Source organism: Polypterus senegalus, chromosome 3, assembly GCF_016835505.1.
Source record: "Polypterus senegalus isolate Bchr_013 chromosome 3, ASM1683550v1, whole genome shotgun sequence".
Classification (NCBI taxonomy): domain Eukaryota; kingdom Metazoa; phylum Chordata; class Cladistia; order Polypteriformes; family Polypteridae; genus Polypterus; species Polypterus senegalus.
The window spans coordinates 250552754-250756431 of NC_053156.1; the positions used below are offsets into that span (position 1 = coordinate 250552754).

At 37.7% G+C, this 203678-nt stretch overlaps 1 protein-coding gene across 2 annotated transcripts; it reads left to right on the forward strand.

The window, feature by feature from the left end:
* The first annotated feature begins 12070 nt into the window (after positions 1 to 12070).
* On the forward strand, positions 12071 to 196082 carry greb1 (growth regulating estrogen receptor binding 1). Of its 2 annotated transcripts, XM_039748922.1 has the most exons (32): positions 12071 to 12257; positions 70017 to 70173; positions 74576 to 74683; positions 75853 to 76029; positions 104251 to 104433; positions 108112 to 108258; positions 112388 to 112531; positions 113062 to 113184; positions 114928 to 115065; positions 123155 to 123340; positions 130301 to 130651; positions 137561 to 137689; positions 138955 to 139071; positions 139194 to 139391; positions 139549 to 139729; positions 142873 to 143062; positions 143917 to 144053; positions 145700 to 146039; positions 149480 to 149595; positions 152482 to 152681; positions 153832 to 154370; positions 156010 to 156112; positions 159724 to 159879; positions 177380 to 177516; positions 177874 to 178035; positions 181672 to 181876; positions 182629 to 182803; positions 184081 to 184299; positions 188059 to 188194; positions 190389 to 190589; positions 191511 to 191649; positions 195802 to 196082. In XM_039748922.1, exons 2-32 carry the CDS (start codon positions 70017 to 70019, stop codon positions 195963 to 195965), a joined length of 5658 nt encoding a protein of 1885 aa, XP_039604856.1. In that variant the 5' UTR covers positions 12071 to 12257; the 3' UTR covers positions 195966 to 196082. The 2 variants fall into 2 exon arrangements, with proteins under 2 accessions (XP_039604856.1, XP_039604857.1); XM_039748923.1 differs by lacking the exon at positions 12071 to 12257 and having other exon boundaries at positions 70120 to 70173; positions 74580 to 74683.
* Positions 196083 to 203678: the final 7596 nt, after the last annotated feature.

Genomic DNA, 203678 nt, shown 5'->3' on the forward strand with positions numbered 1-203678 from the left:
TAAGACAGGCAAACATGTTGGGCTGAATTGCCTGTTCTTGTCAAAATTGTAGTCGACTAATGAAAATTGAACAGGAAGGTGTTACTTACATAAACACAATTTTAAAACCTCCTTTAACAGACCAAAGTATCACACATACCAGTACTAAATAAAGTTGAACCAATGTGAACTCATCACTAATCATGGCAGTGGAGAGTAAAAACATGTTGCATATTGATTAGCACAAGCAAGTAAGAATTTTCACGCGTGACAAAACTAAACCTGAACCTTAGAACCTATGGCTGTATTGGAGATCTCAGATACCAAAGTTGACTGTCTATTCATTCATTTTCTTAAACGACTTGTCCAAGGCAGGGATATCCCATAGCTGGAGCCTATCCCAGCAATCACTGGGTGCAGGTCAGGAAGAATATCCAGACAGCACACCATTCTATCACAGGGTCAAAGAATACCTCATTATAAGTTATTATGCACCTGTTTATGCACCAACACCCAAGCAGATAATGTTGTATTACATATTTGGTTGGAAATTATTTAACAATATTTTTCTAAATAAAAAAATGGAAACAAATCATTCTCAGATTTGTCTTCTTTACTTAATGAATCCAGAAAAGTGCTACTAAGGAGAAAAGTGCACCTCATGTCTCTTGTCAGAAAAAAGAATAAGAATTCAAAAATAACTTGGGAGAAAAAAATTAAAGAATAAAATTATGCGTAAGTCTTTAATTCTGCTTAACAAGCACAAAAAGAGCTGATTAAATATCATTTTCAGCTAAATTAATCAATTTGGCTAAAAAATTAATGATAACATTGGCTATGCTGCCTGTATAAGATGGGTTGAAATCAACATAAACATCAGCATTAACATTTGCAGAGCACCATCTATTGGAATGTATTTTGTAATGCATGTAGTAAAAAAGTGCATTACTACAAATGTTTGTGATGCACCATCTATTGGAATGACGAGACACAGCAACTCAACTGGACTGGTAAGGTGGATGGAATATAGAATTCAGACATTGACACGTGATATTTTAAAGTATAATACTACAATAAAGTAATTTCTGCCAAACCAGTTCAATGGAATAATTAAAAACCATTTCTCTGTGATAAGTGATTGAGTGGGGAATGCCACAAAGGTGCTATTATACCTTCTGAAAATACTAAAAAAAATATACACATAGCCCAGGAGCTGGAATAGACAATAATACTGATCTTTTGAAACTGACTAAAAAACTAGCATATATGCTTGGTACACCACTAAGAGCAGATGAATTACAGTATATAAAGCACATAGGCTACATCGACACTACTATGTTTTCATTTAAAAATGGTGTTTTAAAAAAAAAAAGATCTCTGTCCAAAGTAGCATTTTCACATCGTTTACAAAAGTATTTCTGTCGATACCATCACAACCACAAATGCATATGATGTGGACATTCACCTATTTTGGGCATGCATGCATCTATGGACATGTTCTTGAAGGAACCCTAACACTGTCGGCCAAGGGATTTAAAAACTATAGCAACTAGTAAATTTGCCTTTTGGGCATGAATGCATTCAATCAGTACAAAATGCAATTTAGATGCATACAGGTAAGCAACATAACGAATGCAATAAAAAGCAACTCTTCTGTGTTTGCTGTGTTGGAATATGGTTTTCATCCATCTAAGGTTACGATTTGGAGTGTAAGCTAAAAGGCACTCTGAAATATAGGATGGAGCGAGATTATTTAAGGCTTTGTAGATCATAAGCAGTATTTTGAAGTCAATTCTAAATGGCAGGAATAACTAATGTAGTGACATCAAAACTGAGGTGATGTCCTCGGATTTTCTTTTCCTAGTTAAGATTCTTGCAGCTGCATTCTTTACTAGTTGCAATCGATGGATGTCTTTTTTGGATAGTCCTGAGAGGAGTGCGTTATAGTAATCTAGCCGACTGAAAACAAAAGCGTGAACTAATTTTTCAGCACCTTGAAAAGTTATAAGGGATCTAACTTTTGCTATATTTCTTAAGTGAAGAAATGCTGTCCTAGTAATCTGATTAATATGTGATTTAAAATTTAGGTCAGAGTCAATAATTACTCCTAAATTTGTTACCTCTGTCTTGACTTTTAAGCCTAATGGATCAAGTTTACTTCTAATACACTTATTATATCCATTTTTGCCAATCACTAAAATTTCTGTTTTCTCCTTATTTAGTTTGAGGAAATTACTACTCATCCATTCAGAAACACAAGTAAGACATTGTGTCAGTGAACCAAGAGAGTCGGGATCATTTGGCGCTGTTGATATAGTTGTGTGTCATCAACATAGCTGTGGTAGCTCACATTATTCCTTGAGATAATCTGACCTAATGGATGCATGTAGATCGAAAACAGCAGCAGACCCAGGATAGATCTTTATGGAACACCATATAGAATATCCTGTGTCTTTGAAGTATAATTACCACAACTAACAAAGAATTTTCTACCTGCCAGGTAGGATTCAAACCAATTTAAGACACTGTCAGAGAGGCCCACCCATTGACTAAGGCAATTTCTAAGAATATTGTGATCAATAGTATCAAATGTGGCACTCAGATCTAAGAGGATGAGAACAGATAAACAGCCTTTGTCTGCATTTACCCACAAGTCATTTACTACTTTAACTAGCACAGTTTATGGACTGTTATTTGTTCTAAAACCCGACTGAAACTTGTCAAGGACAGGTGATCATTTACCTGCATAATGACTGCCTTTTCTAGGATTTTACTTAAGAAAGGCAGGTTAGAAATAGATCTAAAATTTGCAAAAGCAAAGGAGTCAAGATTATTTTTCTTGAGCAGGTGTTTAACAACAGCAGTCTTAAGACAGTATGGGAAGACCCCTGTATCTAATGATGAATTTACTATATCAAGAACACTATCTGTTAGCATGCCGGATACTTCTTTGAAAAAACTTGGTATTGGGTCAAGGACGCAGGTGGAAAGTCTCATTTGAGAATTGTTTTATATAAATCAGGCAAATCTATCCTGGTGAAAGAATTTAATTTGTTTAAAATGGAGTACTGGGGTTTAAGAGGATCAGTATTGGAGAGATGTAACCCAGCCACAGGGGATGCACAAACCAGTGTATTTCTTCATGCCAGTCCAAGCCTGGATAAATGTGGAGAGTTACGTCAGAAAGGGCATCCGGTGTAAAATTTTGCCAAATCAACATGCGGACAGCAATACAAATTTCCATACCGGATCGGTCGAGTCCTAGGTTAACAACGACCGTCACCAGTACTGTTAGCCAACAGGGAGCTGGCGGAAATTGGGCTACTGTTGGCTGAAAAAGAAGAATAGGGGGGAGAAGTGTCCGGAGGCAGGAGGAGAGGAGGAAAGTAAAGAGAGAGTAGATGAGGGTAGGAACTTTGAATGTTGACAGTATGACTGATAAGGGGAGAGGGTTAGCAGATATGATGGAGAGAAGGAAGGTTGATATATTGTGCGTGCAAGAGGCTAAATGGAAGGGGAGTAAGTCCAGGTGGATCGGAGGTGGATTCAAATTGTCCTATCATGGTGTGGATGGGAGGAGAAATGGGGTAGGAGTTATTCTGAAGGAACAGTATGTCAAGAGTGTTTTGAAGGTGAAAAGAGTGTCAGGCAGAGTAATGATTATGAAACTGGAAATTGGGGGTGTGATGATGAATGCTGTTAATGCATATGCACTGCAAGTTGGGTGTGCAATGGATGAGAAAGAAGATTTTTGGAGTGAGTTGGATGAAGTGATGAACAGTGTACCCAAAGGACAGAAAGTGGTGATTGGAGAGGATTTCAATGGGCACGTTGGTGAAGGGAACAGTGGAGACGAGAAGGTGATGGGTAGGTATGGTGTCAAGGAGAGGAATGAAGAAGGTCAGAGGATAGTGGATTTTGCCAAAAGGATGGACATGGCTGTGGTAAATACGTATTTTAGGAAGGGGAAGGAACATAGGGTTACTCACAAGTGTGGAGGAAGATGCACACAGGTAGATTACATCCTATGCAGAAGAGTTGATCTGAAGGAGATTGAAGACTGCAAAGTGGTGGCAGGGGAAAGTGTAGTTAAGCAGCATAGGATGGTGGTCTGTATGATGACATTGGAGATCAAGAAGAGGAAGAAAGTGAGGGCAGAGCCAAGGATCAAATGGTACCAAAAAAAGCAAAGTAGACAAGAGTACAAGGAGATAAGGTGCAAGGTGAAAGTAGAGAGAGGAGATGGCAAGGTGAAGAGAGAGGTGTAGCTAAAGAAAAGCCGTATGATGAGTTGTATGAGAGGTTGGACACTAAGAAGGGAGAAAAGGACCTGTACCGATTGGCTAGACAGAGGGACCAAGCTGGGAAAGATGTGCAGCAGGTTAGGGTAATAAAGGATAAAGATGGAAACGTGTGTTGAGTAGACCGAAAGAGTACTTTGAAAGGCTGATGAATGAAGAGAACAAGAGAGAGAAGAGGTTGGATGATGTGGAGATAGTGAATCAGGAAGTACAACGGATTAGCAAGGAGGAAGTAAGGAAAGCTATGAAGAGGATGATAAATGGAAAGGTCGTCGGTCCAGATGACATACCTATGGAAGCATGGAGGTGTTTAGGAGAGATGGCAGTGGCGTTTTTAACCAGATTGTTTAATGGAATCTTGGAAAGTGAGAGGATGCCTGAGGTATGGAGAAGAAGTGTACTGGTGCCGATATTTAAGAATAAGGGGGATGTGCAGGACTGCAGAAACTAGAGGGGATTAAAATTGATGAGCCACAGTATGAAGTTATAGGAAAGAGTAGTGGAAGCTAGGTTAAGAAGTGAGGTAATGATTAGTGAGCAGCAGTATGGTTTTATACCAAGAAAGAGCACCACAGATGCAATGCTTGCTCTGAGGATGTTGATTGAGAAGTTTGGAGAAGGCCAGAAGGAGTTGCATTGCATCTTTGTGGACCTGGAGAAAGCATATGACAGGGTGCCTCGAGAGGAGTTGTGGTATTGTATGAGGAAGTCGGGAGTGGCAGAGAAGAATGTAACAGTTGTACAGGATATGTACGAGGGAAGTGTGACAGTGATGAGGTCTGCGGTAGGAGTGACAGATGCATTCAAGTTGGAGGTGGGATTACATCAGGGATCGGCTCTGAGCCCTTACTTATTTGCAATGGTGATGGACAGGTTGACAGACGAGATTAGACAGGAGTTCCCGTGGACTATAATGTTTGCTGATGATATTGTGATCTGCAGTGATAGTAGGGAGCAGGTTGAGGAGACCCTGGAGAGATATGCTCTAGAGAGGAGAGGAATGAAGGTCAGTAGGAACAAGATAGAATACATGTGTGTAAATGAGAGGGGGGTCAGTGGAATGGTGAGGGTGCAGGGAGTAGAGTTGGCGAAGGTGGATGAGTTTAAATACTTGGGATCAACAGTACAGAGTAATGGGGATTGTGGAAGAAAGGTGAAAAAGAGAGTGCAGGCAGAGTGGAATGGGTGGAGAATAGTGTCAGGAGTAATTTGTGACAGATGGTTATCAGCAAGAGTGAAAGGGAAGATCTAGAGGATGGTAGTGAGACCAGCTATGTTATATGGGTTGGAGACGGTGGCACTGACCAGAAGGCAGGAGACAGAGCTGGAGGTGACAGAGTTAAAGATGCTAAGATTTGCGTTGGGCGTGATGAGGATGAACAGGATTAGAAATGAGTACATTAGAGGGTCAGCTCAAGTTGGACAGTTGGGAGACAAAGTCAGAGAGGTGAGATTGCATTGGTTTGGACATGTGCAGAGGAGAGATGCTGGGTATATTTGGAGAAGGATGCTAAAGATAGAGCTGCCAGGGAAGAGGAAAAGAGGAAGGCCTAAGAGAAGGTTTATGGATGTGGTGAGAGAGGACATGCAGGTGATGGGTGTAACAGAACAAGATGCAGAGGACAGAAAGATATGGAAGAAGCTGATCCGCTCTGGTCACCCCTAACGGGAGCAGCCGAAAGAAGAAGAAGAAGAAGAGTATTGGGGAGATGTATTATATTATTTTTAATATCATTAATATTGTGATTAAAAAATATAGCAAAAGCCTCAAAAGTTTCACTGGAAGTTTTTTGGTGGCATTCCATTGAGTGACCTGAGTTTAGCAGGCGATCAATTGTAGAAAATAAAACTCTTTGATTACTAGTACTGTTATTTATAATTTTAGAGAAATAGCACAGCTTCTTAAGACAGACTATGTTGTTGTATTCTGTTATTTTAGCCTTCAATATCTTATGGTGGATAATCAGTTTAGTTTCCTCCATTTACACTCAGTTCTCCAGCATGTTTTCTTTAGATCAGACACTCTTTGGGTCTTCCATGGTTTAACAGTGCTTTTCAGGGGTGACTATGTCAGCGGCAACTCTCACTTTAGTATTACAAATGGACTGTTTGCTTAAAATGTTTGTAAACTTTGAAGCTGCAGATGAATCAAAGAAGCTTTTTTTAACAATATACTTTTGTTAATTTTTTCTATCATTATTTCTATATTAAATAGTAATACTGTATATACATTACAATGACAACAAGTATATGACTCTGAAGGTTTACAAAAGTTTACCTTTTAAGGGGGTTAAAAACACTAGGTCAGTGTGGAAAAAAGGTAAAAATGGACACTAATGTCTGCATTCTTAGAGGAAAACGTAATAGATTGGACAGGGTCTTCTTCTATCAAATAATGCTAACTGACGACTCATTCAGGGGAGGGTCTGTTGGGAATGTTTTTGTTTGGTTTAGTTGAAGTTTATTGTTATATGTATAGAGTACAGTGAAACTGTTACTTTCATTGAATGGATGTATGGATATATTTGATATTTGGTACACTGTATTAATGCCAGAGAGGAAATTGTCATAAGGTTGTAAAAATAACTTTATTAGGTATGGGCTTATAATACTGATAATATAAAGTGACAATATGGTACACTGCAAGTGCAGCATTCTGAACTGAGTTGAGCTAACAATAAAGGAAAGAAAAACAAAACTATAGACCACATCTATTCCAGACAACTTACAGTAAATGGGAAAAACAGTAGGAGATCATAGAGATCAACAAACCTGTTTAGGTACCTAAACTGTCTGAATATCCCATTAGGGTACTTTTCAAAAGTTCAAAAGGTTTCTGTTTCATTTAAATGACTTGGTAATTTGTTTCAGGTTCCTACGAATCTTTGTGTGAAGAAGTGCTTCAGAGCTTTTGTATGAAATACACTTCCTTTTAATATCCACCAGTGATTTCTAATAGTGATGCTCTATTTAACTAGATTGTTCTGCTGAATTAACTTTATTGATCCATCCATCCTCTTCCGCTTATCCAAGATCAGCCCGCAGGGGCAGCAGCTTGAGCAGAGATGCCCAGACTTCCCTCTCCCTGGCCACTTCTACTAGCTCTTCCGGGGGAATCCCAAGGCATTCCCAGGCCAGCCGAGAGACATAGTCCCTCCAGCATGTCCTGGGTCTTCCCCGGGGCCTCCTCCTTCCAGTTAGACGTGCCTGGAACACCTCACCAGGCCTCCAGGAGGCATACTGATCAAATGTCCGAGCCACCTCATCTGACTCCTCTCAATACGGAGAAGCAGTAGCTCTACTCTGAGCTCCTCCCGGATGACTGAGCTTCTCACCCTATCTTTAAGGGAAAGCCCAGACACCCTGTGGAGGAAACTCCTTTCAGCAGGTTGTATTCGCAATCTCGTTCTTTCAGTCACTACCCATAGCTCATGACCATAGGTGAGGGTAGGAACGTAGATCAACCAGTAAATTGAGAGCTTTGCCTGATGGCACAGCTCCTTTTTCACCATGACAGACTGATGCAGAGCCCGTATCACTGCGGGCGCCACACCGATCCGCCTGTCGATCTCCCGCTCCATTCTTCCCTGACTCGTGAACAAGACCCTGAGATACTTGAACTCCTCCAATTGGGGCAGGGTCTCGCTCCCAACCCTGAGAGGGCACTTCATCCTTTTCTGGCTGAGGACCATGGTCTCGGATTTGGAGGTGCTGCTAACCAATCCAGAGAAAGCTGAAGATCACGGCCTGAGGAAGCAAACAGGACATCATCATCTGCAAAGAGCAGTGACCCAATCCTGAGCCCACCAAACCGGACCCCCTCAACCCCCTGGCTGTGACTAGAAATTCTGTCCATAAAAGTTATGAACAGAATCGGTGACAAAGGGCAGCACGGGCAGAATCTAACTCTCAACGGAAACGGGTTTGACTTACTGCCGGCAATGTGGACCAATCTCTGACACCGGTTGTACAGGGACCAAACAGCCCTTATCAGGGGGTCCGGTATCCCATACTCTCGGAGCACCACCACAGGATTTCCCGAGGGACATGGTCGAATGCCTTTTCCAAGTCCACAAAACACATGTAGACTGGTTGGGCAAAATCCCATGCACCCTCCAGGACTCTGCCAAGGGTGTAGAGCTCGTCCACTGTTCCGCGACTAGGACGAAAATCATACTGTTCCTCCTGAATCTGAGGTTCGACTATCTGATGGACCCTCCTCTCCATGACCCCCGAATAGACTTTTCCAGGGAAGCTGAGGAGTGTGATCCCTCTGTAGTTGGAACACACCCTCTGGACCCCTTTCTTAAAGAGGGGGACCACCACCTCGGTCTGCCAATCTAGAGGCACTGTCCCTGATGTCCATGCAATGTTGCAGAGGTGTGTCAACCAAGAACAGTCCTACAACATCCTGAGCCTTGAGGAACTGTGGGCGTATCTCATCTACCCCCGGGGCCCTGCCACCAAGGAGTTTTTTGACCACCTCGGTGACCTCAGTCCCAGAGATGGGAGCGCCCACTTCTGAGTCACCAGGCTCTGCTTCCTCATTGGAAGGCATGTTAATGGGATTGAGGAGGTCTCCTCCCACGCCCGAGTTTTTGCCTCAGCAACCACCGAAGCCACATTCTGCTTGGCCTGCCGGTACCTATTAGCTGCCTCCAGAGTCCCACAGGACAAAAGGGTCATGTAGGACTCCTTCTTCAGCTTGACGGCATCCTTCACCGCCGGTGTCCACCATCGGGTTCGAGGATTGCCGCCACGACAGGCACCGACCACCTTAAGGCCACAGCTCCAGTCAGCTGCCTCAACAATAGAGGCATGGAACATGGCCAATTCAGACTCAATGTCCCCCACCTCCCTCAGGACGTGGTCGAAGTTCTGCCGGAGGTGGGAGTTGAAGCTACTTCTGATAGGGGACTCTGACAGATGTTCAGAGCAGACCCTCACAATATGTTTTGGACCTACCAGGCCTGACCGACATCCTCCCTGACCATCAAAGGCAACTCACCACCATGTGGTGATCAGTTGACAGCTCCGCCCCTCTCTTCACCCGAGTGTCCAAGACATGTGGCCGCAAGTCCGACGACACGACCACGAAGTCGATCATCGAACTGAGGCCTAGGGTGTCCTGGTGCCAGGTGCACATATGGACACCCCTATGCTTGAACATGGTGTTCGTTATGGACAATCGTTACGGTCGAGCACAGAAGTCCAATAACAAAACACCACTCGGGTTTAGATCGGGGGGGCCATTCCTCCCAATCATACCCTTCCAGGTCTCACTGTCATTGCCCACGTGAGCATTGAAGTCTCCCAGCAGAACGAGGCAGTCCCCAGAAGGTGTGCCCTCTAGCACCCCCTCCAGGGATTCCAAAAAGGGTGGGTACTCCAGACTGCTGTACAGCACATATGCGCAGACAACAGTTAGGACCCATCCCCCCAACCGAAGGCGGAGGGAGGCTACTCACTCATCTACTGGGGTGAACCCCAATGAACAGGCTCCAAGTCGGGGGGAAATAAGTATGCCCACACCTGCTCAGCGCCTCTCACCAGGGGCAACTCCAGAGTGGTGGAGAGTCCAGCCCCTCTCAAGGAGATTGGTTCCAGAGTCCATGCTGTGCGTTGAGGTGAGCCCAACTATATCTAGCTGGAACCTCTCAACCTTGCGCACTAGCTCAGCCTCCTTCCCCTTTAGTGAGGTGACATTCCACATCCGAAGAGCCATCCTCTGTAGCTGAGGATCAGACTGCCAAGGTCCCCGCCTTCGGCCACCACCCAATTCACACTGCACCCAACCACCTTGGCTCCTCCCATAAGTGGTGAGCCCATGGGAAGGGGGACCCACATTACCTCTTCAGGCTGTGCTAGCCGAGCCCCATGGGTGCAGGCCCGGCCACCAGGTGCTTGCCATCAAGCCCCACCTCCAGAGGGGTCCCCCGGTGACCCGCGTTCAGGCAAGGGAAAACTACGTCCAAATTTTTTATTCTTCATGGTAGGTTTTCTGAACTAATCTTTCTCTCGTTCCTCACCTAGGACCAGTTTGCCTTGGGTGACCCTACCAGGTGCATAAAGCCCCCGACAACAGAGCTCCTAGGATCATTTGGACACACAAACCACTGCACCATGATAAGGTGGCAGCTCAAGGAGAAGAACTTTATTGATGCCTTTGAGAATTTAAAAAACTTGAATTAGTTATAGATATAGATGTTTCTTTGTGCAGGACATACCCTTTAGTTACAGGGTGCAATTTGCTGCTTGTCTGTGTACAGCTTCTGAATTTTTCTGTTATGAGGTGACTAAAAGTGCACACAATGCTCCAGATATGGTCTCACTAACACATTACAGAGTCTAAGTATAAGATCCATTTACAAAGAGAAGACAATACTATGGGGTTAATACTCATTAGGAACAGGCAAGTCAAAGTTTACATGACCTTGGCTAGGTTGCCACACAGCTTCTCCCTAGCCATTCTTCAATAAACTGTATAGCATGATTTTACTGGAACAACAAAGCATCAGTTACTTTTACAGGAAAATCATTCTATGAGCAGTGGAGTGAAGGCTTTACCTTCAACAACAGTTTTATTTCTCTTGGAGTGACACAAAGCCATGCATAGTGGTACTGTAACACATGGAGTATAGACATTAATAGCTTTTGCAAGGGAAATAGGAGTATGGAGCAATTCCCTAATTTATACATCAGGAGAAGAACTGTGAACCCCACTCTAACCTTGACTGGAAGTTAGCATAAATATTTGAGGATGGGAGTTACTGTATAAAGATAATGCTACCTAGTTCTAGGTATTAATCCTTCAGTATTATTTTGAATTAACTGCAGGCTCGAAGTCAAAATGACATAAACAGGACACATGTAAATCATTATAGTCGTAGACTTTTGGAAACAAGTAAGGCCATAGAATCGATGTTCATAAGACTTTACTCAGCTTACAGATAGGGTTACAGAAATTTTTTATCATCTTTTAACATATCAGGTCTTCGGTGGCATCACCTTTGTCTATTGACTACAACTTACCAATGTACTCATTTCAGAAAATACATTGTAGTCCATCTTAGAGACCAAGGATAAATAAAATTAATGTAGTGGGCTGAGGCTTCAGATACAGGTCCCTAGACTATATAATTGCTTGTCTGCACTAGCAAAAGGAAAGCTTTTAAACCAAAGCTGAAAATGTAGCACTTTTGGTCTACTGCAATTTTTTAGGCAATACTGTGACAGTCGTTATCAGCTACTGTATTGGTCTCTTCAGAACAGATGTAAAGAGCTTCTATTTGACTATTTATTTCTCTCTATTCAACATGAATGCATCAGGATTTTCTCCACTGACCTTTAACATCAACAATATTTTTTTTCGTCCATAGAGCTGCAGTTTAATGTTATAAAGCATTAAAGCCTTATGACTCTAAGATTATTTTTTTTTACAGATAACCTTTACTTGAACGCCTTTACTTACTGTATGTCAAATAAACAGCTAGTTGTCAGAGTCTGATTGTCTCGATGTGTCTAAAGGTAGGGCTATACAGTACACTATTTTTCTGCATCCTCTATTCTGGGCTTATTATTTCTACAACCTTATGGTGTATCAACTGGAACGTCCAGCTGCAATGCCCATTCGCCTTCACTTTACTGAGTATCTTTGTCTCCGTTTTGGAGGCGGGACGACACGAGCGCGCCTTGTCCTCAGGTTCGATGCCCCGCCCTTCCCCACGCCTCCGCTAGGTAATACACCAAATTAGAGTTTGGGAAGGCGGTTCAGAGTGGGGAGGCTCGCGAGCTGAAGTAACTGAACCCTCCAGGATGGTGCGAAGTAGTTGGACAATCGACTGCGTATTTTAATTTTTAGTCGGACCTTTAAAGCAGATTGTATCGATCGGCGAATATTTTAAATGGTGAACGAGACAAGAGAGAGTTGTTCTGGACTGTTTCCTTACGGCGAGAGTGCAGCTAGCTTAATTCAAGGTAAAACTGATTTTTTACTCCCTGGGAAAAGCACAATGTGAGTAATCTGTCATTTTTTACCTTTAATATCACTCTGTAAAAATCCTACTAACACTGCTGTAGGTGGTTGTGACAAAATCTTTGAGACGTGAGGATAGGCGTAAAAGAGCAAGTCCATTTCATTTAAAGAATACTTTTCCGACAAGCACGTGTAAAGCGACTTTTATGCTTGCGCACACATTAATGCAGTGGTGCAAGTTTTGTATTTATTTTTCGGCGGATGTTACACTTTTTTAAATTTATTTATAAATGTTTACTGAAGACTTCTAAGTGCCCCGTAAAATTTAGTGCATAAACATGATCATCACATTCCCGTATTCTTCTACAGTAAAGCATCCATAATTGACTGATGTGAGAATTACATACTTACATCTCGTTCCTTAAGCATTATGGCTTAATTCACCAAATTTTGGCACAACATTTCAACGGTCAGACGTTTAAACTGAGATATGCTGCCTGTTTTATAAGACATTTAAGAAGGGTGTGCGTATCTCACCCTTCTCCAAAGCTAAAATTAAAAATATGCACCATTGAACTGATTCAGTTTCGGTCAATGACTTGTTTTTTCGAAGTGCTTTTTTCTGTCTGAGATGTCCACTACCTATTAAAATGTTCCAAAGTAAGTATCTAGACGAAAACATTTGTTAGGAGAATAAACGGAAAAGTGTAAGTTTGAGGGACAGCGCAAGCCCGCTGCAGTTTTCAAACTTTTTTTTATTACTATAATACAGTTATGGTTTAACAGGTCACTTTACAATTAGACGTCCAAAATCAAACGTTATACACACACGCACGCATATATATATATATATATATATATATATATATATATATATATATATATATATATATATATATATCATATCAAGTCATGATTGTTTAGAAAAATTGGGTAGTCATAGTGTTGTAAGTGAAAGAGAATACCTGCACAGATTCCATCGACATTGGAGCTGCTATACACCGATTGGAAAATATCCATCTATACAGATTCACTGTACAACAGTAGTCTTCCCTTTTGAAAAACGACCCACTTCACTGCCGGACTGATTTTTATGTTCATTGTCTTTCGCTTTTGTATTTGGGCCGCTAAGAGTTTGTTCTCATCGCATCTAAGGTAACTGTTTACATTATTGCACGCTTCCAGCGCCAAGACTCTATTCCCAAGTAACCAGTAACTGTGAACATGATAATGACAGTCTAATGTCAGTTGTAACGTAAATGCTCAGAAAACCTGCACGTCACAACGCACGACTGACGTCTTGATAATCCCCTGACTAGCTTTTTGAATCTGCTCTGTATTGTTCGTTTACTCTGGTTGCTCCGTCAATGTGTGCTGATTGTTCAGTGTCATTGGGTTACGCTCTAGCCCCACTGTCAATCAGCTGTCTTGTGTGTCGCTGCTGTTTTTCCTCGATTACAGTGAGGAGTTGATATTAATATATGAGTTCATATGAAGCCATAATTTCCCTCTGAGTTCTTTGCCTGGCTCTATTACCGGCACTCTCAGGAGGCTAACTGGAGGTCTGTTGATTTCAGTGTCTGGTAAGAATTTTCCATAGGTTTGGCTGCCTGGTTATTTGAACAGTAGTTTGGCTCCCCCTCTAGTGCGAAATACTGACTGAAAACAAGAGCCAGAGTATAGTGATGAATAGGACTGATTGAAAGTAGGATCAAGCACAGGAAAATATGTTTCTTTTAAGCTCATCTCAAGGCAAATCTCTCCTTATGTTGTGTCTGAATATTTTTCCCTCAAAAAATCCTGCTACTGTACATATCCTGGAAGTCTTGGAAGTTGATGTCTGCAAAAACCTTATTGACAAAAGTGAGAGGTTTTATGGCAGTGCATAATCTAACAATACTGTGGGGTCTGCATTATTTTGCTTGTTTCTATTTGTTCTGCACTGTGACAAAGACAATCAACAATGTTTTTTAAATACCTTTTAAACCCTGCAATGTGACCTATAACCAGACTAGCCTCCTTATTATTTGAGTGAATTTGGGAATTTAGCATTCAATACCCTTTTACATAAAAATAAGCAAACTGTTGACATGTACTGTACTGCTAGCATTTTGTAAGTGTATGCACATTTGGGGCAACTGAATGAGTTTTTTCTTAATTTCCATTCTAATGCTTTACACACACTAAACCACAGTGCATCTTAGTAACAAAGAAAAACACATATAAATAAAGCAAAACAAAAGCAAAAAGCAAGTAAATAAAGAACTCCAAAAACAAAAGTCTACCAATACAATAATAAAACTCTTTCAAAATTATCTTCATGTCCCCTTGTAGTATATTAGCAGTTAATTCATCTCATCAAAACATTTATAAAGCTTAAAAGGAAACATAAATATACAAGAAGAATAACAATAAAAATAGATATATAGATAGATAGATAGATAGATAGATAGATAGACATTATTTTTATAGAAACCTTTAATTATAATTATATTAAAAGACAAGCTGTATTTTTTGAAAATAATTATATTTTCTTGAAAATCTTCAAGCTGACTTATCATTTCAATTTTAAGCAAATTGCACTTTCAGTCTGCTATGAATTAGGACTTTAAACATTAGCAAAGCATCAGTGGGTAAAGTGTTTTTAATCTTATTACGATTTGTTTTGAATATCATCAATTTAGATAGATAGATAGATAGATAGATAGATAGATAGATAGATAGATAGATAGATAGATAGAAATGCATACATACAATCATAAATAAAATGTCATCCCTGTAAACAGGCAAATATCTCTATTTTTGTGTTCTACTATACATTCATGCTAATGCGAGCTGTATAGGGTATGTGTGTTTCTATTGTAAACTAAATTAACATATAGAGAGGTCTTAAAACAAGTTTCAGAAATCAGAAAATGTAGTATATATTACAAAGTAAGTTTTTTAAATTTTTAAGATACCTGCAACACACATTGAGATATCATAAATGCATTTCAAGATATCTAAAATGTGTTTTCAGATATCTCCAAATCTCCAGTGAATATATTTCAAGATTTCTCAAATTAACCTTTTCTTGCATTTTCATATATCTTAAATACATTAAATAATATCTCAAAGTCATTTCCTGTTCTTTCAGTTTGCACTTACTATCTATTGTAAGACATCTCCAAATACTTCTTAGACATTACAAAATGTGCAGGAAGTAATTATTTAATGTATTTAATATATTTAAAATAGATTGCTTCAGATTTCTGGAAGTTCATATGCATTAGCTTTAATGTTATATTTACATACCTTATATAATTACCTGTCTTTTTAATAATGTCTTAAAATGTGTTACAGATATATAGAAATAAAAATTGAGATATTAAAATGTTATTTCAGATATTGTTAAATAACTAGGAAGTCATTTAGAGTTACAGTACCTTGAAATACATTTCAAATATCTTTTGTGGAGGTGAAATCCATTTTAAGATACCTTGGTTAAGCCACAAATAACAGGCAGATCATGTTCAGATATATTAGATGTATTTGAGATACCAAATTTTGAAATATCTTAGAATATACTCCCCTGGATTTTGGGATATTTTAAGTATATTTTCAGATATATTTAATTAACGTTTTGTGCAACTCATGATATGTCAAATGCATTTCAAGAGCTGTCAGTATGACAGGAAGTCATTTAAAACATGACAAATTTTATAGGAAGTCATTTTAGATATCTCAAAAAGTGCAGGAAGTTATATTAAGATATCTCAAGTTGCATTTCAACTTATTTCAAAATCACACAAAGCTATTTTTTACATATCTAGAAATGAATTTGATAAATCTTAAAGTGGTCAGGTTGTCACATTGAAATATCTTCTGATACATTTTAGATGTCTGAAAATATATTTAAATATGTAGTAGAAGTGATGTATTTATCCATAACTGAGTTCAACTTAAAATATAATTCAAGACATCTTAAAATTCATTTTTAAGCCACAGTTATTTCATTTTTTCGGCATCTTACCCATTCACCTATTGCAATTCTTTGTCACAAGCCATGTCTAAACAGAATATTACAGTTTCATAGATTATTGTTGTTTTTTCATGAAATGCAGTACATAAATATTTTTCTCCCCTACTTTACTGTAGCAAAATGTCGAATCTTGCAGCTCACCATGTCCATCAGAGATACTGGACTTTTCAATTTGAGCTCGTACAAGTTGCTGTACTTATGCTGAATATATAGTCTAGTTGGCATGTGTGACAAAATGCTTTCTATTTCTGTTAGTTTATAAGTTTTCAACATCACTATCAACCTTCTGAAATGTTCTTAGTGGGGTTGAACGAAGCAAATATGATGTTTGATGGTTCAGAAGGTTTATTAGCATTAGACAACTACAGAAAGGTGAAAATTTCTGTAAACTAAATCCAAGTTGCACTTTTGTAATACAGTCCTTGTATCTGTTGTGCATGTCATTTTGTGATTTTGTGATATAGTGAAATGAGTGGAAGTGTGCTTTTTTTTTTCAAAATAAAATTAATTGAGCTATTTGGTCATGACACTGATATATTGTAAACCCAGTTTGAATGATATTTTGATTAGATCTCTGCTCTTGTGTGTTCCGGAGCTCACAACATTTAAATCAGTGCTTTAGCTAATTAAGAAATAGCAAATGGCTATGGTTATGACGAGTTGGGAGTCTGAGTTATCCACTGCTATAATAGGCCCACCTCACGGCTCCAGTAGAGGCTATAAAAGCCGTGCTTCCTTTTCATATGCAGAATTGGGGAGGTTACAAAGTTAGTGTACCGTGAAGGGTTAGCTAACCCGGTGGGGGAGGGGGTTTCCAATGGCTTTTTTGTGCTGGTTTGTGTGAATGCAATGGGAAGGCACTGGTCATTCTCATGTGATGCCGGAGCAGCAAGTAAGAAAAATGCTCATTTTTACCTGGCACATCTTGTACAGTGTGGTGCTCTTGTCAGTTGCTCCCTTGGGTCTTTGGCTATTTATATTGTGTTGGAGGTTAGAACTCATAAAACAGAAGAAGTTCATTTGAATAAAGAAACTTTGTTTCTTCATTTCTCTTTCCCAAAAAACTTAGCCATGTTAGATTAGCTGATGCCTCTTAATTGCATGTAGCCTGATGGACTGGCATCAACTCCAGGGTTTTTTTTTTTTATTTCTGAATTGATCATGTAAAGTTTTTTAACAGTATCGTTGCTACTGAATGCTATACAAAAGAATAGCATCCTGGAATTTAACTGGTTTATTGTTTTTATTGCATACTGTATCTGTATCAATCAAGCCAATGTAATTAAAGAGCAATATTTTTCTTTGGGCTTTGCTTGTTTTATTTTTAGCAATTAGAAACAATTCCTCCATCAGGAAATAGAAAGAGCAATTTAATTTCAAATTAGTGTGACTCCTTAACTCAGAACCAGACTTGATGTTGTCAGCATCCGATTTTCTTCAAGTATGTAACAAAGCCTGCGTTACATTTCTTAGACAAGTTAGCCAGTAGATAATTAAGCCTTCTTGATTGGGCTTTTCCCGTTTTTTGCAGTTTCTTTTGTTGTTAAGCTGTTTAGATTGGCTAGTATATATAATACCGTATATATTTTGAATAACACAGACTTTCTAAGCAGCTCTTAATCAGTTTTAGCTCCCAGAAACAGACAAAACAATGTTCTCTCTTTATCATTCTCAGTTTTTGAAGGGCATGTACAGTTCTCTTGTCATATTAATATTCCACAAAAAGAATCAGAATTATAGTATGGGAAATTCATATTTGGGTGACAAGCTTTGTACAGTTCACAGATACTGATTTAAAAGTCACTCCATTGTAGGTATAGTACACAAAAACTGGAGGAACAGAACTGAGTTAACATTCAAGAAACACATGTTAAAGCGTGATTTAAAAAAATGTATCCTTGGACCACCACTGAACAACTGGTGTGTCTTTATTTCAAACTATAGCCATAATATTCAACAGTAATATTTACTAATCACGTTTTAGCTGCCAAGATTACAGATGTTCACTGCCTACAGAGGCAACCAGATGGCTTGGGGGAATTGAAAAGCACACAAGCTTATCAAAGTTTAACCTGACAGCCTTGAAGTCATTATACCAGTAGAAAGGGTCAGCAAGACAATAATGCCATAATTTTGTTCAGTTTTTATAATAAGACTTCTTGGTTCTTGAACATGCACTTAGGTTTCAATGTGAGATCTTTAAATGAAAGTGATTCATAGAGATCTTGTCTGCGTTTATTCCCCTCTTTCTACTACACAAGCAAAATCTATACAGTGTCTTAGTTTGTCACAGTCACAGTCACAGTTTGTGTCCAGGCAGATGTGGTCAAGCATTAGTGGAAGATGTAGTATCGGGTTACACGAAAATAGCCTGGCATACACAATGTCTTTGTGAAGGTTTTTAGGCATGTAACATGTAGCTTCTGTAGATGTACACCTCTTTTCAATTTCCACAAAAGTAATACATGACAAACCTAGATAAAATTAGTACTGCAATAGTTCCATATATTTTTGTAAAAATTATTGGAGATACAAAAAGAGCTTTCTAAAAGGGAAGACATTACTGAAGGTTACTGGCAAAAATTCTACCTTAACTTCTTGTAAAGCTAAAAACAGAAATATGCAGTATGAGGTGAGTCTTATGTACAATCCTGTTAGAATGTCTTCATCCAATGTCAAATGTATAATGCTACATACATTTGATTTTCTAGAATAACTAACTACTTTGCAGTTTTGTACTATAATTGTCAACAACAACAACAACATTTATTTATATAGCACATTTTCATACAAACAGTAGCTCAAATTGCTTTACATAATAAAGAATAGAAAAATAAAAGACACAATAAGAAAACAAAATAAATCAACATTAAGTAACATTGAATAAGAGTAAGGTTCAATGGCCAGGGGGGACAGAAAAAACAAAAAAACTCCAGACGGCTGGAGAAAAAATCAAAAAATCATCAAATGCATCAGCCTTTTCATTTCTTGGAATACAGAGTAGAGTAAGTATCTTGCAATGCAGAAATAATTTGCAGAGTAATTTATGGTTAATCCTTTATATGCGACATAAAAGGGGTACATTTGTCACAGACTGGCAATTCAGCTGTTAAGGATGAAGTCAAATGTTAATTTTAAGCCACCCTATGCAAAAAATTCAGTAAGTATTGCATATTAAACGTCCATTCAATTTCTGAACCCATTTAATCCAACACAAAGTGCATTCCAGCAACTTTGGGCACAAGGCCCAAACCTCTTAGATGGGGTGCAAGTCCATCACAGGGCATACTAATGCACCCATTCATGTTAACTCTGAACAAATTTAGCACATCTTTTAGATGTGTGAGGAAAGCCAGAATATAGGAGGATCATGCCAACTCTACACAAATGCCAAAAGTGACAAGGCTGAGCTTTAAACCCAGTGTCCTGGAGCAGTGAAGTAGCTGCAGCACCTACTGTGCCACGCTTTTTGTAAGCTTAGAATAACGTTTAATAGAATAAAAAAAAACCTCACTTAATTCAATTCTGTCTCGTGGAATTTTGGTGTTATCCTGGTAACATTGGGTCTACACTGAATTCCAATAAATTTCCTCTTATGGACACACCTGAGCTCACACATGGCCAATTTGGATCTAATGTGCAAATCTTTGGAATTGGGGAGGAAAACCAGAGTAACTGAAGAAAAACACACACAGACATGTTGAGGTTATGCACTATCCACACAGACAACTGGGATTTCAGCCAAAGACCCTGCATCTGTCAGTCAGCAGTGCTAAGCACGGTGTCACCAAGCTGCCCTATGTTAAAAGTGTTTAAAGATATTATTTTCAGGGTGTTTGCACATCACATGTACTATATCACTAATGGAGAACAGTTAACTTTAATGATGGAATACTAGAAGAAGAAGAAGAAGAAGAAGAACTGCAGTAAGGAAATCTAGGACACTGGGAATTTTGTGTGTCCTCTTCTGCATCCCAATAGTGTTAAGTAGCACAGAGTGACGTGAGGCAAAGTACAAATTCACTGAACTGAAAAAAGATCTGCAAAGCAAATCATTCATCCTTCTAGCCATCAATCTTCTGTTTCAGTTTTGTTCTAGATGAGGTTGTAGGGAAGCTGGAGCATATCAGAGCCTGGGTGGACACAAAACAGAAACTCATTCTGGACAGGATGCTATTGCAAGGGTCACACTAGCACACCCATATTGGCACTGGGGCTGTTTAGAATTGTCAGTGAGCCATATGGCATGTTATATACTCTGAGGAAGCTAGAAATTTAACTAAGACGAGGAGACTGAGCACACTTCATAAAGAAGGCTATCCGGCACCATCCGAAATCCTAGGTGCTTGCTTGATAATCAGAAGCGTTCATTTGTAATTCTCACTCATCATTAATGCCTCCCTCAAATTATTCCTTAATGAAATATTAAGGGAGAATCTTAGTTTAATGTAAATCCTTTATGTCCATCTTAAAAGGTCAATGGGCTAAAATAACAGAAGAGTGTCTATTTTGAAGTCCATGTGAAAACGAATCTTCTGTTTTCTACCTTAATCATCCAGTAGCATCTCTGATAGAACTGGTATCCCTGACAATGGTCTAACACATTTCATTATTCTCTCTTTTTAATGCACACATATTGACACATGAAAAATAAATGTGGTATTCCTGTTGAATTGTTTGAAGCTCATATTGGAAGCTCTTGTTACTGCTTTATACTAATTTGCCATCCTCAACTAAATTGCTTTCAAAGAGGACCAAGCGTCTGGTTTATATTTCCTACAGCCCACCACTGAATTCATCTATATATTCTTCTCTTCCTGAAATCAATGTTTCCATTACCGGCTCATTTACACTTTTCCTAGTCTGATATTGTAATGTAGTGCAAATGACTCCAATCTCATCCAATGGCTACATTCCCAATATAAACAATGAACATTATGACCACATTTATGGACATACAGTAACATCACTTAGTTGAGCAGTGAAGGGAATATCATAATACTAAAGTGCGAGTTTGCTGGCCAAAGAAAAATAATTTAGGTTATAATTATCATTTTTACTGTACCCTATATGGGTGAAGGTATAAACTTTGAGAATGAAATAGATATTACCATGAAAGTCTTTATTATGGAGAGGACACATGATCCTGTTAAGACAATACTGAACAGCTTATTATATTTAATGTTTTAGTAGATAATGCCATTTTTAACTATGGAAAAGGATGCCCCATTAAAAACGGCTTGTAGTTTCCTTAGTTTCCTTGGTGTGTGTATATATGGCTCAAGTTCCTGCCTGGGAAATGAGAGTAGTAATTTCATGTTCTGTCCATGTTCACGTCCACATGCGTTTTATCTGGGTAATCCTTTATCTGGTGTCCTCTCACCTATCACAAAATAGTGCAGGTCACATCAGTTGGAAGCTTGATAAATTTCTGTGTGGGTTAAAAGTTAAACGTTTAGCAATAACGAGGGTGAGACTTACACAATAATCAACACAAACTGAACACAACAAATAAAGAATTGACAAATATTTTAAATCACTTACATCCATCAGGAAATTGTTATCTTCAATTTCAAAGGAGGTGTGGAGGGAAGATAATAGTGCTGTCTTCATGGTTACCATGCTTATCATCTCTCATTATACTGTCTTCTCATCTTCTTGGGACAGATGGATTGTCACTGGACATATATCTAATGTGCCTGCTGAGCCCTTAACTCCTCTGTTTACACAGCATACAGAGAAACAAATGTGAGAAGCGTGCCTATAAAGATTAAAACAAAAAACAATAAGAATCCATCCATCCATTTTCTAACCCGCTGAATCCAAACACAGGGTCATGGGGGTCTGCTGGAGCCAGTCCCAGCCAACACAGGGCACGAACCAATCCCAGGCAGGGTGCCAACCCACCGCAGGACGCACACAAACACCCAAGCACACACTAGGGCCAATTTAGAATCGCCAAGCCACCTAACCTGCAAGTCCTTGGATTATGGGAGAAAACCCACGCAGACACGGGGAGAACATGCAAGCTCCACGCAGGGAGAACCCGAGAAGCGAACCCAGGTCTCCTAACTGCGAGGCAGCAGCACTACCACTGCGCCACCGTGCCGCCCACAATACGAATCTGTATTTTTAATTTTAACAAACAACTACAACAAAAGCTGCAACATGCAACAACATCCTCAAATCCCCTTAATCCAATATAGGTTGTGAGGGGCTGGAGCACACCCCAGTAGCAACTAGCTCTGGCTGGGGCAGGTCCCACTCCCACACATACTCACACAGAATCAATTAGGATTACCCAATCAGCCTGGCACACAAGACTTACATGGAAGAAAACCTCCAAAGGATTAGAAAAAGCATGCAGACTCCACACAAACAACATCTGGGCATAAGATTTGAACCCAGGACAATGGATCCATGGAGCAGCATATCTGATTGTAACATGCTATTTTAAATAATTCTAAGTAAAAAAAATAACAGCAAAAACACTTCATTAAAAAAAATTACTGCATAGAAAACATTTACATTGCTAAAAAAATATAAGATACAACAACAACAACATTTATTTCTATAGCACATTTTCATACAAACAGTAGCTCAAAGTGCTTTACATATTAAAGAATAGAAAAATGAAAGACACAATTATAAAACAAAATAAATCAACATTAATTAACATCGAATAAGAGTAAGGTTCAATGGCCAAGGGGGACAGAAAAAACAAAAAAACTCCAGACGGCTGGAGAAAAAATAAAATCTGTAGGGATTCCAGACCATGAGATACATAACTAGATAATGCAAAATATGCCACCATCTTACCTGATCATACGCTCAGTCATGGCATAATAAACCACACTGACTGTACGAAGCGCCCATGTAAATGTTTAGAGGATTTAAAATAATCCCTTTGAGTAAGGCCTTTAACTTGCAATTTCTCCATCCGGGGTGTGATATTAACCTGCATCCAGCTCTGCAAGCAGGTCCTCGAACTTGCTGAGAAAATTCGGGGGTAGGTGGCCAGTCCGGCACTCCAGATGCTTTTAAAATAATAACATGCATAACATTCTTAAACACACTTTATCTACTTTAAGGTCATGGAGATCCAAAGCCTATCCCAACAGCACTCAGTGTAAGGCAGGAAACGGTCTCTTTAGCAAACCTGCATGCCCAGAGGAAAACCCACATGGCCAAAGGAAAAAAGTGCAAACTCAATATAGACAGTGAGCAGACAGGGAATTCAAACTCAAGATGCTGAGTCCATAAAGCAGCATCACTAACCATTGTGTCATCATAATAGACATTTAATTAACAAACAAAAATATGAAAAAATGCACATGTAGCATTTAATGTACGGTTCAATAAAACAAAGAAACAGGATAACATATAATACATAAAATCTTTACAGCATCTTAGATACAAAATGAAAACTAAACTAGGTTTTTGTGCTGTCCTTTTTATTTATAAAAAATAGTTATACCATTTTTGTCAGGTATGTTTGTTACAATACAGTAATCAAAAGACACAGAGAATACTTATTGAATATACTTTTTTCTATCTAAATATCATTTTTAAGCAGCTGGTTAGTTATTTACAATCAGGGTCACAGAGAAGCAGAACCTCTCTACAGCAAATGGAGTAAAACAGGAGTTAGCTCAGTTCAAGGTGTCAGTCCAATTTAAAGGTACCAGACAATATCAGTACATGGAAGGAAGGCAGGCTATCAACATGCTGACCACATTAAATGAATTCATTCTTTACCTGTGTACTGTAATATATTGCAGGCAAGATGACAGAGTAGGATTTCAGTCTCAAAGAGTTAAAGGAGTTATTATTCCTTAAGTTGTTAAACTCATATTGAGGCAACATATCCTTTGACTGATGCTGTCACACAAACTACAGATAAGTGTGATTACAGTAAGTAAATTACTTATAATGGTGACCACTCCTGGCAGCGTTGTTTGACCATTTCTCTTTGTGAGAGCAGATACACATTCTTTTTTTTTTGTTCTTTATTTCGTCTTATACAATTTCCCAACACTCCTCCCTTAAGATGTTTAGAGTGTAATCTGAACTGGCTGAGATACTGGCCTGGACAAAATGCTAAAAGTGCTAAACAGAGTGAAATTTGGTATCTGTCACTCCCCATCATATTCATCCTTGGTTGGTGGCGTGGTGGCACGGTGGAATGTGCAGTCTTCCTGTAACTGTAAGGATTTTTCTATGGGTACTCCTAACAGTTTTGTGTTAGGTTACCTTTCAGTATAAAATTGGCTCTATGACGATTGAAGCATGAGTGTTCCTGTGATCAGTGCTGGCACACCCTAGGCCAAGCTTATTAGTATACCAACCGACTGTTCGATAGCTAACCCACGTGGCTGGTTTCTTTCCCCCATTATGATTTGTGCTCTAGGTGAATGTCTAATTCACCTTAATGGTGGCGCTGGCCCTGCTTGTGATAGAATGCCACCTCATCCAGGGTCGATTCCTTCTCTGTGGTAAATGCTGCCAGGATAGGCTCTGGGTTATGTTAGGTTGATCCTACAGAGTAAACATGCAAAACATTCTAGGATTACACTTCCATGGTGAAGACAATAAATGTAAGGGTTATTAAAAAAAACAAGTATTTTTATAGCAATGGACTTGTGCTGTGGCTACAGTGCTGCCGGGATAGGCTACTTGCTCCTGTGGCCCTGAGTTGGATTAAGATGACTAGAGAATGTTATATTATGTTAAAATGTCGTTTATCTTAAAACATGAGCCAACCAAAGTGCTATTAGCAAGTCTCCATTTAAATCACTGTGTAGTTAATTGCACAGAGCCTTTAGTTCAGCTGCACTTAACAAAGCAGAATGTAAACTATATCATGGCAAATGTTTCTTTTTTTAATATGGCCTGAGTGGTGCTGTGCATATCCATTCAATTAGGAAAAGAGGTCAATAAGGGATGAAACTGGTATTACAATGAATAGCATGAGTAATAAAAACACATACAAAGGCTAATGTATAAGCTGGAAGACTCAAATACTTTCCTGCTCAGTTTTGAATAAACTCTTGCTTATCCAGAATTATTCCAACCTTTCTGCTTAATTATGCCAATATTCTAATCAGAGCTTTAATAAACTTATAATAAACTTAATTTATTTAATGTTTATTTTTAGTGAGCAACAAAGTGGAAGTGCATTGTATAGAGACTGTACTATGGTGAAATTGAACCATATGTGCTCATTAGTATGTCAAGATACATTCCAATTCAGGACATCCATCTGTCTATTTTCAAATCCAGTTTGGGGCCACTGGAACTAATCCTGGCATCCCTGGGCACATACAGGAATTAACCCTGAAAAGGGCAGAATGCTCGCTCACACACACATACACACACACACACAGACTTAAGCAGCTTAGAGCAACTAACTAATTTATGTGTACAGTGGGAGGAAAATAAAACCTAAAAACAGGGGACAACTGATACTTGTAGAGCTAGTGCTAACCTTCTTATATTTGTTTTTTGTTTATGAAGTACCCATCCACAAAGTACTGCAAAAATATTGCCATGGATGCTTCCATTTTAGCCCCCTTCTAAACAAAAAATCATTGTCTGCCATGTCATAAAATGTAAATGTCAGCTTTAGCAAGTGAGGAGAGTTAACTGCCTGCAATAACATTCTTAGAGTTTATCTTAATTTAAAAAAAAAATGCTGTCCCATCTAATGTGTTTTTTCGTAAATTCACTTTGTTGTATGGATTGCTGTAGGGTATACAACAGCTGACATGTGGCCAGAGAAAACTCCAGAAAAGGGCAAAGAAAAAAAAAATCCCAGGCCTATTTGCTAGAAGCTAAAATGCATTTTCTTTGCAGCTCATGATCCTTAAAATGGAATCTTTGTGTCACAGTGCAAAGGTCAAAGTGCAGGGGCCTAAGGATGTCAAAAGGTGGTGAGAGGAATGGCTGGGATCACTGACAGGCTTGCAGAGCTCTTTTGTTCTTATTGAACTGCTGGCAAGGTTGATGTCTGAGGACATCAAAGAAGTGTCCAAACACTGCTATCTAGCCTGGTCCTTTGACCCCCTGCTATGTAATGGGCTTTATTGTAGAGAAAAAAAAAAAATACTGGGAAAACAGATGAAGGACTGGCCGATGATTTACATTTAAGCTGGAGGAAGCCAGTGCAGTTTTATGGCGTTAAGGCTAAAGGAAAGAACAAATGCATTTTTTTCCATTTATTATTTTGTTTTCCTAATTATTGGATATTTCGCTTATTTGAGTATCGATAAGTAAGGAAAAAGAAAATATGTTGCTTAACATATATATATATACATATATTGCTGTTTGTTTTCATCTCTAAACCATAGCCTATTGAATGTTTTTAACATATGCTACCTTGTAGATTTTCAGGAACAGTGTGACAATACTCTTATAATACTATAAAAAGAAGTCTGCATGAATGAGTTGTATTAAGGATGAACCATTATTCTGAGTAACCAAGGAAAGTGAAAAAAGAAAGTACTGTACATTAAAATAGAATTGTCTTCAAGTTAGTTATGCTGTACATTCAGTGGGATAAGAGCCAGATTACTTTGTTGTTGGTTATACATTGCTTTTCTTGTTACTTGTAGAATGTGAATAAATTGTAGGATCAAAGAAATCCTCAGAAAATTGATGTGTGTTATAATCTGTAGGATAAGGTCATTTCAGGGTACATTTAATAGCAAATATCCTGTGGCTTTTGGTGATGCTTTATATTGCATTGCATTCTTTTTTAGTACAAGTTATTTGATGATTAGCTTTAATTTTTTGCATTGTTAAATTATGCCACAATTTCAAAGAGCCTAACTATCACAGTAGACCTAAGTTGGGTGTACTTGAAATAAAACTTAGTATATAGAATACTAAATTACTTTTCTCAGACAAGTGACAGGTAGCCAGATAAAGTCCAAGACAAGTTATAAATGAGAGAATAGACCATTTAGTTCACAGAGACCAATTGGCACCATAATGTTAGAGTTCCATTTAAATATTGAAAATTTTTTATATTGTAGAATATTGGTGTTTTATTTCCCCACCACTTGCATTATGAATTAAGACAAACACTCTGTCTTGTTGCCTCACAGTAAGGAGACCTGAGTTCGCTTCACGGGTCCTCCCTGTGTGGAGTTTGCATGTTCTCCCTGTGTCTGCGTGGGTTTCCTCTGGGTGCTCCAGTTTCCTCGCACAGTCCAAATACATGCAGGTTAGGTGGAATGGCGATCCTAAATTGTCCCTAGTGTGTGCTTGGTGTGGGTGTGTGCGCGCCCTGTGGTGAGCTGGCGCCCTGCCTGGGGTTTGTTTCCTGCCTTGCGCTCTGTGCTGGCTGGGATTGGCTCCAGCAGACCCCCGTGACCCTGTGTTAGGATATAACGGTTTGGAAAATGACTGACTGATGACTCTATCTTGTCAAATATTGTTATAGAATTCAGGTGAAAGTTATGCACACCAAGATAGGGTTATGGTATGTACAAAATGATAGATAAACATCCCAATGACAGATCATGATCTATAGTGGCTAAAGAATTGGATTTTTAACATCAGACTTGTCAGTTCAGTTCTCACTACTTACCACTTCTCTCCTGTATTCCAGCAATTGTGCTGTGATCTTGTAAGTTGCCTTGGATAAAGGTGTCAGACAAATATGCAGAAATAAAAAATAAGCTATTATACAGTTCATTTTCTTTAACTTTCTTACAAATACTTTTTGAAGTTACTGTTTGCCTGAAATACGTCACTATATTTGACAAGGTACCTTATTTTAAGAAGTGGATAAGTGTGACTACCAGGTCTTTCTTCAAGGAGAATGTAAATGATCACATGGTAAGCCTGGCAGTCAAGAAAAGTAAATGTAGAATGTGTAGCTTGATGTCTGGGTGGACTTCTCCAAAGATAGGAGGTTCCTGGAAGGTAACTATAGAAAAAATATGCAACAAAACATGTTATTCAGATTATTTGTAATGGTCCGTTAGAATTTTAAAATTTAAAAATGCTAGTCATGTTAAAAACATTGATATATTCATTTGCTCACACATGTCTTTGATAGCTATCTGTAAGCTGATTTTAGAAAAGGTATTCACGGAAAACATTTGGGAAATTTGCCCTAATTTATTAGCAGGCATGTGGAGTATATGGGATGCATACACATAATGCCTAACAATATTCTTGGCACTTGCAAGTCATTTGTTATTGTTAAGAATTTAGATGCTTAGTTAGAATTTTTAGTTACTTCAGATACATTTTTTTCAATTAATCTGTTGTGGATATTTTGAAAGCTTATGTCTTAAGTAATACAGTATAACTATGTATGACTTTGGTATAAATAAAAAAATCTAAATATTTTTCTTGTCTCATTTTAAGTGCATCACGCTGCTGTCAGTTCAGACTCCTAACAGTTCTTTGTCAAGCTTTGTTTACAATTTAGCCCTCTGGTTTTTGATAATGGTGTTTCTGAAATAAGATCTCTATTTGCAGCTTCTCAAAAATATGTGCATCTCCTAGTCCCTTTTAATAAACCTATGTGGTTTCTCACAATCTACATTGCTAATAGGCAAATCTAAGAGGTCGCTATAACCAAAAAAGCTTGTAGACTTTGTTTATGCTGCTGTCCAGTCAAGTGACTTTGAATACTAGCGACCAGCATAACAGTTATTCATAAGTTTCTTTTTGAAACATACATGTTTTCTTACCTAAATCACTACACTCTTAGCCGAAAATACTAATCATATCGCCAAATCTTAATAAAGAAAACTGTCACTCAAATGTTTTATATCTGTATCCACATTGATCAGAACAAAGCAAAACAGCACTATGACATATTTGCCTATCTTATATACATACAGGGATGGAAAAGTACAACTGTGCATATTATTGCATTTTTTTCTACAAGAATACTTACAACACAGAAAATATGCCCCAAGCTTTTCATTAGCAACACCAATTCCTGTTTCCTGCAAATGGACTGAGCACCTGCCTCTTACAGTTACTGTGGAGGAATATAACCATTGTTATTACAGTCACCAATGCATCTTTATTGTTGTAATCACCATAACTGTCATATTTGGCTAAGTGATAGAAAGAATGATGATACAATATATGTTTAGCCTAAAAAATATGTAAATCTGAGTGCATTAGAGCATGGAAAAAATGTGTAACTGCCCACAAAAAACATAAGGAAAATGCTCATGTGTGCACACGCATCTCTGAATATACATAGCTAACACTCAGTCATTCAAAGGAAGACCTCCATTTTTAGTGAAATAGGACGTTCACATCTTTACTTATCTGTATGAATTTTAAAATGAAAATTACACCACTGTAGATCTTAGTGTTCTTTGAAATTTCATGGGCAGATCTGAAATAATACACCTTTTATTAGTTGTAGTATTACTAGTATAAATGAGCGACTTTGATAAATTTCTTTACCCAATGGTTTTGCAGAAGGACTCTAAAAACAATGATGAAAGCTGGAATATTTATCTTGCAAGGCTTGAGTAACAATGGATTATCCAGATGTTTGAAGCTATTTCAAGATAAATGTCCCAACCTCATCGTAATATTTTGTTTCCTTTATTTCTTCCTTATAGTTAACCAATCTGTCAATGGATCAGCATATCTGGTAGAATTGCTATTCTGGTGTGTATTGTGGTGTTCTATTAACAACGTTTAATATGAAAAAAAATTATAATTTCAAGACACCATTTAGGTCCTCTTGCTATTTGGTACAGTTGTGCTAATTTTAGGGCAATATTTGAAAAGAAATACTCAAAATGCTCACTGCCAGAGTAAAATAGGAGTCACCATAGTTGAAAAAGTCCCAAAAACAGAAACATACAATGAAAGAAAATTTGGTTGAGAGAGACAGTTGTTTCCACCTAATTTCATAATGCAGCCAAGCATAACAATCTACGGAGTTTGATTCCTGTCTACATTATGAGGACACCCTACCTCTGTTCCTAATACAAACCTCAGTTCTAATTCCATTTTAAGGCAGATGGAGGTTTTTAAGTAATCAACACAAGTTAGGACACCTGTGCAAACTGTTTACTTCAACTTGCAAGGCTTAATTTACTTTAATTGCTGCAGAACATCTGTAGGTTGTAAACTATTATAGTAATATTCTGAAGTTCAATTTTTTCAGTTTTTGCTAACCTAAACTTTACATTTAAACCTCTGGCAGTTTACTGCTTACCTTTTCACCATTTTAGATCATTCATTCCATTTCAGCTGATTAAATTTGTAGAAAAACTGGATAAACTGAGGTGTTCTAAAACTTGTGACTAGTTGTATATGTACTATTGGCAGCACAGCTGTCAGTGACACAACCCAGTTATGAATCACATTAACCAGACCAGTAACTGCCAGTATATATTGGTTTTAGTGTCCTTCTGAGGCAACAAAGCAAGATATATGCTTAGCAATCAGCTGTGCTGCAAATGAATTTTAAATTATGCTCACATTATGGTAGCAGATAATGTGCAACTCATGTTACGAACAAATTAGTGTCAATATTCAGTACCTTTAAATCACATTCTCTAGGCTGCTTTCAAGGTTGGATTGAGCCTAAAACCATTTGTCTGTGACACATACATAAAATCACTGACTCAGTGCAAATATATTTTTCCTCAATTTGTAGCTCAGCAGCAGCCCATCTTGTGTCTATGCCAAACATTGCTGCTATTTCTGTGTATATTATGTTGTGCATTTCACAGAAAGCATTATCAAATAGAACACAAAAATAATATGGTAGGTCATAACATTTTTAAGGATTAAGCACACTTTTTAAGGAGACAAGCAAGTACTGTATAGTTATTTTAGGTACACTGATATTTTACTTTGAAATCCCAACCATCCTCATTGATTACCCTGTATTTTACATTATTTATACTACTTATATATAAAAACAATGTAACTAAGTTAGGTTAGAGTATGCAATCAGCAAAAAAATCAATTAAAAGATATAAACTCTGATACTGTCTGTGCAAAAAAGTACAAGGGATAAAGAGTGTTTTTCAGATATGGAGTTAATATAAAGGTGTTTTTGTTTAGTAACCTGAAGAAAGGCTGACTCTTTTCAGTATACAGCATAATGGACATGATTTTATTGCAAATTATTTGCATTGTTGTGTAACTTGAAGTTATCCCAGGCAATTAAATATTCAATCATCTTTCTTGAACCCTTCACTGTATAACAAACATCATTTTCATAAAGCCAAAACAATTGGTCCTTATTACTTATTCTCACTTGGTTGGGGATATCAAGTAAATCCTACCTCACACAGTAAAGCATTGAAAGTCTTCCCATGAAGTTCCAGTAGTACTAGGGTGTTGTACCGTGTTAGCCATTATGAATGTAGTGAAAAGTCAAGCAAAATGACACCTTTTATTGGCTAACTAAAAAGGTTACAATATGCAAGCTTTCAAGGCAACTCAGGCCCCTTCTTCAGGCAAGATGTAATCAATTACAGACTTGCTTGACTTTTCACTACATACAATTCCAAATAAATTACACAATTAACCACTAATATTTTGTTTTTTATCTGTATAATGATAAGTGAGTAAGTGTATGTATTGGTGTGCTCTGTAGTGGGCTGACTTCAGGCTCTTCTCAAAGTTGTACTAGAAACATACTGTAGATCTAAAGTAGAATAAATGGGCTAATTTTCTTTGGTGTCATTTACCAAAGAAATTTTAAGCAAATGATGTCACGGTGGTTAGTAGTAATGCTTTACATGCTCAGTGTCTGGATTTTAATTTGCATATTCTCCCTGTGTCTGTTTAGATTTTTCCCAAGTACTCTGGCTTCTCTCCCACATCCCAAGGAAATGTACATTACATTGTTGGGCAACTCAGACCAGTTAGTGAGTTGCAGTGCAATGGACTGATGGTGTTTCAACAGCTTGTTCCAGAGCAATTTCAGGCACTGATCTTGATAAAATGGCTTTATCTTTAGACTAATTTAAGTAAATGTATCCAGACTATACTTTGAAGAAGTACAAACTGACGGCAGTCTTGACATATGGCATATTGGTCAGATAGATAGATAGATAGATAGATAGATAGATAGATAGATAGATAGATAATTTCATCTCCATGTGATTCGCACATCATTTCCCCGTCTGTTATTTGGAAGCAGTCATTCAGAGCCATTTCAACCGCAGGCTCCACTTCTGCACTATTGTGGTGGTCACAGGTTGCTGTCTAATAACAGGCTTGTAGCTGGGAATAAGATAAATCAGGATGTGGTCAGAATTACCTAAAGGAGCCAGTAGATTACACTTAAAAACATCTTTAATGTTTGAATACAGAAGGTCAGTCAGTCAGACATTACCCAACCCGCTATATCCTAACACAGGGTCACAGGGGTCTGATCCCAACCAGCATAGGGTGCCTACATAAGGTCTAACTTGTTATTTCCTCAAGTGGAACAAGTCACAAACTGGTAGAAATTTGTCCTAATTCCTTCCAAAGTCACATGGTTGAAGTCACCACATATTTTGACCGCAGGGTTGGAGTGAGTTATCATTAAAGTGTTGGTGATGGAATGAATAATTTCCATTACCAGGTCCCCACTTGCAGAGGGAGGAATATAAACATTAAAAAGGATGATGAAATATATCTTGCTGGGCAAATAATGTGGACAACAGACAAAATTCTGTTATAACTGTAATATGCTCTCTTTTACACCATTCCTCGTTCACATAGATGACCATTCCCCTCTGGTCTTTTTTCCACAGCACACTGGGACTCTGTCTACTCAAATAAATTGAAATACACCCGGCATTAAAAAATTGTTATGTATATCACGTTTAAGCCAGCTCTCCATAAAGCTCAAAATGCCACTGTAGTTATAAGCTCCATGTTACAATATAAGTGCAGACAGTTCATCCATCTTATTTAACAGCGATCAAACTATTTTCCATTACAGTAGATGGTAATTCAGTTCTAGAACCTTTTCACCTTGCTTTTACTCTTGCCTTGTAACGTGGCCCTCTCCATCTGTGGACAAACAGCTCCTGCAGTAAAGTAGCTGATTATGTGAGTATTTAATACACCCCACTTTTATTTCCTCAGTTTCTCTTACTGTTTCATGTTCACAACTCCATCCAAGTTCGCAGCCCATTTGAAGTGCAGTCAAGACAAGCCAGCACCTGGGTTTGCATGCATTGCAGTCATTGGTAAATTTAATATGCATTTAAAATCCATTTGTCCAATTTTTAGTGGCTACTATCAGTGTCAAGCCAAAAGCCAGATCAATTCTGTTTCTAATTTTAAATAAGACTAGTAACTAGAAAATCAGTTCAGAAAAAAAAAATAACAACAGGGAGTGATGCAGAGCTTCTGTAAAAGGGCTACTGCTTGCACAGCGCCCAGATGTAAATTACAATTTCACTAAAGTAATACAACCAGTACTACTACTAAAAATGATGCTTTTTACTGTCATCACTGGCTTTTCCAGAATCTTTGCATTGTGATACAAACAATGAGGAGGTTTACAACTCAAACACAGGGCATGTTTTACTATATGCTGGGTAAGATAATGATAAGCACAATTATGGCCGGGGGTTAAGCTCATTCTAGAATATTAGTTGAATTAGTTGCATTGCATTAGTTGCAGTGCTTAGAATTGTCCTAAAAGAATAAGACATACTATAGTAGTGAACCTGCTCCCCTATGCTGTATACACAAGGAGCATGGTTAGCTTATTCTGTTGATATGGCCATCTATGCCACCATACTTTGTTTGGTCTCTCTGGATTAATTATAACACCTTGGTACCATTTCAGCGCTCTTTGGGCAGAACAGCAAGTGCCCATGCAATGAGCTGCAAAAAATATTCTTCTAGATCTGGGTATTTTTCATTCTATGGAAATTGTGCTGGAATTGTAACTCCTCTTTTTAATACACCTATACTGAAAGAGAACAAAAACATGAAGGTGATTTGGTGAACAAAAAGTAACTACTTTAAATTTTCCATTAGCAATATACTCAAGCGTTTGACAATGCCATAACACCCTCTTCCTTTTGCCAGCTAAAGTAAATGACTCTTTGGCATATTCAATAATAAAATGGACATCTGAACCTACCACACTATTTGACTTTAAAGAATTATTACACTGGCCTGAAAAGAATTGTGGGTTCTGCAGCATTGCAGCCTTGTTTGCAGCCATCTTATGGCAAGATAACATCACAGTTTCTTGACTCCTAACCAACACGATGATCCACACCTTAACTACCAAAGTACCAGCTGCCCTTCTCTCAGATCTGCTGCCCCATTCTCGTTTACTGACGCTCCTTTTAAAAAGTTAGCTCCCCTGTTTCAGCATGCTCCCACTCCAAACACTTTTGAATGCCAGTGTGCCTTTTTATGACATTTTATAGGCCAATTAGGTTATTTAAACACTCTAACATGCTGCTTTAAGAGTCACTGAGTTTCCTGACAATACCCAGACACCCATCTCACAGGAAATGGCAGGCAGTTTAAGGGTAATAGAGATAAAATACTTGGAGCCATGTCCTACCACAGTATGGTCGCTTTTTAGCAAAGTTCAACTTTTGTGTATCAGATCATCCAGCACCAATGCCAAAAGTAGCATTACATTACCACATAAAAATAAAAGGTCAAAGAATATAACTTTTTAATAACCTTTTAGAATGTTTTATAGATCGTCATTTAAATGTTGTTAACGCTTTTTTTATCCTGACCAATATAAGTAAAAACTGCCAGTCTGTCAGGATTGTTTAACCTAGCAGTACTGGATAGTCTGAGGAGATGAAGAACACAAAATATGTAAAATGTTAATTTTCCAAGTCTGCTTATAGCAATTAAGTATCACATGGATCCAGTACACTGCAAAAAATGAAATCTAAGTAAGTAAAAAGTACTTATATCATGTCATTAATTCTTATTTTCCTTATTGTAAGAATTATTGACTTATCAAAAAAAAAATTATTTATGATTATTTGGCTAACGTTCAGAAATCTTGTCAAGGAAATTGTACTTACCCCATTGGCAGATTTTTTTGCTAAATGAAATCAAAACAACTTCTATTTAAAGTTTTTTTTGTTCAATTTTTGCATATGCATTGTTTGCAGTGTACCTATCGTGACATATAAGACAAAACACGAGCCCATCAGATGGCACACTTACTCACGTACCTATGTTCACTTATTCCCATTTAATTAGATAGATAGATAGATAGATAGATAGATAGATAGATAGATAGATAGATAGATAGATAGATAGATAGATAGATAGATACTTTATTAATACCAAGGGGAAATTCACATAATCCAGCGGCAGCATACTGATACAAAAAAAATATATATTAAATTAAATAGAAAAAAAATGCATGTAAGAGCAGACAATAACTTTGAGTAAGGTTAGCATTTACTCCCCCGGGTGGAATTGAAGAGTCGCATAGTGTGGGGGAGGAACGATCTCCTCAGTCTGTCAGTGGAGCAGGACACTGCCTGGAGATGACACTGTTCAATGGATGCAGTGGATTCTTCATGATTGACAGGAGTTTGCTTAATGCCCGTCACTCCGCCACAGATGTTAAACTGTCCAACTTTACTCCTACAATAGAGCCTGCCTTCTTAACAAGTTTGTCCAGGCGTGAGGCGTCCTTCATCTTTATGCTGCCTCCCCAGCACACCACCGGGTAGAAGAGGGCACTCGCCACAACTGTCTGGTAGAACATCTGCAGCACCTTATTGCAGATGTTGAAGGACGCCAACCTTCTAAGATTAATTTAGATTAGCAAATTAACAAGCCTAATCTGTGCAGGATATAAGAACCAGAACACCAGGACAAAACCTACAGGAAAAATAATCTGAGCACATGATTTTGAAGGTATGAAACAAGAATGCTCAACACATTGCCGGTGTCACTCAACTGTTATTAAATAATGCACATTTTTTGTTTAAAAAAGTTATTATCATGTTGTGTTATAACACTTTAAAGTAAAGTAACACACATTGGTCACACATTTATGTTAAGATGTGTCACACTGTCTTGGGTAAAAGTGTCTGCTATCTGTATTTATCATTGAGTGTTCATTCCGCCTGTTAGACATCATTGCTTTTAGACAGGTGTGAGCTTAATTTACTTTAGCATCATGGTACTTGTATATACTAATCACTAAGGTAGACAATTACCAGTGTTTTTCTAGATTCACTTAGACCTTTGCTTATTTGCCACAGTCTGATCACATCTTTGCCTGCTTTTTGGTTCATGATTTTATCCAGTCTGTGGTTGGCATTTGTTTGTTTGACATGTAACCACATACCTTTAAATAATGCCACTAGTGTCTCTTATCTACTCATTCTGACATGAGTCCTTGCACGGTAATGCTTCATCTCCTTAAACTAACACTAGCCCACCTGACCTACTTTTATTCTAAGGCTCAATTAGAGGAAAGAAGTGGCTATAAAAAAAAGATATGATTCACAGTCATGTGGGTTTTTGAAGTCAGGTATCGAATGAACCAATAGGCATATTCCGTATCTTTTGAAGCATTCTGACTTTGCAATTGTGGCCATCCACCCCCTTATTTGAAGTAAAAGTTTGTTGGGAGACCCCCCCCCCCATACTACGTCCTCAATAAATCAATTACTGAAATAGAATAGTACAGAATTCATCCCTTCTCTTTGTAACATGCAGTGACCTCAATAAATGTTTGACCAATTCAATAACTGAGACAAGATAATTGCATCCAGGTGTTTGACCGTGGACTGGATGAAGGGGGTTTGAGAACGTTATTTTATACTGTGTTATTTTATGTTTCACATTAACACAAAGTAAATTCCAGACAGAATGGTTTGATATATTTGTTAAAATTATATTCTGTGTTCTGTTTCTGTGTTCTTCACATTAGGTTCTCTGGCAATTTGATTTGCTCCCTTTGCCTAAAAATGTGCTGTCACTTTGATTGAGGATTATATATTTGTTGCAGTGAACTGGCATAATATCCTTGCTTGAGTTCTGCCTTGTTTCCCATGAGTATTTTTTCATTTAGTTGCCAGTTTTCCAAGAAGAATATATAAGGAATGAATTAAGGGAAATATGTACAATGGCAACAATGTAATAAAAGATTTATTAAAGAATCACAGAATAAGTGAATCTAAGTGATGACTTTCCAAGGCTCAGATCCTTGGAAAGCACATTTCTGTTGTGGCTTGCCCCAGCTGCATTTTAAAAAATGTAGTTCAGTTCAGCATATTCTTATAATAAACATTGCATTGCTTATGAGCCCAGCATGCTGTCTGATAATTATAGGTACAGTTTGAAAAAAGAAATTTAACGTTAAGTACATAACATAGTGTTTAAATCAAACATATACACATATACTGTATACACATTTATACTGGTTGGTTTCCAATTGTCCTAAGCCAACCCTGTTCTGAAAAGTATTATTTCTTAGGAAAAGAATAAAAAGAATTAGCACGTAGTACATTTGAAATTCATCTAATTTCATTATATGTGGATTCACAGACTTCCGTCTATACGATTAAAATGAGGATATTAAAACTGTATGTTGTTTTGGAGTTTAATGGAGATTGTTATAATACTACAGTATTGATTTGTGGTATAAGGATATATCAGTTTTATTGCCTCATACCATCTCTTCTGAGTTAACTGTTTATGTGTAAGTTGAGTTCTTCTGGTACTTAAATTTCCTCACAAATTCCAAACACATCAATGTGGGTTTAATTGCAGCTTCCAAATAAATTCGATATCATGGAGTGTGCATGCATTCCTGGGAGTCCTCTGTGATGTGCTGTCACCTAATTGAAAGTTGGCCCCTGACTTGTGCTTGATACTGACAGGATACCGCCAGCCTCAAGCTTTATTATGGAGAAAAAATGGCTGTGGGAAACAGAGGGAATGAATAGTTTTTCCTCTACTTTCACTTGAACTTCTGGTTACTTTATTAGGGGTGTCTTGTACAATGTATTTATACTTTCACTGTAAAACATTTTGTGTTCTTGTGCACTGCAATATGTGACACAGTGAGACCTAAAAACTTTTTAAAATTACATCCAAAGACCTTGGTATATTTAAAAAATGCAGGCAGGTAGTATTTGTTTCGATTTGATTTCTATTGGTTTAGGGAGCAAACTATACAACTGAGTTATTGAAAAAAATACCTCACCCTCTTTCAAAAAATAAAAGGATGAGGTAATTCAGTCAAACTACTACTGTAATAAATAAACAAAAATAATTATTTCTTTAATTGATCAAATGGCCTTCATCCCTACTGATTATGAAATACTGTAAAAATGTGAATGAATGCAGTTAAGAATTAATTTCAGATAACAGCAAGCTAACTAATAGATAGCTGGTACATTTGCCCAGTTAACGTATCTATGTCAGTGACTTAAATGTCACAAGATCTGTTGTATTAATTCAGAATACCCCCAGAGGGCCCCAGCTGTCATGTTAACAACAATGCTGGTTTAATCAATAACAATCAAAGGTCTTCCCTGTTATGTAGCTGCTCCATCACTAATGTAGTCAAAATCATGGAAACTAAAGCGACAGTTGGATGTGAATCGATACCTCTGTTGCCTGTGTTACTGTGATCCCAAGAATAACTGTTGTTCTGCACCTAAATAATGTGGTTATCGACTTGTATCCTTGGAGGAGAGAGCCATGTGAGTCATGTTTCATTTTTTTTTTTCATTACCTACAAATCACATCGTTTCTATTCATTTTAGCCATTCTGGTCATTCAGTGGATATATCTAAATACAGTTCTATGGCTATAATTTTACTTATATAAATTATTAAAATATAAATTATTAAATGTGATTTCTAGAAGATTGCACAATAAACAACACACATTTTCTCATCTTCTTAATGGGAAACAACTTGACATAGCTTATACAATCTGTTAATTTTAAATTTGAATTCTTTGATGACAAAGTATTTTCAGTATAGTTCAGTTTATTTTGTATTGAGCTGATCACTGAGGACATGCTCACTACTCACTATATGGTTTGAGTTGCCTAGCAGTGAAGTGCAAAGTAAAATACTGTTTAACCTTTCTTTGTAAATTTATTATAGAGTACAACTAGTAGGCGTATTTTCTGGTCTACCTAAGAAATGTTGTGGCTATTAACTGCTTTGTTTTTGTGCAGCTATTTCAAAATCCCTGCATTTGTAGAACATATTAAACTGTACACATTACTTTAATGTGAGCCCAATATGGCATATCAACTGATTTAGTTATGCAAAACCACTCAGCTGCCTTGGATTCATCTGTTTCTTAGTACAAAGCAGCATTAAACACCACATTACACAGAAATTTGTAGGAACATATTCTCAGAGACAAAGCAGCAAGAACAGCAATGTAAGCTACTGTGTCTTTAACTATTTTGACAATTGCAGAAAGTTCAGGATGTAGCAGTAATTGTTTTAAAATAAAGCCTTGTGCTATTACTGGAAAGGCAATGTTTTATCCATCTGTTAAAACCAGCATTCCACTGTAAGGTGATGGTTAGCCATAGAGCCATCTTCTTTACACCTTTCTTATCATTACATTACTATATGAAATTGAAGCCTTTCTGGGCAGCTTCATGTGCAAAGCAGGAGCCTACCCTAAAGAGATGCCTCGTTTATGCTGTGGCATGCGGCCGGGGCGGGAGCCTGGCCGGGACACCCAGGAGGACCGGAGGAGGTCTTGTGCCTCCTCCAGACCGCGAGGGGGCGTCCGCCCTGGTTATGTTGGGGGCCTCGGGTAAAGGGCTTGGAAGCCCAGCCCTGTAGGGACCCGTGGTCACCGCCAGGCGGCGCCCCGGTGCCTGAATATCCCTGGAGCCCAGCACTTCCGCCACGCCAGGAAGTGCTGGGGGGAAGACGACAGGGGACACCCGGACGGCTTCCGGGTGCTCAGCCGACACTTCCGCCACACTGGGGTGTGGCTACAGAGGAGTGCCGGGAAGCAGCTGGAGCCCATCCGGGTTCCTATATAAGGGGCCGCTTCCCTTCAGTCGATGGCGGAAGTCAGGTGGAGGCGGCCAGGAGGAGAAAGGCACAAGGACTGAGAGGCCTGGACATTTGGGGGACCGGTGCTGGAGGCACTGGGGTTGTCAGTACTCGTAGATTACTTTGTAAATATTAGTGTAAATAAATAATGTGTGGTGGAGTCAACGATGTCCATCTGTCTGTGTCCGGGTTCAAGTCCACAATGCTTAATCCGACACCAAAATGCTGTTTATTGTGCTGCACATACAAGAAGATTTTTATGGTGACAAATGATCTTAAGGGAGGAATTTGCAGCTTTTCTTGCCAACTACAATCACATCCATGTGTAAGGTGAGAATAAAAATCTGTTTTTAACTCAAAAGATATTGAATAAAATGAGAATTGCACTATCTGACTTGTCGCATCATTAACGTCATGTCAGTTTTCCATGACTGACCACGGAACAAATTGCCAATGTGAGCACACCTAAGCTAATCCACACACAGACACATACCCATAGACACACACATGCACATTCATGCCTAGTGTCTTAATATCTTCCAGTTGAATTTGACTTGATTGAATGCCTCTGTGCAATATAAGAAAAACCTGGAAATTTTCAGGGAAAACAACCAAACAGAAAAAATCCAAATCCCAACTTGAGCCAAAGCAGTGTGAGATAATAGAAATATTAAAAATGTAAATTAGATACAATAAGCAAATCCCAAATATAATTATGTGTTAAGTTTCAAGAGTGAGTTAATCTACCTTTAATAAAAAATAAAAATCGTGTAATTGTGAACTGAATCTGATGGACATAGTTCTTTAAAGACAAACTCCTTTTTCACTCACAGGCCATTGCTCAGAATCACTTGTTTAGATAAATTTACACTTTGTGATAATTTTTTTCAATAATTCAATACAGAGGACACCTCCTTAAAGTAAAGACGGGGGAGATGGATTGGAACAGCGCAACGAATTCCCACAGGGCTGTATGGGATTACTGTTTGTTGGCACATCCCTGTTGCCGCCAGGGGGAGCTGTGGGAGCTGCAGAGCCTTATTTTAGGCTTCTGCCACACCTGGGAGTAATTCCAGACCTCCCTAACGAGCCAACTGGAATGCTTCCAGGTGCAGCTTAAAAAAGGAACCAGCTGTACTTGCAGAGACGAGCCAGAGTCGGGAGGAAGAGAGGCGAAGCTTACCGGAGGAGGAGGAGGAGGAGGAGGAAGAGGAGGAGGAGGAGAGGAGAGGAGAGGAGAGGAGAGGAGAAGAAGTGCTGTGTGCTGTAGTCTTGGGCTATATTGTGCTTGATGCTGGTGGGAAATGGGTGGAAAACTGAATAAAAGCCTTTTATTTTATTGCACTTGTGTTTGTATCTTCTATATCAGGTGTTTGGGGAGTTGGTGGGCCCCTTGAAGGTCACAGAACATATAAATATATAAATATACAGTAGATATAGATATATATACACAAATCCCAAAATAAATCCAACACCCACCACCCTAGCCCTAATGCCTAAACTAATAAAAATTCTGTGAATGTTAAAACAAAAACAGGTTTAATTTATTCTTGATCATTGTAGTTGTACTTTCCAGCAAGTTATGGTAGTTGAATTATTAATTCTACCTGGTGAAGCTCAAGTAAAGTCACATTTTTATCAGCAGAAGAAACCTCTAGAGAATCTGACAATGCTAAACTGCCCATTATTTTTTAAATGGCCTGACAAGTAATTTAATTGCTTACATGAAATATCCAATGATGATAGTAGTATTATTAATATATTAATATCGAAAAGAGTACAAAGAAATTATTTGTATATCTAACCGACATGCAACACTTAGCATCTTTCTGATGCCATAGCAGCCAATTTATACTGTATATTATATTGATATATTAAAGTGAATATATTTAGTCAGTCAGTCATTCTTCAACCCGCTATATCCTAACAAAGGGTCATGGTGGACTGCTAGAGCCAATCCCAGCCAGCATAGGGCGCAAGGCAGGAACAAACCTCAGGCAGGGTGCCAGCCCACCGCAGAGTGTATATAGTTCACTTCAGAAATTCCTGCTTTATCTTTCTGTTTGTTTTAGGAAATGTTTTGACTAATACAGTGAACCCTCGTTTATCGCGGTTAATCCGTTCCAGACTCTGCCGCGATAAATGAATTTTCGCGAAGTAGGATTCTTTATTTATAAATCAAATATTTTCGCAGTTAGAGTATAGAAAACCTGTTTACGACCTTCTAAATACGTTTTTTAACATTATTAGAGCCCTCTAGACATGAAACAACACCCTTTAGTCACCATTGCACTCGTATTACTTAATATATTAGACAAAATAAGAGAAAATAAGACATATTAGACGTTACAAATATCATATTACTAGGCGCACTCGCCTTTTAAGGAGACCGACTTTTATCTTCAATTATTGTGCGCTCCATGTGTACATCAGGCATGTAAGTGTAGAGAATGAGAACATCAAAGTGTCCATTCATAACATCTTTTTTTATCCCCTCAAGTACCTGTCCAAAGTCGTACAATGTCAGCCCGAATCTGTACCGCTAAGGACGGAGTTTCATGCACTAAATAAGCTATAGATGAGAATAAGCAAGCACCATCTCCCCTGATATTTACTACGCGGTGAGGCATTTGTACTCCATCAACATTAATTATTTCCACAGACATAATTTTTTCTATTTTTCCAGCGCATATCGCACAAATGCAAGGGAACGATGAGAGCACCAGAACTCTGCTCACATCGCGTCGCTTCGTACCTCAAGCCGCAAGTAGTAAGTCTGTAATAAGCGGAATACCACTACGCTTTGCACTCATGGGACGGAAGGACAATCCCGAACGCTTTTCTATAGTAGATTATTGTACTGTACATTTAATTGCACACAACCACTAACCTATGAAGGCACGACCTCAGTAGTAGAGTCTTCAGAGGTGGTGCAGTATCTTCAGCAGGTGCGTTGTTGTCTTCTTCCGCTAAAGAAGTACTAGGAGTAGGCAGTGGGTGTCTGGGTGCGCGGCTGAAGAACATCTTGATAGGCAGTTGCTGGCACTGTCTTTTCATATGCGTGAGGAGGCTTTTGTAGGGTATTGCCATCTTTAATCATATACAAGAGTTTCACCTTCTTCTGGATAGTAAGCATCTTCCTCCGGCGCTTAGTTTTATTCTCAGAAGGCTTAGAAAAAGCAGCACGTTTAGGAGCCATCGTAGGGCTTAGATAAAAATTCTCAGAAAGCGCATGCGTAGTGACGTAAGCGTGTATGAGAAAAAAATCGCGATAGGGTGAAGCCGCGAAAGTCGAAGCGCGATAGGGATTACTGTAACTGTTTTAGAAGCTAATTTTATATGGTAAAGCCATAGCGTCTTCTTTGTTACTTCTACAAATAATACTAAGACAGTTTAGTGCTATCAAGTAGTATGAAGAGCTATAAGGCCTCATATTAAAGATAAATGAAGATTTAAGAGAATGGTTAAAGGAAACTAAACTATCAGGATTATCTTCTTGTATGATACAAACTGAACTAATCAGACTGCTAATGATGATAATTTAGTGCCATCTGCAATTTTAACAAACTAATTGCATTATTATTTAAACGTATCCTTTTATTTTTTTTACTTGTTTGATCTGGCATAAGAGCAATTACTGACATAAACATGCATACGGCAGGAACCAAATCTGAATGAGAGGCCAGTTCTTTACAGGACACTCCCATGCTGTTGTGCTCACTCTAACTGGAGTACTTTGAAATCTAAAGTCAGCCAATGACTCAAGTGTGGCAGGAAACATGATTATTTACAATATTTACTTGATTTTCACAAAGCTAACCACTAAATGACATTTCCTTAATTAGGCGGGTTGGAGAATGGATGGATTCTGTGTTTGGGTGGCACAGTGGTGCAGTGGGTAGCACTGCTGCCTCGCAGTTAGGAGACCTGGGTTCGCTTCCTGGGTCCTTCCTGTGTGGAGTTTGCATGTTCTCCCCGTGTCTGTGTGGGTTTCCTCCGGTTTCCTCCCACAGTCCAAAGACCTGCAGGTTTGGTGGATTGGCGATTCTAAATTGTGATTGGTGTGTGTGCCCTGTGGTGATCTGGCGCCCTGCCCGGGGTTCGTTTCCTGCCTTGCGCCCTGTGTTGGCTGGTTTTGGCTCCAGCAGACCCCTGTGACCCTGTAGTTAGGATATAGTGGGTTTGATAATGGATGGATGGATATTTTGTGTTTAAACCAATTCTCAACCCAAATCTTTTTCTCACCATTTTCTGAGTTTCGGCACATTATATAAAGAATTAATGCCTCTTAATTTGTGTTACTACTTAATTCTAGAACAGCAGCATAAGAAGATTCCTGTTTTAGTCCATACTGACTATTCCATAACACGTGTTCATGCTTTTTAATTTCACCTTTTAAAATAATGTGTTATTTTGTTTATTATAACATTTCAGATATCTTGTCAGTATAATTTGATAGCATTTACTTATGTAGCACATTTTCATACACCAAAGAGTCTGAAAATGCTTTACAATGATAACAGATACATCACAAAAAGGTGTAAAAAGAGGAAGTAAAAAACTTAAGAGCAATTATTTCTAAAAATTAATGTTAGATTATAAAAGAAGTGAAACTGAAAATGCTCAGCCTAATAAACAAATTCTAAGGTCAGATGGCTAGAGGAGAGAGGAAAACAAAAACTTAGCTAGCAAGGGACACTAAAGAAAATAGACCTCAAGGGGTCTCAAGGCCAAAAGATGACCCAGCCCACGCTAACAACAACTGAGTTCTGGATTCTAGAGAACAGCAATATGAGAATAGCCATGTTTAGATTTTAATTTAATTCTAATTAATTAATTAATTTAATTTAATTCTTTAATTTTAATTTATTCTTGCTAGAATCATTGGTGGCTGCAATATGCTTTGATCAGTTAGCAATGAGCACTACTGCCGAGTACCAGAACAAGAAAACACACAAAATTAGCAATCATTGTCAGTGTCTATAGAACCAGTGCATTTGATATAATGTTAGCTAACTTAACATCATTAAGTATGTCCTTGCTTTACAATTGCCTGTTAACAACAGTTTCATAATTATGTATCTAATCACTGTGTTGTTTGTGGTGTCTTGTAGCACTTTGAGGTACATTGTTTGTATGAAAATGTGCTGTGTGTTGTTGTTCTGGTTGTTTACTTGTTTTTAGTCTTTTCAACTGTTGTTTAGTATCGCTTTTATAGTATAGATACTGATATTGATCCAGCCCAGACATGCAGAACCTTGTGGTGAGGCCTGGTTCACAGTCTGTGTCCAGGTAGTAATCAAGATCCTTCACCCATCAAATCAAAAATTAGTCTCTTTCAAAAGTAGGTACTTCATTCACCTGCAAAGCAAAAGTAGCCCGAAACAACAGAGGTAAAGCTTTCCTGTGATGGGCTTGCCTAAACAAATATTCTCAGAATAACAGATGGGAAGCATGCCTCCTTTATCCACTTATCTCTTCACCATTCAGGTATATTTGATCAGTGCTGCTTGCTCTGTTTAAACCTATAAAAACAGTTAGCCATTCATGTAAATCCTTGCTTCATTACTCTCTCAGTATACACTGATTTCATTTTATAGCACTCACTGTTTGGAATTCTGTCTTATCACTCCTAAAACAGACAGACTAAAGCCCTGTGTTGTCTTGCATTTTGTGAGTTAACTGTCTTCCTTTCTTATATTATTGCCTTCTTTGTTGACCTGTTGCTTTTGACTTTATTAGGCATACCACTTAGTACTACAATAGAATGGTAAGAAACAAATTAATTCCTAGATAGTTTGGTCCATTACCTAAACAAAAACAAAACTCAAAGTCATCATTTTTTGTTACATTTTTAAAAAGCAGTAGTTTAAATTTGTGAGAAAAGTTATTCTTTTTAACAAAGTTTACATGAGTTCTAAATGCAAAGCTTGACCTTTGATAAAATGGCTAAGTTGACATCACAGTGCACACATACATACACACAACAATAACAAAAGAATGGCAGGCAGCCACGGCAACGATGATCAAAATGTAAATAAAACATGTTAAAAAATAATATCTAAATAAACATCTAACAGGAATTAATAGTGACTGCTAAACCAATAGCATCTGACAAAACCAAGTTATTTTGGTTTATAAAACTGGCATTTCATTTACTGACAAACTAAAGGTCACCAGTTCTCCATAATAAAAATATATGTGTCTGTATGTGTGTACCTATCCAGTTGCTATGTTTCTGTTATTCCAGAAGATGGAGTATCACAAACAATCAGGGTGCACTGCAAACATTAATGCTGAGGTCTACCTTAATTATTTACATTTCAACCCATCTTAGATTTGTAGCACAGCTAGTAGGTAACCATAATGTAATGAAGGTAATACTTTTATGTGGTAGATCTTCCTGAACAGTTGGGGCAACATGTCATCTTACCCACTTGTCTGGCCTTGAATTTGAGTGCTTGGCTGGCTTTCACTTCCATCACACACTCAGAACACACACAATGTGTGCTGTGTTCCTTTCAGGTGCCACTTGGGAAAAATTGTGACTCTTAGTAATGCAGCGTACTAGCTCCATTATATATTGTCCACCTATTCATTCTTTCAAAGAGGGTAGAAGAGCTACAAAATGTTGCAAAGATCTGCTTTTTTATCACTCTGTAAAGAAGGAGACAGTATGTAAGTCTAGCCTCATACCTGTCTCAAGGATCAATTATCTAACCCTTCAGGCATTTCATTTAAAGGCACTATTTTTAGGATCACCAAGTGGCGTACGCTGCCAGTGACTCAGGGCAATTGTTGGGGAATTGCTTCTGTCTTCTAGGACCTGCATCACAGAAAATGTCAGAATGTTTCCTGCATTTACCTCCAGAGGCAGCTTACTAGATGGCAGTGCATATAGTGGACACTTAAAACAGATTACTTGAGTCAGGGTGCTCTGTAACGCCTGTCCCTTTAGTAGCATGCTTGTAAGGTATGTGAAAGTACAACAGTTACATAACTGCAGACAAATATCTGCATCAGCCTGACCTTAGGGTGGTGGTACAAGCTGTCTAGACAGTTTATGTTCATGTCACTAGTATTTACAACCTCTTGTCAGCTTTGCTATTCAAATAAGGGTGAATAAAAGTTTTGTTTGAAGCAAAGTTTAATGTTGTCTAGATTGTGGACTTGCTTACTTCTTTGTTCATCTTCCATTGGCCATGAATTTTCTGTTTCACTAAATTCTGTTAGTATATGTAGAAATTAATGTGCTTTAGGGATTGAGAGAATGAGTTGGTGGAAGATTTACTGTTTATTGCACAAACAACTGGTAACATACTAGACACATCGAGATGAGACTGTTGTATTCTTATATCAGACACTACTACACAATGATAGGAACTGAACCATCAGAACACAAGAAACAAATCTCTAAAAGTCCATTCAAGCTTTGTGAACATACCACCTCTTACTGCTTACATATTCAGTCGACTGACAAGCATATAAACATTTTATTCCCTGAGGACCTACATTGTCTCTTTGTCTGCAGTCCCTATCTCCAGTCTACTGCAAATGTTCATTGCTTCTTTCACTGTGTAGCTTTTCAGATATGGAAATTGTCCTTAAGTAAACATTGTGCTATCTGTTTCCTACTGTATTGCAAAAAGATGGAATGAGAGGTGCAAAAGTAGCATGGCGATGGATGGTGCTGATGCATTCTAGGTACAGGGAGCTACAGTAAATTTGACACCCAGTCTGACCTCTGTTTAAGTGTTTTTTTTTTACAATTTTGGTCTGTCCATTTAAGGGTTTTCAGTGTGCTCTGAATTATTCCCTTGCTGAAAACGATTGCATACTGTATTAGGTTCATTATAATACTATGTTGACACAATGTGAGTGTAGCGGGTTTGTCGCCGCTCATTTGTCCGTCGTGGATTTGTCGGGGAGCATATGTCTATCGCGCTTTTGTCGGTGAACCTGTGAGTGAGCGAGTATGGGTGGGTTGGTTGTGCTTGACTGGCATCCTACATACTGGTACTTAATGTTACTTGAACGCCTCTAATATTGGTAAACCATGGCTGTAAAATTGATGAATGGTACAATTTAGCAAAATACAAGTGGTTAACCAGCTATTGCTATCAGTCTGCTTCCAGACCTGTCAGATAACAGTTACAATCAAAATGCCACATGCATCTTTGGATTTTGGAGTAAAACTGAATGGTGAACAAATTGCAAAAAAAAAACAACAGGTTAACACAATGAGTTAAGCATTTAATGTTATAGCAACACTACAGATATATTTAAATGTCTTAGAAATGTGAAAATAACAGTGCCGGGACTTTCTAAATGCAGAATCACAGAAAAGGAAAAAAAGACAAGCTAACTAAATGAGATCAATTAGTGGTAAAATGATTGACTTATTGTGAAAATGGTTAGAACAAATATTTTTAAATTTTAAAATTGCTTACATCCAAATGGTATTCATGTTTGTGGCTGCAGCTGGCTCCCTCTTTCGCTGTCTGCTATTCAGAATGAAGCCAAAGAAACATAGAGTCCCTTTCTCAGAATCACTCATTGTACAGGATGGTGAAACACTATATAACAAAAGGCAAATGTGAACCCCTGTACCCTCACAGGCATATGGAACAGTACCCCAGCAAAAGCCTGTCATTTTGCCTAATTTACAAGTACATAGATAAACAAAAAAATTGAATAAAATGAATAATGGAAATGTCATTTGTAGTTAGTTGAGTTGTTTACTTTTAGCTGGACATGATCCCTTTATTAATAAGAGTGGGGGAAAGGCAATCACACAGTGATGAAAGCCTAGATAAGCTATCAATTATAATAGTTAAGAAAAAAACCATCATCATAATCCTTTATGAAAAGGGTAAAGCTATCTGGTTTTTAAACATAGTAGAGGGATAACGGGATGTCATAAACATTTTTGGATTAGTAACAGTATTGTTAAATGAGGACAGGACCAGCAGTTAGGTAACTTTATCTAATGTTATATATCCTGTTACATACTGTACAACACAAATGAACTTAAAACATTGCCAGCGGGCTACAGCATAAAGATTAATCTACAAAGTTAGGAGATTTTTTTCAGCTTTATTACATTGATTCATTTTGATATTTACAGTATATACAGTACCTAATTTAGCTCTGACCTAATGCTAGGGCTGTATGTTTCCTTATTCACTCAGATGCTGCAGCTATTAGAACTGCTGCTACCCTAGGGTTATAAAAGACTCCTGCTTGCCACGGTTCTTTGCTGAAGCATCGCAAAATAGGTGACAAATTTATTTATTGTATTAAATAGATATACTCATCTTTTGAATTACATGTTTCTCTTTTTAGCAAAAGTAGTATACATATTAAAAATTAACTGGTAGCATAACAAAACTTCAGGTGAGCTAATTTGTGTTTTCTGTGTCATAAAATATGTTTATCATAGTTCCAGAGAGTGGTGAAATCTTGCATCTTTGTTGAACAAGCAAGTACGAATTTCACTGTACTCTGTACACATTGCAATACTGCTACTAGTACTACTTCCTGAAGCTTTGTTTAATGACTAAATTTCTATGGATACAAACCATGATGTAGCTCAGACTGAAGATATGTGCTCTGGTAAATGCTGGTAGCAAGCAGTGAACCTATAACATCTGGCTCAGAAGTGGTGTCCTTGCAGCATTAATATGTTGAAGAAGCATCTTTAGTCTTTCATAGAGACTGTCTCTGAATAAACAGTTCACTTCCCCGTGATATCAGCTGATCTCTCTCTCTGTCTCTCAGCTGCTATATTCAGCCAGACCATGCTATCTTTTCATGCCACTCCATCCATGGGGCATGCTAGACCACGATGGACCAGAGGCCAATCAAACATGAAGAGTTAGAAAGTCACCTGGTAGCTTAAGCAAGATGAACTGATTATTATTTAGGTCATATCATTATTATTTTGCCAACACTCTCATTTTTACTCTGCTTGCTTATATTTTGGGTATGTTATCTTTTATAACTTGTAACTTTTTCTCCTTTTCTGGTATTTTACCTAATTGCCTAGAGTTAAATGTAAAAGAAAGGAGGAAGTATTGAACTACAGCAGCAGTTACATTTGACAGCGTGGTAAGAGTGTGGGATTGGGGCATTCTGTTAAGGTCTATATAATAAAAACAGTATAAAGAAGTGAATAGAGCCACTATAACAGAACAATACCATAAAGACATTTTATAATAACCTTATTGCAGTCAGAAGCAAATATGCTAGCAGAAAAAAAAAATATATATATATATATATATATATATATATATATATTTGTATTAATTCAGGTTCATATTTGGGAGCCCCCATTCCTATACTTTGTTACAGAAGGTAGCTACTAGGTTCCTGAATTGTGAAATGCCAGCACTAAGTACTATGTCACCCACAATTTCATAAAGAAATGTGCAAATATATTGAATCAGCTAGTAGGTAGACTGGTGCAAACTGATATCCTGGGTTGCTTTCTATTTTGATTTTAGAAAAAAAATTCCTGGTAAGAAGGAAGTGAGTTGCGTTCAAGTTAATGTCCCCATCAGACCTTTTGAAATGTTTATATTTAAAAAAAACAAGCAAATTCCCAAGATTCACAGTAAAATTACAGCAGTTGAAAACTATGCCCTATGCGCCAATAAATGAGGAAGAATTCAGACAGTTTGGATAGAAAGCGTAAATTATTGCTATTTTTAAAGATTTTTTGTCTAGGTCACAGTGCCCTGATTCTCCACCTCTTTTAATGACATACAAGTCGTTCAAGTCCAGATTATATTAGCTGCCAATTTTGTGATGAGTCATTTGTCTCGCTTGCAGTTTAGGCAGTAGCAGAAGCAAAATAGATTATTTTGTATGTATAAATGATTTTTAAAAATCATTTCAGCTCCAGAACAGTGTGCTACAATTGTAAACCACTACATTTACTTGTATGTTTATACCTTTCTGTATTTGTATAGAGTGCATGTATAATTTGGTGCACTATTTGTTTAAGGTTAAATTGTAAAATGAAATAAAAATCAATCAAATAGCCTATTCCTTCAAACAGAGTTTTGGCATCATCAATTCTACAACAACCTTGACTAAAACTTAAAGTTACAGGAGTTTATTAATTTGTAATGAAAAATTCTAAAATTTGATTATTTGGATACAGATGGTTTGATAGATGGGTAAACTGAATTCATATTATTATAGCAGTTTGTCATATTAGAAGGAGAAATTACAAGTTTAAAATAAATGCCACCTATGACATTTTGACACTAACTTCATGAGAAAAGAGTTAATGTGATTGTGGTTGCTTTTTTACAGAAATAATCATAAACGTTTTAGTCTTCTACAGAATCTGGACAAGTTATTTTTAAGCACTCAGTTTACCCTTATACTCCAATACCCAGAAGCAATATAATCAAAATAGGAACAACAGAAGGTAAGCACAGTGATTCTCTGCTTGGAGAAGCAGGGGTATTTGATTAATGTATAGTATTTTGCTGCACATATAAATCTGCCTCATATACATTTATGGGGGGCTTTCTGTATTAGTCATTTTCCATAAAATTCAGCAAGGAGAATGTTGCAGAACCAGGAACATTAATATCTCACATGCTCAATTATGAAACCTAAAACAAATAGGTTTCATTCATTTATCCAAAAGCACCATCTGTTTTTTCCTGGCTAGGATCAAGGAGAATGTAAAACTCATTTACCTAATTAATTAGGACTTCCTGAAACCAAGACTAGAGATTGTTGACTTAGGATGATCCTTACTCAATTAAATGCCAGCAAAATCCAATTAAGCTGACGGCATTAAATACTTGAAATGGAACCAAAACGGACATCCAAAGCCCCAAGAATGATATAATAATGGGAATACATCTACTGTGCTAATGCCAGACTTAAAACAATCAGGAGTACAGTTAACACATCCCAGCCTGGCCACAAGAATATTAGGACCTCTCATTAATGCATCAATATTTTAAGTTACACTTTTGATTTATACATTTAAAAACAGTTAACGTTACTTAAAAGTTTAAAGTTTTATCAAAATAACCTTAATGCTACTAACCTATTTACTGCAATTCTTTACTGACTTTGTTTAACATTCAAGATTTACTGTAATTCCTATAATGGCAGAGAGCCAGTTCCCAATCAGAGGGTTTATTGACAGTACATGAAGCATCCTTGTGGAGTATTTTATATTTATTCCGGGTTTTTGTAATGTTAGAAAACAAATTTCTATTATTTATTTTTGCTTTTAGTTTTGTTTTAATGTAGTCAGATTTGTTTCACATTGTTCCACAGCACCATTTTGGGTTTTTTTTTATGGACACCAGCATTTTGGGTTTTTTTGCGTGCAGTTGCTACCATGTTGCTATTTTAAAGAAATTTTTTACATGCATAATATTTTTACTGAAGACAGATTCTTCCAGTCAATATTCTGTAATATTCAATATTCTGTAATATTAGTACTAAATATGAAGGTACTGTTTTTTAATCTTATGATGCTTAATGAAGTCTTGACGTTCAGTGGTAGAAATCGACATCTTATTTAAAGAAAGAAAGTTATCCTTTAAGAGGACAAAATCTGATAAAACCTTTTAGTCAGTAATCAGGCAGGAGAAAACCGTTATTCGATACACTTGCAGCTCCATGCTGAGAAAGGAGCATCTCTCATAGCAGTCTGTTATAGCAAGATGAGAAATAGAGGTAATATATTAAAGGTGTAGGTATATTATATAAGCAACTGAATTTACATAACAGTGTCAATTAATGCATACATTTACTCTGTTTGGTTCAATGGTTTACATCTAAATGACCTATATAAAATAAGAGTCTATTTTCTTATATTCCTATTCTTTTTCATACCCTTTGGGTTGATCCTCCACCCTTGAAATTTCTGTGTATATAACAACTGGCCAGTCTTGTTGAATACAGGACATCTGATCTTTTAGTCCTCTTTCAGTACATTTTGTGTATTACATTTTTGTCTCTGTTATTAACCCTTTATGCAATTCCTTTAAGATGAATGGTATATTTTAATATGGAATGCATAACAAAACACTTTATCCTAAATGACTATGTGACTCCTAAGTCTAATTTTTCTTCTGCACTGGACAAGGGTGAAAAGCAAATAATTCAGCCGCAAAGTAGAAACTTTTTCTTGTAATCAATTTTGTATTGAATTTTAAAACAATTACAGTGATGGCCAACTAAGAAAGAAATAAAAGACAGTACCCCCTTTACCACTGACTCTTGTTCTAATGATGTGCTGCGTTCCCTTGCCTTTCAAGATGTTACAATAAATAAGTACTGAAGGTCAAATGACGTGTGTTTTAACTTTCCCACCAGTTTTGAGGTGTGTGTGTGTGTCTATGTGTTTAAAATTGAAAATAAATTAACCAACTTTTAAGGGGGTTTGTCATAAGAAATGATGTTCAGTGACAGTACGTGACATTTCAGTAATCATAAACTTGTTGGCTATTGTGATTTGCAAGCTTTTTTATTTTTTCCTGGGTTTATATTTATAGGTAAAAAATAAAATCTTTTTTTTCAACCCAAGGAATCTAATTCTGTTTTTAGTTTGTGTTAGTTACTGGTTTATTTCAAAGTTAATATTGTTTTACTGTCATTTTTGAGGCCATTGTATTTCCCTAATGGACAGTGCCATTTTTGAGAGTTTAGTGAGCTCCATTGTAATAGCAATTTCCCATGATCCTTCAGAGAGTGCATAATTGATGGTGTCATATTTTGTAATGGTATCAAAGATCACCAAATAAACTTGTGATTCATGCGACTTTCTTTCTGACTTTGATATTGGCCACTGGATCTCCCTTTTGACTATTGTTCTTTCGGTTTTGATTATTGTTTTTCTTTGATCTTTGGTATTGCCTTGCTTTGTTTGCCTGATGTAATAAGAATATAAGTTTAATGTCACTGTGCTCAGTACAATAATTATTTTATAAATCCACTCACATGTACAGGCCAAGCCAGAGTTAGCACACAGGGGCTCTCAGCATTTAGAACTGCTAGGCAAGCATTTGAAGAGAGAAGGTTCAACTACTAAAATGGGCATTGTACTATTTCTGTATGTTAGAGATGAAATGGAATCCTCTCCTTCCCTTGTTTGGAACCTAAGTAGGGACCTGCACGTGGAAAAGACCATATAAAAAGACTTGGACAGCAGCCAAATACTTTGAAGCCGATGGACGGATGGGTGATGACGTCATCCGTCCTGAAAAGCCTTTCAGCGCAGTGACGAAAATGACAAACTATACACAAAGTGTTGTCATGGCTTCCTCGTCTGTTATGCCGTGTAAATCATCATTAAAGAAAGATAAGTTATTTTCTCTTATGTGATTTTTACCGCCATACCGCCTTTTTTACATTATATCTATATAGTTTCGGGTTACTTAAAATGCCACAATTACAAAAGAACTTATTCCAATTAGGGAGCTATTGCCCCCTACAGGAACACCTGATTACAGTTATCTCCTGTCCCTTTTATAAAAAATTATACTGACTAGCTGCTAGTCAGTACAATGTCATAAAATACTGAAAATGTAAATAAAAACTTTAAATAATGAAAAAACTTTGAACTATTCACCACTTCTTTACAAACTGGAACATCATATTCTTAAAATATAAAATGGTTCACGGCCTAGTATCTAATATACAGTTTTTCTCTAGTTAAACCCTACCCAATGCTTTTCCAAAACTGAGTCGTGTTACAGTTATTTACATACACTGTTTTTACAGTTGGAATATATGCAGGTTTAATTGACTCAGGGTCACATACAAAGTTTGGAGGAGATTGCTGACTAGATTGCATCTCAGCTTTTATGTATGATTTTATCTGTTTGTAACATGAAGTTTGCAGTTTAGCCTAATGCAGTCCATGTGACAAAACTGATAAATCTGTAGTCTGAAAAAAAGTGTCTTGTTCAGTGCAGGTAAAGAGTACAGTGGTGTTCAAGAACCTCTGAGTTTTGTCACAAGTGAAGTTACATTGATCATGAGATTAAATTGTTACAGTGGCAGCAATTTTGTGAATTTTGCACCATACAATGGAAATGAAGTTGTAGCTAAGTCCATATACACACCTTTTGTTTTGCCAGTCAGTGAAAAAATCCTCAACTGTGGTCACAAATTCTGGCAAGTTATTGAAAGAATTTGACCACAAATAGTAGTGGCCAGAATGAGCCTCCAATGCAGGTCTGCTGGGATCACACTTTGTGATAAGGTGAAGAGCTCCACAGTATAGAAGGACTTTAGAGTAAAATTGCTGCCTCTTGAAGTTCAAGTGTTTTTGTCATATGTACATTCTGTGGAGGGAAGTATGCCAGTCATGGTCTACTGGGGGCAGGACTGGAGGTGACTGAGGTTTTATATCTTTAAGCTGAAGACCACTGCTGGAGACAAGGCAGCATGTCGTGTCCAGATTGTTTCTTACCACAAAACCCTTACTCAGATGAATAAGAAATATTACCAAGTTATTTGTAAAATATTAGTAAAATCTAATAATGTCATTAGACAAAGGAAATTATCTCAGTGATGCTTTAAATGTTACGTTAAATATGGCTTCTTGCATTTATTTTCACCTGCTATATGTATTCAGCTACAATTTGTTTTATTACTTACAAGGTAGAGTGTCTTGAACAGTTCAGTCCTTTTAATAAGTGTAGTTTGTCCTTTTTATTTTTTAATATTAACAGTACTTAACACATCTATGCCTGATGGTTTTTATTCCTAACTAGTAAGAGTTTCGTGCCACACTGTAATATAAATCCTAAATACACTTCCTTGGAATTGCACTCTAATGTAGCTGGGATGAAATGATTAGGTAAACAGACAGTCAGACCAAATATAACTCACAGACTGCTAGCATCTTCAGTACAAACAGTACCCTGACTTCACAGTTCTTAGTCACATAAATTATAGTTAATGTTAAAAGGTTCAAGTTTTCAGACATGTCATATAGTATCTGGGAACATAATGTTAGTTTTAAGAAAGATAAATAAAAATGTGACTGCTATACATCTAGTGCGTGGTGGTGAGCCAATCTGGATTACTTAAAAGAGTCAAATAAGGTACAGTAACAGCTTTACAAACATTCCTGTTACACCTACAAACACCGTGAATACCATATCTATTATCATAATAAGCAATTACATTACAAATATACTGGCCATCCATCCAGGGAATGAATGTTGGTCTGTGTGCCATGGCTTTTCTCTTATGCCCATGCCACATTATGTGACATTTTCAGCAATTTTCAGTCATAGCCTTCATTTACATAATCTTAGTGAGTCGGCCCAACAACTCATTCCAACTAGTTGGTAACTTCCTCTGATATAAAGAAAGTGGGGACTTTAAACCTGAAAAACAGAAGGGAACCTCATCTATCAGATATGTTATGTTTTACATACCACAATAGAATGGAAAAACAAAAAAAGTGCAGAGATTATGGCTGAACTTGCTATAGCTGTTAACACTTCGTATACAACAGGCTCTGTCAGGGAGCATACTATTGGTTGTTAGAAAAAGGGACAAGCACAACTTGGCTGGAAAATTGGCACTCTTTTAATAAAGTATACATGCCCAGAGATTTTCAGTTTAAACAGACGAAGATTCACCACGGAAAAGTTAATAATTTGAGTGGTGTGGCTAATGATGAGGAGATCTAGGTATTAGAGAGTTCAAACCACAAAGCTAAATGATTCGTCACTGAGAGTCTCAGATGTCTGTCAGGGTGGTATCAGGCTTGGAACAACAGCAGGTTATTTTGCAATTAACAGCTAGGTAGTACTTATCTAATATAATAAGACGAAGGCTATAACACTGCAGGTGCCAGAGATCATTTAATTATTTTGTCATAAGTATTTTTAGTTTCTTGAGCCTGTAGTTTCTGAGCTTCTAATAAGTATATTTGTGTATCTTTTTAAAACTTTTGATTTTTAAAGTTTGTGTTTTAACTATTTTACCTAGTTCAGATACACTACATGGTCGAAAGTATAATACTTTGACTCACTTCCAAATTATTGACTTCAAATGTTTCACCCGCACAACCACGGCCACTACTAACATGTGCATAAAGCACATAGCTATACATTCTCCATTGATAATCATTGGTAGTTGAATAGGTTGTACTGAAGAGCTCAGCGAATTTAAATGTGGCACTGCCACAGGTTACCACCTTTGCCACAAGCCAGTATGTGAAAATTCTGCTATGCTAGATCTGCCCCGGTCAATTGCAAATGTTATCCTTATGAATGGAAGTGTCTATGAGCAACAACAGCACAGCCATAACATAGTAGACCACAGAAATTCATAGAGTGGGGCCACCGAATGCTGAAATAGAAAAATCATGCAAGCTCTGTTGCATCACTGACATTCGTTGTGTGTCTCTGCCTTTCCATTTAAGGGCTTGTTACATTATTATTCTTGTTGATTCAGCTATGCACAACATCTTACCTTATTATGTTTTCTTCTTTTTTTTCTTCTACTCCTACTACATTGAATATTATTATTATTAGAAGTAATAGTATCTTTGTGGTGAAGCCCTATCGTTAATATCAGAAAACTACAAAATATCATCGTGAGTGCCATTTTGTGGCTTGGGGTTGTGCCATCGTTCATTCTCAAATGTGAACTCTTAGGCCGGAGTTATACTTCACGCGACGCAACGCATGCTGCAGTGGACTCTCCTGCTACGCAAGCATTGTAGTGTTTATACTTGCGTGCGTACTTTACGTAGATATGGAGGAATCCACCAGGTGGCAGTGCGAGATATTATCACGGTGAGAACATGTTCAGCTTCTCTGTGTTGTGAATTGCCTGGAACACTCATTAAATTCTGATGACACCTTACCGCAATATCTCTGAAAATTATGTTTATTGATTAAATCCATCAATCCAGGGATGTGTTCATTCCAGCAAGCATTGTGCACGAGTGAGAAACAATCCCTGGACGAGGCCTCAGCTCATCGCAAGGTGAATACAAGCACTCGCATACACTAGCGTCATTTTAGCTTCACCAAATCCCCAAATCTGTATATCTTTGGAAGGAAATCGGAGCACAGTGTGGAATACAAGCAGGAAATACCAGGGACATAACTCCCTGCAAGACAGCAGTGCTATCGCTCCACCACCGTGACACCCCCATGTGTGTAATTATTCCTCCATGTGTGTAATTATTAACAGTATTCATTATTTAAAAGAAATTATATGTTAAATGTAACATACACACACACTTTAATGCATTTCATCATGAAAGTGATATCAAGTATAAATCTAAAGATTCTAAATGTGCAGAGAGTTGGAATATCATACATTTAATGTGTTCTGTGTTGGCGATCTATTGCTGCTTGCCGCTGCTGTCAGGTCCAAGAAGCTCGTAGCGATTAAAAACTGGGATGACGTTTACGATGGTCTGCTTTAATGATAAAGTAAATTACGAGGTTAGAGTGGACATTTCAAGATTAAAGCCGAAATTTCCGCTTTAATCACAAAATACACAATTTCACCGTGTCCTTTATTTTTTTCTCAGTGGCTCAAATACAGTGCTATACATTATGTTGCTGTTGTTAAGTTTAAAAAAAAAAAAGACGGCACAAAAGATGGTATGTGAGATTTTTAAAATGTATCGTGTCATTACGATCGGGAATATGCGACGCTTGAATATAAAAGCACCACGAATGCATCTGTATGTCGGTATTTTGCTTCACCACATCGAAGCATTCATCCCGTAGGATCTGCATAGAGGCTTTCTGTCACATGTAGATAGTAAACAGAGACACTGACGTCACGTTCCGACTTTTAGCACACTGCGCCCCCCGACGTTTTGCTGGTACTGCAACTCGCGCACGCGTTGCGCTAATTTCTGAGGACCTGCTCAAAGGACGCGTGAAATGAACGCTGGGAACGTGTGGCAGCCATGATGCAGGCACGTACGCGTTCTGAGCGTGAAGTATAAATGAGCCCTTATTCCTCGCTGAGAATTGGAGGAGGGTGCTACAGAACTACGTCTTTTGTCCTACTCTGGGGTAGGACAAATTCTTATCATTGTTAGGCTTTTAGTGCAATTCCTAGGAGTAATTTTTAGACACTTGATAAATATGGCACAGATTTATGCCTGGGTCAACGGTGTGGAGTTCTTTTGTCCATGACTTTATTTGGTTCAGAAAACAGCATATTTATAATTGACAGAACACAACGATAGTACTTATTTCCTATGTTTCAATCTCACTGAAATAACAGAAAAATGAAACATATTTGCATATGATGTTGGCTGTTGAGAAATGGAGCCTGTTTGAATTGTCATTTCACCCAATTAAATCAAATAATGTTCTGCCTTGAAATGATAAATGAAGGCTGATTACAATTCAGATGGTAATATGTGCTTGGTAGACTTTATGTATTTGGTGTAAGAAATTTTGTGTTTTAACTATTTCATCAACTAGAGTGATGAATAATGAAATAATTAGCAACATAAACTCAGAACATACCAAGCAGTGATATACAGGTGTACAGTCATCTGGCTTGGCTGAGTATGAACATTTTTTGTATCACATGGCAATCTGCCTGGTATAAAGTCTTTTTGTTCAAACTGTATTCTTGTATTTTTTTACCAGATATATCATACACAGTAAGTAGGAATTTGGAAAATATTTAGTGTTTCCTACTTCTTGAACTTGGACAAGTTCTTTATAACCAATGTACTTTCAGAAGCACAAGCAAACATAATTGTGGGTGTTAAAAAAGGAGTAAAGAAGCAGCACATGTTGGTGGCAGCTTGTTATGGTGTGACAATCACATGTTAACCGTATGGCCTATTTAAGACAGAACCACTTTTGAAAAGAACTGGAAGGGAAAAGAAAATCAGAGATGCACAAAGTTCATTAACCAGAAAGCAATCCTATATTTTGTCAAAACAAAAAGGCGAAAACAAAACCATCATCAAATGTTAGAAAGAAGAGTTTTTAAGCTAGAAAATTTCATAGAAAGAAGAGTTTTTATCCAATCTCTGATATATAAGATGTAAAAAGAGTGATCTTTAAATAGTCATGTCAATGATGTCATCGTTGTGCTATCCCAGTGAACTGTAATAAACTTTGCTGGGTAATGAAAAACGTGACATACACAAAGTAGCAGTTCCAGTTGCCCTCACAAAATGGCATTAAATGATAATTTAAAGAAACACTTTTTAATAAAGCCTCCTGGTAAAAAAAAAAAAATTGATTCATTGGGTCTGAAAACCCATAAAAAGACACCCTGAACACCATGATCACTATAGAAATGTGAACAAAAAAATGAAAGAAGAATTCATTCATAATAAAAAAACTGTCTAGATGCCACAAATAATAGATATAGTAATTGTTATTTCATGGTGCTTACACTGTTTTCTTTAACAACTGTTCACACACTCTCCCTTTGTTCATAGAGATTTAATCCAGAAATAGTAATTAATTCCTGCTTGACATCCTGTTTTGTTGATTGGCAACTGTAAATTGGTGTTCTGCCTTTTGCCCACTACTACCTGGATAGGTCCCAACGTGTGTAGTACTACAACAAAGTGTTCAAAAAATGAACAGATGCTTTTCACCTACACAATATACTAATATAGATAAGACCTTTCTACACGTCAGATGTTCAGACTTTCAAAAATTCATAATAGTTTGAATTTTTAGCAACATAAACTCATGTCATACCAAGCAACGATATACAGGTAGTATAGTCAACTGGTTAGCCAAGTATGACATTTTTTTTTAGATTCTATTAAACAATCACATGGAAATATGCCTAGTATAAAGTGTTTTTGTTCAAACTGTCTTCTTATATTTTTTCACCAGATACATCATATAAGTATATATCTGGAAAATACTGAGTGTTCCCAACTTTGAACAAGAGCAATAATTTACTGTCTGTGTTGGCAGAAGCCTGTATAAGTATCTTATTGAGAAATACTGTGCTGCTGAATACATGTTAAAGCCTCAGACAGACATCTGTGCTGTTAAAGAGATGAGATCACTTGTCCATACACAAGAAGAATATAAAAAAACTCTCAGGACAGCTGATTGTACTTTTTTATGTAAACTGAGAGCTGAAGGCACTGTCAGTGGTCAGTCCAATTGGAAAGGATGAGATAATACTGACTGAAACTCTCAAAGAGTAAATGTAAAGACGTGGTGGAATGTATCCTTTTATTCCATTGGCTTTGCACCTGTTGGCTGTCATTCATAAAATGATTATTTGCATGAACCATAAATCTGTGGTCTAAATAATGGAGAGTTTCAATATGTGACAGAAGAAAGAAGTGTTTACCATCTGCTTCATCATACACTTCATCATACACCCAGTCATGGCATAAATCATACTGATTATACAATAAGTACATGCAGATGTTTTCAGAATTAGAAATAATAACAAAAATAACTTTCTTAAAATACTTGATCATTATTGGGCATGTAGAAGGGGCACCAGTCCATTGCAGGATCCACTCATGCACACACACTCGTACTTGCAGGGTTCCAACTGAGACTCACCAAATGACCTAACATGCAGGAGGACAACCCAAAGCAGACTCCACACAATGACTAGGAATTAGATCTGAGCCCAGTGCTAACCACACCACCATTACGCTGCCTTTTTAAATACTTTCAGAAGATTATAAGAGGAAAACAAACTAACATGTGATTACTTCTTATAAGTTTAAATAATTAATTTTAAAAATGTTATATTTTTTCTCCAAAATAGTGCTTTTTATTTTAAAACTTCATCTTTCAAAAATTAGATGTAATAGAGCAATTTGGTTGACAGATTGGATACAGTGTCCTAAATTCTAATCTATAAAGCACACCTAAACGTTTTGACAGAAGCGGAAAAAAAAGTTTTTTTCAGGCCAGTATGATTAAACATTTTTTATTATTTATAAATGGATCCTTAGTCTAATTCAGTGCAATTAATATTGTAGTCTAAAAAAATCATGTCCTAAATAGGATGGAGAGCTTTTTACACATCACCTGGAAGTTGTTTATCAATGTGAACTTACACAAAGCTGTGTATGTTTGTACTTTGAACATATAGCAGATGGTGTTATTTTAATAAATTTCAAGTAGCTATTTTAAAAAATTCATTTCATTCCGTGTTGAACCAATGAAACATCCCTTACACCATGTGAGACTGCATCTGATTAGGAGCAATTTAAGCAGCACTTCATACGTGTGAACTACGAAGTACTAAAAAGCAGTATTTACTGTATTCACCTGAATAGTATAAAATGAATAAATTAGTATAAAATAAATAAATATTTCTCACCAAGTTAGTATTTACTGTAAAGTATTATCCCTGAACCTCTTTGCAATTAGAAATAACTTCCTTAAAATAAATAATGAAAATAAAAAAGATAGAAAATAAAAAATTTAATCGATAAGCTATAGAACACTTGGCTGCACTACCTTTTATAGAAATCATTCTGTTTGGCACAATTGTCAGTATTGGATCAGGTAGAAGTAGTGAGATGGTGGCACTGTCCTACTGTTGTTTCTTTATAGGTATATTTAGGAAAAAACATTTTCTTAATTAACTATCAAAATGAAGGCATTAGAGAAAACCATCACTTATACAAGGGAGGGTTGTGGGGCAGCTGGAGCCTATTCCAGCAATCTCTGAGTGCAAGACAAGAGCAGGACTTAAACATGGCACCAGCAAATGCAGATTAAAAAAGACCTTTATAGACAAATGAAAAATATCAATAAAATAAAGCTGAAACATAAATTTGTGGTAATTAATGTACAGGGTGCATCCAGATCATGTGACCTGTGAAAACCTCTTAAAGCATTGCAGTTTCAAAAGAAAATGTACTATGCTCTGATAATGGATATACAGTAATTTTTTTTTTTTTTTTACTTTTTTCTGAATTGTTTCTTAGTTAGAAATACATGTATTTATTTATTGTGTTTGAAAATCTTGGTGATAGTAATGGAGCAGAAATTACAAATTCTTTACTAGAATTTCTGAGTGCCAGTTTAAGAGTTCACTTGGGGATTATTTATACTCATAAAACATTTCTCAGTGTAAGAAACTGATGTTGAAATTCTGAATTTTGATGGACCCTTCAAAAATTACATCTAAATGCAATTTTTGTAAATGTGGAAATTACACTACATAACAGAACATTTGTCAATTGAAATCATTCACCACGTAAAACATGTTGGACAAAGTTCTGTATAATAAAGAAAAATAGTACATTTGGCTTAGTATGAAACTAAAATAGTCATTATAGAAGCAGAACTGATCACGATTTATTTTATTAAAGTAGCACTGTAGAACAAGGCATTAATTAGAAAGCATCCATAAAGTGGTTGCTCATTTCTGTGCAGTGCGATATTGGGACATTTTGACACTTTAGTAAAATTACCAAAATTCACAGGCCTTACACTGAAGCATGCAATATCAATAGAAATATGTCTCATTTAAGCTACCTCAGAACATTTCAAAGTGAAGTTGGTTTAGTAGGCTACAATGTAGAGATACTGTAAATAACTGCTTTGTTGCTGCTTTATACCTGTTATTAGCAAAAAAGAAAGCCTTTGTTAGGGTTTTCCTACATTACAGTATTTGAGTAATAAGAGGCATTTTTTGCAGTACCTAAACTAAAGTGCTTCAGAGTACTGGACTGTTGTCAGAGCCAAAAAGCCACATTTTTGGTACTGGCAAAGTGCAGCAAAAGAAAATACAAAATTGATCTTTCAGGCTTTTACTATACTGTAACATAATATTCTTAAATCCATCCATTTTCTAACCCGCTGAATCCGAATAGTGTCACAGGAGTCTGCTGGAGCCAATCCCAGCCAACACAGGGCACAAGGCAGGAACCAATCCTGGGCAGGGTGCCAACCCACGGCAGGACACACACAAACACACCAAGCACACACTAGGGCCAATTTAGAATCTCCAATCCACCTAACCTGCATGTCTTTGGATTGTGGGAGGAAACCGGAGCGCCCAGAGGAAACCCACGCAGACACGGGAGAACATGCAAACTCCCGCAGGGAGGACCCGGGAAGTGAACCCGGGTCTCCTAACTGCGAGGCAGCAGCGCTACCACTGCGCCACCGTGCCGCCCATTCTTAAATCCACTTATTGCAATTCAGTCATTGAGTGCCCGACTCAATCTCAAAAGCACTGGACAATGGGCATGAACCGAACACTAAATTAAGCCCTTTTATTTGGATTTTTGAGGAAAAACTGGAGTACCTACAGAAACACCCATGCTTACACAGAGAAAAACTTGCAAACTTCATATATTCAATATCCAAGTGCTGAGTTGGAGCCCAGGACAATCACTGCACCACCCTCATAGATATATGGAGTTAAGTCATTTACTTGTATGGCACATTGAAAAACAACAGGAGTTGACACAAAGTGCTCTCCATTTAAAAAGAGTTAAATAACAAATACTACTTAGAGAGCAAGAATTTATAAATAAAATCACATAGTAGAATAAAAAATATAGAAATAAAATAACCTGGGGCGGCATGGTGGTGCAGTGGGTAGGGGTGCTGCCTCGCAGTTAAGAGACCTGGGTTCGCTTCCCGGGTCCTCCCTGTGTGGAGTTTGCATGTTCTCCCCTTGTCTACGTGGGTTTCCTCCCACAATCCAAAGACATGCAGGTTAGGTGCATTGGCGATTCTAAATTGTCCCTAGTGTGTGGTGTGTGTGGGTGTGTGCCCTGCAATGGGCTAGCACCCTGCCTGGGCTTTGTCTCCTAGCTTGCTCCCTGTGTTGGCTTGGATTGGCTCCAGCAGACCCCTGTGACCCTGTAGTTAGGATATAGTGGTTTGGATAATGAATGGATGGAAAATAACCTGAAAACATACATACAAAAAGTAAGAAAATAAAAGTAAAATTAAACTAAATGTAATAAATAAACAATAGATTAAAAAGAAGATTTAAAATGAAATTAAAAGTAACATATTAGTGGACTAACAAGAACTCTAGGAGAACCTCAAACTGAAATGAAAGGAAGAGAAAAAAGGTGATTCTTTAATTTAGATTTAAATTCTTCAATAGTACAGCAGGACTTAATATTGAGCAGAAGACTGTTCCAAAGTCAGGGGGCAGCTACAGAAGGTGAATGAGGAACTGAGAGAAGATGTTTTGAGCCTAAGTGACCCGGGGGCTGGATACGGAAATTCCAGATCTGAAATGTACTGAGGGCTAATCCATTAAGTGCTTTAAAAACAAATAGCAAAATTTTAAAATCAATTTTTATTTAACAGGCAACCAGTGCAAATTAGCTAGAATAGAAGTGATATGCTGTTTTTTCTTTTTTCCAATTAAAAGTCTTGCAGCTGCATTCTGAACCATTTGAAGTCTAGAAAGTATTGAACAGGACATCCCTACATACAGGGAATTGCAGTAGTCAAGTCGAGAGGTGATAAAAGCAAGGATAAGTATTTTCTTAAGAGATAAAATCGGCTTTAACTTAACTATAGTTCTAAGATGACAAAAGCTGCCCTTTACAACACTGCTGAATTGTTTATTAAAATTCAGTGAAGCATCCAAAAACACACCAAGGTTTTTAACCTCATTATGCAAATTTACAGATAGTCAACCAAACATGCTGCTAAAGCTAATGACAGAGTTTGTGTTTGAGGGGGGCAAATATAATTACTTCAGTTTTGTTTTCATTTAGTTGAAAGAAGTTCCTTGCCATCCAGCATTTAATATCATCTAAGCAATTAAAAAGGTTCTGCAGAAAGCAGGTGCTATCAGTTGTAACTGGTATGTAAACATTAATGTCATCTGTATAACAATGATACAAAAAATCTTATTTTTTGAAGCTAGAGCCAAGGGGTAGATGTATAGTGAGAATAAAAGGGGCCCTAAAATCGAACCTTACAGAAAGACATGATTAATGGAAATGGTGGGAGAAGAACAGTTACCTATTCTGACAGAGAATCTCCTTTCTCTCAGGCAGGAGGTAAACCATTTTAACACTGGGCCCTGCAGACCAACTTCTGCCTCCAAGCATTTTAAAAGAATATCATGATTGATTGTCAATAATAACCAAACAGTAACCCTACTAACTAAAAACAGCTAATAAAAAAAATCCTTTAACCAGCACTATTCACTTTGGTAACTTTTTGATGCAGTTATACTCTTTTTCTTCCCTCCAGATTTTGTTTATAAAGTGGTTCATTTTAGTTTTATTTTCTGTTCTCAGTGTCACAGGTAATCTAGATTTTAAAATAATGTTGCTTTTCTTAATTGTAGCAAAGTGCTCATACTTACTACAGTAATGTTCTCTGGGAAATGAAAGATGTTTCATGATAAAATGTCAATTCATTTTATAGTAATTATATTGGCTCACTATTAAATAATATGCTTTAATTGAATTTTTGTGTTCAGAAGGGGCCAGCTCCACTATAATCTATGACTTTCCTTTAGATGCTTCCATTTCTTGCTACTCTCCAAATGCATACATATTACCGGTAGCAGCATGCAGTAAATATTTGATTGGGAAGAGTTGAGATACTTTGTAAGATGCTAAAAATTATATCATTTGGAAATATTTGGAAAATGTGTTTATTTTAAAATTGTATTCAGTTCATCTGGCGTATTTGCTTTTTGTTCCAATTTCTTAGTTCTTAATGTTTTAATGCCTTTGTCAAGTGTATGGATATCCTGGCACAGGCTTCACATTACAGAGCTGCATATGGTGCTTTGTACTTCATGAGGACAGTCTGACCCAGTTAAAAACTGACTGCTGTATCAAGATGTTTTAGGTATTTCTTGTACTGAAGGGTGGCACAACAGAGAGAGCAATATACAGAAAGCATGTTGTTTGGCTTATGTCTTTGTTGCCTGATGATTCCGTTATGAGTGCCAGAATAAAGCAATATTTTCTAACTTTTAAATATCTTGACTCTTAAAGTTACTGTCAATGATTATGATGGCAATATGTGAATTTTAATTCAACATTTACTATTGTAATTAGTATGTAATGCTCTGTGTAAGAACATATTCTTTTGAATAATAATATTTCCATTAATAATGTAATACTTTACAAAGTTCCATCCATCCTTTGATTTACTGAACCACTTAACCCAGTTTTAGGGCTTCAGGAACTTGGGCCTATGTCAGTATCATCAGGCGTAAGGCAGAAAGTAACCACATATGGTCCATCAGGCTATTACAGGGCTTAGGTACAAGTGCCAATACTGACCCAATTTAGGGCATCATATTACTCCTGATACATGCATATGGGAGGAAAAGTAGAGTATGCTGAGAGCGAAACCCTTCAAGTTGACATGCAAATTGAACACAAATTGTGACTGAGTAGTGAAAAAGTACAGTTCCTTCGGAAAGTATTTAGACCCCTTCACTTTTTTCATATTTTGCTATATTGCAAGACCATGCTAAACTCATTTAAATTATTATTTCCTCACATGAAGCAACGCTTCATACTTCATAATGACAAAGGGAAAAATTGATTTTAAAATTATTGCCAATATCTCAAAGACTGAAATATCACATTAACACAAGTATTCAGACCCTTTGTTCTGTCACTTGAAATAAGGCTCAGGTGCATCCCATTCTAATGATCATCGTTGAGATGTTCTCAATTCAATTGATTGGACATGGTTAGGAAAGGCACACACCTGCCTCTAAAATGTTCCACAGATAACAATGTGTGTCGGAGCAAAAAAAGCCATGAGCTTAAAGAAATTGCCTGTATAGCTTAGAGGCAGGATTGTGTCAAGGATATCGAAAAGGATGAAAAAATGTCTGCAGCATTAAAAGTTCCTGAGAGCTTAGTGGCGTCCATGATTCTTAAATGGAAAAAGTTTGGAACAACCACAACTCTCCCTAGAGCTACAATCGTGGAAAAGAGAAGCAGAATAACGTCATACAATAGTTGAAAATTCCATCTATCCATTATCCAACCTACAGGGTCACAGGGATCTGCTGGAGCCAATCCCAGGGTGCAAGGCAGTAAACAAACCCCAGGTAGGGCGCCAGCCAACCGCAGGGCACACACACACACACACACCCACTAGGGACAACTTATAATCGCCAATGCACCTAACCTGCATGTCTTTGGACTGTGGGAGGAAACCGGAGTACCCGGTGGAAACCCACGCAGACACGGGGAGAACATGCAAACTCCACGCAGGGAGCGAACCCGGGTCTTCTAATGGCGAAGAAGCAGCGCTACCCACTGCGCCACCGCCCTAGTTGAAATATCCCCTTGAAAAAGTTTAATGTGATGTAATAGTTTCTGTTAGGAGCTTTCAAACTGCATTTTAGTACTGTGCCCTATAGTGATTTTCATTAACATACTGAATTAATTAGGTAGCATTTCTATGCATAATATCAATTCCTTCTTTGATTTCACATGTCTGTCAGCCCTTTAGGAATGAACTTAGTAATCCACAGCAGTGTGAATATTACTTCTTTACAAAAAATTCAGTAACTGTATACTTTTGTAATTTAGATTAGATAGAACTTTATTTGCCACCAGGGGGAATTTTGGCTTTTTACAGAAGCTCAATAAATAAATAAATATGTACATAAGTAAGTAAATAAATAAATATACAAACACAATTTGGTCTGAACAAAGAAGAAAATTAAAAAGAAAGAAAACTTCTGACTTGTCTGTCACAGTCCTAGTAAGGCATCATGCAGATATATTGATATCCTAAATGAGCCCCAGTAGCATTTCTTGACACACTTCTGCTGGATAATGTCCAGTAAGTGTTAGTGTGTCTGAGAGATGATGTGCAGCATTGTTCATAAACTAGGAAACAAATAAATCCATTCTATTGTTTAATTTTTCTATATTATTCTAATTGAATGTTTATTGAGTTTGACTTTAGCTGTTTCATAACTGTGTTTTAAGTGTTATTAGACCATTTGCACCCCACATCAAGTAAATTTTCAAATATTTGACCATCATAAACAATGTCATACTTATTAATTCAGTCATTTGTTTTAAAATACTCATGCATGCACAACAACAGATCATGTGGTTCTATGAATTTCAGACAGTTACTGTGTTTTCAAAACTGGATCTTTTTAAAGTGACAGTAATAACCCATATAAAGAAAGAGAATGCCCTTTAATTAATAAATTGGCTACCAGAAAAGCAGCTGTAGAGTTACGTTAAGAGAGTGCTGACAACCTTTTTTTCAAAGTACAATAATATCAGCATTTCATATTTTTATACCAACTTTAGTGTGTATTTGTGGCAGAGCATATTTTCTTAGGTAGATTGTCCCCTTTTACTTATACAGTATATGCTTCCTTTGACAGCCATTTTTTTAAAACCTGCCTTTATGTTGACAGTAATGCATACCATCGATACTATATATTCTGTAACAAAGGAATCTTATTTGAGTAGAAGTTACTGTAAAAAATACTCTGATAAAACTAGACTTGTTTTTTTTTCTTACTTTGAACCTGTTTTATAGAAAATGGAAGGATGGATGAGTGCATGGATGGATGAATGGATGGACTGATATATTGGGCTTATGGAAAACCATCAATTTCCAATTTCAAATAGGCCCTAATGTAGTATGGATGTAATTAAATAAATCTATTTAATGGGTTTTGAGAAAATATTGCATAAACTAACATATCACTAATATTATATTCAATTTTTTTCTTTGAAGATGCATCTCTTAAAATTATTTTTATTTATTTTTTTGAGGAAGATGGGAAATTCATATGCCGGGCAGCCAAAAACAACACGCTTTGAAGAAGTATTGCATAACTCCATTGAGGCTTCTCTTCGTTCAAGCAACTTAGTTCCCAGACCAGTCTTCTCTCAGCTATATCTGGAAGCCGAACAGAAAAGCCTACCTCATGAAGGTACAGTATGAGTCAATTTGGTGTGACTAACCACTATCTGTTTTTTTTTGTTTCATTCTTGCTTCACAATATTTTACTTTATTTTTCAATGCTTCTCTGCCATTTACTTGTACACATTTTTCAATATGCTTTATGTGTTTATAAAAATAAGCAGAAATCAATTTACATTTAAATTGCATAACTAAAAAAAAGAGCCAGACTGAAGACAAACAAAATGAGTAACTCTAGAACTGCAAGAGCTTAATGATAAAATTAGATTTGGCTTTTAAATACATATGCATGGTGTTACATAGAAATTATTTTTTGTGTGAAATGTTACTGAAATACAAAGCAAGGGGAGCATAAATCATTCTGACAGGAATTACAATAAAGTAAAACCCATGCTCGGCGATCACCCTTCATCATACCACCCCAAAATGCAACCCATCCCAACCCCGCTACATTAAAATTGGTAGCTATGACAAAAGAATAATGGAGCCCATGAGGACCAGTAAGTGAGGAAATAGCACAACATTGATCCCATTATGAAGAAGAAGAGCTTAAAGATTAGGGATGTGGCCAAGATCATAGTGCATCAATGCTCGGTCCAGAAAAGATAAAAATTACAAATAAAATTTCACTGCATGTGCTCTTCAATGTAATGTTTATTTTGCAATAAATTAATGCATTCTCAAAACTTCTGTATGTTTTTTGTATAGTTATGATGTTTGAAGTATATAATGTTTGAATCGATGCATTTGCATTCAGTCAACCTTATATTCAGAACACCTTGGCCATTGTCCTTGTAAAGTTTTTATGCCCCAAGATCCTTTAAAAAGTTGGTTTGATTGGCTACTTGCAATTGTCCCCATGTTATTGTATGCCATGATGAATGGCATCCCAAGCAGACCTAGACCAGGATCAGCTCCTATCTGAACAATTACAGATTGAAGGATTTCAAAAGCTTTATATGAAAAATTAAACTATAAAAGAGTTTAGTAAGAGTTTTAGTTATTTCTTATGCTTATACTGTTTTGGAGCATAGTCATATCCTTATGATACATTATTTTTTTTTAATTTTATTGATTTTATTGAAATCACACAACATTCCATACAAATAGATCAATTTTACAAGAACATGATTGAAACCAAATCACCCCCACCCCTGAGAAAGAAAGCATGGGTAGCAGAATAAAACTTAAACCTAGTAAAAATAGGTAAATAGATAAATTAATAAATGAATATAGATAAATGGAGAAGAAGAAGCAAATTGGGAGAGAATCCATTTCCTCAGTGTTTAAAAGCTTATTCTATAATGTTATTGATTAGATCCTGCCAGGTTTTGAAAAATTTCTTCACAGATCCTCTAAGTGAAAATTTTATTTTTTCCAAATTCAAATAGTATATAACATCAGTTATCAATTGACTTAAAAGGGGAGAGTTAGGATTCTTCCAGTTTAGCAAGATAAGTCTGCGTTCCAATAGTGTATTGAAGGCAAACACAGTTTGTTTGTCCTTCTCCACTTTAAGCCCATCAGGAAGAACACCAAACACAGCTGTTAGTGGATTAGGAGGGATTGGGACACCAAGGCTGTCTGAAAGGCATTTAAAAATTTTGGTCCAAAATGATGTTAATTTGGTGCAGGTCCAGAACATGTGACCCAGTGATGCTGGAACTTGATTGCAGTGTTCGCAGGTTGGATCTTGTCCTGGAAACATTTTGGACAATTTTAAGCGAGACAGATGTACTCGATATATAATTTTGAGTTGAATAATTGTATGCTTTGCGCATATGGAGCTTGAGTGAATTCTCAGCATTGCTATAGTGAGTGATCCTTTTTTTCCGTTGTCCTCTTGGATCTTTGAAAGGGAGGGACTGTAAAATGGTTTTATATATTGCAGAGATGCTGTCTAAGTCCTTGAAACTGAGCAATATTATTTCCAGCACAGAGGGAGATGGGAGGTGAGGAAAATTGGGCAGGTTCTGTTTAACAAAATTTCTGATTTGAAGGTAGTGAAAGAAATGTGTCGCTGGAAAGTTAAATTTACAATGTAATTGTTTGTAGGATGAAAAGACGTTGTCTATGTACAGATCTCTTAAGTGATTTAATCCCAAATGTTTTCCAGACATTAAAAAGTGCATATGTTTGAGAGGGTTGAAAAAGGTGGTTTTAATGCAGATGTGCCACCGATAAAAGATTCTCTATCTTAAAATGCTTCCTGCATTGGTTTCATATTCTGAGTGAGTGAAGCACTATTGGGTTGTTATCATATTGGCGATAACTTGCATTTATTAGGGCGCAAAGCAAGGAATATAAAGAAGTACTGCAGGATTTTATTTACAAACCGGATTCCAAAAAAGTTGGGACACTATACAAATTTTGAATAAAAACTGAATGCAATGATGTGGAGGTGCCAACTTCTAATATTTTATTCAGAATAGAACATAAATCACGGAACAAAAGTTTAAACTGAGAAAATATATCATTTTAAGGGAAAAATATGTTGATTCAGAATTTCATGGTGTCAACAAATCCCAAAAAAGTTGGGACAAGGCCATTTTCACTACTGTGTGGCATCTCCCCTTCTTACAACACTCAACAGACGTCAGGGGACCGAGGAGACCAGTTTCTCAAGTTTAGAAATAGGAATGCTCTCCCATTCTTGTCTAATACAGGCCCCTAACTGTTTAATCGTCTTGGGCCTTCTTTGTCGTACCTTCCTCTTTATGATGCGCCAAATGTTCTCTATAGGTGAAAGATCTGGACTGCAGACTGGCCATTTCAGTACCCGGATCCTTCTCCTACGCAGCCATGATGTTGTGATTGATGCAGAATGTGGTCTGGCATTATCTTGTTGAAAAATGCAGGGTCTTCCCTGAAAGAGATGACGTCTGGATGGGAGCATATGTTGTTCTAGAACCTGAATATATTTTTCTGCATTAATGGTGCCTTTCCAGACATGCAAGCTGCCCATGCCACACGCACTCATGCAACCCCATACCATCAGAGATGCAAGCTTCTGAACTGAGCGTTGATAACAACTTGGGTTGTCCTTGTCCTCTTTGGTCCGGATGACATGGCGTCCCAGATTTCCAAAAAGAACTTCGAATCGTGACTTGTCTGACCACAGAACAGTCTTCCATTTTGCCACACTCCATTTTAAATGATCCCTGGCCCAGTGACAACGCCTGAGCTTGTGGATCTTGCTTAGAAATGGCTTCTTCTTTGCACTGTAGAGTTTCAGCTGGCAACGGCGGATGGCACGGTGGATTGTGTTCACTGACAATGGTTTCTGGAAGTATTCCTGAGCCCATTCTGTGATTTCCTTTACAGTAGCATTCCTGTTTGTGGTGCAGTGTCGTTTAAGGGCCCGGAGATCACGGGCATCCTGTATGGTTTTACGGCCTTGACCCTTACGCACAGAGATTGTTCCAGATTCTCTGAATCTTCGGATGATGTTATGCACAGTTGATGATGATAGATGCAAAGTCTTTGCAATTTTTCGCTGGGTAACACCTTCCTAATATTGCTCCACTATCTTTCTAGACACTGCCACACACCTAATTAGTGTTTATTGGTCTTCCAGCTCTTTGTTATGTTCAAATTTACTTTTTCCAGCCTCTTATTGCTACTTCTCCCAACTTTTTTGGGATTTGTTGACACTGTGATATTTTGAATCAACATATTTTTCCTTTAAAATGATACATTTACTCGGATTAAACGTTTGATCTGTCATCTACGCTCTATTACAAATAAAATATTGACATTTGCCATCTCCACATCATTGCATTCAGTTTTTATTCACAATTTGTTTAGTGTCCCAACTTTTTTGGAATCCGGTTTGTATATTGCAGACCAAACCTGTATATGTTCATCTATTTGTGTCCATGTCCAGGTTTTTATAGTTTGTATGTTTGCTGTCCATGATACATTATTTTAAATTATTTGAATTGCCCATACCTAGACACATAGATTGATAAACATTATTTGGAAGATAGATAGATAGATAGATAGATAGATAGATAGATAGATAGATAGATAGATAGATAGATGATTGCTGTTTATGTCTCTAAGATAACATAACATTATTCTGTCCTGACCATTATTTCATTGTCTTGTATTATAATTACCAGTGTCAGCAGTGTCAGTGAAAGTGCAGAGAAAAAATTCAGATAAAGGCAGAACTGGGAAAAGGGTTAAACTTTAACTGCAAAATTAAAAAAAATAAGCAGGTCTCTGTCCACAGTACCAAGTTAATACAGCAATTCAATAATTAATGTAGGATGTACAGTACATACTACTGTATTTTGTTTTTCATTTGTTATGCCTCAGTTATTTGGAATATTTCCAGATCCATAATTTAAAGTAAATGTACATTATCAGTGGTCATTCAGTGGTGTTTATTTGGACTTTTGTAACAGGCAGGCTAGAGAATGAAGAGGACCAGGAGGAGAATGGTTCAGACTCAAACAGCCCTCCAATTCCCTATCAGATGAAAGCTCCTCCAGAAGGCTGTTGCACCACAGATGGTCTGTATCAGGAACACAAGCGGGATGCATTGACAGATTTATACAACACACTGTCACTTTAATAGATGAACCGCCATTTTCATTTTACAGCTTTCACTCTGCTTCTTTAGTAGTGTTTATTTTCTCATTTAACTTGCATTACAGTTTGTCAAATTGTGTTTGTGTGTCAGTTTTAAATAATAAAGTTAGGCTTTGACCAGTTTATGTTGAAAGAAATGGCGGGACTATAACATTGTTTTAAACCTGTTCTGTTCTTTGGGGTTCCCTTGTTTTAATCTAATGAGAAATTTGGTAGACTGGGCAGCACGGTGGCGCAGTGGTAGCGCTGCTGCCTCGCAGTAAGTTGACCTGGGTTCGCTTCTCGGGTTTGCGTGTTCTCCCCGTGTCTGTGTGGCTTTCCTTCAGGTGCTCCAGTTTCCTCCCACAGTCCAAAGACATGCAGGCTAGGTGCATTGGCCATCCTAAATTGTCCCTAGTATGTGCATGCCCTGTGGTGGGCTGGTGCCTTTCCCAGGGTTTGTTTCCTGCCTTGCACCCTGGGATTGGCTCCAGCAGATCCCTGTAGTTAACATATAGTGAGATGGATAGTGGTAGACTTTTTAATTTAATTTGAACTGCTATAGTAATAGGTATCCACCTTTACATATATAGTTACTTATTGGTTATGACAGGGAAAATAGAAAGACGAGCAAAAATTATGCACTGTTTACTCTCCTCCTTAGTAATTTGTTGATTGCTTTTGACTGACTGACTGACATGCCAGACTAAAGTGATAGTCGTGTTTTAAACACTTTTACTTGCAACTTCTGCACTGAAACCTTGACAGCTCACCATGATTTCTCTTAAACCATTTGTTGCATCTGGCAGTTGTTAGCCAGCTGGGCAACAAGAACCAATAAAAGTCAAGAATCTCTAAACCTTTAATGAAAATGATTTTTTTTACTTCAATAAACTTCACTTTTTATTCTTCAGCTAACAACGTTTATGACTGATTTATTGAACTCTGCCATCTCAAAGGCATAATTTTATCTATCCACTTCTTATTACCTGACCAAAGGAAACTTATAATATTTACTTCCCCAACTGGAAATCCTTTTATTTCTTTCCCTTGGAATTAACATTAACAGGGTGAATGGGCAAATTTATAATATACTTATTTTATGTTTAAGGATTCTGTCAGTCAGGAAAAGACCTTCGTTTGGCATTCATTTCAAATGAGCAAATTGAAGTAGCACCAGGATTTTTACTTGTTGGTGTGAAATCTCCAAATTTGCCAGATCATCTGCTGGTGTGTGCTGTGGACCGTCGATTTCTTCCTGACGACAGTGGACGAAATGCTCTTTTAGGTAAGTCAATATTAGTTAAAAAATATACTGTATATATCACAATGTATAAAATGTTTTGTATTATGAAAATATATTATTGTGCAATCTTTTATTTTTGCATTTTGGAATTTAAAGAGCACACCAGGTTTCACATCTGAACTCTAATTTAAATGATCAGTGGTCATTAAAAGGACAGCAGTAGGTTTTTTTACATAAAAATATAAAATATAAAAGTTGTAATAACTTCTCATTTTGAAACAGTAAATTAATAAGTAATTCAGATTGCACAGAATGTTTCTGTTTTAAGCAGACAATATTCAAAATTCAAAATTTTAAAAATGTTTACAGTGGACTTTATTGATGATATCTTAAGGATATTTGACCCTTCACTAGTTACCTTGAAGAGCAAGCTTACCAAATTGGAATAAAATCAGTCCACTGGGAACGGACAGACAGATATACATAACACCAAAAATAGGTGGTTTTTCATTTTATGCAAATACAACTAAAAACGTAATATGACTTTTTTTTCAATCTATTTTCTGATCACACTTCTTTCAGTCCAACATCAAAAGGGTCCACAACTAGTCAAATCAGTATTAGGTGAATGCAAGAAACAACCCTGGACAGAGTGGAGATGTAAAATGATTCTGGTAATTAAATGTTAAAAATGACTTTACTAATAACAAGAAAATTGGAAAAACTACTGATATGTGGCAGATTTTACTTGAAAAACCTTGTGCCTTTTCTTGTTTATGCTACCATTAAATTTTACCACACCATGCCATGTACAGAGAAAATTCATAGCACTAGGAGAACCTGATTTGTGAAATGTTGTTCTTTTGAAATATTCTTAATTTCATGTTTTATTTGCCTTGTGGTATTATGATTTAAATTAAACTAAAACACACAATATTTACTAAGGACAAAATAAAGTTAACAAAATAAAACCTGCTGTCTTACTGGGCATGGTTATCCTGGTGTTGAACTTTCTACCACAAAGGATGGCTTTCCCTCCTGAATCATTTGTCAAAAAACCTTTGTTCCATATTTCTTTTATTGCTAAATGGGAAGAGGTAAGTCCCAAGGGGAAAACAAGTTTAAGAAGGGAAAAAGGACTGGGAGAAAAGGTGGGTTTTAGCAGGACTACAAATTTTATGAATTTCTCAAATGAGGAAAGGAAACTTCCAAAACCCTGACCCAAAAGACCAAACTATCAAATACTTTAGTAATTAAGGTAATTTAAGTAATTAAATTAAAGAATCAAAAAATAAGAAGAACATCCCAAAGTCCAATATAACAGAAAATGAGGAACTAAAGTCCAAAACAAAACTAAAAATGGAACAAGAATTAAAATTAATATCAAAAGGGAATGGAAGATTTTGAAAAGAAATAAACAGAAAAAGTCAAAATCAAAGCAAAATACTAGAAACAAGCCAAATCCAAAAATGTAAAGCCAAAATTTGTCAAAACAGAAATTTTAAAAAGACCACAAATGAGACTTGAAAGAGAATTTAGAGGACCAGATGTACAAAGGAAAAGAGTCAAAGCCTCCACAACAGGCCTAACCTATATATATGATACATACACCCCAGGTACTTATTGAAAGGTCTGATCTTTGTGCCTTGGGCTTGAAGTTTAAGAGCCTTATCTCACCACCATCACAAACAACTACAGTACACTTGTAATTGCATTATTAAAGTGCCACTTTATTAGACACCAATCAGCATAGAGAAACAGTACACAATCTATGTGTCCCCCCAATATACTATATGTTTATTTATTACACAAATAAAATATACACTTGATATAAGGATAACACAAAATATTAAAACAATCTGTCAGGTTTCATTATTTGACAACTTGCTAACCACCAAAGTTGTACACCAACCAATCCCTTCTCACTCCTGTTTCTCTCGTTTTCACAACATTGGCTTTTCTTACTCCCTTACCTTAACCCCAACTCTGATCCAGACTCTAGACACATTACTTCTCAGACTTCAGACTATGCACTGGAATCATATGCAGTGTCATGGATGATCTTTCTTTGGCTACTAAAACACCAAACTGTCACTTCTCCAGGCACTTGTTGTGGTTTGTATTCTTCATGAATTTTTTACTTGTTCTTCTGAGCCTATTTTACTGTTCTTTATATGATATTATAGGTTTCTGAGTAACAGAATTAATTTCTAATATTTTTTCTTTCTAAAATGTTTTTAAATAGTTAAGATTTTTTCTATACCATATTATTCATGTTGTTACCACTTTAGTAGTCCTGTTCTTAGGATTCACTCCTGGGAGCCTTTATATTATCAGTTTGCGGGTAACTGAAAGAAATCTCTGTGTATTCATTTTTATGTTGTTTATCAGTGTTACTAGACCCTTTTTTGCTTTGACTTTTGACTTTGATTTTTTAGTTTTTAAATTGATTTTGACAATAGATGGAATGGATTCCTGGTAGCGACCTTTTGGCTACTTTTTCTACTCCTGGTCACCTCCATTAATCTTAGTTTGCTCCTTTCTATAACAGCACCCTTGCATCCTTAATCCCTATGTAGACTATACATTGTTGGGTCTTTAAGACAAGTTGTTTTTTGTCTGGGAAAGGACAACAGGGTTTACTTGTTTCAAGGTCAGGGATCATGTGTTGCCATCTTATGGCGAAGAATGATTGTCCATCCTTTCTTTCCTTAATAGTGTCACATTGTCCAAGTTATTCCAACTTGGAATCATGTCTTGCAATGCAAAAAACAAGCTCTTTTATTTTGTTTAGCAAAAATCTGCCCATGGGGTAGCCAGAATTTACTTGACAAGATTTATTAATATAAGAAATTACCTTAAATTCAAATTTTTTAATAAGTCAATATATTTTACAGTAAAGAGAACAAGATTTTATAGTTTCATATAAAAATGTTCTTCATTTTTTACAGAGTGCTACCTATTGGTGAAGAGATATTTTACCATTCTAATAACATTGTTTGTTCTCACTTTCTCCCTGAGTAGAAGGTCAGACAAACCTGATCCATTCTCGGTCACATGCAGTACTCTCTAAAGTGTACAGAGAATTTCCCCCCAGATGCCTCTCAGTCTCTCTTCCTTGGCATATTCCACACTCTGTCACTGTTTAGCCCATGCAGTATCCTTACTCTCTTCTTTGCCAAATTGTTTTGGCCTTAGCAATTCCTTGAGAGTTGGGCAACACTTCACAAGAGGCTTAAATGGCCTCTGCAAGTAGGAATAATCTTTGCAGCAATACTAAACCTTTTCTAAACTGGGGACTGAAACAGATGAAACACAAATTATAAAGGAGAATTTGCTTTAAATTTAGGAAAAACAACTGTAAAGGATAGACAGAGGCACTTTCTTCAACTCTTTCAAAAATATGAATTTAGTTAGGGGGCCACTTTGAAAAACGGCTTAGCAGCAGTAATAGTATTTGTAACAGCAGGTGGGTGTAGGAAATGGAACACTGTTTTATATACAGCTTACAAGCTGCAGGTCACTTTAACCTTGCCTGCCTCATGGTGATATCCAATACTGCATAGCTGCAAGAAGTAAAAAAATAGGTGGTATTTTAAGCTGAAATACAGAGATGAGTGTGTTGTTTTAATTGGAAATAAAGTTATAAATGTAGATGGTCACTGGTTTTAGTGCAAAGAATATTTTCAGAACTAGCTGAGTTCAAACATGTAGTTTTACAGGGATCATAGTTTTTTATTTAATGTAAAATACATGCAACTAACAAATTATTTAAATCTGCTGTTATTTTGCCCTTTTTACACTCTCTTCTTGTCATCCTAAATAAGGGCAGAATTGTGAAAGAAGAGCTTCTGTTGTATCCATCTGTGTTCATATTCTAAAAAAGACATTGCTACCTGAGTTCCCACAGCTTTCCAACCAATGAAACATAGCAATGAAAATGGATCCAAGTAATTAAAAGAGATTAAGAAATACATTTTTTAAATGCTGTGGTTACTCTTATGTTTATGTTTTACCTGAAACAATGTTGGTGTCATACTGGCACACAAATCAGCTTTTGAAAGAACAAATACCCATCTCTGAGTTTGTGTCTGCACAGATGGAAAATGGCATAGCAGGTCCCTTCTCAATGGAACACCTGTGTGCAACAGAAACTGCTCCTTGTTTAAATACAAACCTTAACATAACTGCAGTGTAATTGAATTCTTTTTTTTTCTGACTAATGATATGAACCATAAGTTTAAATTCTAAATGTATATGCGTTACAGAAACTTAATACCTCATATACAAAAAGAATGACAAAACATTTTAAATTGATATAAGGAAACATAGATCAAATAGTTATTTTATAGGGTTACAGTCAACTGTGTATTCATTATTACATTATACTGACATCTGTCAAACCGGAGTGAGCTAACATTAAATATAAAAAACAGGTTAGTTGCATCTGTTAGCAAACTGATGTAAACAATGTTAACAAGCTGTTTTGTAGTGATTTTCAACAATATATAATATATTGCAAAAATGATTATTGGAAGTGAAAGTAGGGAAGAGGAATAAATGTGTTGGGGCTAATCAACAGGAAGAAAATGTACCCCTCCATGTATCACTTCTGAATTAGGTGAAAAGTGGTATCTGGGTTTATTTGCAGATATGCCTGCTATAGAAGGAACTGGACAAAATTAGGAAAGGAGAGGCTTTAAGGTGGAAGTAAACTTAACAGAGAGATTTGATTGGCCAAAGTAGGCTCATCAGGGCTATTACTTATAAAAAATATTTTGGATTTAAGAATGAAAATATGCATACATAATTTTTAAAACCTTTATTCTCTGATGCCTTTATTTCAATACTAGCAAAATACCCGCGCTTCGCAGCGGAGAAGTAGTGTGTTAAAGAAGCAATGAAAAGAAAGGGAAACATTTTGAAAATAACGTAACATGATTGTCAATGTAATTGTTTTGTCACTGTTGTGAGTGATGAGTGTTGTTGTCATATATATATATATATATATATATATATATATATATATATATATTTACACACACACACATAAACATATATATATATACATATCTATACATATACACATATATACATACATATATATCTACATATATACACACACATATATACACACATATACATACATACACACACACATATATAAACATATATATACATATACATACATATCTACATATATACATATATACACACACAGCTATTTCGTATCAGTGCAATACGCTGTTTGTTAAAACGGTTGACTCCCGCTCTTACGTGCAATAAAAAATCAAATCATTCAGTTGTCTTTGCTCATATGTCATTTTAGAGCTGGACGCCTGGCATCTTTTTGGCCACAAGTTCGTTTCTGTTTGGTGTGAGGTTCTGTGTTGTGGAGATTCTCAGGATGGATTGCAGGTGCTCATCAGTGAGGCGACTCCTGTGTGCTGTTTTGTTAGTCTTTATCACTGAGAAGAGCTTCTCACACAGATATGTGCTACCAAACATGCACAAGGTTCGAGCCGCATGTAGACGGACTTTTTTTGTTCTTCAAAGTCACCAAAGCGCATGCAAACTCAGTGCGCAATAACTCTAGTAAGCGGTAAGTGTTAGGCAAGGCAGCTGAAGCGCTGCATTATGGGATCTGTAGTTTATTGTGTTACCAGCGCTTCATATACCGGGCTTTAATAACAATAATACAGTATATAAAATGATCTCGGGGCGGATATAATTACGCCGGGCGGATGTGGCCCGCGCCCTTGAGTTTGACACATATGGACTAAATAGAACTTGAAAAGATATATTTTTCAAATGTGATCGCGCAATTCAGATAGAGTTGACGCAAGACTACAGCCTGCATGCCTCAATGAGTCATCCTCCCTCGCTCTTACTTTTTACCGTTCATCTAATGAATACACTGAGTATGGCTTTACCAAAACAATCATTGATGGCGAATAAAGTATCCATTATTCGAGTATGTAGAGCGGGATATATATATATACATATATATATACCCGCGTATCGCAGCGAGAAGTAGTGTGTTAAAAAGGTAGAAAAGAAAAGGGAACATTTTAAAAATAACGTAACATGACTGTCAATATACAGTATTTGTTTTGTGAGTGTTACTGAGTGTTGCTGTCATCAAGGATTTGATTATCATTATTTCTTTCAATCAGGTTCGTATTTGTAGGATGTGTTGTGTTCAAGTTACATTCCGTGTTTGTCAATCGTTGTAAAGATGACAGGTTTCATTCATCGATTCGTTTCTTACTGCATCAATAAACAGCTCGTCTTCTTCTTTATCTGAGACCTGACACACTGCATGCACGGGTTTTTACACTGTCTTCCTTTAGCGGGACATTGACTTTTTCCACCGTGTGCTTTGTTTCCACAGTAGCTGCATTTATGAATATGCTTATCAGACGCTTCATATTTTTGCTGCCTTTTCAATTGTGTAATTCGGTTTTGTTCAGCTCTTTGGAACTGTTGCTTTTATCTGTGCACTGCGCCAGTTCACGTGAGCCACTCGGTGTACTTGCATCGAAGGTTCCCAGCTGTGCTGGTGCCATCTCGTGCTATGTCCATGGCTGTATTTAATGTTACCTTAGTCCTGGCACTTAAAACTTTCTCTCGCAGTTTCGCTGAGTTTGTGTCAAACACCACCCTGACCATCTCATCTTCCTCTCCATAAGCACAGTCCTTCACCCGTGAATATTTACCCGTGGCAGTTTGCTATTGGATTGCCGCTGACGGACGGCCTTATATGGGCAGGCACTAAATTACAAACGCCAGCGCAGCCTGTCTATGAACTTAATTTAAAGTGTAGGTTTACATCGTGCTTTGTTTCAAGTAGCAGAACTCATGAATATGGTTGTATATGTCACTCGCTCGCTTCTTATTGTTTCGCTGCCTTCTCAATTATATAATGCATGTTTTCTTGAGCGCTTTTTTGAGGTCTTCCTGGTTTTCTATGTACTGCGTGATTACGTGGGAGGCGTGATGATGTCACACGAAACTCCGCCCCCACGGCGTTGAAGCTCATCTCCATTACAGTAAATGGAGAAAACTGCTTCCAGTTATGACCATTACGCGTAGAATTTCGATATAAAACCTGCCCAACTTTTGTAAGGAAGCTGTAAGGAATGAACCTGCCAAATTTCAGCCTTCCACCCACACGGGAAGTTGGAGAATTAGTGATGAGTCAGTGAGTGAGTGAGTGAGTGAGTGAGTGAGTGAGTGAGGGCTTTGCCTTTTATTAGTATAGATGAGAGCTTTCAACTGTATCCACATTTATATTATTTATATTCTATATGTTCTATATATATATATATATACACTCGCCTAAAGGATTATTAGGAACACCATACTAATACGGTGTTTGACCCCCTTTCGCCTTCAGAACTGCCTTAATTCTACGTGCCATTGATTCAATAAGGTGCTGAAAGCATTCTTTAGAAATGTTGGCCCATATTGATAGGATAGCATCTTGCAGTTGATGGAGATTTGTGGGATGCACATCCAGGGCACAAAGCTCCGTTCCACCACATCCCAAAGATGCTCTATTGGGTTGAGATCTGGTGACTGTGGGGGCCATTTTAGTACAGTGAACTCATTGTCATGTACAAGAAACCAATTTGAAATGATTCGAGCTTTGTGACATGGTGCATTATCCTGCTGGAAGTAGCCATCAGAGGATGGGTACATGGTGGTCATGAAGGGATGGACATGGTCAGAAACAATGCTCAGGTAGCCCGTGGCATTTAAATGATGCCCAATAGGCACTAAGGGGCCTAAAATGTGCCAAGAAAACATCCCCCACACCATTACACCACCACCACCAGCCTGCACAGTGGTAACAAGGCATGATGGATCCATGTTGTCATTCTGTTTACGCCAAATTCTGACTCTACCATTTGAATGTCTCAACAGAAATCGAGACTCATCAGACCAGGCAACATTTTTCCAGTCTTCAACTGTCCAATTTTGGTGAGCTCGTGCCAATTGTAGCCTCTTTTTCCTATTTGTAGTGGAGATGAGTAGTACCCGGTGGGGTCTTCTGCTGTTGTAGCCCATCCGCCTCAAGGTTGTGCTTGTTGTGGCTTCACAAATGCTTTGCTGCATACCTCGGTTGTAACGAGTGGTTATTTCAGTCAAAGTTGCTCTTCTATCAGCTTGAATCAGTCGGCCCATTCTCCTCTGACCTCTAGCATCAACAAGGCATTTTCGCCCACAGGACTGCCGCATACTGGATGTTTTTCACACCATTCTTTGTAAACCCTAGAAATGGTTGTGCGTGAAAATCCCAGTAACTGAGCAGATTGTGAAATACTCAGACCGGCCCGTCTGGCACCAACAACCATGCCACGCTCAAAATTGCTTAAATCACCTTTCTTTCCCATTCTGACATTCAGTTTGGAGTTCAGGAGATTGTCTTGACCAGGACCACACCCCTAAATGCATTGAAGCAACTGCCTTGTGATTGGTTGATTAGATAATTGCATTAATCAGAAATTGAACAGGTGTTCCTAATAATCCTTTAGGTGAGTGTATATATATATATATATATATATATTACAGTCACAGTATCCTGTCAATGTGCGAATGTGAAAAAACACTTCAAACTCCATCTGGTTTCCACCCTGAAACAACCATACACAGACCATAGTAATCAACCTCATACAATGTAACCTCGGGTCACGAACTTCTCGGACCACGTACAGATCAAGGTACAACCAAAAAGTTCACCAAACTTTTGCATCTGTTCACGACCACACACTCAGGTCACGAACAAGCCAGTTTCCCTTCCAGTTCGTACGTGCAGATGGTTTCTACATGTGTTCGGTCTTTCCCTTTGCATTCTCTGTGCAGCGAGCGAGTGAGAGAGAGAGAGAGAGAGAGTGCGAGAAGGCAGTTAAAGAAGGCAGTAAGGCCGAGAAGGCAGTTAAAGAATGCACCGGGCTTGTTTTTAAAGAGACTGCTTCGAGCATTGTTTTAATCTCGTATTTAATGAAGTCTTTTTTCCATTGGATTTTAACCTCCACTTAACTTCTGTTTTTATGGGATCATTTATTTATTGAAGGATTCTGATAGCACTGCACTTTATTTAATTTGGACTTTTTTTTGATTGTTGTTTTGTTGATTTTAATAAAAGCACTTGGCACTTTTTGCACCATCCGATTGCTCCATTATACAGTAGTGCCTTACTGTCGTGCTCATCGGTAACATTACAGACGGTGATAGGTTTAAGGGCTCCTGGAAGCGAGATGGGACCATGCAGTGAACCCACATCGTCACAGACTTTACCTCAAAACTGTAATCTCCTCTCCACCCAGTTCCTCCTCACTTATTTCATGCCAGAACTTGACTCATGCAAGGTTAGTTTTCTTGGTTGTTTATGGTTAGTTTTTGTATAAATTATGGATTTTTCAAATGTCCATTTTTTTCCCTGTGCTTAAAACTCATTAAAAAGTGTTTACTGAGAGCGGTTTGTAAGGCTATAGCATGAACTCTTGCAATGTTATTTTTCTCTGTTCAAGGTTTTCTCAGTGTTTTTCAATGTTTTTACATTTAGTTTACTATTACACTGTGCATTCTATGGTATAATTAACTATTTTTGTGCTTAAAAATATTAAAAAATATATATTTACATACAATCATCACAACCAGAGTTTTTGAACGAATTGTGACTCGAGGTTCCACTGTACATGTATTATAAACAGATTTACATGTGAGGTGAGAAAATGTCAAGAAGAGAATACAGACAAAAAGCAAGCAAGAAGGAAGTTCTTATCTCTAAAGCAGAGACATGCAAAGAACTTCTTATCTGGTGGCCTAAGCAATGATGTCATCAACAAGCGTATATATATTGAACTGAAATATGTTACTGCTTCCTGAGATTTTCCACCTGCACCATGACTGAAATTTACATTTACTTACAGTATTTGGCTGACATATTTATCCAAGGGGACATACTACATTTGAGCTGTATATGGCTTCATTTCTTTTATTTTTCCAATTGGTGCATATGCAGGTGAAGTGATGTGATGCTCATGGTCAGTCTGTATCAATAGCTGCATTTGAACCCAAAACCTAAAAGTCTGAAGTTCAAAGCCTTAACCACTACACCACACTTCCTGCAAAACCGAAATAAAAATAAAAAGATCTGCTCTCAGACGAAGAAGCGGATTACTTGTCACTGGCACAGTGTGACTGCAGTGGGAGGAGGAAAATGCACATCTACACTCTCTGATTTCAATCTGCAAAAGCTATTTGTAATTGATGATGCCTTATTATGCTTGAGCAATCCTATTGTCAGTCTCATCTTAGCATCACAGATGACCTGTGCATTGATGGAATGTCACTGCGTACAGTTAAGTAAAGCAGCTTTATTCTCTGATGCCCTTATTGCAATATGAGAGCTTTCAATTGCACTGATTATGTTAGGAAAATAGGACATTGCTGCTAAATGTGCTTTTATATTGGTTTATACACCCACACCATTCGGAAACTGAATGTAACACCTCATTAGTCAATTTATGACTTCCAGCATGGCTTGATGATGCTTGGTCGAGATATTCTTATCACTTAGATCTTTCTGGTCGGTCCCGTTGCCAGAAAGCCAACCATTGTTAAAAACTGGATATAAACAGATATAGCCAGATTTCAGGCAGTCTAGTTCTCTAATGTAGAGCCCAGCTCAGCACATTATTCCAAGAGAACAGGCCTTGGCAAACTAAATTGGTTATAACCCAGTCGTCATTGTGGGCAAAAAATGCAAACAGTCCTTAAACGCTCATTCCCTTCGTATGGGATCAGTGCATAGTAGCGCTATGTTGTGTAAAACCAATAGGCTATGAAAAGGCTGTAGACCATGATATTTATGACCTTCTGTGTGCAGGAAGTGGATTATGCCTGAGTTTTTACTTTATGCAAATGTTGATAACCAGTGATTGCTTTGGTTTCTAATTCTGAGAAGTGAGAATAGAAAACTGGTATAAACTGAGGAATATCAGTATATTCTTTAGTGCAAATACGCTACATTGATCTTCTTAAAAATGCAGTTACAATAGAGTGTTGTGACAGGTGGCTATGGCCATTACCTGGCCTGGATGCCAACAGAGTGGAAAGACCAATGGAGAGAGCATCGGTGAGGCAATACCTCCCCTGGAACATTAGAGGGCAGCCCTGCTGGGCGGCTGTGGTACCACAGATTCACACAGGGCATACTGGGGGCTAGGTTGGTGCAGCCCTGTTTGGTTCCATGCAGGCCACCAGGGGGAGCTGCAGAGCCCTGTAATGGACCTCCAGCAAACCTGGGAGTTAGTGATGAGCCACCTGGAACACTCCCGGGACCTGAATAAGAGTAGCCGTCTCACTACATTCTAGGAGCCAGAGTCGAGAGGAAGGAAGACTGAGCTTGCTGGGAGTCAGCTAAGACATAAAGAAAGATGAAACAGGAAGAAGGGACTGACAGTTGTGCACTGGTGTTTATGTACTGTGCTATGGGGAGCAGGGTGAAACGCTTCTCAATTGTAAATAAACGGTGTGTTGTGTCTGCCTGTCTGTGTCAGGTAAGAGCGGCTGTACGTGCCCTGGTGGCTTCAAGGTGTATACATAATATTCATCACATTTGATGTTTAACTTTTGTCATGTCAATGCACATAATAATGGTTTGGTAATATAAATTATTGTGCATGCAAGTCATTTAGCAGGTTTGGCTGCATTTCCGTACCTTATCAACAGTGTTGATGTTTCCCACTTTCTCCGAAATGTTGCATATAGATGTATAAAGATTTGCCATAAAAAATACACAAGTTCTCAACTCAAGTTTTGCAGGGAAAATGGCATACACATATTTGAGTCGTATTTTTGTGCACATGCAAGTTTTATAAACCTGATCCTTAATGATTAAAGATTGTAAAGAAACATTATGCTGCAGATGTCTACTTGTAAGGCCACATCTAGAATTCTATGAGCAATTTTGGTTTTCATAAAAACAGAAAGAGGTAAGTGTACTAGAGAAATTCCCAAGGATGTGGCCCTAGATTATTCTAGAACTACATGTTTTAAGCTAGGAGAAAGACTAAAGGTGTTCAACATTTTTATTTTAAGAAAATGGAGAGTACATGGAAATACGACACAAGTGTTTACAATAAAAAGTGAATTATAACGTGAAAGGTGAGCAACAAAAGGCAAAGTGTGCTGTGCTTTTGTCAAAGAAAATGCAGTTAATCTATGCAAATTTCATTTACAGGTATGTTAATTGCAGGTACATTATTTGAAAGTGACAGGGATGTACTTGTAGATTTTCTGCCAAAGAGGGATTGGACACCTGTAAAGATTTTGAGGAAATAGTCATTACTTGAAAGTAATTAATGCTGATTATTAATGGTTTGACTGTTTAAAATTAGTAGAGGCAAAGTTGCTATTTTGAAAAATGTTTTTCACATGTCTCTTCTGTCAGCCTCAAACATTATACATATGACTTTCACTGTAGGAGGAGGAGGAGGAGGAGGAGGAGGTTAGGAGCATGCACTGATACAGTGCATTGCCGCACGCACCACATGACAAACCAACTCAGGATCCAGATTAGGACCTGAGTGCAGCCATGCAACGGGTGATACCTCAGCACCACACTAGTTCAGATGGGAAAAGGATTAAATTGCTGTTTTATCGTTGGCTAGCTGAAGTGTTCAAAATGGATGTGCAACCAGTCTTTAAAGTCAAGTGCAGCTGATGGTACTGAGTCAAATAAACAGGCACCAGGTAGTTGCAAGTCAGATTTTTTTTGTGATCAAATTTTTATTGATAAAATGAAAAATGAATACAGCAAAAAAAAAAAACAAGAATAATAACTGATGTTTGGTCTATATAAGAACAAACACAAAACACCGGTACCCACCCCACCCCTTATAAGACGACTGTTTAACCTGAGACACAAAAAGAGAGAAAAAAAGAAAGTCCACGGGTAAACTTGCACACACACCATGTAATAGTGCAAGTAAAGTAAGCAAAAAAATAAATGAGGAAATGCAGACAGAAAAAAACTGCCTAATGGATCAATCACAAACCAGCTCTTTACTAACAGAACTGCATGAAGCCAGTTGTGGATAGTAGAGCCAGAAAAGTTGTTAAGTTCAAAAAGGATAAGACTGTAAAATAAAGATTGTAGGAGAGACAAAGGCAGGAGATTTCCAGCAAGCGGCTAAAAGCAATTTAGCTGCAATAGTTGCAGTCAATAAAAGCCTTTGCTGGGAGAGAGAAAGGGAAAGTGAGGAAAGAGAAGAAAGGTCTAGAAAGAGAAGGACTTGAGGGGACAAAGCAATGGAGAAAGAAAGAATTGTAGAGAGGGATTCAGCCACATAGCCCCTGAGAACCGCGGCCAGAAGACATTCCCAGAACATGTGTAAAAAAGTCTTAGGGACTTTAGGAGGACAAAGGAGGCATAAGTGATCTAATTCTAGTCCCATTAGGTAATGTCTTCGGGGAGTTGGGTACAGTTAAACAAATTTAAATTGTGTGTGCTAGAGATTATGATTTTTACAGCAATTTTTTATATTTAGAAAGATACTTTGCCAGCATAATACAGAGGATGGGGAAATTGTTAACCAATTAGACATTATTGGTAGAGTTTTGAGGAAAGCTTTGCAGAAGAGGGAGTAGAGACCAGGTACTGGTTTGGAATTATGAGAAAGAAAAAAAGCAAATCTGTAGAGGGGATGCATTGGAAGAGGAGAAGATAGGGGAACTCCACAAGCTGTGAGCACAGACATTAGTTGCAAGTAGAGAAAGTAAGAAGTGGAAAGGATAGGATGCCTAGGTCAAAGAGAAAGGAATGCTTCCAGCCCTGACTCATTGAATATATCTTTTAGCACAGATATACCAGACTAACACCAAAGGGAGGACGAAATTGGATGGCCTCTGGTATTTATTGCAGAATTACAAAATGTTTTTCAACACTTATTCACATCTGAAAGGCATAAGACACAATGAGCCAACAAATGGACAAAGGGGCTTTATTTAATTAGAAATAAAAGAAATGAAGTTGAGCAATGGGGGAAAAATATATTTTGTTACAATGGGCAACCAGGAAGGAGGATGCTGGGGAGGGCAGACCCAACTTGAGACTAGCCTTAGAGTAAAGGCAGTTTAGTACAGCTTGACATCAGGGAGGAAGAAGCCACCATCCAAACTGTCTTGGATCAAAGTGTTTAGTACATGGCTTATTGTGATTCCAAAGAAATGAAGATGCAAGAGACTTAACAGAATGACAGAACTTAGATGGGGTGAAAGAAGAATTATAGAGCTAACAAAGTTAACTTTAGGGAGCAAATTCATTTTAATAATTCCCAGTCTGGATTCAGAGGAATGAGAGGGGAAGGTGGGACCAAGAAGAAACTGAGTCTCTTACATCCTTCAGAACACAGAAAAAGTTGGCAGCTACATGCTCCTGGAAACAGGTATAGCTGTCCAGTCCTAGGTATTTGAAAAACACTGTCCAGGGAATTAATGAAGAAATCGTAGAGAGGTAACAGGAAGAATTTAGTGGGAAAAGAACAGATTTTGACCAGTTAATCTTATACCTGGACAAGGCTTCATACATATTAAACAAATCAAGTACAATATCAGGGGAATATCAGCAGGGACATTACCAAGGTTATGAAAAACATCATCCACATACAATGAAACTTTTTGGGGTATATCTTTAAACAATATGGGAGTGATATTGTCTGAGTTGCAGAGTTTTACTACCAGAGGCTCTAATGACAAAAAAAGAGAATCAGGGAAAGAGGATAGCCCTGTCTGGCTCCTTGAAACACACAAAAAAGGGGGGAAATGTTGGCATTAATAAGAAGGGGAAGAAGAAAGTGTCTGAACCATGTTTATAAAGGCTGAGCAAAGCCTGCCCTGTCAAATGCCTATTCTGCATCTAGGGAAAAAACAGCAGAAGGCAAGGAAAGTAGGAGCAACATGCAGCAAGTGCCGAACATTTTCAACCCTATGGCAGGACTTACTTCCATTGTGGTGCCTGGGATACCAAAGGTGGAAGAAACACGTGTAACATAGCATACTTATGATCAGAGATGCAAGAGGAGAATCTGAGTAGCCAAGTCCTGTAAAAAGATGTAATGAAAGGGATGGGAGCAAACACAACAATAAATCCAACCTTCCTACCACCAAGTTGAGACAGCAGATAATAGTACCTACCATTAGAATCACATTCAGGGGCCAGAAGCTTAAGCTGAAGGAATCGTCGGGCAAGTATCGCAACTCCACACTTGCAGGAAGGAGCACATGACGATGAGACAACCATATAACGTTTAGAGACAGCCCACATCACATTTAATGCTTTAACAAATGTGCCTTGATTAAGAATGTGAAAACAATGCAGTGTCTATGAAAACCGTCAGTCACACAAGACCTTTTTCTAGGTGTTGACAAGGCTGTAACTTTCCACGAAGCTATATTCAAGTTAGCCATGGCCTGAAATAAACAGACCAGTAGAGACGCTGAGGAAGAAAAGCAGAGAGATGTGTCAAGATAGCCATGGATATTCACGTGCTAACATGCATCTACTGTTCACCTGCAAACTCAAAAAGCATGTCTCAGTAAAATCCTCCCCTAACCTAAAAAATGACACCATAACCCCATGCTGCAAATAACTTTAAATCAAGAAAAGCAGATCCTAACGCATGAACCCCCCACCTCCAACCCTGCATGACAGAAACAAAATATCTGTGCTAAGAAACCTGGGAGATGTAGTACAAAGGCTTATAAGCAGACATGTGTACAACCCAAAGATGCAAAGCATTGGAGTTAATGCAAACATGACACCCATTACCAAACCGCAAGCGGCTGCACATATGTGTCCAACCACCATTCTCAATAATAATATAAACAAATGCGAAAAAAAAATGTTACCATCATGATCAGTGATTATGTAAAATATAAACTAAATACCCAAACCGTGATGATCACTACACAGCATTATCCTCCAAGGTACCAAAACATTGAGAGATAATCAGTCCTTGCAAAATTATTTGACAAAATAAAAGTAATTTACAGCAACAGCATAGCTAGACGAGCTTCACAGTGGTTCCGGTCGGAAAAATCGTGGACTAAAGGGTGCAGGCATCCAGTGAAGCATCACAGGGGAAAGGTGGTGAGCGATTTGAAGTTATCTAAAACTTTGCTCGGCTGGAGTGTTGTAGAATCCATGCTGACCTCCAAAACAGAGCTTGACATGCGTAGGAAAAAACAAAAAAATAGTTCACCCTTCTGATCAGAGTGTTGTCTTGCAGCGGCCGTTCTAGCACTGAAGTCTTGATAAAAGTAAATTTTTTGGTCTTCAAAGGAGAGGTCCTGAATTTTTTTTAATTCTCAAATAACTGTCAGGTACTCTTGATCATTTATACACCGCGCACTATACAATCCTGTGTGCCCTATCTGTAATGGCTCAAAGGAAGCATGAGCATGGAAAATGTTTGGCTAGAGATGACAAAGTAAAGTTAGCATATTGTTAACTTCTCTACCAATTCTTATGCTGATAAATCTAATGTTATTGTGGCACTGACGATCTTCCATCTCCCCATTGATGCCAGCAATTTCCATAGTATGGCAGTCAGTCATTGCTTTAACAGAGACATTGTCTTTCTGCAACAGCTCAAAGTCAGCCCTTAAGGTGTTCATATCAGCCCAGAGCCCAGTATGATTCTGCAGATTGATGCCGTGTATGGAATTTACCTGGTCCCCAACAAAATTTTTCATCTCCTAAACAAACAAAGCCATGAAGGGAGAGATGCCGTTCTCCTTTGAGCTGCATTCAGGTCGGAAAATCTTTTTAACCAAACTGCTAAGCGAGGAACGGGATCTTCTTTGTGAAGTAGCCATGATTGGATACACCAAGGTAAGTTGAATCTTATATGTCGTTTTGAAAAACTTTAGACAGCAAGGGCAAACAGTGATGAGCAAAAGATGGAAAGGGCGCAAGCAGAAGCAGTACTATTTGGCCATTAGTAGCGCTAGTCACATGATTCCCTGAGACGCAAAGAGTCAATAAAAGGCAAAATATAGTAAATGCAAAATTAATTACCCCTAGTTTCACTCTTGTACCTTACCTAGTATGCAATAGTATTACCTATTTATGAAAAATTAGGACAATATGACACATAGACCTGAGAAGTTCACCAGTGGGATGGGTCATATATCTGATATGTCTTAGTAAGGGCTCTTCTTTTTCTATTTTAAGCAGTATCCATGTCATGCCATCTGCCCTTTCCTGTCAATAGCATGGATCTTGATCATCCATCACACATGGGCATCTGCTGTGATGGAGGGCTTGCCTTATCTAATGATTTGAGAGCTCTGTAATGCACAATGTATTTGATGGAGGTCGCACCAAACTATGCAAACATATTTATTGTCCTTCTATATAAAAGCGGTCGGGATTGCCCTTCCGTCCCATGAGTGCTACGCAGACGCGGAGTTTCACACATGCCCCGTCCATTTTGCAATGCATGATGGGATTTGTAGTTTCGTTTTTCCAGGTAAAAGATGATTTACTACTCCAGACTGTGCGATATCGTCTTCTTCCTTCTTACTATATAAAAGCGGTCGGGATTGTCCTTCCGTCCCGTGAGTGGAAAGCGTAGCGGTATTCCGCTTATCACAGACTTACTACTTGCAGCTTGTGGTATGAAGCGACATGATGTGAGCAGAGTTCTGATGCTCCCATTGTTCCCTTGCTTTTGTGCGCGATGTGCTGGAAAAATAGACAAAATTATGTCTCTGGAAATAATTAATATTGATGGAGTACAAATGCCTCACTGCGTAGTAAATATCAGGGGGGTTCAAAAGGGCGACCTCAATATAGAAAAAAAGTTTAAATTTCATCACAAAAATAACAGAAACTACGAGTATTAAAGTAATACCGCTCAAATGCAATATAACCAAATTAATGAGTTTGTATAAAATATCAAATTGATCTACATATTGAATTGCCTTAAGAAGTGGTCAACTTAAAAGTCGGGTAGCCTTAAAAGGTGGGTCAGCCTAATATGATAATAATAGGAGCTGAATTCCCAGAGTTAATATGCCTACTGTTTGACTTACTCTAAATTAGGTGTAATTCATTTCAACGTTAGAATTAAAGGTAACAAATCAGGGTGAGGACACCCCTTTCCCTCATCTACTCCTAGCTAAATGAGATACTCAGCATATCCACTTCCTTGATGTGTAATGTGCCATACCAATGTATCAAATTTGACAAGGCAGACAGAATACCGTAGGTAAAACAACCTTACCAAATACCAATTATAGGTAATGCTTACAAAATAAAAGTCTGTTATGCAATATGTTCTCTTGTTTATTAATGGAAAGTTTCTTTCACTTGCATTCATTATGCTTAACTCTATTTCAGACTAACAGGAAAACAAATCTGATACTAGGAATATGGCAATATATCAACTACTGATGGCACTGACCATTTAGACTGCTTAAAAAATATGTCATTAATCAAAATAGAAAGACGTAAAAATGTATTTTAATGCAGTTATAAATTTAGAAAAAAAAACAAATAGGCACACCAACCTTAGACTAAGCAGGTTTGAACACAAAAAATGTGATCAAAATATTCGTAATATCAATTTCTAATTGACAAGTGCTTCTTTTAAATTCTGCTTAAAACATCCTTCTGTCTTGCCTCTTTGTTAGTTTGACTGAGGCTAAATTCCATCCTTCCATCCATTATCCAACCCGCTATATCCTAACTACTGGGTCTGCTGGAGCAATCCCAGCCAACACAGGGTGCAAGGCAAGAAACAAACCCCGGGCAGGGCACCAGTCTACCGCAGTGAGGCTAAATCGAGGTATCTAAATTAGTGTTCTGATTGAATCTGTATACCAACATTTATATTTATCTAAAACTATCAGAACAGCATGAAAAAGTAGCCCATATATCATAGAATGCACACTGACATTCCCTTCACAACACAATAGTCTGTTGTAATAACTGCCACATCAACTAATGAGGAGTTTTCCATACGATCCTTAATGTCTGGGATTCCAATGGAAAGGGTTCCTGGTTTAGGTGCACTGTCCACAAAACCAGTAGTAAAGCATTTTTCATCAGTTCCATGAATCTCTCTTGTATCAACTTGAAAGAGCCTGCACAAACATAATCTACAACCAAAATATGTTATTGCCATGAATACAGCAAGTCTTCTCTTCATCTTGAACACAGATGTGCACAGGGACTTCCTTCTAGCTTCATCTCACAATGTTTGCTGCTTCTAAAACCTAGGCAGAATTCCTTACCATGCACAGAACTGCCATTCCATGTGTTACTCTGCATTTATCTGAATCTACAATACTCAAATTGCCAAACTGTCAACAGCTCTCTCTCTGGTTTGCACTATTCCAGTATTTTTCCAGTGAATGTCACACACAAAGAACACAGTGCTCTCCAATAATTTAGGCTCCTTTCTAGTTGGTCTGACCCTGCCAGTGTAGGACTTTGTCTACTTTGAAGGTTTAACACATGATGTTAGCCTGTGCACACCTCTTGCCAGCTGGTCATCTCTATCTAATAGATACATATTTAACGTGTACATATCATATTTTTGATGATGTGATGATGCAGTGGTTAGTTTTATTGCCTTACTGCTATTGCAGATTATCATATAAAAACATTAAGTTGTTATTATACAATATACAGTACAGAAGAAAAAAATCTTTGTAATTTTGAACTTTTTAAGTGACTATGAATTGACTTTGATTCCCCATTTGTTGTAATTGAACCTCATTACACAAATGACACGTGAATTTTGCCATGCATTATACAGTCCGTCATTAAAATTGTTATGCTTTCAGGAATGAAGATTAGCTCAGACAAATTAAACCTGAATCAGAGACTCCCCTCAGGTTATGATTTACAGCTTGTTCAGTCTTGTCTTTCAGGAGCAGCACTCACCTTCCAAATGAATACGTCTGTCCATTCAGGCAGCCAGGACTTAGAAAGTCATGGTCTCCAGAGTTTGTTTAAAATGTTGGTAAAAACTGATGTGGAAAGGCAGTGTAGTCTATCTTACCAGGATACACCATTGGAGGTTACTCAAACATTTGACATTATTTACATTTGTGGAGGTTTTCTGTTAATAGAATGAGGAAATCTGACTCATTAGTTATAGGCCAGACAGCTGTGACCTCAGGCAAGCTACTTTCCTGTGAAAAGCCATCAGGTAAACAGCATTTATAGTAGTAAAGTGATATAAATCACTGACACACGAGTAAATTAGAAGACAGAGATTCCAGTGAAGTAACAAAGCAGTTGCTAGATAAAATAAGCCTTTCCGTCTGGAAGCCTGGGACACTGTGTCAGGGTGACCTGACATGAATCAGCATGACCACTCTGCAGCACAAGTATGCATTTTACTGTAGATACTTTTAAATTCAGTTTTGCCTCTGTGACCTATTTAAACGATACTGCTCACCCGTATGATGTCTCTCAGTGTCTATGGCAACTAGCTCTGTTAAGGAGATTTTAAATGATGAAAACAAATGCTTAACAGTGTTGATTACATGTACAACATTGCTTTACATTTCATAGCAAATGATCAGGTGTTTAGAATTTCCAGTGCTATTTACATTGCACTTTGGTAACTTTGGAGTATTTCTGTAATGCATCTTGTGAATACAATACAGTATACAGTATGTATTTGTTTTACAATAATCTGTTTTGCCGTTTCATCAAGGTAGCTTAATGATAGATGGAGATAGTCTTTTTTTTTTTTTAAATTAATCAAAGAGGCCAATAAAAAGGGTAGGATGACTTCATAGGTGTGAAATATTCATGGATTTGTGTTTATGTAGTGGTTGATGGTAGGTGAAGGGATGGCAATATTATAATATGGAAATATTTTCATGTTATATTCCAGCTTACATATCACAAGTAAACCAAACCCAGAATTTTCTCACAAAAGCATGCACAAGGTGCATTCAGATAGGGAGTGAATAAAACATCCAGTGATTTCTCATTGTGGTCTAAGTAGACTGTATATTTGAAGTGACTGTCCTAGAAATGTCTCTGAAACAAGCCAATACTATAATAATAATAATAATAATAAGTTGCATTTATAGAGCACCTTTCACAAACGTAGAGAAGTGCAGTTTGAACACTTTTCCTGCTTGTCCATTAAACTTTGTCCTGTTTGCTACTCAATATGAGCTTTGTCCGCTTTTGGTGAGTGTGGCTATTAGTACATACCTAGATTCACATAACTGATCTTGTCCAAATTTGTGGTTCTTGTCTAGTGCTATCCAAAATGACCCAAGGTCAACAAACAGCTTTGCTAGTGATCTTTGCCTTAAACCCTTTTAAAACACCAGCTGCTTGATGGTTTAGGTGCCCATATTTATAGAGTGCCCATATTTTATGGAGTGCTCTCCATAAAATAACTTTAAAAAGCACATACTTAGGCTTCTAGTGCCCACAATTTCCCTGGAATGAGATATGTGTCACTGGATTTTACTGATACTTTGGAGAAATGCTATGTTTGCCCTCCACGGTTTCTAACCAGCATAAAGTTATTATCATTAAGATGTAATTCTTGTAATTGCTGGAACTATGCTAATAATATAGGGTCCAACACTCCCCAAATGTGAAATGTAAAAAATGAGCCCAGAAATGGATATATGAAGTTGTCTGAGCAGGTTGTTTGTAAATTTTATACGTTTATGTAGGGCAAGTAGTAACAGGAAAGAAAAATGTTAAAATAATTAAATCAAAGTTAAATACAGATTGAGTATCCCTAATCCAAAATGCCTGGACCCAGAAGATTTTCAGATATTTTTGGATTGTTCCCAAGTCTAAACACAATTCTTTATGTTTTATATACACATTATAAACATAGCATGAAGGTAATTTTATAAAAGTATTTTTAATAATTTTGTACATGAAACAAAGTTTTTGCACAGAAGCATTGGCAGAATAATTGTATCAGCTGTTGAACAATAGCAACAACAAACAACTTGCTTTCAGTCTTCACCTTCAATGCTGTGTTTTGGTTGAGTTTACTGTACACAGAGAATAAGCAATAAACACAATGAGTAATGCATGTAGGTTTGGTTTAGATGATGCTTGATAACAAACTGGTAGGGACAGAGCGTCAGCCCCAGTGTGATTCCTAGGATGTGTGGGAGCCAAGCAGCACTTTTGAACTCTTGTGCAGCTATTATCATGTCTTTCACCCTTTGTTAATGCTCTCAAATCTCCATTGAATCCCCCTCATTGGTGATTCATGGTGCTTGATAATTAGTAGGTGACTCGAAGAATTCAATAGTAAATGTAAGCTCCAGCTCATGTGTTATCCACATCCGCCGATTAGTTTAAAAATTAGAGGGAACACTGGTTTTTGCCCTAGATGGGCAAGTGAGGCCAGGTGTGGAATTTTCCGTTTATTCCATCATGTCAGTGCTCAGAAAGTTTCACATTTTGGAGCATTTCAGATTAGGGATACTCAACCTGTTGTGCCTTTCAGAATATTTAACACTAGAATTACCAGAGCCTACGAAAAAACTCGTAATTCCGTCCCACCTTAAACTGCTTCTTAAATCCCTTCACACCTCTCGCCAGCCCTTTGTCTTCTAAATGTGCTGATAAAGAGAAGCCGGCTATTCCATCCCCCCACCAATTTAGAACGTGCACGAACTTCTCACATTCAAATATTAACAGTTCCCACACACCCAAGGACCGTCCTTCCTACATTTACGACACGTGTACTTGTTGCCGTGTACACACCTCTCTGTGCTATGGTTTCTGTTACACTGAATGAGCACCTGACGAAAGTGGGTGTGTGGGAACTGTTAATATTTGAATGTGATGATTTTATATAGCACGGAATGAAAATCTTCACTTCTTAGCATTGCACCATGCAAGATGTCGTATCAATCGCCTACTGTATCTTGCTTTCTTTTTTCTTCGGTTATACAGGTAGTTTTGAATAAAAGTGCACTTGTTTTGTTTGCGAAATGAAGTGTCTGCGTGCACTTTTCGTGGCATTACACGTGTATTTTTTGAGCATGCCCGTTTGAGCAGTATAAAAAGTATTGAAAAGTATAACAAAACAACGGGCAGATGGAGAGTGTCTGATGATTGCATATAGCGCCGAACTTACTGCTCTTTACTATTCTCTCCTCTGCGTGCCCTGGAGTACAATAGAAACAGAATACAGACGCGCTATAGCTCTGTGCTGTACCATGATGCATACTAACGCACCCCACCGGTTCTGACACACAGGCGCTGGCGAAGCTTCTTAGTTCTTCGTATCTCACCGTCACTTGATTTTCTTTTTATTCAGTTTTATTGAGTGTTCCTGCCAGTCCGATCTGCGCTGTTGCTAATATTGCATTAGGATATATTTTCACATATATTGTCTTTCTTTCAGGTGTGTAATAGAAACCACAGCATAGAGAGAAGTGTGTACACTGCTTCTTACAGGAAAAGCGATGGAAAAAGTGCACTTGAATAAAAGTGCACTTTTGTTATACTTTTACACCAATATATGTTCCTGTGTTTGAACGACACGGGCAGATGGGGAGTGTCTGATGATTGCATATAGCGCCGAAGTTACTGGTCTTTACCATTCTTTCTTCTGCATGTCCTGGGGTGCAAAAGAAAAAGCATACAGCAACATGCGGGACTGGCAGGAACACTCAATAAAACTGAATAAAAAGAAAAGCAAGTGACGGTGAGATACGAAGAAGGCAGCTTCGCCAGCGTTTGTGTGTCAGAACCGGGGGTGGCGTTAGTATGCATCGTGGTACACTGCAGAGCTATAGCGCGTCTTTAGTGAAAACAGCCGTGTCAGATGGGGTTGTATGGATTGATTCTGAACGCGACTGAGAGAGTGAAAAGTGAATAAAAAAAAAAGCTAACCTTTACAAAGATCATAAATTGCACCGGCTGTTACAGACTGAAATCAAATGTATGTTTTTATTCTAAAACAGTAAGACTAAGAACAGTTTACTTCTCAAAAGGGAGGGGCGCAGGATCGAACCCGTGACCTCTTGATTCCCAAGCGGGGGCTGTATCTATTGAACCACAGAGTCAGCTATAGTAAACGTGGTGTCAATGTCGCATGTTAAGGCGGCGTTTTCTTTCTGCAGTTATATGTTTGAATAAAAGTGCAATTGTGTTATTCTTGTGAAAATGTTTCTTTGCTATTTGGACTTCAGGCTTCATACATTATATAGTTTATGCCTACATTTTGTCATCTACTACTAGAATATAAAAAAAGTTTCTGTTTTAACAATGTGTTGACACAGATTACTGTAGAAACGGAACAGACATGAAATGCGTGTGTTCCAAACAACGATCTATTATTTCACTCTAAAACTCCACTTCACTCCCAGATACTCAATCAAGGCATGAGCTGAGAGAAGTTCGTGCACGTTCTAAATTGGTGGGGGGATGGAATAGCCGGCTTCTCTTTATCAGCACATTTAGAAGACAAAGGGCGCTGGCGGAGAGGTGTGAAGGGATTTAAGAAGCAGTTTAAGGTGGGACGGAATTACGAGTTTTTTCGTAGGCTCTGGTAATTCTAGTGTTAAAGCCCTAGTGTGAGATATACAGTAGATTGTCACGGATGGCCAGGGACCGTGCCTGGCCGGGAAGGCCATACTGTGGAAGTGTCATAGGTGTATATGCAAGTGTTTAATTTACAAGTGGGTTTATAACTCTTTTTACAATTTAACAATTCATATTCTAAATCCAAGTCTTGCCTGTCTCCTGATTAACACTGTGCCTTGCCGTCATATTTTGTCTTCTAGAAGGTAAACCCACATTTGGGCTTAGCTGAACTAGCATTCCAAGGCCTACCCGATGAGTGGTTTCAGCTTACCCTGATCCACTTAAGGCTATGTACAATTTAATTACAATATTCATGAAACTCAATTATGGAATATAATGATTAAATTGTTATAATTGTAGTAGTGAAACAGTCAAACAACTCTTTGTCTTTGCACAGATATTTAAGGTATCATATGACATTCTTCTCTACATGTGTTTTTTTATTTGGAAAAAGCTTATGATAGCCTACCCTTTAGAATCTTGTGAAAAGTGCTTTAAGAGGATAGGGTTCTAAGACCATTGTTCTGTATCATTTAAGTCATGTACTTGTGCACTGAATTTTAAGTCAAGGCCATTCATTAGTGGTATTATCCTTTTCTAATGATGTGTCTTATGTCCTCTCATGTGTTTTATTTTCATGGACAGAATATCAAGGTGCAGCTGATGTTCAGAAGGTATCCAGTTTTGAACCTAAGGGAGCATCTTAGTGTATCATACAGTTCCCACTGGAAGAGCTCACAGGTTGATGTGATGTAGCTGGGAATAGAATTAGCACTACTCAGATTATGGTTCTTTCCAGAAAAGAATTCCTCCTAAAGACTGAGGAAATCATGAGACTGACCAACAAACTGCAGAAGCAGCAGTAGTTTTACTTATGTTGTGCCAGGTGGTGGTGGTGTAGTGGAACCTAAATCCACAAATGAAGGTCTTGATTTACCAGTCAGTCTGCATCTCCATCCTCACCTATGGTCAAGAGATGAACCAAAGAGCTGAATCAAAATTTGGATCCTTTACAGGTTTTCTGAGCAATCTGTTAAAGGATGACTAGCTAATCAATATACAGTAGATGGACTCTGGAGTGGAAACTCTGTATGTTCCAGATTGAAAGATGCAAGATAAAAATCTATACAAAAAATTCTAGACGGATTACCTCTTTGACCGTCCTGGGAGTATCGACAGGAGGGGTTGGAGGAATACACTGCAAAAAACGAAATCTAAGCAAGTGAAAAGTACTTATATCATGACGTTAAATCTTTTTTTCCTTATTGTAAGAATTATTGACTTGTCAAAAAACTTGTATTTACAATTATTTAGCATGGTTTGAGAAATCTTGTCAAGTAAATTTTCCTTACCCCATTGGCAGATTTTCTTGCTAAATAAAAGCAAAACAACTCTCATTTAAAGTTTTTTTGTCTAGTTTTTGCATATGCATTTTTTGCAGTGTATGCTGCGGATAGGCAGGTCAGAGAAGAAGACGACTATAATTTTGACATTCCAAGTCACATGCAATGCTATGGTTATATGCCATTACAATATACCAACTGATTTGATTATAAGTAGTTCCTAATCAAATCATCTGTTCATCTAGGATTTCCCTGAATGTTTCTTAGTACAGAAGAGCTCAGTGATATTTCAGGATAGCACCCGTTTTTTACTTACCAAGAAGCACAAAGCTGCACACAAACAATATAAAGCCATGATGCATTGGAAATGATTACAAAATCATGTCAGTTTTTTTCCTTCAGTTTATGGAGGGTGACTGATCCATCCCTGGAAGTGAATGTGCCATATTTAAAAAAACTGTGTAATAAGTTTAGCACATATTCGGATTAAACTTTTATCAAAATTAAGTTCTACCAAAACTAAATGTGAAATTAAAGTTTTCTATATCTTTTCAAGATAAAGTTAGGGTTCCCAGGCTTACCTGGGAATTATAATTCAGGCAAGTGACCTTCTCTGAGATCACCTGGGCTGCTTGAGGAGCTCTACAGATGTACCCTCAGTGTCCCTTAGAGTCTCTAATTGAACTGAAAATGTTTCCTAGTTATGCTTTGGTATGCTGAAAGTATATCCAGGTTGTAATTTAAGAGAGGACTCAGTGCCACATTAAAAAGAATTTGGAGCCAGGAGAGTGGTGTTGGCAAGAGATTTAAACAAAGAACATTCTCTGTATTGGATGGAATCATCTAAGAAGGGCATTATTATTTGTGCAGCTGTATTCTAGGCTACAAATGTGCAAGATTAATTCTATAATAGTAGAAATCTATATTAGCTCTGATTGCTGATGGTAATGATAAGAGAGCTGGTCTATGAATCTGTGCAATCTGTTTCACGATATCCATCTGAAATCACCACACTTATTGCCTAATTTTTTAAGGCATAGCTTATTTAGTATATAACCTTTTCAATGACATGAAGTCACATCCCTTGCAAAGAGTAAGTACAACTTACATTACCAACTTTGGGAGATTTTTCCATGTTCATGTGTACCTTCTAAAATTGAAATTATTTGAAAATAACAGTCTTCTTGTCCCCCTTCCCATTCAGTTAGTACTAAAGAAAGCAAGAATTAATGGACAGTTTGAGCGCACTCTTATACAGGGTGGTGCAGGGAAATGGGAAATTTTCATTTGACGTTCAATGCACGAATAAACACATTACAAATACATTTAATGATGAAATGTATTGTAAAGGATATTCAATTAATGATGGTAATCAATATTCATTCAATATTCATTTTATGTTTTGAAGAAAAGTACTTTTTTATCATTCAATTCTATTCTGTCAGCGATGTTCTCATCAACAAACTTGCCTCTCCCTGTCTGAGTTGATGGCATTTATGTCCATTCTTTTCACACGACCAGCGATGACCACAGTTTCTTCAAAATTACACACCCAAGTTGTAATCGCATGAGCAGATGAGTCACAATTATGAAGTCCTTAACAAAGTTCCCTGTTGCGCAGCAACCACACTGTCACCATTCTTAAAAAAGGCTTTCACAGCGAACACTCATTGTTCACCACACCACTGCTCCATCATAACTAATGGCAATGGGTTCTAAACGATGTCCCAAACAACTGCCAACACCCCATGGTCGCCAACACCTTTTTCCAAAATTTCCCATTTTCTTCCTGCGCCACCCTTAATCATTTAAATCATCACTTGTTCATTATACAATTCAAGATTTGACAGTGAAGAGCAGAACACTTTAAACTTCAGCATTAAATTCAGAGTTTGAAAAATGAATTTAGAAAAAACTATATGCAACAGGTAAGTACAGCGTTTAGTAGTGTCATCTTCCAGCACTTGAGTCATATACTGTATATTAATCATTTGTGGCTTGATGACACTTTTTTTCTAAGTGCCTGTCATGTTGTCTATCTTTGGTGGCTCAAATAATTAAAATTAATTTATGGAACAGAGTTTTTCATATCTGAACGTCAATGTACTGTATGTGTGTATTAGAGTATGGCAAAATCACTTTCAATTAAGGAACAAAAACTGCTGAAATGTTTTTATATAATTTTAGACTTGGTTTGCACTCAGGTCACTCCAACTGGTATGTGGAATGTTGTGTGAAAATGAACACCTAGATATCTTTGATGATAAAAAATATTTTATTGTGTTTGATTCTAAGGTTTTTCTGGTAACTGTGTTGGATGTGGAGAGAAAGGCTTTCGTTACTTCACAGAATTCTCAAATCACATAAATCTTAAATTAACAACTCAGCCAAAGAAACAGAAACACTTAAGGTATCTTCTCATCAGAAATGCTCAGGGTACTCTGGTAAAGGGTCCTCTGATCTGCTGGAAAGGAACAGGTAAGATTACTGATGCTTGTTACTTATACATGGACTGTCTAACCTATCTAACCTTATATTAATGCAGCCCTTTGAGAACAAATAAAGAGATTTTTATATATGTTTCTGCTCTGACTCGTCATCTCAGTGAATTTTAGATCTGTTGAGATAGATAGATAGATAGATAGATAGATAGATAGATAGATAGATAGATAGATACTTTATTAATCCCAAGGGGAAATTCACATAATCCAGCAGCAGTATACTGAAACAAAGAAACAATATTAAATTAAATAGTAATAAAAATAAAAAAATGAAAAAAAAAATAAAAATAAAAAAAGCAGACAATAACTTTGAGTAATGTTAGCATACACTTGCTACAAGTAAAACATTCAACATTTAGATATTATGGCTCTGACTCTGGTATTGTGGAATCCCAGAGCCTTAGGAAGTTCTTGTTAGTCTTTCTAAACATATAAACATCATCAACATTTTCCTGACATTTTCAGGAATTTTTGGACTACAATATTAATGGCCAAGATTACTCAGAACTGTTTTGGAAAGGGCTCTCCTAAATCAGATCTAATGTTTAACACTAATGATACCTTTAATTGGCAAAACTTCATGGGGGGGGGGCAATAAAAATTTCTGAAATGAAGATTTAGTATTTTATTACGTTACACTAGCAACTGAAAAAATCATCACACTTTAGCAGGAGTGGTGAACTCCAGGCCTCGAGTGCTGCAGTGGCTGCAGGTTTTCATTCTTACCATCTTCTTAATTAGTGACCAGTTTTTGCTGCTGATTACTTCTTTTAATTAACTTGACTCAGGCCGCATAGTTGTTTCTTTTTCTTTAATTAGCAGCCAAACAATAATGAGACACAAAACAAGACACCACATGACCAGCTCCCCTGTGCCCATTACACAATATCTGAAATTAAAGAGATGTGATGATCTTGGTAAGGTTGATCTCACAGGTCACCAAAACATATTGATGGTGCTCTTAGAAAGAACAGAGAAACAACAGTTTTCAAAATGTGTGCTGTGGCAGAAAAAGAGCAGCAACAAGCCATGGAATTAAATAACGGGTTTAATTAACAGCAAGAATTGGCATCTCATTAAGAAAGTGATCAGAGTGAAACTGGTTGGAGTTTGAAGCCCCGGTTTAGCTGGTCATCTGTTAGCTCGTTTTACATCTCATTTCTGATTGGCTATCATTTAATGAAGGAAGGAATCAATTTAGAGGGCTGAACTCTTCTAACAGATCTATTAAAGTGATGAGGAAAAAGTTAATTAGCAGTGAAAACTGGTCACTGATTAGGAAAAGGGTTAGAATGAAAACCTGCAGCCACATGCTGCACTCCAGGCCTGGAGTTCGCCACCCCTACTTTAGTACCTTTCTTTTTATTTTAGACTCTACTCTATATATTTGAATAACCCATTAAATATCTACTTAAATTCTATTGTAGTTTTCTAACGTAGCACTAAAATACTAAAGAGAAATTCTGGCCATAATACTGGTTTAATGAGAAAAGCATTACTGACTTTGATTATCAGTCTGATTAACCCTGCTTTTCTGGTTCAAAATTGCTAGCGAGACAGATAGTCTCATGTTATTCATTCAGCAAGCACAAGGCATTAATACTTTATCTGTTTCCCATGACCGTCCCCTTGGTGCATATAAGAAATATGCTTCCTTTAACTAATTCTACCCTCTTGGTATCCCTTCTTCATGTTTAGGCAACATATTAATTGGTGTATAAAGCTTTTTTTATGTATTGCTTAATTCATGAAGTGCTGTCCCTTATGTTTAGTGTCAAGAATTCTCCTTCTTTTACTATGTACCTTTTCTGAAAACCCTATTACCTCCGCCCCACCTTGAATATTTATTCTTGAGCTTGGTTGTAAGTGCTTAGAAACATGTCTCTTTTTTGCACTAACTACGGGCCTGCTACTGTTTTTTTCTAAGGAAGCTTCCATAAGATGGTTATATTTGTTTGTACATTGTTAATAATAATGCCACACCCTATTTCCACTATTTTCAGTTTTAGATGACAGTAATCTATACTTTTTCTAAATAGTGTGTTGAAGGTACTGCCTTATTGCAAATTACACTGGATTTAAAAAGTATTCAGACCCCTTCACTTTTTGAATACAAATGGCTAAAATTAAAAACTGAAATCTCTCATTTAAATTTGTAAACCTTTCTGAATATATGTTTTCGTGTTGTCATTATGGGTTTCTGAATGTATATTAATGGTGAAAATGGCAAATTTATCCATTTAAAATGGAATCTATCCTTCTATATAAATGCGGTCGGGATTGTCCTTCCGTCCTGTGAGTGCTACGCAGGCGCGGAGTTTCACACATGCCCCGTCCATTTTGCAATGCACGATGGGATTTGTAGTTTCGTTTTTCCAGGTAAAAGATGATTTTCTACTCCAGACTGTGCAATATCTTCTTCTTCTTTCTTTCTTACTATATAAAAGCGGTCGGGATTGCCCTTCCGTCCCGTGAGTGGAAAGCGTAGCGGTATTCCACTTATCACAGACTTAGTACTTGCAGCTTGTGGTACAAAGCGACATGATGTGAGCAGAGTTCTGGTGCTCCCATCGTTCCCTTGCTTTTGTGCACGATGCGCTGGAAAAATAGACAAAATTATGTTTCTGGAAATAATTAATGTTGATGGAGTATAAATGCCTCACCGCGTAGTAAATATCAGGGGGGGTTCAAAAGGACGACCTCAATATAGAAAAAAAGTTTAAATTTCATCACAAAAATAACAGAAACTACGAGTATTAAAGTAATAATGCTCAAATGCAATATAACCAAATTAATGAGTTTGTATAAAATATCAAATTGATCTACATATTGAATTGCCTTAAGAAGTGGTCAACTTAAAAGTCGGTCGCCATAAAAGGTGGGTCAGCCTAGTATAACAATAATGTGTGCAGAAAGTGTTACGGTCTGAATACTTTTTGAATCAACCCTAATTAAGTCTAATGTCCATCACAGAGAAATTGTTCAAAAGGGAGACATTTACTGTACAACTATATGTGTAGTGCAATTAAATATGCTTGCTTACCCTGTATTTGACTGTTCATATTTTTAGTTGTACTGGAATCCCCTGCAAGGTTGGTTTCTACCCAGCACCTGCTGCTTTTGTGGTAGATCTATGACTCTTGTTGGCCTGTAATGATAATATGCAGAAGATTTAGAAAACAGACATATACTGCTCATGTATGAGTAATATAGAGTCATATCAAGCAATGATTCACAAAGACTGCAGCTTTTGCTAACTGGTAATATAATAAGGTAGTCGTTAAACTTCAGCTTTAGGTCTAAAATATGGGGTCTCCTAAATTCTTTCAGTGTATCCCCAGTAAAGATCCAAATAATTATGTTAGGACAATGGTAGCCAGTCAATATTATATCCTTAAATCACCTCCTGGCCAGACTATTCATAATTCCATGGCTTGTTACTCAGGGCAGTAAAAATACATTGAGTGTCCTGCGTTAAATACTGCCAACAATTCTATCAGAACTTACAAAAGACATTTTTATTGTTTTCTTTTTCAAAGCAAAGAAGTAGGAGTTATATTTGTTAAACATAAACTACATGAATACTAAGTTACTGTATGTGGAGGGCTCTGTTACAATCAATGTAGATATTATCCACTTAATGATTCTTTTGCAGAAACTAGAGGACGACAAGGAGAATCTGGTGCCAGCGTTTGCATTTCCTCATTGCCTTCACATGGGATAAATCAATTAGGCGCTGTTGTATCAGCAGAGGCTGTCTTATCAGATAATCAGAATTCCTTCACAAGTATCCAAACATCAGGTATGAATGATGATCAGAAGACAAAATTGACTAAATACATTTCTTTAGGCACTTTGGAGGTGGGCTAGAAACAGGAGGGCAGTATGCTCAGATTCTCTTAGCATGACATACAATTGTATAAAGTAAAGCATTTATTTAAACTTGTTTTGGATCATATATTAATACCATATTTATATTTGAATATTTAATATGCTCACATATGTATTAAAGTGTTATAAACATATTTAGAATTACATTTTGGTTATTGTTTATTATGGGGCCATAATTGCATCTTGATTTCTTATAATATAGCTTTATACTTATTGTGCAGGTTTTGAGTTGGATCATGACTTTTATTTTTCTAAATCATTTGTTTACTGTTAACATTGTGATGCTACTTTTGTATAGCATAAGAGGCTGTCTTTTTTAAGATTTTTTTTATTATTTACTGATGCTTTCCATGGATGCCAGTCAATGGGTCTTCTGACATCTTGACAAAAATGGTACCAGCATCTGAGTTTTGGATTTCATTTCTTAAATGAAAATAAAAGGCACTTCCACAATGACTCTAGCATAAGATCTTTTGCTTTTCCTCTTTAAACTAATTCCTTGCTTTTGTGTTTGAAGATTGTTTATTTTATGGACTTACTGTATAGATGATAGGGATTCTTTATTTGTCTTTTGTACAGATATACGTAAGAAATCTGTCCAGTCAGATACCTGAAATATATTATAGGTCACTCATGCATATAGCAATAGAACAAGTACAAGACAATACAAATCCAGAACAACACTTACATTACTAGGTAACATATTGTTGGATGTTTAATGTATGTTATTATACAGTACAGTTTACTTATTCTATGATTCACATTATTGTGAATATATACTGCATAGAAGTAAAATCTGTTCTTCAACTCATTGGTGTATGGCCTACGGTGAGCAGCATCACAAAGAATTGGATCGGTCCTATTTCTGCAGCATTTAGTGTATATAGACTCTATTTTCAGAGGAGCAGAACCAATGATATCCTGTGCCTGCTTCACCGCCCTTTTCATTGATCTCTTTTGCAAGGCTGTGGTGTATCACTATCAGTACACTATTAACAGGGCTGCAGTAAAGGGTTATTAGTATTTGTTTCCACTTACTGCACTACCTCACACATCTGAGGAAGTGAAGGTACTGCTGTGCTTTTTCAAAGATGGCAGTGGTGTTTTGTGTCCAGATCATTTTCTCTGAGATGTGGAGACTGAGAAATTTGAAACTATCCACTGGTGAGTGGTTCACCTGTCACCTCCTTGAATCCAGAATAATTTATTTAGTTTTATCTTCAAGGTAAGGTTGTTGATGTGACACCAGTTAGCCTGACTGTACTTCTTCTAATGGTATGACGTTTAATCATTGTTTGTAATGAGACTGATAACTGTGGTGTCGTCAGCAAATTTAATTACAAGATTAGTGTTAAATCAGGCTGTACAGCTTTGTGGAGCCCTAGTGTTCACTATAGCACTCACGCTCTCTCTCTCTCACTCACTTGCTTGCACACTCGCACTCTCTCTCTAAACGCTTCCTATACAATCACAACATGCGTCGTACACGGGGCAAAACGATTTTCTTTGTAAAAATTAGGGTGTGCGTCTTACACAAGGGCGCATGGTACACGAGTAAATACGGTAAATATCATCCTAACATACACTACCCATCAAAAGTTTTAGAACACATGCATTTTTCCAGTTTTTCTTCAAATTTAATCGGTTGAAATGCAATGCATGACCTATGGTGAAAAGATAAGCAGTAAACTGCTAGAGGATTAAATTTAAAGTTCTGACTATCTTGGTGGTGAAGAGCAATGTAGAGGGTATATGATATCGCATCCTCCACAGATCTGTTTGGCTGGTAAGCAAAATCAGAGGGTCCAGAGAGGCAGAAATAATGCTATTGATATTTGACAGCTGAAGCTTTTCCAGACATTTCATGGCCACTGAGGTGAGAACATTTGGGCCGTAATCATTCAGACATGTAACTCTGGTCCTTTTGGGCATGGAAATGATGAAAGTCTTTTTGGTATTAAGACCATGGCCTTTTTTTGTGAATAAGAGTCTGTTCACTCCTATCTGTTAAATGTATATTCTGTTTTTATGACTATCTCTTTTTTTCACACCATCTTTAACATGAAGTCTGATATTTGAAACTGAATAGAAATTCAGCATTGCTTCCCTCTACGTTGCAACACTGCAGGATTAACAGTGTAATAGAAAATTAAAAGGACAAAGAAAAAAATCTAAATTGGTGTCAGATTCGTCCAAACATGAAATGAGTGTTTGGTATCGTCCCAATTCAGTATTAAACAAAGATATATATTTTTATTATAAAATATTCACTTATCAGTTATTGGTGATATGACATGGAGCACTCAGAAACAGCAGTGGTGTGGGGCTTCCAAACTAAAGCCATAAACAGGACTGTATCCTACTCAGTCTGTCTAGAAAAGGCTCACATTCCAATAACCTCAGTGAATACTCAAAACGCTTACTCTGACTTACATATGGCTAAGTGGTACTTTGATTTCAGAATGTTAATGTATACTTAAATAGCATAATAATTCAAAGTATCTCTCAAGGAGGCGGAGAAAACCATTGAAAAACGTTTATGCTTGATTAAAGAATTAACAAAGAAATATTGTAAGACTCAAAGGTGCAAAATGGGTTGCTTAAAAGGCAATGCAAAGAAATTAAGTCCAATCCTAAATCTGTAAATTGTAATCCAGAATCAGGAGCAGGAAAAAACACAAAACCGAAAATCCAAACAAACAAACAGCAATAATCACATAATTCTCTTCCAAAGCACATTCAACAGATGCACGGAAGTCACTCTCCCAGCTTGCCTTTAAAGGTTGTAGATGGATCTTTACAGTGAGGTATTGGTGGCCCTGCCTTTTATGGGATCCACCCACAAAATACAAGAAACATTGGAGAACAAAAATTTGCACATTGAAATAAAGAATAAAAAAAAGACATAAAATACATAACTAGGAAAATAATGTTAAAAATTAACAGTATTAACATAAAGAATATTAATCAAACAATAAAAAATAAATACAAAAAATACAGTTTAAATATAAGCCGGAGAGGAAGCCTGGCTTAAACATAACAATTGGTTCAGATGTCAGCCCCATTGTGTTTCAAGTGATATGAATTACTGTTGTTTAATTTCATTTTGTCAATATTTTACAAATACTGTAGATATGCAGCCCTTTAAAAAATGCTTTTCAGTTATTCATTATGTTGTTTCAGTACCATCGTTCACGCGGGTACATAAGAGAAATTCATTCCATGAACAGAACAGCAAGATTTAGGTTGTCCAAACTGCAAGTAAGCTAACCGGCATTCATGGTATCTCTCAGTGACTTGAACTAATGAGATCTAAACCCGTCACTCTGAGTTCTACCTTGAGGCCCTTTAATCATCAAAGACATCTCAGTGGATGGTTGCTGGTTCATAGCAATGATATGCCATAACGTTTTACAATAATCTACATTTTACATAATTTTTTGTATATACAGGATGTTGAAGGTATTTTGCATACAATAAAGTAGGTGTTGCCAATTAACTTCCTGATGGGCTATAAAACCTTAATACTATAATTAGTGTAGAAAAGTTTTGAAATCTTCACTATTGCTGTCTTTCAGTACAACATGAATTTGTAGAGTGAAATAAAGCATAATTTAAAGTGCCTTTTTCACATTATAACATGTCAGGACTGTTTTAACAGCCTAAGTCTCTAAGTTATCTAAAAACTCTCTGGCAAAGATTGTGTTTTTAATAACAGAATGAATTTTGCAGTAGCTATAACACGGACAAAACCCCTATTGTGGTGTGATGAATACAACTGCCTCATGTACGAAACATAAATATTTTACAGATTTTGCACAGTCATGGCCATAAACACGCATAAGTAAACAGATTTTCTCTTAAAATGTGACTAGTAACTCAGATGTCTTACTTTATAATTGAGAAAAGTCCTTAAGCATTGACTCAATTTGGTGATAAAGATCAGTCTTATCTTTTACATGTATATTCTACAGTGGAAAATGGTGCTAAGAACTTGTAAACACCAATGTCTCCTTAAAGTCTCCTCTTTGTAACTACAGGTATGTCCATTGAACAGAACCTTCCCGCACTGGTATCCAGTACTTCAGCAGTGAATTACAATGGTCAAGACTATCACAGACCCCAGCCTTCAGCACGTCACAGTAATCTGCCAACCCAGAATCCCGTTAGACCTTCAGTGACAGGTAAGTATTACTCTTTCCTGATTACTTGTATTCATAATTGTCTAAAAAGAACCAACTCATTTTTTGTACCTAGTAAGAGAGGTTGTTTTTTTTCAGTTTCCTTTATATGACAGTGGAGACACTAAAACAACAGCTTCACTTTCACTTTTGCATTTGCAGAGCCAATAAAAGGAAATGTTTTCCATTGTAATGTCAGATTGCAGCCTTCCTGAAAGTGGAAGCTTTCATTGATATCACAAGCTTGTATTGTTCTCTTTATTTTGACTCTTCAGTGGTTTAAAATTTAACCACTGAGTTAATTGTTATTGCTACTGTTAAACATAGCTAGATAGACATACAGTATACAAAATATGCTTTTTAGTAAATAAAAACATATTTGAATAATTGCCTGACTTACCAGTTTGAAAAACTTTTTTTGAAATGTCTATGGAATCAGCAGAGAAAAGCAAAATGTGCTGAAGAAAAAGACTTTTAAATATCTTAAATTAAGTCACTAATATGGGAAATATTTATACCATCAATGTTTTTAGGCAGCTTTGCTAATTCTGGACCACCAAAGAAAAGGCACAAAGGATGGTCACCAGAGTACTCAGCAGCCCCTGACGCTGCTGCGAGAAGCAGTCCATGTGCACTGGGAGTTGGTGCAAGAGCAGGTGTGTTCGCTATGCTGGGGAAGACATGCAGGAGATTCAGAGGCTATAATGATTTAAATTAGATGAAGCAGTATTTAATCTAATTATTTAATTTATCTAATTTAACTAATTAGAAATTTGCTAATGTGCTTTGACTGACACTTGATTTATTTTTTATAGACTAAACTTTGATTTACTATTGAAAACTGGAAAACATGTTCACAGTAAATGGAAAGGAAGTGCTGTGTCACAATACTAAAACTTGTTTATAAAATAATGTGCTTTTAGGTTATATTTTGAAAAAATGTATTTCCGAAAGCTTGCTGTGAAACACATTTTGGAAATTTCAAGTGAAATAATGCTAATCTTATAGGCAGTGGTCAGGAGTTTGCATGTATAAAGCATTGAAAAACACCTAAGAAAATTTGCCCTTTGTTTTAAATTCACACAATAGTAAAAACAAATGATTGGACTTTTTTGAGAAGCTTCATTTTCTTCACCGTCATTTCTTAGTTTCGAATGAAAAATCATTGCAGCTCTTTGGCAAGCTGCACCATCTAGTGTTTAAAGTAATGATGTACATGTCAATAGAATTCATATTCAAAACCTACATTTTCTTAAGGGGGTTCAGTGAAAAGATGAACATTTTGTCTCATGTAGTTTTCTTATTTGTACTTTCTGGAAAATGAGAAAAAATTGGTGTTGAGTGCAATGCATTTTTCGTTGCCTTTTCCAGCATAGCATTTTTTAAAACCAAGCCGGATTTGTGTGTTTGTTCTTGTAGGGATCTTCCTAACTGTGAATGACACCAAGGAGACCAAAATATATAAATGTAGACCACCCACATACAGCAACAGGAAAACATTTGTAAACTCTTTGGAAGTAATTGCATTTATGTATACATTTGTTTTAAAATATAGACTTGTCTTCATCAAAGACAGTAACTTAAAGCACAAAGTATTGTATTGTTCTTCTACACATTGAATACATAATTCAAACATTCATAGTGCTGGTTGGAAAAAGTATGTGAACACCTACTGGAGTAACAAGAGTTAGCAAACATGGAGTCCAATCAATGAAACAGGATTGGAGATATAGTTTAGAACTACCTTGACCTAAAAAAAGAAAGCCATTTTGAGTATGCTATTCACAAGAAGCATCTGCTGATGTGAAGCGTGCCTCTCAAAAAAAAAAACATCTCAGAAGATCTAAGATCAAAAGTTGTTGATTTGCATATAACAGGAAAGCAGTTGACTACATGGTAATGGAAGGCGATTTCAATAAAGAGGCCACTTACTATAGTACAGTATCCTAAATACAGTATATGTATGGCTATTTAGAATAAAAACAACTTGATATGTACAACAGATCATTTTTACCTTCAGCAGTTAGGCGGCTTAATTCCAAGGAGCAGAACAATAAAATCTGTAGCAGGTACTGCATTCTTAATAAGTAAGCATTTTTTATTTTTATCTTACTATATAGTCCCTCATTCTTTTGATTTATATTTTTTATTGCATTATATCTCACATAACCAACTGATTTTCTGATTGAGGTGTAGCACAATGTGTATGCATGTTTTTTTTGCACATTTACATTTCTTTGTTCAATTGTTTTATACTGTGTCACTGTGTTTTGAATAGCAATACATTGTATTACAGGTAACACAGCTAGAACCAAATAGCAGCATATTTATGAAAATAATGTTTGTTCCTTAAGCACATTTGACATTCTGTCTGAGCCACTAACACTCTACTTTTATAGATGGAATTGGAGTTTCACCCTCTTGCCAGCCTGCTTCTACAGGCTCACCCTCTAATTCATTAACTGCAAGTGGAGATTCCCTTCTGGTACCAGACAACCTTTTAAATATCTGCAGGATCCAACCAGTTATCTTTAAAGGTAAATGCCTGATGTGAGCTCGATTAGTGTCACAGAAAAATTAAGAGCTTTTATTTACTGTTTTATCTATCATCATAGCATAGCACAACATAGCATTTTTACGTTATCCAAGCTACTGTATAGAATCACAAATAATTATCTATAACCTACATTATGAAAAAAATTACAGAGAAAAAGAAAATATGTGAGCAAAACAATATATACTATAGGGGATATGAATCATGTCATATGCAAAATAAGAACAGAATGTTTTGTATTAGGGCGGCACGGTGGCGCAGTGGTAGCGCTGCTGCCTCGCAGTTAGGAGACCTGGGTTTGCTTCCCGGGTCCTCCCTGCGTGGAGTTTGCATGTTCTCCCCGTGTCTGCGTGGGTTTCCTCCCACAGTCCAAAGACATGTAGGTTAGGTGGATTGACGATTCTAACTTGGCCCTAGTGTGTGCTTGGTGTGTGGGTGTGTTTGTGTGTGTCCTGCGGTGGGTTGGCACCCTGCCCAGGATTGGTTCCTGCCTTGTGCCCTGTGTTGGCTGGGATTGGCTCCAGCAGACCCCCGTGACCCTGTGTTTGGATTCAGCGGGTTGGAAAATGGATGGATGGATGTTTTGTATTGTATTACCTTTTACAACTTAATTTTATAGGTATTTTCCTCATTGTTGTATATACATTACAGTATTTATTCTTCCTTTTAATGCTTTCTCTTCATTCAATTTACATTTGCATTTCATTTACACAGTAATTATTTTTAATAGTTTTTATAAAGCACCCAATATCAAGACAAGTGTCATATTCCTAGTTTCTTTTAGAAATCGCATTAAATAAAGATTAGAAAGGTTCAGTTTCCAATGGTGCACTTGTTATCTCCATCCTAATGAAGATGGCAATCTCGATTTGTATCTACTATGTAGTCATTGTTCATGTAGAATTTGCACATCCTTCATGTGACTGCATAAATTTTCCTCCAGGTAATCTGATTTTCCTCCTAAATCCCCAGACATGTGGGTTATGTTAATTTAGGTGAGTAAGAATGTGGGTGTATGTGTGGCTGTTTGAGAGTGGACCTTGAGATATTCTGGTGTCCTGTCTAGGGGTGCTACTGGTTTTGTGAATATCTGTATTTCCAGAGTGAAGGAAGTCGGCCAAGACCTGAGGATCCTGTTTAATTGGTTGCTTTTAGATTTTTCCAGGGACACAGCTCTCTGTGCCCTAAGCACTCCTAAATGTATTGGCAGTGAATTAGTATAGTTTTATGTTTTTTTAAACTAATGTAAATGGACAATCATTGATGCACTATTTCATGTTCACATCCATAGCAGTGGCAAAGCTTTCGAGGCAGCTAAGGCCCCTTCATCAGGCAAGGTGTAACAAAGAAACTGAAAATAACTGTCCTAATATAAGCTAGAGTATTTTTCAGTTTCTTTATTACACCTTGCCTGATGAATGGGGCCTTAGCTGCCTCAAAAGCTTGCATTTGTAATCTATTTAGTTAGCCAATAAAAGGTGTCATTTCACCCTACTTTCTCCTGTATGTTCACATCCATGGTTCACAGTTTACACTCGCCATTAACGTAACTACAGATGAGCAAGGGCAATTTTAGGGAGTTGGCAAATTCAAAATCAAAGAAAATTCAGTTATTTCTTTAATTTATAAATCATTCACTTGAAGAAAAAAAGAAGATTAGCTTACACATGGACTTTTTCTCACTCTTGTTATGACAAATGGACTTGGCTAACTGGCGTAAGTAATGCCTTTTTTTTGCTTTCTCTGTTTGCTGTTTATAAGTGTCAGTACTGAAGCATTGTGCACAAAAACAGGGGTATGACACCAAAAATGTCTTTCTGAAAAATACAAGTTGCATGAAAATAGCTGCAATCATCCAGACCAGTGTTTTTCAACCAGTGTGCCGCAGCTCGGTGGTGTTCAGTGAGAGCTACCAGGTGTGCCATGGAAATAATAGTGTAGTGCACTTGTCCCTGAACTTGAGAGGGACAAGTTCCATAGGTGGTTAAGACTTGTCTTTAGAGGATAAGACTACCTAGAGAAGCTAACATAAAAGCAGCTCTGCAAAAGCCATGTCAGAACTCATCCGGCATGTCTCCTGGCTGTTAGAGTCCATCTGCCCTGGTGTGTGGTCGCCAACGAGCCTCACAGGGCTGGTGGATAGTGGGCAGACAAGTTGCCTCTGAGGCACAGAGGGATGGGCAAAGGAGTGAAGCAGCTTGGAGATGCCATCAAAGTACTCACTAAAAGTAGTGTTTGTGAATGCTGATCTCGGAGCTTCTTTTTTTACCAGTTTCTCTGGTAGTCCTGCCCTTTGGGCAGTTGAACAAGGGTATGAGATATACTGTATATGTGTATATGTTTAGTAAAATAGTGGTCTGCCTTGGGATGATTTTGGTTACAAAAATTGTGCCACTAAAGAAAAAAGAACTTGACCTCTTGGTGTAGTACAGGATAAGTTGGGGGGTAGGGCGAGTTATGTGTTAAGAAGTGGAGGTCTGGGGATCTTACAATGTGAATTTGTACCCAGGTGAGGTAAGCCTGGAAACTTGAATAGGACTGGACAAACTGGCAGCATGTGTAGAATAAAACTAGGGTGGGTATGACTCTCTGGGTGAGCTAAATAATAAACTGGGATGCAAGACTTGATGCAAACTTGAGAAAATCAAAGGACTAGTGATTTTATGATGTGGATTTACAGAATACAGTGGGAATGGCCAAGAACTGGGAACTCTATTAGTAAAGGCAGAATAAGATTTGGATTGGACTTAAGCTATGGGTGTGTTATAGGACAAATGGAAGTCCATGTTATTAGAAGATTACGGAGGTGGGGGTTTGGACATTATGGTGTGGGTATTGGCAGAATGGGGAACTGGGCAAGTTGGCAGAAGATTTTGGCATCTTAGAGACAGGTGTAGTATAAAATTTGTGTGGCAGGTGCACCTTTTCCTTTCTACATCTATAGGACAAGTTATGGGAGGAATAAAAGGACTGCAGATGTCAAGGACTAAAGTTCTGGAGTGCAGTAGAAATGGGAAAGCTGGCATCAGATTGTACAGCAAGGTGGAAAGAGTATAATACATTTTAACCTGGATTTGTCTTGTGGGTCTGGTACTGGACAGGCCAAGATGTGTGTTGACTCTGTGATGAGGACCACAAGAGCATGATAGCTATGAAAGACACTATATAAATCACAGATAAATGTGAAAGGCACTGTATAATAGATAAGTGCTGTTTCAGTTTGACAACCCCAAAAACTACACTCCCGCTCAAATTTTTTTCACCAGCCACCGCTGGTAGTGTAACATAACTTTCTACCAAATATTTGATTAACAACACTGTCATCCTCTGTGACAAAACTTAAAGAAATCTAACTACAGCATCACCGTTTTTGCTGGAACTTTTTTGCCTGTGAATTATTAGTTAAATTAAGGAAGACCGAGGGCACCACAAAGTTGGTCAGCACAGGCGTTAAGAACTTGAGGACTGACTTCATCTGGTCCCTCAGCTTTTCCTGTGTGTAGCTGCCTCATTTGTCTCCTTACTTGATTTTCAGTTATGGACAGTCCACACTGTTGATCAGAGATGGACTTGTCATTGACCTATCCAGTTGATGTCGCAGGAGCAGATGATTTAGAAGGTATGTTATGGGAAGACATGTTATTGGTAGGTGGTGGCAGTGGGAGGAAAAATCTATGAAAAATTGGTTCTGACTATTAACTTTGTCCAGATCCCCTTTTAGCACCTGAGCCCTGGATTGTTTAAGTCCCGTAATTATACCCTGTCCAATTCAGAAATTCGTCATGTTATTCTGAGTGAGTTTGTATTCTATTTTAGCTTTGTAAGCTTCCTTTCTTTCACTCACCATTTTCTTTAGTACACACTGTATGTCCTTCAGGGTCTCTTTGTCACTGGATTTGAATGCTTTCTTTTCCTTATTCAGGAGACCTTTTACCTCCTTAGTAATCCAGGGCTTTTTATTTGTAAGGCAGTGGACTGTCTTTGTGGGTACCACTGTCTCAACATAGAAGTTAATATAATTTGTAATGCAGTGACAGAGTCCCCAAATATTGTCCCCATGTGACTTGCACATCATTTCCCAGTCTGTCATTTGGAACCAGTCATTCAGAGCCATTTTAGCCTTGAGGCTCCACTTCCTCACTGTTCTGGTGGTAGCATGTTGCTGTCTAATAACGGGCTTGTAGCTGGGAGTAAGGTGAATCAGGTAGTGGCCAGATTTGCCTAAAGAAGCAAGTAGATTACACTTCAAGGCATCTTTAACGTTTGAATACAGCAGGTCCAGCTTGTTATTTACTCAAGGAAACATGTCACAAACTGGTAGAAATTTGTCATCATTCCTTCTAAAGTCACATGTTTGAAGTCAACAAATACTATAACAGCAGGGTCGGACAGAGTTATCATTAAAGTGTTGGTGATCTCCATTCCTAGCTCCCAACACAGGATCACGGGGCCCACTGGAACCAATCCAAGCCACCAAATGGCACAAGACAGGAACAACACTGGGCACAGCGCCAGCCCACCGCAGGGCACACACAAACACATACCCACACACCAAGCACACACTAGGGACAATTTAGGATCGCCAATGCACCTAACCGGCATGTCCTTGAACTGTGGGAGGAAACCCACACAGACACGGAGAGAACATGCAAACTACACGTAGGGAGGACCCGGGAAGCGAACTCAGGTCTCCTTACTACGAGGCAGCAGAGCTACCACTGTGCCACCGTGCCACCCTCAGCCAGAATTTCAATGTCTGAATTAAAAAACTGTAGTTTTATTGTAATATGCCCCTTTTTACACCATTACTCATTCACATACAGTAGATGACCAGTCCACCTGCCGTCTTTTTTCCACACCACACTGGATCTCCATCTGCTCGAATAAGATCAAATCCGTCCAGCATTAAAAAACAGTGTCAGATATATCAGGTTTAAGCCAGCTATCCGTAAAACACAAAATGTCACTGTATTTGTGTACTCCATGACCCGCTATAAGCACGGACAGTTCATCCATCTTTTTTGACAGCAATCAGACATTTCCCATTATAGTGATGGCAAACCAGTTCTAAAACCTTTCTGTCTTGCTTTTACTGTCGCACCAGTACATACTTGCTGGGATATACTCCAGCATCTCTCGACCCAACTCTGGATACGTGGGTTTAAAAAATGATTGAATGGCTTTTAACTATAAAGAAAATACATCTCACAGCCTATTTATTCAAATAAATAAGGAAGAGCAATGACTGCTGTGTTTTAGCGTCACCAGGAGCTAAAGCAGATTCTGCTAACTTTTACTTCCATCTCTAAACCTCAGAAGGAGCAAACTGCATTTACAAACTAATTTGATTAAATATTTGTGAGTGGGGAAATGATTGAGAAAGTTCCAGGTTCAAACAAATGATTTATTGTGAAAATACCTTCACAGGTCATTCATAAACACAGGCACAGGCACAATTCTTCCTTTCTCTCTTTCTTCCTCTCCTTTCACTCCTCCAGGTGAGTGTTGGCCAGCTCCTCCCAAATCTGAAACTCTTGTACTGAAGCATAGCTGCTCCCTTATCCAGGACCCACTTGTACTTCCAGTGCCACTGACCCTTAGAAGCACTGCTAGGTTAGGAAGAAGTCCCATGAAACAGGGAACATTAATTAATTGAGCGCTCACAGGCAGCATCCTCAGAACCCAATAGTGCACCCTCATGGGACTACAATTCCCAACATGCCCTGTGGGTATCCATAGAGCTACTGTAACCCAGGAACACTGACATCTATTGTTTCAGGGGAATAAATAACCCCACTTGTTGTTCTATTGAAGTAGCATCCCATCTGGTTAAGGATCCTTTATCCAGTCCTTCCGGAATGCCAGCATATTGATTCCTGTCCATCTGTTGGCTGCATCAGGGACCACTCAAGCTAACTGGTGGGCCAGCCTCCCATCCAGGTAAGGAATCTTGAGCCAGCCTGGCCGGGACGCCAGACCATGCCTGCCATCCATTACATACATTAAGTGATCTTTTGAGCACCTGGGTTTAAGTTGGTTGTGTATTTAGGTTTGCACACAGTTAACAATTTATACTGGGTTATAGTGGCATGTTGGAAGAATCTTTCTGGGACAGCTACACTATGTGCAATTTAATTAGAGCAAGGAAAATATATGTTTTGATTATAACAGATGTAAAATAAAAATGTCAGAATATATGTAATACTGCAAAATTAACATTCACAATAATTTAAAAACATTTATTTTTAGCATTGTTTTATTATCATTTTTTAAATTATATATATACAGTGGTGTGAAAAACTATTTGCCCCCTTCCTGATTTATTATTCTTTTGCATGTTTGTCACACAAAATGTTTCTGATCATCAAACACATTTAACAATTAGTCAAATATAACACAAGTAAACACAAAATGCAGTTTTTAAATGATGGTTTTTATTATTTAGGGAGAAAAAATCCAAACCTACATGGCCCTGTGTGAAAAAGTAATTGCCCCTGAACCTAATAACTGGTTGTGCCACCCTTAGCAGCAATAACTGCAATCAAGCGTTTGCGATAACTTGCAATGAGTCTTTACAGCTCTGGAGGAATTTTGGCCCACTCATCTTTGCAGAATTGTTGTAATTCAGCTTTATTTGAGGGTTTTCTAGCATGAACCACCTTTTTAAGGTCATGCCATAGAATCTCAATTGGATTCAGCTCAGGACTTTGACTAGGCCACTCCAAAGTCTTCATTTTGTTTTTCTTCAGCCATTCAGAGGTGGATTTGCTGGTGTGTTTTGGGTCATTGTCCTGTTGCAGCACCCAAGATCGCTTCAGCTTGAGTTGACGAACAGATGGCCGGACATTCTCCTTCAGGATTTTTGGTAGACAGTAGAATTCATGGTTCCATCTATCACAGCAAGCCTTCCAGGTCCTGAAGCAGCAAAACAACCCCAGACCATCACACTACCACCACCATATTTTACTGTTTTTTTACTGATGTTCTTTATCTGAAATGCTGTGTTCCTTTTACACCAGATGTAATGGGACATTTGCCTTCCAAGCAGTTCAACTTTTGTCTCATCAGTCCACAAGGTATTTTCCCAAAAGTCTTGGCAATCATTGAGATGTTTCTTAGCAAAATTGAGACGAGCCCTAATGTTCTTCTTGCTTAACAGTGGTTTGCGTCTTGGAAATCTGCCATGCAGGCCGTTTTTGCCCAGTCTCTTTCTTATGGTGGAGTCGTGAACACTGACCTTAATTGAGGCAAATGAGGCCTGCAGTTCTTTAGACGTTGTCCTGGGGTCTTTTGTGACCTCTCGGATGAGTCATCTCTGCGCTCTTGGAGTAATTTTGGTCGGCTGGCCACTCCTGGGAAGGTTGCACTGTTCCATGTTTTTGCCATTTGTAGATAATGGCTCTCACTGTGGTTCGCTGGAGTCCCTAAGCTTTAGAAATGGCTTTATAACCTTTACCAGACTGATGGATCTCAATTACTTCTGTTCTCATTTGTTCCTGAATTTCTTTGGATCTTGGCATGATGTCTAGCTTTTGAGGTGCTTTTGGTCTACTTCTCTGTGTCAGGCAGCTCCTATTTAAGTGATTTCTTGATTGAAACAGGTGTGGCAGTAATCAAGCCTGGGGGTGGCTACGGAAATTGAACTCAGGTGTGATACACCACAGTTAGGTTATTTTTAACAAGGGGCAATTACTTTTCACACAGGGCCATGTAGGTTTGGATTTTTTCTCCCTAAATAATAAAAACCATCATTTAAAAAATGCATTTTGTGTTTACTTGTGTTATATTTGACTAATGGTTAAATGTGTTTGATGATCAGAAACATTTTGTGTGACAAACATGCAAAAGAATAAGAAATCAGGAAGGGGGCAAATAGTTTTTCACACCACTGTATATATATACTGTATATGTGTATGTATATATATATATATATTATATATATATATATATATATATATATATATATATATATATATATATATATATATATATATATATATATATATATATATATATAATGTACATTTTCTGTTTGGCCAATAAAGAGGTGCATTTTACACTGTTTTTTGCAGGTCATGGAATCTTTCCATATCTCTGTGGAAATGTAAGTGATGTCATAGTGAGTCCCCTCTTGCAGTCCTGCTACAAAAACTCCCAGGCTCTACCAAGGGTTTATGAGCAATACGGTGCCTCCCCAATCCAACCACTTTCAGTGGAGATGCAAATTTTGCTAACAGTGTACTATCTGGTTCAGCTGGGTAAGTTATGTTTTTAAGAGTTAATCATAGCTACATTAATCAAGCTATTTGTGTTCTGTCACAAGGATTTAAAGAAAAAGCTATCATAATGCTCATTCTTAAATATAACTCATCTCTTATCTGTTTGTTCACGTGACCATTTTCTCATCTTTTCATCATCTTATTTTTTTTATTTTCCCTTCCCCAATTCTTCTGTCTTTTCAGTCGTTACACGACATCCATATTAAAGTTGTTCACCAGAATGACATCCAATTTAATAAAAACATTGACACAACTACTCAGACTCTTTTCTCAGTACTTAGTGGAAGCACCTTTGACAGTGAGTACTATTAGAAGGTGAACCTTTTTCCAAGTTTGAGGTCTAGAGCTCTCTGGTGCAGGTTTTCATTAACACTGGAATTCCTGAAGCCTACCGTCATCGCCAGCAGCATGGCGAAATGCTTGCATACTGAAGTGACTTTAGCTGCAGGTGGAAGTCCCATTTTACTTTATGGTGCCAAGTAGAGTGCAGCAGTCTATTAGCCAGCGAAAGCTCTGTGAAGAAGCTGTCTGTTGTTATGGTCCTACCTTTGTCCAGTCTGATAGCAGTCACAGGACATCATATCTTTGATTGTTGATACAACAAATAGTTCTGAGCAGGTATCAGCCATAGCGTTGCTCTTGTTACAAGAATGCAGATAAATGCCATCAACTCAGAGAAGGAGGGGCAAGTTCATTGTACTGCATGAATGTCACTGAGAATAAAAATAAATAATAAAAAAACAACTGCTAACTTTTATAAGTAGCCAAAATGTATACTGGGTATTACAGACTCAAATCAAATGTATGTTTTTATTATATTATAGTAATAATAATAATGATAATAGCACTACTAATATCACTACTCAAAACCTTTGGTTTATAAGGCAGCGGTTCTTACCTCTGCACCATTCAAGAACATGTATAAACTCCCTGTCGATTGACAATTGAACGGGTTTTTAACTCATTGACAGCAACATGTAAATCAAATGTTTTTTTTTTCTTTGGTTATATTCTTGAATAAAAGCACACATGTGTATTTGATATTTGGACTAACGTCTTCACACATTATACACTTCACATCATTATAAGTATAACATGGAAAAGGTTTCTGCTTTAGGAATGTGTTCAGCATTTCTTGCCTCGCATTTATTTCCTTTCATCCTACACTTACCCAGATCTTTGTAGACACGGAACACAAATGAAATGCATGTATTCCAAATAATGATATACTGTATTATTTATCCTATACAACTCCAGGCACATCACATGCAGATAAGGAGCCTTGGCTTGAGCTGGGAGACCATTTTGCCCACAAGCTGAGCTCCATCAAGGAATGGGATGGGACAGCAAGTTGCTTGTGGTGATCAACGCATTTACAAAACAAAAGACGCAGATGGAGAGGTGCAAAGGGATTTAAGGCGGGCTGAGATTATGAGTTTTTTCATAGGCTTCAGGAATTCTAGTGTTAAGGATATCTCGGTAATTTGCTTCAGTCAAATTTCCATCAACTCTGTCTACTCTCCCGGTCCCTGTCACTGAAAAGCATGATGTTGCCATCACCATGCTTCGCCATTGGAATAGTATTGCACTGGTAATGAGTGGTACCTGGCTTCAGATGAGAGAATCTTGTTTTTCACCATCTGAGAGTCTTTTAGGTGTCTTTTTGCAAACTCCAAACTGGCTTCCACGTGTCTTTTACTGAAGAGAAGCTTCTGTCCGGCAACTCTATCATAAAGCCAGGATAGGTGGAGTGCTGCAGTAAAGGAAGTCCTTCTTGAAGATTCTCACATTTCCACAAAGATTCTCAGGAGCACAGCCTGAGTGACCATCGGGCTCTTGGTCACCTCTCTAACCACTGCCCTTCTGGCCGACTGGCCAGCTCTTGGAAGAGTTGCGGTTGTTCCAAACTTCTTCAATTTTAGAATTGTGACGGTTACTGTGCTCTTTGGCACCAGCAACTGCAAGAATTTTTGTAGCCTTCCGCAGGTCTTTGTCTCAACACAATCCTGCCTCTTAGCTCCACAGGCTTTGACCTTATGGCTTAGTTCTAGTTCTGATACAAGTTGTCAATCTTTCCTAATCATGCGCAATTAAAGTATAGAAACAGCTTAATAGTGATCAGTAAAATGTGATGCACCTGAGACATATTTCAAGTGTCACAGCAAACAGTTTGAATACCTGTGTCAATACAATGTTTCAGATTTCTATTTTTATTCAATTTGCAATAATGTCTAACATCTTGTTTTAATTTGTCATTCTGAGATGTGCATGCTGGGAAAAAATAATTAAAATGATTTTAGTACAAGGCTGCAACATAAAATTTAACCACAAAATGTGAAAAAAGTAAAGGGGTCTAAATGCTTTCTGAATCCACTTTAAATTTTACATCAGGTTAATTAATTCCAAGCCATGCTTCATTAGCTGTTTTTTTTTCAACTTGTGTTATTTTTCAATCGGTATTGATGCCAAAGTGTCTTCACACACCCGATTTAACTCGCGATGGTAGAAGATAATTTTGTTTTGCTTTTGTGACGACAGCTAATATGCTCTTTTTACTATAAGAATGAGGAGAATGTGTGGCCAAAATAAGCCTGCACCTGTCTACTGGACCTATATTCCACCTACTGGAATATAAGAAAAAGGTCATATCTTTTCTTCTCCTAATATAGGTGCTGGTAGAAGCCATACATAGCTTCCAGAATCAATTAAAACTTTGTTGATATGGTGAAAGGGAGAAGGGAGAAACACACACATTATATACAACAATACATTGCGTATTATCAGGCTATACTGTTTTTGTCCAGTCCTGATGTGAATTTTAAAATTTTAGTATCACATCCAACATTTTTGTGGGTGGCTGATGGGGAGTAAGCACTAAAAAAAAATTGAAAAGCATAGCAGCTACTAAATATAACAACCAAATAAAACATACATTTATCAGTCAGATACAGAGAACCAAACATCAGTCCATTTAAAATTTGTTCTGGTAATTTAGTCCAGCAGCGCTCATCCACTCATAGGACAGGTGCAACAGGATAAAAATCTATGTTTGCAATAAAAAACTGCAGTACACTTTAAGTTTCTGCTTTTCCAACTTCTTACAAGAAAGTAAACCTTTATGAAACACATCCTTGTCTATAATATTTCTAAGCTTAAAAGGAGGACGTATTTAGATTTCTCTCTTGGGTAGTGTGGCATTGCAGCCACCAGTGAACACAGAGACTGATTCCAAGGATGACCTGAATAAATCCTCTTGCTGTTTTGGGCTACATGCAAGTTCAGCTGTGTTGTTTGAGTAATACCTGCTTCATAAGCACTGAGATTTTTGTGCCTTTCTTTTCACAGTCTTTATCTTAAAATAAAAGGTGTGAGTTCAAGCACTCAATGAATCCAGTCTGAAGTTTTTTGAGCACCATAGCACCCACAAAATGTACACTACGTGCACAGACAAATTTTATATAAAAATAGATTGTGGATGGATGGGCATCTCGATAGGTTGGCGGGTTGCACCCATCACGGCCAGCAGTCCATAAAAGAAGGAAAGAGTAAGACTGCCTACTAAAACGAAGTGTTCCCCAAATACAATGGGTGGCAGCATCTCTCTAGAATGGCTCACATGTGGATACCTGCAAGACAGCACAGGAGCTGGTGTTTTGGTGAGGGTTAATGTTGGCATCCTTGGGTGCTGCTGGTTGTAGGTTTCCTTGATCTCAAGAGGTCCCGACTGATCCAAAGTGGTTCAGGGAGGCAAAATCATTGCAGCAGAAATACTTCAGGATCCAGCTTAAAAGAAGCTTCTCCACCTCACCCAGGGGAGTCAGAGTCAGGAGTGGAGACAGACAAAGTACGTCTGGACAGGAGCAGAGAAGAAAAAGAAAGAGAAAAGAAAGCTTTGTATTGTAGACTGTGATTTGTGGAAGATGCAGTCTTTATGAAGGTACCATTAATTTTGTGTTTGTGCAGGTGTAACTGAGGTTTTGGGCTTCTCTTACACCCACATCCCTCCCCATACGCAGGTGTTCTCTTCAATCTTTTATACATGGGATTATCTTAGCACTTTGCTTTATATATATATCATGTATACTTATCCCCTCTTATTTGTGTCTGTTGCAATGCAACACTTATTACGTAGCAGTCCTTGATAGAGAGGTAGAGGGCGTTGCTTTGTAGAGCTTAGATAGTGCTTTGTTCAGGGACTGCGTTTCATGTCTCTGCAACTCTTCATCCAAGTTCTCTTATTTAATATATGCTTTCCTACTCCAGTGTTTACTGTAGTGATTTTAGACATTTGGCATTAGTTCTTGGATTTTTGAAGTATTGTCTACTGGTTTAAGTTCATATTTAGATTTTCTCATTTTTAGTATATGCTAAAAGTATACAGTACATCCCCAAAATTAATTAATGTATTAAGCTGATGTATTTTCACAATTCGCGGGTGCTCTAGGAACGTAACACCCGCGAATTGTGAAAAACCTTGACTTTTGGGTGTGGTTAAAAATGCCTTTTAAATGCCTATTTTTATAGTTTAAACCCTAAATACAGTATGCCCCCAATGCACTTTAATTTCGTTGCAAACTCAGCTTAATACATTATTACATTACCTAAAAAATTACCTTATTACATTACCTAAAAACAGAATGTAAAGGTAAAACCGTCTACTGTAGAGTACTATGTCTCCCGCGGTGCTAGAATGTAAAATACCGATGTTACCGCTATACGTAATGTAATTCATGCAAGCGCGTTTTCTTTGGTATGTGCTGTTGTTTTCTTTGTTTTAAGTAAATACATAATAATTTAATTTAATTAAAATACAGTAAAATGTACGGGTACTCACCAATGATAAATGATATTGATGATGACGTAGCTGTGCAGTACAATACACAGGATTTAAAACTCCTCGGGTGGCGCCTCTTCTTCAGGCGCTTCAGGAGGAGTCGTATCTTTGGACGGGTCTTCTTCTGGTGGGGTTTCGTGCTGGCTTTTCTTTATAGGTTTCAGGAACATTGTGATGGGAAGTTGCTGCATTGTCTCCTGTAGCGAACTGCTGGTACAATTTCCATGCTTTATCACAAATGATGTTACCGTCCAAAGGGATGTTCTTCTTCCTGCAGTCGGTCATCCACAATGCCAAGGCAGATTCCATCCTGACGATATTTTTATTCCTTACGGTCATTACCTTTTTGGCACTATCACAGAAACTTACAGATACGGTACTCCAGATCGCTGCTTTGTTCTTCTGTATGTAGCGTGTGGTGCTTTCATTAATGCCATAGTGGCGCACTACTGCAGCATAACTTTTTAGTTCCTGGAACAAATCCAGTAGTTCAACCTTCTCCTGGAGTGTTTTAAACTTTTTCTGGTGCTTAGGCTCAGTGGCAGAAGCCTTAGAAGGTGCAGGACGATTTGGTGACATCTTGTGCATTTAAGAATAACAAAATGAATACAATAGTAAAATGGAAAGCACGAGGACACTCAGCTGGAGTCGCATCACAGGGCAGCAATCAATCAGCAGCAAGGAGAAATGAATAACGCTCTCAGATTGGCTACTTTCACCATCCCAAACGCATTTCCCACAGCGGTTGCTTCCTGTTCTCTCTACAGCACAGTATTGCCACGAAAAAAGGCATAAAAAATTGCGGAGGATATTTGCAGTTTCCGCTAACAATTAATAGTTAGGTTCTAAGGAAAAATATACAAATGACTGAATCCGCGAACCCTGAACAGCGACTTCGCGGGGGTCTACTGTATACAATTTAGTAAATGCTTTCTGTTCCTGAGATTATTGTTTTTTGACCTTTGGCATTGTTACTTGTTACTTGGATTCTTGGAATATTTTTTAGTGATTTTATTCCTGTTTGGATTTGTGGACTGATGGTATTTGTCTTCTATAGCTTATTGCTTTTTTGTGAATGCTTGGGTTTGCCTATTGGACTACAGAATTGAGTAAAATATTTCTACTTGCAGTAACATGTCTGTTTCATCATTGACTCACCATGTGCTCCACTGATTGGCTCTTGCCTGCTGAGAAGGTTAGAGTCAGGAGTCTATACAATCCAACCTCTCTGTCACACACCTGACATTTGGTCCCTTGCATTCTACACAAACATCCCCCTCAAGATTGGACCCTCAGCCTGTATAATTTCCACTCTGTTGTTATCTACGGCCATTAGATTATAAATTCATATTACGTAATATTGCGTAAACAGGAAACTTCAGATACTTAAAGGGTTAAGTTTTGTACTTGAATATATTTTATACTTTTTGTTGTTATAGTCACTTCATAACATGGTCTGCACTTAAAGAAATGTATTTTTATTATTTTGCAGCTGTCCAAATACTGTAATTTGTGTTTTATGAATATCAGTGCACAACTAAGACCCCAAAACCTGAGTCATCCACTTTTTAAATGTTGATTTGTTTGCCTAGCCTTTCTGTTTTATCAACATAGTGTTCATTTCAGCATTTAAAATTAATACACACTAAATGCATTTTACTGTACAGGTAAGCCAAACTAATATTTAGTTGTTGTTTTACCTTACAGTATAATGTTAGTAATGTTAGTAACACTATGATCCATGATAAAACTGGATGCTATATAATATGCTGTACCTAGAATGTATAATACAGCATGAAACTGACCTTTAATAAAACTTGCTAATACAATTATAAAATGCTGTTGTGAAAACTGTGCTATACTTAAGAACTGTATATCTCTTGTATTTACTGTCTCTTAAGTGTGAAATGTTTACTAATGCTATAACTGTTGTTACAAAGTGCTTTTCAAATAAATTATTTAGATTACAATACTACATTTTATATTTTTTTTCTATTTCATATTTACAGAACTCCTTTATGAATTTTCAAAAGTCATTTTTAATGTGGCAGAATATGATTGGGAATAGTTAACATTATCATCACTTTTTTTTTTTTAATTTTCAGCTCCAGACCAGATTCCCTTGATAGAAGATCTGGAACAGATATTCATGAAGTCCTGGAGAGATTCTCATGTGACGGAAATTAGACAGTATCAACAAGTCCATACTCAAGTTACTCCCCAGTCACTAAGTCAGATGCAGCCAGTCACTCAAGCTCAACTGCCCTGGCTAGCCAGACTAGCGGCTAGCTCTTGTAATGACAGTGTTCGAATTGTGGAATCTACATCCTCACTTGCTGAAGGGCTAGCGGAAACCTTTAAGAGCTTGATAGACAATAGACTGACTCAAACTAATTTTGTTGTAATAATCTGTGTGTCAAAACTGAGAGGCACTGAATCATGTGTGGTGGTCACTGGTGAGTATGCATTCTTACTCTCTTCTTTATAACTGACTTGTGTAAAACATTATTAGATTGAGAAGGCATAATTAGATTAAAATGTAACATACTGTAATAGTAAAGTTTTCCTGTAAACTGATTTCTGCAGAAAATATTAGACAATTTTAGAATAAACTGTGGTAATTATATATAGTAACAGGTAAGCCATGAGTCACTCTTCTGCTTAAAGTGAAGTTCAGTTTTGTGTGCATTGTTGCAATGTAATAAAATTTTTAAGAAAGGACAGCTGCTGAAAATAAGTAGATTGATAAATGATTTTTTTTTTTTTCAAAGTGGATACCACCGTGACCTGTGGGTTTAAATCCTGGCCCACTCATTTTATGTGTGGAGCTTGTGTGTTCTTCCTCTCTCTTGTGGTTTCCATGCATGATCCAAAGATAAGTGCATTAGGTGACTCTAAGTTATGCCCAGTGCTGCATAGAGAGGGTATAAATTAGGTACCAGCTGAAAAAATAATTCAGATCAGAAACTTATTTAGTTACAACTCTAACCAATCACAAAAATGAATAAAATAGAAAATGTAAAAAACAATAAAATGTAAATATTTAGAAAAGTGTAACTTGTGCACTTACTAAATGAATACATACAATAAAACTACATCAATAAATACGTCACAAGAAAAGAAAAAAATGGTGAAATTATATTCTAAGTGGTTCTTCAGAGAGATGTCATAGTAGAATCATTTTTGTTTTCAAAAGAACCATCTACATTTTATTTAGATCCATAACAGGCTTTAAAAACAACTATGATAGATAACAGATTTTTGAAATACCAGCATACTTCTGATTTAGAAAAAAGGACACTTTCTACAAATAATAACACAGGTTAATAAATTCAGGTTTTCTTGATCTGTTAGCATCCTGCTAGGGTTCTGTTGTGTCCACATATTAGGAACCTTTTCAAAGCCAAAAGAACCAATTTCATATTCAAAAAACCCTTCCAAGTATGAAACAGTTCTTAGTCAAGCAATGCAAATTCCATGTACAGGAGATATTTCTTCAAAATGGGTCTTTACCACAGTAAGTCAATTCATTTTTATAGTATAATATATGTCTTCTTCCAGCCAACAAGCACATCACTTCTTCAGAGCCTAAAATATTACATAAAGAAATACATATTGCAATAGTCTATTCAATGCTATTAATTGTAAAATAATATAAAATGACATTATTTTCATAAATAAAGTTACAAATCTTGGTAACAACTGCATTTGTGTGTTTTTTCAAGTAAAAAAAAAGATAAAAACAATGCAAAATAGTAACAAACAAAATAAATAGTAACAAACAAAATAAATAGCAACAAACAAAAAGTTTTTAAGGAGACAAAAGCCTATCTAACCTCAGTGACAATCTAGTTAACAGTTAAAATTATATACACAATGATGTTAGGACAACGATTTCCTAGAATGCCAAATAAACTAAAAAATAAACTAGTTATAATGTGTTCCTAGTATACACCAAAGAAATTCATGAACAAAAAAATGTGTAACGTATAAATAAAGATATTTGACTGACCTCAGTTTGCTTTGTGAAACCTGAAAACCATGAGGACTGATTTAGATCATTTATGTTAGGTAGAATGCCTGCAGTTGGAGTGACGGATGCATTTAACGTGGAGGTGGGATTACATCAGGGATCGTCTCTGAGCCCTTTCTTATTTGCAATGGTGATGGACAGGTTGACAGACGAGATTAGACAGGAGTCCCTGTGGACTATGATGTTTGCTGATGACATTCTGATCTGTAGCAAGAGTAGGAAGCAGGTTGAGGAGACCCTGGAGAGGTGGAAATGTGCTCTAGAGAGGAGAAGAATGAGTGGAATGGTGAGGTTGCAGGGAGTAGAGTTGGTGAAGGTGGATGAGATTAAATACTTGGGATCAACAGTACAGAGTAATGGGGATTGTGGAAGAGAGGTGATAAAGAGAGTGCAGGCAGGGTGGAATGGGTGGAGAAGAGTGTCAGGAGTGATTTGTGACAGACGGGTATCAGCAAGAGTGAAAGGGAAGGTCTACAGAACGGTAGTGAGACCAGCTATGCTATATGGGCTGGAGACGGTGGAACTGATCAGAAAGCAGGAGACAGAGCTGGAGGTGGCAGAGTTAAAGATGCTAAAATTTGCATTGGGTGTGACAAGGATGGATAGGATTAGAAATGAGTAGATTAGAGTGTCAGCTCAGGTTGGACGGTTAGGAGACAAAGTCAGAGAGGTGAGATTGCGTTTGTTTGGACATCTGCAGAGGAGATATGCTGGGTATATTGGGAAAAAGATGCTAAGGATAGAGCTGCCAGGTAAGAGGAAAAGAGGAACACATAAGTGAAGGTTTATAGATTTGGTGAGAGAGGACATGCAGGTGATGGGTGTAACAAAACAAGATGCAGAGGACAGAAAGATATGGAAGAAGATGATCCAATGTGGCAACCCCTAACGGAAAAAGCCGAAAGAAGAAGATAAATAAGATGTTAGGTAGAATGCCTAGTGGGGACTGGGCCGTCTCATGGCCTTGGAACTCCTGCAGATTTTGTGGGTTTTTTTTCCAGCCCTCTGGAGTTTTTTTTTTTGCTTTTTCTGTCCTCCCTGGCCATCAGACCTTACTTTTTTCTTTGTTAATTTGTATTGCCTAATTATTATGTTTTTTTCTTTTTTCTTTCTTCATCTTGTAAAAGCACGTTGAGCTACATCATGTTTATTTATTTATTTATTTATATATTTACCTACCTATTTATGTATTTAATTATTTAAAGAGCTTCTGTAAAAAGCCAGATTTCCCCTGGAGGACAAATAATGTTCTGTCTATCTGTCTGTCTGTCTGTCTATCTAGGGAACAGTACTATGAATAATCATACCACAAAACCAGATCATGTTTGTGTGATTTGCAGGCCTTCAGTAAAACACTTGTTAGTGTATGCTGATGAAACCTATGCAGACACTTAAAAAGTAAATTAAGCCCTGTATGAAAAGTTATCACTGATACAGTGAAATTGAAGTAACACGCATTTTTAATTTTTAACATTTCTTATTACCAAGCATCATGCAAAATAATGGGTTTAAATGTCTTGTATAGCAATGTGCCCTATTGCAATTTTTACCAGCTAGACATGGAAAATCATAGCAAAGATAGCAAGAAAATTGAATGCTTTACAAAAGCGCTACCTAAGAAAAATCCTGGGCATCACTTATTGTGATTATATCACAAATGAAGGAATCCTGCAACAAAGTGGCATGAAAAGACAGGAGGATGTCGTAATGGAACATCGCTTATGATTAGCAAGACATACAGTATTCTTCGCCTACCTGACCATCAACAGCACAGTATAGCAATGACATGGACACCAACAAAGGGGAAGAGAACACAGGGAAGCCCAGTATAGACATTACAAGAAGATCTGAAACTTATCAAGATCAAATGGGAAGATATGATGTGACACCTGTAGGGGCGTGGCAGCTACCCAACCCAACAAAGACAGACACAAGAGGCACACTTACAAAAGCTCACACTTTTTATTTTTCTTGGACTTTCTCACACAGCACCTTACATACTGCTCCAATCACCACAATAACTGAGCCCATTCTTTCTCTTTCTTCTTTATTCTATTCTTCACTCTCTTCCACCGCCTCTACTCCTCCCTTCGCAAGCTCTGTCCTCCACCTCACGACTCTGGCTTCCAGAATGGAGTGAAATGGCCCCTTTTATAGTTCACCCGGATGTGTGCCAGGTGCTTACTGACAATCTTCCTGCAGCACTTCCTGGTGTGGCGGAAGTGCTGCAGTCCAGGGCTCCGCGATCATCCAGGCTCCCCTCTGGCAGTGGCCACGGTCCCCAACAGGGTTGAGCTTCCAAGCTCCAGTCCCGTCGCCCCAATGTAAACCAGGGGGGCTGTCCTCTCGTTCTATCTTCCAGGCTTCCCGGCTGGGCAAGAGCCCAAGACGTCCGGCACAATGTATACAGATGCAGATGATTGACAAAAATGGAGAAAGCTTATTGCCCAAGTCTAGGTATAGCAATGGATGATCAGTTTAGTGATTTTACATAAGAAAAGTTATTAAAATAAGAATAGAACTTAAAATTATAAAGTCTAGTGAAAATCTTAAATGTAAAAACAAATATATATTATCAGTTAATAAGATGGTGCAGGAGAGTGACTCAGTCCTGCATGCAACCAGTCACATGGTTGAAGGAGTGGCTATGGGGCTTCCTGGGCTGTATCTGCAATTACTCATCACAATTAAGTAGCCAAATGATTTAAACGTAAGAAAGCAGGCAAGCCCAGTTGTCAGAATCTGCTTTCCTAGTGCCATTTATCATAGCTTTTACCATGACTTTTTACATCTCTCCTACAGAAGTCTGTAGCTTGTGACATTTGCTGGTTTTGTTTACATGTTCTGCTACATTTTTATGAGTATAGCCATACTGTAGGTGTAGGAACATATAAAATTATTACAGTACAGTTTATAAGTTTGCTGGATATGATAATGTCATCCATACTAAAGCCTGACTTACACTTCTCTTACCTGCTTGAACATGAAGGGAGACTCATTATTATGCATATTTAAATGTTAAAACCATGCAGAAGTAATTTAGAAGAAAGTTTTGAAATGACACACTGAGAGATCTACACATATTCAGTTAGCTTGCCCCTCACAGGTTTATCTACTCTGAAGTATTACTTTATGTGCAAGTTTGATTACATCCATTTTATATATCTCTAGTAGATTGGCAGCATTTTTGACAATTGTTATAATATGTTTACAGAAAATATTGTGATTGGGCCAGTGTGTGTTTGTGTGTCAGTCGAGATGGCAGTCCACTGACCAATAGGTTAACTCTTTTATTAGCTTTGCAATTTGCAAAAAGCTTACTGTTTATGTGCAAAATCAGTCCAGCAGATTTTGCTGTACAAGGACAGAATATTTATATTGTAAGTATAGATAGGAGTAAATGGGGAAGCATAGTATTAGGGTTAAATTACAGCTTATGGAGGGAAAGTCCAAAATACGTTTTTAATTTAGAAGATTAGACTATACTTATTTCTTTGATGTCTTTTTTGGATGCATACTTAACTCTGTGTCTTGTAGTATTTGCTTTCCATTATCTCACACAGAAATAACTTCTATATGTTAGAATCCACAGCACAATTCTACAGTAGTTTGATGGACCTACTCCTACTAAAGATTTAAACAATTTAAAAGCTCAACACAATAAAAACAAACATAATATGTTATGTACTTAAAATAAAATAAAAAGTTTTGTCACTACCCTATCCCTGCTTTAAACCTGCTTTATCCTGAGCAGGGCCATGGGGAGCCAAACCAGGCAAGCACAGGGTGCAAGGCAGGAACAATTCGTGGACAGTGCACCCTAGAGTAAAATCTATGGTAGTATATCTTAAAACATACAGGCTTCTAGAATTTTACAGTGCTGTGTCGAGATTATAGCAGATTGGGAGATTTATTTGTGACTTACTGTGTTTACATACTTACACTCACCTAAAGGATTATTAGGAACACCATACTAATACGGTGTTTGACCCCCTTTCGCCTTCAGAACTGCCTTAATTCTACGTGCCATTGATTCAATAAGGTGCTGAAAGCATTCTTTAGAAATGTTGGCCCATATTGATAGGATAGCATCTTGCAGTTGATGGAGATTTGTGGGATGCACATCCAGGGCACGAAGCTCCCGTTCCACCACATCCCAAAGATGCTCTATTGGGTTGAGATCTGGTGACTGTGGGGGTCATTTTAGTACAGTGAACTCATTGTCATGTTCAAGAAACCAATTTGAAATGATTCGAGCTTTGTGACATGGTGCATTATCCTGCTGGAAGTAGCCATCAGAGGATGGGTACATGGTGGTCATGAAGGGATGGACATGGTCAGAAACAATGCTCAGGTAGCCCGTGGCATTTAAACGATGCCCAATTGGCACTAAGGGGCCTAAAGTGTGCCAAGAAAACATCCCCCACACCATTACACCACCAGCACCACCAGCCTGCACAGTGGTAACAAGGCATGATGGATCCATGTTGTCATTCTGTTTACGCCAAATTCTGACTCTACCATTTGAATGTCTCAACAGAAATCGAGACTCATCAGACCAGGCAACATTTTTCCAGTCTTCAACTGTCCAATTTTGGTGAGCTCGTGCAAATTGTGGCCTCTTTTTCCTATTTGTAGTGGAGATGAGTGGTACCTGGTGGGGTCTTCTGCTGTTGTAGCCCATCCGCCTCAAGGTTGTGCGTGTTGTGGCTTCACAAATGCTTTGCTGCATACCTTGGTTGTAACGAGTGGTTATTTCAGTCAAAGTTGCTCTTCTATCAGCTTGAATCAGTCGGCCCATTCTCCTCTGACCTCTAGCATCAACAAGGCATTTTCGCCCACAGGACTGCCGCATACTGGATGTTTTTCCCTTTTCGCACCATTCTTTGTAAACCCTAGAAATGGATGTGCGTGAAAATCCCAGTAACTGAGCAGATTGTGAAATACTCAGACCGGCCCATCTGGCACCAACAACCATGCCACGTTCAAAATTGCTTAAATCACCTTTCTTTCCGATTATGACATTCATGTTTGGAGTTCAGGAGATTGTCTTGACCAGGACCACACCCCTAAATGCATTGAAGCAACTGCCATGTGATTGGTTGATTAGATAATTGCATTAATGAGAAATTGAACAGGTGTTCCTAATAATCCTTTAGGTGAGTGTATATCTCAAAACAAAGAAACAGGCATTGCTTCAAATGTGGTTAAGTCATGTTCTGGAATGCAAAAGAGATGTCAATAGAAAATTGACAATATATCAATAGAAAAAATGTTTCTCCACAGCATTAATGATGATTCAGATTTTTCTTTTCTTTTTTTTTTTTTTAAGGAAAACACCATGCACGAGCATTGTCAGAAAGTATGTGCACCCCGACAGAAAGCTTCATGAAGATTAGTTCTGAGTTGGCATCTGGTAAACTGGGATCTTTAGGAGCCTTTTTCAGTTCACTGTGTCCAGGTGAGAATGCTTTGATTCATCTCCACAATATAGTCTAAAAAAATGATGCCATCCCTTTCTCATTATCTTTCCTTTGCTCCTTGAAATAAGTGTACAAGTTCAATGGCAGATTATAATAGTTGGTATGTAAAACACATGCACTGCTGTGACGACAACAAACAAAGCAAGGGGAATGTGCAAAAGTGCTTTTATTAAAAACAGTCAAAACCAAAACAGTGTTCAAAACAGTTCAATAAATAATCTATAAAAACAGGGTGAACTGTGGATGTTAAAGTCCAATAAATAAATCCTTTAACCCCGAGGTTAAAATACTGGCTGAAAGCAGTCCCTTCTCCAGCTGGCAGCTCCCCTGTTTCTCCCTTCTGGGCCCTGCACCAGGGGAGTCACCCTACCTGCAGCTGACCTTCTCCTTCTGCTGGTCTGGTAGCCTTTCGATCCTTGGCTCCACAGGGCTCTCTCCAGACCAACACTCGGGTACAACAGTGACAAGGGTGCTAATGATGGAGCTTCAACCGGCTAAGCCTCCGACTCCTGCTGCCTTCTGTGGCAAGCTGTCCCCGATCATGGTCACTCCTGCTCCTCAGAAGGAGTGACCCAATTCATCTGCCCCCAGTTGCCCGCCAAACATCCCCCTAGGGCTCGCTTCACAACTGCCTGCAACTACCAGCGAGCTTGCTCTTCCTGCTCACTCATTCACTCACACCCACGCCAGCTCTTAGCCTCCAGCTTCGCTTCTTCCTCCTCTAACCTCCGTTCTCTTTTTTCCAACATTTCTCCTCTCCTCCGTACTCGCGCTCCTACTATATATAATGGGGACATGGCATAGGTGCGGAGATTAGCAGATCCTGGCATCAATTACAGATACAGATGATTGCTCACCTGTGCACTTAAGTGAGTAGACGCCCACACTACATCGCGTCCGAGAACTGCTCCGGCCACACTACCACTATTTAAAAACTGGCCTTTTCTTCTAAGCCATGGACCCGCTATATCACAACTGCTTTTCACACCATTTTTTGCTCATATGTCCCAAAGACAGACAAGGCAGATAACTTAGCAGCTCTAATTTGATCTGTCATGTGTGGATGTCATTGTGTGAGTGTGTCCCGTGACAGACTAGACTGGCACCCTGCCCTGGGTTGGTCCCAACTAAGGCAATAAACTTTGGCTCCCGTGACCCTAAGATTGGATTAACTGGGTTTAGTAAATGGATATATGGAATTTTTTAATTTGAAATCCACAAAGCATGTCCATTTATTTTTCAGAAGGTGATCTGGATACATTACTTGATAAATTTCAGCTAGAGCGAAATTGTTTTCCTAACTTATCAGAAACTCCCGACTCTCCCAAAGATCCTGAAAAATTCTCAGAGCAATGTTCAGGTACAGTAAGAAAATTAGTTAAATATGTGCTGCTGCATATCATATTATACTGAAAAAACATAAGCAATGTTTTCTCTAAAAATGTGTATAACTGTAACTTGTTATGAACATAACTTTTCCAGATTTTCAAGTTGAATGGCATCAGGTTCGCCCTATCCAGTTGGCTGTAGCTCGGAAACTCCTTTCCCATGTGTGTGCCATTGCTGACTCTAGTACACAAAACTTGGATTTAGGTTCTTTTGAAAAAGTGGAATTCTTAATTTTTGTGCCTCCCTCAGATGTGACCTTCCAGCAAATTGTGTTACACCTTTGGAGCTCAGGTAAGCAATTCTTTCCTTTATTATGCATTTATAAAAACATATCATGGTACTGGGTTTTTATATATGGATATTAGCACAGTATGCTGGACTGAAAATGTGAACTTTTTAATGCATAACCTTATTTTTAATTTGGTAATAAATGTTTTGACATTGGCAGGAATTTTATTGGAACTGGGCCTAGAAACCAACCACATATCAAGGGAAGGTGCTGAGCAATATGTGGTGAAGCTTGACTCGGATGCCCAGGACAAAATTGATTGTTTTGTTAAGAAGTCAAAATTAAGTCCATATACGCTCTTTATACTTGTCCACGATCATGCACACTGGGATCTTAGTAGGCAAGTTACCATTCAGTTTTATAGTTTTCTCTGAAATTTTAGTTAGTTTTTTTGTTGTCTAAAGATTCTACTAGCCATAATATAAAATATTTTTCTGCCAAAGTTATGTTGACTGATTAATTCTGCCCATGTCACTACATATTTCTAGTTGTAATTTGTGCATAGTAAAGTTGACATTTGTAGAAACTGGAAATTTTTCATGTAATTTTAGATCTCAGACAAATTGTGAACACATCAGATGATTATTTCTTTTGGCTCAGTGCTTAATCAACTATAATTTCAGTGTGTGCTTGTGACTTTCTGTATAATGGCTCCTGGTCTAGGTTCAAGCCTTTGTGACTCTCAGTCAAATTAAGTGTGGTTAGAAAATGAATGGATGGGATGCTACCCTAGCATGAGTTATGATGTTAGATTTCCATACTGATGATTTACAGAGATAGTAAAAACGGATACAGTATCATAAACAAATTCATTCATTTGTCTTTGTTTGCATTTAAATATGGTGTAGTTTTCAAAATTTTATTAGATTCATATTTATTTTTGCCAAAGCAAATTGATTCTTATCTGCAACTGCAAAAAAAAAAAGAGAATTATCATAGGCAGCTCCTGGGTTTGTCTTAAGCATCGAAACCATTGGTCCTTCCTCTGTTATGCTACATTTTTGCTAAACACTACCTTCTTTGATGTAAAAGGGGTATCTTGCTGCCCCTCTCCAACTACACAGCACTTTTCATGAATTACTGTTCACTTGATTTAATACCATGTTTATGAATGATGCATCCTCAGCATGTGTTATGAAAAATTAAATAAACTGGTAAGTCCATTCCAGATATCAGTGGAATGTTAAAATTAACAAATTATGTTTTATTAACAGTAGCACTTAATGATCACTGTGAGTTCAAACCTCTCACAAATGCAACTCATGATATGTCTACAAAAATGGACATTCTGCTCTGCCCTTTCTTGTATACAATAGTTCCTCTGTATTAAAAGACCAGCTCAGTCTGTCACTGTACCCAAGTACTTGTAGCAATACTTCCATCCATCCCTCCACTATCCAATCCGCTATATCCTAACTACAGGGTCACGGGGGTCTGCTGGAGCCAATCCCAGCCAACACAGGGCGCAAGTTCGGAAACAAACCCCGGGCAGGGCACCAGCCCACCGCAGTGTAGCAATACACCATCTCCAAATTCCACTCCCTGAATAGTGACTTGCTATGCAGTGGGGTGAAATTCAACAGCCAGTTAAGTTGTTTTGCTGATGTTAAGTTGCAGGCAATTCTTTCTCAATCAATCAACATTTATTAATATAGCACATAATCATACAAAAAAATGTAGCTCAAAGTGCTTTACAAAACGAATAGAAAAATAGAAGACACAATAAAAAATAAACATAAGTCAACATTAATTAACATAGAATAAGTAAGGTTCGATGGCCAGGGTGGACAGAAAAACAAAAAAAAAAACTCCAAAAGCTGGAGAAAAAAATAAAATCTGTAGGGGTTCCAGACCACGAGACCGCCCAGTCCCCTCTGGGCAATCTACCTAACATAAGTCAAACAGTCCTCTTTGTATTTAGGGTTTTCATGGAAGGACCTGATGATGATGGTCACGTAGACTTCTGGCTTTCAGTCCATCAATGTTGGTGCATCATGATGCTTTGAGTAGGTGGTGGTGGCGCAGGCCGCCACCACAAAGAAACCGGAAAAAGAAACAGAAGAGAGAGTAGGGGTCAGTATGGATTTTAGAGCCACCATGAATAGTTATTGTGATGAATTGAACATACAGAGTATCAGTATTAAGTTAAAGTGAAGTTATGAGAAGGCCATGTTAAAGTAATGTGTTTTCAGCAGTGTTTTAAAGTGCTCTACTGTATCAGTCTGGCGAATTCCTATTGGCAGGCTATTCCAGATTTTAGATGCATAACAGCAGAAGGCCGCCTCACCACTTCTTTTAAGTTTAGCTTTTGGAATTCTAAGGAGACACTCATTTGAAGATCTAAGGTTACGATTTGGAATATAACGTGTCAGGCATTCCGATATATAAGATGAAGCGAGATTATTTAAGGCTTTATAAACCATAAGCAGAATTTTAAAGTCAATTCTGAATGACACAGGTAACCAGTGTAGTGACATCAAAACTGTAGAAATGTGTTTGGATTTTGTTTTCCCAGTTAGGATTCTAGCAGCTGCATTCTGCACTCGTTGCAAGTGATTTATGTCTTTTTTGGGTAGTCCTGAGAGGAGTGCGTTACAGTAATCTAGTCGACTGAAAACAAAAGCGTGAACTAATTTCTCAGCATCTTTCAATGATTCAATGATTTCTGCATCATAAAAAACTTTTCCACCTGACTCCTACACTCTGTCTCATCCCTCCTATCAATACACCTCATTAGTGCAGAATTATCAGAGAATTTCCGCAAGTGATGTGACTTGTTGTTATATTTGCAGTCTGAGCATTTACAGGGTGAAGAGAAAAGTGCTTCAGTAAAAGTGCTTCTACATAAGAGTCACAGATGTTGAGCCTCACAAACTGCGGTCTGCCAGAAACACAGTCTATTATCCAGGTCACCCTTGGCTCAATATCCTGCAGTGAGCGTACTCCTTAACAGGGATACCTTGATGATATTGAAGGCACTAGAAAAATGAAAAAACATAGTTCTCACAGTGCTGTGTCTTTGAGGGGGTTGCTGTTGTTTGTTATATTTCTTCTGCTTCTGTGGTAAATTCAATTTCCCTTTTGCAACAAATAAAGTACTTTGTATCTATATGCAGAAATATAATGCACTAAAACTACATTTTTTAAATTTACAGCATTCAAATATATAAGCACACAACTTATTTTAAACATTAGTAATCTCAACAATTACAATAAACAGATATCAGACTATATACGCTCTTTTAACATTATATTTAAGAAATTACCTGCTGACAATGATGTAGTGAAAACCCTAGTTAACACAAAATATATTACCAAAATGTGTGAATTGCATTACAGCTACTATATTCTATACTGTATACATGTATTATTAACTAATTTATAGGAATGCAATGTAATAACTAATGTACGGATGCAATGTAAGAAACAAGGACATGCATTGTGCTGCTATATGTAGACATTTATTTTTGTTTTCTGTTATAGATCTGCTGGAATAAACACATCTAGTGAGTCATCCGCAGGGCTGGCAGATGCTCTCTTGAACTGCAGAGAGATAAAGGAGGCTCCAAATATCCTAATACTTCATGTCACCTCATTTCCCTTTGCTCTCCAAACACAGTATACTCGCATCAGTCCTTATAATGAGATCCACTGGCCTTCAACTTGCAATAATGTACAGTAAACCATTTTTTGGCAAAATATGTTTTTGTAGTGAATGAGAATTCAGTGTCTGAATTTTAATGTATCTTGCTCACTCAAACTAGCCAGCCAAGTGAATAACCTGGGAAACCATGCTCTGGCTTTCTGGATTGTTCTGAGGCTTGGCAACATCCCACCATGTCGCTTTGTTTTTTTTTTTACAATCTTTGCTATAGATTGAAATATATTGACAAGATATTTGTTTTGGCCCAAGCTCTACTTCAGCATCTCCATCTTAGTGTTCTAGACAATCTTCCGCTTTGTTACTAGACTTACTAGTTTGTTTTGACACTGACCATACGACATTCCTTTCATCAACTCAAACTGGGTTCACAGATACTGTAAAAGTAATATAGCACTATATGGAAATAAAACTTGATAGTAATCTAGCACTGAACTCTTAAGGTGATGTGGTGATTGATATTAAAGTTGGAAGATGCACTAACAAACATAAGATGAAGTGTTTCTCTAATGTCCATCAGAAATGAGAGGGTAACCTGCCTGTTGTCTTATCTGATTAGCTAAAACATGTCAATTTCTGACTGTATGTTCACATTAATGGTCATCACAGTATAATGCTGCTATGCTTTTGAGAGATCACACTTTATAGTTACATAACTGATACCAAAAAAAAGCAAGATGGTGCCTAGTTGCATATTTTGCTTAAATATCCCTAATGTTACTAAAAAAACAGATATACCTGTGTATTCTTGTTTGATTCAACATTTTGCTGAAACTTTTAAAATATTAATTAGTGAATTTTGTTTGAAATGTAACGTTTTATACAAAACTTTTGATATGCTTTTTTTTTGCTTAATCCATTAAAAGGATATAGATGTGTATCATGAAAACACCAAGTACTTTGGACTTTCAGAGTTCATTGACTCTACACGATCTGGACATAGCCTTCCGCTATTGAGATATGACAGCTCATTTGAGGCAATGGTGATGGCTCTTGGAGAAAGGTTTGTTCAGAATGTACTTGAAATCTAAATGTGAGTTTGTATGTTCCCCACGAAGCACAACATGTAAACTATTATTTCAGCAAAGGAGCTTCAACGATTTAAAATACTTTTTTGGAATATTTTCTACTAACGTGAAATTGCAATTCAGAGCAGAATAACAGCTAATTCTAATTTATTGAAAACTCTACATCCATAATAGGAAGAAACTCTTAGCATATACCTCTCTCTTTCTCTCTGTAATTATGTTGTTGATAATTTGATTCACGTTGAAGCCATATATATGACTAGACTTGCATTCAAAAAGTGTCTTGTTAAAAAAAATATTTTGAAGTAGCCATCATCTTAGAAAAACCCCTATAATTTATCTGAAAGTCAGGAAAAGCACACTGGATCATCACTGCATTGTCTAAAGATGACAGTTTACCAAAGGCTGAAATTAAAACAAAAAAATAGCAGCATGATTTACATCATTTTAATATCCTACCTCTGAATCCAATTAATTATATATCAATGCAGTATGAATAAGTTAGTTTATCACGATTACATAAGAAAATTTAGATACAGAAGAGGGTGCCAGGACCATTGCTACATGGCCCCCACATTACTGACTTCATTTTATATGAAATATAAGAATATATTTAAATTTATATGGTAGAAAGAGTGGCAGCACGGTGGCGCAGTAAGGAGACCTGGGTTCGCTTCCCAGGTCCTCCCTGCGTGGAGTTTGCATGGGTTTCCTCCGGGTACTCCGGTTTCCTTGCACAGTCCAAAGACATGCAGGTTAGGTGCATTGGCGATTCTAAATTGTCCCTAGTGTGTGCTTGGTGTGTGTGCTTGGTGTGTGTGTGTGTGCCCTGCCCAGGGTTTGTTTCCTGCCTTGCGCCCTGTGTTGGCTGGGATTGGCTCCAGCAGACCCCTGTGACCCTGTAGTTAGGATATAACGGGTTGGATAATGGATGGTAGAAAGATGCTTTAGTTTATGTGCCTTCTTTATTTTGGATGTGTAGTTACTTCATTATAATATCCAATTATATTTCAAGAGTGTACAGCTTTGCCAAAGGTAATGCATTTGTCTCAAAAAAGAACTTGAACATCTCAGAGTTGAATTTAACAAGGTGCTGGAAACATTTCCTATGGATATTGGTTTGAGCTTACTAAATGGCATTATACAGTTCCTGAAGATTTTTTGAAAACTCTTTTTCCATTTTCCCCCAAAAGTGCTCTATTGGATTGACATCTGGGAACTCTAGAGGATACTGGAATAAACTTAAGTCAGCTGATATATTTGTTAAAACAAACATGAGATGATGCTTGTGATACAGTGCATTATTCTTCTAAAAGTGTCCATTTGAAAAATGCTAGTGTAACCGGTATCAGGGAAGTATTCGGGAGCAGGTAGAAATATTGGAGTACCACCCCGTAACCATGTTTAATTATAATAAAAAATAGAACATAAAAGCAAAGTAGGTGCATAACTGAAAAGTCACTGATTCAGTGCTTTCGGTACTTGCCTCTCTCTTGGATTTGTAGTACTCATCTAACTAAATAAAATAATGTAACCTACCTGTAGATGTTTCTTTTTCTTAATTTGAAGGATAATGTTCATTAAGCTTGCATAACATGTTTATTATTTTAATTATTTTCAGGTTCCCAAAGCTACATAGTGCAGTGATAAGAACGTATGTTCTAATTCAGCACTATGCTTTGGCAATGATGGCTGTGTCTGGCCTCTCACAGATTAAAAAATACACTTCAGTGGAGACTTTGGAAATTATCCAGAATCTTATTAATTCTCCAAAGCAGTGTCCAAATCATCATGGTCACATGGTCTTGCTGAGGATCCCATCCATTTCTTTAGCCACCCTTGCATATGAGCGTCTTGGGCAAGTCAGGGAGCGGCTTGGTCTACAGCAGCAATTTGAGATTATCCTAGGCAGCCCTAACTCTGCCCTCAATGTTGGAAAGCACTTTTTGGAAAGGTTAAAGGTAAAGACCACAATTCTTTTCACATGTAAATCTTTGGAGTGCAGTGTATGTGGGTTTTTATAATCTTAATTTGTACAACAAAGGGAACAAAACCTATTTAGTTCTCAGTTCCCAGTAAGGTGTCAAAGCAAACAATATACAGTACAAGGAATATAACACATACTCTTCCCATTTATGGCATGAAGACCACTATATGCTTTTCTTGAAAAGTACTCATATGTACTGTGAATATCAGTAGAGGAAAAAAAATAAAATCCCCAGTCCAAGGAAATTAAAGAATATGATTGGACACATTTAGTTTAAATTTTAGAAACCTCAAATATTGATTTTTATGTGATGGAGAGGTTCACCAAAGGGCTGTTTTACTGTTTTAATTTCACTTTTCAGATTAACCAATGATAAAAATAAGTAATAAAAAGCATTTTTATTTTATATTCCTACAGTAATTCATTATTAAAATACAGTATAATGGTCAAGAAAATATCAAGGCCTCCTACTCAAGGCGTGCGTGACCGATCCCCTTAGCCCAGGACCGTCAGGTCGGGCGGACCTAACGAGGTCGTGAATATGAGAGAGGGCATCGGCATTGGCCTGAAGGTGCCCCCCGAAGCGACAGTGAACTTATACGGCTGTAAGTCCAGGAACCACCTGGTGACCCGCGGATTCGACTCTTTGTGCAGGGACATCCACTGAAGTGCAGCGTGATCAGTCACCAGAGCGAACTCGACCCAGCAGGTAGTACCGGAGGTGGGTCACTGCCCACTTAATGGCCAAGGCCTCCTCTCCACTGCGCGTGCACCGTCTCCCGGTCCATCAGTTTCCGGCTAAGGTACATCACAGGGTGCTCGACACCATCGACGCTTTGGCTCAGCACGCACCCAGGCCTGTGTCCGGCCGGTCTGAGAATAAACGGGAGCCCAAAATCGGGCGTCCGTAACACAGCGTGCCCATTTAGCAACACCACTCCCGTATTCGGACTCGCCAAGGGATGCGGCGGGGTACAATACCTCTCCGTCGATGTCCAGCTGCAGTCCATAGGCTCCGGGGCGATGTGATGGGGGCAGTTTGGCAGCAGGTGGCCGGGCTCGCCACACTTGAAACAGCGCGGCGGACCCGGCCTCTCTTTGGCTCTGGCTGGCGCTTCTGCAGCGCGTCGAGGGGGCTCGGGGGTGGCCGCCCGTCCCTGCCGGTTCCCGCGAGCAGGCTTTTCTGACCCCCCAAGTCGGAGGACCGCCAACTGACGCTCCAGGACGTCGAGGAGGCCCGACATATTTTGATAGGCGTGCCCCCGGACCTGCTGGGCGAGGGAACTGGGCATTGCGTTGACCAGGCCTTCACAGGCCACCCGCCGACGACTTTCCGCCCGTCGGGCTCTCTGGCGTAGCCAGCGCCCATCTTGCCCCAGAACTCAGCGCCTGGGCGCGAAGCGGCTTTTCGGGTCAAAGACCCAGTTCCGCCATTCGCCGCCTGCTGGCCCGGCTAATGCCGTAGGGCCAATATTTCGGGCTTGAGGAGGTCGTAATTAGCGGCCTCCTCCTCAGGGAGGTCATAATAGGCCCGCAGCGCGGGTCCCTTTAGGTATGGCGCCAAGATGGACGCCCACTCGGACCGCTGCCACTCGTTCCGGGTGGCCGTCCTCTCAAACATGCCCAGGTAGGCATCGACATCCTCCGAAGGCCCCATCGGCACCATAGGAGGAGGCGGCTGCCTGGGCGGGTCTGGTCTCGCCCGTTGGGCTTCCACTAACCTGGCCTCCGTGGCCTCCAGCTCCCGGTTGGTAGCGGCTTGCGCTTGCTGCAGGGCCTGGAGCTGGCGTTCATTCCCTGCAGCACGGTGTTCAGGTCCTGTCCCTCCGTTGAATTTAACAAGGATCTGGAAACATTTCCTATGGATATTGGTTTGAGCTTACTAAATGGCATTATACAGTTCCTGAAGATTTTTGAAAACTCTTTTCCATTTTCCCCCAAAAGTGCTCTATTGGATTGACATCTGGGAACTCTAGAGGATACTGGAATAAACTTAAGTCAGCTGATATATTTGTTAAAACAAACATGAGATGATGCTTGTGATACAGTGCATTATTCTTCTAAAAGTGTCCATTTGAAAAATGCTAGTGTAACCGGTATCAGGGAAGTATTCGGGAGCAGGTAGAAATATTGGAGTACAGACAAAATTAACCATGTTTAATTATAATAAAAATAGAACATAAAAGCAAAGTAGGTGCATAACTGAAAAGTCACTGATTCAGTGCTTTTCGGTACTTGCCTCTCTCTTGGATTTGTAGTACTCATCTAACTAAATAAAATAATGTAACCTACCTGTAGATGTTTCTTTTCTTAATTTGAAGGATAATGTTCATTAAGCTTGCATAACATGTTTATTATTTTAATTATTTTCAGGTTCCTAAAGCTACATAGTGCAGTGATAAGAACGTATGTTCTAATTCAGCACTATGCTTTGGCAATGATGGCTGTGTCTGGCCTCTCACAGATTAAAAAATACACTTCAGTGGAGACTTTGGAAATTATCCAGAATCTTATTAATTCTCCAAAGCAGTGTCCAAATCATCATGGTCACATGGTCTTGCTGAGGATCCCATCCATTTCTTTAGCCACCCTTGCATATGAGCGTCTTGGGCAAGAGGGGCGGCGGTCTACAGCAGCAAGAGATTATCCTAGGAAGGACCGCAATGTTGGAGCATGGAAAGGAAGGTAAAGACCACAATTCTTTTCACATGTAAATCTTTGGAGTGCAGTGTATGGGTTTTATAATCGGAGGGACAAAACCTATTTAGTTCTCAGTTCCCAGTAAGGTGCAAAGCAAACAATATACAGTCAAGGAATATAACACATACTCTTCCCTATGGTGACCACTATATGCTTTTCTTGAAAAGTACTCATATGTACTGTGAAGCAGTAGAGGAGAAAGTTAAAATCCCAGTCCATTATGTGATGGAGAGGTTCACCAAAGGGCTGTTTTACTGTTTTAATTTCACTTTTCAGATTAACCAATGATAAAAATAAGTAATAAAAAGCATTTTTATTTTATATTCCAGTAATTCATTATTAAAATACAGTATAATGGTCAAGTGACACAAGATAGAAAATTAATTGATGGATGGAGTTCATTGTTATAAGTATTGCATCACAATGAGTAAATTACATGTCTGTGAGATATACAGTAATACCTGGTACTCAAAATACTGTAGATCCGATTCTTACACATCTAACCATTTATATTTTCATAATAAAAATATTTAGACTTGTCTTTGTTTTAGTGAACTCATCTCCAGTACAATACAACCTTCTTTCAGTGGGGCAGGCAAGGACATCTAACCAACAATTAAAACTAACAAATAACTAACATTTAAAAGTAACCTTTTTGATGAGAAAATGTAACCAAATAAATGATCAGCGTGTCATCTTACTTTTTTTAATCAGACCTGGCTGAAAATTCAAGATGCTGATTGGGCTCCCCGGACATATTTGGAGCTGGAAGGCTTGCCTTGCATACTTATTTTCACAGGAATGGACCCACAAGGAGAATCACTTCCCAGGTTTCTCATTTTATATTGAAATTTAAATATTTACTGAAGAAATTTGATTAATAGTTTTGCTGACAGTAATGAAGTGTTTACTTTAGTGATTTTAATCAATTTATCATTATTAGTGGTGCAGCATGGGGTCTTATGGTATAACTGCATTTGGATCTTAGGTTACTGTACATTAAGACTTTTTAAATTAACCTAATTTTTTTAAAGTTATATGTATTGCAGGATAGTATAGTGACACACTGCTAAATGCTGCCTCACAGCTCTACTGACCTGTGTCTATATTATCAAGCATCTCAGAATTACTCACAGGAATTGCAGTAAAAGTTTGACTAAGGTAAGAATTTGTCTTAACTCAGAGTTGGACATGAGAAATGTCCTACTTCCAGTGCCAGCAAGGAGTAGGAGGCTATGTCAGGCAATGAACGACGTCACGATTTTGCGGCACCTCTTGTCGCAAACTGACGCTAATGATGATGTTTTAAAGTTTTCTGCTACTAGCACTAAGACTTCACCACACAGATACTAAAAATAAAGCCCGATAACAGGAATATTTACTTAACAAAGAATGATCCATAGCCATACTTTCAAAAAAATCACATTTCTGCTGCCAAGGTAACAGTTACTGAAAAAAGCCTCAGCTATAAGTTATGTTTATTCTTTCAGTGTTTCCAATTGTCTTCCAGAATTGCATGCCAAGGTGTCTCTCCACGGTTCCCCTTTTATCTTATGTGAGGCTCTATTTATTCAATACCATGGGAGTCTCCAAATGCCCTCTTGAGCCTTCCCAAGCTAGTGAAGTGTAATGAAAATATTCCAGAGCTTTGTGGGATGCACAGCTCAGCACACCCGCTACATTTCACTGTCAGTCACCTATCCTGTTGCACCTGTGTTCAAAGTAATATGATGGCTACTACAGTTCACAGTACATTATACCTCCATGTCAACCTGTGTGTTGATATTGTGATATTCCTTGTGATTCATGTTTGTGTGCTCATCCACACTTGGGGCATCTTTTTTAAGTGTGTGCCAATTTGCATGAATGAAGCTTTCTTTAATATTAACTCACATGGAGTCTTTGGGAAATGTTTGAATCTACGTACTACTTAATGTGTTGTAAGGGCATTCACAGTTTGGAGCAAAATTCGAAAAATGTTTGATTGTAACATACACAAATTATCGCCATTGCATGGCTTCACTACATAGATGGATCAATTATATAAACATACAAGTTTTGTTACAAATATTTCCACAACTCTGTCAGATCTATATCTTTTTACAAGTTAACTGTTATCCAGCGTTTTCAAAACATTCAACCTTTTCCAGGATGTGTGATCTGATCTCTGTCAGACTGCCATCTTCTGGTAGCTCCTAGCGAACTAAGACAGCTTACAAGTTCTCCTTAATCTTGGTGAAGTTAGGAGTAGTTTCCTAAACTGGGAAAACTGGGAAAGTGCTTTTCCTACTACTCCTAAGAGGAGGACCAAATTTGTGTCACTTAGTTTCCTACTCTGAAGCACTTGATAAATACTGGCACTGAATTTGCTTGTATGTAACATAACGTTTGCTTTATCACTTCAAATGAATTACCTTACCATTCATTTTAACAGTGTAGTGCAGACTTTCACTAGTGGGCACTGAAAAGGGTACAAGTCTGACTTTAAAGGCTGTAAGGCCGAAATAAGTTAACACTAGAATAACAAGCAGAAGGGCAACAAGTCTGAGAAAAAAAAGATAATTATTAAAATTGCAGTAGAAAAAAAAATGTTTAAATTTAGCTTAAGATGACTTGGATGAACACCAGACATTCCACATTAAAAAAGAACACAGGTGGTAGATAAATGTGGTAACTGGATTCAGTCTTGGTCAGTGTCAGTGTGGATTGCGCACTTTGTCCCTGTGTTAACAACAACAAAACAATATTTATTTATATAGCACATTTTCATACAAATGATGTAGCTCAGAGTGCTTTACAGGATGAAGAAAGAGAAAAAAGTTGGTGCAAGTGTCTGGAGCTTTTATTTGCAAAACAAAACAGTGTTCCACATCTCTTCAAAAAATAAATAATCCATATAATTATATGAAACATGAAGGTTAAAACATTCAATAAATAATCCAATAAAATCAAATTTAAAATACAATCAGAATGTTCTTCTTTCTAAAATACGGTATCTACTCGGCTTATCCGATCAGGATCTTTCAGCAAGAGGAGATGCCCACTGACAGGTGCAGTTATCCTTTAACACTAGAATCCCTGAAGCCTATGAAAAAACTTGTAATCCTGGGCCACCTTAAATTCCTTTGCACCTCCTCATCTGTGTCTTTGTTTACTAAATGTGTCGAGCAGCCTACTATCCCATCCCCCCACCGATGCAACTAACGTTCTCCCAGCTCAAGTCACTTTATTTGGGTATGAGGTGCCTGGAGTTGTATAGGGTAAATAATATATTGTTATTTGGAATACATACATTTCATGTGAGTTCCATGTCTACAACGATCTGGGTAAATGTAGGATAACATGAAATGAGAGGGAAGAATTGTTGAACACAGCTAAAACAGAAACCTTTTCCATGTTATAGTAATAATGACGTGAAGTGTATAATGTGTGAAGACTTTAGTCAACAAGTTAGTGTAATGTATGGATGTTGTCACATAACCTCAAATGCTGAGCAATTCTTAAATGGCCTGTAATAGTATTTACTGCAGTCTGTATACAGTATTTTTACATTTGTATACGAGAAGCTTATAGATACTTATTTTTTTATACTTTTGTTACTGTTGTGTTGCTTAATTTACCAGTAAAAAGTAGCTTAATTATACTGTCATAATATTCAGTCTCAAGTTATTGATTTTGTTGCAATACTCAAAACAGTACTGTGTCTCTGACTACAGGTCTTTGAAATATTGTGATCTTCGTTTGATCAATTCAACTTATCTGATGAGGACCGCCTTGGAGCAGGAGCTGGGTTTGGCAGCATACCTTGTCAAGTCAGACATACTAAGTAGCAAGATGGGACCAAATTACTTGTCTGAAAGTGACCCAGAGAAACTCAGCAGTACAGACAATGAGGATGAAGAACTAGGAAATGATGGTGACCTGTTTCCTTGATTTATATTACAGTAACATAATTTTTTTAAAGGCAAAAAAGTGATGCTTGGAAATTTTTATCTTGTATTTTATGTAAGAAGGTACAGTACAAAAACATTTAATTACTGTATTTTGGAATCAGCCTGATTAGATTTAGCACAACCTTACTCAACTGTTGTATACAAAAAGAACATAACTTGCAAAGCAACTATAATCAAAGACTGAAATATCTTTTTACCTTGTTAAATTGTTTTAAAAAGGCACTAGAGACAGAAAAAGGTGATGGACTTTAGCATAGTGCGGTGCAGTACATTGACCTGTTGTCTCATAGCTAAAAAAGCTCAATTTTAATTCCTGGCTCTGTGAGTGATTTGTGGAATTTGCCAGTTCAGTTCAGGTTTATTTGTTTTCGTTGCGAATGCCTGGCTTTCCTCTGATATTCTGATTATTAGGTTAATTGATAACTCTAAAATGGCATTGTTAGCCTTTGTGAATGTGTGCGAGAATGCATGCATTGAGCTGACTTTCTATCCAGGGTGCAGACAGGCTGTGGTATCCTATAGCATTGGTAAGATGAAGCAAATTAGGTAAATGGGTCCAGGATTTTTTTCATAAATCTATAGATTATTGGTAATTTTGTGTTGCTTCTATGAGGCTTTACTGTTTGGTTGATAGCTCCAACAGGATAATTTTATTGAATCATAGAATATGATAGAATAAATCTATAAGATTATAATTTCAACTAAACTAATTAAAAACTGACTAAAATGTTAGCAGAAATTAAAAAAATATATGTAATACATAGAAGTATCCAGCTGAAAAACAAACAAGAGAACATCACACATCTTCATCTCCTGTCATTTTTATTTCTAAAATGACTTCCAGTTTAGAATAAAATGCAACAATTGTGCATGGTAAATTGCATATTGCAATAACATGTGGATGGACCAAAAGTTCATAATTTTTGATTTACAAATTGAACTTGCAATAGAGATATAGTGCAATATACATTCATTATTTTTACAATATATAAATAAATACTTTATTTCAGATGGGTGGATGTCATTGACATCTGCAGTTTACTTACATTCTGAATTAATTCTTTTGGGAGTATTGATTTGAGTACATTTTTTTCTGTCCCTTAATACTCATAGCATTCTGTACTGAGACATCTCCTGGTTTGGCAACAAACACAGTGGGAACCACAAGTCAGCCTCACCAAGTATCCAATTGTGAACATCCTACTAAAGACAATTTTGTCAGAGGAAAAAGCATTGAAAGCAGCACTTACTGTGACAAGTCAAATAATAGCAGGAGGTTTTCCAAATCTACCTCTTCAGGTTCATCTTCAGCTCAGAACTCAGTTATATCGCAACCAGTTCGACAGTGTTCCAGAGGAAAGAGTCTAAATCATCCACCTATAGTGTTTCTGCCAAAAGCAGTATATGATGTTATTACCTCAGTGGACAGCAGTGGACTCCCTAAATCAACATCCTTTCTTCCACATCACTTAGTCAACTGGGCAAGCTCTTTCCGCCCTTTGCTTAGCAAAATGATGACTTGTACCGAGCAATCTTTGTATTATCGACAGTGGACTGTTCCTAAACAAAGTCATATGGACAGCAATAACAAAGCAGAAGGAAGGACAGACAACTTTCATCCTCGAAGGCTACTACTGAGTGGGCCTCCACAGGTGAGATTTGTTTTGTGTGAGCACAACCCCATGCTGTATGTAGTTAAAAACATGAAGAACAAACACACCAAACTGTGATCAAGGTGATGGGGTGAAGAATATACCTCATTCAATAAATAAATAAATTAAACAACTGAATGCCACATAAAATCTCTTTTTATAAAGTAACAGGGTTACAGCAGTTTACCCCACTTTCTAATAAGACTAATTAAGTCAACATTTTCCTCTATTTCAATATGTAGTTTGCTTTTCTTTCTATATTTTCCAATGAACCTGTTTAATCTAATTTAGGGTCATAAGGAACTTTAGTTTATAATGGAGGCACCAAATACCAGACAGCAACCAACCCAGAAGAGGGCACCAGTCCATTACAGAGCCACTTTAGAGTCACTGATTAACCTTGCATTACATCTTTAGGAAGAGGAATACAGAAATATACAGAGGAAAATAAACCCAGACTCATTTTATTCATTTGTGTTGTACCATTAAGCATTGTACAGATGGTAATATAATGGTATATTTGGCATTAATGTATTTAGCTCTTCACCAGAATATTTTATTGATTTGAAATGTGTTTCTCAGGTCATCAGTTGTGGACATTTTGAAAGATAAATATTCAAGGAGTAAGACATTAATATGTATTTGGTATGAATAATTTAGTTTAAAAATCCAGATTTTTTTTTTTGTTGTCCAATTTTTAGTGCATCTTGCTACTATTTCTATAGCTTCCGTATTTTGTTAATAGGCTGCCAAAACACATGGCACTGTTGCCACTGGTTGCCAATCTGGAGACAATATGCTCCCTATTAAAAAGTCGTCACTGTAAAAACCCAGCACAACACTGAAGCTCTTTGTTCAACATAATGAACTGAAACCCTTGAATAACTGTTGTCTTGTGTTTGTACGGTCCAGTTTTCAGGCCAACAATACATAGCATTCCACTTCTTGATCTGGTTCACAGGTTTTGGATCTGATGACATTCTTCTCCTGTTAGAAATGTCTGGAAATTATTGCTTAGACTTGTTTATCTTGCAAACTTCTGGTATTGATAGTGATTCTGAACTTTTAAATATCGACTCTCTTGTATTTTCTCAAAAACACGCTCATCTGCTGATCCATTTTAACAAAGTCGTACAGCCAGCAGGCAGTTTAGAGAGCTGGTTTGGATGCTCACAGCTGACAAAACATCATTAAGTTAATTTATCTTTAACATATATACACTTATAAGTCACAGTTGTCTCAGCCCATAATTTTAAAGAACTGTGTGAAAAAAAACGGTGGAAAAATGAGGCAGTAGCTACAGTATAGCTGCTACCTGATGCCTCCACAAACCTGGGTTGATTTCTTGGCCAGGTCGCAGTGTTTGTGGAGGTGCACATTCTTCTGTGAGTGTGCGGTTATATCTTTGTGTGCTTTGAGGTTCACTGGCATTCCAGTTTTGCATCTGATCATGATACACTTCAATTCCTTCTTAGCATTCAATGGAAAAGACATACCGGTACTTATCCAAAACATAAACTGATCAATGAATGATTTATCGTGAATACACTATTACTGTTATTTTATTTTAAAATATGAGCGTTTTTCATTATGAAATGGAAAAAGAAAGAAATCTAATCTGTTTCAATGTTTTTTATAGGTAGGAAAAACGGGTGCTTATTTGCAGTTTCTGGGTATCCTGTCACGGATGCTGATTAGACTTATGGAAGTCGACATTTACGATGAAGAAGAAGTAAATTTAAGTAAGTTGTTATCTGTACCAAACAAAATTGATAAATAGCATTATAGTTACAGGTGTAATCACTGAATCCATTGGATAGCTCTTAATCTTGGGTCCAAACAATGATTTTAAGAACATCCAATTACCCTTTATTTACTGACTAACAATACTGTATATGTAAGACATGGCAACCATTCTCAGAGTAGTCATGTAAAGAGACAATATTGCCTTTTTGCCAATAGGACCTTTACCCTTCTCTCTTTGCTCATTGGAATGTGTTGTGTCTAACATTACAGAGTAACCATAAATCATTCAAATTTCAGTATTATCTTATATACTGGAGTGAATATTTTAAATAAAAGGGGACTAGAAAATAAATATGATTCAAGACTTGTATAATTTTCAGTCCAAAACTGGGAATCAAGAAAAAAACTTTGTCAGAATCAAAATACAAACAAAAATTCAGAGTTAAGCAAGAAGAGAAACTTTTAGTTAAAAAGTAAATAATCCAAATGAAAGGTTTTTAGAATAGTGCTTCAAGGGTTTATCCCCACGAGCTGAGGTTTAAACTCTTGATCTAATGCAGTCAGCGTCACGATCAGAGTCATGAAAAAATACAGTATGAACAAATTTTAAGCTTTGTTAAGGTGCATGAACCACAAAAAACCTCAGATTTGGAATCTCTGTGTGTCAGAACCCTAGAATACATAAACAATTAGTCAAACTGTGCTGTGCTGTAAATATTTAATTATCAGATATCATAACAATTTCAATATACTATGCTATCCTTTGATTTGGCTTGACTTTGAGTAGCTGATTCATTTGTCACTTCATGTGCAGGTTTCTTGCTGTATGGTGCAAAGAGCCTGCAATGCACAGTACCATGTGAAGAAGCAAGGACTGATACTTCATGAATTGTAGAATCAGTAATGCAGCAAAATCAAAAACTGAAGGCCCAATCTATATAACATTACGGTAGAAAGATTTAGACAAAAAAGTGCCATTCAGCCCAGTAATGCTTGCCAGTCCTATCCACTTTATTCTTACAAAATAATATCAGTTCAAGTTTTGAAGGTCCCTATAGTCCTACTGTCTACCATACTACTTGGGTGTCTCTGGCTCTTTGAAGATAAACTGCTAAATGTTTGTGTGAAATGTACCCTTAACAAGTTTCCAACTGTGTCCCCATGTTCTTGTTGAACTAATTTTAAATTAACAGTCTCATTCCATTGTACTACAGTAGTTTCCATTGGAATTTGGAACAATTATATCATGTCACCTCTTTATCTCCTTTTGCTTAAACTAAAAATGCTCAGCTGCTTTAAATCTTTTCTCATAACACAACCCCTGCAGTCCTAGAATCAACCTAATCAGCATTATTCGATCATTTTCTAGTGTTTCTGTCTTTCTGTTGTCTGGAATCCAAACATGTCCAGAGTACTCCAGATGTGGCCTTACCAGTGCATTATAAAGCTTGAGCTTACCCTTGTTGAACTGGAAGTTTCAACAATTTGTGCTATATATCTTAACATTCTGTTAGCCTTCTTAATGGCTCCTAAACACTGAATGGAAGTCAATTGTGTCAAGTCCAATATGACTCATAAATCCTTCTCATAAGGTGTATTTTTAATTATCAGACCTCCCATTGTGTTTTCAGATCTAACATTTATACTTCCCAGGTGTAATATTTACTTACTTATATTAAATTTAATCTGTCACAATTCTGCCCAAGCCTGTATGATATTCTGTACTGATTCAACAGATTCCAGATTGCATGCAGATTCACCTAACTTGGTATCTTCTGCAGTCTTAACCAGCTTGTTATTTATATTCCCATCCAAAGCTTTTCTAAATGTTAAAAATAGCAGCAGCCCTAGAACTGACCCCCAGTAGAACACCACTCTCTTCCCCCAGTTCTGATAAGGTTTCCTGCACAATCACCCTCTGCTACCTGTGTTTTAGCCAATTCTGCACCCATCTACACACTACAACCCGAACTCCCTCTCATGTGGGACCTTATCAGATGCTTTCTGAAAGTCAAGATAAATACTATCATATGTGCCACTAATATTGCTTCCTTATAGAATTCCAGCATGTTAGTAAAACACAACATCCCTTGTCTGAACCATTCATTCTAGCTATCTTCTTCATTAGTGACCAATTTTTGCTGGTAATGAACTTCTTTTGCCTTAGTTTTAATTAACTTGACTCAGACCCCTTAGTTGTTTATTTGTCCTTAATTAGCAGCCAAACAATAATGAGACACACAACAAGCCACCACATGACCAGCTCACCTGTGCCCATCACACGATATATGAAAATAAAAACAGGCGAAGGTCTCAGTAAGGTTGATTGCTCAGGTCACAAAAACACAGAAAATCAACAGTTTTGGAAATGTCTGCTATGGCAGAATGAGAGCAGCAACTGGCCACAGAATTAAATAACGGGCTTAATTAACAGCAAGAATCAGCTTCTCATTAATATATTGGTTGGAGTTTGAACTCCCAGTTTAGCTGCTCATCTGTTGGCTCGTTTCACGTCTCATTTCTGTTTGGTTGCCATTTCATGAAGAAACAAATATAAACACAGGAAACTTCAGTATCTGTATTACATCTTGCCTGAAGAAGGGGCCTGAGTTGCCTCGAAAGCTTGCATATTGTAATCTTTTTAGTTAGCCAATAAAAGGTGTTATTTTGCTTGGCTTTTCTCTACATGAAGAAACAAATCAATTCAGATGACTGAATCCTTAAAAACAGGGCTATTACAATGATGGGAAAAGGAGTTAATTAGCAGTGAAAAATGGTCACTGATTAGGAAAAGGGTTAGAATGAAAACCTGCAACTACTGTGGCTCTCCAGGCCTGGAGTTTGACACCCCTGCCCTAGAGCATCAGAAACGATTGGCTGCTGAGGAGCTTACAGTTGTATAAAGGCAGTGGAGTGAACTCTAAAAAGTGGTCTTTCTTCGTGCTGAATCTGTATTATAGAGGTTTGCTGGTGACAATACAGATAAAGATAAGACCCTCCAATTACTTACAGAGGGGAGAACATCAGCAAAGAAAGATGGAGAGAAGCTAGGGAGTTTGTGCTGGTAAAAACCACAAGGAATTGTAAATAGTATTTATTTTGTGTTTAGACTTTGTGTGTTTTTTGCAGGTAACCCAATTTTTTAAGTATTTATAGTTTTGCACGTGAACAATAATCATTTTGTAATAAAGGACACTATTTTGTATTTTCACAAGGCTATGTTGCCTTTATCTCACATACCTCTAGTTTTAACTCAGTAATGAACTACTAGGAGCCCATTACCAAGGTTGTGCCACAGGTTCAAGGACACAGGTTTCCACAATACCAAAACTAACTTTATCAAAATCACCTGTTTTGCATCTGAGAGTAAATGAATCTTCATTCTGGGTTGCTTCCTACCTTATGTCCAATGCAGCTGAGATACCCTATGTCACTAAATTGAACAAAGTAGTTTTGAAAATGGGTGAATGGGTGCACATTTTAATTTATAATAGTCATTTTAATAATTAAAATGAGATTATATGTTTGTTTCATTTTAAAGATATATTGACATGCAGTTTGACAAAAAGGGGTTTTCTTCCTACATCTTGAATTATATTTCTTTCAGATGTGAAACAAGACAACATTCAGTATCACCATTCAACTGCACGGTGGCCTGATTATGACATAATGAAGACAATGCCTTTTGACTACACAGTTCATGACCCTAAATTTGAAGATGCAAGTCCTATTTATTCAGAAGATCTTATAATACGGACTGAAGGTTAGTACCAGTACTGAAGAAACTGGAACACATTTTTTCTTACTTTAATTCAGCTTCCTAGTGAAATTTATAAAAAAAAATACTTTTTTAGTTGTACAAATAAAAAGTAACAAAATTATGACAATCGTTTTGGTTTTGTAATGCCCTTTATTGTTTGCCACACTATATTCACCTGTCTCAAATGCTCACCTCCTAGAGCAACACCACTGTTACAATTTTAATCTCATTTTACAAAGCTGAAATTTGTGATATTTGTAAGTGTGAACGCCACCCGGGCACAGACAGGCGGACATCTTGTTTAAACACCACCACACGTTTATTTACAATATTTACACAATAGAGTGGTCACAAAGACCCAGTCACGTGCACAAACCCCAAACAGTCCTCAAACTCCTGGCCACAATGCCTTTCTTCGGGCCGCCTCCACACTCCTCTTGCTTCGTCCTACTTCCACCCGACTCCAGCCTCCGAATGAAGGGAGGCGGCCCTTTATACAGGACCGGATGAGCCCCAGGTGTTCCCGGCATTCCTCCTCTAGCCACGCCCCAGCGTGGCGGAAGTGCTACTGTTCTCCCGGCAGCTCTCGGGTATCCTCAAAGTCTTCCCCAGCACTTCCTGGTGTGGCGGGAGTGCTGAAACAAGTCCCAAGGCATTGGGCGCCTCCTGGCGGTGACCACGGCCCCTACAGGGAAGGGCTTCCATGCCCTTGACCCGTGGCCCCAAAGCAACCGGAAGGCAAACCCCGTGATCCAGGCAGGGCTCTGACCCTCTTCCGGTCCCTCCTGGCGTCCGGCGGTCATGGCCCTGGCATCCCTGACAGTGCCCACAGCCAGCGAAGACCACTCGTGGGCAAGGCGACCTGTCCAGCGAGGGCAGCAGAGCCCAAGCGGGCCCACTTTCGAGGATAGCGGGTCCGGCCCGCACTCCTAGCAGGGACAGGGCGGAGACACAATCGAGCACCAGCCCTTGGTGCATCCCTGTACCTCGCACAGGTTGTGCTCCCCTTTACCGACACCCGGGGCCTCCTCGTCGGCACCCCTCCGAGACCTCCAGCGCCCCTTTGGTCGAGCCACTCGTTCCCCGTAGGCTCCTCCAGCTGTGAGCGCAGCTGCGCCGGCAGAGAGAACATTCGCTGCCCGACATCAGAGGCTGTTCCGCCACGAAGGGGTTCCTTCAGCCGCCGGTCCGTCCCTACAAAGAGAACACAGGGGCAGAACGCTGCCAAAGCACCCAGCTTCGTGCCATGCACGGCGTTCCCCTCCAATCACCCGGCACGCCTGATCGGCACCCTCTCCGCGGCTTCCGTGTCCCTCTCGATGATGGAGTCGTCGGCACGCCTGCTCTCTCTGCCTGCCTCAGGGATTCCCTCTGCTCTCCCAGAGGGCAGCCAGCCGTCTGCTGCGTGCACCCAGCAGCAGCGTCTCACCATATTGGAGGAAGCGGCACCCAGCCGCTTAATCCTCCCTTCACTCTCGGACGCCTTGACGGTGTGCGACTCCGTATTAACCAACGCGAGCCCCTGTCCCTCTGCGTCCCCTTCATATCGGAGAATCGGCACAGCCCTTTATTCCTCCGTTCACTCTGGGACGCCATGGCGGTTTGAGACTCCTTATGGAATAAAAGCCTCTGTCCCGTCTGCGTCCCTATAGTGCGGCGCTAAGACGCAGCCGACTTCGGCGGGCGCTAGGACCCGGGCACATAGCAGCCCGTGTCCATTCAGCGTCCTCACGGACTCCCCTCGCCGCGATACAGCAGCGGCGCCGCCTCCTGTCGGAGGCTGCTTACTCGAACTGATCGTTGTCATCACAGCCTTTTCAGCAGACCTCCCGTATGCTTTGAGTCGGCTGTACTCACCGTCTCCGCTGTACCTCTCGGCTGGAGATTCCAGCGTCGCGCCGTCCCGTTGTTGATTGAAACGTTCTCAGCGCCGGCCTTCCTCTCCAGTTCAGCACCTCAGCCGGAGGCACATAGCACTGCAACACACGCTGCCCGGCGGGCTGAAGGGACACCCCCAGCTCCGCCAAAGCAGCCGGCAAAGACGGGAAGTGAAGCGGCGTGGAGCCTACCTTTCTGTCAGCCTCCAGCGCCCGGCCACTTCCTGTGGGCCTTCTCCTCCGGCCCAATCGGGTCTCCCCCCTGCCCGTGATGGACATTCCTTGGTCCCGCCTCTCTGCAGTCATCGGCGGGCCCGCAAGACACACCGCCCAATCGCGTGCCTGTCAGGGAGGGACTTCTGGTCGCGGCCATCTTGCCTCCCCTTCTGCGGTGGCGGCGTGCCTGCCGGCAGCCCTGCTGTTGCCAGCGCCTTCGAGCTGCAGCGTCTCCTCCTCCACAGCCCTCGCGGCTGCCGCCACACTGCCGGAGCCCGCAGACCAGCATCGCCTGCCACCGGCGTGGATCCGGGAGGTCCCTGCCTGCAAAAGAAACACGCCCGGTCCCCATGGGCCGGCTGCGCTAGGCAGGAACTCACCTTCCGGACTCGTCAAACCGAGGACACTTCCTCGGCGTGGCCTTTCTTGGCGCCATGCGGTCCGGGCTCCTTCAGCAACGGCCTGCTTGTAGGAGACGCTGCACTCGTGTAGGCACGCCACCTGCCCGCATCAGGGAAACATGGCCTTCCTGCGGACCCTGGCGTCCGTGGGGTTCTTTACCCCGGGGCTGTGTGCACGCAGCACCAGCGTCGTGGGTGGGTCCCCTGCTGCACGGGCGTCCACAACAATATGTTTTTGATCAGGTCTCCGCCTTGAAACAGGCGGAGCATCCTGCCGACTACGCCAGATGTGAACGCCACCCGGGCACAGACAGGCGGACATCTTGTTTAAACACCACCACACGTTTATTTACAATATTTACACAATAGAGTGGTCACAAAGACCCAGTCACGTGCACAAACCCCAAACAGTCCTCAAACTCCTGGCCACAATGCCTTTCTTCGGGCCGCCTCCACACTCCTCTTGCTTCGTCCTACTTCCACCCGACTCCAGCCTCGAATGAAGGAGCGGCCCCTTTATACAGGACCGGATGAGCCCCAGGTGTTCCTGGCATTCCTCCTCTAGCCACGCCCCAGCGTGGCGGAAGTGCCGGCTGTTCTCCCGGCAGCTCTCCGGGTATCCTCCAAAGTCTTCCCCCCAGCACTTCCTGGTGTGGCGGGAGTGCTGAGGAAACAAGTCCCCAAGGCATTGGGAGCCTCCTGGCGGTGACCACGGGCCCCTACAGGAAGGGCTTCCATGCCCTTGACCCGTGGCCCCAAAGCAACCCGGAAGGCAAACCACGTGATCCAGGCAGGGCTCTGACCCTCTTCCGGTCCCTCCTGGCGTCCCGGCCGGGTCATGGCCCCTGGCATCCCTGACATAAGTCTGTAAAATGTATTGCTTCATTTTTGTGTGCATTATTCAGGGTTACAATTTATGTTCAAGTAAATATTTTAAGAGCAGTCCTGAACAGTAAGTATTGTAGATAAGATCTTTTTTTTTTATTATTATTATTTTTATTAATTTTATTGCAATCCATACAAAGCAATCAAGTTTTACAAAAGAAAAATAGAGTTAAGAACAGATCGATCCCCACCCTGAGAGAGAGAGCAAGCCAAACGTAAAATTTAAGGCTTTAAACATACCTAAATTAATAAATTCTCTGTGCTTTATGAACTTATTTTAAAATATTACTGATTAGATCCTGCCATGTTTTGAAAAAGTCTGTACAGATCCTCTAACTGAGTATTTGATTTTTCCAATTTCAAATAATATAACACATCAGTTTCCCACTGACTTAAAAGAGGAGAGTTTGGATTCTTCCAGTTTATCAGAATAAGTCTGCGTGCCAAAAGTGTAGTGAATGCAATCACAATTTGTTTGTCTTTCTCCACTTTAAGCCCTCTGGAAGAACCCCAAACACAGCTGTTAATGGGTTAGGAGGGATTGTGAGTCCAAGGCTGTCTGAAAGGTAATTAAAAAATTTTGTCCAGAATAATGTTAATTTGGTGCAGACCCAGAACATGTGACCTAGTGAGGCTGGGACTTGGTTTGCAGCGTTCACAGGTTGGATCATGCCCTGGAAACATTTTGAGAGTTTTAGTCGAGACAGATGTGCTCGATATATAATTTTGAGTTGTATAATTGTATGCTTTGCATATGGAGCTCGAGTGAATTCTCTGCATTGCTACTTTCCACTCCTTTTCTGATATATTAATTGAGAGATCTTTTCCCAGTGTCCTCTTGGATCTTTGAAAGGAGGGATTGTAAAATGATTTTATATATTGTAGAGATGGAGTCTAAGTCCTTGAGATTGAGCAATATTTTTCCAGCATGGATGAGGGAGCAAGATGAGGAAAATCTGGAAGGTTCTGTTTAACAAAGTTCCTGATTTGAAGATAGTGAAAGAAATGTGTAGCTGGAATGTTAAATTTGGAATGTAATTGTTCATAGGATGCAAAGACGTTGTCTATATAAAGATCTCTAAGCAAGTTAATTCCAAATTTTTCCAGATATTAAAACTGCATATGTTTGTGAAGGTTGAAAGAGGTGGTTCTCTTGCAGAGGTGCCACAGATAGAAGCTTCTCCGTCTTAAAATGCTTTCTACATTGGTTCCAGATTCTAAGTGAGTGGAGCACAATTGGGTTATTAGTGTATTGCCGATAGCGTGTGTTTATTGGAGCACAAGCAAGGAATACAAAGAAGTACTGCAGGATTTTACTTCTATTGTGGTCCAAGCCTGTGTATGTTCTTCTATTTGTGTCCAGGTTCTTATCACCTGTATATTTGCTGCCCAGTAATAAAACTGGAAGTTAGGTAGAGCCATGCCACCTTCTGCCTTTTGTCTTTGTAGGGTCGCTCTTTTGATGCGTGGATGTTTTGAATTCCAAATAAATGAGGTTATTGTTGAATCTAATTGCTTAAAGAATGATTTATTAATGTATATTGGGATGTTTTGAAATAAAAAGGAGCTTAGGAAGAATATTCATCTTAACAGTGTTAATTCTTCCAGCTAGTGTGAGATGAAGGGTTGACCATCTATGCAAGTCTTGTTTAATTTTTTCCATGCAGACGCGAAATTTTGTTGATAAAGAGCTTTATGTTTACTTGTGATGTTTACCCGAGGTATTTAAACTGTTCTGCAATGATAAAAGGTAGGGTGTCTAATCTAATATTATATGCTTGAGAATTCACTGGAAAGAGTACACTTTTATTCAGATTAATTCTGAGACCAGAGATCTTTTGAAATTCTGTGAGTGCTGCTAAGACTGCAGGCACAGAATTTTCTGGGTCGATATATACAGTACCATATCATCTGCATATAATGAGATTTTCTGTTCCAGTCCTTCTCTGCTAATCCCCTTTATCTGATCAGTATTTCGACAATGTATTGCCAGTGGTTCAATGGCAATGCAAACAGCAGCGGTGACAAGGGCATCCTTGTCTAGTGCCACGTTCTAGTTTAAAGTAGTCTGAGCAAATGTTGTTGATGCAAACTGAAGCTTCTGGGTTAGTATACAGTAATTTAATCCATGCACAAATGTTGGGCCAAACCCAAACTTCTCCAATGTAGTAAAAGGTATTTCCATTCAATCATGTCGAATGCTTTTCTGCATCCAATGATAATAATATTTCTGGGGTGTTTGATTTAGTTGGTGAGTATATTACATTAAACAGGCGTCGAAGATTTGAAGATAAGTGTCGGCCCCTAATAAATCCAGTTTGGTCTTGTGATATTACGAGGGAGCACTTTCTCCATCCTTCTAGCTATGATTTTAGAGAGTATTTTAACGTCGTTATTCAGAAGTGAAATTGGTCTGTATGATGCACATTGTAATAAGTCCTTATTTTGTTTTGGAAAACAGTGATTAGTGCTTGGCGAAAGGTTTGTGGAAGAGATTGGTTATCTCTGGCTTCTGTAAATGTTGCTAATAGGAGGGAGCTAGCTGAGCGGAGAATTTCTTGTAAAATTCTGCAGGGTAGCCATCAGGGCCTGCTGCTTTCCACCTTGGAGTGACTTTATAGCATCTAGTAATTCTGATAATGCAGAGGTTTATCAAGTTCCTCCACACTAAAAGCGTCTATTTGTGGTATCTGTAATGTATCCAGAAATGCATTAGATTGTGTATTGTCTTCTTTAAACTCAGTAGTATATAGGGATTTATAGTAGTCTCTGAAAGTGTGCATTATATTTTTGTGTTCGATGATTTTATCTCCGTTCGTGTTAGTGATTACGAGATTGCGCACTTCTTGCTTGTGAATTTGTTGAGCTAAAAGCTTATTAGCTTTCTCTCCATGTTCATAATAATGATGTCTGGATTTGTAAATTAGTTGTTCAGTTTCTTTAGTTGTCAAGAGGTTTAATTCTGAATGTAGAGCCTGCCTCCTCCTATGTAGAGTCTCGCTTGGTAGTCTGGCATGTTCTTCATCTATTTTAGTAATTTCGCTTTTTATCTCTGCTACTTTCTTGGCTTCGGATTTATTTCTGTGGGAAAGATATGAGATAATCTGTCCTCTTAAGAAGGCCTTAAGAGTTTCCCAGAGTATTCCTGCAGAGATCTCAGGGATGTATTTGTCTCTAGAAAGAATTTGATTTGTTTGGATATAAATTCAGTACAATTCTCGTCAGCTAATAGAAGCGGGTTGAGGCACCATCTGCGTGGTGAGTGTATGGGGCTTAGTAATTTTAGCTCCAAGATCATAGGTGCATGGCCAGAAATAACAATAGCATCGTATTTACAAGATGTAATCTTAGGCAAGAAGTTATTGTCTATAAAGAAGTAATCAATCCTTGAGTAGCAATGATGTACTGGTGAGTAGAAAGAATATGTTCTTGAATTTGGGTTTAAAAACCTCCAGGGATCTGATAAGTTGTGATCAGTTATAAACTTTGTAATTATCTTTGCGGTGTTAGATGCGTTCCCCTGTGGAGGAAGTCCTATCTAAAAGTGGATTTAGAACACAATTAAAGTCCCCAGCCATTATAACTTTATGAGTGTTCAGATTGGGAATGGATGCAAATAAATTTTGTATAAATTCCTTATCATCAACATTAGGTGCATAAACATTTATCAAAATCATTTTACAGTTAGATAAGTCTCCCATGACCATTACATATCTCCCTTCAGGATCCAATACTACATCTGATGCTACAAATGGTACTGTTCTATGTATGAGAATTCCCACACCTCTAGTTTTCTTTGTAAAACTAGAATGGAACATTTGGCCAGTCCAGTCTTTTGCAGCGGAACTGATCCTTGCTTAGTAAGTGGGTTTCCTGTAAAAATACTATTTTAGCATTTAGACCTGTTAGGTGAGAGAGTACTTTCTTTCTCTTTAATTCGTGATTCAGGCCTTTAACATTCCAGCTTACGAAGTTAACTGTCCCATCATGGAGACACTGATTCTGAGTTTTTGATGTCATTTTATAGTCTTAACTGAAAGTGAGACAGTTTAGGTCTTAATTTCCTATTTCCCCTAGAGTTGTTGCCATGCAGCTTATTATTACGTTGGTAGTTATAATTATAAAGATTAATAGGATAGATTAGGTATAGATCAAGCCTGCTCTCTTTCTCTCCCCTTAACCCCCACCCTCCCTTTTGCCTCCCCAAGTGAGGCTAAAACCCACTTCACATAGTCCCAGTCCTCTGACATACCCAGAGACAGAGCACGTCCAAAGCAAAACAAGCCCCATGCAGCGGCGCTTTAGGGTTAAAAGATAGAGATATCTGTTACCAATATAGTCTTTTAAAAAAGAAAAAAAAAAAAAAAAAATTTTGCACTTAAAATATATATATAGTCTTCAGCAATTTTAGTGCATTAAGATGATACACCCAAATAATAAACCCGGTGATGGTGTTAAAGATGTGTCCAAAATAAGCATAACAAGTCTTAATGCAGTAATAGCAATAACAATAAACCAAGGGTATGATATTGAACAGTCTTGTTTAGGGTAGAGATGAAATAATTAGAAAAAAAAAAAAGGAAAGAAAAAGTAATTAAGCACAATAAAACATAAACAGATAGCGCCCTAGTAATACTAAGTAATAATGAGAAAAAATGAGAATATGTGCTAATAAAACCCTTATTTTAAAACGAATAGATCAGACAGTAGATTATTAACCGCCATGACTCACTATTATGTATCAGAATAGTCCCGGGATCAGCTTTCTTAATCCCTTTTCTGCTTCTTCCTTGCTAGCGAAGACATAGAAATGACCCTGCCATTCCACTTTCAGTTTTGCCGGATACAAGAGGCTATATTTGACGCTGGCTTGCCGTAACGCTGTTTAATGTTGTAGAAGGCAGCGTTTAGTAGCTGTTGCTGGAGAGAAGTCAGGAAGATACGAATGTGGTTATTTTTAAATGTAATATCTTCCTTGTTTCTGAGGAGTGCCATTACCTCTAGCTTAAATGATAATCGTTCAAAACGAACTATAAAAGACCTTGGTCTGGGTCTAACGGTGTTTGATCGCGCGCGTAAGCTGCTGCTATCTCAGATTCTGCTTTAAAGTCGCCCCGATTATTTTAGAAAAAAGTTCAGCAGCGAATTTCACCGGGTTTGAACCTTCTCGATTCTCAGGCAGACCTTCAATTCTGACGTTGTACCTTCTACTTCCATCTTCCATCTTCCAAAGCAGCCAGTCTTTCTCCGAGTTTTTAGCATTCGGAGCTGACATTCTCTGCTTTTTCTTCAGCACTGGTGGCTAAATTTTCAGCTAATTCAATCCTAGTCGTGAATGTCTCCTTGAGATCCTCCAATTGATCAGTAAGCGTTTCAATTTTACCCAGCACCTGTCGGATTTCCACTTGCATTTCTTGTCGCAGCTTTTCATTTGCCTGTTGCAGCATCAGCCGTTGTGTTTCGTTTGCTTGTTGCCATTCCTGTTTCAATTCCAGCAACTCTTGTTTCAGCCCCTCATGTGCCTTTGCCCTTGCTTTCTCATTTGCCTTCTCGGTTTTCTTTATATCTTGTACGATCTCAGCGAGCATCACCTCCAGTTTAGACATTTTAATTGTGCCTTCTTGTACCGTGGGTGAAGCGTCAGACTCTACTGTAGCCAGTGCTCCCGCTATTCCCGGCTCGCGTGGAGTAATTGAGATAGCGGACTGTAAGGCCCCTTCCACTTTCAGGTGTTCTCCGATCAGCGAGCTATCGAGATCTGCACTCCTGATCTTACATTCGCTCCCCTTTTCACTCTCAGCCGGCGACGATGTAGCGGACCTTGGTCCCGAAGAGTCTGTACTTTCGCCCAGCTGTTCCAGCTCTCTCTCTAAAAGGCCGTATCTTGAGCTAGGGCTTGCTGATCTTGGCTTGGGTGCAGCTTTAGTTTTCTTTTTTTTCGAACCCCCTTTCTTGCTGGCCATATTTATATATGCTTACATATATAATGTAGCAGTGTCCTTGGGTTGAATAAATGCAGGATATCTCAGGATAATAAGCAAATAATATGAAAAATAACACCGCTGCTAGCGGAGCGCCACTTCAGACGTCCATCTCTCGCATCGGACGAGACCAAAATCAATCAACCAAAATAGATAAGATCTTAACGTTAATCAGAAATGGCTGTTGTCACACACCAAATTCAGTAATTCAAAATAATTACAAGCTCAATCATCATATCATAATAAGCGAGTGCAGACACATTTAGTATTAAGGCACAAAGAATATACCAGTGATTTATAACATTGTGCTATGAAGAGTTTACAGACAAAGTGACACTAAATCCTTTTCCACCAGAGTCATTTAATGCTGTCTATTTCACAGTTTTTTCCACGTCAGTAACATGGACTTGTTTCACCAAACATACTGGGGTAGTGAACAGAAAGAAAGATGCCTTGTATTTTTCATGAAATTATCCTATATTTGGTTCTAAACACAAACAAAATAAATTATAGAAACACAGGTACGCAAAAAAGCAGATATCTTAAACAGAGGTGTAACTTGAAAATAAAAAACAGTAGAAAAAAAAAACTGTAACATTTAAGTACATTCAGGGACTTAGTTAACTTCTTCAAAACTGAAAAATGTAAAATTTTTGTTTAGAAAATTCATAAATGAGTCAGTTATAACATTTTGTTTATTAAATATTATTTTCATAGTGAGTTACTGTACATTCAAAAATAACAGTGATAAATAAATACAATTATATGTGTTAGTCTGTCAGTCATTATGCAACCTGCTATATCCTAACACAGGGTCACGGGGGTCTGCTGGAGCCAATCTCAGTCAACACAGGGCACAAGGCAGGAACAAATCCCTGGGCAGGGCGCCAGCCCACCGCAGTATATTTGTTAGTAAAATATATAAATTATTTGCTTAATAACACTTTACAATATCAGGCATTTATAAAGTGAACCTAAAAAGGCTTGTACTGGCTCAATTAGCTTTCACGAACAGCAGAACTAAAGTGTAAATATGTAAATATCGATTGATGTATTATTGATAGTTGCTGGTTGTGGAGGGTTCATGGCCAATTGTAGTTCATATTTCCTTAAACGTTATTTTTTTCAAAGAAGTGCCTGATAGAGTGGTAAAATCTGTGTTAAAGTCTTAAGTCTTAACTATGATGGACCTTGATGGATAGCAGTGGATCGTAGCTCTTTGCAAATGAACTGTAGTGCCACTGAAATATTGAACTGTTTTAATCTGCACATAATGCAGCCATGAAGCTGTTTTTAGCCTAGCTTAAATACTGACAGCATTTTTATTTCCTTTATGCATAATGAGTCATATAGTCATGCTTAGGGAGCTTGTTTCCTCTTCCATTTTATTATAGATACTATATCTTAACTTCCCAGGATTTTTTACATTTAGGGTAACTAGTGGGCTCTGCCCCCTGCTTTCTTTGCTTGCCTTCCCCTGGGAGCTCAACAGCTCGAAGGCCATCAGGGCAACCCTCCATTAGAAAAAGCAAATGTACAATATTTAAAGAGGTGGTAGATAGAAGAGCATGCGGGGGGCTGGAGGAAGACAGTTTGGTCCTTAGGTATTATAGATAGAAAATCAGTTACTTGAGTATTTCACTACAACTATCTTAAATACCAAAGAATAATAAAACATAGTAAAAGAAAAAAGTAAAATATAATAAAAAGTAAATGAAAAATTAAATTACATTAACGCCTCATCAAAAACTATATTATGAATGACTTTATACTGTAACTTCTAGAAACTTTGCTTTTTTGCATTTCTGTCCACATATAAGTTGGTGGTGGATTTTAGGAGGCCCAGGCCCCTCATGGACCCCGTGATCATCAGAGGCGACTGTGTGCAGAGGGTACAGACCTATAAATACCTAGGAGTGCATCTAGATGATAAATTGGACTGGACTGTCAATACTGATGCTTTATGCAAGAGAGGACAGAGCCGACTATAATTTCTTAGAAGGCTGGCATCCTTCAACATCTGCAATAAGATGCTGCAGATGTTCTATCAGACAGTTGTGACGAGTGCCCTTTTCTACGTGGTGGTGTGCTGGGGAGGCAGCATAAAGAAGAGGGACACCTCACGCCTGGGCAAACTGGTGAGGAAGACAGGCTCTATTGTAGACACGGAGCTGGACAGTTTGACATCCGTGGCAGAGTGATGGGCGCTGAGCAGGCTCCTGTCAATCATGGAGAATCCACTGCATCCACTAAACAGTATCATCACCAGACAGAGGAGCAGCTTCAGCAATAGACTACTGTCACTGTCCTGCTCCACTGACAGACTGAGGAGATCGTTCCTCCCCCACACTATGCAACTCTTCAGTTCCACCCCTGGGGGGTTAACGTTAACATTATACAAAGTTATTGTCTGTTATACCTGCATTTTTATCACTCTTTAATTTAATATTGTTTTTTTATCAGTATGCTGCTGCTGGCGTATGTGAATTTTCCCTTGGGATTAATAAAGTATCTATCTATCTATCTATCTATCCTTTTATATATCTATTTTGTTCAGGATATTTTTCTCTTTCTCATATATTAGACGATTCTCTTTGTTCTTGATTTTTATTATATGCAGCTCTTTTTGGTTCATTTTCTTTTTTTCAACATTCATTATCAACTCTTGTTGCTCTTTTTCTAAAATGTGACGTTCTTGAATAGATAATTTGCTTTTTCAGCCTTGCGATTATAACCAACTGTGTGAGGGTGAGTTAGCAGCACTGAGCGTATTGCAGGATGGTAAGGGGGAGAGAGGATGTATCAGGTTTTTGGTATCGGGTACGCTGTATTAATCACTGAGGGGAAATTGTCTTTTTGTTTGACCTTTGGGGGTTTAGCTGTAAGGATTACCAATTAGACTATCAAAAGAGAAATATATACAAAATATACAAGGTGAAGTAAATTCTCTGAAGATAAACTTTGAAATAGCAAACTAATCCATAATTCAAGTTGAAAAGAATGTTTCCCTGTTCTAAGAAAGATGAGTTTGAAAAATTAACAGCGTTTTTTAACCAGAATTTTTGAATTTTACAAAATTTGTACAGCACACCCTATTCAAGATATCTCAATGAAAGTGTATTTGAACTTTCCTTTAAGAATAAGTGTGCTGAATTTCAACAAAATCAGTAGTCTGCTGATTTTCCATTAAATGCAAACACATCCTTTGTGTTACCAAACCAATAAGATACAGACATACTTAGTCAAACTGAGAAAAATAGGTAACAAATGTAATTCTAAGAAGACATATTATTAAAACAGAAAACACACATAATAAACAAACAAAAAAATGCTTGAAAATAAGGTCAATTGTCTGCTGTCATTGTGTGACTGACTAAAGCACTGTAGTGACCTTCGAGTGATAGTTCTCATCCCAACCAACTTTTTCTTTTAATTGGACTCCTATCTTAATTAAGCAAGCATGTATTTACCACTTTCTATGTTTTGGTGTTAATACAGAAATTTAATAGCTGAGCTTGTATTGGAATTTTTTTTGGAATATAGTAAGCAGTAATGTATTAAATATTGATAATTTAATGTGTTTCTCTTGGTTTTTAGGATTTTCATTATTATCTGCATCAGCTTTTTAGCGTTCAGTGTTGTTTGCACTGGTGTCTGTCCCATTTCATAATAGTTGTTATTATTTGCATACAATTAAGATACCAAACTCCACACACAATTAAGAGTTAATAGGAAAGTGACAAAAAAGAGTTAAAAAGATAACATTTAAAGCTATAGCAAAAATACAGCATTTATACATTTCTTATATATTTAAATTTCATATTTGCATACCATTGCTCCTTTCTGAAGGCAGAACAATAGAATAAAAAAGAACATTCAAATAAACAGTGAAAATGACATCAAAAACTCAGAATCAGTGTCTCCATGATGGGACAGTTAACTTCGTAAGCTGGAATGTTAAAGGCCTGAATCACGAATTAAAGAGAAAGAAAGTACTTTCTCACCTAACAGGTCTAAATGCTAAAATAGTATTTTTACAGGAAACCCACTTACTAAGTAAGGATCAGTTCCGGCTGCAAAAAGACTGGACTGGCCAAATGTTCCATTCTAGTTTTACAAAGAAAACTAGAGGGGTGGGAATTCTCATACATAGAACAGTACCATTTGTAGCATCAGATGTAGTATTGGATCCTGAAGGGAGATATGTAATGGTCAGACTTATCTAACTGTAAAATGATTTTGATAAATGTTTATGCACCTAATGTTGATGATAAGGAATTTATACAAAATTTATTTGCATCCATTCCCAATCTGAACACTCATAAACTTATAATGGCTGGGGACTTTAATTGTGTTCTAAATCCACTTTTAGATAGGACTTCCTCCACAGGGGGAACGGCAACTAACACCGCAAAGATAATTACAAAGTTTATAACTGATCACAACTTATCAGATCCCTGGAGGTTTTTAAACCCAAATTCAAGAACATATTCTTTCTACTCACCAGTACATCATTGCTACTCAAGGATTGATTACTTCTTTATAGATAATAACTTCTTGCCTAAGATTAAATCTTGTAAATACAATGCTATTGTTATTTCAGACCATGCTCCAATGATCTTGGAGCTGAAATTACTAAGCCCCATACACTCACCCAGATGGCCTCAATCCGCTTCTATTAGCTGACGAGAATTGTACTGAATTTATATCCAAACAAATTGAATTCTTTCTAGAGACAAATACATCCCTGAGATCTCTGCAGGAATACTCTGGGAAACTCTTAAGGCCTTCTTAAGAGGACAGATTATCTCATATCTTTCCCACAGAAATAAATCCGAGCGAAGAAAGTAGCAGAGATAAAAGCGAAATTACTAAAATAGATGAAGAACATGCCAGACTACCAAGCGAGACTCTACATAAGAGGAGGCAGGCTCTACATTCAGAATTAAACCTCTTGACAACTAAAGAAACGAACAACTAATTTACAAATCCAGACATCATTATTATGAACATGGAGAAAGCTAATAAGCTTTTAGCGCAACAAATTCACAAGCAAGATGCATAGCGCAATCTCGTAATTACTAACACGAACGGAGATAAAATCATCGAACACAAAAATATAATGTACACTTTTAGAGACTACTATAAATCCCTATATACTACTGAGTTTAAAGAAGACAATATACAATCTAATGCATTTCTGGATAAATTACAGATACCACAAATTGACGCTTTTAGTGTGGAGGAACTCGATAAACCTCTGTCATTATCAGAATTACTGGATGCTATAAAGTCACTCCAAGGTGGAAAAGCAGCAGGCCCTGACGGCTACCCTGCAGAGTTTTACAAGAAATTCTCCGCTCAGCTAGCTCCCTCCTATTAGCAACATTTACAGAAGCCAGAGATAACCAATCTCTTCCACAAACCTTTCGCCAAGCACTAATCACTGTCTTTCCAAAACAAAATAAGGACTTATTACAATGTGCATCATACAGACCAATTTCACTTCTGAATAACGACGTTAAAATACTCTCTAAAATCATAGCTAGAAGGATGGAGAAAGTGCTCCCTCAGTAATATCACAAGACCAAACTGGATTTATTAGGGGCCGACACTTATCTTCAAATCTTCGACGCCTGTTTAATGTAATATACTCACCAACTAAATCAAACACCCCAGAAATATTATTATCATTGGATGCAGAAAAGCATTCGACATGATTGAATGGAAATACCTTTTACTATTTTGGAGAAGTTTGGGTTTGGCCCGAACATTTGTGCATGGATTAAATTACTGTATACTAACCCAGAAGCTTCAGTTTGCATCAATAACATTTGCTCAGACTACTTTAAACTAGAACGTGGCACAAGACAAGGATGCCCTTTGTCACCACTGCTGTTTGCAATTGCCATTGAACCACTGGCAATACATTGTCGAAATACTGATCAGATAAAGGGGATTAGCAGAGAAGGACTGGAACAGAAAATCTCATTATATGCAGATGACATGGTACTGTATATATCGGACCCAGAAAATTCTGTGCCTGCAGTCTTAGCAGCACTCACAGAATTTCAAAAGCTCTCTGGTCTCAGAATTAATCTGAATAAAAGTGTACTCTTTCCGTGAATTCGCAAGCATATAATATTAGATTAGACACCCTTCCTTTTATCATTGCAGAACAGTTTAAATACCTCGGGGTAAACATCACAAGTAAACATAAAGCTCTTTATCAACAAAATTTCGTCGCCTGCATGGAAAAAATTAAACAAGACTTGCATAGATGGTCAACCCTTCATCTCATACTAGCTGGAAGAATTAACACTGTTAAGATGAATATTCTTCCTAAGCTCCTTTTTATTTCAAAACATACCAATATACATTAATAAATCGTTCTTTAAGCAATTAGATTCAACAATAACCTCATTTATTTGGAATTCTAAACATCCACGCATCAAAGAGCGACCCTACAAAGACAAAAGGCAGAAGCGGCATGGCTCTACCTAACTTCCAGTTTTATTACTGGGCGCAAATATACAGTCGATAAGAACCTGGACACAAATAGAAGAACATACACAGGCTTGGTCTGCAATAGAAGTAAAATCCTGCAGTACTTCTTTGTATTCCTTGCTCTGTGCTCCAATAAACACACGTTATCGGCAATACACTAATAACCCAATTGTGCTCCACTCACTTAGAATCTGGAACCAATGTAGAAAGCATTTTAAGACGGAGAAGCTTCTTTCTGTGGCACCCTGCAAAAGAACCACCTCTTTCAACCTCACAAACATATGCAGTTTTAATATCTGGAAAAATTTGGAATTAACTTGCTTAGAGATCTTTATATAGACAACGTCTTTGCATCCTATGAACAATTACATTCCAAATTTAACATTCCAGCTACAAATTTCTTTCACTATCTTCAAATCAGGAACTTTGTTAAACAGAACCTTCCAGATTTTCCTCATCTTGCACCCTCATCCACGCTGGAAAAATATTGCTCAATTTCAAGGAGTTAGACTCCATCTCTACAATATATAAAATCCTTTTACAATCCCTTCCTTTCAAAGATCCAAGAGGACACTGGGAAAATGACCTCTCAATTAATATATCAGAAAAGGAGTGGAAAGTAGCAATGCAGAGAATTCACTCAAGCTCCATATGTGCAAAGCATACAATTATACAACTCAAAATTATATATCGAGCACATCTGTCTCGACTAAAACTCTCCAAAATGTTTCCAGGGCATGATCCAACCTGCGAACGTTGCAACCAAGCCCCAGCCTCACTAGGTCACATGTTCTGGGCCTGCACCAAATTAACATTATTCTGGACAAAAATTTTTAATTACCTCTCAGACAGTCTTGGACTCACAATCCCTCCTAACCCATTAACAGCTGTGTTTGGGGTTCTTCCAGAGGGTCTTAAAGTGGAGAAAGACAAACAAATTGTGATTGCATTCACTACACTGTTGGCAAGCAGACTTATTCTGATAAACTGGAAGAACCCAAACTCTCCTCTTTTAAGTCAGTGGGAAACTGATGTGTTATATTATTTAAAATTGGAAAAAATCAAATACTCAGTTAGAGGATCTGTACAGACTTTTTTCAAAACATGGCAGGATCTAATCAGTAATATTTTGAAATAAGTTTATAAAGCACAGAGAATTTGTTGATTTAGGTATTTTTACAAGCCTTAAATTTTACACGTTTGGCTTGCTCTCTCTCTCAAGGGTGGGGATCGATCTGTTCTTAGCATAATTCTTTTTTTTGTAAAAACTTGATTGCTATGTATTGATTGTAATAAAATTAATAAATAAAAAAAAAAAAAAAAAAAAAAACAAATAAACAGTGAAATCAATTAAATGTAAAATGATTCCCTGATTTTGAAACTTGTTTGGAAAAATAAAAACCCAGCAGTCGGAAAAGATCCCCATAATTAAACTTGACCTCTCCTGCCTTGGAGAGCCTTAGCCAAGAATATAGAAAAGAGTGTTTTTTTCACAACAGAAGTCTGCTGAATACTCTTAAATGTTTGAGGCACTTGACCCAACTGGCCTACACAAAAAGATCCAGATTTTGTGGTATTATCAGTTTCACCTCTTGCTTGGCTAACTCATAACTGTATTTTAATATTTTTTTTTCAGAAGGTCCCAAAAGGCAAGAAGAAGTGTTTTTACGTTGTCGAACCACAAGAATGAGATTATCAAAATATGCAGCTTACAACACATATCACCACTGTGAACAGTGTCACCAGTACATGGGCTTCAATCCCAGATACCAGGTATTCTGAATGGGGGCTCCTAGTGTTCAGTAGACATGGGCAACACCAATATCTTAATAGTTTAACCTAATATAGGTGTTGTAATATTAGCTGTAAAGTAAATGAAAGTCAGAAATCAAAAAGTAAAAGCATACATGTGGTAAAACAGTACAGCAGAATATTTTAGCATTCTTTTTGTAAAAGCTGATGAATTAGTTGGGTCACTTTCAAAAAACTGCCTGTATTGTAGCAGTAATTAAAATGTTTTTCATTATTAAAGACAGAATAAAACTTGACAGTTAGCCTCAGTGGTTAACTAATTAATTTACCTCTTTGCCTTTGTTATCATTAGTTATTTAATGTTGCATTTTCTTTCAGCTCTATGAATCTACTCTTCATGCCTTCACATTCTCTTACTCCATGCTGGGAGAAGAGATTCAACTTTACTTTATTATTCCCAAATCCAAGGAGCACTATTTCATCTTTAATCAGCCAGGAGATCAGCTGGAGAGCATGAGGTTGCCCCTCACTTTGGACAGGGTAAATAGCATTGCACCACTGGCTTAATGAGGAGTACTACAGATATATTGATTACCTATAAAATGCCATTTGAATGACATGTTATTTTTATTGTAAATTGGCAAACAAGCTTTAAACAGACATTGAACAACCACTTTGTTAGGATTTATTATCCTTACCACATAGCTAATGGCTTAAGCATTAGTAACATCTTTTGTTAAGAAGATTTTAAGCAAGAAGATTTATGAACCTTTGGATGCAGTCAAAGCAGAGTAAGCAAAAGTAAACAGGGTTTGGGTGCAACACAGTAGTGGCCACAGGAGGCACTGGCATGAGTCGGTTTGGAACAGCAGCCCTGTTGTCACTGGTGTATTGAGAATGTGCTACTAGCTGAATAACATCTAACCAACAATGGTCATGTAGTGAAAAAAGGGCCATAGACGGCTAACAGAAATTGTGCAGAGTAACAACTGGGCTACAGTCAAACTTATGAATGCAATGGTGGCATCAAAAAGACAAATCAGACCGCACCATTTATCATATCTTTCTGCTGCAGATGTATTAAAGGACAAGATGTGTTTTCAGTGGCAGAGGTAATATGAACATGGTAAAACATTAAGTGCTTTTACCAGTTAATTCTCTAAAACATCATATTCGATTTGATAGCTATTCATTCCTAATATCAAAACAGTTTAAATATTAGGTAATAACTATCAGAAGTAAATATAAAGATCTCTTCTAATATAATTTTGAAAGTACTACTGATAAAATTAAGCAAGATGTTAACAGATGGCACACCCTCCAGCTCACCTCAGCAGGGACAATTACTACTTTTAAAATAAACATCCTTGCTAAGCTGCTATATCTATTCCAGGGTATCCCTATTCATTTAAGAAATTAAACTTTTAAATTATAACATCATTAATCTGGGATTTGAAACCACCACGTATTCAAAAGGTGACTCTGCAAAGATCTAAAGCAGAAGGTGGCATTGCACTACCTAACCTTCAGCTTCATTATTAGGCAGCAAATATATGCACAAAAAAACCTTGGTAATCCATCCATCCATCCATTATCCAACCCACTATATCCTAACACAGGGTCAGGGGGGTCTGCTGGAGCCAATCCCAGCCAGCTCAGAGCGCAAGGCAGGAAACAAACCCTGGACAGGGCGCCAGCCCACCGCAGACCTTGGTAACCGGCAGAAATTAATTAATTTATATCCACAAGTGTCTTGCATTTGAAAACAAATCCTGCTGTAGATCTTCTTTATATGCACTTACTTCTGCTCCATTCAGTACTAACTGTTGTCAATTTACCAGCAATCCAGCCGTTCACTAATTATTTAAAATAAGCAATCAGTGCAGGATACATTTCAAGGTAGGAAAGCTATTATCTGTTACTCCTAGGCAAGATAATCTGATTTTTCTACCTTTTCATACAAATTAAGCCTTTAACTTATGGATAATGCATTTTATTTGCATCTTACAAAACATTATGCTCCAAATAGAGAATTTTAGAAGGAAACCGATAGAAAAAGGAGTGTCATTATTGGATCACAGCTGAGAAGAAGACACAGTGCGACAAACGGCCCCCATTAAGAGGAATTGTCAACAGCAATGCAGTTCAGTTAATGAGTCCCTGACAACCAGAACAATGAAGGAGACTGTACATATTTTATTTCTTTCCTGGACCATCCTTACTTCTCTCCCGAACTGAGCCTCCCAACTCAATAAACTCTCATTTTCTAGGTTAATCACATTCTCTGCCGTACCCACCACACAACAAAACACCTGGATTGGAATCCGAGTGCAGCGGGTGACACCTCAGCACCACACTGAAACAGCGTGAGGTATTTTTTTACAGTGGCGGTAGTGCCAATCCTTCCGCCAACCCCCAAGTTTTTCCTGCAAGTTGGAGGACCTGTTTGCAGGGCTGGATGCAGATTCACGTCATACCCAGGATGAAGCAATTGCAGGTGAACGGCCTTGCTCAAGGGCCAAGCAGAGTTACTACTGGCGTTTACAGGATTTAAACGTAGATCCGTAACCTCATTTGCAGAGGAGCCCTAAAATAAGGTTTCCTGTGTTCATTATACACTGGGAAACCTTGGAGAAATAAAGGCTGACAACCACTGATCTGATTCATTAATACTATTTTAATACTATTTTAGAATAAACATGCTGAGCTTATGATCAACTTTCTCATGTCATTATTCAAATATTTTAAAAAATTAGATTTTTTTGCTTTTTGCTTGTGTCTCTCTTTCGCTTGCGTAGGGGTTGTTTTGTTTTGATTTTATTTTTTTAATTTGGACTCATTTAGAAGTAAATGGCTGTTATTAGCACTTGACTGAGCAGCACACTGTTGTAATATTGTGGTTTTTGAAAATAAAATAAGATGTTAAAAAAAAATTATGAATCCTGGTAAAGCCTACTAAATCACACTATCTAGGTATTTGTTGGTAGTATAACTGGTACAGAAACATGAAGTACCAATACATTACAAGAACATAGCAGGCATAAATTACTAAAGAAAGAAAAGTCAATAACAAATCAGTATTTGCAGCCATATTATATTATAAACAAAGAAACCTATAACAATGCAGTATATCAGAGGGAAAAAGTGACAGGCAGTACAAGTATCTGAACTATAAATGTTGATAACTCAAACTGATTAATAGTTCTTGCACTTACATAACATGGTCTTAATCAGGGGTATGGGAGCTAAAGGGCAGGGTTTTGGCGATATAATCCCATGAGAAATCAGTGCTGCTGAGGTGTCAACAGTGCAGGCTGGTAGTCATGTAATAATGGTGTTGCGTGTGTTTTTGTGGTGCATATTAAATTCCTGAATGTTACTAGAGCAACACATTAAAGCTATACCATATTAGCCAGTTGTTTTTTTAATCATGTGTCTGATAAGGAGGATCAAATTATTGGGAACAGATGTCTACCTGCAGCTAATTTGTAGTAATTTTGTCCGCAAATTAAATGTGAAATGCACCAGTTTGGACAGCTCATTGTGTTTATACCTTAATGAATTCAGGATGTTCTGAGGGTACATGAGGGGAAAATTTGCTATTAGATTTAATTAAATGGTCCCTCCGGTGTGGAACTAGGATTAATTTAATTTGTCAAGCATTATTTATTGTTTAAATAATGTGATATGATGATTTTAAATGTAAGCATTGGGAAGGTGGTTCAATGGGTAGCACTGCAAAGTAATTAATCCAGCACCCTGAGTCTGAATTCAGTACCTGATTGTTATACATGTGGAGTCTGAGAATTTTTTTGTGTATGCATGAGTTTTCCTCTGGGTTCTCCATTTCTCCTCCCATTTCACCAAAAACATGCTAGACGGATTGCCTGGTGATTCCAAATTTGTTCAATGTGACTATGGGTGTATGTATGAGTGGGTCCTGCGACTGCTGCCCTTTCCAGAGCTTTTTCCTATACTGTGTTCAGTGTTGCTCCAGCATCCCGTTCATGCTAAGTAAAGTTATGCATGCTGGGGAATATTATACATTATATTAGTATAAAATAAATTTGACTAATTTTGTTGGTACTGGTAACTTAGTATTTGATTAACAGTAACTGCAGTGATTTATTTGAACATGATTGTGCATCTTTAACCAGGAAACTTTTTTAAAATTAGAATCCTGATGCCATAAAGAGCCCCATTTTTACTCCAACAACTGGAAGACATGAGCATGGCCTTTTTAATCTTTATCATGCAATGGATGGAGCCAACCATTTACATATTCTGGTTGTTAAGGAATACGAGATGGCAGTGTATAAAAAATACTGGCCAAACCACATTATGCTTGTTCTCCCAAGTATCTTCAATGGCGCAGGAGTGGGTATGTACTTTAAATATGTACGTTTTTCTTTAATAAGATTATGAAATGTTAAATATCTTTATCAATTAATAACTAATAAAATCTCTGTTGTACTATATTTTTGTTTAATTGGGTAAGAGTTTTACAGCACAAAAAAATAAAAGAAGTTTATAAAGTTTTATACATTACTACTGCGGCCTGGTGCCAATTAATGCAAAAATACTCAGTCACAGCCAACAACCAAGATACCAAATAGAATGAAACCCAAAAATTGCTGTTAGACATCTTCAACAGGTATTTGTAATCCTGTTTAACTCCCTCTGCTGTCTAGGATGACATTCATCTTAAGATAAGGTCCTCTGCTTTACTAGAGATTAGAAAGCACACAGACTTCAAGTTCTCTAGCCCCAGGCACTCAGCAGATGATAACTTTGCGGAGGTTGCCTCACATGTTTTGCTTCACCAGCATGTATCACATCATAAGCTTTTGATTAAGTAAAATGTTGGTGATGTGCCATCTATTGGAATTGACGGGGACACAGCAACCAGATGGGCACACAGACATATAGATACTTGTCCATTTATTATGGTGTATATAGATAGATAGATCGATTGATCAGCTGGAATGGTCTGATTAAGAAAAACACAATCAAAGAAACATATTGAAATGATAAATATAAAAGCAAATGTTAAACAGTATTTACTGCATAGTGACAAATACAACTGATTCTTAATTTCCATTACTATTTTGACCTTGGTGTTGTATTTTCAAGGTGCAGCTCATTTTTTGATTAAGGAACTGTCTTACCATAACTTGGAACTGGAACGCAATCGGCAGGAGGAACTAGGGATTAAGCCACAAGACATATGGCCATTCATCATTCTTGCAGACGATTCCTGTGTTATGTGGAACATGATGGATGTTGAAGTGGCTGGAGAAAATATAAGGTAGTTCTCTCTTTTCCTCTTGAAAATATATTGACTGCATAGAGGTATGAGAGGAAAAAAGCAAATTTCTAAATACTGATCTCTAATCTGATCATGCATTTATTTATTTATTTATTCAAAAGCAAAAGTACATTTGGTAAAGATGATTAAATAGAATTATTCCAAGTAAATTGCAAATTATTTTCATAGGGATTCATAGATTTGAATGAGAGCTGTGATAATCTGAAACAAATTACAATGTCATTAAATTGAAACAGACACAGATAAAGGAATTTAGCTGTTTACCAGCTTAACATTTCCAACAGATTGAATGATCTACTTTCATTTATTTTTAATCCCTAATTGATAAAAATATTTTTTTATTAAGTAAAATAAATAAATACAATTTACTGAGGGATAGGTTTATTTACAGAGTAGTGTGTGTGTTACACAGCATCTTTGGCAGTCCTATTGATATTTCTTATACAGTATAATAGTGATCACTTCATGTTATGGTCTTATTTGCTCTGCACTTTTTATGCATATGTTTGTTGAAGCTCATAAACAGTGTATGGTTTGTGTAGACACACCAATATAATTTTAAAACCTTCAAATAAGCTATCTACCAAAACTTGACACTTACTAAACTTTTAGTAGTTTTTGCAGCTAACTAATGCTGAAACTGATACATTTTTCTGAATCAAGTCAAGCATTTCAAGTTTGAGTTGGAATATAAGCTGCATAGTCAATGTATTTAATTTTTATGGACATATACCTGTAACATGTAGTTTTCATGATCAGTCATCAACTTAAAATGCAGATTGGTTAATTCAATTATTGTAGCATTAAAACATATAACACAGATTCTAACAGATATGTGAACTATTTTCTGATTGATAATATGGAGTAGTATTACTTTATTTTCATTACAATAAATATACAGGTTCTTCTTTGTTCAATGAGTGTGTCTGATAATTGTTCTATATGCCATAAAAAAACCTTACAAAGTGAGTTTAAGAATAGAAAGCACAGTCCATTTTTCAAGAATGTTTAAGGTTTTGGCCCTTTAGTGTAGTAAATATTACAGTCATATTATTCTAAAGACAGCAGGACATACAACAAACAGTCTTCTTGCTAACTTCATTAGTGTTGAATCTACAATTTACGTTGAGTTTTCATCTTTGCCATAAATTGAACTACAATACTGCGATTTTTGTACAGGTATTAATTGCGCAGAAATTCAAATGCTGACTTACACAATTTCTTCGGTATCACCTTATTTTTCTTTTTTCTTCTAGTAAACCAAAATTTTCAGAGAGGAATGTGTCCTTGAAATATGTTCTGCAGCACATTGAAGCAACTTCAGGTATCACTCAGTATGGCCTTTGTGGCTTAAGAAAATGGAACAGCAGGGGGAGCAGCAGCCACCTTCAGGAACCATTTTCCCGTTGTCACTTACATGATTTCATTCTTCTGAATGTAGACCTGACTCAGAACGTCCAGTTCAATCAGAACAGGTTTGTATACCTCTAACGTGGCAGTAATTGTGAAAACTTGGTGTGCTGTGTTATTATTTAGGTCATTAACATTTCCTGTTTTTGAGAGCTGTAGATATGTTAACATAATTTTCAAAGTTGTTAATATGCTCAAGTTATGTTAACATATATAAAGTTAACAGATATATTTTACTATATACTGAGTTATTTACATTTACAGCCTAAGAATCCTGCATACATTTAAAATAAACACAGAACACAAACTAATGTTTAATGAAAGCAGCATGCATTTTAAACTTTGGCGTCATAGGCTCCCCAGTAATGATTATGTTGCAAGCACTGATGTTAAAACAAAGGTTTAAGGGACAGCAACTTGTTGACAATCATAATAATGTGCTTTTGCCTTCAGGAAAATACAAGTATAAAAGTTGTTTTTTATTATTCTTTTAATTATTCAGTAATGGTAATGCTCTTATATTTGCATTTTGAGGACCACACCTTAAGGGCTTACAAAAAAAGGTTTGTGAAAATGAAGTGTGCAGGCCTAACCACTTTTCCACACAGTTTGCACATGTGCATTTCTGCCAGTTCTTTAAAGCATAAAGCAATTGGAAACCGAAGAAACTCTGATAAGAAGTGATTAGACAGGCCCAAAGTCACATCCCAATCAGAAAACAAGTTTCTGAGGATCACCAGCTTGCGTAATAAGCACCTCAGAGCCCAGTAGCTTCAAGCATGGCTTAACAGTGGTCAGAAAAAGCAAGTCTCGGTTTCTACTGTGAAGAGGAAACTTTGTGCTGCATGTTTGACAGGGCAAGTGGCAGTAAGAAAGCCATTCCTTAAAGGACAAAATAGGACCTTGAAAGTGTTTTATTTCTATTCATTACTATTTATTTTTAATATATTATTATTATATAAATGTTATATGAAAACCTATATTATGTTTAAAATACCTATCAGTAGCTTATTTTTTAAAAATACATTTCTGAAATTTTTACATAGACCTGTTTAATTGGTGAAAGGTTCCATTTAATGCACTTCATATGTTTACCTGAAATGATTTTTTTTTACAATCCAACTAATCAATTAATTAATAAAATAATTGCCAGATTAATAATCAAAATAATCATTAGTTATAGCCCTACATTCCATATCACAATATTCAAAGTCACAATAACAGCTTTTGGTCAGCCTCAGCTTTGAAGGGATTGCATATCTTTTTCACTGTTTTTATCCTTATATATTTTTGGTACTATTACAATCTGATTTTTGGAGTTTCCAGAGTGTATTTTTGAACTTTCTGATATTCTGTTGTATATTATCCTCATGGCCAGTCATGTGATATGGAGGGCATTTGACATATTGGTTCATCTTGTCATTTCTATACATTACATCCTGACTTCAGGCGTTCTTATTTAAAATGTTAACAAGTACGAGTCAAGGATTAAAGTTTAAAGGTTCTGAATTAAAATTTTACCTTCCATATTTAATTTATATCACTGGGGAACACATTTCTTTTTGAGTTAGATCTTACACTTGTTTTGTACTAATTTTTGGGTGGTGAATCCAGAAATGACCCCAGTTTTTTGCTATTACATCCAGTTTTTACGATACAGGGTACCCTCCATTTTTGTCAAAAAACATACAAATTTTACATACAATGAAAAAATAATGAAATAATAACTTGAATGTACTGTTTATTGAAATTTCTTTTGTTCATACAAAGGATTTATTGTTACTCTATGACATTTTTTTTACAGTAAACCATTAGAAAATTAATCGGGTAAGCGTTTAAGGTGAAAATTTACACTTATAGCTTTGATGCTTAAGATGCTCCAACAGTAGTCAGCCATCATATGTACATCCCATCTACCCTGATACCATCCTTCCATGACCTTCAAATCTTGGTGGAATCATTCACCTTGCTCATCACTGACTGCACCAAGGTTTAGAAAGTTAGAAAGATGGATATGCAGAAAATGCACCTTGCTGCTCATATTGCAACCAAGCATGTTGTAGTTCTCCCGAGAGTTTCTGGACGATTTCTGTGTAATTATTTGCTAATGTGTTTCCAAGAAAGTCCTTGACAATGGCTTTGAATGATAACCAAGCATTCTTTTCGACTTCTGACTTTGTCCTAATAAAATGTTCATCTTTGATGAGCTGCCGAATCTGTGGACCTTCAAACACACCGGCCTTTATTTTTTCAAATGACATTCTAGGAAATGCCAAAATGAGGTACTTGAAACAGTCTAATTCAGTTGGCAAAGCTTTAATGAACTGCTTCATCAGATCCAGTTTCATGTGCTGAGGCATGAATATAATATTCTTTCTATCAACAAGTGGCTCATGTAGAATGTTTGGATCACCTGGTTTTAGGGCAGATCTTGGAAGGCAATTCCTTTCCACCCAATGCCTCTCACGAGCTCTGCTGCCCCACATGCACAGATAACAGGGATACTTGGTGTATCCATGTTGCTGACCAAGAAGGAAGCATACCATTTTAAGGTCAACACAGATGATCCAATTGTGTTGGTGATATTGCAACAACTCAATGACTCTCTTTATGTCTGCATATTCTTCACAAAGAGAAACTGAATGGCCAATTTGGACTGACCCAAATATATTGCCATTGTGGAGGACACATTTTAAGCTCCTTTTTGAGCTATCAATGAATAGTCGCCATTTTTGAGTTATAGATTGGAATTCCCAATTCCTCCATTAAACCAGGTATGTTATGGCAATATACAAAGCCACTGTCAGTTCTAAAGTACTGCAGAAATGCAATTTCTCTGGTTTGAAGTTACGATACTTTTGTTCCTTTTTCAAGTAAGTTTTTCTCACGCAGTCTTGATGCTTGGAGTTCTGAAGCCTTCTTTGATAGTCCCAAATCACATGCCAAATCTCTCAACTCATGCTGATCAAATCCCTTACGAACAGAGTCCTCTTCAATTTCAAACTCTTCATCATTGTTGTCACCTAGTTCATCACCATAATCATGTTCTTTAAGTGAGGGGAGTGTAACGAAAACCGGTCCCTGGGATTTCATCTGAATGAGCCACTGGGCGTATAGTCGATGGTAGACTAGGATACTCTATGTTACATTTATTTTACTTGTTATATCCTGAAGTTTTCACTATACAAAAGTAACAGTCACTGAAATGATCTCCTGGCTCTTGCCAAACCATAGGTATACCAAATGGCATCTTATCACGTATTCCCTTTGTCCACATCCGTAAACCCTCAACACACCTTATGAGGGGCCCAAGACTTATCTTGATCACCAAGTTTAACTTTGAAATATGCCAAATAGGCTTGCTCTACAAATGTGCTGATGTTCGCCCTTTGACTGGGAATGGTGAAACTGCCACTGATATAAAAAAATGAATCAGGGTTATTCAGGCACTTACGATGAGAAACAGCAGAGCCAAACATGATCTGAAAGAAGAGAAATACGTGTGTAGAAAAATAGATTTTGCTTATTCACTACGTAGAGCAGCGCACAAACTCTGACCACAATGTCTTACGTGTAAATGAATAGCCTAAACAAATCCAGACTACAGTAATCGCACTAATATAAGCGGTAGAGAAAAAACCTGACGTGATAGAAGAAAACTAACTGCACTTTCAGAATCAGCATACCTATTTTAGTGTAAATAAGCTTAAAAATTGAAGTCAACAAAAAATTTATTCAAAACTGTTCCCCAATGAATTGATAACAAAACAAGAAAGGGTTTTTGTCATAGAGTTAATTTTTTAAATGTTTTAAATCTTTTTCAGGTTCACTTGTGATGAAGTGGATTTCAATCTCAGAGTGCATAGCGCGGGACTTGTAATATGCCGTTTTAACTACTTTAGTGTTATGAAGAAGCAAATTCCCATCGGAGGACGTAGAAATGTTATTATAAAATCAAAGGTGATTAAAATGAGCTTTTTAAACTAATCTAATTTAATGTTATACATGATAGCCATTCAATGTTTAATTACTCTGTGATTGATGCCCGAATGTTGTAAAATGCTTAAAAAAGTTTGCTGGGAGCTAGGGCACCACCAGAATGGTCCAAAACAGGTAATGTCCGGTTTCATGGCTGCCTATTCAATACCACACTCCTTTGATATCACCACTGCAGTCTTGCATGCACGGGAAGTACAGACAACTGTGCCTCATTGACTCCATCATCCATCCATCCCGCTATATCCTATGTACAGGGGTCTGCTGGAGCCAATCCCAGCCAACACAGGGCACAAGGCAGGAAACAAACCCCATGCAGGACACACACACTAGGGACAATTTAGGATCGCCAATGCGCCTAACCTGCATGTCTTTGGACTGTGGGAGGAAACCCACACAGACACAGGGAGAACATGCAAACTCCACGCAGGGAGAACCCAGGAAGCGAACCCAGGTCTCCTAACTGCGAGGCAGCAGCACTACCACTGCGCCACCGTGCCACCCTTGTCTGCATCATGCACACACTAATTACTGATATTTTGATGTGATAATTACTCTGACATAGCCCACTTAGGAATGCAGTTTTTTCTTGTCTTTTTGAACAGCTAAAGGAGCTAGCCCTACATTACTTTTGGTCTTTGTGGGGTCAGCTGTGTGAAAAAAGCTGTTGCAGAAGACCTTTAAAACAAAGACATGTTGGAATTATCAGGAGGACATCACAAACTGTATGTGTGTTTTGTGCACAGAAGGACATTGGATAAAGGAAAAGAAAGAATTTTGTCCTGCAAAGTGTCATGAACCTTTATTTTGGCACTCAAAGAAACTGTTATTTCTTTTTTGAAGTTTTGAGGCATTTTTGAGATTGTCTGCTTCTTTTACCATTTTATCATTATAACAGTGATCTCACCATTGCCCAGTCTTAAATCTGTGTTTGCCACAATTATCGTAATTCTATGGTGTTTATTTGATGGTAGCGTTCATATTGCTCATAGCAATGGTATCCGTTGCTAGCCATGTCATCATAGAGCATCATGTCACTGTCAACTATTCAAAACAGCAGTGTGCCCTATTGTGTTATCCAAGCTTTGGGTACATTATACCAAAAAACTGTACAGTGTAAGGTCCATTTATTGTTTATTTAACTGTTGTGTTTGTGTTTTGGGCTTTGATAATTGGTTTGTGTTTATTATTATGGGTTCCTGCCCTTCTTTGTCTAGTGTTAATAATACATGGGAACATGAAATGCTCCCACTGAACACTAGAGAATGGGGGAACCAGCAGTAAACAGTAACCTGGCCACTAGGGGGCACACAGACCTGGAAGGGAGTGTATACGCCCTTGGTTTCCCTCACATTTATTAGATAGGAGATTGCTTACGAGTCCTGGCCTTTTATATACCTGGCAAAATATATGAAGGTGCAAGGATATCAACATTTGCTAGAGGGAGTACTAGACCGGTGTCCCCGAAGCAAATGTTGAACGGACCTCAGCATTGATTGCAAGGCCTGGACAAAAAGGACTTGTGAGAAAGTTGAAAGCTATATTATGAATAGAGGTTTACTTCATAGTTAAATGAAGGGTGTGATGAACACTCACCTGGCAAAGGAAGAGAGGCCAGTGTCTAGAGAAAGTAAGAGATGAAAAAAAGAGAGACATGAAGTGAAATGAGTGCTTTGGTGAAGTACTGTGGTTGGGAAGTGGGCTACAAGATCAAGACCTATGTAATGAGAGAGTGTTTTGTTTTAATTTAGTTTTTCTTTTCATACTTTGCTCTGTGTAGCTTATTTAATGTATAATAAAATGCTTTTTTTTTACTTATGCTTGCTTCCTTTGTGATGTTCTGGGTGTGGCAACTAAGGTGAGATTCCATTTTAATAATAACACATGAAAAAATGATTTAAAATAGAATGTAACTGTGTTTTATTGAAGCCTGTTTGCTCAAAGTACCCATATAGTAGGGTCTAAATGGTTGTTTCCAATCTAAACAAAATACAGTAGATAATACTCTAATTTTTAATTGGATAGGTCAAATTATTGTAATACTTACTATGTAATTTATTCAAATCTCATGACTCCATTTTTAAATAACTAAAACAGATTAACAAAAATGAGTGTGTAATTATCAATGTTAAGATAGAGTGTGTAAAATGTTTTGCAGGTTTCTGATGTGCCTACTACCATTCCACCATCCCAGTACATCTGTGCTCCTGACAGCAAGCACACTTTTTTGGCAGCTCATGCTCAACTCCTTTTAGAGAAATACCTACAGTACACTAGCCAAAGACTCTTTCCTTTGTCCTTGAAGAATTATAGCCACCCAGTACTTTCTGTGGACTGCTATCTGAACTTGGGATCTGAGGTACTGCCAAAACTTACACCAATGAAAACAAAAGGGAAGAAAATATAGTTGAACTAGGAAAAGGGATTTTTGAGATAAAATATGAAACACAATAATTTGCTACAGCACTGAATTCCTAGACAAACATCTGTATATTTTATTTGTATGTTTGATTAGCTCATATGTTGCATTCTGTGATTACTTTTAAAATACAAAGAAATACATTCAGATGAAGGACATACTTTTAATAATGCCTTGCTATGTTGCTGAACATCTAAGCAAAAGTTGCATCTTGCATATATACTTTATTTTAGCAAACATTGGCAACCCCAAATCATAATTGGATCGCACCTCTTACATTTATTATAGGATTGTATCTAATGGCTTTAAGATCTGCAACATTATTAGAGATTCTCGGATTACTGAAAATCAAACAAGAAAACTACAGAAAACTGGACAACTGAAGCAGTTTTGTTTAAAGCATTTAATGGTGTTACTAATTTTTATGGCAAAGGACATTATTGAGTAACATTCCAGAAGTGTTTAAAATTATGAGCTAGGCTGGATGACATTAAGTGTTCATTTAGAATTAAGGGTCCCAGTAGTAGTTTTACTTCACACAGGGAATACATTTAAAAATTATTGTAGTCAGTAGGAGTAGTTTACATGCCTTCAAGACACAATATTTTCCAAATTAGATAAACAGGAACTGGAGAGATATGTTGGACTAGTGTATATTCTTATAGAATTTGAATACATAAACAATATAAACCGTAGAGCTGCTACGCATCAACACGATTCAGGAGTATTCCTGTCAAGAATGTTTGTGATGCATGTTATCTTACAAATGATTGAATTATATAAAGTATTTTGCATGCATCTTACAGTAAAGTGAGATATACAGTATTTTTATTATTTATCTGTATTTTCTATCTTTATCAGATTGCTGTGTGTTATGTGAGTTCACGACCTCACTCTGTCAACATTAACTGCACCCATCTGGAGTTTAGTGGCCTGCTCTTATACATTTGTGACTCTTTTGTCACTTCCAGTTTCCTCAAAAAGTTCAATTTCTTGAAAGGTTGGTGTTTGATTTAATATGTTTATTAGCTCATCTAAATGTAATATAAACCGGAAAATTGTTTGTCTAGTAGTTTATGTACAGATTTTATTATGACATGATAAAACGGCACCAAAATTAAATGCACTTCAATATAGTTAATGCAATGTATTTCATTTAATAGTATAGTACTATACCTACAGCATAATACATCGTACTATAGTACATACTGTAAAGTATATCATATCAACAAAGTCTTCAATTGATTTTCACTACGGCACACAATTTTGGTGTCACTTTAAAATGCAATACAAAAGCATACTGCATTCGAATTCATGTCCATAGAACGTGTGTTATAACTAAAAGCAAAGTAAACATATTGCATTTCACTTAGCGACTTCTTTTGATTTAAGTCCATGCATTAATCATGACAAAAGAGAATATAATCAAATGATCAATCAGCATGAAAAGGTCGGGATAGGAACATCTATGGAAATTAATTAAAATGAAATTTGTATTGCATTTAAAACTGACATGAAACTTGTTTATCGTAGTGAAAAGCAATGGAACATTTGGCTGATGTTTTTAACTATGCCATAATAAAAAAGGTGCCACAATTAAATGCAGATAACACACTGTAGATAACACATTGCACTGTAATTTTGCCACAACAAATCTATATAATCTTCTATGTGTCCACATATATGTGTCAGTGTGGTGTAAAGTGGATCGCACTGCTGCCTCACAGCTTAAAAAGACTCTGTATAGAACTTGGCCTAGTTGTTGTGTGTGCTGAATTTGCATGTTCTCCTTCTGTTTTGGTGATTTTTTCCCCCAGCTACTGTTTAATATCACACATTTCAAAGACATACAGGATAAGTAGGCTAGTGACTCAAAATATAACAACAACAACATTTATTTATATAGCACATTTTCATACAAACAGTAGCTCAAAGTGCTTTACATAATAAAGAATAGAAAAATAAAAGACACAATAAGAAAACAAAATAAGTCAACATTAATTAACATCGAATAAGAGTAAGGTCCAATGGCCGGGGGGACAGAAAAAACAAAAAAAAAAGAGATAAAAAATAAAATCTGTAGGGATTCCAGACCATGAGACCGCCCAGTCCCCTCTGGGCATTCTACCTAACATAAATGAAACAGTCCTCTTGGGATTTAGGGTTCTCACAGAAGGACTTGATGATGATGGTCACATAGACATTTGCCTTTTAATCCATCCATCATTGTTGGAGAATCATTAAGCTTTGAGTAGGTGGAGGTGGCTCAGGCCACCACCACACAGAAACCGGAAAAAGAAACAAAGAGAGAGTAGGGGTCAGTATGGATGATGTACTGGATGAGCAAGTTTGGGTTTGTAGATGATTCTTTGGATCCTTCAGATAAAATATAAAATAGAGATCTTGACTCCCTGTGGTCATAAAAGATCTCTGGGCATCTTTTAATAAAGTGTGATATCCCATAATGCCTGGCTAAATTATCCATCATAGCTTTGTCCATTCTGGTCCCTTAATTATCCCCCATCCTGTATATGTTATCTCTCTCAAACCTTCACCACCTAATGGCTAATATGTGGTGAGTGTACTGGTGCAAAAAAGGCTGCTATGCCATCATCCAGGTGAATGCTGCACATTAGTGGTGGTTGAAGTTGCTTCCCATTGTATATATAAACTGCTTTGAGTGTCAATAAAAAGTGCTATATAAATCTGTCAGTCTAATTCTAAAACAGCATGGCATGTCATCCAAAGTAACTACGTTGGGCTACTAGATTTGAATCCAGCTTTGTGCAACCCTTAATTGGATAACTGGGAACAGGTAATGGATGGACAAGTAAAACATTGTCTCTCACAATAGATCATTCAAACACAGCCAGAGGAACAATTATGAAACTCAAGCACCCTACCCATGAATAAAGACAAACATGTAATTTTACTTTAACAGACCTGGTTAAAGATCATTGCTATTGTGTGCAACACTACACACTTTTAAAGTAGAATGCGTATGAACTTCAAACTGATTTCTTTTTTAATATGTTCATATTCTTTTTGTTTTGAAAAAAAATATAGTTAAAAAAAGGGCAAGCACAAACAACAAGGTTTATATGCCCTTTCTATGTTGTTTTATTTAATATTTATTATGTGACTGTTTTGAACTATTTTTTCATCACAGAAAGGTCTGGAGAAAAGACTTGCCACATTCATACCTCCAGACGTGTTTAGAAGTGGCATCAAAGGCTCAGATGTGGTTTGAGAGTGATTACTCATATACTGCAAAATTCTGTAATGGTTGTATGGTTTATAAAGACAGTGTTCATACTTTATTTAATAGAGAAGAGTTTTAATTTATTGTGGTTAATTGAAATTCAACATTTAAGGTCAATTCCATTTAGGTAGGCTGATACATACTGTATAATTCTAAATAATTGTGCTGCCTGGTTTTGCAAGTAGTTTAGAATAGTCCAGATTTTCTAAAATAAAGTTGGCAGCTTTCTAGTTTACAGAGCTACCAATTACCAGTTTTTCAAGAAAAATCTTGTTTGTAAATATTAACTAGTGACATTGTTTTGTCATTGGTATAAGTACAACTGTTGAATGATGTTACTTTACTTGAATTAAATTAGGTAGGATTTATTTAAACACTTTCAAAAATTTTGTTACATATTTTTATATTGTATGAATCATTTTAGTACAAACTAATAAACACAGGTAAATGAATACTGAAAAAGGAAATGGCATTCCCAATATTATGATGATTAGATCGTGCCATTTAATCAATTACAGGCTTAATCGTTTATTTATAGTCCCAATCCAAACTGAAACCTGCACACAGTCACATTCTTAAGCTTTTAATGCTGTTTTATTTCCATCCATCCATTTCCCAACCCGTTGAATCCGAACACAGGGTCACCTGGGTCTGCTGGAGCCAATCCCAGCCAACACAGGGTGCAAGGCAGGAACCAATCCACCAGCCAGCCCACCGCAGGACACACACACACACCAAGCACACACTAGGGACAATTTAGAATCGCCAATCCATCTAACCTGCATATCTTTGGACTGTGGGAAGAAACCGGAGGAAACCCACACAGACACGGGGAGAACATGCAAACTCCATGCAGGGAGGACCAGGAAAGCAAACCCCCCAGGTCTCCTTACTGCGAGGCAGCAGCGCTACCACTGTACCACCATGCCACCCATGTTTTATTTCTTTGTCTACAAATGGAAAAAGACTTGACTGCTATCAAAATGTGTCCCAAGACCTTTTTCTAACATAACCAATTTCTGAAAGATCTTTTTGAAATACAAACTTTTTAAGCCATTTGATATAACAAACACGAGAAGATAACATAACAGGTGCTGCCTTTTATTTGTAGCATATATGACAAAAAAATTAATTTCTTTAATTTTTGAAAATAGTTGATAATTATAAGTCAACCATTTGATCTGCAGACTTTTATGTCTAGGGTGTTTAATGCATACTAAGTCTGTAGGTTTTGTTTTTGACTTAACATAAATCACATGACCAAATCTATACAGCATACCAAAAAAACAAGTATATCAAAGAATTTTGGAAATAATGTCTTTATTGGTGAAAAAATAATTTACAAAACAAATTGTGCATTTGCAGATTGATTAGAAGTTGTTGCTAATTTTTGAATTTTAAGTTTTATTGTTTTTCTAACTGTTAGTGACTATAGCTAATATATAAGTGAGCCTCCAATGGTATTATGCAAGCCCCACAGTGAGTACTTTTACATTTTATAATAAATGAGTTTCTTGGTATACAATATCATTCCAGATTGTTCATGTCACTATTTCATCTATATTTTTATCAGCATAATAAACTATAGTACATTCAAATTCAGAATTAAGTTGTTAAAGTATATATTTGAAGTTTTCCTTTTGTATAGTAACTATAGTAACTAAAAGTGTAAATTATTGTGTTTGACACACAAAGTAACACTGACTGGTAGATTTAATTCAATGATTGTGATCCATTTGGATATGTGATACTAAACTTGTTGGTCCCAAGTGTGTAACAATACTACAGCAGAAATATGACAAGGAAGCTGCCTCAATTGAAGATTAAATATTATAGTTCTAAATGAAAATAATATTCACTGTTCATATATTTATATGGTTATTACTACAGGTGCTACACTTTGTGTTATCTGCCAAGATCGAAACTCTTTACGTCAGACAGTGGTTAGACTGGAACTGGAAGAGGAATGGAGGTTCCGCTTAAGAGATGAATTTCAAACAGCGAATTCCAAAGAGGATAAGCCTCTTTTTTTTCTTACAGGAAAACACATATAAGCCAAAGTTATAGTTTGGCATAATTTTAAGACTGATAAAATTAATGAAAGAATAACATTAAAACCTAAGAAATGCACTATGTTAAATAAGAATATTTTATTTTTTATTGCTGTTCGTTACATTTTAATACAGTTTGCATTTTGTATTGTTTACATTGTAAAAATTGTCTTATTTAAGTATTGTATAGCAACAGTTTCTTTTTTTTTTGCAATAAAACTCCCAGAATTTCTTTTACTTGGTGGTAAATTTCCATAGTTTACACATGTTGTCATTTTAATAAATTTCTTTTAAAGACACCTATAGTGGTTTAAAGTCTTTCTACCTGAATTGCCATATATATTGTATTTAAGTAGTTTTATCCATCCATTATCCACCCCGCTATATCCTAACTACAGAGTCACAGGGGTCTGCTGGAGCCAATCCCAGCCAACACTGGGCACAAGGCAGGAAACAAACCCGGGCAGGGCGCACACACACACACACACAAGGGACAACTTCAGATCGCCAATGCACCTCACCTGCATATCTTTGGACTGTGAGAGGAAACCCACGCAGACACGGAGAGAACATGCAAACTCCACGCAGGGAGGACCCGGGAAGCAAACCCAAGTCTCCTAACTGCGAGGCAGCAGCGCTACCCACTGCGCCACCGTGCCGCCTAAGTAGTTTTAAAAATCGAAAAATAACAGAAAATGTTAGAGCAGGCATCGCCATCTGTATTTCAATGACCTTGGTATACTTCAGATCCATTGTATGACTTAGTGTGAAATAAATATAATATTTACAGTAAAAAATAGTGCAACATTTGTAACTAAATATAAACAAGTGCATTGCAAAAACAGGGAAAAAATGTAGCTACATATTTTACCACAATAATGAACAAGTTAAAAAATATAAACTTTGTGTAATATTCAGGTACATTTGGTAACTGAGTCAACTGATTTGAAAGTTGGCCAGTTTTTTATTTACTTCATTCAAGACTCAGTTATCACATTTTTATTTATTAGATATTTTTGCAACGGTGAGTCTTATACAGAAATAACAGTGAATGCAATGCAATTACATTAGAAGACCACATGAAATATTTACTTCATAACAATACTTTACAATATGATGTACTGACATCACCCAAATAGGCTTGTGTTTGGTCAGTAACTTTCATAAACAGTGGATTTCAATTCAAGGAATTGGTCGATGTCCTATTGTTATGTGTTGATTGATTGTGGTGAGTCTTTGACAAATTCAACTTCAAATTTCATAATCTCAAGCTACAATTGTTAGCTGCTTCAGCATATGATGCAGAGCATACCTCGAGCTTTATGTATTAATTACAGCATTTAAAAAATACTGAATCATTATAATGTGGGAGGTTGTAGTTTGTGCAACATAAATATTAAGTACATATTTTTTACAAATGTATGGCTATTTTAATCCTTCTTAGTACTTGAGCTTTAGTCTGCTTATAAGAAATACGGGTTGGCTTCACTTCTTTCTAAAATGTGCGGTTGTGAATTTTGGATAAACATAAAACTAAGCTTCAGAAAGCACAGCATAATGTCAACGAAATCCTGTCAGTTCTAAAATGTCTGCTGTTCTGTGCATTGTACACAGAGACACTTCTCCACACCACTTTCTCTTCTAGTGACTCCAGTCATTGTTCTTTTTTTTAAGTGGAAACTACACATTCACAAATGACCATTAGCTACTACCTACAATGGAATGCCATCTCATACTGTTACTGCCTCATCCTAAATTTGTTAGCACCATTACAGTTCTAAAACAAGTTATTTTTTGCAGGTGCTGCACACACAGTCTGTGCAAATATAAATGTTAATATTTGGTGAGAAACCGAAGCAAATGCACAGAGAAAAATACTCCGTGGATGTAGTTTTGCGTATTATAAATGTATTGGACTCAATTGACACAAGTGATCTAGAGATGGAAATCGAAAATGAACGTAAGATGTCAGCATCAACTGATCGTGGTGCAGAACACGTTTGTGTAGCTGATGCACCTACAGCAGAGATTGGCTGGGGGGACTGCCACTTACGATGACAAGAGATACAAACCAGATAGCACTGAACTGCCACCGCTGCCCACCAGCTGCGTGAAGACAGCCAGGCAGCCTGCTTGTCATGCATTCTTGCCAGCCATTGAGCAGTCCCTGCTTAGCGGCTGCAGCCAGAGGCACCGGAAAGGTGCAAAGAGCAGCCACATCATGGAGCAGCAGACGTTTTATGTCGATTTATGTGTGAAATCTTTGCTTTGAGTTTTTTGGAAAAAATACTCAGTCCTTAAAGAGTTAAGATAAATATAAAGGTGATAAAGTTTTTAAAATTAAACATCAAGTACGCATTCACACCACCAAAGCTGTATCAGCTAAAATGACAGGAGAGATATCTATAGTAACTTTCAGTAGGAAGAAATCTGCTTTGTGTAAACTTGCCAATGATTTCAAACAATTAATAGACATTATGTTAAAAGTTGTCTTCCCGCTTAAAAAAATGACATACAGAATCATTCCCAGATTGATCATCAGCCCAACAAAGCTCACCAATCCTAAAAACCTAATTCCTCCAAAACAGCATAAAGTGACATTTTGAATGTACCTAGAGTCCAGCAGTCCATCACACTACTTGGAGATGTATTCCACGAGATCTCTGTGTGAAGAAAAAACTAAATGTGTGTTTGAAATTTACCCTTAACAAGTTTCTAACTGTGACTCTGTGTTCCTATTAACTCATTTTAAAATGACAGTCTAGACCCACTATGCTAACTCCTTTCATAATTTGAAACACTTTAATCATGCCGCCTCTAAATCCTGATTTTCTGAAAAGGTGCAACTCTTTCCTTCTTTCTTTCTTTTACTCTTTCTCTCTCTCTTTCTTCCTCACTTTCTTTCTATCTTTCTCTCTATCTTTCTTTCTTTCCTCATAGCTCATACCCAGCATTCCTGGAATCAGTCTAGTCGTTCTCCTCTGGGCCTTTTCCTCACACTGCTATTTCTTTTTATTGTCCACAGACAGACCAAAACTACACACTATCCAAAGACCACCTCAGTAGTGCATTATAAAGCTTAAGCATAATCTCTTTTGACTTGTACTCTACAAATTGTGCTATACAGTATAATATAATCATTATAATCATTCCATTAGTCTTCTTAATGGTGTCTGTAAACTGCCTGAAGGTTGATAGTGATGGGTCCACTATGACTATGTCATTCACATTAAGGGTACTTTCAAGTTTCATACCTTCCATTTTATTTTCAACCAGGCTAACAAAAATGCAACTGATAAACAAGCCTAATAATACAGGAGAAGAGTCAGTGAATGCTATGGTACCTGGAACGGTTTTGAACGAAAACGAAAAAACAAACTCAAAGTATATTAATCTTTGTATAACAGATTGTTTTGAAGACTTTCCTTTGCGCATTTCAAAGTTCAAATGCTAGGTAATACACTCCATTGTCTTTTATAGGGGTGATGATACCCCACCAGATGTTCAAGCCGCAACAGCAAGATCTCATGGTCAATAGTATCAAAAGCTGCAGAAAGGTCAAGGACAACAAGGACTGCTGCCCCTCCTGACTTGGTAATAAGAGAGATGTCATTAAATACTTTCATGAGGGCAGTCTCAACACGCTGAAAATGCCTAAAGCCATATTGACAGATCTCATAAATAAATTGCTGAAGAGGAGTCATCAAGAACAGTCATCATTAACAATCCAGGTCACAGTGATGAAAAAGAAGCCCAGTTTCTTTGAGGTAATGAAGTCTTACAGAATAAGAGTTTTATTAGACACTGACCTCATGTTAAGTAGAGTAACCTTGATAGACATATAAAGGCTCACTGTGAGGCAAGCTCAGGTGAGACTATGAAGATGAGCAGCATTAGCTCCCCTAGAACACACGGAGAAAAAATTGATGCTGTCTTGAAATAGGGAAATTAAATCAGGTTTCCAGCTCCTGAGGGCCAGGACCAGAATCCTGTAGAGAAGAGGATAGGTCAAAGAAAACTCTCAGAAATCGAGATTCCAAGCCCGGCGAGGAAAAATTGAGGTTAACAGCAAAGCCAGCATGCTTTCCACATCTGCTTTGGGAGCATCTGTGTCTCCATCTCCGAGGAGCATTTAGCTCACTCATACAGATGTCTCCCGGCTGGCCTGGGAACGCCTCGGGATTCCCCTGGTAGGGCTAGAAGAAGTGGCCGGGGAGAGGGAAGTCTGGGCATCTCTGCTCAAGCTGCTGCCCCTGCGACCCAATCTCGTATAAGCGGAAGAGAATGGATGGATGGATGGATGGATACAGGTGAACACTGGCGTCCAGGTAAAGAAGTCAGGAGATGAATAAAACAAGGGTAGAGGTTCAAATACAGTCCCATCAGACAAAGAAAATTGAGAGGATAACATGCCAGAAAAGGTATTAAGTAAGGAAACACGATCATAGGGCAGTAGCCGCAAGGATATACTTACACATAAAAACAAAATTAAAACATAAATTAACGAGACAAGCGGACCGCCTGCCATACCAGTCAGCACCATCGTTACTCATTTATAGATAGATACACACAAACAAACACTATGGTCTGAACACACCAGAATGACTAAAAGGAAGAAAATTAAAAACAGACAAGCATATTGCCTTTGGTATAAAGGAGCCCCAGTAGCATTTCCTTACTCACTTCTGCTTAATGAGTTGTTGGCTGAAAGTATTCAGCGTTGGTGTGTCCAACAGGATGTGCAGAATTGTCCATAATGGCACTTAGTTTTGTTTTAATGGTCTCCTTTACTAACTTCAGGGGGACCAGAGTGCATCCCAAACCGAGCCTGCCCTTGTAAGTAGCTTGTTTATTAAGGTGGCATACCATGCTGGAAAGTGAACACCTCACAGCCAACCAGAATGCTATGGACACAAAACTGAGATGACAGAATAGCAGTAGTCACAGAAACATTTTATATCTATAAATTAGACTCCAACCCTGGACAAAGCAATAGTACACTGCAGAGAACAGACATACCTGGACCTGTGGGGCAAATTAGAAGCACCATTTTATCTAACATGCACATTTTGGGATGTAGGATGGAAAAAGGAGTACCCAGATAAAACCCATACAGATAGGAGGAAAGCATGCAAACACACAGTAAGTAAACTGAGATTAATACTCTGTCTCCTTGAACTGTGTGACAGCTATTAGCTATTGTACAATCTAAGTTATTTGGAAATGAATTGGAAACACTGCTGTAAACTTGTCTATCCAGTCTTTCCCTAAGGTCAAACAATACTCTACCTATTCAAGCAGTACAATGCATCAAAATAATTACATGGACTATGCTGCTTGTAATGTATGGCCCTGAACAATGAACATAAAAGTTGAAAAAGTACTCTCTATGGAACTCAGAAACACACCACATTGGCAATTCAGTGGACTGATAACAAGAAAAAAAAAAGAATGTGTGTTTTGAGAAAAGTAAATGAATCTGATTGTTGGGTGATTGTTAGTATATGAGTGAACTGGTCATCTCAAGATGCTTTACTTTTTTGACAGTTTGGTTGTGTAACGACTAAATCAATTTACTGGCCTGCTTTTTGCAGGTTAAATGGTGTCAATGCTTACCTTAACCACCCAAAGCTGAAGGCGGAAACAAATCCTGGATAGGGCAACAGTGCATTGTGGGACTTACAAAAACATACTCCCAGTATTTATACTGGACTACAAATAAAGTGCATGTCTTTTGAATGCAGGGGGGAAACACACACACACACACACATATTCTGAGAATGTGCAAAGTTTGTATATAGGCAATGAATAGATCAGGAAAGAAAGCCTTATAACTTGAGCTCTGAGGAAACAGTCCTGAGGCTTTCCGCTTTACCAACCATTATTAATAAACTTAAAACAAAAGGTAGTTTAAAAAACTTTTAATTAAATTGTTACAGACCAGTGTCATGTGACAGAAGAGACTTAAATGGCTAGAAAGCTCGCAGTGATTAAATATGATTAATGATTTCTTTAAATTGATTCGTTTTGATTGCTTCCAGGCACTGTGCCAGCAGCAACCAGCTTTTTAAGAAGTTCCGGATTTCTCACTGTTTATTTTCTGAACTTATTTACTAGTCTTATTTAAAATTAGAAATGACCTGCTTATGGCTTGTCACTGATAGTAGCCTCCAGAAATCAGATAAATAGATTCGAAATGGATTTTAAATTATTTATTTATTTTTAGTTCTATCTGTTTATCTACAGTATATATCTATCTAAAAAGTGCTCGTAGTAGATGGCATTGATAGAAGCTTGCCATAAACTGAAAGATTTTTAAATTGTTCTGTGCAGAATTAAATTATTCTATTTTATCAGTTTTAAGAAGCACCAAACAGTCCACTTGCATTGTAATGCTGTAGGAGGGTTAGGACTCAAGCTAGATATGCAGTAAAGATTATTTCATTACAGAGCTTATAGAGCTCCATCTCCTGCTACTCCACAAAGTGCCCTTGTAGGTGTTTAATGAATTGATAAAAACAGATACATAAATAAAATACATTTTAGTGTAGTAGGGTACTGTTATGACCCAGGCCTAGCAAAGAACAAACGCCTGAACAGTCCCAGAAGGACCTGAAGCTTTAAAAAACATGTAAACCTTTGGTTACCAAATAACAAAGCTTTGATAGAAATATTTTAGATTTATATAAAAATAATTTAAACACAGACCCATAATTAGAAAAGGATAAAAAAAATCCTAATATTCCAAATAAATTTCAAAAGAACACAATCAGAACAAGAACTAAAACTATTATCCAAAGAAATTGTCCAAAAACAAAAGTGATAAGTCTGAAATTTAAAATACTTAATCCAAGAAACAAAATCAAAGGATCAAAAGCCAGACAATCGAAAATTATAAATGAAAAAACAGATTTATTGATGACGGAATAGGCATTTTATCAATAATCCTTAAGAAATTACAGCATTTTGCTCATTTCTAGATTTCTTCCTCTTGAGCATATTGTTAATTGTTTTCCTTCAGGTCATCACTTCAGTTGTTCTAAAACATTTTAGGAGGTTCTTTTAGTGAGCACTATACATTAGTATGGTCGTATGATTTCCACGATTTGGAGAACACCTGAAAGATGGAATCACAGAATTAATCCATAAAAACAGATTTTAGATTTAAACAAAAAATTGTACTATTATCCAGATACTGTACTAGTTTGTTTTTTTTCAAGCGAACCCAATTTTTCACGGAAATCCTGTCGTGCCTCTGTCTGTTCTTGTGCATGTTTGTGTATATTACTTTCTAGTGATTAAAGAGACAGGAGTTATGGACGACAGCTGCATGAGTCAGGGGAAAATGCTAAAGTGAGTAGCATCAGATACGCCAACTACGTCCAAAAAATTAAGAGACACAAGCTTAACTACAAAATTCAGGGCACAACAATATCCCGGTGATTTTGACGAATGTGAACAACAACTTTTCTGCAAGTTTGCAAACATACAATAGACTGGACATAAAAAGATAATTGCAATGACCATATAAAATGTAAAACCAAAAACACGGAGAAATTAAGAGCAGTAAAGTATAGTTGGGCTAATGTGCCATTTCAAAAAAGGAATGCAAAGTGGCATTTCACTATTGATATTTTATTATAGCTTTTTCTACTTTCTTACAGTAAAAAATTATAAAAACTCAAAAATCCAAACCAAGGAAAAATAAAATGAAAA

Coding starts and splice junctions, on each gene's coding strand:
- greb1 (XM_039748922.1), top strand. CDS start 70,017: ATGGGAAATTCATATGCCGGGCAGCCAAAAACAACACGCTTTGAAGAA. Junction 74,684..75,852: donor AGGCTGTTGCACCACAGATG/GTCTGTATCAGG, acceptor TTTATGTTTAAG/GATTCTGTCAGTCAGGAAAA. Junction 177,517..177,873: donor GCTTCAATCCCAGATACCAG/GTATTCTGAATG, acceptor ATTTTCTTTCAG/CTCTATGAATCTACTCTTCA.